The sequence below is a fragment of the Phalangium opilio genome, unplaced genomic scaffold (assembly GCF_054372755.1).
Source record: "Phalangium opilio isolate 3A_F unplaced genomic scaffold, DU_Popi_V2 ptg000042l_1, whole genome shotgun sequence".
Lineage (NCBI taxonomy): Eukaryota > Metazoa > Arthropoda > Arachnida > Opiliones > Phalangiidae > Phalangium > Phalangium opilio.
The window spans coordinates 7,960,320-8,239,808 of NW_028324166.1; the positions used below are offsets into that span (position 1 = coordinate 7,960,320).

The 279,489-nt window shown below is 37.6% G+C and overlaps 14 protein-coding genes, 6 long non-coding RNA genes and 78 other non-coding genes across 111 annotated transcripts in view; 62 read left to right on the top strand and 36 right to left on the bottom strand.

Annotated features, from left to right (window-relative positions):
* Window positions 1–8,687, bottom strand: part of LOC149678871 (uncharacterized) — an 8,869-nt gene extending 182 nt beyond the window's left edge. The window contains exons 1-6 of one of the 2 annotated variants that reach the window (XM_089837215.1): window positions 8,492–8,687; window positions 7,715–7,840; window positions 6,991–7,158; window positions 6,779–6,911; window positions 6,463–6,686; window positions 5,924–6,062 (exon numbers count right to left, since the gene is read on the bottom strand). In XM_089837215.1, coding sequence (XP_089693341.1) covers window positions 6,583–6,686; window positions 6,779–6,911; window positions 6,991–7,158; window positions 7,715–7,840; window positions 8,492–8,521 — 561 coding nt within the window. In that variant the 5' untranslated portion in view covers window positions 8,522–8,687 and the 3' untranslated portion in view covers window positions 5,924–6,062; window positions 6,463–6,582. Of the gene's footprint in view, window positions 534–5,760; window positions 6,063–6,462; window positions 6,687–6,778; window positions 6,912–6,990; window positions 7,159–7,714; window positions 7,841–8,491 lie in introns of those variants that run through there. The other variant, XM_089837216.1, reaches the window with a different exon arrangement.
* A 2,136-nt stretch (window positions 8,688–10,823) lies between these two features.
* Window positions 10,824–11,739, bottom strand: LOC149678872 (uncharacterized). The gene is made up of 3 exons (XM_089836783.1): window positions 11,579–11,739; window positions 11,122–11,514; window positions 10,824–11,055 (listed from the first exon to the last, which is right to left on the bottom strand). The coding sequence occupies exons 1-3, from the start codon at window positions 11,615–11,617 to the stop codon at window positions 10,915–10,917; spliced, it is 573 nt and encodes a 190-aa protein (XP_089692909.1). The 5' UTR covers window positions 11,618–11,739; the 3' UTR covers window positions 10,824–10,914.
* Window positions 11,740–12,686: 947 nt separating this feature from the next.
* LOC149678873 (uncharacterized) lies at window positions 12,687–18,634 on the bottom strand. Its single transcript, XM_089836784.1, has 2 exons — window positions 15,590–18,634; window positions 12,687–14,432 (listed from the first exon to the last, which is right to left on the bottom strand). The coding sequence occupies exons 1-2, from the start codon at window positions 15,871–15,873 to the stop codon at window positions 14,225–14,227; spliced, it is 492 nt and encodes a 163-aa protein (XP_089692910.1). The 5' UTR covers window positions 15,874–18,634; the 3' UTR covers window positions 12,687–14,224.
* Window positions 18,635–21,867: 3,233 nt separating this feature from the next.
* Window positions 21,868–25,022, bottom strand: LOC149678874 (uncharacterized). Its single transcript, XM_089836785.1, has 4 exons — window positions 24,768–25,022; window positions 22,532–22,673; window positions 22,247–22,473; window positions 21,868–22,173 (listed from the first exon to the last, which is right to left on the bottom strand). Exons 2-4 carry the CDS (start codon window positions 22,584–22,586, stop codon window positions 22,075–22,077), a joined length of 381 nt encoding a protein of 126 aa, XP_089692911.1. The 5' UTR covers window positions 22,587–22,673; window positions 24,768–25,022; the 3' UTR covers window positions 21,868–22,074.
* LOC149678875 (uncharacterized) lies at window positions 23,813–24,565 on the bottom strand. The gene is made up of 2 exons (XR_016366164.1): window positions 24,220–24,565; window positions 23,813–24,088 (listed from the first exon to the last, which is right to left on the bottom strand). It is a non-coding gene; the product is annotated as an uncharacterized LOC149678875 (long non-coding RNA).
* Window positions 25,023–37,006: 11,984 nt separating the features above from the next.
* On the bottom strand, window positions 37,007–42,091 carry LOC149678876 (uncharacterized). The gene is made up of 3 exons (XM_089836786.1): window positions 41,569–42,091; window positions 41,423–41,499; window positions 37,007–37,580 (listed from the first exon to the last, which is right to left on the bottom strand). Exons 1-2 carry the CDS (start codon window positions 42,040–42,042, stop codon window positions 41,485–41,487), a joined length of 489 nt encoding a protein of 162 aa, XP_089692912.1. The 5' UTR covers window positions 42,043–42,091; the 3' UTR covers window positions 37,007–37,580; window positions 41,423–41,484.
* Window positions 42,092–44,254: 2,163 nt separating this feature from the next.
* LOC149678877 (uncharacterized) lies at window positions 44,255–49,566 on the bottom strand. Its single transcript, XR_016366165.1, has 3 exons — window positions 49,325–49,566; window positions 46,947–47,049; window positions 44,255–44,812 (listed from the first exon to the last, which is right to left on the bottom strand). It is a non-coding gene; the product is annotated as an uncharacterized LOC149678877 (long non-coding RNA).
* Window positions 49,567–52,170: 2,604 nt separating this feature from the next.
* On the bottom strand, window positions 52,171–52,334 carry LOC149678878 (U1 spliceosomal RNA). Its single transcript, XR_016366319.1, has one exon. It is a non-coding gene; the product is annotated as a U1 spliceosomal RNA (small nuclear RNA).
* A 611-nt stretch (window positions 52,335–52,945) lies between these two features.
* On the bottom strand, window positions 52,946–53,109 carry LOC149678879 (U1 spliceosomal RNA). The gene has a single exon (XR_016366314.1). It is a non-coding gene; the product is annotated as a U1 spliceosomal RNA (small nuclear RNA).
* Window positions 53,110–53,597: 488 nt separating this feature from the next.
* TRNAW-CCA (transfer RNA tryptophan (anticodon CCA)) lies at window positions 53,598–53,669 on the top strand. Its single transcript has one exon. It is a non-coding gene; the product is annotated as a tRNA-Trp (tRNA).
* Window positions 53,670–53,735: 66 nt separating this feature from the next.
* Window positions 53,736–53,807, top strand: TRNAW-CCA (transfer RNA tryptophan (anticodon CCA)). Its single transcript has one exon. It is a non-coding gene; the product is annotated as a tRNA-Trp (tRNA).
* A 1,205-nt stretch (window positions 53,808–55,012) lies between these two features.
* Window positions 55,013–55,084, top strand: TRNAW-CCA (transfer RNA tryptophan (anticodon CCA)). The gene has a single exon. It is a non-coding gene; the product is annotated as a tRNA-Trp (tRNA).
* A 66-nt stretch (window positions 55,085–55,150) lies between these two features.
* Window positions 55,151–55,222, top strand: TRNAW-CCA (transfer RNA tryptophan (anticodon CCA)). The gene has a single exon. It is a non-coding gene; the product is annotated as a tRNA-Trp (tRNA).
* Window positions 55,223–55,918: 696 nt separating this feature from the next.
* Window positions 55,919–56,082, bottom strand: LOC149678884 (U1 spliceosomal RNA). The gene has a single exon (XR_016366343.1). It is a non-coding gene; the product is annotated as a U1 spliceosomal RNA (small nuclear RNA).
* Window positions 56,083–56,570: 488 nt separating this feature from the next.
* On the top strand, window positions 56,571–56,642 carry TRNAW-CCA (transfer RNA tryptophan (anticodon CCA)). Its single transcript has one exon. It is a non-coding gene; the product is annotated as a tRNA-Trp (tRNA).
* A 696-nt stretch (window positions 56,643–57,338) lies between these two features.
* On the bottom strand, window positions 57,339–57,502 carry LOC149678886 (U1 spliceosomal RNA). The gene has a single exon (XR_016366344.1). It is a non-coding gene; the product is annotated as a U1 spliceosomal RNA (small nuclear RNA).
* A 488-nt stretch (window positions 57,503–57,990) lies between these two features.
* Window positions 57,991–58,062, top strand: TRNAW-CCA (transfer RNA tryptophan (anticodon CCA)). The gene has a single exon. It is a non-coding gene; the product is annotated as a tRNA-Trp (tRNA).
* Window positions 58,063–58,758: 696 nt separating this feature from the next.
* LOC149678888 (U1 spliceosomal RNA) lies at window positions 58,759–58,922 on the bottom strand. The gene has a single exon (XR_016366348.1). It is a non-coding gene; the product is annotated as a U1 spliceosomal RNA (small nuclear RNA).
* Window positions 58,923–59,410: 488 nt separating this feature from the next.
* On the top strand, window positions 59,411–59,482 carry TRNAW-CCA (transfer RNA tryptophan (anticodon CCA)). The gene has a single exon. It is a non-coding gene; the product is annotated as a tRNA-Trp (tRNA).
* Window positions 59,483–59,548: 66 nt separating this feature from the next.
* TRNAW-CCA (transfer RNA tryptophan (anticodon CCA)) lies at window positions 59,549–59,620 on the top strand. Its single transcript has one exon. It is a non-coding gene; the product is annotated as a tRNA-Trp (tRNA).
* A 66-nt stretch (window positions 59,621–59,686) lies between these two features.
* Window positions 59,687–59,758, top strand: TRNAW-CCA (transfer RNA tryptophan (anticodon CCA)). The gene has a single exon. It is a non-coding gene; the product is annotated as a tRNA-Trp (tRNA).
* A 66-nt stretch (window positions 59,759–59,824) lies between these two features.
* On the top strand, window positions 59,825–59,896 carry TRNAW-CCA (transfer RNA tryptophan (anticodon CCA)). The gene has a single exon. It is a non-coding gene; the product is annotated as a tRNA-Trp (tRNA).
* Window positions 59,897–61,238: 1,342 nt separating this feature from the next.
* On the top strand, window positions 61,239–61,310 carry TRNAW-CCA (transfer RNA tryptophan (anticodon CCA)). Its single transcript has one exon. It is a non-coding gene; the product is annotated as a tRNA-Trp (tRNA).
* A 9,090-nt stretch (window positions 61,311–70,400) lies between these two features.
* LOC149678894 (U1 spliceosomal RNA) lies at window positions 70,401–70,564 on the bottom strand. Its single transcript, XR_016366333.1, has one exon. It is a non-coding gene; the product is annotated as a U1 spliceosomal RNA (small nuclear RNA).
* A 1,370-nt stretch (window positions 70,565–71,934) lies between these two features.
* On the bottom strand, window positions 71,935–72,098 carry LOC149678895 (U1 spliceosomal RNA). The gene has a single exon (XR_016366341.1). It is a non-coding gene; the product is annotated as a U1 spliceosomal RNA (small nuclear RNA).
* A 350-nt stretch (window positions 72,099–72,448) lies between these two features.
* Window positions 72,449–72,520, top strand: TRNAW-CCA (transfer RNA tryptophan (anticodon CCA)). The gene has a single exon. It is a non-coding gene; the product is annotated as a tRNA-Trp (tRNA).
* Window positions 72,521–72,586: 66 nt separating this feature from the next.
* Window positions 72,587–72,658, top strand: TRNAR-CCG (transfer RNA arginine (anticodon CCG)). The gene has a single exon. It is a non-coding gene; the product is annotated as a tRNA-Arg (tRNA).
* A 66-nt stretch (window positions 72,659–72,724) lies between these two features.
* On the top strand, window positions 72,725–72,796 carry TRNAW-CCA (transfer RNA tryptophan (anticodon CCA)). Its single transcript has one exon. It is a non-coding gene; the product is annotated as a tRNA-Trp (tRNA).
* Window positions 72,797–72,862: 66 nt separating this feature from the next.
* TRNAW-CCA (transfer RNA tryptophan (anticodon CCA)) lies at window positions 72,863–72,934 on the top strand. The gene has a single exon. It is a non-coding gene; the product is annotated as a tRNA-Trp (tRNA).
* A 1,109-nt stretch (window positions 72,935–74,043) lies between these two features.
* Window positions 74,044–74,207, bottom strand: LOC149678900 (U1 spliceosomal RNA). The gene has a single exon (XR_016366327.1). It is a non-coding gene; the product is annotated as a U1 spliceosomal RNA (small nuclear RNA).
* Window positions 74,208–75,577: 1,370 nt separating this feature from the next.
* Window positions 75,578–75,741, bottom strand: LOC149678901 (U1 spliceosomal RNA). The gene has a single exon (XR_016366342.1). It is a non-coding gene; the product is annotated as a U1 spliceosomal RNA (small nuclear RNA).
* A 350-nt stretch (window positions 75,742–76,091) lies between these two features.
* TRNAW-CCA (transfer RNA tryptophan (anticodon CCA)) lies at window positions 76,092–76,163 on the top strand. Its single transcript has one exon. It is a non-coding gene; the product is annotated as a tRNA-Trp (tRNA).
* Window positions 76,164–76,229: 66 nt separating this feature from the next.
* Window positions 76,230–76,301, top strand: TRNAR-CCG (transfer RNA arginine (anticodon CCG)). Its single transcript has one exon. It is a non-coding gene; the product is annotated as a tRNA-Arg (tRNA).
* Window positions 76,302–76,367: 66 nt separating this feature from the next.
* TRNAW-CCA (transfer RNA tryptophan (anticodon CCA)) lies at window positions 76,368–76,439 on the top strand. Its single transcript has one exon. It is a non-coding gene; the product is annotated as a tRNA-Trp (tRNA).
* Window positions 76,440–76,505: 66 nt separating this feature from the next.
* TRNAW-CCA (transfer RNA tryptophan (anticodon CCA)) lies at window positions 76,506–76,577 on the top strand. The gene has a single exon. It is a non-coding gene; the product is annotated as a tRNA-Trp (tRNA).
* A 1,109-nt stretch (window positions 76,578–77,686) lies between these two features.
* LOC149678906 (U1 spliceosomal RNA) lies at window positions 77,687–77,850 on the bottom strand. The gene has a single exon (XR_016366328.1). It is a non-coding gene; the product is annotated as a U1 spliceosomal RNA (small nuclear RNA).
* A 350-nt stretch (window positions 77,851–78,200) lies between these two features.
* On the top strand, window positions 78,201–78,272 carry TRNAW-CCA (transfer RNA tryptophan (anticodon CCA)). Its single transcript has one exon. It is a non-coding gene; the product is annotated as a tRNA-Trp (tRNA).
* A 215-nt stretch (window positions 78,273–78,487) lies between these two features.
* Window positions 78,488–78,559, top strand: TRNAW-CCA (transfer RNA tryptophan (anticodon CCA)). Its single transcript has one exon. It is a non-coding gene; the product is annotated as a tRNA-Trp (tRNA).
* Window positions 78,560–79,964: 1,405 nt separating this feature from the next.
* TRNAW-CCA (transfer RNA tryptophan (anticodon CCA)) lies at window positions 79,965–80,036 on the top strand. The gene has a single exon. It is a non-coding gene; the product is annotated as a tRNA-Trp (tRNA).
* A 215-nt stretch (window positions 80,037–80,251) lies between these two features.
* On the top strand, window positions 80,252–80,323 carry TRNAW-CCA (transfer RNA tryptophan (anticodon CCA)). Its single transcript has one exon. It is a non-coding gene; the product is annotated as a tRNA-Trp (tRNA).
* A 696-nt stretch (window positions 80,324–81,019) lies between these two features.
* On the bottom strand, window positions 81,020–81,183 carry LOC149678911 (U1 spliceosomal RNA). The gene has a single exon (XR_016366336.1). It is a non-coding gene; the product is annotated as a U1 spliceosomal RNA (small nuclear RNA).
* Window positions 81,184–81,533: 350 nt separating this feature from the next.
* On the top strand, window positions 81,534–81,605 carry TRNAW-CCA (transfer RNA tryptophan (anticodon CCA)). The gene has a single exon. It is a non-coding gene; the product is annotated as a tRNA-Trp (tRNA).
* Window positions 81,606–81,820: 215 nt separating this feature from the next.
* On the top strand, window positions 81,821–81,892 carry TRNAW-CCA (transfer RNA tryptophan (anticodon CCA)). The gene has a single exon. It is a non-coding gene; the product is annotated as a tRNA-Trp (tRNA).
* A 1,387-nt stretch (window positions 81,893–83,279) lies between these two features.
* TRNAW-CCA (transfer RNA tryptophan (anticodon CCA)) lies at window positions 83,280–83,351 on the top strand. The gene has a single exon. It is a non-coding gene; the product is annotated as a tRNA-Trp (tRNA).
* Window positions 83,352–83,566: 215 nt separating this feature from the next.
* On the top strand, window positions 83,567–83,638 carry TRNAW-CCA (transfer RNA tryptophan (anticodon CCA)). The gene has a single exon. It is a non-coding gene; the product is annotated as a tRNA-Trp (tRNA).
* Window positions 83,639–84,334: 696 nt separating this feature from the next.
* On the bottom strand, window positions 84,335–84,498 carry LOC149678916 (U1 spliceosomal RNA). Its single transcript, XR_016366337.1, has one exon. It is a non-coding gene; the product is annotated as a U1 spliceosomal RNA (small nuclear RNA).
* Window positions 84,499–84,848: 350 nt separating this feature from the next.
* Window positions 84,849–84,920, top strand: TRNAW-CCA (transfer RNA tryptophan (anticodon CCA)). The gene has a single exon. It is a non-coding gene; the product is annotated as a tRNA-Trp (tRNA).
* A 215-nt stretch (window positions 84,921–85,135) lies between these two features.
* Window positions 85,136–85,207, top strand: TRNAW-CCA (transfer RNA tryptophan (anticodon CCA)). Its single transcript has one exon. It is a non-coding gene; the product is annotated as a tRNA-Trp (tRNA).
* A 696-nt stretch (window positions 85,208–85,903) lies between these two features.
* LOC149678919 (U1 spliceosomal RNA) lies at window positions 85,904–86,067 on the bottom strand. Its single transcript, XR_016366338.1, has one exon. It is a non-coding gene; the product is annotated as a U1 spliceosomal RNA (small nuclear RNA).
* Window positions 86,068–86,417: 350 nt separating this feature from the next.
* On the top strand, window positions 86,418–86,489 carry TRNAW-CCA (transfer RNA tryptophan (anticodon CCA)). The gene has a single exon. It is a non-coding gene; the product is annotated as a tRNA-Trp (tRNA).
* Window positions 86,490–86,704: 215 nt separating this feature from the next.
* On the top strand, window positions 86,705–86,776 carry TRNAW-CCA (transfer RNA tryptophan (anticodon CCA)). Its single transcript has one exon. It is a non-coding gene; the product is annotated as a tRNA-Trp (tRNA).
* Window positions 86,777–88,163: 1,387 nt separating this feature from the next.
* Window positions 88,164–88,235, top strand: TRNAW-CCA (transfer RNA tryptophan (anticodon CCA)). The gene has a single exon. It is a non-coding gene; the product is annotated as a tRNA-Trp (tRNA).
* A 215-nt stretch (window positions 88,236–88,450) lies between these two features.
* Window positions 88,451–88,522, top strand: TRNAW-CCA (transfer RNA tryptophan (anticodon CCA)). Its single transcript has one exon. It is a non-coding gene; the product is annotated as a tRNA-Trp (tRNA).
* Window positions 88,523–89,218: 696 nt separating this feature from the next.
* Window positions 89,219–89,382, bottom strand: LOC149678924 (U1 spliceosomal RNA). Its single transcript, XR_016366339.1, has one exon. It is a non-coding gene; the product is annotated as a U1 spliceosomal RNA (small nuclear RNA).
* Window positions 89,383–89,732: 350 nt separating this feature from the next.
* TRNAW-CCA (transfer RNA tryptophan (anticodon CCA)) lies at window positions 89,733–89,804 on the top strand. The gene has a single exon. It is a non-coding gene; the product is annotated as a tRNA-Trp (tRNA).
* Window positions 89,805–90,008: 204 nt separating this feature from the next.
* Window positions 90,009–90,080, top strand: TRNAW-CCA (transfer RNA tryptophan (anticodon CCA)). The gene has a single exon. It is a non-coding gene; the product is annotated as a tRNA-Trp (tRNA).
* Window positions 90,081–91,051: 971 nt separating this feature from the next.
* On the bottom strand, window positions 91,052–91,215 carry LOC149678927 (U1 spliceosomal RNA). The gene has a single exon (XR_016366322.1). It is a non-coding gene; the product is annotated as a U1 spliceosomal RNA (small nuclear RNA).
* A 350-nt stretch (window positions 91,216–91,565) lies between these two features.
* TRNAW-CCA (transfer RNA tryptophan (anticodon CCA)) lies at window positions 91,566–91,637 on the top strand. Its single transcript has one exon. It is a non-coding gene; the product is annotated as a tRNA-Trp (tRNA).
* Window positions 91,638–91,840: 203 nt separating this feature from the next.
* On the top strand, window positions 91,841–91,912 carry TRNAW-CCA (transfer RNA tryptophan (anticodon CCA)). Its single transcript has one exon. It is a non-coding gene; the product is annotated as a tRNA-Trp (tRNA).
* Window positions 91,913–91,978: 66 nt separating this feature from the next.
* TRNAW-CCA (transfer RNA tryptophan (anticodon CCA)) lies at window positions 91,979–92,050 on the top strand. The gene has a single exon. It is a non-coding gene; the product is annotated as a tRNA-Trp (tRNA).
* A 65-nt stretch (window positions 92,051–92,115) lies between these two features.
* TRNAW-CCA (transfer RNA tryptophan (anticodon CCA)) lies at window positions 92,116–92,187 on the top strand. Its single transcript has one exon. It is a non-coding gene; the product is annotated as a tRNA-Trp (tRNA).
* A 686-nt stretch (window positions 92,188–92,873) lies between these two features.
* Window positions 92,874–93,037, bottom strand: LOC149678932 (U1 spliceosomal RNA). The gene has a single exon (XR_016366329.1). It is a non-coding gene; the product is annotated as a U1 spliceosomal RNA (small nuclear RNA).
* Window positions 93,038–93,387: 350 nt separating this feature from the next.
* TRNAW-CCA (transfer RNA tryptophan (anticodon CCA)) lies at window positions 93,388–93,459 on the top strand. Its single transcript has one exon. It is a non-coding gene; the product is annotated as a tRNA-Trp (tRNA).
* A 66-nt stretch (window positions 93,460–93,525) lies between these two features.
* On the top strand, window positions 93,526–93,597 carry TRNAW-CCA (transfer RNA tryptophan (anticodon CCA)). Its single transcript has one exon. It is a non-coding gene; the product is annotated as a tRNA-Trp (tRNA).
* A 203-nt stretch (window positions 93,598–93,800) lies between these two features.
* On the top strand, window positions 93,801–93,872 carry TRNAW-CCA (transfer RNA tryptophan (anticodon CCA)). The gene has a single exon. It is a non-coding gene; the product is annotated as a tRNA-Trp (tRNA).
* A 5,257-nt stretch (window positions 93,873–99,129) lies between these two features.
* On the bottom strand, window positions 99,130–99,293 carry LOC149678936 (U1 spliceosomal RNA). Its single transcript, XR_016366315.1, has one exon. It is a non-coding gene; the product is annotated as a U1 spliceosomal RNA (small nuclear RNA).
* Window positions 99,294–99,643: 350 nt separating this feature from the next.
* TRNAW-CCA (transfer RNA tryptophan (anticodon CCA)) lies at window positions 99,644–99,715 on the top strand. The gene has a single exon. It is a non-coding gene; the product is annotated as a tRNA-Trp (tRNA).
* A 204-nt stretch (window positions 99,716–99,919) lies between these two features.
* Window positions 99,920–99,991, top strand: TRNAW-CCA (transfer RNA tryptophan (anticodon CCA)). The gene has a single exon. It is a non-coding gene; the product is annotated as a tRNA-Trp (tRNA).
* A 479-nt stretch (window positions 99,992–100,470) lies between these two features.
* TRNAW-CCA (transfer RNA tryptophan (anticodon CCA)) lies at window positions 100,471–100,542 on the top strand. The gene has a single exon. It is a non-coding gene; the product is annotated as a tRNA-Trp (tRNA).
* Window positions 100,543–100,608: 66 nt separating this feature from the next.
* Window positions 100,609–100,680, top strand: TRNAW-CCA (transfer RNA tryptophan (anticodon CCA)). Its single transcript has one exon. It is a non-coding gene; the product is annotated as a tRNA-Trp (tRNA).
* A 203-nt stretch (window positions 100,681–100,883) lies between these two features.
* TRNAW-CCA (transfer RNA tryptophan (anticodon CCA)) lies at window positions 100,884–100,955 on the top strand. The gene has a single exon. It is a non-coding gene; the product is annotated as a tRNA-Trp (tRNA).
* A 696-nt stretch (window positions 100,956–101,651) lies between these two features.
* LOC149678942 (U1 spliceosomal RNA) lies at window positions 101,652–101,815 on the bottom strand. The gene has a single exon (XR_016366316.1). It is a non-coding gene; the product is annotated as a U1 spliceosomal RNA (small nuclear RNA).
* A 350-nt stretch (window positions 101,816–102,165) lies between these two features.
* Window positions 102,166–102,237, top strand: TRNAW-CCA (transfer RNA tryptophan (anticodon CCA)). Its single transcript has one exon. It is a non-coding gene; the product is annotated as a tRNA-Trp (tRNA).
* Window positions 102,238–102,896: 659 nt separating this feature from the next.
* Window positions 102,897–103,060, bottom strand: LOC149678944 (U1 spliceosomal RNA). The gene has a single exon (XR_016366309.1). It is a non-coding gene; the product is annotated as a U1 spliceosomal RNA (small nuclear RNA).
* Window positions 103,061–103,410: 350 nt separating this feature from the next.
* Window positions 103,411–103,482, top strand: TRNAW-CCA (transfer RNA tryptophan (anticodon CCA)). The gene has a single exon. It is a non-coding gene; the product is annotated as a tRNA-Trp (tRNA).
* A 658-nt stretch (window positions 103,483–104,140) lies between these two features.
* LOC149678946 (U1 spliceosomal RNA) lies at window positions 104,141–104,304 on the bottom strand. Its single transcript, XR_016366317.1, has one exon. It is a non-coding gene; the product is annotated as a U1 spliceosomal RNA (small nuclear RNA).
* Window positions 104,305–105,243: 939 nt separating this feature from the next.
* TRNAW-CCA (transfer RNA tryptophan (anticodon CCA)) lies at window positions 105,244–105,315 on the top strand. Its single transcript has one exon. It is a non-coding gene; the product is annotated as a tRNA-Trp (tRNA).
* Window positions 105,316–105,378: 63 nt separating this feature from the next.
* On the top strand, window positions 105,379–105,450 carry TRNAW-CCA (transfer RNA tryptophan (anticodon CCA)). The gene has a single exon. It is a non-coding gene; the product is annotated as a tRNA-Trp (tRNA).
* A 5,852-nt stretch (window positions 105,451–111,302) lies between these two features.
* On the bottom strand, window positions 111,303–111,466 carry LOC149678949 (U1 spliceosomal RNA). Its single transcript, XR_016366318.1, has one exon. It is a non-coding gene; the product is annotated as a U1 spliceosomal RNA (small nuclear RNA).
* A 7,800-nt stretch (window positions 111,467–119,266) lies between these two features.
* TRNAW-CCA (transfer RNA tryptophan (anticodon CCA)) lies at window positions 119,267–119,338 on the top strand. Its single transcript has one exon. It is a non-coding gene; the product is annotated as a tRNA-Trp (tRNA).
* A 66-nt stretch (window positions 119,339–119,404) lies between these two features.
* Window positions 119,405–119,476, top strand: TRNAW-CCA (transfer RNA tryptophan (anticodon CCA)). The gene has a single exon. It is a non-coding gene; the product is annotated as a tRNA-Trp (tRNA).
* Window positions 119,477–119,542: 66 nt separating this feature from the next.
* On the top strand, window positions 119,543–119,614 carry TRNAW-CCA (transfer RNA tryptophan (anticodon CCA)). The gene has a single exon. It is a non-coding gene; the product is annotated as a tRNA-Trp (tRNA).
* Window positions 119,615–119,680: 66 nt separating this feature from the next.
* On the top strand, window positions 119,681–119,752 carry TRNAW-CCA (transfer RNA tryptophan (anticodon CCA)). The gene has a single exon. It is a non-coding gene; the product is annotated as a tRNA-Trp (tRNA).
* A 66-nt stretch (window positions 119,753–119,818) lies between these two features.
* Window positions 119,819–119,890, top strand: TRNAW-CCA (transfer RNA tryptophan (anticodon CCA)). The gene has a single exon. It is a non-coding gene; the product is annotated as a tRNA-Trp (tRNA).
* Window positions 119,891–119,956: 66 nt separating this feature from the next.
* TRNAW-CCA (transfer RNA tryptophan (anticodon CCA)) lies at window positions 119,957–120,028 on the top strand. Its single transcript has one exon. It is a non-coding gene; the product is annotated as a tRNA-Trp (tRNA).
* A 2,784-nt stretch (window positions 120,029–122,812) lies between these two features.
* On the top strand, window positions 122,813–123,447 carry LOC149678956 (uncharacterized). Its single transcript, XR_016366166.1, has 3 exons — window positions 122,813–122,863; window positions 122,941–123,069; window positions 123,160–123,447. It is a non-coding gene; the product is annotated as an uncharacterized LOC149678956 (long non-coding RNA).
* A 1,053-nt stretch (window positions 123,448–124,500) lies between these two features.
* LOC149678957 (solute carrier family 22 member 3-like) lies at window positions 124,501–130,794 on the bottom strand. 3 transcript variants are annotated; one of them, XM_089836787.1, is made up of 11 exons: window positions 129,964–130,794; window positions 129,643–129,717; window positions 128,074–128,363; window positions 127,903–128,006; window positions 127,509–127,663; window positions 126,841–127,012; window positions 126,623–126,773; window positions 126,217–126,314; window positions 125,218–125,432; window positions 124,971–125,152; window positions 124,501–124,652 (listed from the first exon to the last, which is right to left on the bottom strand). In XM_089836787.1, exons 1-11 carry the CDS (start codon window positions 130,097–130,099, stop codon window positions 124,521–124,523), a joined length of 1,710 nt encoding a protein of 569 aa, XP_089692913.1. In that variant the 5' UTR covers window positions 130,100–130,794; the 3' UTR covers window positions 124,501–124,520. The 3 variants fall into 3 exon arrangements, with proteins under 3 accessions (XP_089692913.1, XP_089692914.1, XP_089692915.1); XM_089836788.1 differs by having other exon boundaries at window positions 130,136–130,793; XM_089836789.1 differs by having other exon boundaries at window positions 129,239–130,792.
* Window positions 130,795–133,840: 3,046 nt separating this feature from the next.
* Window positions 133,841–136,438, bottom strand: LOC149678958 (kinesin-like protein KIF18B). Its single transcript, XM_089836790.1, has 6 exons — window positions 135,336–136,438; window positions 135,053–135,264; window positions 134,677–134,831; window positions 134,207–134,611; window positions 134,053–134,135; window positions 133,841–133,993 (listed from the first exon to the last, which is right to left on the bottom strand). The coding sequence occupies exons 2-5, from the start codon at window positions 135,072–135,074 to the stop codon at window positions 134,133–134,135; spliced, it is 585 nt and encodes a 194-aa protein (XP_089692916.1). The 5' UTR covers window positions 135,075–135,264; window positions 135,336–136,438; the 3' UTR covers window positions 133,841–133,993; window positions 134,053–134,132.
* Window positions 136,439–139,633: 3,195 nt separating this feature from the next.
* LOC149678959 (uncharacterized) lies at window positions 139,634–140,463 on the bottom strand. The gene is made up of 2 exons (XM_089835953.1): window positions 140,244–140,463; window positions 139,634–139,965 (listed from the first exon to the last, which is right to left on the bottom strand). Exons 1-2 carry the CDS (start codon window positions 140,248–140,250, stop codon window positions 139,634–139,636), a joined length of 339 nt encoding a protein of 112 aa, XP_089692079.1. The 5' UTR covers window positions 140,251–140,463.
* Window positions 140,363–142,183, bottom strand: LOC149678960 (uncharacterized). The gene is made up of 4 exons (XM_089835955.1): window positions 141,134–142,183; window positions 141,043–141,073; window positions 140,667–140,831; window positions 140,363–140,383 (listed from the first exon to the last, which is right to left on the bottom strand). The coding sequence occupies exons 1-4, from the start codon at window positions 141,259–141,261 to the stop codon at window positions 140,363–140,365; spliced, it is 345 nt and encodes a 114-aa protein (XP_089692081.1). The 5' UTR covers window positions 141,262–142,183.
* Window positions 142,184–145,297: 3,114 nt separating this feature from the next.
* LOC149678961 (uncharacterized) lies at window positions 145,298–148,842 on the bottom strand. The gene is made up of 4 exons (XR_016366167.1): window positions 148,202–148,842; window positions 148,093–148,128; window positions 147,839–148,027; window positions 145,298–145,961 (listed from the first exon to the last, which is right to left on the bottom strand). It is a non-coding gene; the product is annotated as an uncharacterized LOC149678961 (long non-coding RNA).
* A 15,885-nt stretch (window positions 148,843–164,727) lies between these two features.
* Window positions 164,728–165,682, bottom strand: LOC149678962 (sodium-coupled monocarboxylate transporter 1-like). Its single transcript, XM_089835956.1, has 4 exons — window positions 165,475–165,682; window positions 165,255–165,355; window positions 164,833–165,192; window positions 164,728–164,770 (listed from the first exon to the last, which is right to left on the bottom strand). Exons 1-3 carry the CDS (start codon window positions 165,680–165,682, stop codon window positions 164,995–164,997), a joined length of 507 nt encoding a protein of 168 aa, XP_089692082.1. The 3' UTR covers window positions 164,728–164,770; window positions 164,833–164,994.
* A 12,020-nt stretch (window positions 165,683–177,702) lies between these two features.
* Window positions 177,703–180,729, top strand: LOC149678963 (cytochrome P450 4C1-like). Its single transcript, XM_089835957.1, has 8 exons — window positions 177,703–177,786; window positions 177,871–177,958; window positions 178,937–179,006; window positions 179,935–180,058; window positions 180,122–180,277; window positions 180,342–180,515; window positions 180,600–180,666; window positions 180,713–180,729. The coding sequence occupies exons 1-8, from the start codon at window positions 177,703–177,705 to the stop codon at window positions 180,727–180,729; spliced, it is 780 nt and encodes a 259-aa protein (XP_089692083.1).
* Window positions 180,730–225,681: 44,952 nt separating this feature from the next.
* Window positions 225,682–230,258, top strand: LOC149678964 (structure-specific endonuclease subunit slx1-like). Its single transcript, XM_089836792.1, has 4 exons — window positions 225,682–226,012; window positions 226,138–226,189; window positions 227,422–227,604; window positions 229,787–230,258. The coding sequence occupies exons 1-4, from the start codon at window positions 225,846–225,848 to the stop codon at window positions 230,135–230,137; spliced, it is 753 nt and encodes a 250-aa protein (XP_089692918.1). The 5' UTR covers window positions 225,682–225,845; the 3' UTR covers window positions 230,138–230,258.
* A 3,480-nt stretch (window positions 230,259–233,738) lies between these two features.
* Window positions 233,739–250,539, top strand: LOC149678965 (innexin inx2-like). The gene is made up of 4 exons (XM_089836793.1): window positions 233,739–234,152; window positions 236,453–236,864; window positions 242,305–242,595; window positions 246,688–250,539. The coding sequence occupies exons 2-4, from the start codon at window positions 236,485–236,487 to the stop codon at window positions 247,100–247,102; spliced, it is 1,086 nt and encodes a 361-aa protein (XP_089692919.1). The 5' UTR covers window positions 233,739–234,152; window positions 236,453–236,484; the 3' UTR covers window positions 247,103–250,539.
* Window positions 250,540–252,552: 2,013 nt separating this feature from the next.
* Window positions 252,553–257,814, bottom strand: LOC149678966 (sulfotransferase ssu-1-like). 6 transcript variants are annotated; one of them, XM_089836795.1, is made up of 3 exons: window positions 257,340–257,814; window positions 255,274–257,271; window positions 252,553–253,550 (listed from the first exon to the last, which is right to left on the bottom strand). In XM_089836795.1, the coding sequence occupies exons 2-3, from the start codon at window positions 255,737–255,739 to the stop codon at window positions 253,066–253,068; spliced, it is 951 nt and encodes a 316-aa protein (XP_089692921.1). In that variant the 5' UTR covers window positions 255,740–257,271; window positions 257,340–257,814; the 3' UTR covers window positions 252,553–253,065. The 6 variants fall into 6 exon arrangements, with proteins under 6 accessions (XP_089692921.1, XP_089692923.1, XP_089692922.1 ...); XM_089836797.1 differs by having other exon boundaries at window positions 255,274–256,930; window positions 257,037–257,814; XM_089836796.1 differs by having other exon boundaries at window positions 255,274–256,965; window positions 257,037–257,814.
* A 2,610-nt stretch (window positions 257,815–260,424) lies between these two features.
* LOC149678967 (uncharacterized) lies at window positions 260,425–263,099 on the top strand. 2 transcript variants are annotated; one of them, XR_016366174.1, is made up of 3 exons: window positions 260,425–260,550; window positions 260,638–262,874; window positions 263,005–263,099. It is a non-coding gene; the product is annotated as an uncharacterized LOC149678967 (long non-coding RNA). The 2 variants fall into 2 exon arrangements; XR_016366173.1 differs by having other exon boundaries at window positions 262,943–263,069.
* A 1,141-nt stretch (window positions 263,100–264,240) lies between these two features.
* Window positions 264,241–269,708, bottom strand: LOC149678968 (uncharacterized). Of its 5 annotated transcripts, XR_016366172.1 has the most exons (5): window positions 269,568–269,708; window positions 269,204–269,461; window positions 268,956–269,135; window positions 265,406–268,895; window positions 264,241–265,329 (listed from the first exon to the last, which is right to left on the bottom strand). It is a non-coding gene; the product is annotated as an uncharacterized LOC149678968 (long non-coding RNA). The 5 variants fall into 5 exon arrangements; XR_016366170.1 differs by having other exon boundaries at window positions 264,241–268,895; window positions 269,090–269,135; XR_016366168.1 differs by having other exon boundaries at window positions 264,241–268,895.
* Between the last annotated feature and the right edge of the window lie 9,781 nt (window positions 269,709–279,489).

Consider the following 279,489-nt stretch of genomic DNA (forward strand, 5'->3'; position numbering starts at 1 on the left):
TTTGTCGAAGCTAATATTTACATTAACTGCTGCATAGTCGCAGTATCAAAAACGTAACGAGGTTTTTAATTTTTAAAATTTTGTTTGTATTTAAATAGATCAATTTACAGTTCTACATTTAAATCTAAATATTCCTTCATACGTTACGACGAAAAGATGTTAAGCGCAATAAACATTTAAGGGAAGTATAAGGTACATACTTATATTTAAATTAAGAGTTTTTGTCAGTTTATATTACAGCAGGTTTTTGAATAGAGCTTGGTGATAATTTCAAAGCATCTACACGAAACTAACTCGCAATAAATCACTTCGCAGAAAGTTGTCAAAGGAAAGTAGACAAAACTTCCATCAACGCAAGAAGTAGTGCCAAACCGTTTCCAAATATCCAAAGCAGAAATACAGCTCCAACATCATCTAATTTCAACGGATCTTGGGACGACTCCATATCCGGCTGCCAAGTTTTCTTTTGCAATAGGAAATTATTACTCATGATACATTTATACTCAGCGCGGGACTCCACTTGTTTCAAAAGCCTGTCAATCAATAGTAATATTTTACTAGATCTTAAAAGAGATGATGCGCTAATGTGTCACGTTTATAAATTTCGACAAGAATTAAATTTCCTATAGGTTTTCTTAAATTACGTTCATGATGCTTATTGCTTACTTAAATTTATTTTAAGGAAACTTTTAAGGAATACTATGGGGCGCCGAACAGGACATAATTCAACCTTTTAATATATATTTCCATTTCAAGGCAATATATTTCCATTTTAAGCAATATATTTCCATTTTAAGAAATATATTTCCATTTTAAGCAATATATTTCCATTTTAAAAAATATATTTCCATTTTAAAAAATATATTTCCATTTTAAGGCAATATATTTCCATTTCAAGGCATTATATTTCCATTTTAAGGCATTATATTTCCATTTTATGGCAATATATTTCCATTTTAAGGCAATATATTTCCATTTTAAGGCAATATATTTCCATTTTAAGGCAATATATTTCCATTTTAAGGCAATATATTTCCATTTTAAGGCAATATATTTCCATTTTAAGGCAATATATTTCCATTTTAAGGCAAAATATTTCCATTTTAAGGCAAAATATTTTCATTTTAAGGCAATATATTTCCATTTTAAAAAATATATTTTCATTTTAAGGCAATATATTTCCATTTTAAGAAAAAATATATTTCCATTTTAAGAAAATTAATATTTTTCCATTTTAAGAAAATTAATATTTTTCCATTTTAAGAAAATTAATATTTTTCCATTTTAAGAAAATTAATATTTTTCCATTTTAAGAAAATTAATATTTTTCCATTTTAAGAAAATTAATATTTTTCCATTTTAAGAAAATTAATATTTTTCCATTTTAAGAAAATTAATATTTTTCCATTTTAAGAAAATTAATATTTTTCCATTTTAAGAAAATTAATATTTTTCCATTTTAAGAAAATTAATATTTTTCCATTTTAAGAAAATTAATATTTTTCCATTTTAAGAAAATTAATATTTTTCCATTTTAAGAAAATTAATATTTTTCCATTTTAAGAAAATTAATATTTTTCCATTTTAAGAAAATAACTCATGACAAGTTGGGAAAGCAAAATAAAAGTCTCCGAGTCGAGAGTTCGAGACGAATAATCTTTCCAATCGTAGGTCCACGAGCCAATGAGAAAAACCGGAAATACATAGTTCAAATAGACGAGGTCATTTGTAAAGGTTAAAGCGTTTAATAATTCCCTGCGTATCCTCAATAATTCTAATGAGGACCTAATATATATATCACTTTAATGTGTATTTATCTTTCGGCTCCCTCTGAGCCGTTAAGACCTCCTATAAGAGGACACGAAACAAGGTCAATTCTGGTTACAAACTAGGATATCTTATTTCATAGACCCAATCGTTTCAACACTTATGGAAAGATGAAGTGTTAACACCTATATTATCTAACGAAGCTGAAAGTTACGTTTACACTATATATAAATGTAGTAAAACTGGATTAAAAAGTAAACACCAAATTTGAAATGTTAATATCAAAAGATGTTCCTGGAATATTGAGATGAAACAGAGCTTTATAGCTACACAACTACTAAAAGAATCGTAATGCTGAAAAATATTTAAAGTATTTCCATTTAATATTCTGCAAAAATAAAATGTTATCGTTTTGTAAGAGATCTTTTCATCCTACTCGCTTTATATTTACTTTGATATACGTGTAGTGTTTCGATTCAGATGCAATCTTCATTACTCGTTCTATATAAACTCTCACTTGTGTCATTACATAGAAAGAAGTTTATCTTAAATAATTAAATAAACATAACTGATATTAATTATTTTAATCGTCAGTATTATAGTTAAGTCGGCTTAAGAAACTTAATTTCTAAAGTAATTTTAAACATAGCTATCTTTAACTTTATACTTCTAGGGAACACCTATATCAGAACTTTTGTAAATTTAGGGTATATAAGGCGATTGATTCCCAATAAGGGATAAGAAAATACGCATTGCGTGAACTTTTGGTGGAAGCCCTGCCATTGGGAGGCTAGACGTTTCTCGTAACTCTAGCCGCTCGCCGCGTACTTCTTAAGCCTAACGACGATGATGGAGTAGAAGCCAATGTTACAGATTGGTGTCTATGTGGTATAGACGAAAGACCAGTAGATGGTGGTGTTAGAAGCCAATGTTGCAGATTGGTGTCTATGTGGTATTAATCAAAAATGTCTTGATTAGAATCAAGACCTAAAAAGTATCGATAAGACTGAGGCTATCACCTGTCTGAAGGATCAGATATTAATTTTTCTTTTTAATTGAAACTTAAATGTATGCTTAAGAAAAAACAACGTTCCATTACCGTTTTCCGTTGAAATAAATTATTTTACTGGTAATCAATTTCAAAAATTTACTTATCTCGGCTTTTCGACCACAATTCCATTCCCCGAAAACATTTTATCATTACATTAATTACTTTTGGGAGAGTACGTGTATGGTTTTGCGTTTTAAAAGGTTCCTAAAGACATTACATCCCCATTCATGACCCGCACGCTTCGCAGTGGAACATTTTAATTATTCTAAAACCAATGGCGCCAAATTCAATAGGGACAGTAAGATTTTTACTCGCGGTTTTGCAAAATGATGTAATATCAAGTGTACTTTAGTGAACCGTCGTATTGTTCTTTCTCATAGTTCAGGGCATGATCAGTGTTACTGCCTAATTTCTAGTTTCTAACAATGGTTAGAGTCTATTTGATATGTCACGGCACAACGTTATATACATTTGTAAATTCTAAGTAGCACAAAAGGAAAAAGAATCCATTTTTTTTTATTTTGGTTTGAAATAAATAAACTCATGATTGTAGTTATAACGAACAGAAAGTCAAGGGAATGTCACCGGTAATGAGCAGCAAAAAGAGAGGAAAGTTTGCTTCAAGTTAGCAGAGGGACATGGTAGTAAAAATAGTAATCTAGAATTTTGTTCGTTCAAACCTTAATATATCATGAAAATTTCAAGTGAGGAGGCGGCACTACCAAGAAAGATTGATTTTGGCAGATAACAGCGAAAAAATTATGTTCTACACACACTGGTACTATGGGAGAGTTTCAGGGCCGCAGGTCGCACATGATGAAATTTCAAAGCAGCAAACACAATATGAAAAACATTACGGCCAATCAAAGAACCCTCCTTTAGCATTATAGGTGGTATCAAGTCTTATCTAAGAGAGCGATCGCTCTCCTAGAATAGACGAAAGACCAGTAGATGGTGGTGTTAGAAGCCAATGTTGCAGATTGGTGTCTATGTGGTATAGACGAAAGACCAGTAGATGGTGGTGTTAGAAGCCAATGTTGCAGATTGGTGTCTATGTGGTATAGACGAAAGACCCGTAGATGGTGGTGTTAGAAGCCAATAAGAACAGATTGGTGTGTATGTGGTGTACACGAAAGACTAGTGCATTGTGTTGTTGTTAGAAAGCAATAAAAACTGAGGGTGTTGAGTGAAAGAATTGGCGGTTAGTCAGCAAATGAAGGTGTAACGACTAGTTAATGATTGGCGTTAAATAAGATAGATAAAGTAATGAAGTAAAGTTCTCGGAATTTCTGTGTACTGCGAACGCGGTCCGGAAATTGCGAACACGTTTGGTCCGATTTGCCAACTGCGAACGCGGCGACAGACACACAGACAGACAGACGGACACACACACACACCCAGACACGTCCAGTGTAATACCTCTCCGTGACGTCATCGTCACTCGGAGAGGTAAAAATAGTCTTCAATATCGTTACAGGAACATCCGATTAAGACAACCGACAAACTATAAAAAATAGGGGCTTCATCTCGAAGTTTATTTTAAAACCGATTTGTTGTTCTTACCACGGAATTTGTATTACTAAAGAAGATGAGAAAGTCTATGTGTGTGGGAGAGGGGGAATAAATTTCATTAACTTCACTCCCCTTGGCCCAAGGAGGACCTCGATGTTTAGGCCTAATCTTAAACTTATATTTTTTCTTAAAATGGAAATATATTTTTTCTTAAAATGGAAATATATTTTTTCCTTAAAATGGAAATTTATTTTTTCCTAAAATGGAAATATATTTTTCCTAAAATGGAAATATATTTTTTCCTTAAAATGGAAATATATTTTTTCTTAAAATGGAAATATATTGCCTTAAAATGGAAATATATCTCTTTCTTAAAATAGAAATATATTGCCTTAAAATGGAAATATATTTTTTAAAATGGAAATATATTGCCTTAAAATGGAAATATATTGCCTTAAAATGGAAATATATTGCCTTAAAATGGAAATATATTGCTTTAAAATGGAAATATATTGCCTTAAAATGGAAATATATTGCCTTAAAATGGAAATATATTGCCTTAAAATGGAAATATATTGCCTTAAAATGGAAATATATTGCCTTAAAATGGAAATATATTTTTTAAAATGGAAATATATTTCTTAAAATGGAAATATATTTCTTAAAATGGAAATATATTTCTTAAAATGGAAATATATTGCCATGAAACGGAAATATATATTAAAAGGTTGTATTATGTCCTGTTCGGCGCCCCATAGAATACTCATTGACGCATGTTTAAAATGTCAATTTTGTTTTGTGAAACATTTCAACTAAGGTCTCTTATTCAATTGTTTCACATTACACGCATGTTCAAAAATCTTCGCTATTTGACCACGATTGATTCCATAATTTAATAGTCTTCCGAAATAGAATGTGAAATCAACAACCACGAAGCTTTAGATTTAAATTCAATTTCCTCATTTCAGTTGCATCAAAAACGGATTTATGTACTAAGAACGTCGGATCATAGCTTTAGCCTCTGGTACCATCCTCGCATACTTTATTGAGAAACTTCGTCTGCTTATATTTTGACTCCACCCACGAATTCTGTAAATAGCGACTTCTAGAAATCGAAAATGACAATCTTATCTCTATTTTCGTGGTTAAATTGCTATTTACAGAATTTGTGGGTGGAGTCAAAATATAAGAAGACGCAGTTTCTCAATAAAGTATGCGAGGATGGGTAGTGAATTTGCTACGTTCAACGTTCTTCTCACATAAATCCGTTTTTGGTTGCATGGGAAACTGAGTATAAACACTAGATTATAAGAATGTGCTGTCATAGCATCAATATCTTCGTTGTTCATCACGTGATTGACTTTTAATGGATAGTTTTACTTCAACACAAACATCTAAGATGTTATGGCTTATAAACTAAACAAACTCACGCTCGGTTTATCAGCTCTTTGTCGATCGGTGGTAGAGTTCGATTAAGTGGCAGTGCAACAACAGATGAGCTGAGAGATTCTTGCCCAAAATAGAAGCTTTTTTCAATTAAATCATCTTTCAGGGTGCTAAACGCAAAAGGAGCTGAACCGATCATCAACAGCTCACTAATGATTAGGGCTTCCGTTCCTTCCAGGATTTCATTGTATATGGTACCTTCGGTCAACATATTGACAATTTCCAGAAAACCATTTGTCTCAGTCAACCTTTCCAACAATCGTTTCATAACGTCATCCTTATCTGCCTGTAAAATATTTTTTCATGAATCCACATATTCTAAGTTTTCAAAGCGACCAAAATCATCTTTGAAAACAAGGGTTTTACATTAAACCATAAGTTTATAAGATATGTTCTTTAAGCGTGTCACTGATTACTGAGAGCTTGTCACGAAGTGACGTAGGTGAAACGTCGCAGGTTCTCGTAAAGCGATGCCATGGTGAGGCGCTTATTATACAGGCTAAATAGGAAGATGGAACGCAAAACCGCGTGTAGCCAATTCACCCGTCGTTCTCGAAATAACTCCCAGTAAGTCTCTAGCATTACGAAGTAGATGAAGTGTCATACTTATGGAACATATCTTATAAACTTACGATAGAACCATAGATTCATGATAGAACTCTGTAAGATAAATAAATATCACACACCTTTTTCATCATTAGTACGTGTTCGTTGCTTGAAAGAAGTATACGAGGTTCCACAGTAATATCTTGCAGTAACTGAGCAAAAGTGTCAATCTTTATGTAGCCAGAATCTGTGAACTTGGATCAGTTACTCGTTATGTAAATTGATACAACGAATGCGAATACGAGATAAAAAGACAGCATTATTTTTGCAGATTCTCTTAATGGAAACCACTTTAAAGACATTCCTGCGTACACGAATAGTTGTTTCAGAAACTTTACTAAGATTGAATTGTGCAGCATGACAATAAAAGTATTGAAACCTTGACACTTAATTTACCTTGATTGACGAAAGGTCTTAAATGTGCAGAAAATATTTCGAAAAAGGATGAAGTCTTCTTGAAGAGAACACGAAGAATTGTACATTGAACTAAGACAACAACAACAATTGAGAAGAAGAGAAGTACAGAGACCTGATAACGAGAGTTATGTTTGCTTTAATATCAATCTCGGTTTTCAACCAAAACTGCCAATAATAAATTGGTTACTAACATGATTTTCAATCTTTAGCGCATTTGAAACGTTAGTAGAAGTGTACTTTACGGGAGGCTTTGAAACAATTGTGGATTTGCCAGTTTCAAACCAAGATGATAACTCGTAGAACGGAAAGTTTTGAAGACCAACAGTCACATCGTAGGGAACGAACAATAAATCAATTCCCTTAAAAGAATAAAATTAAATTAGTCGACCAATAGTGGCTTTGAAACTACTAAACACGCGGGGGCGAGGCCACCATTAGGGTTTCCTCCTACTTGCCAAAAAGTACCGCTTGAGGCAGTGCGAATTGTCAGCATACCTTTACCTTCACCAGGAATTAATGGAGGGGAGTTGGAATGGCTAAGGCCAAATCAAAATAGGCGTGAAATGATCTTGGAAACATCTGGCGTGGCTTATTTTATGATAGCGACGTCATAGATTGACGAAATAAGATTATTTTCATTGGCTGCCAAAAAAGTGAAAATTCTTCTGCGAACTCCACCCTCTATCCGCTCGGTCCCTAGTTTGAAACGACTAGACATTTACCGCCTTCAGGAGATGGCTAAGCAGACGATGGGAGAGGAGCTACATTTTTAAATTAAAAATAAATATATAAATAAGGCCTGCCATATGTTTCCACCATTAAGGGAACACCGGGAGCCCCTTAGCCTTTCCAACCCCCTTCCATTCATTCCTGCCTTTACATATTAAGGGGAAAATATAAAACCCTTCATTTTACCAGGTAATCGCTTGTGCCTTCTTCCACTTCGATTTCCTTCAAGACGCATGATCTATTCAAAACTCTGGAATATAAATTCGAGCATGCTTCGTAGATACATCTCCCCGATTCCACAAGATTGGTTCCCTAAATCAGCCAAGTTACAACATACTATGAATTCTACTATATTTGCAAGTTTGATTAATAATAGTATTTATGTTAATGAACAGGATTACAATGGTGATAGTTCAGTAACAACTTCAAGTTATGTTAAGATGAATCTCTGCAACAATGAATATTTATCTGCAATACCCCGTGCGACCTCTGGGCAAGATTTGGGTGGGGCGTATAGATAAAGACGACATTAGTCCAGTGGTGGAAGTTTTTTTCCAAGTTTGAACCAACGCTGTTTGAACAAGAGGCTCAGAGCCGAGGCTGTTGACAACCGTCAACCCCAGGTCTACTGGTTAAGCGCACCCGTGAGCACACGCAAAGAGAATTTTTTGACATTAGGGTTCGGCACTTATAGGTTGAGCGAGTGGCGGTGCAGGTCGCCAGCTATGTCAATGTAACGTGGTTTCTAAGTTCAAATACATTATGCGTGACGTCAGGGGTGACAGTTTGTACATCTCCTTCCCTTTAATTCAAGCAGAAAGGTTCAAAAAATGGCTCGTTAAAGATTTCAAGTTGAAGAAACCTATATATTCCTGCATGGATACGAATATATATTCAGGGTTGTATTGATTTTAATGAACAGAATTACAATGGTGATAGTTTAGAAATATTTTTTTTTCATACCTCGATATAGCCCAATGTTAGCACCTTCATTCTTCAAATTTTGATAGAGTTACTCATGGGCTTTAGTTCTGGGAGTGAGCAGCAAGGCTTTAGTAACGTATTTCGTAGAGCTTGTTTATAACGAGTGACAAAACTGTGTTAAAGCGACTGTAGAGCTGAGAGGTTGGGTACTCATATTAACAAATGTCAAGCTGTGTGTGCAAAAGGGTAACTTTCACTTCTAGCAATTTGTGAATAACATTTTCATTGGCAAAGTTTAGTAGCAACATAAAAATTGACAAAATGGAAAACAAATATTATGCTCAATTTTGTAAAGTAAATTCGAAAAAATATCAGATTATATTAGATAGATTAATAATATTTTTTTTAAATAGAATTAGGTATAGTCCAGAAGTTATACGGATATAAGGTGTATTTATTGCTAGACGATACTAATTTATTTCAATTATTCTTACTTAATAAGGGTTAGGTTGAGTTTTGAAGAGCTTTATTTTTGTATTGGTGTTGTAAGCATTTTTAACGAAAGTAACACTTGATTTAGAAATAAAAAATCTCTATCTTGAATTGATATTATGAGAACCTTGCAAATCATAATAATCAATTAAGAATAGCTGGAGTTAAAGGAATCTTTTGAGAATCCGAATCAGGTGGAGAAATGTACGGAAGAGTCCAACCCCTTTGGCACAAAATTACATTTATTCCCTGAACCGTAGCGTTTTATTAAACTTCGTCACAGTTGGACTATGGCGGAACAATAATAATGAATCAGAAAAAGTTTTGATAACTTCTATTAAACTTTAAAGCCGGTCGTTCAACAAGTTTTTCATTTAGTTCAGCAATTAATGCTGGTTTTTGTAATTGACAAAACCTGTTTCAGTTTACTGATAAATAACAACTTTTGCGTTAATAAGAAACATGATTTTAAATGAGAATTTATATTTGGCAAGGAATTTTGAACAAGATTTTGACAGATATTTTCGAAATCTGAAAATCTGCTCCACGTATCGCACCTGAATCGAGTGCGAATCCATTGAGAAAATCCTACAATCCCAATATATAAGGGAAAAGATCAGGTAACGTAACATTATACCTTAAATATTTTTTAATAAGAGATCTCTTATAACAAAATATTTTGTATTTAATTAGTCTTAAAAACGAGGACTACTACGTCGCCATTGGTTAAGTGGCGTCTGCTAAATCGAACCACTTACCCCTTAAGCGATTGGTGGAATTCTCACATGCTGAGAGAGATAAGAGTAAAGTAGGACATAGCCTACTCGATCACGCGCGTAACAGGGAGTAACGGGAATGGTTGAATTCTCAAAGGCTGAGAAAGGTGAGGGGTTCGATTTAGCAGACGCCACTAAAGCAATGGCTTCACAGTAGTCCTAGTTTTAAGACTAATTAGGTTGTAATAAGAGATCATTTTTTGTTCAATATTCTTCCTTTTATATTTATAAATATATAAGGCATAATATTATGTTACCTGAACCTTTCCTTTAAACTCTGTTAGATGAGAGTTCTAGCGACACTAGCGGTTTGAAGAGAAACGTCACCACTTTTTTCTTACCTTATTTAAGTTTGCGTATTCGCTTAAGTGACTTTAACAATTCTATATTTCCACATCTTTGAATCGACATGCAAAAGTTCAATTAAAACTTGAGCGGAAGTAGAGGAAATGCAATGGTTCAATATTCCACAAATGCTTTAATTATCAGTTTTATTCAACGATGCATAAGGTCATTAAATCTTTCAAGTATCTAGCATTAAACGTAGCGTTAAATTGTTTACTGTATGCCTACGAACTGTGACGTTTCACCTCTAAAGTCATTCCCAGTTCTTTTCAAATCCTGTCGCACATCGAATCTTTATACCTAGAAGGTGCAGTGAATTCTTTCAAGCAGCGCCAGGGCCGGTTTAAAGGGGGGGGGCACTGGCCCCCGGGCGCAAGGCTTGTTGGGGGCGCTTTGAGTTTAACTGTTTCCCCTCAGCATCATTTGCTGTTCCTTTTTTCTCGGCTTAAGGGGGCGCTTACTATCTCGGCCCCCGGGTGAAAAATTGCTTAATCCGGCCCTGAGCAGCGCCAAAGGTTTTGGTCGTCATTTTCGGTCAAGTAGGAACCTAGCTTTAATGAAGCTCGAAACTAAGTGGTCAACTTTCGTTTAGGATTTCCAAAATGGCAATATTTTTAGCTAAAACAGAACGTAACTTGAAATGTGACTTCTATCTCCTGAATTAACGAAGTGAACTTGTGGCACTCAGTAGAAAGAAACCAGTAGAATGTGAACCTGCTAGTGCTTACACTATTTTTATCAATGAAATGCGATTAAAATTGAGGATGTGACAAGAAATACTTTTATTTCAATCATAATTCATTTATACATTAACTTCGTAGGGTTAGTTTAGTGATTTTAGAAGTAAAGTTAAATTCCTCTTGGAATGGTTTGAGTATACGAGCTCTTTCCGGTGATTTGGGCACTTGGGACCTTGAAAAGATATTCACGGAGGTTAACTTGGGGTGTCACGGTGCGGAGAGTGTGGGGAACTCTGTAAACGATGGGTTTCTGAAAAGTATTTAATTGAGTTCAACTTTCTTAAATCACGATAGTTAATTGAGTTGAAATATTTACGTGTTGGACGACAGGTTTGGGGATGTAAAAAACTGGTTGGGGAAGACGGAACAGAACTTCCTTTTCTTGAAAGATGGGCTTGGGTGCTTCCACAACTGGGGTTGGCAAGTTCAAGTGCAAGTCCTTGTTTTGGATGGAGTTTCCTGGAAGACGAATATCGGCGTGGGGAACGTCAACGACTTCTTGGGCTCCCTTGGGCAAGTGGACGAGTGGGGCGCTAGGCAACAAGGCGGGGGAAGGATATTCCATGGTTTCTGATCCGAGGTTGGCGGTCAATACAGCTCCTCTTTCTTGGGCAACTTCCATCGGGAGAGGAGAACGGATTTCCACAGAACCAGCAGACTCAACCCATTGCGTTGCCCCGACTAAGTCAGACGACTTTTGGGCAGTGCACTAAGGTGGAATGTATCTTACAAGTCATTTCTCTAAAAATATTTTCTCTAAATAAAAGTCTTACCACTGCGACAACAACCAAGGCAATTACAATTTTCAACATTTTGTCGATCGACTTGAGTTTTTAGTTTGAAGAACTGGAGAAAGAAGACGATTGTAGTGAATTGGAACACCTTGCCCGACTATTTATACCGATTTTTGAATGCCTTCCTTCAAGATATTGTTTAAAAAAATCAGTTAAGTGTAGATAAATCTTTAAATTAAATTTTGGTCCCATTAACAGAGCTTTGACTGCGAGTTCAAGATCATTTTCACAACGGCGATAATGTGGAATATCTTTATATTTAACTCTTGAGATTAAGATTTGAATACGTACCAGCTACAATCGCGATTGGGTTTCATTAGAAATTCATTCTCGATTCAACGCTTCACTATCGCTTTTTAGTAATAAAATAAGCTTGAAAGATATGTCCCATGTATGACTTTACCAGAAGTATATAATACTTCTCTTCGAGAGAAGTGTACCACAAGGCGGGGTAAGTGTAACGTCACTCTTCCCAACATCGGAACATTTACAGCAAGGTTACTAAAACGAATCATATACGCGATGAATAATTCCCTCATCATTACTCTATTAGGGTTAAAATATTTGGCAAGACGAGCTTGTGCATTTTTGTCCCACGTCAAGACGAGGTTTGTGGGATGATTGCTGGGGATTTAGTGCCAAACAATTATAGAATTCACCTTACGGTGCGATGCCCATTTGTAGTTTGATGAGCGGGAAAGCAAACTAAAAGGGTGAGCCTGGGAAGAATGACGTTACATAACTAAAACATTTAGAGGATACAGAGTGTCATCCTTCTTCAATTATCCCCTTCTGCTTTACCTATATTTCGTTATGCTAGAGACTTACTGAGAGCTAGTTCTAGAACGACGCGAGAATTGACTACACTCGGTTTTGCGGTTCATCTTCCTATTTAGTCTGCACTAAGCCTTTGACTACGTCTCACCAGGCGTCGCTTTACAAGAGCCTATGACGTTTCATCTACGTCACTTCATGACAAGCTCTTAGTAACTAGTCACAAACTTATGGTAACAATAACGAAATGCGTTATTTTCTTAGCTTAGGCCGCTATGGTACTAACATCCAAAAGGCAACCAAAAAACCATCGTATGTTTCTCTTAGTGCATTTAAATTTATTGAATTTTTACACATTACAGTTTATTTAGAAAGGACAGATCCCAAGTTACAGATTTTATAGTGAATGCATCAAAAGTCAGGCAACTATACCTACCTAAAAATTGTAGAAAATCATATTTCGGAGGTAAAGTACAGGCACTCCTCTAGATTACACAATTAATTTTGTTGGACTTATTCAAAATCTGTGAACCAAACCACTTTCTGTGCCCTTTTACAATATAGAAAAAGAAAAAGGGAAATCAGGGTAGTGAAGAAAACTATACCCAATTCCAAAGTTCTTAAAAACAGAGCAGTTAACATGACTCATTTGAACATGTATTCAAATTAATTTCAAAACAAAGTATTTTTATTTCTGCTAGATAGAAGATCAACTTTTTTCATGAATTCAAAAGTTAGAGGAATCACTTTGCCTCCATATCTTCCATATTAATTTCTATGCAGGGCTTGAGTGTTCTCCGTCACACGTCCTAATTCTGACGTCTTTCTAACTAAGATTTCATTAGTTGTTCGTCTGTTTATATTCCTAGCGCTTGGGTAATAAGGTCGCGAGCCCATATAACTGGGACGTAGCAACGCGATTATTTATTAGTCACGATAAATTTATCACACATAACGATTAATCAAGCCAATCTAAGCCATCAAAGCCCGGTTATTGAAACTTCTTTAATGATTTAACTGTGCTAGAAGCAATTAGGGAAAGTACTATCAAAGGGGTTATGCAAGGCGTGAAGTTATGGTCTTTTCGCACCTTCCCAGAATCGGGTTTTTTCTAAGTGTGGTTACGTAATCACACCTAGCATTGCGATGGTGTTTTGTCTGTATGGGTGTGTGTGTGTTTGTAGCTCGGCCACACGAAAAACAAGCGTGGATGGGAACAAATTAAGGCAAGATCCGCTACAACGTTGGAGCTCGTAATGAAAAAGAATTGCGAAAGGAAATGCATTAGTTCTATGGTATGAGTTAACAGCAATTTTCCGACTTCGGGTGGACGTAAAACAAATTGGTTTGGACTCTTGTTAAGAAACGATCCGCTTCCGGCTCTTGGAAGTATTGGGAAAGAAACAACATTGATATAATAATAAAAAAACTAGGCTTTGTCTAAGAAGGGATTTCCACACTAAGCCTGTGGCTTATTTACAGGTGGGTCCCTTTACAATGCATAGAGGGGTGGTGGCTAGCCCCTATGCCACAGCTAACCTACAGCGCCCTATACTAACTATTACCGTTAACCTCAGCAAGTTTTGATGGAAAGGAGAAACCGGGTTAGACCGCGGAGGAAAACTCCTTTAACAAGCGGGGAGAGAACTTGCAAACTCTACGCAGAAGGATTTGTTCCGAGATTCTCACCCGGTGCCACAGTCCGGGATCGAACCCGGGATCCTCTTGCTGCGAGGCGAAAGCGCTAACCGCTACGCCACCCCATATCGATAAAGAATTCACCCGGTTAAATTGCAGCAATCCTTAATAAAAATCCTTATTTCCCACCCTGTTTCTGGTCCTACAATGCTGCTAAGCGACAATTGAAAAAAATTCAATTGATGAAGTAGCCAGTGCCAGAGCGTTTCCAATGATCCAAATAAGGAAGACCGCTCTAACATCATCAAACTTGACTGCGTCTTGTGATTCGATGTCAGGCTGCCAGCTATATTTTTCAATCTTGTAGATGTTTTCCGAGATACATTTATAAGCAACACGAGACTCTACTTGTCTTAGAAGTCTGAAAAAAAAATGTATTTAGAAGTTTTATATACGCAAGAAAAATTCCTATAAAAATTAAGAGACTTTAGTGTGTTTCCGCAAGAAGTGGCTTCTAGTCCCATTTTGTTATCTTTAATGTACAAAACATTTTTTCGATTTTCACGTGAAAAAATCACGTGCTTATTTGTAGTTTAAAGGGGTGTACGGAACAATGCGTTATGTTTCGGTGTGTCAAGAATAAAGATATGAGTCGGTAATTTACCGTCCGTAAATAACCGGTAATTTACCAAATACCGCGTAAATTACCGTTTTATATCTTACCGTAATTTTACAATGGTAATTCACCGGTAAATTACGGCGGTGAGTTACCGTGGTAAATTACCAAACATTTTTATTACGCCTTAAAACTTCATAATTTACACTTAAACGATCAATTATTTCTGTGTTTACTTCCAAAATGACTCACCAGGCGCTACTCGCTAGCCAGTACTTACAAAGTTACGCTAGAAATTAGTCTTTTCATAAATTTTTAGTTAGAGTAGAGATCAGATTAAAAGGCCACGGCTGCCGTCTTGGTAGCAAAAGCCGCAAATACGGGTAAAGCAGTCAAGATAGTGCTCACAATTAAACGTTATTTAAAGTAATGGATTGTAAGTACGGGGAAATATAAATTACCAAAAATTACTGGCTGAACGGTACTTTTTGTTTTCCCTAAATTTCAATCGGTAAATTACCGGTAATTTATCGGTAAATTACCGTTTTTAAAAATTACGGTATTTTCACATCTCTAGTCAAGAACTATATTAGGAGGTAGTTGTGTTACTCTTTCCTGGAGTAAAGATTGGAAAATATCACGTGACTGAAAGTGTGGAACGATTTGGCGGACAAATTCAACGGATGCCCAATCCCCAACGCACAGACAATGCAACGAAATTCACGCATGTCCAAGAGGTCTATTTAATAGAATATAAGCTTTATATAAACCCCGTCCCTACATAACACGTGGAAAAGCTTGAATTTACAGCAATACGGGAATTCCTATCTATAAATTCCTATTGAAATTGATTTAAAGAGTTTTGGTACACTTATTTGATTCTCTTTGTAGCTATGACGTAGATTTTTTACGAAAATTAAACACCCACCTGCCGTTTGAGCACAAACAAATTTCATACATACGCGCGGTTTATAAGTTCTTTTTCACGTTCCGAAAGTGTTCGATTAATTGGCAGGGTCACTACAGATGTGCTAAGAGATTCTTGTCCATAATAGTAAATTTGCGGGCCTAAATCTTCATCGGCGCTCGAAAATGCAAGGTCCGCAATTCCTTTCATTACTAGCTTATTTATTATCAACGCCTTTTTTCCTTCCAATATTTTAGTGAATATTTCATTTTCTATGATTAAATTGCTAACGTCCATTGAACCATTTGTATCCAAAAGCCGTTGCATCAGGCTTTTCATGATGTCGTTGCTTTCTGCCTAAATCATAAGTGAAAACAACAGATATAGAGAAACCAGCCGACAACTAGAGCAAATAAGGACTCGGAGCATGGAAATTCCAGGGCTTGCTATAGACATTTTCGATGTAAAAAAATGATAGGCAATCTTTAGTTATCGGGGCATAAGGAGGGTTGGTGTCTATGCAAACTCTCATGATACAAAAAGACTACAGCGAGGTGGAAGGCAAAGTTTTACCTACGTGTCTTTCCCCTTTAATTTACATCGGAATGATCTATTGTAATTACTAAATTCTGTTGCTACATTCTATTTAAAAAGTAGCTGAGATTTATCTTTAAATTAGACTAGCTTAGTTTGGTTTTATTACTTTCAAAACTAAACAGTTTTAAGAAATGTGACGTGCTTTATTTTTTTAAAGGACAATCATTTTCTGACTATAAAATAGGCATTAAATATTTAATTATCTTCTAAATTAGAAACTGACATATAAATGGAAATGTAAAGAATTAAAGTGTCGCCAGATGTTCCAAGAGCGTGTCATTGTTTACGTCATCTCTGCAATAAGCCATGTAAAATGAGACGCGATCTGCACTATGCATAGAACCACAAGTTGGGAAAACCAAAATAAACCTCTCCGAGTCGAGACGAATTTACTTTCCAAACACAGGTCCACCAGCCAATGAGAAAAACCGGAAATACATAGTTCAAATTGGCGAGATATTGCCAAGGTCATTTGTAAGGGTTAAAGCGTTTAACAATTTCCTGCGTATCCTCAATAATTCTAATGAGGACCTAATATCTATCACTTAAATGTGTATTTAACTTTCGGCTCACTCTGAGCCGTTAAGACCTTCCATAAGAGGACACAAACAAGGTCAATTCTGGTTAACATCTAGGGTATCTTATCTCATAGACCCAATCGTTTCAACACTTATGGAAAGATGAAATATTAACATCCATATTATGTAACGAAACTAAAAGTTACGTTTACACTATATATAAGTGTAGTAAAACTGAATTAAAAAGTAAAGACCAAATTTGAAATGTTAATATCAAAAGATGTTCTTGGAATATTGAGATGAAACAGAGCTTTATAGCTACACAACTAATAAATGAATCGTAATGCCGAAAAATATTTAAAGTATTTCCATTTAATATTCTGCAAAAAGAAAATGTTATCGTTTTGTAAGAGATCTTTTCATCCTTCTCGCTTTATATTAACTTTGATATGCGTGTAGTGTTTCGATTCAGATGTAATCTTCATTACTCGTTCTATATAAACTCTCAATTGTGTCCTTTCATAGAAAGACGTTTATCTTAAATAATTAAATAAATATAACTGATATTAATTATTTTAAACGTCAGTATTTTACGTTAATTATAGTTAAGTCGGTTTAAGAAACTTAATTCCTAAAATAATTTTAAACATAGCTATCTTTAACGTTATACCTCTAGGGAACACCTATATCAGAACTTTTGTAAATTTAGGGTATATAAGGCGATTGATTCACACCAAGGGATAAGAAAATACGCAATTGCGTGAACCTTTGGTGGAAGCCCTGCCATTGGGAGGCTAGACGTTTCTCGTAACCCTAGCCGCTCGCCGCGTACATCTTAAGCCTAACGACGATGATGGAGTAGAAGCCAATGTTACAGATTGGTGTCTATATGGTATAGACGAAAGACCAGTAGATGGTGGTGTTGGAAGCCAATGTTGCAGATTGGTGTCTATGTGGCATAGACGAAAGACCAGTAGATGGTGGTGTTAGTAGCCAATGTTGCAGATTGGTGTCTATGTGGTATAGACGAAAGACCAGTAGATGGTGGTGTTAGAAGCCAGTAAGAACAGATTGGTGTGTATGTGGTGTACACGAAAGACTAGTGCATGGTGTTGTTGTTAGAAAGCAATAAAAACTGAGGGTGTTGAGTGAAAGAATTGGCGGTTAGTCAGCAAATGAAGGTGTAACGACTAGTTAATGATTGGCGTTAAATAAGATAGATAAAGTAATGAAGTAAAGTTTTCGGAATTTCTGTGTACTGCGAACGCGGTCCGGAAATTGCGAACACGTTTGCTCCGATTTGCCAACTGCGAACGCAGTGACAGACACACACACAGACACGTCCAGTGTAAAACCTCTCCGTGACGTCATCGTCACTCGGAGAGGTAAACAAGTTGGGAAAGCCAAAATATTACCTCTCCGAGTGGAGATGACTATCACTACCCCTTAAACAACCTAAATAAATGCATCTATCGCTTTTTTTAATTCTTTGCAAGTGCAGGAATTGAATTTTAAAATAGTCTATTGTTCAAGCCTTTTCAATATCTCTCAATTGCTGTGGAAACTCTACTCTCTCGCTATACCTCAACCGCATTCTTAGTCTACCAGTATGATTTGTAACATTTGTCCATATCAAAGCTGAATCATACCTCGCCACACAAAAAGCAAATGTGCCCAAATCATGGAAGCCACAACCCAATCACACATAAGCTAGGCTCCCACTTAACCAAAATAATTATTAAACAGTTAAATACTCACAAAGGTTGGCAAAATCAATCTCCTTCAGTAATACGTAAGGCTTAATTATATTATTTGCCGAACAAAATTAATCGAGCAAATCTAACACTTAACTTCTTCCTTCGAAATTCTATCAAAGAATGATTCAACTGTTTAAAAAAAGGTTTTTTTCGCAAATTGGGCGCTATCATATCAACCGCAATTCCGTCATATTTAAAAAATATACATTGCCAACACTTTTTTAGACACAATAGTGGAAGTTTTGGTCTCATTTAAAACATGTAAAACAATTATCTCATCTACAAATAGCTTACACATGTCTTTTTTTACCAATATCTAGCCGTTTGGATTTTTCTAAAGCAATCTTACCACCAAAATATTTTTTGATATAGAATAAATGTTCTATGTTCTTCATTTTTGAAAATATATTTTTTAGCGTTTGTAATGATTACTCTCTACACCTACACTAATCTAACAAGGAGTATAAATCCACTAGTGGAAGCGGTGTTTTTATTGAAAATATATTTTTAAGCATTAAATCTAACTGGGAGTAATACGAAAGGAGTAGAAGCTTATCTGTCTTAGGAAATATGAAATTTTATCTTAACAGTTCGTTAAATCATAAGTTTATAACGAAAAAACGCGGAAGGGGAAAACGAGCAGACAACAACGATTTTTGGGGGTAGAAGTTTAGGAGCGCCATCTGTCGTCCGTGCCAAAGTTGAACTTCCACTCGAAGGCAATGGGAAAGTGGATAAAATAATGCCATCAGCTATTTAACTGCGTCGATATATTTAACGACTTGACCCATGACATGCCCTTAACACTGGCTTCTATGAATCCTATTTATTCTTGGATGCTAGGAAACTTGGTAGACGTAACAGTCTGTACCAAGTACCCAAGCATCCTTCAATAAACGCCTGGCAACATTGTGGTACGCATGGTACAACTAAAAAATAGGATGTGTATCTATCTTTCGACTCACTCCAAGCCTTTAAGCCCTCAATACAGAGGATTTGAAACACTATCGTAATTCCTAGTGTCTCGAATCTCTACGTTCCTGTCCATTATGAACAGTGCTGAGAGAATGATACATCAGAAAGAGCCATTCAAATCGAATTGCCGAAAATATTATCCATATTTTCATTTCATATAACTAAGAAAATAAATTATTATGGATACAGAAGGCAATGTAGGAAATATAACGCAATTCACGGGCCTAAATAGATATAGGAGGATATGTAGGAAATATAACGCAATGCACGGGCCTTGATAGATATAGGAGGCAATGATTTATCGACTTCAGTACTTGAGAGGTTTATCTTTAATATTTAAATAAATAAAATTATTTTTAATTATTTTAATCGCCAGTAAATAATTTTAAAAATAGTTACATCGTTTAAAATAAAGTTGTTCCTATTATCTTTCGAAACTTTGCTAATATTGACGTTTAAAGTGAAGGGTACCCCTCTTGCCTGCTTTTTTCAAATTTTGGGGTATATATACCAATTGTTTCCATTATAATAATAGATAAAAACGCATTCGCGTGAACCGATGGTGGAAGCCCTGCCATTGGGAGGCTAGACGTTTCTCGTAACCCTAGCCGCTCGCCGCGTATATCTTAAAACCAAATAAAAACGCATTCGCGTGAACCGATGGTGGAAGCCCTGCCATTGGGAGGCTAGACGTTTCTCGTAACCCTAGCCGATCGCCGCGTATATCTTGAAACCAAACGATGACGGAGGAAAAGAAGCCAGAATGTACTGACTGGCGTCCATGTGGAATGGACAAAAGACCTGAAGATGGTGGTGCATTGAAGCTGGTGTCAATGTGGAATTGACGGAGAACAGAAGATGGTGGTGCATTGAAGCTGGTGTCAATGTGGAATTGACGAAGAACAGAAGATGGTGGTGCATAGAAGCTGGTGTCAAGGTGAAATTGACGAAGAACAGAAGATGGTTGTGCTTGGAAGCTAGAAGTACAGACTAGTGTCCATGTGGAGTGGACGAAAACCAAAGCTGGTGGTGTTGGAACTCAAGTAGAATAGCCAGAGGAGACAAACCCAAATTTCCGTGAACTGTCAATGCAGTCCGGAAATTGGGAACACGTTTGCTCCGATACGCAAACTGCGAACGCGGTCACGTGGGGCGTGACAGACACACACAGACACACACACACGCACGTCCGGTGTAATACCTCTCCGTGACATACGTCACTCGGAGAGGTAAAAATAAATAGGGGAAAGTGTCGGACTACCATATTTTCCTGCCTTTGCCTTAGCTTGACATGCATTTCGAGACGCTCAAGCGCGCGAGAGGTGTTTGAAATGATATCAGCCAATCAGATTTGTAGTTGATGATGTCACTCTTCCCGAAAATAACGGTCGTACGCCACCAAACGGGAGAATTTGGCATAGGCGTATCTCAAGGAAGAGTCACAACCTCCGCGCTCTGTTCTATTTTCTTTAGTGTTATTTTCGTGTTTGAACGAGGTTAAAATTTGTTTAAAACGTTAGCACGCCGAAAATAAATTAAAAATGCCGCAAATCATCATTTATTTCAAAAAACTCATGGGTAAAATCCTTCAGAATTTCGTTCAAACTTAGGCCCTGGGTTGTCATTATAAGCTAAAACGTTTTAATATTAGTAAATCACATCAATATTAGCAAACAAAATTAATACAATCATGTACATCATCAAATTAAATTGTGGCGATAAACTGCAGTGGCCACGGTTAGCCTCAGTCAAGCAGCTAGTGTAAAATAGAACCGCACTATTTCTTCACGCGCAATATCACAAATTATCTTAGGCACGCGGTGAATAGGCGAGGGGGACGAAACAGATTTGGCGAGTATGCATTCACCCCTCCAAATGCGCGTCACAGACGAAGGAGAGAGTTCGACACTTTCCCCTATTTATTTTTGATAGAACCAGACGACGCCAAAATTGTTTTTTCCAAAATTTAGCGGCCATTACGAAAAATGGTGACCAGAAATGTAAGAAAAGTTTCCGGTGGAATAATATCCATACATTTCAACTAATTTCATTAGTGGTTCGCGAATTCCTATAGGGCTTCTGCTTTTGGAGATGAACATGCCTACCCATTCAAAATGTAACATTAAGTAAATATCCAGACGGGTTTCGCCTTGTCATTTTTGCGCTAATTGCGGATACAATATAGCTTCCACCAGGAACACATAGATTTCTTCTTCTTGGAATCTTTATAATAATAATAATAATAATAATAATCTAAGCTTGGTCTAGGAAGGGATGTCCACACTAAGTCAACTCGCGACTTATTTACAGGTGGGTCCCTTTACAATGCATAGAGGGGTGGTGGCTAGCCCCTATGCCACAGCTAACCTACAGCGCCCTATACTAACTATTACCGTTAACCTCAGCAAGTTTTGATGGAAAGGAGAAACCGGGTTGGACCGCGGAGGAAAACTCCTTTTAACAAGTGGGGAGAGAACTTGCATAGACCCCGTCATCTGATTGAATGTAAGGGGAAAGGGTTTAAAGCTTTGTTAAACCGTCCGCTCCTCCTTCCTCGAGTTTCATTGGCTGTTTACGTGTATAGGACAACCGAAAACATTAGGCCTACTCGTTCAGCAAACCCGCGAGAACACGCAGAGACAATTTTTTTTACATTAGGGCTTGGTGCTCATAGGTCGCTAGCTGTGTCATTGTCACGTGGTTTCTAAGTTAAAATACATTATGCATGACGTCAGGGGTGCACGGTTTCTACACCTCATCTTTAATTCAAGCAGAAAGGCTCGGAAAATGAACTGTTAAGGATTCCAAGTTGAAGAAATCTGTATTCCTGCTTCCGTTGATAAAATTTTGATATAATCTACTTACATATTTCTTAATTAAAGTATGTTCGCTGCTCGAATTAAGTACTACGGGTTCTAACTTTGGATGTCGTAGTAATTGATCAAAAGTGTCGATAGTATCGTAACCAGATTCTGTAAACTTGGATTTGCAGTTACACGTTATGTAAATGCCTACAACGAAGGCAAACACAAGCCAGAAACATAATAGAATCCTTGCAGACTCTCGGGGTGGTAACCATGACACGGACATTCCTTCAACAATTAAAAATTAACAATAGCACAGAAGACAATCTGGGGTATTTATACGCACCTATATTAAGAAATGGCGTAAGATGTGCGGGAAATATGTTCATGAAAGTTGACATGGCCGAAGTGTTTTTGAACAGCAAACGAATAATTACACATTGAACTATTACAACTACAACAACGGTGAAGGTGAAGAGAAGCAAAACCTATACGAGTAGAAATAAGCATTAGATGACCATAGTTGTGAACTACTAGAAACACTATACAGGATGTTTTTGATAAGTCTGACCAGAAGTGGTATGAGACTAGAAGTGAAGGGCTCTAGCATTGGTAAGAGATCCTGGCACTAGTGAACAAATTTGAGGATTTTATGCCGCTTCCCACGCGCTAAAACTAGAGAGAGAAAAATTGGTCGAGTTCCAAAAACATTTCCCACCCCCTTCCCCTCAACCTAAAGCCGCAGAACACGGACCCGGCTCCTTGAATCTAGTTCGGCCGTCTACCACCGCGAGCGTCTCACGTTTTGGATGGAAAATTCTGAAACCGCCACTAGAGGGCCAACCGTTTGTGTTTTATCAAGTCTTTTCACTAATGCCGAGTGAAGAATTTGGTTAGCTCAATACTTCTAGTATCATACCACTTCTGGTCTGACTTAGAGAGAAAAATATACTAGAGAAATAAATTATTCTAGAGAAAGAAAAATATTCTAGAGAAAGAAAAATATTCTAGAGAAAGAAAAATATTCTAGAGAAAGAAAAATATTCTAGAGAAAGAAAAATATTCTAGAGAAAGAAAAATATTCTAGAGAAAGAAAAATATTCTAGAGAAAGAAAAATATTCTAGACAAAGAAAAATATTTTAGAGAAAGCAAAATAATCTGGAGAAAGAAAAATATTCGAGGGAAATAAAATTACTCGAGATAAATGAAATTATTCTAGAGAAAGAAAAATATACTTGAGAAATAAATATATACTTGAGAAATAAATATATACTTGAGAAATAAATAAATACTAGAGAAAGAAAAAAAATACTAGAGAAAGAAAAAAAATACTAGAGAATTAAAAATATTCTAGAGAAAGAAAGAAACACTAGAGAAAGAACAAGAGGTTCCAAGGAAACCCTTACAATTTTGTCGCGCTTTCTAATGTATTTTAGCAATGTATAATGAACTCCATATTGATATAATAGCAAAGGATAATTATTACAAAAAGTATATTTAGGCACTGTATAATTAATGCCTTACTTGTATACAGTAACATTGCTAATTAATATTGAAATCGTATAAAGAATATCTCCTCAACAAAAGCCGAGATACAACAAACCCCAAAAAATCCTTATTTCTCAGCCTGTTCTCATGCGGCTCTGTCGACACAGGCCAGATGTCCAGTTTAAAAAAAATCCTTATTTCTCAGCCTGTTACGGCTACAATGACAGGGAGCCGAACATAAAGAGGTCACACAAAAGACACGTGTCCTTGGAATGACCCATATTAGTTTAAAACACGTTTCCGCACAATTTAAATGAGATCATAGTGTTTAGCAGACGGCATAATGAATTTTAAACTTTTTAGGACGGTCTGAGACAAGGACTAGGCAATATCCCCGTCGGCGTTACAGCGTCACTTTCGGCGAAAATGAGCCAAATAACGATGAAGCCGAATTAAAAATAACGATGAAACCGAATTAAAAAATTAAACACCGTTAGCGGAATGCAGTGAGCAACAAAAAATGTCGAGTTCGCACGTTTAATTACCGAAATTCAAAGAATAACAGCGAAAACATGAGAGTGGAGGTATTTTTAGTAAGGTCTCAAACACAGTTATAGAAAAAGCCCCGTCATGAGTCCCGAGGAACAAACAAAACGAGCTTTTCCAAGACCTAGGGCAAAACGCTGCCAGTAGGTAAAACCAAAAGACGGCGATAACACGAAAAATAGTTTAAATCACTGAAAATTAAGTTTGATTACCGTTAACGGAAGGCTTTAGAAGTCGTTATGTGCAAAAATCCGGAAACATAACGAACAAGGAACCGAAATTTGAATGAAATAACCGGAGCGCGAGTGAGTCGCTTGTGATAAGGGAGTAGTTTAAAGAGACGACGACGAAGGCTGAGCTAATCTTCCGTTTTATGTCTCCGTAATATTTTTTCTCCATCATAGATGGCGACAAAATAATTCTCTCATACTTTACATTTTCTAGTCTTTGGCTACCAAGACATTTATATTAAAATACTATGAAGTCTTACATATGATTTGAAATCTGTCACTTTCATATGAATAAGTTTAAATAAGGAACAACAAACCTGATTTTGTATCTTTAGTGCATTGGCAATATTCGTCGAAGTATATTTTTCAGGGGATCTTGTAACAATGACGTTTTCACCAGTTTCAAACCAAGATGAACTCTCAAAATAATGAAAGAATTCAACCCCAATATTCAAATCGATGGGCAAGAAAAACAAATCTACTCCCTGGCAAAAAAAATAGTAATCAAATATTAATACAAAGCAGGAATATGTTATAATTTCTTTTCTATATATGGCAACGTCATAACCCTCTATCTCTTACCTTAATGACATCCCCTTTCTGGTTGCGGATAGTATTCTTTATTACAAAGTAGCTGTTCACTCCACTCTCTACCGCAATTACTCAATACTAGCAGGGATCCATGTAATTTTAAAAGTGGGCATAGAGAACAGGGTAATTTGGGCGCGCGTTAAAGTCTACGACACCCTTCCCTGTGACGAGGGGGGGGGGGGTAGTTGAAAGAAGAGATGGGTCATAGCAACAGAGGTGAAAAGATACTACGTATATTTCGCCGTCCTCGTCAGCAGCGTCATCAAAACGTAGTTTAACTTTGAGCCAATAAGATAATCTAAAATTTTTAATAAGTGTTGAAGAGAGTAACCTTGATCGTTCTCTATTCCTGATTTTAAAATTACATGAATCTCTGATACTGGTGAAAGGTATACCCGGCTTTGCCCGGTGTTTAAGGGAGAGATTTCATTCTGTGTTGAAACTAATCGCTTTCCTCGTGTTTTAGGGTAGTGGATAGAAGAAGTAGTAGGGACTATCCAAATACGCATGGATCCAAGATGGCCGCCACCCCAAGATGGCCGCCCTCTCCTCATCCACCAAACTTGCAAACAAAGATTAAGCTAAACTCCTACCTGACCAACCCTACCTTCCAGCATGCTATGACTCTTTAGAGGGGTTTTACCCATTTTTCCCCCAAAACAAGCTGTAGTTCTTTTAATAAACCAGTCTAGTTATTTTGTAAGATTCTTGTTTGAATTTCCCGCCATAAAACCTTTAAAGTATGTCTGAGAAACAAAGATAAACATATAAATAAAGATTTTTTAATAACAAATACCAAATAATATATACAATAAAATAGAGAATAACAAGAATATAAATAGAGAATAACAAGAATATAAATATAAACAAAAATTAAATTAAAACCAGAAATATTTACCGCTACTTTTACCGCTAATGTCTTTAAATCGAAATTTTGAAGGTAATTGTTCTTGTCTCTAGCGTAAAAAGCATCTTGCTCAAAGTGACATTTTGATTTTCAAAACTTGATATTTTAGTCGAAATCTTAACTGAAAGCCGGTCTTTAAATCGTAATTAGCGCAGCGTTTTTATTAACAATTTCACGACATCAACGTGGCATTCACTCTAGCGGGGGGGTCGGCTACTAGCTTTGTTCAGGCACTCTGGTGGTACATGCCTCCATTGATTCAGGAAGATCTTGGGCATTTCGGCTCCGAATCCTATCCACGTTGATCGAGCGAACAGCTGTTAAGTTTGAGAAGGACATCAAAGTCAAGGCCTCACTGAAAAGAACGTGCTCCAGTTGGTGCAGGGTACGCAGAACCTTATGCGCTGGCAGGGCTTGTCGGGTTGTACGGGCCATGTCCTATAAAATTCTTCGTTGACCCTTTACCTCCCGAAGGAAGTTACATCCGAGCCACTGTGGGGTCTGGTCGTCTTGTTCTGGTCTGGTTGTTTGAGCCAGAACTTCTCCTTCATTGCAGCGTCAGCCCGACCTTGCGAAAGAAATCGAACCACAACCAAAAGGCTTTGCTCGTGCATTCTAATGGCTGAGCCGACTTCACACAAATTTTACGCAACTTTCAAGAGACCAATGGAAAACACGTCAAATTAAGTCTTGCGGCGGAAGAAGTAGCAGGACTTAACTCGATTTTCCTTCATTGCAATAGTCCGTTGTATGGACGCATATCACACTGCAATGAAGGGCGATTCATGAACCTCCTCAACATCATCCGTGACCAAATTTTCCGGATTTCTGACGTAAATCTCTTGCATTTGGTCACGAACTATGGCCGACGTTGAGTGGTGGGACGCGAAAAAAAAATGCGACTTCACACAAATTTACGCAGCTTTTCGGTGCAATCAAATGAGTAGAGATTGTCCTGAAAAGCTACGTAAATCTAGCCCATGAATCGAAATTGGTCCCTTTTCAGGCAATGCCCGAGAAGAGACAGTTGGCATAATCGAAATTGGTCCCTTTTCCGTTGGAAAATTGAGTTTGGTCTTTACTCACCCAACAAAAGCGGCACGAGTTAAAGCAAGACATCTTTAGTTGGACTTTTAAGAGCATAGCTGGGCAACTGATAACTTTCTTCACGAAACACGGAGCTTATATACTAAATGACCGAGAGCAGATTTAATATTAAACAATTTCTCTAGATAAAAAAATTTATTTTTTAAGGACCACACCCTGTCGACCACACCCTGAAACGTACTATTAAAGCCCAACGTCTTATATAATAACTGCATCAAACAAGTTGAAACCGGCTCGAACTAGTCAGGGCGTTGTCTTTTTTATCGGAATCGGGTAAGGTCAATTACCTAGCTACGTAGATTTTTCAAGGGTAACGACTTTAAAAGTGTAAGAATTTTTTAAAGTTTTTTTTGATGAAGATAAACGGCGTGTATTTTAAGATCGTCCATAGCTCAGTGGTTAAAGGCAGGGTCTACTAATGTAATACCTAAAAAGGTGGCGAGTTCAAATCCCGGCCAGTCTACCGAGCTATGGCCGATCTTTTTATGTATAAAATAAGGTTTGTTTAAGAAGTTGGGGTTAGTTGATAAACAGGCGTTAGTCATGAATGACGACTTTTTTTTAACTTTAGCGTCTAATACGTGTTTAGATATATACCCAAACAATACCCAATCAAGTTTTAAAAATTATTTGCATCAACCTCTTAACTTGAGTAGCGATTATGAAGTTGGGCTGGCAGAAATCATATTTCCAAATCATTGGGTGAATATAAGCGAAGAGTTTAACAAGTTTGAAATTCAGGTTGTAAGTGACCCAAACCATGGCAACTATGCAGCTGTTCGAGAGCCTGTTGAATATCAAAAAATAGAGATACCTGTCAATCGTTATACCAAGACCAAAGAGTACGAACTGCCCCAAAATTTTGTCGAGCTGTTAAATGATGATGTAAACAGTCATCCGTATTTAAAAGGCAAATTATCTTTTAAATTAGTGAATAAATATAAAGACGGGGCCCTGGGAAAACAGTTAGATACAAACTTTCCCGTTTACCTGCAAGTTTTAGGAGAGGAAAACATACGGTTCAAAATACCAGCTGATTCCCCCTTGACCACGCTATTTGAATTTAAAGAGAATAATTACGAGGATGTTCCATATATATCAAAATATCCTGTATCAAAGCATGCTAAAAATATAAGTTTAAATTACACTAATAATTACGTGGAAATCGAAATTGATAATGTTGGAGATAGTTTTAAAAAAAAATTTGATTACAAGTACATTCCCAAAGCCGCCATTAAACGTAAAACAAGCCACGAAGTTCCGTCGATAAGAAAAAAACCTCAACCGGAATATAAGCCTGTAGCCCCATCTATGCCTATTTTACCGCGAACTACTCCCTTTCTTCCAATTCCTATTACTGCAGCTAAGCCCGTAGTACCTGTACAACCACAGCCACCCAAAATAACCCCTCTTCCAAAACGAAAACCTTCACCACCACCCAAAATAACCCCTCCTCCAAAACGAAAACCTTCACCACCACCCAAAATAACCCCTCCTCCACCACCCCCGAGACGCTCCTCTCCTCCACCACCCCCAAAACCTCCCTCTCCTCCACCGGCACCAGCACCACCAGCCCCGAAACAAACCCTACCACCGCCCCCGAGACGCTCCTCTCCTCCACCACCCCCAAAACCTCCCTCTCCTCCACCGGCACCAGCACCACCAGCCCCGAAACAAACCCTACCACCGCCCCCGAGACGCTCCTCTCCTCCACCACCCCCAAAACCTCCCTCTCCTCCACCGGCACCAGCACCACCAGCCCCGAAACAAACCCTACCACCGCCCCCGAAAACCTCTTCTCCGCCACCACCCCCGAAACCTCCCTCTCCTCCACCGGCACCAGCACCACCAGCCCCGAAACAAACCCTACCACCGCCCCCGAAAACCTCTTCTCCGCCACCACCCCCAAAACCTCCCTCTCCTCCACCGGCACCAGCACCACCAGCTCCGAAACAAACCCTACCACCGCCCCCGAAAGCCTCTTCTCCGCCACCACCCCCAAAACCTCCCTCTCCTCCACCGGCACCAGCACCACCGCCCCCGAAAGCCTCTTCTCCGCCACCACCCCCAAAACCCTCCACTCCACCACCGCCCCCACGCTCAAGACCCCTCGCCCCCTTTGAACCATTAACACCCACACCTTCGCCCACACCCCCCTCATCTCCAGAGCTACCCGTATTACCGACTCCCTCCCCACCACCGGTTGATGAAAAACCCTTGTTTCCGCAGCCGGTTGATCCGCCGAAAAAAAAGCCTGAACCAATTATTCCCGAAGAGCCTAAGCCTATTAACCCTGAAGATTATGACAATTACACAGTATTGTTCTTACCTCAAACTTTTAAAGCCAGTAAAACGCCAGAGAAAAACGCCGAAGGGCTTTATCGAGCCGTAGCCAACACTTTAGAAAAATTAGTATTTAAAAAAATTCAAGTAACATACCACACAGTAGATAATTGGGGGTATGCTATCGTGTATAATTTCAAAACACCAGAATGGGTGGAAATTAAATTTTCTCCCCAAGTAGCTAAATTGCTTGGCGCTGACCCCGATAGATATTACTCCGGAAAACACCAACTAGGACCCTTGAGCATGACGTTAGAAGAATATACTATAGACAAAGACAATGCATACATAGAATATCGAGTCAATAGAACCATAAAGCGCTATACCCCCTGGGAAGAACCCTGGCTTTATTTCTTTTTTAAAGTGTCAGGCGAGTTTAGATCGACAGATGATTATAAGATTTATGAAGAAATTGCCGAAAACCTCCAAATAACTGCGCGCAATTTTGACCCTTTAAGATTACATCAGGCCGAATTTAGCGTTATTAAGCAAGGAGCGGAGCATTATTTTAGAATCCATTGTCCGGCAAAAATTGAAATGCTCTTCCCAAAGGAATTGCGTGATATATTAAATTTAGAAGCTGAATACGTTGGTGGGACGTTTCTATCCACTAAACCTTTAGAGCGTAATTTTACGCATTTCAAAACAGCTAATGACACATTTGTAAATTATCGCGTTCATGACTCACTAATGTATCTATTTACTAAGACTAGTGTCGCAAAAATCAAAATACCCGCGGGCGATTATATTTGCGATTTTACGGCAAGCGGGGCCGTAATTCCCTTCTCTTTACATTTAAAAATCATAAACCAGTTATTGGGGGTTCAAGAATATATGCCTCGCCAGTATTTTAAAATGTACATTCTCAAAAATGCTCTGGAAGATAGATTTTATGTTCGTATCGAAATAGAGCCAGGTGTTCGCGTCTCGGTAGCTGGACCAATGGCCAAGTTATTTAACATTCCCGAAGAGGGAGAATTTTTTCAACACAGTCATTCGGGAGTGGCTCTGGTAAATCCTCGATTAAGAATAATGACCCTGACAGCGGATAATAATTTTTGGACTAGCGAATACGATGTGGATAGATTTCCAGAAGATCCAAATATGGCTGACCAGCCGTCCCTACCCGGGTCTCAAGGCAAACGAGTTGACAATTTTGCATGTGAAATTCCTCCCGGGGTTTATTATCATATTAGCGATGTTTTAAGTGCTATGAGCGAAGCCATGTCCCCGGCGCATAGGAAAAGTCTGAAATTTACGCAGAATGTCGACGGAACCGTGACGGTTTCAAAACTGAACGATACGGTCTCAATTTTGTTTCCCAAAACAACACCCGGCCGAGGCCTGGGACGATTGCTAGGTTTTAGTAGTAATCAGTTGGATCGGTATCTCAATAACGAGACTTCGGAGTATCCCGCTGATATCATGAGAGGCGTCGATGCCATGTTTGTTTATACCAATATTATCCGTCAACAAGTGGTGGGTGGTGGTCAAGCTCCTCTGCTACGTTTCATAAAAATGCCAGCTTTTTCGCTACTAGACGAAGAGAACCAGGAAATATTTAATAATATCGACTTTTATCCAATTTCAACCAGCGATATACAAGAAATTGAAATTGAATTGAAATCCGATTACGGGGAAAATATTCCGTTTAATTTGGGCAAAGTATATATTAAACTGTTTTTTAGGCGTCGACGTCAATAGCCCAGAAGCAATGGTACCTAATAGATACACTCTGTATTTCCAAAGAGGATCCTCCCTTCCGGCTTTACACGCAAACGTTTTCCAATCCGGAGGTCGTTTTAGTGTTGGCGGTATCTTTAATTCTTTATTGCGCAAAATTACACCCTTTATTAGGCCGGCCATTAGTACTTTAGCGTCCGAAGCTGTTGGGTTAACGAGTAGAGTAATTAGCGATGCCCAAAACCCCGGAATATCACCTCGAGAATCGATTAAAAGAAATGTCAAACAATCTATAAATTCCCTACTACATAAAGGCGTGGACCGGTTCGTCAACACTCAAAGCGGGACGGGCCGAAAACGAAAGAGGACTGCTAAAACAAGCCGGAGCAAACGTGTTAAGCGACGCACTAAACGCGATTTTCTAGACTAAACATGTCGACCTACGAAAGTGTTCTTTCCGACTTTGAAGTATTTGAAAAGCCAGTGGTGAATAATAATATTGTGGGGACTAAAACGACTGCTCATTATCCCATTGCCCCACTAACTAATGCTAAATATGTAGAATTTATCATTCCCCCCTCTAACAATTATCATGATTTGACTAAAACTCTTTTGAGAGTAAAATTTCGCGTTTTGCACGAGGACGGCACGGCCGTTCCAGATGCGGAAAAGAAAGTCTCGGTGACAAATTTAATAATTGCCTCGCTATTTTGTCAAGTAGAATTATTTCTTAATGGCGTCGCTGTCCAGCAACCTAATAATATGTACCCATATATGGCCTATTTTAAAATACTTTTAAATTACGGACAAACGGCGGCCAATTCCTGGTTAACTTCTATGTTATATTATTTGGATACCATTATCGAACCGGCGACGGCTTTAGATAACGCCAATATTAACAAAGAAGATAATGGTATTGGTCGTCGCGCTAAACGCGTGGCCCAATCAAAGACGTGCGATGTAATTGGCGAATTATTTTTGGATATGTTCAAAACGCCCAAATTCTTACTAGATAATATCGAGGTGCGAATTAGACTTCATCGAAGCTCCACGGATTTCGCTATTATTCACAATGAGCAGGGCAAAAAGTATAAGATTGATTTAACGGAATGCACTTTGTTTACGCGCGAAATTGAGGTTAATCCCGAACTGCAACTAGCTCACGCCCAGATGTTAAACTCGGGAATAAACGCTCGCTACGAAGTAAACTCTATTGTTATGAAAAATTTCTTAATAACCACCGGAACGCAAGATTTTATTAGGGACAGCTTGTTTACGGGGCAATTACCCTCGCGAACTGTCGTGGCTTTCGTTACTAATAAAAAATTTGTAGGGGAAGCAACTTCCAACCCCCTGGATCTCCAACACTTCAAACTCGATTTCATGCAATTCTCTTTAAATTCGCAAAATTATCCCGATATCCCCTTTACGCCCAATTTTGACGACGACCAGTACGTTAGATGTTACAATTCTTTATTCGAGGGTCTCGAGATATTAGGTCTTGACCGAGGAAATATTATTTCTTACGATTTATATAAGAAGGGCTTTTTTGTCGTTGTTTTTGATTTGAGTAGAGAGCATCTCGCTTCGTTAGGTCTAAATTCCATGCCCCAGACTGGTAACTTGCGATTATCGTTAAGATTTAGCTCTCCGCTAACCGAAAACGTCACGTGCATTGTCATGGCCGAATTTCCAAACAACCAATTAATAATATCTAAAAACAGAGAAATTATTTATAATCACCCCAACGTATAAAAGACTAAAACTTTATAAATACAATATCAGTCGCGAGCCAAGATGCACCAAGTACACACCGTCACGCCAAAGCTCGATATTTGCGTCATTGAATCTATTGAACCTAAAATATTAATTCAAAGATCGGATACGCGTACAAAAACTATATTAAAACCTAACGCCTGGTACGCTTTGTTTCGGTTTCAAAATGAACTCACGTCCTTTTTTGACGGAAAAATACCTCGCTATCATATTTGGTTGCCCGTCAAAGAGCGCATCAAGCTGGAATGCTTCGTCAACTCGAAAGATGAACGTCTAATCGATCTTCGATACTATGAACGAGGTAGCGGCAGTCGTTATTTCCTCAACTTTAGCACCAGCGAAGGATTTAGCCTGAACAAAACAGGATGGCAGACGTTGATCGACTTAAAGCCGTTGATTGACGAGGATCTCAAGGCTAAAGGGATAGCTGTCTGTCGCATGCGCGAATTAATTTTAAACGAGCTCACTACCACTTTGTTTGACGTCACTTCCACTTGCGCCAACGTCGAGTGTCGAAAACAAATATGCCACTCTCAAAGCTGCTCGGAATTTGACACAAATTTCAGCGATCGAGTCGAGCGTAATTTGCACGAAGCGCTGCCTCAACTGGATCGTGAGAAAATTTTGCATCAATTTGAGACCGACCATGGATGGATCGAGGATCAAGAGGATATTTACGCTTATTTTGTCAACAGTTTTGCCGATTTAAAGAATGCCTTGATTTATGGCTATTAAAATAAATGTACTAATATAGCGTATTTGTTTAACTGATATTGTTTTTATAAAATACCTTTGCGTGTATTAAATAAAGTTGTTTATTGGGAAACCATTTAGTCGTTATTTATACTTGTCAAGACATGGATGCTAAAATTAGAAAAATTTATTACGACGTGGCAAATCCGGCCGCTTATGGGTCGCTAGCCAGATTACAAAAGGCCTTACCGGACGTGCCAAAAGCAAAATTAATCGCCTTTCTCGAGAAACAGCCCGCCTATACGAAACATCGATTTCGACGTTTCCGATTCAAAACTAACCAAGTGTACGCCTCAACTATCGATGACGTTTTTCAAGCTGATTTGTTGGATCTACCGAAATTAAAACGTTTTAATAAAAATGTTCGCTATGTTTTGTGCGTCATTGACGTCTTAAGCCGCTACGGATGGACAGTACCTCTTAGAAACAAAACATCTGGCGAGGTTATCGAAGCTTTTAAAAAAATATTTCGAGAGAGGATCCCTTTAAAAATATACACGGACTACGGTGGGGAATTTAGTTCGCGCAACTTTGCCTCCTTCTTGAAACGAAACAATGTGCAAATACATTTTGCCAGGAGTCAGCATAAGGCTAGTTTAGCGGAACGCTTTATTAGAACAATTAAGGAACAAATTGCCCGGGTTATTACGGCCACGGGGAATAAAAATTACGTTAAATATTTACCTTTAATTACTCAAGCCTATAATGAACGGGTTCATTCAACTACTGGAATTGCACCGGTTCATGTTAATATAGATAACGAATCAATCATTTGGAATAAACTGTACGGGAAATCAAACGGCATTAATCGATACGCACCGAGGCTTAAAGTTGGCGATCACGTGCGTCTTTCTATAGCTAGTAGAGTATTTAGAAAAACCAGCTCGGGAGGCACCTTTACTGACGAAATATTTCGAGTTGTTGACGTCATACCCAGGTCACCGCCCGTCTATCGCGTAGCGGATTTAAAGGGGGAGCAAATTTTGGGTGTTTTTTACGGCGCCGAACTACAAAAAGTCTCGTTACCCGAGACTAAATTATGAACACTTCGCAAATAAACGCTCTCTTAACTTGCGACAAAAGAACGCGACCCTACTATTTAGGATGCTTCCCAGTAAACAGACTCCCAGAACGGCCAAAAAGGTCCAAATTTTGCTTTATATTCAATAATGAAGCAGCTGGAGAGGCTGGAGAACATTGGATAGCGTGCTTTTCTAACAATGACACGGTGGAAATGTTTTGCACTTACGGAAATTCGCCGCGATACTATAAAGTTAATTTAAAACGATACGGGAAACGAGTTGTTTACAATAAACAACAAATTCAACATCCATTTTTTCAACTGTGCGGTCTGCATTGTAGTCTGTACCTAGCACTCCGCTGTAAGGGCGTAGCTAGAAAGACGATATTAGACGCCATCTATGACCAGAATCTTAAACTTAACGACTATGTCGCTTTATTATATTTATCTTTACATTTAAAAAAACATGTACACAGATATTGTTCGCAATAAAACAATTTTTTATTTGTCTAAATATTACATTTTTTTTTATTAATCAATATCGCGCCATTTATTATGCCTCTTTCTCCTCTCGTTAGATGGAACCAGCGGTCCTAAGTTTTGGAGTTCGTCTTTCTTTTTCCGAGGTTTTTTCTTTTTTTTCTTGTTCTTCTGTTTAGCGGAGGCCGTCTCAAACAGGTTTTCCAAGTCCGTTAAATTGTCCCCGTTTTCCTCCGCTAAATTCTCTTGTTCATCGACAATTTCCTCTTGTAAATCGTCGTCACGATTTGCATAACCGACAGCTCCTTCTTCTAGCTCTCTTTTTGGCGTGAAAAATGTGTTTTGCAAATGATTTGCAAGAACTTCGGCTTGCCGTTTCACCATATCTCCAACATAGGTCGGCCCAAATTGTTGGTAAAAATCTTCTGGTGTTGGTGTCCCCGCAGCCGTTTCGCTTTTGAAAACCTTTTGCCGAGGCTCGGCTCGTTTAGGCGTAGTAAAAGAACTGCCCGAAGCGCTTTTTGTCGGTGATGACGTGGCATAGCTCGGCCATGACAATTGTTTTTTTCGCGGGGGCATTTTAGGGGTGACCGGTAATGGCGGCGTGGGGACATTAGACATTGCCTGTGTTACGACCTCAAATTTAGGTAAAGGAATTTGTTTCTCGATACTTAAATATTTCTTAAAAGCGTCTAAATATTTATATAATTTATCGTAGGCATTCAATGACGATTTTAAAATATCCTCAATCTCTCGGTCCAAAGCAGAGTGCTCTTGGGCAGCTGTTGAAGTTACTGCGCTAGCGGGCACGAGAACCATTTGTTTCATAGTTTAGCAGCTATGGCTTGGACAATCGAAGGCAAGATTGCGGCAAGCAACGTCGTAAGAAAACCACCTGATTGCTGCAACAACAGCTTTTTTTTGCTTTTCTGCGACAAGGTACTTGATCCGAGTTGTCTAATAATTTTCTTGTACTTTGCTAGTTTTTTCTTACGGTCTTTACTCAAATAAATACCCCCGCCCTTTAAATTCTTACAAATTGTCTGAATGCTCTTTAATTGAGGCGCGCTACTATTGTTTAAGAGGGTTCGCCGTTGTTTACAGCTAGTTTGACGCAAACTCTGTAAATAAGGGACAAATTTGGCAAACTTGGTCGAGGGACGCGCTACGACGAGCCGGGAGCGTTTTGCTGATCGACGTTTAACGCGTGGGGCCATTATTCAAATGACAATTAAATTTAATCGACATAGACATACATAGGTGATTCGTGAGGTAGAACTCGCGACCTTAATCGTAAATTTTCCGGAGTTTCTTGTTTTAAATCAATTAACAAATAGCTATAGGGTTCTCTAGTGGCTAGTCTGTACGCCTCCGTAATACGCTTCGGGTTATCTGGACTTATTTGTTGCGCCAAATATCTAATAGAGGCGACATCTCGAGGATTTTTCATTATTATAAAATAGGAAGAGTTTTGAGAAATTATCCGCGATTGGCTACCCTTGGGAAACAGTTGTTGAGTAATAATAATAACCGTATACCCTAAATGATGCGACGTCACGCACACTAAATCGGCAATATGAGCTTGTTTAAATAATTGGCTAGCTAAGTCGTCTAGTATCAAGTAGGAGTCGCGATTCATTTCCCAAAAGTCCGGATCCGCCGTTGGCAAGCCTTGAATAAATTGAATTCCCGGAATCAATTGTTTCAATTTTTCATAGTTTGGCTGCCAGGCGGCGTAGCAATAAATAACCTTTTTATGCGGTGGGTCAAACATAAGCTGATGATTTTGCAATAAGTTACTTAAAAGAAAACTCTTCCCCGCTTGCGTTGGCCCCACGATTAGAAACTGGGCGGGTGTTTGGAACTTTAAAGAATGCGAGACTGACTCGGTTGGATTCATCTTGATTAATAAACATTTTTATTTTAATTGACAGTTTATATATATATAATCAAAAATACAATTAACCCAAAACCCAAAGACCCTTAATAAACACAAATTAAAAAATATTTAAACAATATAAACGAAACCCTTTTACCCAAAAAAAAAAAAAAATCCCCTATGAAGTAATTGTTTTTTTAAAAAGTTTCTCTTCTAATTCCAGACAACGCTGGCGGAAGCGTTGAACGTTGAGGAGGTTAAAGTTGACGCGAGACTCGGAGGGTAGTTGGTACACACGCACTACAGAAGAAAACACGACGGATTTATGCGCACGCGCACTTTTTCGGTTCCCGACCGCTCGTTGTTGATGGCTGGGCATGTTTGGATTAGAGGCTCGCAAACATCCTCGCCCTCGCTGGTCGGGAAGTCGGGAAACCCCTGACGCAGTGGTTTGTTGTTGCACGGTTTTTTGGAAACCATCGGACACGATGGGCTGTGTTTCCGATGTTCCCTCGATGGATGGTCCGTGCAACGCCACTGGTACAAGGCGATGCCGCAAAAGGCGCAGCGCGTCGTCTGTGTTTCTACATCTGCAAGATAGAAACCGTCTTTGGCCAGGGCTTCGATAGGAACGCAAGATTCCCACAAGCCCTCAAAAGTATGTCTTCGCCTAGCCTCGTAATTCATGCGAGAGAGATGTTGAAGCGGGTGTTGCCTCTTTGAAACCGTAGGGTCGACTGGTTGTCAAATCGGCGTTCAACAATCTCTTATTCGAGGTTTGGCGAAATCTTTTGGTAATTTTAACGGCCTCTAGCTGCAGCTTGTATTTATCCCGTTTAAAATTAAAAGGGACATTGACTGTAACTTCCTTTTCCGGATTCATCGCTACACTTTCAAAGGTTTCAAAGTCAAGTTTTTCAAGATTTTCTCGATTTAACGTCAACCCTTTAATTTTCTTGACTTCTTTTCCTTTGCTAGTGCGAAACGAGTAACTTTTGGCACCGGTACTACAAAAGGAAGTTATATAATCACCGCCGAGTTCGTCCGCCCAGCAACCAATATGATTGCCAGTTGGAATGTCAAACTTTCCCAGTAGATGGCGGTAGATTATCGAGTCGGTGTCACAATACAAGGCTGCGCGGTCTAATTGAAGCAACATCTTGTTCAATTCGAGTCGCCCGTAGCACGAGACGAAGCTCCCCACAATGGCCGACCCCAGTTTGTAGTCCGAAACGTAATCGCTTTTGGCTTTGTACGATAAGAGAGCGATCGACTCCGTAACTGGCCGTAAGTCGACTAATTCCAGAGTGTAATCGCTCGCGTATAGTATCAATTCGTAATAATTGTTGATAAAGATGCTGCGAATCTTTCCCGTATTTAACGCCATGCGACCCCAAAGAGAATTTAAATTAATTTTAGCGATATTACGCAGGGAAGGATTTGATTGAATATCCGCCACGGTCAGAGAAAGCTTTTCATTCTTGTTTATATCAGCGATATACGCCTCTTTTTGCAGAGGCGTTTGAGCGTGAGCGGGAAATCCGGAATTCTTCACTTTTAGGGCGATAAAATCAGTCATGTACTGGGCAAAGAAATATTCCGTTTTTGGATAATGGTACACTTCGAATATATCGAGGAGTTTATAACCATGTTCCATAGCGGCATAGACTTCAACCGTTGGCCAGACTGATTCGAAAGCCCTTTCGTTGACAGTGTGATCGCAGATTTCCGCTCGCAATTCTAGACACGTGCGACAGAGGGCGTAGGCTAATTTACCACCGCTGCGGAAGGGAATTAAGGGGATGTGGAGATCTTGAGGGGGAAGCAGACGACAACTCATAACACCAAAATACCACCCTGGCGATTTGTCAAAATCTCTGCTATAGATTATGGGGTGGCCGCTAGGGTACGGACAATCGCGACAAACTTTCGGGTACAAAGAAATAATATCCTTGTAGAAAATTTTCTCCTCACCTTGCACGTGGCAGTTAAGAACAAAATTTTCCGTTCGTCCCCCATAGAGAGCGCTACGGGCTGATATTTGAGGTCGAAAAGTTAAACTTTTGCAGAAAGCCTTTGCTTCGGCGTTTTCTTTTAAAAGCTTAGCAAATTGACACTCAAAGATCGAGGTATATTCATACCCGACCATCTTCTCTTTAATAAACAGCTCTCTATCTAGGGTCCGCTCGTACAGAAATCTGTTGCTGGCTTTGAGTTGGGTATTGTAGGCATTAAGTTTTTGGCATGGACAACCGTGAAAGTAGCAACCGTGGAAATCGTAGATTTTGGGAGGAGTTTCGCTATAGCCATCGACTAAATAGCGACCCACGCTGTACTCGCCCCCGTAGCTTAAAGCAGTGCGCAATTTTATATTTTCAGTTTTCTCCACCCAAGCGAGATATTTTAAGCTAATTTGACTGTGATTAAATTTTGCGTTATAGCCGTTAGAAGGAACAATACCCATGCTGTAAGGTTTATAGTAATTGTTAAGATAAATAGTGGTTAGAGCACCCGCCAAAGTAATATTTTTTAAGCAGAAAGGGTCTAATTTGGTTAGATCTACGTAAATTTTTCTAAAAGCTTCGACGCCTTGTCTTAGGACTTTGACGTCTTGAATGCAATATTTAATAAGCTCCTCTTTGATGTTGTAAATAGATCCTTCCATTGACGCGTACCAAGTTTGAAAATCTCGATAATCATTGGCTTTCATTTGAGCTACGTTAAAGTACGAAGCTTCAGGGATGACGCCAATGTAATTAAGATTTTCTTAGGTATGAAAATCAAATGGAAAGAATCCTTTCGCCACATCGCCGAGGCTAAACATGCTGGTGAAATTACGCAGAGGTTGACTAATGTAATTAAAGCTATCGAGGAATCTAATTTGCGGTCCCTCGAGATGAATCATGAGAATTTTACTACCGTCAAAAATAACGGCAGGGGTGACGTGTCTATGGACTAAAGCGTTAAGAATTAAGAAGTTATCAAAAGCTTTCGCGTAATGAGCTACGACTTGAGTGTTAGTAAAGCGCGGTTGGTACGTTTTACGCTTCTGTCCAGTCAAAACTACCTGCTCGACGCTAAATAAATAATTTAAAAATTGCTCGACGCAATTGGCGCCGTAAAAAATTTTAGTTTCAAAGCCAGCTTCAGTCTCTACGTCGCAAACTAGTAAAATGGGGACGTGGATATTATTTCTAAGAATAGTCTCAATGTCGTAATAAATAAACCGCGAGGCTTTCATTTTGGTTTCCAAAGGCATAACAAAATGTTCACCTGGCGGATGAACTATTTTACACTGAGAGCATTCGGGATTGCAGTCGTGATCGTCACGCATAAGTCGCCCACATTCTAAACATCGTTTTTGGCTCGCGCAGGTGCCATTAAGTAAATGAGTTTCGTAGCAGGGGCCCGGGAAAAAGTAGCGGTGGCATTCGTCGCAACGTTTTAAAACATCCTCGTTGGTTAAATGAAAAGTTTCTCCTTGACACCGAAAACATATATAGGGTTTTGTATCCTCGGGGCATTTATGCTCTTTTAACAATTCACGTTTGTAAAACGATTTCAAGCATAAATCGCAAGAGGTACAACCGCCCATCATACCGTGCCAAGTTTTTGCGGGGTGGATATGGTCGCCAATTTTTAATAAATAAATAAATTTAGGAGCTTGGGGGCCTTTAAAAAATATGGTAAAATTATTCGCAGCATCAACGATTACGATTCGATAATGGGGAGCTAAATAATTTTGAAATTTTTGAATATCTTCTAGAGTAACAAAACCCTCGGGGACTCCGGCTTTCCTGTGCAAGATTTTCGCAATATTACCTTGAAGGTCGCTATTGCGTCTCAGTTTGTCAAAATTGTTCCGGTTAAATGGCTGACCTTGCTTTTTTTGACGATAAAAATTGCGATCGGCCAGCTCTTTACCCAAAACTAAACTTCGAGCAAAACAAAGGTTATCATTATTCTCCATAAAAATAAATTGGTTATTTTGTTTAACGAAATAATCCAAATTAACCAAAGTTCTATTTTTTATGGACTTATAATAAACTCCTATATTTGCATCGAGGTTTAGAAAAATTATATCAAACTGAAAATCTTCCCCATTAAAGACAAAGTCCCGACTAGATTGCGTTACTCTATAGATGGTGCGCATAATTCGCTTACTGGTGAATTTGTCAATTTTTATAAATTTAATATTAACGGGGGTCGTCAATCCGGGGGAGCTTAAAACAAATCGAACCCGATTATACCCGGGATTCTCGGTTACTAATTTACGTATAACTTCGTCGAGAATTTTTCGAAAAATTCGAAAAAAATCTCGCGTTGGAATGTCATTCAAATTTTTAAAAGCTATACGCAAATCGATTTGTTTACAATGCCACTTGCGACTCGTTTTGTCAATCTGCCGCTCAATTGTGTAGTACCGGTTTACCTGTGCGTGTTCCTCTCCGCCACTACCCTCCGAGTCACTCCCGCTGCTGCCGCTGCTCGAACTCATTTTTTGAATCTCTATCAGAAATAAAAAAAAATTGGAACAAAATTTTTGGTTTGTAAATTTATTGTTAATAAGATACTTACTTTGCTTGGCGGCTGCTGCGTGGCCTGCGCGTCACCCTTTATGTCTTCCACCAACCGGTGGAAGGCGTTGAGGAGCTTGACCGCCTCTTTATCTTTCCCGTCAACGACTCGTTTCAGCCGCTTGTGGCTGCACTCCCAAAGCTTGTCGGCTTGGGAGTCTTTTATATCCTTAAATTTGTAGACACTTATGTCTACAAAATAGTCCCCTTTTCGCGGGGGGACTCGCGTCTCGAAGTATTGACCGTCGCTCCTCAGACGGTAAGACCCTTCAATGCCGTGAATGCCCACGACGTGTTTTTGTAGTACGTCTTGGACGAACGTCTCGTCGTCCGAGTCGATTAACACCTCGACAGGGTCGGGCTTCAAAAATTGAGTTATGGTCCGCTTACCACTGCTGGTTCCGGCTCGATCCCCAGGAGAAGACGGTGGAGAGTCAAACATAGACTGTGATTCTTGAGGATATTTGCTACTCATGGCTGGATTGATTGTGAAAACCCTATGCCCATGCTCGAGCTTTTATACCCAAAATCTCAGGGGCATTTTTTTAAAAAATACAGGCCCAGACATGGTTTTTTTTTATTAAGAGTTTAAAAAATATATAATTATGTCTGATATGCTATTTTTTAATTTAACCTTAAATGCATTTTTTATTTACGAGTTGATACTAGAGATTATGAAGTATGTTACCATAAATACCCATATAAAAAAGACCTCTCTAGTTTAATATTAATATACATTTATTTAGATTTAAATCATGTTACAAAAACAATTCCCGTCCCTCCCAAAGTAATTAGTTTTAACCTTCACTAATAAATTGTTTTTCTTATATAAAGCGATCTCGTGAGAATTATTCAAATTATTCGAAACACGCCTAAACAAGCTTTTGCATACGAATAATATTTTATCCCCTTAGGCATTTATCAAAGTAACTTCTTTTTAACCTTCGCTAAAGGGTTTTTTATATAACACGATCTCGTTTGAATTATTTAAAACACACCTAGAGAACTTTTTTTGCATACAAAAAAAATTAGACCTCGAAGAGATTTTGTAATTTTATGCTTATATATCTAATTAACTTTTGGCTATTTATTGAATTTTAAGAATCTTGAAAGTATTGCCTAGACACTATTAGATTTGACCTCGCTAATTTTGTATATAAGCCCCAAGTTTCAAAATGAAAGTTATCAGTTGTTTAACTTCTGTTTCTGAAACACCAGTCCCAAAAACTTTAAGATGTCTTTCTCTACCGCTCCTCGTTTGCCCTGCCTGCCCGTGATCAAAATCCATCCGGCAGCGCTTACTCCCCGTCGTGCCACCCCCCAGTCGGCCGGACTGGACTTATATTGTCCAGTGGATACCGTAATCGACCCTCACGGTATCAAAATCGTGTCGACTGGGTTAGGCGTGATGCTGCCCGAGAACAGCTACGGCCGCATTGTTGGCCGTAGCAGCTTAACAGCCCAAGGGCTGTTTGTCGCCGAGGGGACGATAGGTATGTTTATTAGTTATTTTATAGTGCGTAAAAGTATAATAATTCTTAACACTAATAGACGCCGACTATCGGGGACCCATAAAAGTCGTCGTCGCAAATGTCGGGGAAACCCCCTACGTTGTCAAGCGGGGTGATCGTTTCGCCCAATTGATCGTGACGCCGGTTATATTGCTAAGACCGGTGGAAACGGCGGTAAATATTTTCAATTTTTTAATTTAAGTTTTAACATGTGACACATTTTTTAATTTAGAATTCAACTTGTAACATGTTTTTATGTTGTTTCTAGACTTTAACCCCGACGTCACGCGGCAGTGGGGGGTTTGGGTCGACCGGTGTTTAATCTTTTTAAATGGTGGTGGGTTTTTTTTTATATAAATATTTGTTATTGTATATATTATATTGTTTGTTATTAAAAATTTTTATTTCTATATTTGTTATTCTTGTCAGACTTATAATTATAGGCTTATTTTCTAACTCCACCTTAATTAACCTATCCAATGATATTATCTCTTTACTTACGCTCCGCCTAATGTGACAAATAGGATCCAATTAAAACTGCCGCTTAACTCTCTAGTATGTTACATATAGCACGTACTAGCAATTTAAATATCATTTGCTATCATAGCCCTCGCAATATGCTGTGCCTCATTTTCTTTTTTGTTTACGGGTTAATAGTCAACGTTTTGTTAACTCTTTACGAAATTGAACGGCGAAGCAGAAAACAATTAGAAAATAAACCCAAACGTCCCTCCGCCGATTGCACTTCCGAGTCAAATAACGATACAGGGTCAACGTGAAAAATGAACTCTTTAAAACATGTTTGTTTATCCTTGTTGGTTGTTGATTATTTTGTAATATATATTCTGTATTTATTTATCACCCATATCTGTACATCTTATAAAAAGTAAATATTTGATGTCTTAAAATCTGTGCTTTTATTAACTTTAGGCTTACAGAGAAAAAAGGGTAACACCCAATGTTAGCAAGCCAGGGATGACGTCAAGGTTGACTATAGTTTTAGTTTTAGTTTAAGTTAAGAAGATGATGTCATGGGGGATAAAACTAGCAGCTCGGGCTAGTCCAGACTTGTCTGAAAAGTTTGGTTTGAGTTTGGTGGATGGGGAGAGGGCGGCCATCTTGGGGTGGCGGCCATCTTGGATCCATGCGTATTTGGATAGTCCCTACTACTAGAAGAAAGAGTTTCCCGTCCATGATGACGCTACAAAAAGTCTTCGGACCCTGCCCTATCAAATATCTGCCTGATGTTAATATTTGAAACGAATTTTTTACAACTTTCAAAGTCGATGGGAAGATAATATTAAACGATCTACCATCAAGCTAAAATGTAACTGGTCTGGAATAGGTCGATATTTATAGGCTTATTGGCAAGGGGTTAGCGGAGCCCACTTTGAGTAACTCAACTAAATCACTTCGGTTTCAGAAAATTCTTTTTGTTGTATTAGTAATGTGTACACTGGTAACGTACCTAATGGCTTTTGGGACTCAATTTGCCGTCATCTTTTAAAATGGCGGCTAGAAATGCAAAATCCCTTCTTCTAAATTTTAGTACACTGGTTATAATACCCTGCTTAAATCTAGTTAGAAGTAAATAATAAAACTTACCAAATTATCTAATCTCGAGTCTCCTCCATAGGCAATTTCCTTCACTTTGTAGGTTCTGTTTACGGCACTAGAGTAAATACTGCAACATTGTTCGTGTACGCATTTGAAAGATTCTAAAGAGTTAGATGCCTATTGGTTTAAAAATTAGAATTTCATATTAAATTGTGCAAGGCATTTTAGTAGGGGCAGGGATCCTTGTAATTTTAGAAGCAGGAATGGAGAACAGAGAAATTTGGCCCCGGGAAGGGGCGGGGTTATGAAAAAAGAGGTGGGTCATAGCGACAGAGGAAAAAGAAACTACGCATTTTTCATCGTTCCGTCAGCAACGTCATCATTAAGTAGTTTAAGTGAGGCAATAAGATCATTTAAAATTTTCGTTACGTGTTGAAGGGAGGGGCTCTATACTGGGCTATGAGCCGGACTGAAGTAAAAGCTAAGCGTTCTCTATTCCTGCTTCTAAAATTACATGGATCCCTGGTACGAACGTGTTCATCAACTTCGCTTTCTAAACTTGTTTTTAACTTGTTTTTACAAGTTATTTTAATTTAGCTTTACTTGAAAGCGTAACACTTTAATACGCTCCATAAATTTTGTCTGATATTGGATTTGTCCTTGCTAGAGCCCAGACAAAATTAAAGAGACCGATACATCGTCCGTAAAAGGTTTCTGCTCCAATTAGAAACATAGTAAGGGCGTGGCCTACTCTGACTTTCCTTCGTTGGGTTTTGTTTATGTCTAAAGCTACGGTCGATATAAAAGTATCGGAAAACCTCTGCGAGTCGAGACATTTTTCTTAAAAATTGAATAAATATAATCAAAAACGGATTTATGTAAGAAGAACGTTGAAGGTAGCAAATTCACTACCTATCCTCGCATACTTTATTGAGAAACTTCGTCTGCTTATATTTTGACTCCAGCCACAAATTCTGTATATAGCGATTTCGAAAAAAAATTTAGCCACGAAAATAGAGATAAGAATGACATTTTCGATCTCTAGAAGTCGCTATATACAGAATTTGTGGGTGGAGTCAAAATATAAGCAGACGAAGTTTCTCAATAAAGTATGCGAGGATGGTACTAGAGGCTAAAGCTACGATCCGACGTTCTTAGTGCATAAATCCGTTTTTGATATAATTGATATGAATTACTTCATCGTCAGTAATTTACCTTAAAATTAGTTAAGTCGTTTTCGGAAACGTGTTTCCAAAAATCATTTTAAACATTGTTATTGTTGACTTTTGAATTCTAGCGTGTGCCTCTTTAATAACTTTTCCAAATTTAGAGTATATAAGGCGATTGATTCACAACAATTTATGGGAAAACTCGCTATAGCGTGAACCTGAGTTTGGCGGAAGCCCTGCCATTGGGAGGCTAGACGTTTCTCGTAACCCTAGCCGATCGCCGCCTACATCTTAACCCTGAAGACGATAACGGAACTGCGAACACACTCCAATTTGCCAACTGCGAAGACAGACACGTCCAGTGTAATATCTTTCCGTGACGTCATCGTCACTCGGAGAGGTTAATTAAGTTACGCCCGGCCGAACGGAACTTCCGTCAGACTCGTCGTCAAACAATTCGGTTAAACCCCTTTGTTGCCGCATTAACGTCGTATTCTCGGTAAATCTAGCTTTATTCGCCATAAGAAGACGAGAAACAAGAAGCCATGAGACCACTATGTCTATACTTTATAGAAGGTTTTTCCACTCAAACTTCTTGAGAGCATTAAAGACTTAAGCTTTCAGTAAGTTACAGAATGAATTTATTCACTAACATGGTTACCTTACGTCGCCTCTTACTCGGTGCTAATAGCAGCCTATTTAGTGGTAGCATAGTCCACTCGAATACTGCTCTCAAAGACGCAAGCAGCTCAACCAACGTATAGCGCGAGTAGCTTGCATACGTGAGCGTAATATTCAAGTGGGATGTATACCATCTTCTACGAGAAACCGAAAGACAACAGCAAATACTGAGGTTTGCTTCATACTGGTTATAAAATTTACGTCAATCGAGTGGCGCCAGAATATGGCTCCCCTATCGCTTTTGACCGGGGATTACAGGGTAATGCTTGACAAAGTAAGGTTATGAAAGTGAGGTTATGAATAAATTCATGGTAACCCAAATCAATGTGACCACCAAATGCAAAAAAGGTTTTTCTACTTATAGAGAATATTAAAGATTAAAGCTTTCAGTAAGTTACAGTGAAATATTGTTGCGAGTGACGAAAATGGTTAATTGGAAAAAAATGTATAACTGTTCATACCTGAATAATGCCGAAAGTAAAGTCCGTCATTATTACAGACTAAGATTCAAGCGTTCAATGCGAAATATGGAAAAATCTGACACGATATGCGAACAGTAGAATTCTATAAATATATATGCATATAGAATTAACATAAAGCGTGGCCCTGGGAAGGTTCATAAAAACCTTCCCTAGGACCCAGCATGATATTTGCAACGCCAAGTATTGATCTTTTTCTATAGTTTCTTTGATCGATTACTTTAAATTAACCAATTGTTGATATCGATATCGACGTTTTTTACTGACCAATTTTTACTGACTCTTTAAACTCTGAGAGATAACCGATTATTTTACCCAATGGAATAATATCGACCGATTAACAACCGATATCGACCGATTTTTACTGACTCTTTAAACTCTGAGAGATAACCGATTATTTTAAACAATGGAACGATATCGACCGATTAACAACCGATATCGACCGATTTTTACCGATTATTAACCGATATATCGGTAAAATAGCCTCGAACCTATGTATGGATAAAAATCAGTAAAATAACTTCGAACCGATATATCGGTAAAATAACCTCGAACCGATGTATGGGTAAAAATCTGTGAAATAACCTCGAACCGTTATATCGGTAAAATAACCTCGAACTGATATATCGGTAAAAGTCGGCAAAATAACTTCGAATTAATATATATGTTAATTTAGGCAAATTATGCTCGAACCGATATATCGATAAAAATCGGTAAATTAATCTCGAACCAATATATCGTTAAAATCGGTAAATTAAGCTCGAACCGATATATCGTTAAAAAAAAGGTAAATTAGGCTCGAGCCGATATATCGTTTAAACTTTGTAAATGAAGCTCGAAAAGATGCATCGGTAAATTAAGCTTGAAGAGATATATTTGTAAATTAAGCTTGAACCGATATATCGGTTAAAGTACCATGTCGGTCATCGATATGGTATCGATTTGTGCCCATCACTACTTAATACGTTACCGTTTTTCTCTTAAAGGTGAAAATAGTTTGGATTTTGATGTATTCGGGGCGTTACGATATTTCTTTATTGGGTATAAAAAAGCAATTCCGCTTGTAAATTCAATTCGATTTTTCTGTTTGCAACTGTGACTGTATTCATACGCGATATTTTTTCTAGTTTACAGCGAAAGGGAATAACTTGACTAAGAAATATTTGAATTATTCGTCGCCTCTCTTCGCGTCCACACTTTCCTGCTATCTCTTAGTAATTTATTTTAAAATTCACTAGTACATTTAATTCAGAATGATAAGTGTAATACGGCAAGGCCAATTGAAAAGCGCGTTAAAATTTAGCTTGGTTTTCCATTTTTAACTACCGAGATACTATTTTATTTTACGCCTTATTTTAATAGTTTTCCACGCAACGAAGTTCGTCGTTTTAATCAAAATTTAGACCGCTTTTGAAACGAATAGCAGTTTGATTTTCCGACTCACCGAGGAATCTTAAATGTCAAACTACTTCACCGTGACTAATAATAGCGGAAAACGATTTAGAAGTAAGGAAAGCCAACCGAGGGCAACGTTGAACATTTTTAGAACTAAGCCTCATTATACTTAAACATACGAAAGTTTAAATTTAACTGGTGAAAGAAAATAAAAAGCCTTGGCGAGTTCGACTTTAGAAAATATCAGTGTAATCAGAAGAAGGATAAAGGACTAGAAGTATTGAGGTAACCAAATTCTTCACTTGGCAAAAGTGAATATTCTTCATATGACACCAACGGTTGGCCCTCTGACACCGGTTTCTGAATTTTCCCTCCAAAACGAGAGACGCTCGAGGCGGTAGACGACCAAACTAGATTCAAGCACCCGCGTCCGTGTTCCGCGGCTTTAGGTTGAATGGAAGGGGGTAGGAAATTATATTGGAACTCGACCAATTTTTTTCTCTCTAGTGTAGGCGCGATGTAAGCGGCATAAAATCCTCAAATTTGTTCATTAGTGCCGGGATATATATATATATATATATATATATATATATATATATATATATATATATATATATATATATATATATATATGTGTGTGTGTTTCTGTTAAGTATGTCGTAAATTAAAGGGTGTGTTCTTTGGGTCTAACTGAGTGAAATTTGTCAAAGAACATGGGGAGTAAAACATTCAGTTTCGGAGGTACGGGCCCGCAAACATTGTCCCTTAAAAACGAGGAAATTGGCACAAATGCGGAGTAAGACACATCAGCCTGCCCATCTTGTTTAGACAATTTCAATATCCTCCAATCTAAGAACGTTAATGGGCAAAAAACAAAAATGTACGTTTAGAGGCCAAAGCTCTGCCTTGAAAGTTTTGTCAAATTAGGTTTGTTGATGAAGATCATGTTTTTCTCTTAAACCTACCTTCATTTAAGAATTTAGCTTAGTGTCAACACTTATGTTGTTATGTTACTTGTGGTTCAACTTTTAAACCTTATTTTATCCGAGGGAGGGATCCAAAGTCTCGCCTACTTGCCTGAATTTCGAAACCAAAGTTTAAACTAACTTCGCGAAATAAATTAATAGAACCATTGCGTGATGTGAGTTTAGCCAGATTTACTACTTGGAATCCTTAAGAGGCCATTTTATGGCCTGGGTGTCTGACTGAAAGGGGAGGCGGTGTAGAAACCGTCACCGTTGACGTCATGCATAATTTATTTGACGTACTTTGCGACCTGCGCCGCGGCTCCCGCGACCTATGCGCGGTGAACCCGAATGTAAACATGATGCGTCGTCTGAACAAGTAGACCAAGGATTACGTTTCTAAAAAAAAGGCGAGACTTGCTTTCCGTTGAAAACTCGATATTACTATTCTCACAGGGTGGAGTAAAAATTTAATTCCTTCCACTCTTCACCAAAGTTATACAAAAACAAAACATCAGTATCCCTATGCAAAGGCTTAGGGTTTAAGGGGAGGTAACGTCATCTTTTCTCGAAATTATTATAGCATTCGTTTTCAATACTGAATTTCGAGCTACACTAACTTCTAAATCGTCGACTTTAGTTACAGTTAGAGAAATTTCCGCCTCACAAACGTCGTTAACGTCAAACTATTCCAAGTTCTCGCACTTTCCGACCATTTCGGAGCCGAATCTAATGCAGACGACAGCTTAAAAGGTCATGATCTCGATCTGTCCCACACATTCGCATAACCAATGAGACGCGAGGAAGGAGGAGCAAGTGGTTTAAAAGTTTTTGGCGCTTCCCCTCACGGTCAATCAGATATTTGTAAGGGGTCTATGACCTCTTATAGATTCCAAGTACTAAATCTATGTATTCCTGGTTCAGCCTATCTTAGTTTAAGTATACGCTTTTAACTATAGACTTGGGCAATCATAATGAATGTCGCGACCTAGGCCTGACAGTTAATCACAACCTTTCGTTCCACAATCACATTTTGCGTTCCTGTGGAAGAGCCAATGGGCTGCTGTCAGTGATCAAAGCTAACTTCCCTAAAATCTCTGAGACTCTCTTAACCAGGTTGTTTCAATGTTATGTACGCCCAGTTCTTGAGTTCGGAAGACAGGTCTGGAACCCTAGCTCTAATCGGGATATTCAATTACTCGAGGACGTGCTTGGACGGGCTAGCCGTATTCCGCTCTCCCTGCGAGATAAACCTCGCCCTACCCGTTTAAATGCCCTTGGGTTGAAACCCCTTGAAACTCGCCGCAAATACCTCGACCTTATTAGCCTTTTCAAGGTTCTCAGTCAGCCTTCCCAGACTTTTTTCACTGTCCGTGCCAACACTATGGGTACCCGGGGACATAGTCGCAGGTTATTTATAAATCACTCGCGTACTAATCTCATGCATGACTCCTTCCGTCGAACAGTTCCGCTCTGGAATGCCCTTCCTGAGGACTTGGTGTCAACTAGCTCGATAAATCATTTTAAGTTGAAACTTCGAGCCTTTCTTAACATTTAATTTAGACCTTTATGTTTCCACTAAATTGTTATAATTGTAAAACGTTATAATCCTACTAATATGTTACCCAGTGATATCTCAGTGAAACTATTAATCCTAGTACTAAAGTTCCTATTGAAAGTGCCTATTGATTATATATAAAAAAAAATTATTATTAATGTATATTTGTTATTCCACCACTACTTATTGTACCTTGATTAATGTTATTATTTGTATTTTGAATTTCTACCACTATTTTTGTACCTTCCCTTTTGGAGCTGTATGGCTGGCCCCAGCCCTAGCTCGACAATAAACGGAGCAAAAAAAAAAAAAAAAAAGTCAGATAACAGAACGTTATACCTTAAAAGAACCTCATACCCCTACCTTACCCTTACCCCTCTCTGCCTGTGAGAATTCAATCAATAGCCTTGGGTTAAGAGGTGCAATTTAACAGACGCCACTAAACCAATGGCGATGCAGTAGTCCTCATTTTTAAGAATAGTTAAATGCTTACTACTTTGCAATAAGAGATAATTTGTTTTTTCAATAATTTTCCTTTTAATGTATAATGTTAAGTTATGTTAGCAGACCTTTTTCTTTCAATATCCTAATAGATTTAATTCGTTGCTAATGCAACAAAATTTTTGATAGTTGATCCCAGGGCGGCTCTGTAACTTAGATCAAGAAAGTTATATGAAAATCTCTATTGGCTTTCAGCAACTGGAGTATAACGTCCGGCTCAAAGATATAATAAAATTTAGTTTTTCGCTTGTTTATAGAATTCTACCTATTAAACCTTCGTACAAGGGGCTCGGTGGCGCAATGGTAGCGCGTCTGACTTCAGATCAGAAGGCTGCGTGTTCGAATCACGTCCGTGGTTTGATTTTGTTTTAAGATTCATTGTAGGATTATGACGAGGAGATGCCCAGTTATGAAAAGTACGGCCAAATCATGTCTTGGAAAATAACTGAATTAACGTTTGAAACTAGTGATTTCTCCACTAAATTTATACTGTTGATTTTTCAACTTTTAAAAGAGAAAATTTACCATTTGCCCCGGAAGGGGGATATCACTAAGGTAAGAGCTAACTCTATGACGTTGCCATATATGGGAAAGAAATTACTCTAAACAAGAGTTTAAATAATTTGGGTCTACGTTGAATCACTGTACATGTATTACACACTGCTTATTAACAGTATGTCACTGACTACTTCAAAACCTTCAAGTGCAGTTTGAATAATCGACAAAGAATGCACTGAAAGTTACTTAATGTGTGTGATATGTGATTAACCTTTTATTTCAATCCTTGTGGGGGTGAGCGCGAACGCAAGACCCCCGCTACCAAAAATAGCACGCCCCACTGATCACGATTAGTGATAGTGGTGAGGGTCAACTCGATCGGAGTGCAATGATCGGGTCTCGCCCCAGCCCGCCTCCTCAAAGATCAAGGCCGCAGTGACGCCAAGTAAGTATGCTTAAATCGAAACTGACATTAGTTTTTATACAAAAGATGGAAAGCTAACATTAGAAGTAAATGCAATATTTATTAAGAATTTGATTGTGCTTTATTGACAAAGTTTAGGTTTTATGCTTTCAATAAAGGGTTAAGGTGAAAAGACGATAAATGATCGAAAATATGATCCAAGTATTTCGAGGAGAAGAGTTGAATTAAGAATTAATGATTTCTTCTTGTAATACGAATAGTAAATACAGTTGAATTTTCTTTCAGCAATAAACCATTTCGATGTAACTAAGAGGGAAAGGCACGGGATAAAACTTTGCCTTCCATCTCGCTTTTTGGCGCCTGCGCTGTAGGCTTAGGGGATCTTGAGATTGCGCAGAGACAGCAACGTATCAACCCCCTAGAATGTCCCGATATTGAGGGTTGCCTACCCCCTTTTTACGTCGAAAAAGTCTATACGAAAGCTCTGTTTTGTTCTACGTTGTTTCACTACACATGCATGACGCAATGCATGTTTTTAAAATCTCACACACTTCTTTAGATGCAGATTCTATTTCAATTCAGAATACAATGAACGCGTTAAGTTATGTGATGTATGTTGAACTTTGAATTTGTTTACTTGTGGGGGTGAGCGCGAACGCACGACCCCCTCTACCAAAAATAGTACGCCCCACTGATCACGATTAGTGATAGTGGTGAGGGTCAACCCGATCGGAGTGCAGTGACCGAGTCTCGCCCCAGCTCGCCTCCTCAAAGATCAAGGCCGCAGCGACGCCAGGTAAGTATGATTAAAGCGGAACTGACATTAGCTTATACATTAACGATGGAAAGCCAATATAAGAAGTAAATTCAATATTTATTACTAATTTTGGTTTTAAGTATCTTAAAGGGTTAATGTGAGAAGAGTTTTACCCTTAAAAAACCTATTTGATTTACGCTTGCACACTAATGCTATCCGTGGTATTGATAATACAACAATCAATATAACGCACTTTATTTGAAATTTTACATTAATGTTAATTTCAATTCCGAGTTATTGCGAGTTTATCAGCGAATTCTGCTTATTATACCTTCGTATAAGGGGCTTAGTTTTTCGCTTGTTTATAGAATTCTACCCGTCAAACCTTATTATAAGGGGCTAGGTGGCGCAATGGTAGCGCGTCTGACTCCAGATCAGAAGGCTGCGTGTTCGAATCACGTCAAGGGCAAAGAAATATTAAAATTTAGTTTTTCGCTTGTTTATAGAATTCTACCCGTTAAACCTTAGTACAAGGGGCTCGGTGGCGCAATGGTAGCGCGTCTGACTCCAGATCAGAAGGCTGCGTGTTCGAATCACGTCCGGGTCAAAGAAATATTAAAATTTAGTTTTTCGCTTGATTATAGACTTCTACCCGTTAAACGTTAGTACAAGGGGCTCGGTGGCGCAATGGTAGCGCGTCTGACTCCAGATCAGAAGGCTGCGTGTTCGAATCACGTCCGGGTCAAAGAAATATTAAAATTTAGTTTTTCGCTTGATTATAGAATTCTACCCGTTAAACCTTAGTACGAGGGGCACGGTGGCGCAATAGAAGCGCGTCTGACTGCAGATCAGAAGGCTGCGTGTTCGAATCACGTCCGGGCAAGGATGATAGGGGGTGGATACGAATTCTGAGAGAAATACGCGCCGTAACTTCGGACGCGATTGGGTCTGGTGGGACGCTAAAAATAGGGGAGGAATACTCGGGACGAAAGGCAGGTGAGCTACCTCAGAACTAGACCCTATTTAGCGCCATCGTGTTGGCCTAATTTTGCATGCATATTGCCAAAGTTATTTTAAACCTTTTCCTCGTAAATAAAATTTGCAATTGATACACTAAATTTTATATAAACTTAATATTTAATAATTATTGCTTCGAAATTGTTCCAAAAATAATAGTGTACGTAGATGACGCTGCAATAGGGAAACGCCGGTAGGGATTTATTTGAACGCGCTGGGCGTCACCTAGAGTTGTTAATTCCTATTTCAAGGACGATTGAAAAGATTAGCCATTTGATGAAAAAAATGGAATTTAACTACTAACGCATTGTGATGAAACAAAACATGATTTTACTATGTTTGAAAAAACTTACATTGATTATTAAACCTTTTCTTCTTTCGCGCATAAAAATGATCATTTTACACCGTAGTTAGAAGTTAAAAACATTATTTAATGAAATATTTGATCTTATAATCCTTTCAATCCCCTTGAAAGCGGAACAAAGAACTCTATCAGACGCGTTTAGCGCCGTCAAAGAAATTCCTACCGGCGTTTCCCTATTGCAGCGTCATCTATGAGCACTATTATTTTAGCAACAATTTCGAAACAATAATTATTAAATATTAACTCTATATAAAATTTAATGTTTCAATAGAAAATTTTATTTATGAGAAAAACGTTTAAAATAACTTTGGCAATATACATGCAAAATTAGGCCTACACGATGGCGCTAAATAGGGTCTAGTTCTGAGGTAGCTCACTTGCCTTTCGTCCCGAGTATTCCTCCCCCATTTTAAGCGTCCCACCAGACCCAATCGCGTCCGAAGTTACGGCGCGTATTTCTCTCAGAATTCGTATCCACCCCCTATCATCCTTGGTCCGGGTCAAAGGAATATTAAAATTTAGTTTTTCGCTTGATTATAGGATTCAACCCGTTAAACCTTAGCACCAGGGGCTCGGTGGCGCAATGGTAGCGCGTCTGACTCCAGATCAGAATGTTGCGTGTTCGAATCACGTCCGGGTCAAAGGAATATTAAGATTTAGTTTTTCGCTTGATTATAGGATTCAACCCGTTAAACCTTAGTACCAGGGGCTCGGTGGCGCAATGGTAGCGCGTCTGACTCCAGATCAGAAGGTTGCGTGTTCGAATCACGTCCGGGTCAAAGAAATATTAAAATTTAGTTTTAAATGATTCGATGTCCAGGAGCACCAAAAACCCCATGTTATTCCTATGGGAAACTCGCCGAAAATCTGTGAATTTTCATTTAACATTACGGGAGGGTGTAAGATCTTATCTAGAAGGGCCTACCGGCCCTCTAGAGTTAAGAATTTGATTGTGCTTTATAGACAAAGTTTAGGTTTTATACTTTCAATAAGGGTTAAGGTGAAGAGACGATAAATTATCGAAAATATGATCCAAGTATTTCGAGGACAATAGTTGAATTAAGAATTAGTGATTTCTTCTTGTAATACGGATAGTAAATACAGTTGAATTTTCTTACAGCAATAAACCATTTCGATGTAACTAAGAGGGAAAGGCACGGGGTAAAACTTTGCCTTCCATCTCGCTTTTTGGCGCCTGCGCTGTAGGCTTAGGGGATCTTGAGATTGCGCAGAGACAGCAACGTATCAATCCCCTAGAATGTCCCGATATTGAGGGTTGCCTACCCCCTATTTACGTCGAAAAAGTCTATACGAAAGCTCTGTTTTGTTCTACGTTGTTTCACTACACATGCATGACGCACTGCATGTTTTTAAAATCTCACACACATCTTTATATGCAGATTCTATTTCAATTCAGAATGCAATGAACGCGGTATGTTATGTGATGTATGTTGAACTTTGAATTTCTTTACTTGTGGGGGTGAGCGCGAACGCACGACCCCCTCTACCAAAAATAGTACGCCCCATTGATCACGATTAGTGATAGTGGTGAGGGTCAACCCGATCGGAGTGCAGTGACCGAGTCTCGCCCCAGCTCGCCTACTCAAAGATCAAGGCCGCAGCGACGCCAGGTAAGTATGATTGAAGCGGAACTGACATTAGCTTATACATTAACGATGGAAAGCCAATATAAGAAGTAAATTCAATATTTATTACTAATTTTGGTTTTAAGTATCTTAAAGGGTTAATGTGAGAAGAGTTTTACCCTTAGAAAACCTATTTGATTTACGCTTGCACACTAATGCTATCCGTGGTATTGATAATACAACAATCAATATAACGCACTTTATTTGAAATTTTACATTAATGTTAATTTCAATTCCGAGTTATTGCGAGTTTATCAGCGAATTCTGCTTATTATACCTTCGTATAAGGGGCTTAGTTTTTCGCTTGTTTATAGAATTCTACCCGTCAAACCTTATTATAAGGGGCTAGGTGGCGCAATGGTAGCGCGTCTGACTCCAGATCAGAAGGCTGCGTGTTCGAATCACGTCAAGGGCAAAGAAATATTAAAATTTAGTTTTTGGCTTGTTTATAGAATTCTACCCGTTAAACCTTAGTACAAGGGGCTCGGTGGCGCAATGGTAGCGCGTCTGACTCCAGATGAGAAGGCTGCGTGTTCGAATCACGTCCGGGTCAAAGAAATATTAAAATTTAGTTTTAAATGATTCGATGTCCAGGAGCACCAAAAACCCCATGTTATTCCTATGGGAAACTCGCCGAAAATCTGTGAATTTTCATTCAACATTACGGGAGGGTGTAAGATCTTATCTAGAAGGGCCTACCGGCCCTCTAGAGTTAAGAATTTGATTGTGCTTTATAGACAAAGTTTAGGTTTTATACTTTCAATAAGGGTTAAGGTGAAGAGACGATAAATTATCGAAAATATGATCCAAGTATTTCGAGGACAATAGTTGAATTAAGAATTAGTGATTTCTTCTTGTAATACGGATAGTAAATACAGTTGAATTTTCTTACAGCAATAAACCATTTCGATGTAACTAAGAGGGAAAGGCACGGGGTAAAACTTTGCCTTCCATCTCGCTTTTTGGCGCCTGCGCTGTAGGCTTAGGGGATCTTGAGATTGCGCAGAGACAGCAACGTATCAATCCCCTAGAATGTCCCGATATTGAGGGTTGCCTACCCCCTATTTACGTCGAAAAAGTCTATACGAAAGCTCTGTTTTGTTCTACGTTGTTTCACTACACATGCATGACGCACTGCATGTTTTTAAAATCTCACACACATCTTTATATGCAGATTCTATTTCAATTCAGAATGCAATGAACGCGGTATGTTATGTGATGTATGTTGAACTTTGAATTTCTTTACTTGTGGGGGTGAGCGCGAACGCACGACCCCCTCTACCAAAAATAGTACGCCCCATTGATCACGATTAGTGATAGTGGTGAGGGTCAACCCGATCGGAGTGCAGTGACCGAGTCTCGCCCCAGCTCGCCTACTCAAAGATCAAGGCCGCAGCGACGCCAGGTAAGTATGATTGAAGCGGAACTGACATTAGCTTATACATTAACGATGGAAAGCCAATATAAGAAGTAAATTCAATATTTATTACTAATTTTGGTTTTAAGTATCTTAAAGGGTTAATGTGAGAAGAGTTTTACCCTTAGAAAACCTATTTGATTTACGCTTGCACACTAATGCTATCCGTGGTATTGATAATACAACAATCAATATAACGCACTTTATTTGAAATTTTACATTAATGTTAATTTCAATTCCGAGTTATTGCGAGTTTATCAGCGAATTCTGCTTATTATACCTTCGTATAAGGGGCTTAGTTTTTCGCTTGTTTATAGAATTCTACCCGTCAAACCTTATTATAAGGGGCTAGGTGGCGCAATGGTAGCGCGTCTGACTCCAGATCAGAAGGCTGCGTGTTCGAATCACGTCAAGGGCAAAGAAATATTAAAATTTAGTTTTTGGCTTGTTTATAGAATTCTACCCGTTAAACCTTAGTACAAGGGGCTCGGTGGCGCAATGGTAGCGCGTCTGACTCCAGATGAGAAGGCTGCGTGTTCGAATCACGTCCGGGTCAAAGAAATATTAAAATTTAGTTTTAAATGATTCGATGTCCAGGAGCACCAAAAACCCCATGTTATTCCTATGGGAAACTCGCCGAAAATCTGTGAATTTTCATTCAACATTACGGGAGGGTGTAAGATCTTATCTAGAAGGGCCTACCGGCCCTCTAGAGTTAAGAATTTGATTGTGCTTTATAGACAAAGTTTAGGTTTTATACTTTCAATAAGGGTTAAGGTGAAGAGACGATAAATTATCGAAAATATGATCCAAGTATTTCGAGGACAATAGTTGAATTAAGAATTAGTGATTTCTTCTTGTAATACGGATAGTAAATACAGTTGAATTTTCTTACAGCAATAAACCATTTCGATGTAACTAAGAGGGAAAGGCACGGGGTAAAACTTTGCCTTCCATCTCGCTTTTTGGCGCCTGCGCTGTAGGCTTAGGGGATCTTGAGATTGCGCAGAGACAGCAACGTATCAATCCCCTAGAATGTCCCGATATTGAGGGTTGCCTACCCCCTATTTACGTCGAAAAAGTCTATACGAAAGCTCTGTTTTGTTCTACGTTGTTTCACTACACATGCATGACGCACTGCATGTTTTTAAAATCTCACACACATCTTTATATGCAGATTCTATTTCAATTCAGAATGCAATGAACGCGGTATGTTATGTGATGTATGTTGAACTTTGAATTTCTTTACTTGTGGGGGTGAGCGCGAACGCACGACCCCCTCTACCAAAAATAGTACGCCCCATTGATCACGATTAGTGATAGTGGTGTGGGTCAACCCGATCGGAGTGCAGTGACCGAGTCTCGCCCCAGCTCGCCTACTCAAAGATCAAGGCCGCAGCGACGCCAGGTAAGTATGATTAAAGCGGAACTGACATTAGCTTATACATTAACGATGGAAAGCCAATATAAGAAGTAAATTCAATATTTATTACTAATTTTGGTTTTAAGTATCTTAAAGGGTTAATGTGAGAAGGGTTTTACCCTTAAAAAACCTATTTGATTTACGCTTGCACACTAATGCTATCCGTGGTATTCATAATACAACAATCAATATAACGCACTTTATTTGAAATTTTACATTAATGTTAATTTCAATTCCGAGTTATTGCGAGTTTATCAGCGAATTCTGCTTATTATACCTTCGTATAAGGGGCTTAGTTTTTCGCTTGTTTATAGAATTCTACCCGTCAAACCTTATTATAAGGGGCTAGGTGGCGCAATGGTAGCGCGTCTGACTCCAGATCAGAAGGCTGCGTGTTCGAATCACGTCAAGGGCAAAGAAATATTAAAATTTAGTTTTTGGCTTGTTTATAGAATTCTACCCGTTAAACCTTAGTACAAGGGGCTCGGTGGCGCAATGGTAGCGCGTCTGACTCCAGATGAGAAGGCTGCGTGTTCGAATCACGTCCGGGTCAAAGAAATATTAAAATTTAGTTTTTCGCTTGATTATAGAATTCTACCCGTTAAACGTTAGTACAAGGGGTTCGGTGGCGCAATGGTAGCGCGTCTGACTCCAGATCAGAAGGCTGCGTGTTCGAATCACGTCCGGGTCAAAGAAATATTAAAATTTAGTTTTTCGCTTGATTATAGACTTCTACCCGTTAAACGTTAGTACAATGGGCTCGGTGGCGCAATGGTAGCGCGTCTGACTCCAGATCAGAAGGCTGCGTGTTCGAATCACGTCCGGGTCAAAGAAATATTAAAATTTAGTTTTTCGCTTGATTATAGAATTCTACCCGTTAAACGTTAGTACAAGGGGCTCGGTGGCGCAATGGTAGCACTTCTGACTCCAGATCAGAAGGCTGCGTGTTCGAATCACGCCCGGGTCAAAAAATATTAAAACTTAGTTATTCGCTTGATTATAGAATTCTATCCGTTAAACCTTAGTACGAGGGGCACGGTGGCGCAATAGTAGCGCGTCTGACTGCAGATCAGAAGGCTGCGTGTTCGAATCACGTCCGGGCAAGGATGATAGGGGGTGGATACGAATTCTGAGAGAAATACGCGCCGTAACTTCGGACGCGATTGGGTCTGGTGGGACGCTAAAAATGGGGGAGGAATACTCGGGACGAAAGGCAGGTGAGCTACCTCAGAACTAGACCCTATTTAGCGCCATCGTGTTGGCCTAATTTTGCATGCATATTGCCAAAGTTATTTTAAACCTTTTCCTCGTAAATAAAATTTGCAATTGATACACTAAATTTTATATAAACTTAATATTTAATAATTATTGCTTCGAAATTGTTCCAAAAATAATAGTGTACGTAGATGACGCTGCAATAGGGAAACGCCGGTAGGGATTTATTTGAACGCGCTGGGCGTCACCTAGAGTTGTTAATTCCTATTTCAAGGACGATTGAAAAGATCAGCCATTTGATGAAAAAAGTGGAATTTAACCACTAATGCATTGTGATGAAACAAAACATGATTTTACTATGTTTGAAAAAACTTACATTGATTATTAAACCTTTTCTTCTTTCGCGCATAAAAATGATCATTTTACACCGTAGTTAGAAGTTAAAAACATTATTTAATGAAATATTTGATCTTATAATCCTTTCAATCCCCTTGAAAGCGGAACAAAGAACTCTATCAGACGCGTTTAGCGCCGTCAAAGAAATTCCTACCGGCGTTTCCCTATTGCAGCGTCATCTATGAGCACTATTATTTTAGCAACAATTTCGAAACAATAATTATTAAATATTAACTCTATATAAAATTTAATGTTTCAATTGCAAATTTTATTTATGAGAAAAAGGTTTAAAATAACTTTGGCAATATACATGCAAAATTAGGCCTACACGATGGCGCTAAATAGGGTCTAGTTCTGAGGTAGCTCACCTGCCTTTCGTCCCGAGTATTCCTCCCCCATTTTAAGCGTCCCACCAGACCCAATCGCGTCCGAAGTTACGGCGCGTATTTCTCTCAGAATTCGTATCCACCCCCTATCATCCTTGGTCCGGGTCAAAGGAATATTAAAATTTAGTTTTTCGCTTGATTATAGGAATCAACCCGTTAAACCTTAGCACCAGGGGCTCGGTGGCGCAATGGAAGCGCGTCTGACTCCAGATCAGAAGGTTGCGTGTTCGAATCACGTCATGGTCAAAGAAATATTAAAATTTTGTTTTTCGCTTGTTTATAGAATTCTACCCGTTAAACCTTAGTACGAGGGGCTAGGTGGCGCAATGGTAGCGCGTCTGACTCCAGATCAGATGGTTGCGTGTTCGAATCACGTCCGGGTCAAAGAAATATTAAAATTTAGTTTTAAATCTTTCGATGTCCAGGAGCACCAAAAACCCCATGTTATTCCTATGGGAAAATCGGCGAAAATCTGTGAATTTTCATTTAACATTACGGGAGGGTGTGGGATCTTATCTAGAAGGGCCTACCGGCCCTCTAGAGCTAAGAATTTGATTGTGCTTTATAGACAAAGTTTAGGTTTTATACTTTCAATAAGAGTTAAGGTGAAGAGACGATAAATTATCGAAAATATGATCCAAGTATTTCGAGGACAATAGTTGAATTAAGAATTAGTGATTTCTTCTTGTAATACGGATAGTAAATACAGTTGAATTTTCTTACAGCAATAAACCATTTCGATGTAACTAAGAGGGAAAGGCACGGGGTAAAACTTTGCCTTCCATCTCGCTTTTTGGCGCCTGCGCTGTAGGCTTAGGGGATCTTGAGATTGCGCAGAGACAGCAACGTATCAATCCCCTAGAATGTCCCGATATTGAGGGTTGCCTACCCCCTTTTTACGTCGAAAAAGTCTATACGAAAGCTCTGTTTTGTTCTACGTTGTTTCACTACACATGCATGACGCACTGCATAGGGCTCGGACTCTGTTATACATTATCTGAAATTATAGATATTGATATGTATATTTTATTTATAAATATAGTGGAACGAATAATGCTAATGAATACGTTATTTACAAACAATAACATTTGTATATATAAGACCTTAGTGGATATTCAATTGACATTGTTAGTATACAACATTAGCGCTAGATATTTCTATTCGCGTATAATATTGGCAACTGATAAAGATAACATATTTGTTCATATTGGCTCTTTTCCATAACCATTCATGCAAGCTTTATTTCTGAAAGTAGTCTCTCACAGACAATGTATAGCAACGTTACCAATAGTCTAACGTATATCTATGAGAGGTTTAAATTTAATTCCGTGCCTATATAGGATCTGGCTTTCTTTAATATTTAAAAATATGCTTCAAGATGACATCAGTCGTTACAGCTGTTAGCGACGAAACTCGTGTTACACTACGAAATGGTTGTCATTTTACGACTTTCATTACTCTTATATTCCCTAGTGCGGAGCAGGACAATTTGGTCTCGCCGAATTGGTCTCGCCGATTTGGTCGCGGGACTAATTGGTCTCACCGATTTGGTCGCGGGACTAATTGGTCTCACCGATTTGGTCTCGGTACTATTTGGTCTCGGGACTATTTGGTCTCGGAACTATTTGGTCTCACCGATTTGGTCTCGGTACTATTTGGTCTCGGGACTATTTGGTCTCGGGACTATTTGGTCTCGGAACTATTTGGTCTCGGAACTATTTGGTCTCGTGATTATTTGGTCTCGTGATTATTTGGTCTCGGGACTATTTGGTATCGGGACTATTTGGTATCGTGACTATTTGGTCTTGGGACTATTTGGTATCGTGACTATTTGGTATCGTGATTATTTGGTCTCGGGATTATTTGGTATCGTGATTATTTGGTTACCTATAATTAGTTTTCTCCTTTTCAAAAGCAATGGTCCCAAAAATTCGTTGCCACCTTTTCCAAAATTTTCTCCTATTAATTAGTTTCCTCCTTTTCTAAATCTATGGTCCCAAAAATTCGTTGCCACCTTTTCCAAAATTTTCTCCTATTAATTAGTTGCCACCTTTTCCTAAATATTCTCCTATTAATTAGCTGTCACCGTTTTGCAAAATATTCTCCTAATAGTTAGCTGCCACCTTTTCCAAAATATTCTCCTATTAATTAGCTGCCACCTTTTCCAAAACATACTCCTATTAATTAGCTGCCACCTTTTCCAAAACATTCTCCTATTAATTAGCTGTCACCTTTTTGCAAAATATTCTCCTAATAGTTAGCTGCCACCTTTTCCAAAATATTCTCCTATTAATTAGCTGCCACCTTTTCCAAAACATTCTCCTACTAATTAGCTGCCACCTTTTCCAAAACATTCTCCTATTAATTAGCTGTCACCTTTTTGCAAAATATTCTCCTAATAGTTAGCTGCCACCTTTTCCAAAATATTCTCCTATTAATTAGCTGCCACCTTTTCCAAAATATTCTCCTATTAATTAGCTGCCACCTTTTCCAAAATATTCTCCTAATAGTTAGCTGCCACCTTTTCCTAAATATTCTCCTATTAATTAGCTGTCACCTTTTTGCAAAATATTCTCCTAATAGTTAGCTGCCACCTTTTCCAAAATATTCTCCAACTAATTAGCTGCCACCTTTTCCTAAATATTCTCCTATTAATTAGCTGTCACCTTTTTGCAAAATATTCTCCTAATAGTTAGCTGCCACCTTTTCCAAAATATTCTCCTATTAATTAGCTGCCACCTTTTCCAAAACATTCTCCTACTAATTAGCTGCCACCTTTTCCAAAACATTCTCCTACTAATTAGCTGTCACCTTTTTGCAAAATATTCTCCAAATAGTTAGCTGCCACCTTTTTCAAAATATTCTCCAATTAATTAGCTGACACCTTTTCCAAAATTTTCTCCTATTAATTAGTTTCCTCCTTTTCTAAATCTATGGTCCCAAAAATTCGTTGCCACCTTTTCCAAAATTTTCTCCTATTAATTAGTTGCCACCTTTTCCTAAATATTCTCCTATTAATTAGCTGTCACCGTTTTGCAAAATATTCTCCTAATAGTTAGCTGCCACCTTTTCCAAAATATTCTCCTATTAATTAGCTGCCACCTTTTCCAAAACATACTCCTATTAATTAGCTGCCACCTTTTCCAAAACATTCTCCTATTAATTAGCTGTCACCTTTTTGCAAAATATTCTCCTAATAGTTAGCTGCCACCTTTTCCAAAATATTCTCCTATTAATTAGCTGCCACCTTTTCCAAAATATTCTCCTATTAATTAGCTGCCACCTTTTCCAAAATATTCTCCTAATAGTTAGCTGCCACCTTTTCCTAAATATTCTCCTATTAATTAGCTGTCACCTTTTTGCAAAATATTCTCCTAATAGTTAGCTGCCACCTTTTCCAAAATATTCTCCAACTAATTAGCTGCCACCTTTTCCTAAATATTCTCCTATTAATTAGCTGTCACCTTTTTGCAAAATATTCTCCTAATAGTTAGCTGCCACCTTTTCCAAAATATTCTCCTATTAATTAGCTGCCACCTTTTCCAAAACATTCTCCTACTAATTAGCTGTCACCTTTTTGCAAAATATTCTCCTAATAGTTAGCTGCCACCTTTTTCAAAATATTCTCCAATTAATTAGCTGACACCTTTTCCAAAATATTTCTATTATTGCTAATAAATTGTTCGTGGTAAGAGGCGGACTTTTAATACTCATATAAATAATCTTCTTACCTCCAAACAAGGTTGGGTTGGGTTAGGTCCCGAGACCCATTTGTCCCGAGAAACAATTGTCACGAGACCCATTTGTCCCGAGGCCCATTTGTCCCGAGAAACAATTGTCACGAGACCCATTTGTCCCGAGGCCCATTTGTCCCGAGGCCCATTTGTCCCGAGACCCAATTGTGCCGAGACCCATTTGTCCCGAGACCCAATTGTCCCGAGACCTATTTGTCCCTAGACCCATTTGTCCCGAGACCCATTTGTCCCGAGACCCATTTGTCCCGAGACCCATTTGTCCCGAGACCCATTTGTCCCGAGACCCAATTGTCCCGAGACCAAAACGGCGAGACCATAACGGCGAGACCAAATTGTCGCGTACCGCACAAGAGATCCAAAGAGTGTCAACGGATGTCTATGCGTAGGACGAACGTTACAAACGCGGTGGGTAACTCTACTTTCAGAAACTGACAAGTATTTAAACACACTTAGGTTTACTTGTAAATATCGGTGCCACAATAATAATAATAATAAAGCTTTATATACGTGGATATTCTTATCGGCTATGCATAAGAGTCCTTTTAGTTAAATTCACTAGTGTTAAGTAATTCCCAGGTCGATTTGGTTAAAGTTAAATAGCTTCATGCAGTACGCGATGCACAAGTCAGCTGAGTTATGTTACTAAAATGTATGCTCCTTTTTGTAAATATGTTTTTAAATAATTTTAAATATTTTAAATGAGTCTTGACTTATTTATAATGGGTGTAATGCATTCCATAAGCGTAAACTAAGTCCTCAGAAATCACCTCAGAAACCTCGTCTTGACGCGGGACAAAAATCCACAAGCGCGGCTTTTCAAATAGTTAAGCCCTAATAGAGTAATGACAAGTGAACTATATATCGCGTATGTGATTAGGTTTGGTAACCTTGCTCCAAATATTCTGATGTTGAGAACAATCATGTTACAATTACCCCGCTTTGTGGTACACTTCTCTCGAAGAGAAGTATTATGTACATCTGTTACAATACATGAAGAACCAACCCCAATTTCATTAACGAGGTATTTATTTTCCGGTATAGAACTAAGTATTGACTGACAACGTGAATGAAAACGTAACTTAAGGTCTTTCAAGTTTGGTGCTATTCCATTTTCATTTCAAAATAGTCACATTAGGCGTAACTACTTCAAGTTATTGGGAACTGTAAACTTAACGAATTTAAAGTGCGAAAAGGCTCCGAGCGCTACACTAAACGGAGTACATTTGTATCTGACTGTATTCTGATAAACTTGAAACACTTCTCAACCAAATCCACTAAACCAAGTACGGTTTGTCAAAAACACCTACTCACGCTTATATTTGGCTGTATTTTTAAACCTGGAAAACATTTCAACCCAAGAACATAGAGAGCTGCATGGAAATGGTAAATTTCCATTTACCGCGGTAACCATTGAAAACCGTGGGAATGGATGGCTTTTCTAGTAAAATCACATATTCTGATCGGGAATGAACGGTAAAAACCAATATGGAATGGAAGTGGTTAAATTGATACACATTTTAATTGGAAATGGTTAATAAATGGATAGAATCTATTTTCTATGGAAGATCCTAAAATTCTAAAATAAATAAAAACGGTTTTGCCACTGAGTAATGGCAGATATTTGCCTTCGACAGTATTAGACGATATAAGGCAATATAACATAGGTGCCACTACTACTCATGATCTCATCTCACCTAGTTTGTTGTAGGCTAGTTACTAGCTAGCTAAGCTCACAGTACCGTCTTCTAGCTCGTATTCCTATTACTTTAGCACACGAGATTCACTGCTATTATAGCTGCCAATCAGTCCATTGTAAGTTTTCGCGCCAAATTCTCGGAATAGATATTTTGGGAAGTGACTCATGCTACTTGGCGACTGGCGAGCAAGAGTCCCTCAGTCAAGTCAAATTTTTTTAGAGTTTTTCAGTCTCCTTATTTTTACTAAAATTCCCGATGAAGAACCCGTATTGCAGTGGTAATTTTGGGCCAAACCAAGACGCTCAAGGGTTATATTCATTCTAACACTCTGGTAGGGAAATGGTTTTCAGCTATTGTTCATTTCGGTAATGGTTGGAACTGCAATAACGTTTCTTAATTGGGAATGGGAATGGTTGGTATTTGGAAACCACGGATGGGGAGGTGGATGAAAAATATGGGTGGAATTGGTAAACAAAAATATGAACAAAATTGGTATGGGAATGGTAACGTTTGAAACAAAAAAAACTAAACAATTACGCTTGGGCATATTTGTATTTGATTGAATTCTGGGAAACTTTGAAGCATTTCGACCAAAGCCACTAAACTGAGTAGGCTTGGACAGGGACACCTAATCCCCCTTGTATTTAATTCAAGTCTATAGCTGTCTCACTTAGAGTAAAGGGATTTTGGCCGAGGGGTTGCCCAAGAGTGGGAGAGCTAAGATTACTCTAAAATCCCCGACTGAAAAGGAACCTAAAAGTCAATTTTATTCCTCTGAATAAAATTAAAGGGTTGGTCGAACTAACGTCGATCAGAAGCAATTCGGTGGAATAATGAAGTGATTTTAACAAACAAACTTAAAACTTTAAACCATAAGCGTGACTAACGGGAAAGTGAAATGGGGACTCTGGGCAAGAGAAACCCAAAAATACTATTGATAAAACTTTGTATTTGAAGCAGGGTTGTTGATTTTTTGGTTTCTTCAAAAAAATCGATTTTTATGATTTAAATCGGATTTTTTTGATTTTTATTGAACTAATAGATAGTAAATTACCAACATGAAAACTTTTGAGTCAAAATTAACCAAAAGCAAAATAATCATGACATTTAAGCAGCTATTGGATATTATTACTATTCAAATGCTTGTATAAAAAGACTAGCTTGGCCGCTATTTCATTTCCTAGCCTTTCCAGCAAGACAAACTGGAGTTCTGGGAAAAACTTACATTGAAATATACCAAAACCATGATTATTTTTAATTTTAGGTCTTTTCTAGTTAAGTTTCTTCTCGAGTTTCTTAAACTACTTCTTGGAATCTTAGAAAACCTTTATTAAAAATAAAAATATATTCTTGATTTTAATCAAATGATTTTTTTTAAAAAAATCGCTTGATTTAAATCAAACTGATTTAAATCAAACAACCCTGATTTGAAGGGTTAGTGAGTTATTTTTAAAGGGTTAGTATTTCAATATGAAACAAAACCTTTCTAGTTAAATTTTTGTACAGAGTTATGACACATATCTACAGTTTACAAAACAAAATAGGGTTAATAATCAAAATCAATTTAGTTATTTAGTAATTTCTATAATTAAAATTAAGGTCAACAAAAGTCATTTAACACTTACTAATCGAAAACTTACATCGTACAATATTTGCATTTCGCGACACGTTTCATTTATTACGGACTGTTTCACATAATATTTGAAAGTGATGCCAAACACTGACGCGGGTACGCGGAAGCCACGATGCGTTAACCTATACCGGAATCTCCGACATGATGGCAATTGTTAATGAAACGAAAATGGATCGCAACTAAGTTATGAAACCATAAACGAGTAGCCAAAACGTAGGATATAAAAACATGAAGAAATTAAACGGTCAATGAGGTCTGCTGATATTACTTCAAAATATAACGTATTGTTGATATATAATTTCTTTCATTTGAAAAAATTCTTATGAGTATTAAAAAGATGTGTAATAAGTTGCAATGTTTTTTAATGGATAATAACAAGAATAAATGTACTATAAGAATGCCTAAGTCACTAGATTTTACGCTTCTACTCTTACGCCGGTGTCAGCGGACAAATAAGCCCCACCCCTTTCATGCCCGTCATTGCTCTGCGCTTTCCTATTGGATTCCGTGGGGATAGGTCATACAGACGCGATTGACGTATTCCGAATAGAGAAAAAAAACCTCGAGCAAAGTAAACAGAAAATGAAGGATGCCAGGGCCCAGCGGTGTAGAAACGGTACGAGAATGGTTTTTAATTGCCATTAACAAGTTAGTTAAAGGTTTTGAACCTTACTTAATAGATTTTGAATACGTGTCTCTACGTGAAAATCGTTCGTTCTATAATTGTTTCTAAATCGAATCAAGTGTACTATGCTTATGATTTCGTGAGTTCCAAAAACCAAACCAAGGCTTAACGAGAAGGTAAAAGAGATAGCTGGTGGAAAATATAGAGTAAGATAAAATATTTAGTCCCGCCCTGGTTTCCAGCCTCCCCCCACCCATGAGGGGGGATTGTCGACTATCACGCGCACACCGGACGTCTTTTTGAATGAATTGAGTGTTTATTGTGCACGAAAAAAGTTGTTTACAACTCACGAGAACGGGCACATTTGAGTAGAATGCAAAATAGATACAAATCACAATAATATATATACAAGAGTGGTTATACAATCTCAAATTTTAGATTTATGTACATGCAGGGGTAGGGATGGTTATTTGATAAAAAGGTGGTTATTACAGTTGAGCTACGTCACGTAGGACTTGTTTCACTTGGAATAGAGTATCACAAAAGAGATCAATATCTGTTGCAAACAAATTGCACTTATGCTGCATCCTTACAATTGGATTTATACTTTTACGGGGGTTATAGAAAGTCGAATTATGACGTGTATTTTTAGGAACTAAAAAATTGAGGGACTCTAATAGGGTAGGAAGATGTAATCGGTTGTGTATCAATTTATGAATAAAACAAATATCATTGGACGTAAGAACTGTGGAAATTTGGGGAATGTCCAGAATTTTAAGTATCGAAACATAGTCATAGTTAGCTAGGGGCATAAAAAATGTGTGACAAAATTCAACAAATTTGCGCTGTACACGTTCGATCTTTAAGAGAAGATATGGGCTACAACCACCCCAGGCAACCCATCCAAATAGTAGACGTGACCTAACAAGATATAGTGTTCGAAAATGAGTTAGGGAATGCAAAGCCCGGCATAATCGTAACGAAACCGCCAAAGTGCGACGGCAGATATTAATGGATTTGGTGACATGAGTTTTGAAAAGTAAGTGGGCATCAAAAACGGTGCCCAAATCTTTGGTTTCAGAGTCCTGTCGAACAGGCACGTGGTCAATTTCGTAAGAAGTCAAAACCGTGCGACAGACACGCCTTGTGAAGGTAACATGTACTGACTTAGATGGGTTGATGGGAATGTTATTTAGCAAACACCAGGCCGAGATAGCGTTAATGTCCTCCTGCAAGAGGTATCGGTCACGATCGGAATTAATAATTTTGTAAAGTTTATAGGCCTTCTTATAGTAAATTCCTTCTTGATAATAAAGTATATGACGAAATTATTTTCTTTCATCTATAAAAACGCTATATACGAATGAACGCCGACATTTTTTGTTTGATATGCCTTGTTAATATTTCGTTGGTTGTAATCAAGTCTAAAGTTACGATAATTAAACTGATAACGTATTTCGATTATCACTGTTTATAACAGTAAATCGAATAAATATATACTTCTTTGGGATGTTTATAGATATTTGTATATAAACAACTTAATCGTCTATTTAAGTTACAATCCATTAATGCATATCGTATTATGTATAATGACATGATAGTCATCATTAATCAAATGGCTTATATTATAGAAACTCCGAGCCCTAGCACTGCATGTTTTTAAAATCTCACACACATCTTTATATGCAGATTCTATTTCAATTCAGAATACAATGAACGCGGTATGTTATGTGATGTATGTTGAACTTTGAATTTCTTTACTTGTGGGGGTGAGCGCGAACGCACGACCCCCTCTACCAAAAATAGTACGCCCCACTGATCACGATTAGTAATAGTGGTGAGGGTCAACCCGATCAGAGTGCAGTGACCGAGTCTCACCCCTGCTCGCCTCCTCAAAGATCAAGGCCGCAGCGACGCCAGGTAAGTATGATTAAAGTGGAACTGACATTAGCTTATACATTAACGATGGAAAATATAAGAAGTAAATTCAATATTTATTACTAATTTTGGTTTTAAGTATCTTAAAGGGTTAATGTGAGAAGAGTTTAACCCTTAGAAAACCTATTTGATTAACGCTTGCACACTAATGCTATCCGTGGTATTGATAATACAACAATCAATATAACGCACTTTATTTGAAATTTTACATTAATGTTAATTTCAATTCCGAGTTATTGCGAGTTTATCAGCGAATTCTGCTTATTATACCTTCGTATAAGGGGCTTAGTTTTTCGCTTGTTTATAGAATTCTACCCGCCAAACTTTATTATAAGGGGCTAGGTGGCGCAATGGTAGCGCGTCTGACTCCAGATCAGGAGGCTGAGTGTTCGAATCACGTCCGGGTCAAAGAAATATTAAAGTTTAGTTTTTCGCTTGTTTATAGAATTCTACCCGTTAAACCTTAGTACGAGGGGCTCGGTGGCGAAATGGTAGCGCGTCTGACTCCAGATCAGATGGTTGCGTGTTCGAATCACGTCATGGTCAAAGAAATATTAAAATTTTGTTTTTCGCTTGTTTATAGAATTCTACCCGTTAAACCTTAGTACGAGGGGCTAGGTGGCGCAATGGTAGCGCGTCTGATTCCAGATCAGATGGTTGCGTGTTCGAATCACGTCCGGGTAAAAGAAATATTAAAATTTAGTTTTAAATCTTTCGATGTCCAGGAGCACCAAAAACCCCATGTTATTCCTATGGGAAAATCGGCGAAAATCTGTGAATTTTCATTTAACATTACGGGAGGGTGTGGGATCTTATCTAGAAGGGCCTACCGGCCCTCTAGAGTTAAGAATTTGATTAGGTTTTATACTTTCAATAAGAGTTAAGGTGAAGAGACGATAAATTATCGAAAATATGATCCAAGTATTTCGAGGACAATAGTTGAATTAAGAATTAGTGATTTCTTCTTGTAATACGGATAGTAAATACAGTTGAATTTTCTTACAGCAATAAACCATTTCGATGTAACTAAGAGGGAAAGGCACGGGGTAAAACTTTGCCTTCCATCTCGCTTTTTGGCGCCTGCGCTGTAGGCTTAGGGGATCTTGAGATTGCGCAGAGACAGCAACGTATCAATCCCCTAGAATGTCCCGATATTGAGGGTTGCCTACCCCCTTTTTACGTCGAAAAAGTCTATACGAAAGCTCTGTTTTGTTCTACGTTGTTTCACTACACATGCATGACGCACTGCATGTTTTTAAAATCTCACACACATCTTTATATGCAGATTCTATTTCAATTCAGAATACAATGAACGCGGTATGTTATGTGATGTATGTTGAACTTTGAATTTCTTTACTTGTGGGGGTGAGCGCGAACGCACGACCCCCTTTACCAAAAATAGTACGCCCCACTGATCACGATTAGTGATAGTGGTGAGGGTCAACCCGATCAGAGTGCAGTGACCGAGTCTCACCCCTGCTCGCCTCCTCAAAGATCAAGGCCGCAGCGACGCCAGGTAAGTATGATTAAAGTGGAACTGACATTAGCTTATACATTAACGATGGAAAGCCAATATAAGAAGTAAATTCAATATTTATTACTAATTTTGGTTTTAAGTATCTTAAAGGGTTAATGTGAGAAGAGTTTTACCCTTAGAAAACCTATTTGATTAACGCTTGCACACTAATGCTATCCGTGGTATTGACAATACAACAATCAATATAACGCACTTTATTTGAAATTTTACATTAATGTTAATTTCAATTCCGAGTTATTGCGAGTTTATCAGCGAATTCTGCTTATTATACCTTCGTATAAGGGGCTTAGTTTTTCGCTTGTTTATAGAATTCTACCCGCCAAACTTAATTATAAGGGGCTAGGTGGCGCAATGGTAGCGCGTCTGACTCCAGATCAGGAGGCTGCGTGTTCGAATCACGTCCGGGTCAAAGAAATATTAAAATTTAGTTTTTCGCTTGTTTATAGAATTCTACCCGTTAAACCTTAGTACGAGGGGCTCGGTGGCGCAATGGTAGCGCGTCTGACTCCGGATCAGATGGTTGCGTGTTCGAATCACGTCATGGTCAAAGAAATATTAAAATTTAGTTTTTCGCTTGTTTATAGAATTCTACCCGTTAAACTTTAGTACGAGGGGCTCGGTGGCGCAATGGTAGCGCGTCTGACTCCAGATCAGATGGTTGCGTGTTCGAATCACGTCCGGGTCAAAGAAATATTAAAATTTAGTTTTTCGCTTGTTTATAGAATTCTACCCGTTAAACCATAGTACAAGGGGCTCGGTGGCGCAATGGTAGCGCGTCTGACTCCAGATGAGAAGGCTGCGTGTTCGAATCACGTCCGGGTCAAAGAAATATTAAAATTTAGTTTTTCGCTTGACTATAGAGTTCTACCCGTTAAACGTTAGTACAAAGGGCTCGGTGGCGCAATGGTAGCGCTTTTGACTCCATATCAGAAGGCTGCGTGTTCGAAGCACGCCCGGGTCAAAAAATATTAAAATTTAGTTTTTCGCTTGATTATAGAATTGTACCCGTTAAACCTTACTACGAGGGGCACGGTGGCGCAATAATAGCGCGTCTGAATCCAGATCAGAAGGCTGCGTGTTCGAATCACGTCCGTGTCAAAGGAATATTAAAATTTTGTTTTTCGCTTGATTATGGAATTCCACGCGTTAAACCTTAGTACGAGGAGCTCGGTGGCGCAATAGTAGCGCGTCTGACTCCAGGTCAGAAGGTTGCGTGTTCGAATCACGTCCGGGTCAAAGAAATATTAAATTTTAGTTTTAAATGATTCGATGTCCAGGAGCACCAAAAACCTCATGTTATTCCTATGGGAAAATCGGCGAAAATCTGTGAATTTTCATTTAACATTACGGGAGGGTGTGGGATCTTATCTAGAAGGGCCTACCGGCCCTCTAGAGTTAAGAATTTGATTGTGCTTTATAAACAAAGTTTAGGTTTTATACTTTCAATAAGGGTTAAGGTGAAGAGACGATAAATTATCGAAAATATGATCCAAGTATTTCGAGGACAATAGTTGAATTAAGAATTAGTGATTTCTTCTTGTAATACGGATAGTAAATACAGTTGAATTTTCTTACAGCAATAAACCATTTCGATGTAACTAAGAGGGAAAGGCACGGGGTAAAACTTTGCCTTCCATCTCGCTTTTTGGCGCCTGCGCTGTAGGCTTAGGGGATCTTGATATTGCGCAGAGACAGCAACGTATCAATCCCCTAGAATGTCCCGATATTGAGGGTTGCCTACCCCCTTTTTACGTCGAAAAAGTCTATACGAAAGCTCTGTTTTGTTCTACTTTGTTTCACTACACATGCATGACGCACTGCATGTTTTTAAAATCTCACACACATCTTTATATGCAGATTCTATTTCAATTCAGAATACAATGAACGCGGTATGTTATGTGATGTATGTTGAACTTTGAATTTCTTTACTTGTGGGGGTGAGCGCGAACGCACGACCCCCTCTACCAAAAATAGTACGCCCCACTGATCACGATTAGTGATAGTGGTGAGGGTCAACCCGATCGGAGTGCAGTGACCGAGCCTCGCCCCAGCTCGCCTCCTCAAAGATCAAGGCCGCAGCGACGCCAGGTAAGTATGATTAAAGTGGAACTGACATTAGCTTATACATTAACGATGGAAAATATAAGAAGTAAATTCAATATTTATTACTAATTTTGGTTTTAAGTATCTTAAAGGGTTAATGTGAGAAGAGTTTAACCCTTAGAAAACCTATTTGATTAACGCTTGCACACTAATGCTATCCGTGGTATTGATAATACAACAATCAATATAACGCACTTTATTTGAAATTTTACATTAATGTTAATTTCAATTCCGAGTTATTGCGAGTTTATCAGCGAATTCTGCTTATTATACCTTCGTATAAGGGGCTTAGTTTTTCGCTTGTTTATAGAATTCTACCCGCCAAACTTTATTATAAGGGGCTAGGTGGCGCAATGGTAGCGCGTCTGACTCCAGATCAGGAGGCTGAGTGTTCGAATCACGTCCGGGTCAAAGAAATATTAAAGTTTAGTTTTTCGCTTGTTTATAGAATTCTACCCGTTAAACCTTAGTACGAGGGGCTCGGTGGCGAAATGGTAGCGCGTCTGACTCCAGATCAGATGGTTGCGTGTTCGAATCACGTCATGGTCAAAGAAATATTAAAATTTTGTTTTTCGCTTGTTTATAGAATTCTACCCGTTAAACCTTAGTACGAGGGGCTAGGTGGCGCAATGGTAGCGCGTCTGATTCCAGATCAGATGGTTGCGTGTTCGAATCACGTCCGGGTAAAAGAAATATTAAAATTTAGTTTTAAATCTTTCGATGTCCAGGAGCACCAAAAACCCCATGTTATTCCTATGGGAAAATCGGCGAAAATCTGTGAATTTTCATTTAACATTACGGGAGGGTGTGGGATCTTATCTAGAAGGGCCTACCGGCCCTCTAGAGTTAAGAATTTGATTAGGTTTTATACTTTCAATAAGAGTTAAGGTGAAGAGACGATAAATTATCGAAAATATGATCCAAGTATTTCGAGGACAATAGTTGAATTAAGAATTAGTGATTTCTTCTTGTAATACGGATAGTAAATACAGTTGAATTTTCTTACAGCAATAAACCATTTCGATGTAACTAAGAGGGAAAGGCACGGGGTAAAACTTTGCCTTCCATCTCGCTTTTTGGCGCCTGCGCTGTAGGCTTAGGGGATCTTGAGATTGCGCAGAGACAGCAACGTATCAATCCCCTAGAATGTCCCGATATTGAGGGTTGCCTACCCCCTTTTTACGTCGAAAAAGTCTATACGAAAGCTCTGTTTTGTTCTACGTTGTTTCACTACACATGCATGACGCACTGCATGTTTTTAAAATCTCACACACATCTTTATATGCAGATTCTATTTCAATTCAGAATACAATGAACGCGGTATGTTATGTGATGTATGTTGAACTTTGAATTTCTTTACTTGTGGGGGTGAGCGCGAACGCACGACCCCCTTTACCAAAAATAGTACGCCCCACTGATCACGATTAGTGATAGTGGTGAGGGTCAACCCGATCAGAGTGCAGTGACCGAGTCTCACCCCTGCTCGCCTCCTCAAAGATCAAGGCCGCAGCGACGCCAGGTAAGTATGATTAAAGTGGAACTGACATTAGCTTATACATTAACGATGGAAAGCCAATATAAGAAGTAAATTCAATATTTATTACTAATTTTGGTTTTAAGTATCTTAAAGGGTTAATGTGAGAAGAGTTTTACCCTTAGAAAACCTATTTGATTAACGCTTGCACACTAATGCTATCCGTGGTATTGACAATACAACAATCAATATAACGCACTTTATTTGAAATTTTACATTAATGTTAATTTCAATTCCGAGTTATTGCGAGTTTATCAGCGAATTCTGCTTATTATACCTTCGTATAAGGGGCTTAGTTTTTCGCTTGTTTATAGAATTCTACCCGCCAAACTTAATTATAAGGGGCTAGGTGGCGCAATGGTAGCGCGTCTGACTCCAGATCAGGAGGCTGCGTGTTCGAATCACGTCCGGGTCAAAGAAATATTAAAATTTAGTTTTTCGCTTGTTTATAGAATTCTACCCGTTAAACCTTAGTACGAGGGGCTCGGTGGCGCAATGGTAGCGCGTCTGACTCCGGATCAGATGGTTGCGTGTTCGAATCACGTCATGGTCAAAGAAATATTAAAATTTAGTTTTTCGCTTGTTTATAGAATTCTACCCGTTAAACTTTAGTACGAGGGGCTCGGTGGCGCAATGGTAGCGCGTCTGACTCCAGATCAGATGGTTGCGTGTTCGAATCACGTCCGGGTCAAAGAAATATTAAAATTTAGTTTTTCGCTTGTTTATAGAATTCTACCCGTTAAACCATAGTACAAGGGGCTCGGTGGCGCAATGGTAGCGCGTCTGACTCCAGATGAGAAGGCTGCGTGTTCGAATCACGTCCGGGTCAAAGAAATATTAAAATTTAGTTTTTCGCTTGACTATAGAGTTCTACCCGTTAAACGTTAGTACAAAGGGCTCGGTGGCGCAATGGTAGCGCTTTTGACTCCATATCAGAAGGCTGCGTGTTCGAAGCACGCCCGGGTCAAAAAATATTAAAATTTAGTTTTTCGCTTGATTATAGAATTGTACCCGTTAAACCTTACTACGAGGGGCACGGTGGCGCAATAATAGCGCGTCTGAATCCAGATCAGAAGGCTGCGTGTTCGAATCACGTCCGTGTCAAAGGAATATTAAAATTTTGTTTTTCGCTTGATTATGGAATTCCACGCGTTAAACCTTAGTACGAGGGGCTCGGTGGCGCAATAGTAGAGCGTCTGACTCCAGGTCAGAAGGTTGCGTGTTCGAATCACGTCCGGGTCAAAGAAATATTAAATTTTAGTTTTAAATGATTCGATGTCCAGGAGCACCAAAAACCTCATGTTATTCCTATGGGAAAATCGGCGAAAATCTGTGAATTTTCATTTAACATTACGGGAGGGTGTGGGATCTTATCTAGAAGGGCCTACCGGCCCTCTAGAGTTAAGAATTTGATTGTGCTTTATAAACAAAGTTTAGGTTTTATACTTTCAATAAGGGTTAAGGTGAAGAGACGATAAATTATCGAAAATATGATCCAAGTATTTCGAGGACAATAGTTGAATTAAGAATTAGTGATTTCTTCTTGTAATACGGATAGTAAATACAGTTGAATTTTCTTACAGCAATAAACCATTTCGATGTAACTAAGAGGGAAAGGCACGGGGTAAAACTTTGCCTTCCATCTCGCTTTTTGGCGCCTGCGCTGTAGGCTTAGGGGATCTTGATATTGCGCAGAGACAGCAACGTATCAATCCCCTAGAATGTCCCGATATTGAGGGTTGCCTACCCCCTTTTTACGTCGAAAAAGTCTATACGAAAGCTCTGTTTTGTTCTACTTTGTTTCACTACACATGCATGACGCACTGCATGTTTTTAAAATCTCACACACATCTTTATATGCAGATTCTATTTCAATTCAGAATACAATGAACGCGGTATGTTATGTGATGTATGTTGAACTTTGAATTTCTTTACTTGTGGGGGTGAGCGCGAACGCACGACCCCCTCTACCAAAAATAGTACGCCCCACTGATCACGATTAGTGATAGTGGTGAGGGTCAACCCGATCGGAGTGCAGTGACCGAGCCTCGCCCCAGCTCGCCTCCTCAAAGATCAAGGCCGCAGCGACGCCAGGTAAGTATGATTATAGTGGAACTGACATTAGCTTATACATTAACGATGGAAAGCCAATATAAGAAGTAAATTCAATATTTATTACTAATTTTGGTTTTAAGTATCTTAAAGGGTTAATGTGAGAAGAGTTTTACCCTTAGAAAACCTATTTGATTTACGCTTGCACACTAATGCTATCCGTGGTATTGATAATACAACAATCAATATAACGCACTTTATTTGAAATTTTACATTAATGTTAATTTCAATTCCGAGTTATTGCGAGTTTATCAGCGAATTCTGCTTATTATACCTTCGTATAAGGGGCTTAGTTTTTCGCTTGTTTATAGAATTCTACCCGTCAAACTTTATTATAAGGGGCTAGGTGGCGCAATGGTAGCGCGTCTGACTCCAGATCAGGAGGCTGCGTGTTCGAATCACGTCCGGGTCAAAGAAATATTAAAATTTAGTTTTTCGCTTGTTTATAGAATTCTACCCGTTAAACCTTAGTACGAGGGGCTCGGTGGCGAAATGGTGGCGAAATGGTAGCGCGTCTGACTCCAGATCAGATGGTTGCGTGTTCGATTCACGTCATGGTCAAAGAAATATTAAAATTTTGTTTTTCGCTTGTTTATAGAATTCTACCCGTTAAACCTTAGTACGAGGGGCTAGGTGGCGCAATGGTAGCGCGTCTGACTCCAGATCAGATGGTTGCGTGTTCGAATCACGTCCGGGTCAAAGAAATATTAAAATTTAGTTTTTACCTCTCCGTGTGACGTAGTCCAGGAGAGGTTCTGTAACGGCCGTGTCTGTCTGTGTGTCTGTCTGTCTGTGTGTGTGTCTGTCTGTCCGTTGTTACACCCACGTGACCGCGTTCGCAGTTTGCGTATCGGAGCAAACGTGTTGGCCATTTCCGAACTGCTTTCACAGTCACGGAAATGGCTCCTCTACTTGAGTTCTCACACCACCATCTTCTGGTCTTTGTCCATCCCACACGGACACCAGTCTGTTCTTACTGGCTTCTAATCACCACCATCTTCTGGTCTTTGTCCATCCCACACGGACACCAGTCTGTTCTTACTGGCTTCTAATCACCACCATCTTCTGTTCTTTGTCAATCCCACATTTACACCAGTCTGCACTTACACTGGCTTCTAACACCACCATCCACTGGTCTTCCGTCTATTCCACATAGACACCAATCTGTATCATTGGCTTCTACTCCATTATCATCGTTTGGTTTTAGGATATACGCGGCGATCAGCTAGGGTTACGAGAAACGTCTAGCCTCCCTAAGGTGGGATCGCCACCAAAGGTTTTCGCAATTGCGCTTTTTCCTTACTATTATAATGGAAACGAATCGTATATATACCCCAAATTTGAAAAAAGTGGGCAAGAGGGGTACCCTTCACTTTAAACGTCAATATTAGCAAAGTTTGAGAAGATAATAGGTATAACTTTATTTTAAACGATTTAACTATTATTAATGTTAATTATTGAAGATTAAAATAATTAAAAATAATTATATTTATTTAAATATTAAAGATAAACCTCTCGTGCAAAGAGAGAGATTATCATTGCCTCCTATATCTACCAAGGCCCGTGCATGCGATATATTTCCTTCATTGCCTCCTATATCTATCAAGGCCCGTGCATTGTGATATATTTCATTCATTGCCTCCTATATCTATCAAGGCCCGTGCATTGTGATATATTTCATTCATTGCCTCCTATATCTATCGCCCCAGCTCGCCTCCTCAAAGATCAAGGTCGCAGCGACGCCAGGTAAGTATGATTAAAGTGGAACTGACATTAGCTTATACATTAACGATGGAAAGCCAATATAAGAAGTAAATTCAATATTTATTACTAATTTTGGTTTTAAGTATCTTAAAGGGTTAATGTGAGAAGAGTTTTACCCTTAGAAAACCTATTTGATTTACGCTTGCACACTAATGCTATCCGTGGTATTGATAATACAACAATCAATATAACGCACTTTATTTGAAATTTTACATTAATGTTAATTTCAATTCCGAGTTATTGCGAGTTTATCAGCGAATTCTGCTTATTATACCTTCGTATAAGGGGCTTAGTTTTTCGCTTGTTTATAGAATTCTACCCGTCAAACTTTATTATAAGGGGCTAGGTGGCGCAATGGTAGCGCGTCTGACTCCAGATCAGGAGGCTGCGTGTTCGAATCACGTCCGGGTCAAAGAAATATTAAAATTTAGTTTTTCGCTTGTTTATAGAATTCTACCCGTTAAACCTTAGTACGAGGGGCTCGGTGGCGAAATGGTGGCGAAATGGTAGCGCGTCTGACTCCAGATCAGATGGTTGCGTGTTCGAATCACGTCATGGTCAAAGAAATATTAAAATTTTGTTTTTCGCTTGTTTATAGAATTCTACCCGTTAAACCTTAGTACGAGGGGCTAGGTGGCGCAATGGTAGCGCGTCTGACTCCAGATCAGATGGTTGCGTGTTCGAATCACGTCCGGGTCAAAGAAATATTAAAATTTAGTTTTAAATCTTTCGATGTCCAGGAGCACCAAAAACCCCATGTTATTCCTATGGGAAAATCGGCGAAAATCTGTGAATTTTCATTTAACATTACGGGAGGGTGTGGGATCTTATCTAGAAGGGCCTACCGGCCCTCTAGAGTTAAGAATTTGATTGTGCTTTATAGACAAAGTTTAGGTTTTATACTTTCAATAAGAGTTAAGGTGAAGAGAGGATAAATTATCGAAAATATGATCCAAGTATTTCGAGGACAATAGTTGAATTAAGAATTAGTGATTTCTTCTTGTAATACGGATAGTAAATACAGTTGAATTTTCTTACAGCAATAAACCATTTCGATGTAACTAAGAGGGAAAGGCACGGGGTAAAACTTTGCCTTCCATCTCGCTTTTTGGCGCCTGCGCTGTAGGCTTAGGGGATCTTGAGATTGCGCAGAGACAGCAACGTATCAATCCCCTAGAATGTCCCGATATTGAGGGTTGCCTACCCCCTTTTTACGTCGAAAAAGTCTATACGAAAGCTCTGTTTTGTTCTACTTTGTTTCACTACACATGCATGACGCACTGCATGTTTTTAAAATCTCACACACATCTTTACATGCAGATTCTATTTCAATTCAGAATACAATGAACGCGGTATGTTATGTGATGTATGTTGAACTTTGAATTTCTTTACTTGTGGGGGTGAGCGCGAACGCACGACCCCCTCTACCAAAAATAGTACGCCCCACTGATCACGATTAGTGATAGTGGTGAGGGTCAACCCGATCAGAGTACAGTGACCGAGTCTCACCCCTGCTCGCCTCCTCAAAGATCAAGGCCGTAGCGACGCCAGGTAAGTATGATTAAAGTGGAACTGACATTAGCTTATACATTAACGATGGAAAGCCAATATAAGAAGTAAATTCAATATTTATTACTAATTTTGGTTTTAAGTATCTTAAAGGGTTAATGTGAGAAGAGTTTTACCCTTAGAAAACCTATTTGATTAACGCTTGCACACTAATGCTATCCGTGGTATTGATAATACAACAATCAATATAACGCACTTTATTTGAAATTTTACATTAATGTTAATTTCAATTCCGAGTTATTGCGAGTTGATCAGCGAATTCTGCTTATTATACCTTCGTATAAGGGGCTTAGTTTTTCGCTTGTTTATAGAATTCTACCCGTCAAACTTTATTATAAGGGGCTAGGTGGCGCAATGGTAGCGCGTCTGACTCCAGATCAGGAGGCTGCGTGTTCGAATCACGTCCGGGTCAAAGAAATATTAAAATTTAGTTTTTCGCTTGTTTATAGAATTCTACCCGTTAAACCTTAGTACGAGGGGCTCGGTGGCGAAATGGTGGCGAAATGGTAGCGCGTCTGACTCCAGATCAGATGGTTGCGTGTTCGATTCACGTCATGGTCAAAGAAATATTAAAATTTTGTTTTTCGCTTGTTTATAGAATTCTACCCGTTAAACCTTAGTACGAGGGGCTAGGTGGCGCAATGGTAGCGCGTCTGACTCCAGATCAGATGGTTGCGTGTTCGAATCACGTCCGGGTCAAAGAAATATTAAAATTTAGTTTTAGTCCAGGAGAGGTTCTGTAACGGCCGTGTCTGTCTGTGTGTCTGTCTGTCTGTGTGTGTGTCTGTCTGTCCGTTGTTACACCCACGTGACCGCGTTCGCAGTTTGCGTATCGGAGCAAACGTGTTGGCCATTTCCGAACTGCTTTCACAGTCACGGAAATGGCTCCTCTACTTGAGTTCTCACACCACCATCTTCTGGTCTTTGTCCATCCCACACGGACACCAGTCTGTTCTTACTGGCTTCTAATCACCACCATCTTCTGGTCTTTGTCCATCCCACACGGACACCAGTCTGTTCTTACTGGCTTCTAATCACCACCATCTTCTGTTCTTTGTCAATCCCACATTTACACCAGTCTGCACTTACACTGGCTTCTAACACCACCATCCACTGGTCTTCCGTCTATTCCACATAGACACCAATCTGTATCATTGGCTTCTACTCCATTATCATCGTTTGGTTTTAGGATATACGCGGCGATCAGCTAGGGTTACGAGAAACGTCTAGCCTCCCTAAGGTGGGATCGCCACCAAAGGTTTTCGCAATTGCGCTTTTTCCTTACTATTATAATGGAAACGAATCGTATATATACCCCAAATTTGAAAAAAGTGGGCAAGAGGGGTACCCTTCACTTTAAACGTCAATATTAGCAAAGTTTGAGAAGATAATAGGTATAACTTTATTTTAAACGATTTAACTATTATTAATGTTAATTATTGAAGATTAAAATAATTAAAAATAATTATATTTATTTAAATATTAAAGATAAACCTCTCGTGCAAAGAGAGAGATTATCATTGCCTCCTATATCTACCAAGGCCCGTGCATGCGATATATTTCCTTCATTGCCTCCTATATCTATCAAGGCCCGTGCATTGTGATATATTTCATTCATTGCCTCCTATATCTATCAAGGCCCGTGCATTGTGATATATTTCATTCATTGCCTCCTATATCTATCGCCCCAGCTCGCCTCCTCAAAGATCAAGGTCGCAGCGACGCCAGGTAAGTATGATTAAAGTGGAACTGACATTAGCTTATACATTAACGATGGAAAGCCAATATAAGAAGTAAATTCAATATTTATTACTAATTTTGGTTTTAAGTATCTTAAAGGGTTAATGTGAGAAGAGTTTTACCCTTAGAAAACCTATTTGATTTACGCTTGCACACTAATGCTATCCGTGGTATTGATAATACAACAATCAATATAACGCACTTTATTTGAAATTTTACATTAATGTTAATTTCAATTCCGAGTTATTGCGAGTTTATCAGCGAATTCTGCTTATTATACCTTCGTATAAGGGGCTTAGTTTTTCGCTTGTTTATAGAATTCTACCCGTCAAACTTTATTATAAGGGGCTAGGTGGCGCAATGGTAGCGCGTCTGACTCCAGATCAGGAGGCTGCGTGTTCGAATCACGTCCGGGTCAAAGAAATATTAAAATTTAGTTTTTCGCTTGTTTATAGAATTCTACCCGTTAAACCTTAGTACGAGGGGCTCGGTGGCGAAATGGTGGCGAAATGGTAGCGCGTCTGACTCCAGATCAGATGGTTGCGTGTTCGAATCACGTCATGGTCAAAGAAATATTAAAATTTTGTTTTTCGCTTGTTTATAGAATTCTACCCGTTAAACCTTAGTACGAGGGGCTAGGTGGCGCAATGGTAGCGCGTCTGACTCCAGATCAGATGGTTGCGTGTTCGAATCACGTCCGGGTCAAAGAAATATTAAAATTTAGTTTTAAATCTTTCGATGTCCAGGAGCACCAAAAACCCCATGTTATTCCTATGGGAAAATCGGCGAAAATCTGTGAATTTTCATTTAACATTACGGGAGGGTGTGGGATCTTATCTAGAAGGGCCTACCGGCCCTCTAGAGTTAAGAATTTGATTGTGCTTTATAGACAAAGTTTAGGTTTTATACTTTCAATAAGAGTTAAGGTGAAGAGAGGATAAATTATCGAAAATATGATCCAAGTATTTCGAGGACAATAGTTGAATTAAGAATTAGTGATTTCTTCTTGTAATACGGATAGTAAATACAGTTGAATTTTCTTACAGCAATAAACCATTTCGATGTAACTAAGAGGGAAAGGCACGGGGTAAAACTTTGCCTTCCATCTCGCTTTTTGGCGCCTGCGCTGTAGGCTTAGGGGATCTTGAGATTGCGCAGAGACAGCAACGTATCAATCCCCTAGAATGTCCCGATATTGAGGGTTGCCTACCCCCTTTTTACGTCGAAAAAGTCTATACGAAAGCTCTGTTTTGTTCTACTTTGTTTCACTACACATGCATGACGCACTGCATGTTTTTAAAATCTCACACACATCTTTACATGCAGATTCTATTTCAATTCAGAATACAATGAACGCGGTATGTTATGTGATGTATGTTGAACTTTGAATTTCTTTACTTGTGGGGGTGAGCGCGAACGCACGACCCCCTCTACCAAAAATAGTACGCCCCACTGATCACGATTAGTGATAGTGGTGAGGGTCAACCCGATCAGAGTACAGTGACCGAGTCTCACCCCTGCTCGCCTCCTCAAAGATCAAGGCCGTAGCGACGCCAGGTAAGTATGATTAAAGTGGAACTGACATTAGCTTATACATTAACGATGGAAAGCCAATATAAGAAGTAAATTCAATATTTATTACTAATTTTGGTTTTAAGTATCTTAAAGGGTTAATGTGAGAAGAGTTTTACCCTTAGAAAACCTATTTGATTAACGCTTGCACACTAATGCTATCCGTGGTATTGATAATACAACAATCAATATAACGCACTTTATTTGAAATTTTACATTAATGTTAATTTCAATTCCGAGTTATTGCGAGTTGATCAGCGAATTCTGCTTATTATACCTTCGTATAAGGGGCTTAGTTTTTCGCTTGTTTATAGAATTCTACCCGTCAAACTTTATTATAAGGGGCTAGGTGGCGCAATGGTAGCGCGTCTGACTCCAGATCAGGAGGCTGCGTGTTCGAATCACGTCCGGGTCAAAGAAATATTAAAATTTAGTTTTTCGCTTGTTTATAGAATTCTACCCGTTAAACCTTAGTACGAGGGGCTCGGTGGCGAAATGGTGGCGAAATGGTAGCGCGTCTGACTCCAGATCAGATGGTTGCGTGTTCGAATCACGTCATGGTCAAAGAAATATTAAAATTTTGTTTTTCGCTTGTTTATAGAATTCTACCCGTTAAACCTTAGTACGAGGGGCTAGGTGGCGCAATGGTAGCGCGTCTGACTCCAGATCAGATGGTTGCGTGTTCGAATCACGTCCGGGTCAAAGAAATATTAAAATTTAGTTTTAAATCTTTCGATGTCCAGGAGCACCAAAAACCCCATGTTATTCCTATGGGAAAATCGGCGAAAATCTGTGAATTTTCATTTAACATTACGGGAGGGTGTGGGATCTTATCTAGAAGGGCCTACCGGCCCTCTAGAGTTAAGAATTTGATTGTGCTTTATAGACAAAGTTTAGGTTTTATACTTTCAATAAGAGTTAAGGTGAAGAGAGGATAAATTATCGAAAATATGATCCAAGTATTTCGAGGACAATAGTTGAATTAAGAATTAGTGATTTCTTCTTGTAATACGGATAGTAAATACAGTTGAATTTTCTTACAGCAATAAACCATTTCGATGTAACTAAGAGGGAAAGGCACGGGGTAAAACTTTGCCTTCCATCTCGCTTTTTGGCGCCTGCGCTGTAGGCTTAGGGGATCTTGAGATTGCGCAGAGACAGCAACGTATCAATCCCCTAGAATGTCCCGATATTGAGGGTTGCCTACCCCCTTTTTACGTCGAAAAAGTCTATACGAAAGCTCTGTTTTGTTCTACTTTGTTTCACTACACATGCATGACGCACTGCATGTTTTTAAAATCTCACACACATCTTTACATGCAGATTCTATTTCAATTCAGAATACAATGAACGCGGTATGTTATGTGATGTATGTTGAACTTTGAATTTCTTTACTTGTGGGGGTGAGCGCGAACGCACGACCCCCTCTACCAAAAATAGTACGCCCCACTGATCACGATTAGTGATAGTGGTGAGGGTCAACCCGATCAGAGTACAGTGACCGAGTCTCACCCCTGCTCGCCTCCTCAAAGATCAAGGCCGTAGCGACGCCAGGTAAGTATGATTAAAGTGGAACTGACATTAGCTTATACATTAACGATGGAAAGCCAATATAAGAAGTAAATTCAATATTTATTACTAATTTTGGTTTTAAGTATCTTAAAGGGTTAATGTGAGAAGAGTTTTACCCTTAGAAAACCTATTTGATTAACGCTTGCACACTAATGCTATCCGTGGTATTGATAATACAACAATCAATATAACGCACTTTATTTGAAATTTTACATTAATGTTAATTTCAATTCCGAGTTATTGCGAGTTGATCAGCGAATTCTGCTTATTATACCTTCGTATAAGGGGCTTAGTTTTTCGCTTGTTTATAGAATTCTACCCGTCAAACTTTATTATAAGGGGCTAGGTGGCGCAATGGTAGCGCGTCTGACTCCAGATCAGGAGGCTGCGTGTTCGAATCACGTCCGGGTCAAAGAAATATTAAAATTTAGTTTTTCGCTTGTTTATAGAATTCTACCCGTTAAACCTTAGTACGAGGGGCTCGGTGGCGAAATGATGGCGAAATGGTAGCGCGTCTGACTCCAGATCAGATGGTTGCGTGTTCGATTCACGTCATGGTCAAAGAAATATTAAAATTTTGTTTTTCGCTTGTTTATAGAATTCTACCCGTTAAACCTTAGTACGAGGGGCTAGGTGGCGCAATGGTAGCGCGTCTGACTCCAGATCAGATGGTTGCGTGTTCGAATCACGTCCGGGTCAAAGAAATATTAAAATTTAGTTTTAGTCCAGGAGAGGTTCTGTAACGGCCGTGTCTGTCTGTGTGTCTGTCTGTCTGTGTGTGTGTCTGTCTGTCCGTTGTTACACCCACGTGACCGCGTTCGCAGTTTGCGTATCGGAGCAAACGTGTTGGCCATTTCCGAACTGCTTTCACAGTCACGGAAATGGCTCCTCTACTTGAGTTCTCACACCACCATCTTCTGGTCTTTGTCCATCCCACACGGACACCAGTCTGTTCTTACTGGCTTCTAATCACCACCATCTTCTGGTCTTTGTCCATCCCACACGGACACCAGTCTGTTCTTACTGGCTTCTAATCACCACCATCTTCTGTTCTTTGTCAATCCCACATTTACACCAGTCTGCACTTACACTGGCTTCTAACACCACCATCCACTGGTCTTCCGTCTATTCCACATAGACACCAATCTGTATCATTGGCTTCTACTCCATTATCATCGTTTGGTTTTAGGATATACGCGGCGATCAGCTAGGGTTACGAGAAACGTCTAGCCTCCCTAAGGTGGGATCGCCACCAAAGGTTTTCGCAATTGCGCTTTTTCCTTACTATTATAATGGAAACGAATCGTATATATACCCCAAATTTGAAAAAAGTGGGCAAGAGGGGTACCCTTCACTTTAAACGTCAATATTAGCAAAGTTTGAGAAGATAATAGGTATAACTTTATTTTAAACGATTTAACTATTATTAATGTTAATTATTGAAGATTAAAATAATTAAAAATAATTATATTTATTTAAATATTAAAGATAAACCTCTCGTGCAAAGAGAGAGATTATCATTGCCTCCTATATCTACCAAGGCCCGTGCATGCGATATATTTCCTTCATTGCCTCCTATATCTATCAAGGCCCGTGCATTGTGATATATTTCATTCATTGCCTCCTATATCTATCAAGGCCCGTGCATTGTGATATATTTCATTCATTGCCTCCTATATCTATCGCCCCAGCTCGCCTCCTCAAAGATCAAGGTCGCAGCGACGCCAGGTAAGTATGATTAAAGTGGAACTGACATTAGCTTATACATTAACGATGGAAAGCCAATATAAGAAGTAAATTCAATATTTATTACTAATTTTGGTTTTAAGTATCTTAAAGGGTTAATGTGAGAAGAGTTTTACCCTTAGAAAACCTATTTGATTTACGCTTGCACACTAATGCTATCCGTGGTATTGATAATACAACAATCAATATAACGCACTTTATTTGAAATTTTACATTAATGTTAATTTCAATTCCGAGTTATTGCGAGTTTATCAGCGAATTCTGCTTATTATACCTTCGTATAAGGGGCTTAGTTTTTCGCTTGTTTATAGAATTCTACCCGTCAAACTTTATTATAAGGGGCTAGGTGGCGCAATGGTAGCGCGTCTGACTCCAGATCAGGAGGCTGCGTGTTCGAATCACGTCCGGGTCAAAGAAATATTAAAATTTAGTTTTTCGCTTGTTTATAGAATTCTACCCGTTAAACCTTAGTACGAGGGGCTCGGTGGCGAAATGGTGGCGAAATGGTAGCGCGTCTGACTCCAGATCAGATGGTTGCGTGTTCGAATCACGTCATGGTCAAAGAAATATTAAAATTTTGTTTTTCGCTTGTTTATAGAATTCTACCCGTTAAACCTTAGTACGAGGGGCTAGGTGGCGCAATGGTAGCGCGTCTGACTCCAGATCAGATGGTTGCGTGTTCGAATCACGTCCGGGTCAAAGAAATATTAAAATTTAGTTTTAAATCTTTCGATGTCCAGGAGCACCAAAAACCCCATGTTATTCCTATGGGAAAATCGGCGAAAATCTGTGAATTTTCATTTAACATTACGGGAGGGTGTGGGATCTTATCTAGAAGGGCCTACCGGCCCTCTAGAGTTAAGAATTTGATTGTGCTTTATAGACAAAGTTTAGGTTTTATACTTTCAATAAGAGTTAAGGTGAAGAGACGATAAATTATCGAAAATATGATCCAAGTATTTCGAGGACAATAGTTGAATTAAGAATTAGTGATTTCTTCTTGTAATACGGATAGTAAATACAGTTGAATTTTCTTACAGCAATAAACCATTTCGATGTAACTAAGAGGGAAAGGCACGGGGTAAAACTTTGCCTTCCATCTCGCTTTTTGGCGCCTGCGCTGTAGGCTTAGGGGATCTTGAGATTGCGCAGAGACAGCAACGTATCAATCCCCTAGAATGTCCCGATATTGAGGGTTGCCTACCCCCTTTTTACGTCGAAAAAGTCTATACGAAAGCTCTGTTTTGTTCTACTTTGTTTCACTACACATGCATGACGCACTGCATGTTTTTAAAATCTCACACACATATTTACATGCAGATTCTATTTCAATTCAGAATACAATGAACGCGGTATGTTATGTGATGTATGTTGAACTTTGAATTTCTTTACTTGTGGGGGTGAGCGCGAACGCACGACCCCCTCTACCAAAAATAGTACGCCCCACTGATCACGATTAGTGATAGTGGTGAGGGTCAACCCGATCAGAGTACAGTGACCGAGTCTCACCCCTGCTCGCCTCCTCAAAGATCAAGGCCGTAGCGACGCCAGGTAAGTATGATTAAAGTGGAACTGACATTAGCTTATACATTAACGATGGAAAGCCAATATAAGAAGTAAATTCAATATTTATTACTAATTTTGGTTTTAAGTATCTTAAAGGGTTAATGTGAGAAGAGTTTTACCCTTAGAAAACCTATTTGATTAACGCTTGCACACTAATGCTATCCGTGGTATTGATAATACAACAATCAATATAACGCACTTTATTTGAAATTTTACATTAATGTTAATTTCAATTCCGAGTTATTGCGAGTTGATCAGCGAATTCTGCTTATTATACCTTCGTATAAGGGGCTTAGTTTTTCGCTTGTTTATAGAATTCTACCCGCCAAACTTTATTATAAGGGGCTAGGTGGCGCAATGGTAGCGCGTCTGACTCCAGATCAGGAGGCTGCGTGTTCGAATCACGTCCGGGTCAAAGAATTATTAAAATTTAGTTTTTCGCTTGTTTATAGAATTCTACCCGTTAAACCTTAGTACAAGGGGCTCGGTGGCGCAATGGGAGCGCGTCTGACTCCAGATGAGAAGGCTGCGTGTTCGAATCACGTCCGGGTCAAAGAAATATTAAAATTTAGTTTTTCGCTTGTTTATAGAATTCTACCCGTTAAACCTTAATACGAGGGGCTCGGTGGCGCAATGGTAGCGCGTCTGACTCCAGATCAGAAGGCTGCGTGTTCGAATCACGCCCGGGTCAAATAATATTAAAATTTGGTTTTTCGCTTGATTATAGAATTCTACCCGTTAAACCTTACTACGAGGGGCACGGTGGCGCAATAGTAGCGCGCCTGACTCCAGATCAGAAGGCTGCGTGTTCGAATCACGTCCGGGTCAAAGGAATATTAAAATTTTGTTTTTCGCTTGATTATGGAATTCCACGCGTTAAACCTTAGTACGAGGGGCTCGGTGGCGCAATAAAAGCGCGTCTGACTCCAGATCAGAAGGTTGCGTGTTCGAATCACGTCCAGGTCAAAGAAATATTAAAATTTAGTTTTAAATGATTCGATGTCCATGAGCACCAAAAACCCCATGTTATTCCTATGGGAAAATCGGGGGAAATCTGTGAATTTTCATTTAACATTACGGGAGGGTGTGGGATCTTATCTAGAAGGGCCTACCGGCCCTCTAGAGTTAACAATTTGATTGTGCTTTATAGACAAAGTTTAGGTTTTATACTTTCAATAAGGGTTAAGGTGAAGAGACGATAAATTATCGAAAATATGATCCAAGTATTTAGAGGACAATAGTTGAATTAAGAATTAGTGATTTCTTCTTGTAATACGGATAGTAAATACAGTTGAATTTTCTTTCAGCAATAAACCATTTCGATTTAACTAAGAGGGAAAGGCACGGGGTAAAACTTTGCCTTCCATCTCGCTTTTTGGCGCCTGCGCTGTAGGCTTAGGGGATCTTGAGATTGCGCAGAGACAGCAACGTATCACCCCCCTAGAATGTCCCGATATTGAGGGTTGCCTACCCCCTTTTTACGTCGAAAAAGTCTATACGAAAGCTCTGTTTTGTTCTACGTTGTTTCACTACACATGCATGACGCACTGCATGTTTTTAAAATCTCACACACATCTTTATATGCAGATTCTATTTCAATTCAGAATACAATGAACGCGGTATGTTATGTGATGTATGTTGAACTTTGAATTTCTTTACTTGTGGGGGTGAGCGCGAACGCACGACCCCCTCTACCATAAATAGTACGCCCCACTGATCACGATTAGTGATAGTGGTGAGGGTCAACCCGATCGGAGTGCAGTGACCGAGTCTCGCCCCAGCTCGCCTCCTCAAAGATCAAGGCCGCAGCGACGCCAGGTAAGTATGATTAAAGTGGAACTGACATTAGCTTATACATTAACGATGGAAAGCCAATATAAGAAGCAAATTCAATATTTATTACTAATTTTGGTTTTAAGTATCTTAAAGGGTTAATGTGAGAAGAGTTTTACCCTTAGAAAACCTAAATGATTTACGCTTGCACACTAATGCTATCCGTGGTATTGATAATACAACAATCAATATAACGCACTTTATTTGAAATTTTACATTAATGTTAATTTCAATTCCGAGTTATTGCGAGTTTATCAGCGAATTCTGCTTATTATACCTTCGTATAAGGGGCTTAGTTTTTCGCTTGTTTATAGAATTCTACCCGTCAAACTTTATTATAAGGGGCTAGGTGGCGCAATGGTAGCGCGTCTGACTCCAGATCAGGAGGCTGCGTGTTCGAATCACGTCCGGGTCAAAGGAATATTAAAATTTAGTTTTTCGCTTGTTTATAAAATTCTACCCGTTAAACCTTAGTACAAGGGGCTCGGTGGCGCAATTTCAGCGCGCTGACTCCAGATCAGAAGGCTGCGTGTTCGTATCACGTCATGGTCAAAGAAATATTAAAATTTAGTTTTTCGCTTGTTTATAGAATTCTACCCGTTAAACCTTAATACGAGGGGCTCGGTGGCGCAATGGTAGCGCGTCTGACTCCAGATCAGATGGTTGCGTGTTCGAATCACGTCCGAGTCAAAGAAATATTAAAATTTAGTTTTTCGCTTGACTATAGAGTTCTACCCGTTAAACGTTAGTACAAGGGGCTCGGTGGCGCAATGGTAGCGCTTCTGACTCCAGATCAGAAGGCTGCGTGTTCGAATCACGCACGGGTCAAAAAATATTAAAATTTAGTTTTTCGCTTGATTATGGAATTCCACGCGTTAAACCTTAGTACGAGGGGCTCGGTGGCGCAATAGTAGCGCGTCTGACTCCAGATCAGAAGGTTGCGTGTTCGAATCACGTCCGGGTCAAAGAAATATTAAAATTTAGTTTTAAATGATTCGATGTGCAGGAGCACCAAAAACCCCATGTTATTCCTATGGGAAAATCTGTGAATTTTCATTTAACATTACGGGAGGGTGTGGGATCTTATCTAGAAGGGCCTACCGGCCCTCTAGAGTTAAGAATTTGATTGTGCTTTATAGACAAAGTTTAGGTTTTATACTTTCAATAAGAGTTAAGGTGAAGAGACGATAAATTATCGAAAATATGATCCAAGTATTTCGAGGACAATAGTTGAATTAAGAATTAGTGATTTCTTCTTGTAATACGGATAGTAAATACAGTTGAATTTTCTTACAGCAATAAACCATTTCGATGTAACTAAGAGGGAAAGGCACGGGGTAAAACTTTGCCTTCCATCTCGCTTTTTGGCGCCTGCGCTGTAGGCTTAGGGGATCTTGAGATTGCGCCATGACAGCAACGTATCAATCCCCTAGAATGTCCCGATATTAAGGGTTGCCTACCCCCTTTTTACGTCGAAAAAGTCTATACGAAAGCTCTGTTTTGTTCTACGTTGTTTCACTACACATGCATGACGCACTGCATGTTTTTAAAATCTCACACACATCTTTATATGCAGATTCTATTTCAATTCAGAATACAATGAACGCGGTATGTTATGTGATGTATGTTGAACTTTGAATTTCTTTACTTGTGGGGGTGAGCGCGAACGCACGACCCCCTCTACCAAAAATAGTACGCCCCACTGATCACGATTAGTGATAGTGGTGAGGGTCAACCCGATCGGAGTGCAGTGACCGAGCCTCGCCCCAGCTCGCCTCCTCAAAGATCAAGGCCGCAGCGACGCCAGGTAAGTATGATTAAAGTGGAACTGACATTAGCTTATACATTAACGATGGAAAGCCAATATAAGAAGTAAATTCAATATTTATTACTAATTTTGGTTTTAAGTATCTTAAAGGGTTAATGTGAGAAGAGTTTTACCCTTAGAAAACCTATTTGATTTACGCTTGCACACTAATGCTATCCGTGGTATTGATAATACAACAATCAATATAACGCACTTTATTTGAAATTTTACAATTATGTTAATTTCAATTCCGAGTTATTGCGAGTTTATCAGCGAATTCTGCTTATTATACCTTCGTATAAGGGGCTTAGTTTTTCGCTTGTTTATAGAATTCTACCCGTCAAACTTTATTATAAGGGGCTAGGTGGCGCAATGGTAGCGCGTCTGACTCCAGATCAGATGGTTGCGTGTTCGAATCACGTCCGAGTCAAAGAAGTATTAAAATTTAGTTTTTCGCTTGACTATAGAGTTCTACCCGTTAAACGTTAGTACAAGGGGCTCGGTGGCGCAATGGTAGCGCTTCTGACTCCAGATCAGAAGGCTGCGTGTTCGAATCACGCACGGGTCATAAAATATTAAAATTTAGTTTTTCGCTTGATTATAGAATTCTACCCGTTAAACCTTACTACGAGGGGCACGGTGGCGCAATAGTAGCGCGTCTGACTCCAGATCAGAAGGCTGCGTGTTCGAATCACGTCCGGGTCAAAGGAATATTAAAATTTTGTTTTTCGCTTGATTATGGAATTCCACGCGTTAAACCTTAGTACGAGGGGCTCGGTGGCGCAATAGTAGCGCGTCTGACTCCAGATCAGAAGGTTGCGTGTTCGAATCACGTCCGGGTCAAAGAAATATTAAAATTTAGTTTTAAATGATTCGATGTCCAGGAGCACCAAAAACCCCATGTTATTCCTATGGGAAAATCGGCGAAAATCTGTGAATTTTCATTTAACATTACGGGAGGGTGTGGGATCTTATCTAGAAGGGCCTACCGGCCCTCTAGAGTTAAGAATTTGATTGTGCTTTATAGACAAAGTTTAGGTTTTATACTTTCAATAAGGGTTAAGGTGAAGAGACGATAAATTATCGAAAATATGATCCAAGTATTTAGAGGACAATAGTTGAATTAAGAATTAGTGATTTCTTCTTGTAATACGGATAGTAAATACAGTTGAATTTTCTTTCAGCAATAAACCATTTCGATTTAACTAAGAGGGAAAGGCACGGGGTAAAACTTTGCCTTCCATCTCGCTTTTTGGCGCCTGCGCTGTAGGCTTAGGGGATCTTGAGATTGCGCAGAGACAGCAACGTATCAACCCCCTAGAATGTCCCGATATTGAGGGTTGCCTACCCCCTTTTTACGTCGAAAAAGTCTATACGAAAGCTCTGTTTTGTTCTACGTTGTTTCACTACACATGCATGACGCACTGCATGTTTTTAAAATCTCACACACATCTTTAAATGCAGATTCTATTTCAATTCAGAATACAATGAACGCGGTATGTTATGTGTTGTATCTTTCATTAACGACGCAAGATTAATAACAACAGAAAGACTTTATTAAACCCGTCTGGCTATAAGTTACTCTATACAAAATTAGTACACTAGCGCCATCTAATATCAAGTCCACAACACTGCCTTTCCCCAGAAGAAAAGATAATTATAAGTCCAACAAAACGCGTGGCTTGGGTACTCTTTTTGATCTTCGCAAATTCGATGTGTTAGAAGGTTCTGGCGTGGACGGTGTACATGGCTGTGCCTGTTCAGTGTCAGGCGTTAGATCTGGAGCGTTTGGCGTTGAATGTTCCTGAGCTCCCAACTCTTGTATTTCTGGTTCTTGTGCCGTCGCTGAATGATTATGTGGACTGGTGTCATTCCTTAAAGGTATTCGTGGTCGTAATTGATGGTTGTGCCTTCTGACGTTGCCATGAGGTGTCGCGACGTCGAACATAACTTGGCCCTGGTTCCTGATTATTTCGCCGGTGAACCATTTGTCTCCTTGCCCAAAATTTCTAGCATAGACCGTATCGCCAGTTTGAAATTTGAAGGTTTCCTTCTCCGTATGTGGGTGGGGAACTCCGACTGTTGGGTTGATTAAATCCAGCCTGGTCCGGATGGAATATTTTAACATGAGGTCGGCAGGTGACAAACCCGTGGTCGTTATTGGTGTGCGGCGATAGTTCAACAGAACTCGACTTATCTGGGTTCGTAGGTCATGGTCGGATGACTTCGCTAGACCAGTCTTGACTGTTCGTACGGCCCGCTCCGCCAGTCCATTGGACGCCGGGTGATATGGTGGTGTAAAAAGTTGCTTGATTCCGTTCGCCTTCAGAAATTGAACTGTTTCTAGAGCGGTGAACGGTGTTCCATTGTCGGATACGACTAGTGATGGCAGGCCAAATCGAGCAAAGAGGTCCCGAAGCTCGATGATGGTGGCGGATGCAGTAGCAGAGTTTACCACTAGGGCCTCAATCCAATTAGTGTAAGCGTCAACCACGATTAATATCATTTTCCCATTGATCGGACCGGCATAGTCAATGTGGATTCTCTGCCATGGGGCAGTAGACGCTGGCCATGATTCGTACGATGTAGCCCGTGGCATTGGAGCATCCTGTTGACAGCGTTCACAAGCGCTAACGACGAACTCTATGGTCTTGTCTATTAACGGCCACCAAAATTTGTTTCGAGCGAGGCCTTTCAAGCGGGTCATACCCTGGTGAGTGCTGTGCAACTCGTCTAACATTGCACGCTGTAATGGTGGTGGTACAATAACCCGTGAGCCCCAGAGCAGCACTCCATCCACGCTCGTTATTTCCGCCCGCTTCATCCAATAAAAACGGAAACCGTCGTCAGCGAGACCCTTCGGTTGCTTTGTAGGCCACCCATGGTGAGTGTAATCGAGTACTCTGGCGAGTGTAGGGTCCTTGGCGGTTGCCACTCTGATGTCGTCAACAGATACTGGGGAAGTAGGGTCGGATAAGGAGCGTACAAGCAAAACTATATCTTGCGGTACAGGTGGGTCAACCTGCGCGGAGTCCACTGGAAGACGACTGAGGGCGTCGGCGTTATTATTTTGGGTACCTTTCCTGTATTTAATTACATAATGGTAGGCGGCCAACGTTAACGCCCACCGTTGGATCCGAGACGCCGCCGTGCGAGGAATTTGTTTCTTCTCAGATAGAAGTGAGACCAGAGGCTGGTGGTCAGTTAATAAGGTGAATCGGCGACCAAAAAGGTAATCACGATTCTTGGTGACGCCAAACACCAATGCTAGAGCTTCTCGCTCGATATGCGAATAGTTTCGCTCAGCGGGTGTGAGAGTTCTCGAGGCAAACGCGATAGGGCGATCGGTGTTCGCGGGCCCAGGATGTGAGAGAACGGCGCCTAGGCCGTATGGCGAGGCGTCGCAAGCCAAAATCAGTTCCTTTGTTTGGTCGTAATGAACCAGCACTGAAGAGTCCCGTAGGGTTTCCTTTGCTTTCAAGAATGCAGTTTCTTCGTCGTTCGACCAGTTCCAACTCGTATCTTTACGTAAAAGAGCGTACAAGGGTGCTAACAATGTTGCTTGGTTGGGGACAAACTTCCCATAGTATGAGAACAATCCAATGAACGACCGTAGTTGTTCCACGTTTGCAGGTCTTGGGGCCTGCATGATGGCATCCATTTTGGACTCAAGCGGATGTATTCCCATTTTGTCGATACGATGACCAAGTAATTCGATGGAGTCTTGGAAGAAACTACATTTGTCTGGCCTAAGTCGCAGGCCTGCATCTTGCATTCGCTTAAGTACTTCGTGAACAGATTGCAAATGTGTTGCGTCTGAAGTGCCTGTGATAGTGATGTCATCTTCGAAATTGGTTGCCCCCGGAATTCCTTGAATCAATTCCTCTAGCGCTCTTTGGAAAATAGCAGGCGAAGAGGCAGTGCCAAATGGTAGTCTGTTGACCCGAAATAACCCCTTGTGGGTGTTAATTACCGCCAACAGCTTGGATGCGTCATCCAACTCAATCTGGTTAAATGCTTCTCTAAGGTCCAACTTCGTAAACCTTTGGCCTCCAGACAATTTGGCAAAAATATCCTCCACCTTGGGAAGAGGGTACCGTTCAGTATCCAACTGTGGATTCAAGGTAACTTTATAGTCGCCGCAAATTCGTGGTTTGGAGTCTTTCTTTAGGACGGTTACAATGGGCGTGGCCCAATCTGAATGTCGCACCGGCTCAATAATTCCCAACTCCTGTAATCGGATCAGTTCCTCGCCCACAGCATCTCGTAAGGCATAGGGTACTGGTCGAGCGGCCATGAAGCGGGGCGTAGCGTCCGCTTTCAAGTCCAAGCGAGCCTTATAGTTCTTCAATAACCCCAGTCCGGGTTTGAAAACGTCAGAATATTCCGTAAATAGATTGGTCAGCTCTTTGTCGAGCGTCTGCTTGGGCAGGGTTCCGCCAACGAGTTGGTTGATACTGTTCCGATCCAGAATTCGTAACTCTGAGAAAATCCAACTGCGTCCGCAAACGTTTGGACAGTGTTCCTTGGCGACTAGTAGCTCCAAGGTTTCAGAACGGTTTTGGTAAGTAACTAGTACCTGTGCCGCGTCCAGATCTCCAATTGAGTGTCCGGTAAATGATTCCAATACCGGGTCTACAGGACGTAGAGCGCTGAGACTACCGCCAGATAAGGCGTTCCAAGTCTTACGTGAGATGATCGTGTATGCAGCGCCGGTATCCAATTCTAGTTCGACTGGTTTGCCATTAACCCGAAATGGAAGTATTACAGGCGTCGGTGCCGGTGGCAGCGATCGCAGATGAAACATGGTATATTCCGGATTAGAGTTGCATGCGGCTGTTGCTCCTACCGTGTTAACTTTTCCCCTCGCCCTGAATGTTTGGTTACTCTTGGCTGGCTTTTGATCGGCAAGACATTTCTTTGCGAGGTGCCCAACTTTCTGGCATTTTCCGCAAACGGCGGATATAAAAGGACAGTTGGGTGGTGGGTGATCAACTCTTCCACATCGGGAGCATTCGCTGTGATTCTTGGGTGTAGAATGAGAGTTGTTCTGTGGCTTTGCCTTGTGGTTGAATTTGCGGTAGTATCTTTTTCCAGCGGTAGGTTGTTGTGCTATGGTAGTTTTGTTTACCTGTGGGATAGCGTTACTTGCAGGAGCTCCAGTCACTTTTACCTCTTGAGTATAACGTGAGGCTGACTCCATAGCTTGAGCTATCGCTACAACCTTATCGAATGTCGGGGATTCTTCTTCAAATAGCCGTTGTTGTATCATCTCATCACGAACTCCTAAGACGAACTGGTCGCGAAGTTCCCGATCCAAAGCGGTCTGGAAGTTACATGTTCCAGCCAGTCGCCGTAATGTAGCGACGTACGTAGGAATAGGTTCGGCGGGTGATCGCATACAGCTACGAAACTTGAAACTCTCCAAAATTTCCGATGGTTTTGGGCAGAAATGTGCCTTCAATGCGTCGACTAATATTGTAAAGGTGTTACTTGCATCATCCGGAGAATTCGGGGCCAGCAAGTCGTGCAACAGATTGAATATTTTCGGACCCACCGTCGTTAAAAAGATAGATTTCTTTTTACCTTCGTCGGTAATATCGTTAGCGGCAAAATAGTGTTTCAGCCTAGAGGAGTACCTCTCAAATGTTTCTATCGATTCGTCAAAAGGAGCAATAGTCCCGTGGGACGGCATTTTGCACCGTAATTCCGATCGCGGGCGTACCCGTCGACAACGAAACAAAGAAAAACAACAAGGCCGAGGCCTAACCGAAACGAGCACGAACCGAAAAGTCCGAAAGAAACACGGGGAACCGAAACAACATAAGACAACCCGCGGGAGCACGAGAAGATCCGTCGCCAATTTCTGTTGTATCTTTCATTAACGACGCAAGATTAATAACAACAGAAAGACTTTATTAAACCCGTATAACTTTAACCCGTACATACGTAGTTAGCTTACATATTTTTCTGCCTACTCATCATAGTCTCATAGCTTCTGGCTATAAGTTACTCTATACAAAATTAGTACACTAGCGCCATCTAATATCAAGTCCACAACATTATGTGATGTATGTTGAACTTTGAATTTCTTTACTTGTGGGGGTGAGCGCGAACGCACGACCCCCTCTACCAAAAATAGTACGCCCCACTGATCACGATTAGTGATAGTGGTGAGGGTCAACCCGATCGGAGTGCAGTGACCGAGTCTCGCCCCAGCTCGCCTCCTCAAAGATCAAGGCCGCAGCGACGCCAGGTAAGTATGATTAAATGGGAACTGACATTAGCTTATACATTAACGATGGAAAGCCAATATAAGAAGTAAATTCAATATTTATTACTAATTTTGGTTTTAAGTATCTTAAAGGGTTAATGTGAGAAGAGTTTTACCCTTAGAAAACCTAAATGATTTACGCTTGCACACTAATGCTATCCGTGGTATTGATAATACAACAATCAATATAACGCACTTTATTTGAAATTTTACATTAATGTTAATTTCAATTCCGAGTTATTGCGAGTTTATCAGCGAATTCTGCTTATTATACCTTCGTATAAGGGGCTTAGTTTTTCGCTTGTTTATAGAATTCTACCCGTCAAACTTTATTATAAGGGGCTAGGTGGCGCAATGGTAGCGCGTCTGACTCCAGATCAGGAGGCTGCGTGTTCGAATCACGTCCGGGTCAAAGGAATATTAAAATTTAGTTTTTCGCTTGTTTATAAAATTCTACCCGTTAAACCTTAGTACAAGGGGCTCGGTGGCGCAATTTCAGCGCGTCTGACTCCAGATCAGAAGGCTGCGTGTTCGTATCACGTCATGGTCAAAGAAATATTAAAATTTAGTTTTTCGCTTGTTTATAGAATTCTACCCGTTAAACCTTAATACGAGGGGCTCGGTGGCGCAATGGTAGCGCGTCTGACTCCAGATCAGATGGTTGCGTGTTCGAATCACGTCCGAGTCAAAGAAGTATTAAAACTTAGTTTTTCGCTTGACTATAGAGTTCTACCCGTTAAACGTTAGTACAAGGGGCTCGGTGGCGCAATGGTAGCGCTTCTGCCTCCAGATCAGAAGGCTGCGTGTTCGAATCACGCACGGGTCAAAAAATATTAAAATTTAGTTTTTCGCTTGATTATAGAATTCTACCCGTTAAACCTTACTACGAGGGGCACGGTGGCGCAATAGTAGCGCGTCTGACTCCAGATCAGAAGGCTGCGTGTTCGAATCACGTCCGGGTCAAAGGAATATTAAAATTTTGTTTTTCGCTTGATTATGGAATTCCACGCGTTAAACCTTAGTACAAGGGGCTCGGTGGCGCAATTTCAGCGCGTCTGACTCCAGATCAGAAGGCTGCGTGTTCGTATCACGTCATGGTCAAAGAAATATTAAAATTTAGTTTTTCGCTTGTTTATAGAATTCTACCCGTTAAACCTTAATACGAGGGGCTCGGTGGCGCAATGGTAGCGCGTCTGACTCCAGATCAGATGGTTGCGTGTTCGAATCACGTCCGAGTCAAAGAAGTATTAAAATTTAGTTTTTCGCTTGACTATAGAGTTCTACCCGTTAAACGTTAGTACAAGGGGCTCGGTGGCGCAATGGTAGCGCTTCTGACTCCAGATCAGAAGGCTGCGTGTTCGAATCACGCACGGGTCAAAAAATATTAAAATTTAGTTTTTCGCTTGATTGTAGAATTCTACCCGTTAAACCTTACTACGAGGGGCACGGTGGCGCAATAGTAGCGCGTCTGACTCCAGATCAGAAGGCTGCGTGTTCGAATCACGTCCGGGTCAAAGGAATATTAAAATTTTGTTTTTCGCTTGATTATGGAATTCCACGCGTTAAACCTTAGTACGAGGGGCTCGGTGGCGCAATAGTAGCGCGTCTGACTCCAGATCAGAAGGTTGCGTGTTCGAATCACGTCCGGGTCAAAGAAATATTAAAATTTAGTTTTAAATGATTCGATGTCCAGGAGCACCAAAAACCCCATGTTATTCCTATGGGAAAATCGGCGAAAATCTGTGAATTTTCATTTAACATTACGGGAGGGTGTGGGATCTTATCTAGAAGGGCCTACCGGCCCTCTAGAGTTAAGAATTTGATTGTGCTTTATAGACAAAGTTTAGGTTTTATACTTTCAATAAGGGTTAAGGTGAAGAGACGATAAATCATCGAAAATATGATCCAAGTATTTCGAGGACAATAGTTGAATTAAGAATTAGTGATTTCTTCTTGTAATACGGATAGTAAATACAGTTGAATTTTCTTACAGCAATAAACCATTTCGATGTAACTAAGAGGGAAAGGCACGGGGTAAAACTTTGCCTTCCATCTCGCTTTTTGGCGCCTGCGCTGTAGGCTTAGGGGATCTTGAGATTGCGCAGAGACAGCAACGTATCAACCCCCTAGAATGTCCCGATATTGAGGGTTGCCTACCCCCTTTTTACGTCGAAAAAGTCTATACGAAAGCTCTGTTTTGTTCTACGTTGTTTCACTACACATGCATGACGCACTGCATGTTTTTAAAATCTCACACACATCTTTATATGCAGATTCTATTTCAATTCAGAATACAATGAACGCGGTATGTTATGTGATGTATGTTGAACTTTGAATTTCTTTACTTGTGGGGGTGAGCGCGAACGCACGACCCCCTCTACCAAAAATAGTACGCCCCACTGATCACGATTAGTGATAGTGGTGAGGGTCAACCCGATCGGAGTGCAGTGACCGAGTCTCGCCCCAGCTCGCCTCCTCAAAGATCAAGGCCGCAGCGACGCCAGGTAAGTATGATTAAAATGGAACTGACATTAGCTTCTACATTAACGATGGAAAGCCAATATAAGAAGTAAATTCAATATTTATTACTAATTTTGGTTTTAAGTATCTTAAAGGGTTAATGTGAGAAGAGTTTTACCCTTAGAAAACCTATTTGATTTACGCTTGCACACTAATGCTATCCGTGGTATCGATAATACAACAATCAATATAACGCACTTTATTTGAAATTTTACATTAATGTTAATTTCAATTCCGAGTTATTGCGAGTTTATCAGCGAATTCTGCTTTTTAAACCTTCGTATAAGGGGCTTAGTTTTTCGCTTGTTTATAGAATTCTACCCGTTAAACCTTAGTACCAGGGGCTCGGTGGCGCAATGGTAGCGCGTCTGACTCCAGATCAGAAGGTTGCGTGTTCGAATCACGTCCGGGTCAAAGAAATATTAAAATTTAGTTTTAAATGATTCGATGTCCAGGAGCACCAAAAGCCCCTTGTTATTCCTATGGGAAAATCGGCGAAAATCTGTGAATTTTCATTTAACATTACGGGAGGGTGTTAAGAATTTGATTGTGCATTATAGACAAAGTTTAGGTTTTATACTTTCAATAAGGGTTAAGGTGAAGAGACGATAAATCATCGAAAATATGATCCAAGTATTTCGAGGACAATAGTTGAATTAAGAATTAGTGATTTCTTCTTGTAATACGGATAGTAAATACAGTTGAATTTTCTTACAGCAATAAACCATTTCGATGTAACTAAGAGGGAAAGGAACGGGGTAAAACTTTGCCTTCCATCTCGCTTTTTTGGCGCCTGCGCTGTAGGCTTAGGGGATCTTGAGATTGCGCAGAGACAGCAACGTATCAACCCCCTAGAATGTCCCGATATTGAGGGTTGCCTACCCCCTTTTTACGTCGAAAAAGTCTATACGAAAGCTCTGTTTTGTTCTACGTTGTTTCACTACACATGCATGACGCACTGCATGTTTTTAAAATCTCACACACATCTTTATATGCAGATTCTATTTCAATTCAGAATACAATGAACGCGGTATGTCATGTGATGTATGTTGAACTTTGAATTTCTTTACTTGTGGGGGTAAGCGCGAACGCACGACCCCCTCTACCAAAAATAGTACGCCCCACTGATCACGATTAGTGATAGTGGTGAGGGTCAACCCGATCGGAGTGCAGTGACCGAGTCTCGCCCCAGCTCGCCTCCTCAAAGATCAAGGCCGCAGCGACGCCAGGTAAGTATGATTAAAATGGAACTGACATTAGCTTCTACATTAACGATGGAAAGCCAATATAAGAAGTAAATTCAATATTTATTACTAATTTTGGTTTTAAGTATCTTAAAGGGTTAATGTGAGAAGAGTTTTACCCTTAGAAAACCTATTTGATTTACGCTTGCACACTATTGCTATCCGTGGTATCGATAATACAACAATCAATATAACGCACTTTATTTGAAATTTTACATTAATGTTAATTTCAATTCCGAGTTATTGCGAGTTTATCAGCGAATTCTGCTTTTTAAACCTTCGTATAAGGGGCTTAGTTTTTCGCTTGTTTATAGAATTCTACCCGTTAAACCTTAGTACCAGGGGCTCGGTGGCGCAATGGTAGCGCGTCTGACTCCAGATCAGAAGGTTGCGTGTTCGAATCACGTCCGGGTCAAAGAAATATTGAAATTTAGTTTTAAATGATTCGATGTCCAGGAGCACCAAAAACCCCTTGTTATTCCTATGGGAAAATCGGCGAAAATCTGTGAATTTTCATTTAACATTACGGGAGGGTGTTAAGAATTTGATTGTGCATTATAGACAAAGTTTAGGTTTTATACTTTCAATAAGGGTTAAGGTGAAGAGACGATAAATCATCGAAAATATGATCCAAGTATTTCGAGGACAATAGTTGAATTAAGAATTAGTGATTTCTTCTTGTAATACGGATAGTAAATACAGTTGAATTTTCTTACAGCAATAAACCATTTCGATGTAACTAAGAGGGAAAGGCACGGGGTAAAACTTTGCCTTCCATCTCGCTTTTTGGCGCCTGCGCTGTAGGCTTAGGGGATCTTGAGATTGCGCAGAGACAGCAACGTATCAACCCCCTAGAATGTCCCGATATTGAGGGTTGCCTACCCCCTTTTTACGTCGAAAAAGTCTATACGAAAGCTCTGTTTTGTTCTACGTTGTTTCACTACACATGCATGACGCACTGCATGTTTTTAAAATCTCACACACATCTTTATATGCAGATTCTATTTCAATTCAGAATACAATGAACGCGGTATGTTATGTGATGTATGTTGAACTTTGAATTTCTTTACTTGTGGGGGTGAGCGCGAACGCACGACCCCCTCTACCAAAAATAGTACGCCCCACTGATCACGATTAGTGATAGTGGTGAGGGTCAACCCGATCGGAGTGCAGTGACCGAGTCTCGCCCCAGCTCGCCTCCTCAAAGATCAAGGCCGCAGCGACGCCAGGTAAGTATGATTAAAATGGAACTGACATTAGCTTCTACATTAACGATGGAAAGCCAATATAAGAAGTAAATTCAATATTTATTACTAATTTTGGTTTTAAGTATCTTAAGTAAGGTTCTCACTTGACCGAAAATCTCGACGGAAACGAACCGCCAGCGGTTGCAAATTTTTCTTACCGCTGTCCGCCAGCGGTAGAGCGTTCTCACTTGCAGCGGAACTTAAAATAATGCTGACAATTTATTGGGTCGACGGATCGAAACCGACAGGGCGGTAAAGGGTTGTAAGCAAAGGTAAACAAAGAAAATGGAGGATTTGAGTGACTCTGAGTTTTCCAATAATATTATAAATACATTATGTATTTATAATTATATTAATCTCTTGTACGTAATGTACAAACATTATCACAAGAGTGGTAGAAAGCGTTTTTGGGTTCGAGATCTGTTTCTGAAGCGGCAACAGCAAGGATACCAAGTTGAAATCTCCAGGGACATATGACAGTGACGTATCTACAACGTGCATTTTCATTGGCTGACTTTTTCTATTTACGCCGGGTACGGCCGAAAAACTAGAACACGTTTTAAGCCCGACCGAAATGAGCGGAACGGCAGTTCCGTCGTGCTCGGCGTTAAAGTTTTCGGTCAACCCAAGTTACGCCGGCTTTCCGTCGTGTTTTCGGTCAAGTGAGAACCCTACTTTAAAGGGTTAATGTGAGAAGAGTTTTACCCTTAGAAAACCTATTTGATTTACGCTTGCACACTAATGCTATCCGTGGCATCGATAATACAACAATCAATATAACGCACTTTATTTGAAATTTTACATTAATGTTAATTTCAATTCCGAGTTATTGCGAGTTTATCAGCGAATTCTGCTTTTTAAACCTTCGTATAAGGGGCTTAGTTTTTCGCTTGTTTATTGAATTCTACCCGTTAAACCTTATTATCAGGGGCTAGGTGGCGCAATGGTAGCGCTTCTGACTCCAGATCAGGAGGCTGCGTGTTCGAATCACGCCCGGGTCAAAAAATATAAAATTTAGTTTTCGCTTGATTATAGAATTCTACCCGTTAAACGTTAGTACAAGGGGCTCGGTGGCGCAATAGTAGCGCGTCTGACTCCAGATCAGAAGGCTGCGTGTTCGAATCACGTCCGGGTCAAAGGAATATTAAAATTTAGTTTTTCGTTTTGCCGCTCTTTAGAGCAGGGAAAACGGTGTTTCTGCCCTCTGTTGGCTGGTCGGCTGGCTGGATATGTTGTGACTGGATATGTTGTGACCTGATAAATTTTGTCATAAATGAGCATTTCAAATTTTAAATTTCCCGCGAATTTTCAACTTGAAATTCACCCGTAGTCCACGTTACACCTCATAGGTGGCGTAACGTATTTTATTTCAATGGAAATTATTTTTCTGTCGGTGCGGGGCCTCGAACCTGCGATGTGCCGATCCATACCAGACGCCAGTGAAGACGCCGAAGACTCTACCAATCGACCCACGCTCGCTTAGTACAAAACCCGAGTTAAGTTAGACTGTAGAGTAGAGAGAGGTAGAATTATGTGGATCCCCACCCACCCTCTCCTTCCCGACGCGCGCCAACCAGCTGCAGCTGGATTTTGTAAGTGGGAGAGGAGAGAGAGTAGAGAGAATGACTGCCTAGCGCGTGCCAATAATTTTTCGCAATGTGATTTAAATCAATGAAACATACTCATTTAAAGTTAAATAATTATAATTAGCTAATATGATTATTATATTTAAAAAAATTATATTATTAAAGTAATAAATTTAACGATAGTTGTTGAGAGATTCAATAGAGGGCAACATGAGATATCATAAATACTAGTTTGTTTTGGTTTTTTGTTGTCTCTCTGCCTCCTATATTGCAAGGTCCAAGGCTTAACGGATGATCGATGATTAGATAGTTTAATCAGGTGTTTAAATGTAACTTAATCCCGGCGATACCATTAATGACAAACGCAATCAACATACTCATGGTTAAATTAAAGTTAATTAAATTGAATTGCTCAAAGATAATTATAAAATTAAATCAACAACTCAACTATCTGCTCAACGATATGCGATCATTAAAAATATTAACAGTAAGTTCATACCCCGTTTTCATGGACAAATTAGGTAGAGAGGGCCAAGAATGGGGGAAACTACGAGTCTCGAGATAGGGTATTTTTGACACTCATGAAACTAAAACTTGGCATTTGATTTCATTCACCGCTCTATCACCTTTGTTTGGAATAAGTAAAGTTCAGACCTCAAATCATTTTAAATTAACTCTTACGCAGTTCCCAAGCTTGTTAAAACCCGTGAAAAAAATGCAAATAAATAATGAACTCCTGAAATTTTGTAAAACAATTTTATTCAATAAATTTGTAAGATTCTATCACATTTTAAGGAACTTAAAAATATCACTTCAGCCTTATTTGCGCCATTACATTCCGTCCTTTTTATTCCATTTCAAATAATTTGGAATTTATAATCTTGGTAAAAGATTGTTAATAAATTTTTGGTCTTTAGGCACATCAATAACAAAACAGTCATCTTCCAGCTTAGAATAAATTCCAAAATGACAACTTTGAAGTCCTAAAAGGCCCAAACTAAGTTGCACTTGCCCATAATACATTTGTTAGGGTTTCAAAGAAAATGTTCCGTCCTTCTTGAGGACTGTTTCTAAGTTTCCTTTTTCACCAATGACTGGACTATTCCGTCAGGGGAACACCCCAAGAATGGATAAGAAGGGTGACTTCAAAACCAATCTTCGGTACTTATAAATTAGACTTTTTTTAAAGCAACAAGTGTTTTTAGCCATATCGTAGTATACGATAGGCTCTTAGTTTGACCCGAGCCGTCGTAGTAGTAGTAGTAGTGGCCGGGGTTGTCGCTTCGTTATCGTCTGATTTTAGCTTAAAAGGAACTTTATATTACCACAACCCACCCATAGGGGTTACTGGGCTCGGTTAGAGATTAAATTATAATTAAAATTTTTTCAGGTCAGACCCGGGAATCGAACCCGGGTCGCTGGCGTAGTAGACAAACGTTCTAACCACTAAACCATAGAGACTTCATAGAAACTCCGAGTTTTTTATTATTTATTTTTATCTCTAAAATGTCGGGGTGATATGGGGTGGGGTACCTCTTAATCTGTGGGGTCGGAAACTTTTGAATTTTTATCTGTGGGGTCGGATACTTATGAATTTGTATGTTTGGGGTTTTTATATTTATTTTCTTTTTATGTATGTGCTAATTAAATAGATAACGATTTTTCTACCGCGCTCCTCATGTGTTTCGTTCTCGTTCGGTAGCTATCGTCATCTATGTTATATTTGACTGGAACGTTTTGGCGGTTAATTCAAATGTGGGTTTAGATAGAGCTAACATAGTGTTAAATGAGCGTTATGCGTTTGATCATTTTAGCATTGCTAAAGGTAATTCGAGGGGATAATCACTAAAATGCGTAATCACTATAACTAAACTTTCTCTTTCAAAAGTTTCTGGGCATAAGTCCTTGTTAGAAATTTATAAGATGCGATAAGTGTGCATCGGCATAAGTCTATGTTGTAAACTCATCGAGGGGATTATCACTAAAAACTATCTGTTCTTCGATTCGCCGGAAAATTAGAATTACAGCATAAGTAAATTTATACGGTTATAATTTAATCACTGTTTAGAGTGGGGGATTTTATGCACGGTAAATCATTTAAGCATTTTAAAAGATAGCGCTATTCACTCATTAGGGTAAGGTATAGAGGGGTTATCCACTCATTAGGGTAGGGTATAGAGGGGCTATTCACTCGTACGATATGGCTACTATTACGAGCCCTTGGGCCGTCTTGTTTTCGTTTGTAATTCCATACTGTGTGAATTCATTTCCCTTAAAGTTTGACTGAAGAGCTTTTTGAATTTTTTCAGTAGGATCTTTTGGAAAATATGTGTAATACTTGTAGCAATTTTGACAAGAGAGAGAGCAACAGGTACTAAACAAAACGAAAACAGTATTACCAATTTTTATACTCATGTTATGACCAAGGCTTAAGAGTTTACATAACTAATCTGGTTAATATTAGGGTGATTAGGTTTTCAACACTTACCATTTTTGAAAATATTCTCTTCTGAAAATTGTGGTTCATTCATTGCAAGAAATTTCGAGTACTAATTTTCATTTGGCACTGAAATATCAGTTTGAACGTCACATACACTGCCGCTGAAGCAGGTCTCAGGCCTGCCATTTTGTTTCCCCTAGATCAAGCTCAGCGTTTTCTCCGCACGGTGGAACTCGGGTTCAATGGAAGCGCCCCTTCGCGTGTGTGATTGTGATAGGGTGAGTTGCTTGTAGCGCCATCTACATGGGGCGAGGTAAACTAAAATATTACTAACTCAATGTTAACACTCGAAATTAAGCAGCTTTGAGCGCGGTCTGTACTTGGGAGGGAGACAACGCGGGTTCAAATCCCGCCGGGGACGTTTTATATTTTATTAATTTTTATTAATTTCCGTATTAATTAATGGCAGGAAAAGTGTTTGTAAAATAAAGAGATGTTTATTAACAGAGAATTAAAATATTTGCAAGATGAAACATTACGGTATTTATTTTTTGTTCAGATTGAATAGCTCCTTCGCTCGCCGATAGGGGCGCCACGTATCAAAAACCCTATCACACACGCGAAGGGGTGGGATGGAAATTTTGTACGGTATTTATTTTTTGTTCAGATTGAATAGCTCCTTCGCTCGCCGATAGGGGCGCCACGTATCAAAAACCCTATCACACACGCGAAGGGGTGGGATGGAAATTTTGAACAGGTAGTTTTGTCATATATTATTAACCAATATTGTTTTTCAGGATATCTAACAAGTCATGAACTAAGTTAGGACATTTTCAACGGTCTGAAATCAAAATTGACTTTGTGCCGTTTAACTCGGCTGTTATACAAATACGAGAGAGTTCAGAAATGCCATCTAATGTGAAAGAAACATCAGCCGAAAAGATGAGAAGGCTACGTTTGAATCCAGAATACAGAGAAAGAGAAAAAGCACAAAGACTAGAGAGATATGCGGCAAGAAAGAAGCTAGAGAGGCAGTTGGTGTTCGAATCTCAGGGCCCATCTACCAGTCAAAGTTCTTTCACTCCGATTTAAAACGTCGAGATTTTAAATCCTAAATATCAGTATTTTTTCGACTTTTGTCTCGAAATATTTCTTTCGTGTGTTGTCAGCACGCTTAAAACTAGGTTATAGATTTCCGCAAAATCACTCCAGTATAGGAACCAGGGTCATGCTGAGAACCAAAGCTAGAACAAATTTTATATTGAATAAGCTGCCGTCGAACATAGCGAGTTGCCAATCCTGTAAGCCTGAGAAAAATTTCCTCACTAAGTTTTTACTTTCGCGAGTTTTAGAGGTTCGGAAAAGTATTGGTCCGACCCTGCCTGGCAGGCTGGGCGTCCCTTCAACCACATTTTTATTTATTAATTATTTCCTTACTGTTTTTACTTTCGCGCGTTTTAGAGGTTCGGAAAAGTATTGGTCCGACCCTAGCTGGCAGGCTGGGCCTCCTTTCAACCCCATTTTTAGTTCTAAAATTGTTTTATACTAAATTAAAATATATAAAATTGTTTTTAAATTAACTTTTTTTGGCAAAAATATTATGAGATTTTTGTAAGTTTTTTCGGTTCCAGCTTCTCTGATTAATTAACGCTTAGTACGTCATAATCAAAAAGGAATGAGGTTGTTTTTGGCGGTAATATATATCGGGCCTGCCTTCTATTCAGTACGATTTTCTCTGTTCTTTATCTCCACCATCCGTTTCCGTGTCCCGTCTAGCGTTGTTCTTTAGGGCTTATGCAAATTACTTCATTTCTATTGCGTCAAGTTTCAAGAGAACATAACTTGTTGCATATTGCTATTAGCGTGCAATCAATGAATAATTTTAGTACCCAAACGCATCAATTATCCCACAAATATTAGGTTTGCAACAAAAATATCAAGAAAATTGTTCCAGTTCATAGGACAGAAGTTGATTATTTACTTGTTTCATAATCTATAACCCAAAATCAAGCTAGATTATTTTTATTCATAATTGCAATGATATTTGATATTTAAAAGAAAAAAAATAACCGTAAAGTATATATGCCGGGGTCACCTTACAATAAATTTAGCTAGCCAAGGCAAAACGTTAATATGGCCGGGGCCATCTTGTTCGCTTGATTATAGAATTCTACCCGTTAAACCTTAGTACGAGGGGCACGGTGGTGCAATAGTAGCGCGTCTGACTCCAGATCAGAAGGCTGCGTGTTCGAATCACGTCCGGGTCAAAGAAATATTAAAATTTAGTTTTAAATGATTCGATGTCCAGGAGCACCAAAAACCCCATGCTATTCCTATGGGAAAATCGCCGAAAATCTGTGAATTTTGATTTAACATTACGGGAGGGTGTGGGATCTTATCTAGAAGGGCCTACCGGCCCTCTAGAGTTAAGAATTTGATTGTGCTTTATAGAGAAAGTTTAGGTTTTATACTTTCAATAAGGGTTAAGGTGAAGAGACGATAAATTATCGAAAATATGATCCAAGTATTTCGAGGACAATAGTTGAATTAAGAATTAGTGATTTCTTCTTGTAATACGGATAGTAAATACAGTTGAATTTTCTTACAGCAATAAACCATTTCGATGTAACTAAGAGGGAAAGGCATGGGGTAAAACTTTGCCTTCCATCTCGCTTTTTGGCGCCTGCGCTGTAGCCTTAGGGGATCTTGAGATTGCGCAGAGACAGCAACGTATCAACCCCTAGAATGTCCCGATATTGAGGGTTGCCTACCCCCTTTTTACGTCGAAAAAGTCTATACGAAAGCTCTGTTTTGTTCTACGTTGTTTCACTACACATGCATGACGCAATGCATGTTTTTAAAATCTCACACACTTCATTAGATGCAGATTCTATTTCAATTCAGAATACAATGAACGCGGTAAGTTATGTGATGTATGTTGAACTTTGAATTTGTTTACTTGTGGGGGTGAGCGCGAACGCACGACCCCCTCTACCAAAAATAGTACGCCCCACTGATCACGATTAGTGATAGTGGTGAGGGTCAACCCGATCGGAGTGCAGTGACCGAGTCTCGCCCCAGCTCGCCTCCTCAAAGATCAAGGCCGCAGCGACGCCAGGTAAGTATGTTTAAAGTGGAACTGACATTAGCTTATACATTAACGATGGAAAGCCAATATAAGAAGTAAATTCAATATTTATTACTAATTTTGGTTTTAAGTATCTTAAAGGGTTAATGTGAGAAGAGTTTTACCCTTAGAAAACCTATTTGATTTACGCTTGCACACTAATGCTATCCGTGGTATTGATAATACAACAATCAATATAACGCACTTTATTTGAAATTTTACATTAATGTTAATTTCAATTCCGAGTTATTGCGAGTTTATCAGCGAATTCTGCTTATTAAACCTTCGTATGAGGGGCTTAATTTTTCGCTTGTTTATAGAATTCTACCCGTTAAACCTTATTATAAGGGGCTAGGTGGCGCAATGGTAGCGCGTCTGACTCCAGATCAGAAGGCTTTGTGTTCAGGGCCGTCGAGAGAGGGGGGCAATTCGGTTCATTTTCCCGGGGCCCATACCTCTCGAAAGCCCGGCCGGGTCTCGACCTTTGTTAATTCTAGTGGATAGTGGTTGTGAAAATATAAATATGGAACATAAAATATGTTTTCTTCAACTGAGTTTAAAGGGAATGTGAAGTTTCCGGTGGACCGTTGAATTTTTTTGAAAAAGGCACCCGACCCCCTCCCCCACAATCATTGACACTTTAAACAGTAAAAGGCCAAAAAGAGAATGAAGAGTGGTAGTTTTATCACTTGAGAATTCTCTTAAATTCCTCTCAGTCCCTTATTCTCCCCTTTTCTCAATAAGCATGAATCACTCAAAGTAAAATATAATTTCTGCTGCGCTATAGCCAAGTGGCAATATGTTTTATATAAAGTGCATAAAACTCAAACATATTTATATGAAACTTGTTCGTACATGGGATCTCAGAACCTTTACGGCATATTTTTTCACGTTAGTGTTTTTGTTACGATCTCACTTCTTTACAAAGGTATAGTTTTTAAAGTGAGAACTAGAAAAATATTTAAAGAAATTTCAGTATTTTTAAATTTTTCCTTACTTTTTATATAGAATACTTAATAAATTCGAAATTTTAGGATTCTACCTCTTCTAGAAGTACCTTAGAATTTTCATGATCAGTCAGTGAGTGAAACAAGGAAAATTTGACTAAGTAATATCGTAAACTATATTAGGTACAAACTTATAATTTGGCGATAGAGACAGGCTCAATAAGTTTTATTTGTTAGTGAAACTTCCGAATTTTACCTTTAACCATAACGAAGATACAGGGCTCAAAATTGCCTAAGTTTGCTACGAGAAAAGAGTGTTTGGAGTGCTTTTGGCGAGTGCACGGAGTCCTTAATTTGTTGGACCCACTGCTGTGCACCCAGATATTTTCCCTCCCGATGAGTTGGTGCATTTTTCTAGGGGCCCGACTCATAACCATTCCCGGGGCCCACAAAGTCTCTCGACGGCCCTGTGCGTGTTCGAATCATGGGGTGGCAGCGGAACGAGCATACGCTTGTAAAACTAGCAGGTGGGTCTAAGAAAGTTCTATTGCACCGCGCAACAGTCCTCGTCGGAGTCCCGACAGAGACTTAACCTCTTGACCAAAAGTCAAGGGGGAAGGAACCCTTAGACCCGACTCGAGACCCTGTGTCTATAAAAGGAGGGGCCGGGGACGAGGAGGATATCTTATATCTTTTTGGCTCCAGCGACGAAGGAGGAAGGCCCGAGCACCTTTTTGTTTATTTGACTTTAAAAGTTTTTACATTGTAATATTTTGGAGAGATGGCTGGGTGAGTCGAAAATAAAGTTTGATTGGAAAAGTACTTGTATTCACTCTAGGTAAGCCTACCAGTTTGTGGGGCTTACAAACTGGCGCCCAACGTGGGGCTTGGAGAACATAGAGTAATACATGTACTTAGTTTAATTTTTATCTCGAAAATTTAAATCGAAAGAGTGAGGGTCGTTAGTCGAGTTGTTGATTGAAAGTTAGTTTAGTTTTTAAATTAGTGATTTTAGTATAGTGATAGGCGTATTCAAATTGAGTTGGATAACCGAACTCAAGGAGAAAATGAACCATTGACTCAGTACATCCATTGTTTATTGGAGTATTCTCACCGATTAGAAACACCGGAGTCTGAGTCGGTATCAGCGCGTCCTACGGCAGTGTCATCCGACATACCGTAGAATGCTAAGGGGAAAAGCTTTCGCTACCCTTGCTGAATTGGCTGAGGAGGCTAAGATTATTCAATCTGATCTCCTGGCCGAGATAATGTACAGACCCCCACTGTCAATGGCGGAATCCTTAGAACCTGGTTTGGCATATGGGGCAGTCAGTTTCCTCAAATGTAAACGCATTTTCGGAAAATCAGGTGGGAGTAGGTTTAGCAGCCTTAGATCCGTACTCTTATTTTAGAGTACAGAGACAGTCGTTGAGCGGAGTGAACACTCGCTCGGGTAAAAGAGCAGATGCTACTTTTAATGCGCATTCCAATGGCGGAAATCCAGACCAAAGGAAAGGTAACCGTAGTATGGGGCGCTGTTTTAAGTGCAACCAGCTCGGGCATTTCCAAAGGGATTGCAATAATCCGGGAAATGGGAAGCCGAGGCAATTAACCAAGATAATCGGAAATCCGAATTATTCTTGGGAGGGGCCTCGGTATGGTTTTAGAAATAAAATAACGAGGGCCAAAAGACAGGCAAGAAATTCGAAAAGTCGAATTTTCGCGCCATCGGTTAATCGCTGTTCCGATTTTGGCGGGAAAACTCCCCCATTATTGAGATTTCAAGCTATGGGGCAATCGTTCCTTGGCTACGTTCAGTAACTGCTAGCGTACGCAGCGCTGCGCGCATCGGAGACCGATTTTTTTACTGTACGGTTTTTCGCACTTCCGGTTTCTACGTCACGCTACGCATCGATGGGACACCGATCGTAGCGGCTCGAAGAGCAGGTTTTTTCGATGCGAATCGGATTTATGACGCCATTAATTGAAGTTCGCCATGGCGAACAATCCAGTCCAAAGCCACTAGCGAAACAATAACACATTTTTCTTTTTAGATCTTTTCAAATCAACTGGAATTAAAGTTAATTCCGTTTCATCGTCGTTAGATAGTTCATTTAATAACAAAAATAACAGTTAAGTTTTCGTTTTCGACTCAATCCAAGATCTGTAGCAGACGCCATCATGGAAACTATCATCAAACGCAACAGAGAGAGAAAAAACGTTCAGTGACGTCTGACGTCACTCTGACGTAGCGCTCGGATAAAATCACATCGGTAGCGGTAACGGCTTTTTCCGATTTCCAGTTACTGAACGTAGCCCTTGGCTTGTTAGACAGCGGATCGTCAGTTTCTTTGTTGGGCGATGAATTCATACCCATGTTTGAAGAACGCGAAATGGCGATAAAAGCTAATAGGACAATGGTTAGTTTCGGTCGCGGCACATGCCGCGTAGCCGGAGATATCCGTCTCCAGGTATATTGGCCCGGAGGGAAAAGAAGGCAGCGCTTTCTTATTGTCCGAGGTCTTACACCCTCAGTTATTTTCGGGAGAGATTTTCTTCGAGGAACGGGGATAGACATTAGGTTAAGTGAAGGTGGGTGGTCAATCGGCCCCTTCCCTCAAAAAGTCATCCCGTTCGATACCGAAGAAATGGAAAAAGGGGCGTCTAATTGCTTTGGCGAAATCTTCAAAAGCGAAAAAGACCCCTTAAATGTGTTAAAAGCTTTAGCGTCGAAATCGACCTGTAGCAAAGATGAAAGAGCTAGGTTGGTGGATATGCTTTCGGAATTCCAAAGTATATTCACAAAGAAACCCGGCGAAACCTCGCTAATTGAGCACTCTATAGAGACGGGCGACGCTAGGCCTATAGCGTGTCATCCCCGTCCGGTTAGCAATAAGAAGAGGGAGGAAATAGACAGGGCTTTTGATGAGTTGTTGGAATTGGGAGTTATACGACCATCGAATAGTCCCTGGGCGTCCCCGATAGTTCTTGTTGAGAAAGCTAACCCAAAGCCGGGTGAGATCAAACGGCTTTGTGTAGACGTGCGGAGGTTAAATGACGTGACTACCGCCGATAGGTATCCAATGCCTTCGATACCAGATATCTTAGCGTATTTAGGGAAGGCGCGGTACTTTACGACTATAGATTTGACAAAGGGCTTCCTTCAAGTTAAGATGAAAAATAGCGATATACAAAAGACAGCTTTCGTGTGCCATAGGGGACTTTACGAATTCGTAAAGATGCCCTTTGGACTTAAAAACGCACCGGCAACTTTCATGCGATTAGTTCACCGTGTTTTAGGACCCTGTAAATGGAATTTCGCTCTCGGTTTTTATGATGATATCACCATATATTCCGAGACGTTTGAGGATCATTTGATTCACATTCGAGAAATTCTAGGCCGCCTTAAAGATGCCGGATTAACTATTAATCCGAGCAAGGTGCAACTTTGCACGAATACCGTTAATCTTCTCGGTTATAAGGTTGGTCCAGGGCGCTGTATGCCAAACCCGGATAAGTTTCGAGCGATTGAGGAATTCCCGATCCCTCGAGACGTGAAATCATTACAAAGATTTCTTGGCATGATAGGTTATTACCGCCAGTTTATACCGAACTTTGCGGGAATAGCTCGTCCTTTGTATAACCTATTTAAGAAGGATTCCACGTGGCGTTGGGAGGAAACCCATACCAACGCTATGAGGGAGTTAGTGGAAAAGATAAAGAGTACCTCGGAATTAGCTCTCCCGGATTTGAATAAGAAATTTCTTATTCAAACCGATGCTAGTAGCCACGGCTTGGGTGCAGTATTGGCACAAGAGACAGATAGAGGATTAATGCCTATCTGGTTTATAAGTCGTGGGCTGACTCCAGCAGAGCGTAATTATTCCACTACAGAGTTAGAATGTCTTGCAGTAGTATTCGCTCTCAAGAAATTTAAAATGTATGTTGAAGGTACTGATGTGATAATCGAAACCGACCATCAGGCCCTTCAATGGCTTAAAAAGATGAAAGAGCCAGTTGGAAGATTAGCCCGCTGGTCTCTAGGCCTCCAACCATTTAATTACGAGGTGCGATACCGCCCTGGTAAATTAAATTTGGTAGCCGATGCTCTAAGTCGGGCTCCAATCGAAACCGATTTGGCCGACGAAGAAGCCGTCATATTGGTTGCAAATGAAGTAGTAGGGGTAACACACCCAAGTTGGGTTTACCTTTTAATAGAGAGGTGATAATAAAATCCCAAGCTACTGATCCAGAGTTATCTCGTTTAATCGAGGAGTTAGAGCGTGTTAGAAGCTCTGTAGACCCGGAAACGGCAATAAAGGCCGGGGCAGTATTGGATCAGTATGTAATGGATCAAGACGGTCTTCTATTAAGATACTTCGCACCATGGGACGAGGAAGATGAGGATGCCCTAGAGAAAGCTTGGAAGGTAGTACTACCTCGAAGCTTGAGGCTAGAGGCAATTAAATATTTTCACGACGAGCCCCTTGCCGGCCACCTGGGTGTTTGTAAAACGTATAAACGTTTACAATCCCGAGTCACGTGGTCGGGTATGAAGCGCGACGTTTTGAAGTATGTTCGGGGTTGTGAGATGTGTCAAAAATCGAAGCCATCTGCACAATTAAAGCCCGGACTGCTATCAAGCGTTCGTAGCGAAAGACCGTGGGAATTAGTGACCTGTGATCTCATGGGTCCCTATACCCGCAGCTCCAAGGGTAATCAATACCTGCTCGTCATCGTAGATCATTTCACTAAGTGGGTAGAAACCTACCCCTTACGAAAAATGACTACGGCGAAAATATGGGAGAAGTTATTTGAAGTTTTCTGTCGATTTGGATTCCCAAAGGAACTGATTACTGATAATGCTTCTGTGTTTTCCAGTCCGAAATTCAAGGAGACATGTAAAAGATTGGGTATACGCCCGAAAAATACATCTCCGTATCATGCTCAGGCAAACATTACTGAGCGCATGAATAGGAATATCAAGCCTATGATTATTTCTTATATTGAGAAACATAGGGATTGGGATGCCCGTATTCCTGAGTTAGGCTTCGCCTTAAGGTCGGCTGAAAACAGCTCGACTGGGTTCACGCCCGCGGCGATGAATTTCGGTAGGGAGCTCTGCGCTCCACTAGATTGGGAATTGGAACCGGTAAATATTTACCAGAACCGAAACCCAGATCTATACGCTGAGAGACTGAAGGTTAGGCTGCATGATGTCATCGATCATACAAGGCTTAACATGCAGGACTCGAAGCTAAAGCAGAAACTGCACTACGACAAGCGTCGGAGGCACGTGTATTTTCGACGTGGCGACCTTGTTTTGCGCCGTACGCACCCACTTTCCGATGCGAGTCGTGGTTTCACGGCTTCGCTCGCGAAAAAGTACGACGGCCCATTCGTAGTGCAGGAAAGAACTACCCCGTTGACGTACAGGTTGGAGGAGGAAACTACGCGAAAATTCGCTGGTATCTCTCACGTTTCAAACCTGAAACGGTACACTCCACCTTGGACGGGAGACTCTCCGCAGGATGGCGAAATCACAGGTGAAAACTCACCTATCGATATAGCTAAGCCTAAACGTAATAGGAGAGAGCGGAGAGAGAGCGAAAAGAGCCCCCCTAGGCATTCGTACAATTTACGTTCTAACAGAGGAAACCCTTTGTAAAGTTTTTGGGTGGGGGAACACTCTTTTGATTTTCGATTCCGAGATTTTATAGGAACCCCTATAAATATTCGATGACTAATTTATTTGGCGCATACGCGCAATTTAAATAGTTGTACATGCACATGCAATTGCGGCAAGGACGTGGCTAGGAGCAGGTCCCGGCGTGGCGGAGCGCCACAGCAACGGCTGCAGCAGCAGCACCAACAACAGCAGCAAAGGCGCACACCAGGCGCATCAGCGCAGAGCGCGGCGGCGAGGGTTGGCACGAACCCCGTTGCCCATAAGAAGCCAGCCAAGGGGCCCCAACAGCCAAGTAAGCGAAGTGTCGCTACTTGGTGCCATGCGGGCCAGATCTATTTTAGTGAAGGCCGGTGGCCGGCTGGCCAAATGGCCAGCCGTGTTGAGGGTCCCACCCCAAATATATTTAGGGGAAGGACACTCAACCCTGATGATTTCATTGGGGTGAGTGGGGGGAATGAGGGGGCCGCAGCCGCGGTTCCCAGGTGGTCGGAAACGTCATCGGATCCGTCGAGCTCGTCCGAATTCTCGGACGCGCTGGACCATTTCAGCAGCAGGGAAGAGGAGGATGACCTTTTCTTCCCGGCATTAGAGGAACGCAGCCCTGCCCAATAAGTAATTTTTTGGGTGGGGGAGTTGTAACGGCCATATCGCAATCGCGAAATGGCGTTACCCCTGGTAGGCCATTGCTCCTCATAACGTTAAAATTAGCGAGCTTGGGGTGGCAGCGGAACGAGCATACGCTTGTAAAACTATCAGGGGGGTCTAAGAAAGTTCTATTGCACCGCGCAACAGACCCTGTGTCTATAAAAGGAGGGGCCGGGGACCAGGAGGATATCTTATATCTTTTTGGCTCCAGCGACGAAGGAGGAAGGCCCGAGCACCTTTTTGTTTATTTGACTTTAAAAGTTTTTACATTGTAATATTTTGGAGAGATGGCTGGGTGAGTCGAAAATAAAGATTGATTGGAAAAGTACTTGTATTCACTCTAGGTAAGCCTACCAGTTTGTGGGGCTTACAGTACAAAGGGCTCGGTGGCGCAATGGTAGCGCGTCTGACTCCAGATCAGAAGGCTGCGTGTTCGAAGCACGTCCGGGTGAAAGAAATATTAAAATTTAGTTTTTCGCTTGATTATAGAATTCTACCCGTTAAACCTTAAAACAAGGGGCTCGGTGGCGCAATGGTAGCGCGTCTGACTCCAGATCAGAAGGCTGCGTGTTTGAATCACGTCCGGGTCAAAGAAATATTAAAATTTAGTTTTTCGCTTGTTTATAGAATTCTACCCGTTAAACCTTAGTACAAGGGGCTCAGTGGCGCAATGGTAGCGCGTCTGACTCCAGATCAGAAGGCTGCGTGTTCGAATCACGTCCGGGTCAAAGAAATTTTAAAATTTAGTTTTTCGCTTGTTTATATAATTCTACCCGTTAAACCATAGTACAAGGGGCTCGGTGGCGCAATGGTAGCGCGTCTGACTCCAGATCAGAAGGCTGCGTGTTCGAAGCACGTCCGGGTCAAAGAAATATTAAAATTTAGTTTTTCGCTTGTTTATATAATTCTACCCGTTAATCTTTAGTACAAGGGGCTCGGTGGCGCAATGGTAGCGCGTCTGACTCCAGATCAGAAGGCTGCGTGTTCGAATCACGTCCGGGTCAAAGAAATATTAAAATTTTGTTTTTCGCTTGTTTATAGAATTCTACCCGTTAAACCATAGTACAAGGGGCTCGGTGGCGCAATGGTAGCGCGTCTGACTCCAGATCAGAAGGCTGCGTGTTCGAATCACGTCCGGGTCAAAGAAATATTAAAATTTTGTTTTTCGCTTGTTTATAGAATTCTACCCGTTAAACCATATCACAAGGGGCTCGGTGGCGCAGTGGTAGCGCGTCTGACTCCAGATCAGAAGGCTGCGTGTTCGAATCACGTCCGGGTCAAAGAAGTATTAAAATTTAGTTTTTCGCTTGTTTATAGAATTCTACTTGTTAAACATTAATACAAGGGGCTCGGTGGCGCAATGGTAGCGCGTCTGACTCCAGATCAGAAGGCTGCGTGTTCGAATCACGTCAAGGTCAAAGAATTATTAAAATTTAGTTTTTCGCTTGTTTATAGAATTCTACCGGTTAAACCTTAGTACAAAGGGTTCGGTGGCGCAATAGTAGCGCGTGTGACTCTAGATCAGAAGGCTGCGTGTTCGAATCACGTCCGGGTCAAAGAAATATTAAAATTTAGTTTTTCGCTTGTTTCTAGAATTCTACCCGTTTAAACTTAGTACAAGGGGCTCGGTGGCGCAATTTCAGCGCGTCTGACTCCAGATCAGAAGGCTGCGTGTTCGAATCACGTCAAGGTCAAAGAAATATTAAAATTTAGTTTTTCGCTTGTTTATAGAATTCTACCCGTTAAACCGTAGTACAAGGGGCTCGGTGGCGCAAAGGTAACGCGTCTGACTCCAGATCAGAAGGCTGCGTGTTCGAATCACCTAAAAACTATCTTGCAACATCGTAAAACGCTAAAGGGCAAACATCTCAACTCTGTAGGATCCCATTTGAAAGGTAACATCATGACATCCTTGCAGGGGTCACTGTCTTATTCACGATTCTCATTTACAACGGATATGTGGACCGATAAATACAAACAACGGCACTTTTTTCCCTGAGTATGCATTTCATTGATCATACATTTACCCTAAAGAACAGCCTTCTAGCCGTAGAAGAGTTCCCAGATGAAAAGAAATCCACTATAAATAAGCTCAGCGCCGATAAATGCCCAAAAATTAACATTGTGTTAAGTCCCACGAGATTAATTATCTCCTAAGACCGACGATTCAAGAATGTTTGCCAACTTCAAAACATCGGTCCAAGGATGGTTCGACAAGTACTGCCAATCGGATCCCATATACTACGCTGCTTGCATGTTACACCCAAAGTAAAATTCTGAATTCGTTTAATTAACGGAATCGACAATTGAATACCCGGGGGTGATCTATTGAAGCTTGTCTTCCATCAAATAGATTTCTACTGGGCATGTGCGAGTTTTCGGAGGGTTAGCAGTGCACCCTACGAAAACTCGTGCATGGCCAGTAGAGCTCTATTTGATGGAAGGTAAGCTTCAATAGACCCTTTCCACGGACATACAATTGTCGATCCCTTTAAGTGACCTACAATTACATTTAAGCGTTGTTCGTTATGTAATGGGTTCTTCGCCAAGTTAAGTTAAATTGTAGGTTTTAGGGTTTTACATTAGTGCTGATTCCACAGTTTCGAGTTTAGATATAAAGAGTTGCAGTTTACTAGTGAAGAAATACGCGAGGCAGCTAAAATGTTACTGAGAACCTGGATGGATATAGTAACGCCTACTAGTGACGTCAAGGAGCGCTTCACCTCCATGGCAAAGCAGGATGAAGGTCCACCCTCAAAAATGCCCTGAACTTTCATTGAGAAATTTGAAGATCACGAAGACGAAAACGAGCTTACCATTTATATTGGACATTCGCTACCACGTTCAGGTTTTCCACCCTAAGTTCAATGTGTCACATAACGAAACAATGTTATTACTTTGTTCCTATTAAATAGATGTGGCGGAATTCGATCTCCTGGAATTCTGGAAGAAATCGTTACAATTTCCGACACTACGCCAAGTTGCGTCTTGGGTTTTAGCTATTCCGGCCTCAGAGGCCACAGAAGAAAGAACCTTTTACAACACAGGAACAATTTTAAGCCCTAGAAGAACCGAGCTTCATAGCGCGACATTGTCCGATATGACTTTTGTACATAACAATTACCATAATTACTACATTGATCAAAATAAATAAGTACAGGTACTGAATAGTCTAAGCATATAATTTTAACATTTCAAATGCCCTACTAGAACGATGTATATACTTTTGTGTACGGGTAGGGTTTTTAATCAATCGGGTTTGGGTGGGTAATTTCACAATTGGCTAAATTATGCGGTCGTGGTGAGCGGGTGCCCAACTATAGTCCGGGCCATAGAAATAGTAAAATTTGGTTTTTCGCTTGTTTATAGCATTATACCTATTGAAATAAAGAAATTAACTCAGCGAATTCGTCATTTGTGCAAGAATTCTTAATTATTTTTTAAGATCTTATTAGTGTTTCATTAACACCAAGCGTTCTAATAAACGCGCAGTGACTATTGTTTCTATAATGTATTCCTTATTAACAATTAAAGACCTCAATTACCTCAAGTTTTTAGAACTACTCATGATTTATTCCTAAATTCTTTATGAAGAACCATACCAAAGAATCTGGGTTACCATTTATTTGTAAATAATGCACTGTAAAAACAGAGGGTATTTTGGGGGTGTGAATCTGTACCTAAAAAGGCATCTTTGGTCAAAAAACTCCTTTAGGTGTGTTTTAGCACCTCCTGAGGTGTTAATAAAAACCCTTTTAAAATTTGATGGTGTATTATCATACCCTTTGTAAATGTTTAACCCACGAAGGGTGTTTCAATGGGAAAAGGGTGTATTTTTATACCCCAAACAACAGCGCACGCGCTGTTGCACTCTTTTATTTAACTCGCGAACGCAGAGTCACGAGGCGCGATACATTTTCAAATTCAAAATAGGCTTAACGTTCGGTGTACTTGCGTCTGTGTTTCACTGTTATCAAACCACTTAAGAAGGTAATTATTTTAACTAAACTTTTTATAAGTTTAACTTTGATTTATGAAAATGTTTCATCCATTTTAACAGCTTGGACCGGGAAAAGATAACAACTATCCATAGTAATCATGGTTTGTTAAATTAGGTTAGAGTTAGGTTCGATTGGTTAGGGTTAGGTTTGGCTAGGTTTTTTAAGTTTGGGTTCTTTTTGCTGGGGTTTAGGTTGCCTACTTCTAGAGGCGTTGACATTTGAAGAAACGCTTCCGTTGCCCTGATGCCAATACGAATGTGAACCATTTTGATTCTTGACTTCAGTTTTGTTCGAGTGCTTTCAACGTCTCAATAAAAGCCGTGAGCCCATGAACAATAAATCAAACTAATTTATGATTAAAAATAAAATAAAATAACGAACAACTAATTTTTAATTCTTTTTGCGTGTAGATTTCGGCATGGTTATTCATTAATTCCTTATAAACATAGTGGTGGATATATGAGAATTATACAACTTCTGTGGATAATATTTCAGAATGGCAATTCCACAAATGGCGTGGATAATAGATAGAAAGTACCAAGCAAGGTTTTTAAGACTTGTCACCATTTTTCACAGAACAGCTATAGAACGGGTGATTAATAATGTCACCATTTTGTCACAGAACAGCTATAGAACGGGTGATTAATAAAGTCGATGGTGAACGTAACTTGCCTCTGAGAAGTACTCCATTGCAGAAAACGAAGAAACCGAAAAAATTGCGAAGTGCGAAGTGACGTTCTGATTGTATACTATATAGTTTTAGATGCATTTTTAAATGATTTAAAGTTTTTGGTTTTGAATTTCGCGGTCTAAGTCATTTCACTATTTATAATGAATTTTAACACTGGTCTCTGAACCTCGAATTAAAGACTTAATGTAAAAGTTAATTTATTACTTCTTGTGTGATATAAGCGATTTAGGCACATAAAAGTGCCAAAGTTTTTCACACCAGTGAACATCACTTTTCTACTATAAGAAAGAGAACCATGTATGATAATAATTAAACCTTTCACAGCAAATTTTATATTTGTTAGTACCCGTAAATGGCCGAAATACCATTCCTTGCACCCCACGGAGAATTTTTCAGGTACAGGTCAATGCATTTGGTTCAATTTCCATCCCATAATGGTGGAAAAGTATTTTTCGCATCTCCAAACAGAATTTATCAGGTACATGTAAATACCGTAAATGGTTTCAATTTGCACCCCCAACAATTGAAAGGGTATTTTTTTGAACCCCCTACCGAATTTATCAGGTACAGGTAAATACCATATTTGGTTTCGATTCGCACCCTTAAAAGATGAAAGGGTATTTTTTCACACCATAAGCAGAATTTCTGAGGTCCAGTTAAATTCCTTTAAGGGTTCTATTAAGCACCTTAGGGTATTTAAAACCACCCCATGTACTAGGGTATTTATAAACACCCTATATATGGGGTGCGAATTTGTATCTAAAAGGGTGCGTCTCCTGTGGGGGAAGGAAACACCTTTAAAGGTGCGTTTCCGACCCCTTTTTTTACAGTGTATATATCTTATTTATGAGTAATATATATTTAGTTAAATTAATATTATTTTTGAACAAAGCGAGATAGACCCGTTTATGATATATATAGTCTGTATATGTAATAGTCACGCAAATAGCAAAGGTTTTTCCTTCATATCTAAGCATTTTCTTACGTTAAATGTCATCATACTTCTTCTGAGATAATGTATATCCGATTCCGAGTTCTAATTACAATCAATCCAAATCTAGCCATGTTTGAGCAATAGTTTTATTTTATTTCTGCTAACGTATCTGGAAGCTTAGAGTATTTAGTTTCGGGTAGAAACATAATGGTTCCCGCGCTTATAATTGACAGAAGTCCGAAAACACCAAACATGACGGACACACTGGTAGCTTCGACCTAAAAATTAAATTTGAAACAAGTTTGAAAATCTTCTAACGCCATAGGAAACATAACAAGAATAAACATGACTCTTTCTAATGTCTGCATGCTAAATTACCTAAGGAAGGTTTGTCACTATAGGAGATTTTCCTGTTAATGCATGCTAGCGATAACTATAAAACCACATTACTTCCACGAGTGGGTTGACAAATGAAAAGTTTCTTGTCAGAAATCCCGTTTTACGTGCGTATCATTCTTATCATTGCTATGTCACTTTTGACAACAGGAGTCGCACGATCAGGTTTCGTGGCAAGTATTGAAAAAACCGCCACGTACCAACTGGTTAACGAAAGGTGATAATACTCCGCCTAAACTTGCAAATCCGCCGGCAATACCAACGCCAGTTGACCTGAGTGACGTCGGGAACAGTTCAGTCGAGAACGGATACACGAAATTGAAACTTGAATTGACCCAAAATTTTCCAAGGATAACCATTATAATTTGGCCAACGTGATTCCCTGCATATTTATATAGAAATTAATAGTGATGGACTGCCTATTCACGCGCATGTTTATAAACCTACCATGGGGTATGGCAATAGTGGCGAAATAGACAACGGCCGTGATTAAAAGTCCACCTATTACCAATGTCTTGTGCCCGAAGTATCGTTCTGCTATCAAACAAAATGCGATGCTTGGTAACTCAATGACAGCCAAGTAAAACACATTCCAGAATTCGTTTCCACCCAAAACATTGGCGGTTAAAGCCACCGCCATGTAGATTAAGTTACAAATAAACCTAAAATTTAATCAAATTCTATTCACTTTTTAGTTGACGATGCGCGTAAATTGAATAACGTTTTTTGACCGTATTTTGTCATTAGTACTAGCAGGAGTTCATAATAACCCCCCTTCGGGGGGGAAGTACGAAACTGGTTAAAAAGCCCGTAACAACAAAGTTTCGCCGTAAAGCTCAGCGGATTTATACACCGCTTAACTCCCAAAGAAATAGTTACCCCAATTTTTAGGGCCCACGCGCATTAATTTCCCATATTCCGGGTTAGCACTATTTTTATCTTGTGATTTTGGGAGCGAAACTGGCTCGCGAGTCGCGTCTCACGGCTGTCGGCGCGGGCAGCCGCGGTGTACATTAAGCCTTGGCTAAGAAGTTGGCTTTGCGATGGTTTCTAGTTTTCTACGATAGTCATTATTGTTTTCTTGTGATATGTGTGAGAATTCCGTGGTTAAATTAAAACGGTATGGACAAATTGATTCCCAGTATCTTTAATATAAGAATTCCATCGTGTTTCTACGTCCACATACTCGCCATTTTTCTTAACGACGGAGATCCCTGCCAAGTTTTGGAACGAAAACTAAGGAGTATAGATACTACTACAATCTACTGTAAAGTTGTATGTCCATCAACAGGCTAGTCCTTTATATGCGCAACGACAAAATCTTGTTGTTCGCGAGTTTTACCATTAGCTCTATGGCAAGTTTCGTACTTCCCCCCCGAAGGGGGGTTATTATGAACTCCTGGTACTAGCTACCGCGAATTGACTGTAATCCAGTGAAAAGCTTACCAACATAAACACAGAATTATAGAGCGTTTCCTCATTTCTCTGGTGCGAAAGAGATCTAAGAGATTCAAGCCGATATTACTCCTTCCATCTGATTGTATCTACAGAAAGAAAATGGTCAATGTATATGAGCACGAGCAGTTATTCATTGATAAAAATCCTCGAAATGAAAAAAGTAACCGATGAATTCTCAAGGTGGTGTGAAACCTGGTTACCGCACAACTTTAACTAACCATCGCTTCTCAACCTCCCAATAGCAACAGTGAATTTGTGACGTCATTTCAACAGCAATAGTGAATTTGTGACGTCACGTCAACAGCAATAGTGAATTTGTGACGTCACGTCAACAGCATCACTTCTCAAGAAGTAAATAATGCAACTGAGATTTTTTAAGCTGAAATTGGTCTACCTTAATTTGTGTACTGATTTTCTCCAGACTAATTGCCAACTCTTTATCGTTCGATTCAAAGCGGTTCATCTTCCGAATCCATTTTATTAACTTGAAACAATCTTTATTTCGACCATGGACCAAAAGCCAGCGAGGGGATTCCGGGATGGCCCTTAAAAATTAAATTATCCAAAGGCCATGATAAGCTGAGGATGTCATTATATCTCTAATTTGCTTACCAAAAGAATAAAAGAAGGCAAGCGTAAATGGCCACTAATAACAGATGAAAATTGCGCTCGTTTCTGATTAGCCAATAGAGAAGGGGTAGCGAAACGTAACCACTTGAATATCCAATTGTAACTCCCAAAATACTGATGAAACCTCGGTATTTTTCCACACTGATCTCCACCACTATTCAAAGTAGGCTTATGATAAGAAACATATTCCGTTTACCTTAAGAACGTCAAATGATGGTATTGCTGACACCATCAGTAATACAGGGAGGAACCTATTTTGGGAATTTACTGGCTTGTTCCATTTTTAGCTAGACGTGGTTATAATTTACCCCAACTGCTGCGCCATCTCGAATATTACCTTAGCAAATTAGAAAACCTGAATACTGTTACTAAATTAGCACATACGAAACTATAACACGCCCTCACCACCCCAACCACATCTAGCTAATACGTAATGTTTTTACATGACTTGTTAAAAATTTAAATAGATTAAGACATAGATTAAATAGTATTGATACAGTTAGAATCAGATCATAAGGTCTTACGAAAAGCGAGGTGCTAAACGATGTCTTATAATGTGATTATGTTCATGTGTCCTGAATCGGTTCTTGTTATGATTCATTAAAGTTCATTGTATAATATTGTTGCTAATGGAAATTTGATATACTTACTTATGATCATGATAAGGTAATTGACCGATTGTCCACTAAAACCGTAGATAAATTTAGCAACAATAAACCATTCAATATCTCGGACAAAGACGAACATCAACAAGGCAACCGCACCAGGAATAAGGCTTATTACGCAGACGGGACGGCGTCCATATCTAAAATATTACCATTACCATATCATGCGCTTTTTAATTAAATCTAAAGACAAAAATCAGAATATTTGGGTCCTTAGTAATGGAAATACATTAGTTACATTTTCATTAAATTTCGAGTTGGCCTCAGTTAAGTTTCCCCTCCACACCACTTATATAATTTTATTAAATTTAGAATGGCTTTGCATCCTTGTTAAAAATGTGTTTAAAAGTTGGACAATACCAGGTGTAAATTGAAATACCTGTCCGACAAAGAGGAAACGGTGAAAGCAGCAATCAAGTCTCCCGCTTGTTGAGCTGAGCTCGCCACGCTGATGTACCAGTCTCTACCGCAAACTAAATTGAACTGAAGAAGGTCCTTGTGGTCAAGAAGTTCCAGAGAAATCTCAACTAAAATTAATTTCTTTCTTCACCTTTTCGGTTAATGTGGATCCCTCGGGATATGTGTCCGTGGTGTAATTCCAAGATGCGCATAATTTATGCATGACCACGTGAGACGAGGTATTCGTGGTAAATTGACACTGGTCATCGGACAACTCGAAACCCGGTTCTATACAGCGGTATTTCAAATCGGGTGCCATGAAAGTGATGTCCATAGTGGACACCGCGTTCAAATATGATAGAAAACAAATCCAGAAAGTCAATAATATCTGGTACAATCCGAATGGACCAATCAGATCGCAAACATCCACGACCTTCGTGTCTAACATGATAAATAAATTTCATTTTTAATTGCCATGGTGATTCATTTTGAAATAGGGAGTTAAACTATTACTATTAGATCGCACCAGTTCCATTACTAACAAGTGAAGCTAATCTAAAAGAGCTTTTAACAAGGCGACCAAAGGGCTCGTAATAGTAGCCACATCGTTCCGTACTTAATAGGCGTACAGAAAAATTTTGAGTGAATAGCCCCTAGATGCGCTACCTTTAACTGTTGTAAAATTATTACTTAAATTTTTTTTACTTCTGTTATAATTATAATAGTGTGACACGAACGGAAAACGTGAGTGAGTACCCCCACGATGCGCATCCTTTAACAGTGGTAAAACGATATACCAGAAAACACCCATTAAAATAAGTACTGAAGATCAGAGTGATTAGCCCCTTGATGCCCTCACAAAACATTATAACCCTTAATCCTTTACATACGTTATAATTGCAATATCTGAGGCCCCAAGCTAGTACCTTCTATTAAAACTCTTCTCTATTTTTGGAGAAATAGACGTAACTTCCAACAATAAACACCACCTTAAGACCTTTCTAAATATAACGACGGTATATACTTCCTTTTACTTTTTAAATATTCCCCTCGATTTCTTTGAATTTTGAAATAGATGGAGCGGGATAAAAAGCGTGAAACCCTTATTGTCGACGGGTGACAGGAATTTTAAAGGGAGGATTAAACCTCCAATTTAAATTAAGGCAATACCATAATCCTCTCTCTCTCGCTTTAAATATATCGAGCAAACGTAAAACACAATTCTCAACTTTAGGAGAACAAATAAATCCAATGCTTAAACATACTAAATATATTCCCATCCTTTTAAAATACACGAACGAAAAATATCACCTCACCACAATTCTCTCACATTCAGTCTCCCTTCAATGACGCTCGAAAAATTTTATACTACCTAAGGCAGTTCTCTTTCACGACGCCGCCACTAAACTAAGACCCACATCGTAGATGTTCATCATACGATGTGGCTAAAATGGTACGTTCATACTGAAATTATTGCTCCATAGACCATTCCATTAAATACTTGGCGAGAAACCAACGCACAGGGGAAGGGCCGCCATATTAGGAGAGTTTTTTAGCGCCAAGAGGCAACGCCCGACAGAGCTCGCGTTTGCTACACACGGGAGGCTAGGCGACTCACACTGCCGCTTGCGGTGCTTCTTAGCGCGAGGGAACTAGCCTAATATGGCTGATCTATTTACTGTTCCTATGGCATCACAGGAATGGTCTATTGTTTCATTACCTTCGCAGTTGCGTTTTCTTTCGTCATCCGGCATTTTTGACATTTCGATGGTGGAAATACCATCATTAGAAGAATCTACAATAAAAATTAATTAGAGACCATAACTTTATGGGCAAAAACGTATTAAGACTAAAAATTAAATCATTTTCTTGGTAGTAGTTTAGAGAAAACTACTTTGCTAAATTTCGACTACTAGAACGCTAAATATGCGTGAATAAAATGTAAAATGAAATAGGAAAATTGGTGGAATAATGACGTAATAACAGTATACGGAACAGATCTGTAGCTCGTGCCTGGCAATTTTTGGAAATAGATAATTACAAAAACATTGGACGTATGAGCATTCGAAATACATCATCATTGTTTTTGTTTTGTATTCGAAAACGTATACAGGGAGGCCACGTTTCCTATATTTCATAATTTTTCCAGTCTTCCTGTTAGCTCCTATAATCTTCATAAATTTTGCTATTTTTCGAAATGTTTGATGAACTACCTAGAGTACGCTGACGTAGCAAACTTTTTCCGGTCACGACGATGAAGTTTCGGCTTTATACACAAGCGATACCCTTTCTCGCTCACTTATAAACGCGCTATTAAACATGGAGCTATATTTAAGAGGACTTCTCTATAATGTAAGTCACTTTTAAGGAAACTCAATTTTCATTCCAACATCTTAAAAATGTTATAGAGTAATGATCATATACACTTTCAACGGTTGTCTGTTACGGTTTCACCAGAAGCTTCTGGTTTCACTTATTCTGATTTTCCGATCGTGTTTTAAATTTTAGTTCAGTATTCCATGAGCTAAGGCTATGGAAGCCTGTAAATACAATTTATTTCACGAAAGTATTGTTGTGATTAATAAAGTAACACTTTATAAAGTCTAAGTTAGTTTATTGTTAACCGGTCAGTAGCACATTGTATAATGATCATTCTAGCTCTTTCCGACTCTGGCTCACTCGCCCGTACCACGTGATCATCGGCCAGCGCCATCTATTAAACTTCACGATAGGCTATTACATAACAAGTATGAGATGTTTTAAAGTTATAATTAAATTTGTAAATCATGCCTTATTGCTTCCAAAGCATTTGCAGCCTATATTTTCCCATTTTTTCAATGACAATTCTCCTATATTTTCCTATTATTTAAATAAACACATCCTATAATTTCCTATAAATCGATTGTAAATTTCCTATTTTCCAATAACTATGGTAAGACTTTGCTGTGGTCACCGGGCTTATATATTTCGAAATTTAATAGAATTATATTCGTCTATCCCATTAACATTGAATACCGCCTACGTTATTAGTAAAATATAAAATAAATAACAAAAATGTAACTTTTCAGTGAGTAGAGCCAACCTTGATTTAAGTGAAGTTCGCTAAAGGAATTAGCAATTTTTCAATTTTGAAATTCTCTTTTATAAAATGTGAAATTTTACGTACCATCTCGATCCATTTTCATTCAGAACAGTATTGAAGAATGTTTATTTTGGATCGCTGCGACTTTTATCTGGCAGAACATCCAAATTTTTCCATCTACTATGGCTTTAAGGAACAGCTGCTTATGAACTGTAACGCTTAACGTACGAGTACAGAGAACCGACTGCACATTTATATTGCACTCATCGTGTATTGGTGTTTCTATTCCAGGATCGGCAAACGATAGGTGAATAGACAATTCCAATAAATCCAGAAGAAAAGCAAACCCCACAGGAGCGCGACAGCCTTCATTGGTTATTTCCGTCACGCCAAAGGGCACCGCCAGAGGCAGCGCGAGTTAGCTAGCTCCTTTGCCTGGCGTTTCCGCTTGCAGAGAGGGAAATAACCTTAGAAGGCGACCTCCCACCTGTATGTTGGTTTCTCTGCAAGTAATTAAGGGCATGGTATAAAACTCAATTAGGGTAGTGCATCGAGGGGAACTCAGCCCCCCTTTGTCCCCCTATTCATTCATTAGGATATCGAGGGGCTACTCACTCATTAGGGTAACGCATCGAGGGGAACTCGTCCCGGAACTTCCCCCTTTGTCCCCGTATTCACTCATTAGGATATCGAGGAGCTACTCACTCATTAGGGTAGCGCATTGAGGGGGAACTCGTCCCGGATAAACCGTCAACTACATAGGCTTTAGGCCTAATGCTCTTCAAATGCGAAATATTGTTCATTTGTTTGGAGCAATAAAAACTCGCTCCAATATATATTTTCAGTTTTCCACGAAAATATAGTCCAAGATTTACAGCAAATGATTTTCCATTTCCTAAATATATTGCGGCATTATATTTGAAATTTTCACAAATGTTAGTGAAATGGATAAAGAATGCGCGTGACTCGTCACTCGTGCAAATTTGTTTTCACGCTATAGGATAGGCAGCTCTCTATCTCGAAGTTTAACTTTTGCGCGTGCTGACAAGAGACAAAAACTTGAGGATCTTCAGGATTTAAAATATCCACGACTTTTTAGCTCGAGTGCACGGACCTCTAGGCTTTAGTTTCAAATACATGTAGTAGGCTGAAGGCAATTTCACGCGTATTTTAAACTAAGGCCTTTAGGTCCGTGCACTCAGTGAGCACAAAAATAGAGGAGAGCCGGAGAGACCAAATTCTCCGTCAGCCCCCCTTTCAAAAACGTTACCAGTGCCACTGGCTCTCTAGGAGCGTGGCGCACATGCGCAATCGGCGCAAGCGAGAGAGAAAAAAATCAGAGAAGTTTGTTTACGTTATTACGGCCGAGGCTTAAGTTTTTCGGCGATGCTCCGATACTCGTGCCGCGTGCGTGCTAATTCCCCCTCTCTCTTTCTCTCTAACCGTATTTTCGGGTATACCCTTTTTGAATTTCCCTCTCAAAGGATCACGTGTGCGCGAGGTAGGTGCGCGTAAGAACCATGGTGCCCGGCCGTTATAAAGTACCTTCCCCCTTCTAACTTTGACTCTCCTTTGGATTTGTGCTCCCTGGTGCACTCGAGCTGAAAAACTCGCGGATATTTTTTAAATCCTGAAGATCCTGAAGTTTTTGGTCTCTTGACAGCACGTACAAAACTACGTTACATAGAGACCTAGGTTTGCGCGTGCTGACAACCGATGTTGTAACAGAGTATATACAGAATAAGCTGGCGTCCGAAATAGGGATTTGCCTATCCTGTAGTGTGAAAACAAATTTCCTCACGCGCATTCTTTATCCATGGTTCATGAATTGATGGTGCCAGTCGAAAAAACAGAACAAATTGGTGAAAGTCCGTTGCTTCCAAAGACCGTTACTTCGAACGCCAATTGAATTAGGCCAAAACCCTTCGGAAGTAACGAGCCGGCAGGCAGGGTCGTCCCAGTAGTGTCGACAAAAATTATACTAAAACTAAACTTAAGACTAGTGAAATTCCTTCGTCCACAATTGTCCCATTGCCAATAAATTCGGTTCCTTACTCTTTCACAAAAAAGTTTGTATTTATTTAAATTTCGAGTAAATTCACAAGACACAAATTTTCGGATAGTTATGAAATGAACAAATTATGCGCAATATTTAGTTACTAATTTCTTAATATAACTTTCAAATAGTTTGCCCAGAATAGCCCTTCCCCCCCCCCCCACATTTCAAAGACTAGCGGCGCTACTGGTTATTTCCATTTCTAGTAAATGTTCGAAGTAAAGATTATTGGTGGTGGTTGTCTCATTGTGATCGAATTAAGTTAAGAAAAAAAAAGCTAAACAAAATTAAAATTAATTATAACTACAAACACATTTCTTTTTGTTTTAAATGACACTTTATTAATTTTTAAAAACCATAAAAAAATTATAAATTGTTATAAAATCAGATAAATAAAAAAATATTTTGGGGTTAAAAACAAGTTGGTTTTTGTTTTAAAAATTCTAAAAATGTATTTTTCTTCAAGGAGATAAGCAATCCTTCGCAAAAATGGCCTCGGCGTTTATACACCTATTTTCCTTTTTTCTTAAACCCTTAGAGACGCTTAACATCTTTTCAGCGCTCTATAAAGAAAAAGACGTTAACTAAAAACAGTTCCTAGATGTTGATTAGTTTGTGTAACTTTAATTTACCCTCGTCTGTTTTAGTTTTTCCCACGTTAATGATTGAACTTGCTCGTGGCACTGCATGCTCTTAAAATGTCCGCTTAATCTAAGAAAAACACAAAAACATTAGGGAGTAACAACTTTTACTTTAAACTAAGTTGTAGTTCACCGATAAAAGCTTGGCTTCACTTTCACAGTTCATCATTTTAGTCCTTCTCTCTCGGGATGGACGCTGTAAGCATTTCGTTTTAAGTCGACTTTGATTTCCATGACTCGAGCTGCGTATTTTAGCGTGTTAAGAGTGTCCTCGTAGGTTAATGACGAAGGGCTATAAATAATTAAGTTGATTAAACCTATTACTAATTAGTGTTAAGGTTATTAAAGTACCTAACAGCAGCACAGTTTTCTCCTAAACTATCTTTCAAAATACGCGTTAGTTTACTATTACTATAGGGGACATCGTTTCCTTACTAGATCGGCAAAAAGAAAAATAAACGATTACTACATTCATAAGAAAAACCCTTAAATTAATTAACAATACCTTATTATCGGCTAGGGCATTTATACAATTTTCGAGTGCCAAAAAGGATTGATTTTTGTTGGCCCCTTCCTTCAGACGAGCTTCGCTGTGGCTTTTCAGAGCCGTAGCACGTTCAGAACCAGCCAAATCCACCAAACTCATCTTGCTCAATTTCATACGTTCATTTGGTCCAGGAATTTTGTCTTTTTGTATCAAATGAATTTGAAAAACGGCGTGAGACTCGGCATTGGAGTCCGTCTGGTGTTGGGTTCTATTTTTATTGCCAAGACCAAAGAGTTGCAAAAGTTCTTCGACATCTTTGGGTTTGTGCATGGATATTCCCTGGACTTTTACCCCAAAACTATCTTCCCGGATTTGTAAAGGAAATGATGGTACTAATAAGTCTTTGATAGTTTCACTATAGACCTGAGTAGGTAAACCAATTTGTTAACCATTCTAACAAACATTAACGGTTAGACATTCAATAGTACCTCCAAGTATGACACTGAGATCTCGCATTCCTTGTCCTCTACTAAACCCACTCTTCTGAACAGTTCCATAACCATAAGAAAGGATATCCCAGAGTTTTCTGCACTGCCTAACATATTTTGGGTTTTCCCAGCGCCAATTGCGCCACAAGTAAAGACTAAAATACGATAAATTTGAAACCCACAGTAAACTTAAGGTGGAATTCATAAACGTCGGACGCAACGCAATTTAGAACAGGCGAAGGCAGGACGTCGTGCGCAAAGGACATGACTTTTGCGCACGACGCCCTGCCTTCGCCTGCACTAAATTGCGTTGCGTCCGACGTTTATGAATTCCACCTTAAATCACAGACTAATCCGTCCTGTCACTCCATATTACCTGAACAGTTCAATCCATTCATAAGACCATCAATAATTGGTAATGTGGCTTTCTCAAAGACAATTTGGTTGGGGCAGCTCCCATCAAAAACCCGGTCAAATGTAAAGGTCTGATTGCGATTGACCTTTTTAGCAGTGTCTCTCCTTGGTTGTTTGACCCCGCGAAAGAAGAACGCGTCATTTCGTTCAACAGGACCAAAAACTAACAAAGTTCTAGAGAAAAGTATGATATAAATAGGGGTTAGATTAACGCACCAACAACACGGTATATTGAGATAGCTTGCCTTTAAGGAACTTCCAAGATTGATCTTCTTCAGCCGAATTCAAGGGCCTAACCCTAACTTTAATGTTAATGCTGTAACCCGAAAGCCAAGAACAGGGTGGCGAACTTAAACAGTTCTCGTCTTATTTTAAAAACCGTGCCGATCTCTAGCTAATCGCCTTACACAGTAACATAAATTAGCCTTTCTTCCATTGAAGAAAACTTCATAAAAAACTTAATCCGCATAAAAAAGAGACGCACATCATTTTTTACATTAGTAGATCCGCCACTAAAAAGTAACTTTTCAAATATTGAAGGTTGTAGCTTTTAATTTGTTTTTTACTTCTTTGCTCAACAATTGGCGCAAAAAACGTGGGGTCCGCTGTTTTAGTTAGAAAGTATAAAAAAGACGTTTTCCAGAATAACATTTGTGAAAGTTTCAAATATAATGCCGCAATATATTTAGGAAATGGAAACTCATTTGCGGTAAATCTTGGACTATATTTTCGTGAAAAACTGAACATATATACTAGAGCGAGTTTTTATTGCTCCAAATGTTATTCAAACAATTGAACAATATTTCAAATTCGAAGAACATTAAAGCCTATGTAGTTGACGCTTTATCCGGGACGAGTCCCCCCTCGATGCACTACCCTAATGAGTGAATAGCCCCTCGATACCGTAATGAGTGAATAGCCCTCGATATCTTAATGAGTGAATAGGGGGACAAATGGGATAGTTCCGGGATGAGTTCCCTTCGAAGCCCTACCTTAATGAGTGAATAGCCCCTCGATGCCCTACCCTAATGAGTGAATAGCCCCTTGATGCGCTACCCTAATGAGTGAATAGCTCCGCGATACCTTACCCCTATGAGTGAGTAGCCCCTCGATGCCCTACCCTAATAAGTGAATAGCTCCTCGATGCCCTACCCTAATAAGTGAATAGCTCCTCGATGCCCTACCCTAATAAGTGAATAGCTCCTCGATGCCCTACCCTAATGAGTGAATAGCAAGTGGTCCCGAGGACCAGTAACCCGCTTTTTGAATTTAAAAACTAGTCCAAGCAATTAATAAACCGGTTTCGGACCAGAGGAAGTGTGCTATTTCCCTGACTGAAGCCAAGTCAATCTAGGCTACGTTCAGTAACTGCTAGCGTACGCAGCGCTGCGCGCATCGGAGACCGATTTTTTTACTGTACGGTTTTTCGCACTTCCGGTTTCTACGTCACGCTACGCATCGATGGGACACCGATCGTAGCGGCTGGAAGAGCAGGTTTTTTCGATGCGAATCGTATTTATGACGTCATTAATTGAAGTTCGCCATGGTGAACAATCCAGTCCAAAGCCACTAGCGAAACAATAACACATTTTTCTTTTTAGATCTTTTCAAATCAACTGGAATTAAAGTTAATTCCGTTTCATCGTCGTTAGATAGTTCGTTTAATAACAAAAATAACAGTTAAGTTTTCGTTTTCGACTCAATCCAAGATCTGTAGCAGACGCCATCATGGAAACTATCATCAAACGCAACAGAGAGAGAAAAAACGTTCAGTGACGTCTGACGTCACTCTGACGTAGCGCTCGGATAAAATCACATCGGTAGCGGTAACGGCTTTTTCCGATTTCCAGTTACTGAACGTAGCCCTAGCCAAAGGGTGTTTTCTAGCAGACGACGCATAGTGGAAAAAGTACTATTGTAGAATTTTTCCTTTCGGCAATTTTCGGCAGATTCCAAGTTGGCGATAATTTTGTGAATGTCTTTCTTTGCAGTTCTAAAAAGTAGAATATAGATTTCCGAACCTAATGCAGGCGACGTAAATTAAACTCGACTGAGAAAACCTTTGGGGATTGCCTCCGATTGCCTCTTATAAATCGCGGGTGCTAATTGGCTGGTAGGTCACTTTACCAAAATTCAAATGCATGTTTTGGATACGAAACTTCAATTATTGTTTATACTATAAATAGCTCATCAAATAGTGAGAAAAAATTCAGGGCGGCATATTTCAACAATCAACAAAAGGAATCAGAATAAAAATACTTAATTTCAGTCAAGAATGTCCCGTTAGTATTCACTGACTATAATGACAAATTAAATATTCCCTGACAAATTTAAAATTGGCAGACATTTCAGGGGAAATTCACAAACACTTCCAAAATCACTTCCTTCTCCTGCATTTCCAGGTACTATGACAATCGTATATTAATTAATACTGTACGGGCATTGGCTATTATCGAAATAAGTGAGAGTTTTCATTGCAGACGTTTAAAATGACCAAAATTAGAAGCATGGTGTTGAAAGAAACGTAAATAATAATAGGGAAGAGCATTGAGTCTAATGAGAGTTGCACTTCGTGGTTGTCGTTCGTTGGTTTCTCCCAAAAGTACTTGTAAGCAAGATCATACTGCTCTTCGAAATAGAGATAACGAAATGGGTCTGATTCAAATATTTCGCCAAATCTAAAATGATACGTTCAATTATTATATTAAGATGTATTTCTAAAGAGGAGTAAGGTATTAATATTTCGATTCGTGTTTAGCTCGAGTAGCCTTGTAATACTAAAATGTTAATCTGCGCTTGCTCTCGCCCTATGAGAAAAACATGTTTGAAACCAAAATATTACATCTCCAAGGAGGACTATCTACCCAATTATTTTCTTGAATAGTTGGTTTCACGAAAGAGGAGGAGCTTATAGTAAAAATGGTCCCGTCGACGTCATGTTCTACGTCATCTCGCTAAAGCGAATGGAAGCCGACCATTTCCTGCTCGAGCCACAAGGGGATGGAGTGGATTATGCTTAAAACTGAAGACTTTCTTATTTCCGGTTCAGAACTGATGCTAGCAGATTGTCTCCTTTTCGCGATCGTGTGAAACCGTACTGCATTTACCGAAGAAACCATATATAATTACCTTAATCTTAGAATTTCTAGTTGAGGAGTTGATACGTTTTCATGTACAAAATTCCCAGTTGGGATGCTAATTATTGGATATTGCGAAAAATACAAGCTGATTTCTCCTTTTTTCACCCCCTTTAAAGGCCAGAAAAGGTACTTTTTCAGTATATTACTCATAAGAAAGGCAACTTTTCCTTCTGATATATTAAAAAAAAGTTTTCTGTCTGAAAAAACTTTAGGATCAACGTAAATTCTCTCATTCGTCCAAACCTCCTTTACAGCGCTATTAAATAAATTTTCATCCGCCTGAAAAAAATAAGATTAAAATGAGAATATATAGTTTAGATAGGGAGAAGTGAGGTGAGAGGGAGTGTTAGTCTAATGTTAAAGAAGCAGTAATATAAATGGAAGGGGAAAAAAGGGAAGGTAGGAGTTTTTATCTCTCTCTCCCTCGATTCTAGCTAACGCGCACGCGCGAGTGGCGTCGGTTACTACACTACAGCCAGCTCCTACTTCCAGTTCAAAGCCGGTTTTTAAATTTGACGCATGCGCCAGGACCCCGCGGCGAGTGGCTGAGCCAACGCCGGAAGGTGGTCGCCCATTTCCGCACAGATTTATTTTTCACACCTTAAAAACCTATAGCCCGTTTCCGCGCACTTTTTCATAACCCATTTCCGCACAGTTTGCAAAAATAGAAAAATAAATATTTCTAGTTGATTACATTTTAAAAACCTTAAACTTATGTTGCTTGCCCATTGGTCCGAAAAGAGCCAAAATGTGAGGTTTTATGACTGCTTTTTAACGACAGATTTATTTTTAATGCTCCTTTTACTTCTTTTTACACTTGGTTTAATGCTTAGTCTATCATTACACTTTTCTATGTTGATAGTGATATTGCAATGGTCAAATCACAAGTATAATAGCATGCCCCTATTGTAGCGTAAACTAACCTAACCTAACCGAACCGAGCCGAGCCCTATCTAACCTAACTGAACCGAACCAAACCAAACCTAACCTAACCTGACCTAACCCCAACGGAACCAAACCTAACCCTAAACTATATCTATAGTGAAATTGCAATGGTCAAATCTAAAGTTTAAAAGCATGCCCCTATTGTAGCATAACCAAACCTAACCTAATCAACAAGAAAATAAAAATGTTTTATTTGCAAACGGTGCGGAAATGGGCTATGGTAAAAAATGGTGAACTAAAATTTCAATGTGAAAACAGTGCGGAAATGGGCCATAAAAAGTGTGCGGAATTGGGCTATGATTCTCGAAAAATGTGCGGAAATGGGCATCCTCGCGCCGGAAAGAGACAAGCTTAGCCACCAATCCGCCTATTCACATTATTTCTCCCTCTCGCCTCTCTCCTCCTTGGTTTTGAATTTCCATTGAACACATTTAGTCCAATTTTTATCCAAAGGTGGTTTACAACAGAAAAGCCAAGAAACAGCCTTTGTTTGAAATTGTTTGCTTTGATTGCGTCGTGGCATCCTTGGCTGCTCTGTTGCTAAGGTTAGTTTTTACCAGTCCTTTAAGGTACTTGTCTTCTATGGAGTTGCTCATGACTACCAGTTTGGCATAATTTCGATGAATATAATTGGGAAGGTCATTCATATGATCGACTTTTAGATAATTAAAGGTGGATGTTTCCGAATGATAATAACTCAGAATATTCCATAAGAGCAACGCTTGCGACATCAACCAAAATGAGAACAAAATCCTCGATGCTCTACCATTCGTCAATCTTTCAGGAATCGCTTAATTCAAATACACAAACCAGAAAAAAATTACTACGTTTTAAAGCACACTTGGGATTTGCAAGGATAGTTAATAAGAGCTAGATCAGGTTTCTTGTTTTCAATAAATTAGTGTTATAATGTTATCAAGATATTCAGCCAATTTAGAATTATTTATAAACGTCAGAAATTTGAAGGCATACATGAACTGTATAAAAGACTTCAGTTCTGATTGCCCTATACAACTTTTTATATTAGTTCCATAAATGTTTTAAATAAAAACGGAAAATTATACTTACGTTTCATGATTAATGGTGAATTAATAAGAAAAATTTGGCGGAAGATGCTGAAAACGAATGTTTTCCAATAGTGGTAAGATTTATATATTGCAGTGTCTTTCTTTTTCAGTCTAATTCTTCTACGCCGCCTTCTCTTTCCTCTGGCAAGAGTCAAAATTACTTCATTCGTAATCAAAATTAGAACGCTTGCCACCGTCAAACCAAGAAATACCTAAATATTTTTAAACATATTTAAACTAGCATTTAAAAATAGATTTAGAAACATTTCACGTTAGTGTATTTAAATTTCTAAGAATTTGAAATATATGAATATTTTGTTTGAACACAAAAGAGGAAAACATTTGAACAAATTGTCGGATGGACCAACGCTGATGTTCTAAGGTTGCGGAGTGCTTCATTAGTACCTGCGCAAATGCATCTTACCATATTATCAAATGGATGTATTCGTGTTTCGCCTGAGCCTTGGACAAGAAGGGGCGCGCCGGTGACAATGTGAGTCGACTTGTAAGAATTAGTGGTGCAAAATTTGTAAGATTTTGAAACGAGTTCGGAGTTCATTTCTAGGCCGACCATAATGATGTCCGCATTCTTAAAAATGTAAACACTTGGTATGAGTGGGATCAAGGGCATGCCAACTACGGGGGCAGCGGGGGCGAAGGCCCCCGCTCAAATTTTCAACTCTATGGGACTTTATAACATTAGACAGCCATTTTGCCCCCGCTTCAGTAGAATATTTTGGCTCATGTTGGCACGCTTGAGTGGGATTAGTTGATAAGAATAACGTTTTGAAGAAACTTACTTTATCAGTTCCAAAAGTATCAAATTTAGAGCTAAAAAAATTTTCAAAACTTAGTAGCTGAAAGCCTTCAAAATTTCACTGTCAAAGTCACCTCATGTTCAACCATTTCCCAAGGAAGTCTCTTACTTCTTTAGCGTAGAATAATACCTTTGCAATCTGAAACGCTCTCTGAAATTTTACTTGATTATTAGAAAAATCAAACAAGATGGTGTATCCCATAATTAAGCCACATCGTTTCCCTACTACAATAAATATACTTGTAGTAAAATGTCCCTTACTATATCGGTCAGGGGGGTATATTTTTTCAATGGCTGCTTGGCAACGTGAACAACACGTTGCCAACGCCCGTTATTTATTTCATTACTTCAACAACTACTACTACTACTACCACAACTACTCTGGTAAAACTGTTAGTCACATCGATACCTTCTAGCTAAAAAGAAACCAATAGATCTATGGACAAAATCGCCAAAGCGCGCGTACATAAAAGCCTCGCCCGCTCGGATTTGTAGACATGATCTGACGATTTTCCGTAATGTTAAACGAAAAATTCACAGACTTTCTCTAAACTTTTCCTTAGAAAAAGCATGGTGTTTTTGGTGATCCAATCAATCGAATAATGTTAAAACTACAGCTAAGTTACGTATCGGAATACTTTTAAATTGACTAGTAAAAATTAAAGGTGTGTCTTATCCAAATTTCATTAACAACAATTAAGTCTAAATATGCTATTTTAATTAGTTTGTAAATTATGGCAAAAACTTTATTTGCTGAACACAGTCAGTTTAAGTTGTTGGCACGTTCAAAGCTATTTTGTAAAATTTTCGTGGGTGCTAACATGTTAAGTTCTTGAACAAGTTGGGAAACCAAAATAAACCTCTCCGAGTCGAGACGAGAGCTATCAACCCAATTAAGTGGTTTTTCTTCAATAATTAAATTATGTCTAGTTGTGAAGAAAATTCAATACATGTGTGAGGAATGACTGACAACTGATTGAAATGCAGATGCAAATAAACTATATATTGATATTTGTACCTTTAAGGCTTTAATAGTAGGTTTTCTAATATCGAAAAACAGTTTTCGTTATAAGATGGTATTATGTGTTAAAGGGAGGGTGAATTTTGTTAATAAAAAGGCAGGGCGTTACGCGATTGGTCGGAGGTCCTTCTACAAAATTATCCTTAAAATCTGAACCTAATTTGCATTTTAAAATCATTCTGAAGTATTTCCTGAATGTTTCACTATCTTACAATTAGTAGAAGAATCGATAAAAAAAAACCTTGATTTTCTACTTCACCCTCTCTTTAAACCAGCTTTGCGAATAACGAAAGAGGCGAATATTCGTTGCTCGGAAAGTACTTCGAAGACATCCACTAAAGTTACGGTTTATCTTTTCTCGCTTATAGTCTCTCTATAAGCTCTAAAATAAGAGAAAACAGACTTACTGGTAGTAGAGCAATTCTGAGAGCCATAATTAATATCGCTTCTTTGAATTATAAATCGAAGCTAATAAACGCACAGACGAAAATTCCCAATAGAGGATCAATAGCGAAATGAAGGTTTTCGTTAGAGCCTTAACCTTAGGTTTCAAGTAAAATTAAAGAGTGCATATTTCTTAATTCTCGAGGGAATATTTTTAAGTAAGGAAACGCATACCGTAATTTTAAATGCATTTTATCATGAATTTATTTATTAACATGAATATATATCTGCATTGACTAGTTAAACTACATATTCAGGGATGGGAGGGGCTTAGTTTGAGTGACGTCAGAGAATTTCTGGCGGTTTGTTTTTAAAGCTAAAGCTCTTGTCACGCGGAAGGCTAATTATGCTTGTAAATTGATCAACTACCGCATTAATTTAACTCCAACAGCAGGGAAAAACCAGCATCATCAATTCTCACGATTTAAAATGTTAGTAGTTTACTTTCAACCGTTACATTAATTTTCATAATGGCCAAGGCTTAGCACTTTACCAACAGTTTTCAATTTCAGATTAGGAAAAACATTGCAGGCACTTAATATAATTTCCTTTAAAAGATCACTATCACTTTCGGACATCGTGTTGAGATATTTATTCACGTATCGGCGATCATTTTTAATATGCAGTTGACGCAGTTTGGTGAACCTAACCGAAAATTGTATCCCTCATACAATTTTGTTAAACTGGTCGTCTGCTGTTCGAACTTCCAGGTGTCTCGATTTTGATTGGCTACCGCGATGACGTTAAACGCGTATGTAATAGAAAGGTCCCTCCCATCCCTGAATAACATGATAGAAAGGCTAATGATACACATATATATTCATGTTAATAAATAAATTCATGATTTTATGTATCGCGAAACACTTAATTTGACGCTAGTCGCTCCACTGACTTATACAGTGCCTCATTGTGTAGCCTAGACCATTTGTAGGGTTAACAGTTCCGGTTTATTTTCGTCACGAACAGCCCTAAGTTAATAAACAACTCTTAAAGGTTACAAGTCTTTAAAACAAAAGATATATGCGACTTATATATTCAAAATCAGAACAAAATAAATTAAAATAAATCGAAAATTCTAATATTTTTTGGATTTTAGATGTACCCTGCGGTCGTTGCTACGCCTCCAACGGAAATTTAAATTTAATTGTAAGTGTACTCGAGCGGTTCCATGCATGGATGCTTCATGTTGCTCTGCTTCCATCCTTGGTTCTTGTTTCGGTTTTACCTTGAAGTGTTTCATACGGTTTCATGTGAATGTTGCCACTAAACACTAAATACCACAATGACGTGTTTGTTTTTAGAAACGAATTTCATACCAATTTCAAACTCAATGTATCAAAATTTTAAGAGAAATCAACGTCAAAGTTAGAATATACAACTACTTATAAAACCTACGTGAGAGTACGCGAAACAACTCACTAAAGTTTCATCGCAATCGGATGAAAGATACACGAACGAACATGGAACATACAAAGAAATCCCTGGCAGTTTTTAATATGACTCATATTTTGGCTCTGAACAAAAGATTAAAAAAATCAAATCAAAGTATTTCGGTTTAAAGTTACAATAATATGTTTTTCTTTAACTTACAAGGGGCAGTTATTCACTTATGACTCTTTTAACCCATTTATTAGCCATGTGCGTGTGAAGCTGTTATTATAACGAAGTTTGTTACGCTTAGTTCTTCCATCTTGGAAAAATTCCTTTTTTAAGGCGCAGGTTACGCCTGAAATGTTTCTTTAATTGATTTACAGTCCAAAGCCGAGTTAAAAACAGTTCTTTAATCATAATTTAGAACAAAAATCGATTATTCGAAGCTAAAATTTTCCCACTGAAGCATAACAATAAAGCTTCTTAAAGTAAAATCAACTGCGCTTATCTTCTTTGAAATTTAAAAGAATATTTGAAATATTTTTTTTGAACAGAACTAATCTAGTATAGGTCTTTTCTTCAAGCTTTTGCATTTGTGAGCTGGTTTGCTACACTTGCAGACCAATTCCCAGCTACACTTTTTAAATAAGGTAACGTAAATTTTTAAATTGCTATTGAAGAACTTTATTATTCTTGAAGCAACATTATTCTAAAAATTAACCTATTTAATATTCGTCTTTTCAGGCTAATTATAATTTTGGTTGCTGACGTTGAAAATTACCCGATTTAGAAAAATGGTGTTGAAAGGAATGTAAATAATATTTGGGGAAAGCATCGAAGTGCTGCCTTCAAGAATTGGAGCAGTTATAAAATTTTAATGAAAATTATATGTTCTGGCCAAAAGGGTTTACAGTATTTATCCTTCATGTTACTAGATTATCGCACTAGCACACTCGACCTCGGAACTGCTTGTTTGACCATTAACGCGTTCATATTTGGAGCTGGTATTTGATAAGCGAAAGAAGGGTTAATGCCGCGAAAATAAAAAATGAACAAAATCAATTGTTTGCGTATAATTTCTAAAGATCCGTGCCAAACCAATTTTCAACACGTCACTATACTGTATAAAAATTCAGTGAATCAATAATGGAATGAAAGTAACGCTTCAATGGTAAAACTGATATTAAGTACAAATATGGGTATAGCTTTCTATTTTATTACTTATTTTGCGTATACGTAATAATCAACAATCGACACTTACAAACTAAATCAACCCACATTTAATTAAAATTACGCGGTTACCATATCGTAGACGAGCAAAACCACAGACACACAGATAGACAAGTCCAGTGTATCTCTGAGTAAACAAAGTTCACTCAGAGAGGTAAAAATGTCATATCGATTTTAAGGTTTTTTAAAATTTTATTAAAACTTGATTACATACTGGTTAGGCTGAAGCCTATTTAAAATTACACTGCTAACAAATTGAAAACCTAGATATTACCCCACCACGTCGAGAGAACTATCTACCCACTACTTCATTATACAACTATGGCTTATTATTGACAAGTAGCTTCAGGCGTTAAAATTAGAATAATAGATTATTCAAGCTTTTTTTAAAGTTCTATTCATAAACCTAACTTCTGTGACCATTTGAAAATTCCCTCACTGTAATGACAATTTTAGTATTCCTGACTGTAATGAGAATTTTGATATTCCCTAGCTTCCTTGACAATTTTAAATTGTCTGACCTTCCCCTGGAAATTCGCACTGTTTACCCTGGATTTCCAGGTACTGTGACACTCGTTTAATATTTAATACTGAACGGTCATTGTCTTTTTCGAAATACGTGAGAATTTTCATTGCAGAAGTTTAAAATGACCAAAATTAGAAGCATGGTGTTGAAAGAAACGTAAATTATGATAGGGAATAGCATTGAGTCTAATGTGAGTTGCACTTCGTGGTTGTCGCTCGTTGGTTTCTCCCAAAAATACTTGTAAGCAAGATCATACTGTTCTTCGAAATAGAGGTAACAAAATGGGTCTGATTCAAATATTTCGCTAAATCTAAAATGATACGTTCAATTATTATTTTAAGAAATATTTCTTAAGAGGAGTAAGATATTAATATGTTCCTTTCCTCTTCGCTCAATTAGCCTTGTAATACCAAGAAGAGATTTATACATAAGAAGACCTAAGTAGCGGGATTTTACGCTCCTACTCTTACGCCGGTGTTAGTGGACAAGTAAGCCCCACCCCTTTCATGCCCGTCACTGCTCTGCGCATTCCTATTTGATCCCGTGGGGAGGTCATTCAGACGCGATTGACGTATTCCGACTAGAGAAAAAACCTCGAGCGAAGTAAACAGAAAATGGAGGCTGCCAGAGGTGCTGAAACGGTTCGCGAATGGTTTTTTATTGCCATTTTTAAGTTAGTTAAAGGTTTTGAACCTAACTTGATGGATGTTGAATATGTGTCTCTACGGGAAAATCATTCGTTCTATAACTGTTTCTAAATCGAATCAAGTGTACTAAAACGAAAAGGTAAAATAGATATTGTGGAAAACACAGAGTAAGATAAAATATTAAGTCCCGCCTCCGTTTCCACCTTCCCCCACCCTTGAAGGGGGGATTGTCGACTATCACGCTCGCACCGGACGTTATTTTATATAAATTCTTCTTATATAAAATTCCTTCTTGGTAATACTAAAACGTTAATCTTCCCTTGCTCTCGCCCTATGAGAAAAACACGTTCGAAACCAAGATATTACTTCTCCGAGGAAGACTGGTATCTACTCATTTATTTTCTTGAATTGAAAAGAAACTGCCTTTCATGTATACTGTGAATGCGGTTCAGAAATTACAAACTCAGGACCCTATTGTGTAACAACGGAACAGACACATAAGGACACAACCTATCCGTGGCATACGTCACTCGGAGAGATAATAGACAATAGCTTGTTTTGCGTTAGGTTTTTTTCAACGTCACAAAGGTGCCTTGGACCGCCTGTACCCGAAAACTAATTTTACATAGAATAATATGCCATCGATATTTCGCCATCAACTCAGCTAGCAGCTTTGCTAAAGGTCAGTTTCAAATTTTGAATCGTGAAGTCTTAATAGCTCGATCCATAAAATGCGGCGGAAGTGATTCCCCCCTCCCCTATTCCAGGCAAGTTGGGAATCCATGACAAAACTGAGCCACAGGGCTGCCATAGATTTAGCGTATTTTCCTAGAAAATATTTCCCAACTGTAATTTCCAATTTTCCCGTTTTAAAAGTGGGTGGTGCCTACTAGGGCGTGGGAGATATTCAACGGTCTAGTTCGGCCGCTTAAGTCCGAAGCTTTGTAACTAAAATTGACTGTCTCAGACTGAAAATCTATGTACAATTTAATATTAATAATTAACTACCAACGTCAACATGTATTACCCGTCTTTCTGTTAGTTATTAGATTTATTAAACATTTTCAAAAATAAGCTCTTCTAAGTTCGAAACGACGAAAACAAAGCAATCCCCGAGTCCCCCGAGCAGACGGCATAAATGAATCTTACGTTGACTGGTAGCCATGTTTACTATAATTTCCTTAAAAAGCAAGGACTACATGAATAACGACAGTTTCCCGTCCAACATTGAGACTATGACAGAATTTTATGGAACGAGCTATTAGATTTGAAAGACTAAGACTTGAGTTTTAAAAGTTGACATTTCCCCTAGTTCCAGGTTGTTTGCTGTTTTAATTCCTATAGCAGACCAACCTTAAAACCACGCCTAACCTAATATTTAATTCATTGTAAACCTCATGAAAAGGGAATTTCAGTTTTCGAAAAGGGCCAAAAAGAAGACCTTGTCGAATTTTTGAAATCAGCCTTATTGGAACTACACTCACTGTATCTGATATCGCTAGTGGCATGCTTTTACTGGAGAAACCACGTATAAAATTACCTTAACGTTAGAATTTCTAAATGAGAAGATGAAACGTTTTCATGAACAAAATGCCCAGCCGGAATGCTAGTTATTGGATATGGAGAAAAATACAAGCTGATTTCTCCTTTTTTAACTCCCTTTAAAGCCAGGAAAAGGTACTTTTTCAGTATATTACTCATGAGAAAGGCACTTTCTCCGTTTGATATACTAAAATATAATTTTCGGTCTAAATAAACTCCACGATCAACGTAAATTCTGTCATTCATCCAAACCTTCTTTAGAGCGTCATTAAGTAAATTTTCATCTGCCTGAAAAATTAGGATTAAATTGAGAATATAGCTTCGATTTTACATTGAACCTGGTAAGTTCAAATTTTATTACCAGTTCTTGAAGGTAATTGTCTTCTATGGAATTTTTCTGCAGTTTGAGTTTGGCGCCATTTCGACGAATATAATTGGGAAGGTCGTTAATATGATCGACTTTCACATAATTGAAGGTGGATGTTCCCGCATGATAATAACCGATGATATTCCATAAGAGCAACGTTTGCGACATCAACCAAAATGAGAACAAAATCCTCGATGCTCTAACATTAGTCAACCTTTCAGGTATCGCTTAATTTAAATACACAAGCAAACAGGAAAACAATTACTACGTTTTAAGGCACAATTGGGGTTCGCAAGGACGGTTAACTAAGAACAGGAATACATTAAATCTATGTATTCCTGCTAAGAGCTATAGATCAGGTTTCTTATTTACAATCCATAAAGCTAGATTTCCACTCGACCGAAAAAAAAAACTGGCCGAAATCACGCCACCTATACGGTACAAATATTTAGTTTCGTCGGCGTTCGGCGGTAGACCATTCACACTACGACTGCATTTTGAGTTTGGTAGTAAATGTTTTTGGGTCGCGTGGCTGATTTTAGTGGGTTTCCGCAATTTTGCACTCTGAATTGGTATCTTTTTTTTTATTATAATTTTGTCCCCTTGTTGCATAGATAGTAGAAAAAGGGATACTTTCTAATCTCCTAAATAAAGTTTCCTTTTTAACATCTTATCTCCTTTTACTTTCACTAGTTTCATGTTTCCGATAAGCCTTGGTCAACCACAAAAAATTGGGGGCTATCAACCGATCTCGCGTATGCGTGCGCTCTTGAAATTTTTGACGTAGTCAGTGGGATAATTTCATTGGCTAAGACAACGGCGTAACGCCGAACACGACCGAAAAAATAGAGCTTACGTTTCATGATTAACGTTGAATTGATGAGAAAGATTTGGCAGAAGATGGTATAAACGAATGTTTTCCAATAATTGTAAGAATTATACGTTGAAGGGTTTTTCTTTTTCCACCTAATTCTTCTACGCCGCCGCCTCTTTCTTCTGGCAAGTGTCAAAATCAATTCATTCATAAACAAAATTAGAACGCTGGCCACCGTCAAACCGATAAATACCTAAATAGTTTTAATCATAATTAACCTAACTTTTAAAAATAGATTTGGAAACGTTCCACGTTGTTGAATTAAAATTTCTAAGAATTTCAAATATGTGAATTGTTTGTTAGAACTCAAAGAGGAAAATATTCGACCAAACTGTAGGATGGACAAACGCCGACATTCTGAGGTTGTGGAGTACTTCATTTTCACACGCGCAAATGCTATGACAGTTAATCTTACCATATTATCAAATGGATGTATTCGCGTTTCATCTGAGCCTTGGACAAGAATAGGTGCGCCGGTGACAATATGGATGGACTTGTAAAAATCAGTTGTGCAAAATTTGTAAGATTTCGGAACGACTTTGGAGTTCATTTCTTGGGCCAACATAATGATGTCCGAATTCTAAAAATGTAACCACTTGGTATGAGCGTGATTTTAGTTGATAATAACAACGTTTTGAAGATAAGTACTTTGTCAGTTCCAAAAGTATCAAATTTAGAGCTGAAATAATAATTAAAACTAAATTAATAGCTGAAAGCTTTCACAGTTCCACGGTCGAAGTCACCTCATGTTTAACCATTTCCCAAGGAAGTCTCTTATTTCTGTAGTGAAGTGTAATACCTTTTCAATCTGAATGGCTCCCTGAAATTTTACTCTATTATTAGAAAAATATAAAATAGAAATCAAAATTCGCCATTTTCCCAGTACCGAATTTTACGCTTTTGCTTAGCGGTGTTTTTCTTCGAAAGTTAACTTTGCCAACTCTAAAATTGTTTTAGATATGACCTGACAACCTTCCGTAATGTTCGAAAAATTCACAGATTTTCGCTTAAATTTTCCCATAGGAAAAGCATAGGGTTTTTGGTGTTCCACTCCGTCAAATAAATTAAAAACTACAGGGAAGTTTCGATTTCGGAATACTTTCAAATTGACAAGTAACTTTTCAATTAAGGTGTGCCTTTTCGAAATTTCTTTAACTACAATTAATTCTAAGTTTGTTGCTTTAATTAGTCTGAAAATTATGGCAAAAAAAATTCATTCGCTGAACAAAGTCTGTTTAAGATGTTAGCATGTTCAAAGATATTTTGCCTAATTTTCGTGCTGGTTGAAAACCAAGGAGACATAGCCTGTGCGTGCTAACAAGTTAAGTTTTTAAAAAAGCGTAGATATGTAACTTTTTAAATTAATTTAGAGGGAATAAAACGAATTACAAGAAAAATGACAGTTCAGTTAATCTAGTCACCCTCGCTTATTAGTTGTAAATATGTTTTAGTTAACCTTGTTATCGTTTAATTGAAAGTAATTAAACTAAATCCTTAGTTATATTTCCACAGTGATATTTACTCTTGGGAACATTATATAATAAGAGAAATAAGACTTACTGGAGGTAGACCAATTTTGAGAGCCATAATAAATATCGATTCTTTGAAGTATAAAACGAAGCTAATAAATGTATTGAAGAAAATTCCCAATAGAGGATCATAGCGAAATGAAGGTTTTAATTAGCTCCATGACCTAAGGTTTCAAGGAATATATAAGATCGCATATTTCTTTGTTCGCGAGGGAATATTTTTGAGCCAGGAAACACAGAGAGTTTTTCATATATTTTATGCACCACGAAACACTGACTTACAGTTAGCGGCGGGATTTTGGCCTTAACCATTAGTAGGGTTTAGGCAGGGTAATTTTCAGAAAAAACAACCAGAAGTTAATAAACAACTCTTAAAGGTTGCAACTACCAAAGTGACTAATAGAATCTCTATTTAATTTTTTTTTAAAAAAGCTATGCGACTAATTTATTCAGAGCCAGAACAAAAGATTATGAAACAAATCGAAAACACTAATATTTATTGGTTTTTAGATTTACCCTGTGATATTTCAACCTCTTGAACCGAAATTTTAATTTAGAAGTGTACTCGAGCGGTCCATTGTGAGCTTTCCAATCTTGCTACTTATTGCTCGGTTTCCAGTCTCCCTTCCCATTTTGGTGTTATTGTAAAGTGTTTCATGTCAATGTTCACACTAAAGACTAAATAATCTTTGGACTCATCCCTATCAATTATCTCAATGACGAGTTTGTTTTTAGAAACTAATTTTAAATAAATATCAAATTTAATGAATCGATGTTTTAATAGAGATCAACCATAATGCTAAAATGTACAGCCACTTAATATTGTGAGCGGACGAAAACCAACTCACCAAAGTTTCATCGCAATCAGGTGAATTATGTAGGAACGCACATGGTACAAACAAATAATGAAAGAAATACCTGGCGGTTTTAATATGACTCTTGACTCTGAACATGAAAAGGTTAAAAATGTGAAAACACAATATTTCGGTTGAAGGGTTGCATCAATGAGTTTTTTTAACTTATAAGTGGTAGTTGTTCACTTATGCCTTCTGTCCCCCATCTATTAGCTGTGTTAGTTTTATACCTTTATAATAATGAAGTTTGTTACGCTTAGTGCTTCCATCTTGGCAAAATATATTTGGTAAAGCCTAGGGTACGCGTGAAATGACTTTTTAATCGATTTGCTGTCCAAGGCCAAGTTAAAAACTATAGGAATTCCAAAATATTGAACATAATTCGATATTTCGAAGATCGATTTTTCCCACTAAATGCATAAATAATGGAATGAAAGTAGCACTTTAATGGTAAAACTCTGATATTAAATCCATATGTGCGATAGCTTGCTATTTTAGTATTTATTTTGTGTATACGCAATATGAAACAATCGAGCGCTACAAACAAAATCAACTCACATTAAATTGACATTGCGCGGTTACCAATTTGTAGACGAACAAAAACACAGACATACAGATAGACAAGTCCAGTGTATCTCTGAGTAAATAAACTTCACTCAGAGAGGTAAAAATGTCATTAGGAACTTAAGAAAGATTTTATAACCATATCAAAATTTGATTGCATACTGAAAAGGCTGTAGACTATTAAATATTACACTGTTACCAAATTGAAATACCTAAATGTTCCCTCTCCGAGTCGAGAGGACTATCTACCCACTACTTTACCTCGATATACAACTATGCCTTTTTATTGACAAGCAGGCACAGAGGTATACTCCCATTGGATAGAATCCCGTTGGACTGTTGGACCGAATTCAGATTTGTACAGTTGCAGCCAAATTTAAAACAATTTATAGCCCAAAGGGCGATTTTCTGCTGAAGAGCTTTCGATTGAATGGAATGGATTTACACATATAAAATCATAGCGTTTTTCTTGAGTTGCTATGGAAAGAGTGTGTTGGGTGATCCAGGAAGTTAAACAGCATCAAGAGCCGTCAGTACTTGGGAGAGACCTCTTAAAGATAAGGCTAGGTTAGGTTAGGTTAGGTTTGACAATATTCAAGAATAAAAATTATTAAATCATAGGAATAAATAACAAACTTAAAGAACAACAATTTGAAATAAAAACAGAAATGAATGGAAAATTCATTATTGGAAAACCGCCCAAATTGCGGTATTCGTTCCAATGGGATTCGATCGAACTAGACATTCCATTAAATGGGATACGACCCAATAGTACACAATCGGTACAGACGTTAAAATTAAGATAATACATTATTCAAGCTTTTCATAAAGTTCTATACTTCTGTGACAGTTTTAAAATTCCCTGACTATAAATTCACACATATTTTTTAAAATCCATACTTTTTTCTGAATTTCAATGCAGTCGTATAATATTTAATGCTTAACGGACATTGGATATTTTTTAATTACGTGACGCTTTGCATAGCAGACGTTGAAAATGACCACAATTAGAAGCATGGTGTTGAGAGAAAAGTAAATTATAATTGAGAAAAGCATCGAGTGTAATGTGAGTTGCACTTCGTGGTGAACAGTTGGTTTCTCCCAAAGGTACTTGTAAGCAATATCATACTGTTTTTCGAAATAGAGGTAACGAAATGTGTCGGATTCAAATATTTCACCAAATCTAAAATGATACGTTTAATTGTTATTTCTAAAGAGAAGGAGTAAGGTATTAACATTTTGCTTCCCACTTAACTCGAAGAGCATTGTAAGACTAACTTAAAAATTTTCCCTTGCTCTAGTCAAAATTTTATCTCTCCGAGTCGAGAGGAGAAATATCTACCCACTTATTTATCTAATTGTGCAACTATTGCTCTTTTTTTGACAAAAAAAACCGCATCATGCTTTGTACTGCGAATGCGGTCCGGAAATTCCGAACTTTGTCCCCTACAACGAACACCGACCGACTCAGGACCCAACCTCTCCGTGACATTCGTCACTCGGTGAGGTAATAGGCAGTAGGCACCCAACCAGCTTTTTTTTGCGAAGGGTTTTGGTTGATGTCACAAAAGTGCGTTCGACCTTCCGTACCCGAAAAGACATTTACTGAGAATATTATTCCATCATTATTTCGCGCTGAACGCAGTCAACAACTTTGGTAAATGATTAAGACTTGAAGATTCAAAGTTCGCAAAGCCCCTAATTCCAGGTACCTTTTCTCTTTTAATTCGTAGAAGACCAACAGTCTAGAGCTCCGCATTATCTATCCATTATTTACGTTACTTTATCTTTATCCATACTCTAAAGTTATCCACAGAACTTACAAGTTAAATCGTATTATAATCCACAACATAGTATATAAATAATCGGTTATCCACCAATTTATGGATAATGGATAGAAAATGCCGAGCTCTACCACGCCCGACCTAATATTTACTTCCCCAGTAAACTTCATGAAACATTATTTTCAGTTTTCGATAAGGACCAAAAAGTGAAATTGACTTTGTCAAATTTTAGAAATCAGCTTATTAAAAACTGAATATACGGTATCAGTCATGTATTAACCAGAGAAACCACATAATTACCTTAATCTTAGAATTTCTAATTGATCAGATGAGACGTTTTCATGTACAAAATGCCCAGCCGGAATGCTAGTTATTGGATATTGAGAAAAATACAAGCTGATTTCTCCTTTTTTAACTCCCTTTAAAGGCATGAAAAGGAACTGTTTCAGTATATTACTCATGAGAACCGCAACTTTTCCGTTTGATATATTAAAAAATAGTTTTTGGTCTGAAAAACCTCCAAGATCAATGTAAAGCCTCTTGTTGATCCAAACCTTATTTAGAGCGCTATTAAGTAAATTTTCATTCGCCTGGAAAAATAAGATTAAAATGAGAACAAGGGTAGATTTAATTTTAGAAGTAGGAATGGAGAACAGAGTAATCTCTGCGCGCGACCCCCTTCCCCAGGACGGAGGGGTATGAAAGAAGAGGCGGGTCATAGCAACATAGGTAAAAAAGGAATTACACATTTTTCCCGTCCCCGTCAGCAACGTCATCAAAACGTAGTTTAAGTGAGCCAATAAGATAATTTGAACTTTTCATTACGTGTTGGAGGAAGGGGCTCTATACTGGGCTAGGAGTCGGACTGAAGGCTCCATTCCTACTTCTAAAATTAAATCTATCCCTGATGAAAATTTATAGTTTCGATTTTTCATTAAACTCAGTCAAATTTTTGTCAATAGGTTATTTAGAACAGAGAAGCCGAGAAACAACCATTCTTATATATATGGTTCGGTTTTGATTTTGTCGTGGCTCCGTCCAAAGGTTAAATATTTACCAATCTTCTAAGGTACTTGTCTTCTATGGAATTTCTCACAAGAATCAGTTTGGCATCATTTCGACGAATATAGCTCGGAAGGTCATTTATATGATCGACTTTTAGATAATTAAATGAGGATGTTTCCGCATGATAATAACACAGAATATTCCACAAGAGCAACGTTTGCGACATCAACCAAAATGAGAACAAAATCTTCGATGTTCGACCATTCGTCAATCTTTCAGGAATCGCTTAATTCAAACACACAAACATGAAAAAATTACTTCGTAATAAGGCAATCATATTTGATTTAAATCAGTTGGATTAAAAACGTTTTATCTAAAATTGCAAAAAATGGTTTAAGAAACTTAACTAGAATAGGCCTCTTATTAAAAAAAATCATGGTTTGGCATATGTCTGTTTAAAATTTTCCCAGACCTATACTGTCTGTTTTGTCTGTTTAACAATATACAAGGGGGTGTAGATATAAATTAAAAATGAAGTTACCCAAAGTTATTCGCTTCAAATATTATAAACTTGAAAGTTATGCAATTTTGAAATTTATCGTATTTAGTCTAAAATTTGCGGTCTTTTCCCACATTTCTTTTGATATCTTGACCGGTAATAGTTTTAAAAATATAAAAATTGGTATCCCTCGTCAAAATGAGGTCCTGAGGCAGAATTGGAAACCTGTTTGGCGCCATCGACTCAAAGTTTGATTTAGGAGCCATTTTGGGGGGTATCACTCAACATTTTACTGACAAAAAGGACCACCTTGAAATTCCATGAAAAAATAGATCTATTATCGTTGTACACATGTAAATGAACCCCTAAAATATGGTGTTTGAGAAATCATTTTTTTCTATGAAAAGAAAATTTGCTTTTGGCATTTTTTTTCAATTATTTTAAATTTTTTTTCCTAATCGCGTCATTGTTCATTAATAAAACAAAGCCTTAATAAGTAAAAGATAAGTGGTCAAAACTAACCGACTAAATTAACAGATATGGTTTTTTTTTGTTTGAAATGCATTATTATAATATAAAATATCAATAATTGGAAAATTCCTTTTTTTTTTCATCAAAATTTCACTGAACGAAAATATTTTTCAACATAATCAAAAGTACCATGCATACTATTGACATTATTTGGTTATGACTTTATTTCTGAAATGTAGTTCTTCTATTTGTGGATAACGATGAATCATAGGTTTCGATAGACTTTAAAAATTGGATTTTTAGAAAAATTGAGCTGAAAAGGTTATATTTTTCAATTGAAAATTGAAAAAAGTAAAGGATAAGTGGTCAATAATAACTGATCAAAGTAACAGATCTGAAAATTTTCAGTTTTAAAGGCATTATTATAAAATATCAACTATTTAATAAAATTACTTATCTTCTATTTTTCATTTAACGAAAAAACAATTAACAGGAAATACGAGTGTTATTTTTCCCTTAATAAAATTTAGTAAGCAGGTGGAATGAAACGGAAATCGTTTCAAATCATTTAAGGCTAATAAAAGAACCGCAAAACCATTATGAAAAGTAACCGAAACAAGTACCTTAATTAAATAAGAAGTTCCAAAAGTTGTCGTGCTAAGCTTGGCGCTCATAGTATAACGATCCGTCTACAGATATTTTCGACTGATTTAACGTTAAGGCCTATTTTGTTTTCCGTTTTCGAAATATTTTAAATTTTCAAATGACAAAACGTAACCTTTTCAGCTCAATTTTTCCAAAAATCCAATTTTTAAAGTCTATTGAAACCTATGGCTCACCGCTATCCACGAATTGAAGAACTACATTTCGAAAATAATGTCTATCCAAATAATGTCAAAAATATGCATGGTACTTTTGACCACCTATCTTATACTTTTTAAGGCTTTGTTTTCGAAGGTATTTTTTAATAATGAACAATGACGCAACAGTTTTAAAATAATTTAAAAAAAAATGCCAAAGACAAAATTACTTTTTTGATAGAAAAAATGATTCAGGGGTTCATTTGCATGTGTACAACGATGATACGCCTATTATTTCATGGAATTTCAAGGTGGTCCTTTTTGTCACTAAAATGTTGAGTGATACCCGTCAAAATGGTTCCTAAATCAAACTTTTGAGTCAATGGCGCCAAACAGGTTTCACATTCCGACTCACGACCTCATTTTGACGAGGGATACCAATTTTTATATTTTTAAAACCATTACCGGTCAAGATATCAAAAGAAATGTGGGAAAAGACCGCAAATTTTAGACGAAATACGATAAATTTCAAAATTGCACAACTTTCAAATTTATAATATTTGAAGCGAATAACTTTGGGTAACATCATTTTTTAGGTATATCTACCCACAAAAAAAGTTTCATTAAAATCCGCCACTAGTAAGCAGCGACGTTTGTCGAAAATGGAAATAATGACCCGAAAGGCAAAGTTTTACCCCCGTGTCTTTCCGTCTTAGTTACATCCAAATGGTCTCAAGGCTAGGAAATGAAAGTGCCACTAAGCTAGTCTTTTTGTACAAGCAATACAACCAACCTGTTTTAAGGCACAATAGGGTTTGAAAGGATAGTTAACAAAGAACTAGATCACATTCCTTGTTTAAATCAATCAGTCTTATAATATTATCAAGACATTCACCCAATTTAAAGTAAATTATAAACACGAAACGTTCTCCGGTATACATGTACAGTATATCAGCCTAACAACATGAATAAACGCCTATTCTGATTGTAATTAACAATGTTATTATGCCCTATACAGGGTGTTTCTGATAAGTCTGCCATAAATCAAGGGGCGTGTTCTTTGGGTCAAACTGAGTGGAAAGTGTCAAAGAACATGGGGTGTACAAGAATTTGCAACGAAGATATGGCCCCCCAAACATTGGCCCCTAAAACAAGAAAATATTCGAAAATGTAGACTAAAACAAATTCAGCCTTATCAACTTGTTTAGAAATAATGAGACAATTTCAATAGTTTCCCTCTAACATCGTTATTGAACTTTCACCTGGCAGAAGTGTATTAAATGAGTAGAAGTATGCCTACTCTAGTAAAGTAAATTCAAAGTATCATGGTACCTTTCGGTTGGTATTACTTTTATTCTTAACAAGTTAACATGGACGTTACAGGTATTGTTCAAAATGTCCACCAGCGGCGTTAAGACAAACATGAACCCGTCTTTCGAAAGATTCTTGGACATGTTGGAAGATTCCTGGCATGTTCCTGATTGTTTGACAACCTTCAATAATTCGTCTTCGCAAGTCTTCCTCATCACGGACTTCATTCTTGTACACGATGTCTTTGAGATGACCCCAAAGATAGAAATCGCACGGATTTAAATCCGGAGATCTGGCTGGCCACGCAACTGGTCCTCCACGCCCAATCCACCTCAAATTAAACGTAGCATTAAGATGTTCTCTAACTGCACGGCTGAAATGTGGGGGTGTCCCGTCGTGCATAAACCACATGTCACGAAGTAATGCTAACGGTATGTCCTCGAGTAGTTCAGGTAAAGTGTCTCTTAAGAACGTGAGATATGCTTCACCATTTAGTCTGGGTGGAAGAAAATGCGGACCTAGTAAATGATTACCGACAATGCCGCACCATACGTTTAAAGAAAATTGCTGTTGGTGACTTCTAACACTAGTTGCGTGTGGGTTTAATTGGCGCCATTCGTGGTGGTTGTGATAGTTCAGAATTCCATCCCGGGAAAAATGTGCCTCGTCGGTTACTAAAAGGACCCGTGGAAATTGATTGTCCTCTACTCTGGCCAAAAACCACTCGCAAAAGTCGATGCGTCTTGGATAATCTGCCGGGTTAAGAGCTTGCACCTTTTGAATATGATACGGGTGAAACTGATGTCCGCGGAGAATTCGCCAGACCAAAACGTGATTAACATGTAATTGTCGTCCAATTTGTCTGGTACTTGTCGAGGGGTCCTCATCGAACATGGCAAGGACGTCTTCCTCGATTTCCTCCATGTCTTCTGGAATGTCTCGCTCTCGAACGTTGTTGGGTTGTACTTGTCCGATGTCCCTCAAGCGCCTGTCAACAGCCTCGAACGTACGACGATTTGGTATGCGTCGTTGCGGAAATTGTTCCTGGTATCGCCGCTGTGCTTCCACTGAATTGCCCTGCGCCAGTCCATACATGAGATGCATGTCTGCATATTCTGCATTGGTATACGCCATACTGTACTACCACACGTTCGTTCGAAGTGATACTGTGACGTTATCAACAACATCGCGTTACTTTATAGCAAACCACCGTTTAGTTTTTACGTTTGCGTCATGACTGTCAGCATTGTTTTTTATTCACAAACGTAAACAATAAACGGTGGTTTGCTAAAAAGTCTTTGGGGTCATCTCAAAGATTTTTTTGACATCGTGTACAAGAATGAAGTCCGTGATGAGGAAGACTTGCGAAGACGAATTATTGAAGGTTGTCAAACAATCAGGAACATGCCAGGAATCTTCCAACATGTCCAAGAATCTTTCGAAAGACGGGTTCATGTTTGTCTTAACGCCGCTGGTGGACATTTTGAACAATACCTGTAACGTCCATGTTAACTTGTTAAGAATAAAAGTAATACCAACCGAAAGGTACCATGATACTTTGAATTTACTTTACTAGAGTAGGCATACTTCTACTCATTTAATACACTTCTGCCAGGTGAAAGTTCAATAACGATGTTAGAGGGAAACTATTGAAATTGTCTCGTTATTTCTAAACAAGTTGATAAGGCTGAATTTGTTTTAGTCTACATTTTCGAATATTTTCTTGTTTTAGGGGCCAATGTTTGGGGGGCCATATCTTCGTTGCAAATTCTTGTACACCCCATGTTCTTTGACACTTTCCACTCAGTTTGACCCAAAGAACACGCCCCTTGATTTATGGCAGACTTATCAGAAACACCCTGTATAAATAGTTTTATTAGCTCACTACAGTTATTAATTAAAAGCGGAAAGTTACACTGACGTTTCATAATTAATGGTGAATTGATAAGAAACATTTGGCGGAAGATGCTGAAAACGAATGTTTTCCAATAGTGGTAAGATTTATATATTGCAGTGTCTTTCTTTTTCAGTCTAATTCTTCTACGCCGCCTCCTCTTTCTTTTGGCAAGTGCCAAAATCAATTCATTCATAAACAAAATTAGAACACTGGCCACCGTCAAACCAAGAAATACCTAAATAGATTTAAAAGAATTTCAAATAAATGAATATTTTGTTTGAACCCAAAAGAGGAAAATATTCGACCAAATTGTTGGATGGATCATGGACAAATGCGGCCATACTAAGGTAAGTACTTCACTTGTACCTGCGCAAATGTTATAACACTTAATCTTACCATACTATCAAATGGATGTATTCGCGTTTGGTGTGAACCTTGGACAAGAAGAGGCGCGCCGGTGACAATGTGGATTGACTTGTAAAAATCAGTTGTGCAAAATTTGTATGATTTTGGAAGGAATTCCGAGTTCATTTCTAGGCCTAATATCAAGATGTCCGAATTCTAAAAATGTAACCACTTGGTCTGAGTGTGCTTAGTTGATAATAATAACGATTTGAAGATACTTACATTATCAGTTCCAAAAGCGTCAAATTTAGAGCTGAAATAGTATTCAAAACTTAATTAGTAGCTGGAAACCTACTAAAAATTTTCACAGTCAAAGTCACCTCATGTTTAACCATTTTCCAAGGAAGTCTCTTGTTTGTTTCATATGGAATGACACCTCTTCAAACTGTAACGTTCCCTGAAATTTTACTCGCTTAAGCCTATAGTTTCTCTATTAGCGTTATAAAATGGATAAAGAATGCGCGTGAGGAAATTTGTTTTCACTCTACAGGATATGCAACTCCCTATCTCGGACGACAGCTTATTTTGTATATACTCTGTTACAACATCGGTTGTCAGCACCCGCAAAGCTAGGACTCTATGCAACTTAGCTTTGTGCGTGCTGACAAGAGACAAAAAACTTGAGGATCTTGAGGATTTAAAATACCCGCCAGTTTTTTGGCTCGAGTGCATGGACCTCTAGGCCTTAGTTTCAAATACGTGTGAAATTTCCTACATCCTACTACATGTATTTGAAACTAAGGCCTAGATGTCCGTGCACTCGAGCTAAAAAACTCGCGGATATTTTAAATCCCCAAGATCCTGTAGTTTGTGGTCTTTTGACAGCACGTACAAAGCTACGTTACATAGAGATCTAGGTTTGCGCGTGCTGACAACCGATGTTGTAACAGAGTATATACAGAATAAGCTGTCATCAGAGATAGGGAGTTGCTTATCCTGTAGAGTGAAAACAAATTTCCTCACGCGCATTCTTTATCCATGGTTATAATAAGAAAAAAGAAAACACTTACAGGATATAGGCCAATTTTGAGAGCCATAATAAAAATCGCTTCTTTGAAGTAAAATTCGAAGTTCCCAATAGAGGATAAACAGCAAAATAAAAATTTTCGCTAGTACCTTGAACTTATGAGGTAGGGAACATTACTAGGCGAGGAAACGCATATCGTTTTAAATGGGTTTTATGCACCATGAAACACAATGTGACGCTATTCGCTCTACTGATTTACACGGCAAGCGGAATACTAAGATAAGCCTACTATACAGTAGTCAGTAGCCCGATTATCCATCTTAAGGCTTAAACAATTGTACCGTGAACAGTTCAGGTAAATTTTGGGCACAAACAACCATAAGTTACTAAACCACTCTAAAGGTTGCAAGTAACCGAAGGGACTAATAATCTTTGTATTTCCATATCTTTAAAAAAAAGGTATATGCAACTTATTCGTTTAGACCCGAAGAAAAATAGTCAAAGGGTATGCGAATTTATAATTTCATATCTTATTTTACCACGAAAGTGGTATTATGTTACAGTTTCAAGTCTCTACTTTCAAAATATCAAGTTTTGAATATAAATGAACCAAAGTTTCTATTTTTAAAATCCATTGAAAAATCACGAAAACTCAGTTTCGATATATAAACAATTTTGTCTTGTCGAGCTTGTTAGTCTGTTTTATGACATCACTATGACGTGAGGAAAAAAGTGCGGGAATCCTATACGCGCGACGTATACGCGTCTCGAGCTTCTCGCCAGTCTAAACTCTGGGTCTGATAGCCGAGAGAGTGGCACCATCTCACGTCAAAAATATATCTGTGACGTCGGAGTACTGGAAAATTTTTAGCCTTTCTTTAAAAGTGGATTTCAAATAATGTCATATGAAGCATTTTCAAATGCATATTGCCAAATAAGCAGAAATTGGAGAATTAAAAGCTTGATATTTTTGAATTCACAGAAATTAATTCTATCTTTTGCTATATAAATCAGAGGTTTTTCAAACGAAGCTTCTCATTCCCTTTAAAGTAAATCGAAATCGCTTATATTTATTTGTTATTAGCTGTAACCGAAGTGTTTTTCATAGATGCTTCCCGTTGCTCGGTTTCCAGTCTTGCTTCCTGCTACGGTTTTACTGGTTAGAGTTTCATGTGAATGTTGACACTAAACACTAAATAATCTTTGCACTCATCCTTATCAAATATTTTAATGACTTGTTTGATTTTAGAAACGAAATTTTTACCAATTTCAAGTTCAATGATACTGTTTTTTAATAGAGATCAATCATAAAACTAAAATGTACAACTATTTATAAATCCTTCGCAGGCGTACGCGAAACAACCCGCCAAAAATTTGGATCACACATGGGACAAACAAACAAACATTAATTTATATATTTATAAATTCTGGTCTGTTTCCATGGTTTAAAAATCCAGGCTTCTGAACATAGAAAGTGTAAAAATGTCAATACGCAATATTTCGGTTTGAAGGATGCAACAGTAAGTTGGTTTAACTTAAAAGGGGCAGTTATTCACCTATGACTCATTTCCATCATTGTTTAGCTATAGGCGTTTTATGCTGTAGGCCTAATTATAAGTTTGATACGCTTAGTGCGTCCATATTGGCAAAATATAATTGGTGAAGCGTAATTAAGCTACGCGTGAAGTGGATTCTTAATCGATTCGCAGTACAAATCCGACTTAAAACTGTTTGTATCATGATGTAGAACATAAATCGATTCTTCGTAGAAAATATTTCCCACTAAAGTATAACACGCAAGCTTCTCAATGTTTAATTGTGCTACTAAGATTAAGCATTGTGAACTCTTTTTACGTTCACTCGATTTATTGAAAGAGGGAGAGAGTATTATGGGATTGCTTTAATTTAAATAAAAGCTCCCCTTTAAAATTTTGCCACACAATAGGGATTTCACGCTTTCAATAAAGTTCCCCTTTTTCAACATTCAAAGAAACATAGAGGAATTTAAAATGCAAAAGCAAGTATATACTGACGATATTTTTAGAATTATCTTAAAGCTGTGTTTATTACAATTAAAGAAGTTACGTGTATTTTGCTAGAAATAGAAATAGTGGAGAATTTTAAAAGCAAAACCCAATATAGCAGAGATAGATGTAATTTTAGAAGCAGGAAGGAGAACGGTTAGTATTTACTTCAGTCCGACTACCTTGTCGCCATGGAATATTGCAATTAAATCAAAAGTAAATGAAGAAAGAATTACGGGTAGTAAATTTTTCAAGGTATGTCATCGAAGGTCTATTCACTCGGATTTTCTGTACGGGTAATATACTAGCACTCTAAAAGAACGCTCATAGAGGGGCTAATCACTTTTCTACCGCTATTAACTTGGGTTAGGTATGCGTTACGGAAAACCATATTAGCACTGTTAAAGGTACTCTCTCAAGTTTTCTGTTTGTGTCGCACTATTACAATTATAACTGAAAGTAAATTATTGAAGTAATGATAAGGGGTAATCAATTTGGCAAAGTGAAAGGTAGCGTATCGAGGGGCTATTCGCGCAAGTTTTCTGTACTCCTGTTAAGTAAGGTAAGATGTGACTACCATTATGAGCACATCCCTTCGATTAGGTGTGAGGTAAAACTTAATTTCACCATGAAATTAATAGGCTTATTTCATTAACTAGGAACATTACCTCACCTAAATCGCCATACTTATATGTATTGTCGGCTATAGTTTCCATTCCTATGAACATAGTCCAGCTGCTTCTTTTTCTAAAGATTATTCACCTATGTCATAAACAAAACTTAGCAATCATGCAGGGACTATTGATAACGTGCGTTTGGTAAATTCCAACCTAGTTGTGAATAGACCTTTAAATATCGCATGAATTATTCATAATTATAATTTTAATAGCAGGATGTTATCATTTAATAGCTATAAAATATGCATGTCTGGGGAAAAAATGGGAAGATACTATTTCAGGTAACATTTTGGTTTTCCCAACTTGAATTACCTGTATCAGGAATCCATGTAATTTGAGAAGCAGGAACAGAGAACGGTTAGCCCAGTTTAGAGCCCCTCCCTTCAACACGTAGCTAAAAGTTTAATTATCTTATTAGCTCACTTAATCCACGTTGCTGACGGGGACGGCGAAAATTTCGTAATTCCTTTTTACCCCTGTTGCTATGACCCGCCTCTTCTTTCATATTCCTCCGTCCCGTGGAAGGGGGTCCGGGACTTTGACGCGCGCCCACACTTTTAAAATTAAATCTATCCCTGCTCCTTTTTACACTTATTTATATTTTTGGAGAAATAGAAGATAATTACAGTTTATCAATTGAATTAAGGCACGCTTTATTTGGTTTTTGCAATGAAAAATAACATATGATATCATAAACTTCCGTTGTTGATCTAAAATTTTGTCGTGTTTAACGGTAAAGCTTCCAATTGATAGTTTCCATTATAGCCACACCTGTTAAAAATTGTTTGTAAAGCATAGAATTCAAATTCACCGTAACCACCCTGTTATCATTCTTACGTCATCCACTTACATATTCTGAGAAAAAGTTTCTATTCTGAAAAACTTTCGTGGCTTTTGACGAGCTGTAAATTGAAATCGTTCCTACTTAAAATGTTTCTTAATTTCATTAACTTATGAAACCAACCATTCAACAAATTCGAAGTTTCCGAAAGCACAACACCCAACACGCTACTTAATGCGAATCCAATCACATTATACCATATATAGGAAATCTTGTACAATTTTAGGAAGACACTTCGAAAATAGGATTAATTGATAAGAATTTTCTTGCATAGTAACTGCTAACTTACCTTTCTATTTCTGGTGCAAACTCTTTTGTAGAATTGAGCATATTTACTGACGAGTTGATAATCGAGTAATTGCCCTCACAGTGGTTAATGGTGTGTTCCAGCGTAGTGTATTTTCGTTTTGAGACATATAAGAAGTTACCCGTGATTATCCATGTATTGAAAAGCATAGCAGTCACCAAGCTTATAAGGCAAATCTGTAATAATAACGTCTTTTGGATTTAAGTTAAATTATAGTATTTGAGTTGTTTTCCTTTACGTTTTTAGTTAGTTTCTTGTAGAATAAGACAAGTAAGGCTACTCCAGCCAATGGTCCACGGAATATACCGTTCATAATCCCAAAAGCTTTGACTGCGTGACCTATCAAAGGCATAACAAAACTGATCATGGTGGTCAAAATACCGAAGAAGAAACCTGTACAAGGATGACCGATTGTTATTTCGTGATCACATGCCTACAGAATAGCGTACAATTCGTACTTAAACAAATGCACAACGTGACGGACCACTTTTCATTTTGGTTGAAATTGGGGAAGAGTGGTTTAATGAAATCTTCCAAAGCTAGTGCTGCGAAGGCGTTGATGAACGATGAGAATGTACTAAGAGATGCGCTGATAATTCCAGAAATAGCAACACCTTTTAGAACTGGATAGTCTCTGAACAAATCGCCAATGGCGTAAGTAAACATCTGAAAATATGACAGAAATTTTACTACTGGAAACCTGGTGTTACTCTCACAATCAATCACTCCAGATAGGACTGACAATAGCTAACACATATTCTGTAAGAACCCATGTGAAACCTGAGAATGTTTCAAGATACAAGTTTTTCTTTCACCTACATTTTCAGCCTCCTTAAGAATTCATCGACCAAAATAACTGTGAGCTGGGAGGAGAGAGGCAAGAAGGAGTAATAATGTGAATAGGCGGGATAGTTCGCTCGGTGGCTAAACTCGTCTCTCTCATGCGCTGGCTCAGTCACTCGCCGCGGTGTCCGCGCGCATGCGTCAAATTTAAAAACCAGCTTCGAGTTGGAAGTGGGAGCTGGTGGTAGTTTAGTAACCGACGCCACTCGCGCGTGCGCATTAGCTAGAATCGAGGGAGAGAGAGATAAAAATTCCGACCCTCCCTTTTTCCCCCTTCCATGTTTGCTTTAATAACATTAGACTAACATTCCCTCTCAACTCACTCCTCCCTGCTGTGTGGTCATGGAAATCTTAGATGGCTATACATACGTTCGCAGGTCTTATGTGGGTTCTATTTTGCATAATAAATAAAATTTAATTGTCTAATTTAATTCTTCATCTGATGATTTTAATATCATACCTGATCATATCATTCATCTAATATGGTCATTATCTTACTTGATCCATCCGTTCGACACCAGTGTGTTCAGGGAGAGCGAGAGGCTTGCAATGCCCATACGTGATATAAAGTACTGCAGCAACCATCGTAACCGCGATGATGAATGGAAAAATTAATAAGCCTGTCGCTATGACCGAACTAAAAATTTTGTTAATATTTTGAAAACACATCCCAAGATACAGACTTACTTCCTGGCGACTTGGTTTGATTTCGCGGCAAGCACCCTTTGCAATATGGCTTGATTAATCAAAAACGTATCCAGTGAATTCACAATACCACTAAGTAGAAATGCACAAATTGAAGCACGTGTCGCCTCACTTTCGGTTAAACTGGAAACAAATAATTAATAATGAGTCTCAAATTATGTCAAATTCGTATTCTTACTAAATTTCTGTGAGGAAACCATTATCCAATGAGTTTTGCCAGAGTGTGCTTAGACCGTTAAACCAGGCGTTACTTTGGAAGATGACCATAAGTAAAGCGGTCATGGACAGGATAAGTTGTAGGGCATCTGTCCAAACTACCGTACGAAAACCACCCTACGTTTTCAATAATCTGTTACGTTAAAAAACTATCTGGATAAATTTATACCGTGTTAAAGTGAAAGTTCTATCAAATTTCGAGTCAAAAATGCTCTATGACATTTGCCACGGTTTTCAAGTTATGTTTGAATTGTTTTAGAGATGACCCGTTAATTAAAGTAGCATTGTCTTAGAGTTTCTAAAATGAATTTAAATCGTTATCCGTGTAATACCCAAATCTTAACGGTGGCTCTGAAAGCAAAATGTCATTGAACATTTTCTGGTCGAAATTGCCCAAAGAAGGAACAGTCCCCTTAGTTCAACAGTAATAATCTAAGCTTTGTGTATGAAGGGATGTCCACACTAAGCCTGTGGCATATTTACAGGTGGGTCCCTTTACAATGCATAGAGCGGTGTTGGCTTGCCCCTATATCAGATGTCACTCTTAACCGACAGCTTCCGACACTAACAGATCATTCAGAAAAACAGTGTTACTTACGAAAGAACTATAAACGGAACAAACAAACCCAAGGATGCCTGTAGTTACTCGAGTATCGAAAGGTGTTACGGTGGTCAAGGATAGCGCAGGAAGATAAAGTACCAAACCCAAAAATGTAAGCTAGAATTCAATTGCGGTAAGTCTCAATTTATCAAGAAATTTGTCAAGAAACACGTGTCAGTATCTCAGAGAGAAGATATAAGATGCCTTTGTATTCGCGCGCCATAGTCCCAGTTCCCCTTTCAAAATACAAGGGGGGACGTAAAAGGAGGCGCCGGGCTATTTCGCTCTCGTCAGTCGGAAATTTTCCTCACTCGCGTCGTCGCGCTGACGTGAGTTTTCAAGAACCAATGAGATGCTGGTTGTAATTTAGAGACGGGGATTGACTGCGGACCTACGTTAGGACTGGAGATAAAGCTGGAAATCTGGCGAATTTATATCTTCTCTCTGAGATACTGATATAACTTCTTGCTAATACTTAGTTGCCACCTTTTACAAAATATATACCCAAATAATTGGTTGCCACCTTTTCCAAAACATACGACCAAATAGTCAGTTTTCACTTTTTTCAAAAAATTGGCCCTAATAAGTAGCTCCCTTCTTTCCAAAAATATTGACCCTTTTAATAAGTTGACGACTTTTACAAAATAATAATGATACTTGGTTAATTTGCCATTGACCGTTCAATGTGAGTTTCTTCGAACACAATGAACTTTCTTTAAAAGTCTTGGGTTGGTGGTAGCTGAGATGCTAGTTTCTATTCATTTAAAAAGTGCCACATTTGTACTTCTGTTCAATGGGTACTAATCATTTGGGAGATTTGTTTTTATTTCGGTCGAATGGGGTTCTTACCCTATGCTGGTATTTTATCCAATTAGACACGAGCAAATTTGATGAACCTTAATCAATCAATATGGAGTTCATGCAAGGTTTTTACCTTTAGGTTTTTTACAAACCGTATTAATGGGACCATGAAAATTGCTGTCTAAAAATTCTTACCTGAAATACTCCGATCCGGTTATCGTTCGTGGTGACCTTTTGCAAATTCGACTATCACGTTTTTAGGTGTTTCAAAATAATATTCAGCGAAACAGAAAAATACGTGAGGTGATCTTTGGGAGTTTTCTGTACCGTACGACCCTACAGAAACACCACTGAGGCTGCTTTGAGTACAGGCCTATTCAGATTACCCAACTTTATTCAGTTAGCAAATCATAAACTTTTCACTTGTCACCCAATTTTGTCAAGTCAGGGCACTCGTTCACAACACCCAACTAGTCTGGCTGACTACCTTTGGACCACAAGAGGGCGTACAAAGTGGTATACATAATAATAGAAGTGATTGTTTTGGATTATAAATGAACTCGTATTCTCGAATAAATTCGATAAATTTACGAGCATCAGAGCTATACCAACTAAATTTCTTTAGTTCAGGACATAGTGAAGGTCAATAATATTCAATGAAGAAACACCATAAAATCTTAAAAATTACCCCCATTTTTTATAACCCATGTTAATGAACGACCAAGGCCCGAAATCGTTCTTCACTCTTCAGGCTTTCAGCAACTATATTAAATAAGGGCCGCTACTCTCGATTCTCTATCTCGCGCTAAAAGAAAAAAGACACGTGCCCCATGGCGTAATGGTTTCGCCTATTATGATTTGTTTGCTCCCTCTCTGACTTTAATCTGCCCGACTCCAATCGCATACGCCTACCTACCCGATTAAAATCCGAGCTTCGACCTGACAATAGTACGATTCGGTGAAACCTTCAAATTGTCTGTCAATCTGGCCTGACTGGTCAGTCTGCCTTTGTCAGCTGACTAAAGTTGGGTAATCTGATTCGACATTGTCGCAGAGACAATTTATCATAGGGAGTCGAAACTGAGAAATATTATGTTGCTCAAAAATCACGTGATCAACAAAATTGGCCAGGTCTATTTCCGGTATAATTTTTGTGGCCCCTCCCTCTAGGGTGGGTCTAGAATGTTGCGGGAGGGTCTACCTTTTTAGGGAAAGGATAACGCCTGACTGAAAATAACTCGAAATGGCGCCAGTCGCACTCGAAATCGCGAACCCTTATTGGGTAATTGTACAACCAACAGTGATTGAGGGCAAACTTTAAAATTAAAGGAGAGTCATGTGACCGGAAATTTACCTGGCCAGTTTTAGCGTCGCAGCCTACTTGTTTGAGCTACATTGTATTTAGCACTGTCAAGGGCAAGAGCTTCCACTCCCTATTATAAATTCTCTCTGATTGCTTTTCAGTAGATGGGGTACAGACGACAACGTTAGAGGTATGGAGGTTTCCACACCATCCCTCTCTCACCTTCAGGGTAAAACCACTGTATATGAGTGTGGGTTTGATGTTTCCGTCTAGTCATGGAGCCTGTACCTCCGCGATGTAGCTTCGACAACATCAATGGCATTGTATAAAAGACAACATTTCGGGCGTACGGATTGCCATTCATTTTCAGGAGAACTCAACGTTAACTTCAGACTCAACGCTCTCTCTACTTTTACAACTTTGGTAAGTAAACCTTTGACTTTTTCTGATGAGTTTTGAGAATTTATTTTGCGTATGATGTTATTTTATTTTATGTTTAAACGTCGTTACAATGTCACGAACTATTTTGTGTGTGTAAGTTGGTCTCTTAAACCGAGGTCGCAACGAATTAGACCATTTCGATTATCTTTCTTATGCCAAATTAATAAATACCGTCTTTGTGGACAAAGATTAGAAAAAGTTCAAGAAATGGAATGACTGAAGTCCAGATTTTAAAAAATTTCAGTATAGAGACATGATTGTAAAATATAAATTACTTGAAAAAAATGGCTTCACCAAAATTCCATTTGCCAAATTAATTTATCATGAAATTTTACATTATTTTCGAAAAAGTACGTGAGAGGACAGAGTATTCTGTTTACATTTACTTTTTCATATTAAACGTGTTAGCAGAAAAAATATTCTTAAATCACCCTCTGTAGGGAACTTTCGTTCCTCGACTCGTTTATACTGCTATGGTTCTGAACGTCGTAGAGATGAACTTTTTAGTTTGTGTTAATGAACAAATAACAAATTTTAATGATTATTAAAGTTTTTCTTCTAACTTTCATTCTGAAGGGAAAAAATGTCTCGAGTAATCCTGATTTGCTTATTATTGGCTTGTTGCGCCGTCATTTCGATGGCCCAGCTATTAGACTGTAAGTTATTGTCTTAGAGAAATTCTAAAGATTCATAGTTTTGATATATAAACTGCTAATCAATTAGCGTCCCCAGTTTATCAATTATATAACTAAATTAAGATAATTTTTTTATTTTTATTTTATCTTTCAACACTGCGTTATGGATAGCTGGTAAGGTATCTTTGCTTACTTCAATTACCTATTAATTAATACTAAATTCTTTCTTAATTAAATAATTATACGTCTATTGTTTGATGACCCGTTTTCGTCTTTCTAAATTTTTAAACATTGTTGTAGAACCCTTCTGTAAGATTTTTTAATTTGCTTATTTCAATTATTTAATTTTAAATTAAATGAATGAACATAGTTTAAATTATTACATTATTTATAAACATTGTGCTGCACATAGCCGGTAAGATTTAATTCCGTATTTTATTTATTTATTTATTGTAGTTTGAGAATGAACATGTACAGTATTTTAATCTTATTTTTATTTTTAAACACTTTCCGATGCGTAGTAGGTAAGATTTTTTTATTTTTTTATTATTTATTTATTAATTGTATGTCTAAACTTTGAGAACTTATATTTTTAATTTTTAACATAGAGAGTAAGATTTCTATGCTTATTCATTTATTCATTTATTTATTTATTTATTTATTGTTTGTCTATTGTTTCATAAAGTATTTTTTCTTATTATTATTTTTTAAAATTGTGCCATGTATAGTCAGTAAGATTTCTTAACATATTTCATTTATTGATTGTTTGTCTAAAGTTATATAAAATATTATCCTCCTTTTTTCAAACATTTTCCAATACATAGACCGTGAGATATTATTGCTTTTTTCGATAATTTTTTCATGGCCGTTTAGAGAGATTGTGGGCCCAGGGAAAATTAACCATATCGCGGATCCCTCACGCGTCCTGGGTCCTTGGGAAACCGATCAAATTGTCTCTCTCTCTCTCCCTCTCTCACTCCCTCTCTCTCCCTCCCTCTCTCTCCCTACCTCTCTCTCTCTCCCCCTCTCTCACTCTCTCTCTCATAGCGATTTCCACTGACTGCTCCAAAGAGTGCTCTCAGGGTTAGGATGACGTAACTGCCCTCAGCGAGTTTTGGAGAAAATAGTTTCGTCAGTGAAACACGATCGAGAGGTCCGAGCGCGCTCTGAATAATCAAAATTGGCGCCGGAGACGAAATTGTAATAAAGTGTGTATATCTTGGCGCAAATGAGCTGAAACCAATTAATAGACTTAACATTTCAATTAATTTACAAAAAATCTATTTTGAGTAATGATCGACAACGTCTCTGATATAATTATTGGTTTAAGGACGAGGCGTAATATCTTTAAAGTAATGATAAAACCTCGTATTCATCATCTTCAGAACTTTCAGAATATGATTCCAGAAATTAAGCATAAGCGAGAGCCTGTCTTGTATGAGATACTGCGTGGTCCGCCATTTTAATTTCATTACGTCATACTCGAGCACCGTCGCTCCGTCGAATTTTTCAGAGCACGAAAGAGCAGTTCTCGGGCAGTTTTTGTGGTCAGTGGAAAACGCGATTCTGGGCGCGTGTTGCACTCGTGTTCCCAGTGGCGGACGAAAACGCGCCGAGAGTGCACTTAGAGTGCTCTAGTGCAGTCAGTGGAAATCGCTATCAGTCTCTCTCGACGGCTTAGCATTTTTTTTATTAATTTTGTGTCTGAACTCTGAAGATGGAGAATATATTTTACTCTTATTTTTATTTTTAAACATTGTGATATCTATAGTTGGTAATATTTATTCCTTTTTCTTGAGAAATGATTTATTAATTGTATGAGTATATATTTTTCACTTGTATTAATTTTTTAAAAGATAATGGAAAATAAGGATCCAAGATGGCTGCCACTCTAAAGGGGGAGAAGCCATTTTTCAGTCTCTTCCCCCTTTCTATTGATAACAAGGGATGATTGTCTAGGCTTGTAATAGTTTTGTATAGTGGTCGGCGTTTGGACAAGATAATCCACAGAATTTTGGTTAATCAGTTATCCATGAATAATAATCAGATAATTATTCGTGATTACATTGCATTAATCATAGACTTCCCGTGGATAATTTCAAATTATGAATAAAGATAAATCAAACAGATATTATCCTATCCAAATGCCGACCACTAGTTTTGTAAGCTTATAAATTAAAAACTTGTTTATAAAAGAACTGCTACTTCATGGTTTTCATATTTCACTTTTTTATATAGTAAAATTAAAATTAAAAATTTCGGGAGCTTTCGGACCGTGGTCCTTCCTTAGCCGTTACTATATCTAATCTGTCAGCTTATAAATTAAAATTATGAAGAAATTGTTTCACAATAATGGCACATTTTATTCTATTGTTAAGTCTTCATTAGACTTTTTAGCTGAAAATTAGTTAAAAAACGTTCGTTTCAATTATCTAATAAATTATTTCGAAGTACAGCTTATTTAACATTGCCCATGAAGTTCTATAATCATTAATAATTTTGACGCATTGTATCCCGGATTTAACTTTTTTAAATCAATTAAAAGAGGTTAATTTATCGTCAAGTGCTCACAACTCCCACACTCTTATTAAAAGGCCCAAAGTGTTGGGTATCAGTTGAATTAAAAGTTTTAAAAACCCAAATAATAACAAATTTTATTCTGCACTAAAGTTACTCGATTCTGCTGATGTAAATTTGAACTGCAAGCAAAACATTCATTAAAAATCCATTAGTATCTCAACAACTAACCGTAACATCTTAATTTACCCTGATTTCAATATAAATTTATCATTTTAAGCATCATTTTACAATAATATCAAAGAAAATGTTACGGATTAAGGCATATTTCACATTTCCGTTATATATAGATAAGCCTTCAAATCGCTTTAAAATGTAACTCTTTGCAACTCCGCTAGTATCAGAGATAAACAAGACTAAACCATAAAAACTCTGATTTTTTACCAAGTCTCTATGGCTCAGTGGTAGAGTGTCTTACTACTGTGTGAGCGACCCGGGTTCGATTCCCGGGTCTGACCTGAAAAAATTTAAATTAATATAAAATCTCTAACCGACCTCAGTTATCCCTATTGGTGGGTTGAGGTACTATAGAGTTCCTTTTAAGCTAAAATCTAACGATAACGAAAGCGACAACCCCGGCCACTACTACTACGGCTCGGGTCAAACTAAGAGCCTCATCTTATACTACGTGTGGCTAAAAAGCAATGAATGATTTTGCTAAGTTCAGTGTTTTGGGGCTATTTAAAACTTTTCGAAAATTGCCCAAAGTGCGGGAATTTGGTCGAATGGGACCTCCCAATTTTGGTTTCGATCGAATGGGAATTCGGTCCAATGGTAGGGAACCCTTCTAATTACAATAGAAAAGTCATTACTTAAAGTGGAATCTGAATGTTTGAAATGCACAGGTCGTAATTAGTACTTGTAATCGTTTGTTTTCGCTTTGACATGTTTAAGGGAATTCTCAAATATATATTTAATGGTAATAGAAAAAAATCTGTTTGCTAAAATTGTAAATCAGTAATAAATTCAGCTTTGAACGACTCGACACAACAATAGGATATGCATTACAAGTTAAAAATAAATGAATTCGACTCGAGGCTTAGTATAAATAAATACCTCTGGTCGAAGTGTTGATCGCTGCGCAAATGGTCTTTCCACCAAACAACAATCATGTCGATAAAGATAATACTTTTCACTTTTGAATTGATTCATAAATTGATGGCATTTATATCGTCTCTCCTTAAAATTATTCCATTACCGCGAATTAAGGATTCCTACCCAAATTACGGCTTCAAGTCCGTCTTCGTCTTGGGTCACGTCAGATTTCTGAAGCTCTTTCCACCCGTTAAAGACATCAATACTACAACTTGTGAGTTTGATTTATTTTTGCAGCAAGTTTTATATGAAGAGTAAAATACTCAGTGAGCTGTGCAGTACACTCTAAGAAATGGAAGTGTTAAAAATGTGTTAAAAGGGTGTAATTTAAGAAAACACTTTATTTACACCGTAAAAACACCCAAAAGAGAATTTTATTACCTTGAGTTTTTTTGGCCAATTTAAAGTGTAAATTCGGTGCAAAATAAAACTTTTAAAACACCGTTTTGAACTTAAATATGGAAAATGATAATACTGCGGTTTTCTTAAATAACGTCTTCCGTCGTTATTAATGTTTTAATTTTGAAGTCAATCCACACAAATAAATCAATGAAAAAGTATAACTGTTCAGATTAATTGAAAACTAAGAACATTTTTTAAAGATGATATCAGGAATAGATGTAATTTTTGAAGCTTGTCTCTCAAATATTTCACTGTCAATATATTTGTGGGTTTTTTTAGTAGTGACAAAAGGGATTGTGCTATTTTTAGATTTCTTGGAGACCGCCATGGGAATGGCTACGATATTTCGTCAAGAAGGACTTTTTGATTTCAACATTTTCAATGAAAAATTGGTTATTTTAGTTGATCCAGAGCTAATAAAGGTAATGGCCCTTTCTAGTGTGGCAACAAATTTGGGACTGACCTCGCTAACATCCGCCGAATTGAACACTTATTTCAAGGTTGTCCTAACCAATAGCAAAGAAATCAACAAAAGCAAGCATTACAAGTTATTTAACTTGTTTTTAGGAGAGAGCTTAATAGCGAGGTAAGAGTTTTAAAAACTATTGCATTACTTATGATCGCGATATATTCAAAAATGCAATTTAAATGCTGAATTTTTAGCAATGGAGACCATTGGAAGAAACAGAGGCAATTGTTGAATCCGATGTTTCATCTCCAGAGTGTCAAGGAGTTTGTTCCCATGATGAACAAACACGTCAAAATTATGATCTCTCAATTACAAGAAGACATTTCCAAATCTGATTCCAGGATTTTAGATATATCGGACTCAGTCGAGAAGTGCGTGTTCTACATAATTTTAGGTAAATTAATGCTCTTAATTGCGCATGATGATAAGCATTCCAAAAGTTTAAACGATATGTTCCATATAAGAATGACACTTCCTATACTTCGTATACAGGGTGTTTTTGAAAGGTCCATCACAAATTAAGGAGCGTGTTTATTGGACCAAACTGAGTGAAATGTATCAAAGAACGTGGGGTCTACAACATTTAGTTTCAGAGATATGGTCCCCCAAACATTTGCCCCGAAAACGAGAAAATATCCCAAAATCGGAGTAAGGGTATTGCCATTACCCAACTTGTTTTGAAGTCATAGTCAATTTCAATAGCCTTGAATTTGAGAAACACTACTGTAACTTTAGATAGCAGAAGGGTATTAAATGGGTAGAAGTACGCGTACGGCGGTAATGTAAAGCTAATACCAAGTGTCATAGTGTTTTAAGATTTCTCAGCACCCAGTAAAATGGTTTGTTCATTACGTTAGTGTTATGTAAATGTATTTTTTATTAGTTCTTAATCTGTAACAAATAACTACTACAACAATTGTTCAAAGTTTTCACCACCCGCGTTAAGGCAAACTTGAACACGCCTTACAAACGATTCCCTAACACGTTGCAAAATGCCTGGAGTATCGCGAATAGTTTGACAGGCATTAACGATTCGTCGACGAAGCTCGTCCACATCAGGTACTTCACTCTGATAAAGTATGTCCTTCAAGTGGCCCCAAAGGAAGAAATCGCACGGGTTAAGGTCGGGTGATCGAGCAGGCCATTCCACGGGTCCACCTCGACCTATCCACCGAAAAGGGAACGTCGCGTTAAGGTGAGCTCGGACAGCGAGACTGAAATGTTGTGGTGCACCGTCATGCATGAACCACATTCTGCGCACCAAACCTAAGGGCACGTCCTCAAGTAATTCCGGTAAAACGTCTTGTAAGAATTGTAGGTACGCCTCACCGTTTAACCTGGGCTGTAGAAAATAAGGTCCAATTAAATTGTCACCTACAATACCGCACCACACGTTTAAACTAAATTGTACTTGGCGAAATTTAACGAACGTTGCGTGACGGTTTCTTTGGGACTATTGATGCTTATTAAGCCGGTTAATAATACCATCTCGCGAAAAGTTAGCTTCGTCTGTGACTAACAGACTACGCGGGAAATCAATGGTGTTTATCTGAGGCAGAAACCACTGGCAAAACGCCGTGCGTCGTGGGTAGTCCGCGGGATTCAAACCTTGAACCTTTTGAAAATGGTAAGGATGAAACTGGTGACTTTTGAGGATTTTCCACACGAGCACGTGACCAACGCCTAATCGCTTACCCACCTGGCGGGTACTTGCTTCTGGTTCGTCCTCGAAAATAGTTAAGGACTTCGTCTTCTACGGCCTCTGGGACTTCCAGCCGGGTGGATTCGTCTGTCCACAGCCTCGAACGTCAGTCGGTTTGATAAGCGTCTTTGCGGAAATCTTTCCTCATAAAAACGTACAGCTGTCGCAGCATTCCCCTCGGCTAGTCCATACATTAGGTGCATATCCGCATGTTCGGCATTTGTAAAGACATTCATTATTATACGACGTCGCTTAGTTGAAATGTGAAGGCAATAATACCAGTACATGTATTAGAACCGTCTTTTATTCCTTTCGTAAAAACGTATCTTCATGCAACTTTGTTATTCCTTCCTTAAAAAACATGGCTTGCACTTTGTTTGAAATAAAAAAGCGCTTTATCGGGACGTTGACCTGAGGCAGACACCACTAGCAAAACGATTTTAATAAAAACCAAGTACAAGCCCTGACCTCTGATAACAATGAAAGTCTTCACAAATGCCGAATATGCGGATATGCATCTTATGTATGGACTAGCCGAGGGGAATGCTGTGGCAGCTGTACGTTTCTGTATGGACTAGCCGAGGGGAATGCTGTGGCAGCTGTACGTTTCTATCAGGAAAGATTTCCGCAAAGACGCTTACCAAACCGACTGACGTTAGAGGCTGTGGACAGACGTTTAAGACAGGAATGATGAATCCCACCGGCTGGACCTCAACCTAGAGCGCAAGAAGTCCCAGAGGCCATAGAAGGCAAAGTCCTTCCTATTTTCGAGGACGAACCAGGAGCAAGTACCATATTTTCTACAACCCAGGTTAAACGGTGAGGCGTACCTACAATTCGTACAAGACGTTTTACCGGAATTACTTGACGACGTGCCCTTAGGTTTAGTACGCAGAATGTGGTTCATGCATGACGGTGCACCACCACATTTCAGTCTCGCTGTCAGGGCTCACCTTAACGCGACGTTCCCTTTTCGGTGGGTAGGTCGAGGTGGACCCGTGGAATGGCCTGCTCGATCACCCGACCTTAACCCGTGCGATTTCTTCCTTTGGGGCCACTTATAGGACATAGTTTATCAGAGTGAAGTACCTGATGTGGAAGAGCTTCGTCGACGAATCTTTAATGCCTGTCAAACTATTCGCGATACTCCAGGCATTTTGCATCGTGTTAGGGAATCGTTTGTAAGGCGTGTTCAAGTTTGCCTTAACGCGGGTGGTGAACACTTTGAACAATTCTTGTAGTAGTTATTTGTTACAGATTAAGAATTAAGAACTAAAAAAATATACATTTACATTGGGAACTCAATCTTCAATCGCAACCATTTTACTGGGTGCTGAGAAATCTTAAAACATATGACACTTGGTATTAGCTTTACATTAACGCCGTACGCGTACTTCTACCCATTTAATACCCTTCTGCTATCTAAAGTTACAGTAGTGTTTCTCAAATTCAAGGCTATTGAAATTGTCTATGACTTCGAAACAAGTTGGGTAATGGCTAAAACCCTTACTCCACATTTTGGGATATTTTCTCGTTTTTGGGGCAAATGTTTGGGGGGGGGGGCATATCTCCGAAACTAAATGTTGTAGACCCCATGTTCTTTGATACGTTTTACTCAGTTTGGTCCAATGAACACGCTCCTTAATTTTTGATGGACCTTTCAAAAACACCCTGTATGCTTGAGTCCTACTAAGGGCTAGTTTGACAACGACGCTAGAATAGACTATACGCTCCATTTTTTCGCGGTCCATCTTCATTATATTCAGTCTATACAAAGCCTTAGACAGCGCCTTACCAGGCGTCGTTTTACGAGAATGTTTGACGTTTCACCAAAGTCACTTCATGACAAGCTCTTACTAACCATTGGAAAAATTAAGGAATATATCTTATGAACTTACGTTATTGATAACTAAAGCAAAAAGCGCAATATCCCAGCAGCGGCTTTAGTTTAGTTTAGTTTAGGTTTGTTTCTTTACTCTTGGATTGTGGCTGGTGTTCACTGCTCAAAATTACACGGAATTCGGTAAAAAATGTTCCGCAGAATTTTGCGAAAAAGTCCTCAAAATATTAGTGTTAAACGTCTGTAAAGCCTAAATTGAATTACACCTGAATTTGGTTTTCTAATTATAGACGCAGTTTTTGACTACGAATATGAAAATGAAAATATTGCCAAAGATGTCCTTTTCAAAGCTATTCGAAGGTAAAATTACGGAAAATCTTTCCAGCTTCCAAATAACAGAGCATGTCAGAAACATAACCCTCAACAGTGAGATATTTTGTACTTCAACTCTTTCATTTTTAGCCACATCGTAGTATACGATGAGGCTCTTAGTTTGACCCGATCCGTAGTAGTAGTAGTAGTAGTGGTATTAGTTGTGGCCGGAGTTTTCGCTTTCGTTATCGTTAGATTTTAGCTTAAAGCATAGCGTGGCTCCTGTGGATCCACTACAAGTTGACTTTCCTTACGAACTCCAGTTTTGGCTTGGCAAAGCTAGAGGTATTTGTGAGCGGGATTTATGCGTGCATGTATAAATCCCGCCCACTAGCCTTTGCCAAGCCAAACCCGGAGCTCAGGAGGAAAGTCCGCTTGTAGGGGATCCACAGGACCCGTGCTATGCTTTAAAAGAAACTCTATTGTATATCAACCCACCCATAGGTGGAACTAGCTGGGTTAGAAATTTTATTTTAATTAAAATTTTTCTTGGTTTTAGCAGTAAGGCACTTTACCACTGAATCATGACGGCTTTTCAGAAAAAGCGAGTTTTCTTCCTTTAATTTATCTCTAAAGGATCGGGAATGAGGGAGGGCCCAATTTACTGGTGGGATCGGATACTTCTGTATTTTTGGGGTCGGATACTTCTGTATTTGTGTCTTTTGGTCTTTAGATTTCTTTTCTTTTTATTTATGTGCTAATGAAGTAGATAACGTTGTGGCTACTATTAAGGCCTAGCCCTTGGGCCATCTTGTTTTTAAATGTTTTGTGAAGATAAACGATGGTAGAAATGTTGGGCTATCGAAAATGTTTTCTAAAAATAAATCAAATAATCTAAATAATATATTGATACTTCAAGTCTCAACCAAAATAAATGAGTGCTTAATAATTAACAAAAAATAATCATTGATATTAGATGCGAAGAAACCTTCAGTTACCGTTCAGTTCGACCATGGTTGCAATCGGACAATATGTTCAAAATTACAGCTAAGGGAAAAGAAACAGTAAATGCAGTTAAATTATTCGACGAGACGTTCCATGTAAGCAGACACTTTAGGAAACTCGGACACATTGTGAAAAAAAAAACACCAATTCATTCGCAGACGGAGTTGACGAGAAAGAAGGCGAATATGAAAGAGCCCGACTATAACGTTCGAAATGTTAACTTTATGGATATCATGCTACAAATGCTCGAGAAAAAACCAGAATTGATGAGTGATAAACAATTTCGAGACGAAGCCGTTACTATAATTGGAGGGGTAATAAACAACAAGTGCGCTTTGAACGAAATAAGGTTATGGTTATACCATAGGAATTTCGCAGGGTTTCGACAGCACCTCTGTTGCTACAACAATTACCCTGTATTTGCTCGGCCTTTACCCGGAGATTCAAGAAAAGGTCTACCAAGAGGTGACTTCCGTCTGTGGAACGGACATCGAAAGAGACATTGAATACAATGACCTTAAACACTTGACCTATCTCGAAAGAGTCATTAAGGTTCATCTTGATTAAAAGCCTAGACACAAATTAAATTCTAAACATTTTTTATATTTAAGTAAAACAAAACATGTATATGTGCAGGAATCGCTAAGGCTGTGTCCTCCAGCTCCAATTATTGGTCGCCAGCTCACTGAAGATTTACAAATAGGTTCGTTTTCTGCTTATTATTGGTAATTACTATGTTGTATCAAAAGCGTATAGAAAACCATAAAGTGAAGGTCAGTACCTTATCCTAGGCTTTGGCTTTGGTTTACATGTAAAATGAGAAGAAGAAGAATGGTTTTCTATACGCTTTTGGTTGTATGTATACAGGGTGTTTGTTAATATTCAACAGTCACTGTTAAAATCTCTAAAGTAAGAAATTGGTAGTTCTAAAATACAGGGTGTTTCTGAAAAGTCCATCACAAATTAAGGGGCGTGTTTATGGGACCAAACTGAGCGGAAAGTACCAAAGAACATGGGGTGTACAACATTTTGTTACGGAGATATGGCCTTCCAAACATTCGCCCCTAAAACAAGGAAATATCCAAAAATGAGGAGTAACACTTAAGACCGACTAACCAGCTTGTTTAAAATTACTAGACAATTTCAATAGCCTTTAATCGAACAATTGATTTCTACCTTTACTAATCAGAAGCGTATAAATGAGTAGAAGTATGCCTACGGTGGTAATGTAAAATTAAACGTGTGGTGTAGTATTGTGGGTGACAATTTAATTGGGCCATATTTCCTAAAGCCCAGGTTAAACGGTGTGGCTTACTTGTAGTTCTTACGGGACGATTTACCAGAACTACTCGAAGACGTACCCTTAGGTTTAATAAACAGAATGTGGTTCATGCACGATGGTGCACCACCACATTTCAGCATCGCGGTCCGAAAACTTGTCAATAACATTTTCTTTGTGCATTAATCATGGCGTTTTATCTATGACACATGAAATACTTACTGAACGAAACAAATTAAAGTTTGTTCTTTTGTTTGGGACCACCTTTGTGGGCCATTAACGCCGAAACGTGGCTCTGCATTGTAATTGTTCTCTGGGCGAGTTTACTCTGTTGGAAACAAACAACACGCCCCTTAATTGGAGATGGGTTTTTCAAATACATTCGAGATGTCCTTTTAGGTTTTCTCAAGGTCATACCTAACGTACAAGAGTGTTGTCCGTGATGATGAAGATTTGCGTAGCTTTTTACGGTTTGAGATAACAGGAACAAGCCAGGGATCTTCCAACATGTCCAAGTATCATTCGAAAGACTGCCTCGTTTTTGTAATGCCGCCCGTGGACATTTGGACTAATTCCTGAAAATAACGTTGTTTACGCTGTGCTAATAAAAGTCCCTTCAATCAGAACCATTTTACTTGGTGCTGGGAAGATCTTGAAACATCATGTCACTTGGGATTAATTTTACATTACCACCGTAGGCATACTTCTACTCATTTATACGCTTCTGATTAGTAAAGGTAGAAATCAATTGTTCGATTAAAGGCTATTGAAATTGTCTAGTAATTTTAAACAAGCTGGTTAGTCGGTCTTAAGTGTTACTCCTCATTTTTGGATATTTCCTTGTTTTAGGGCCGAATGTTTGGAAGGCCATATCTCCGTAACAAAATGTTGTACACCCCATGTTCTTTGGTACTTTCCGCTCAGTTTGGTCCCATAAACACGCCCCTTAATTTGTGATGGACTTTTCAGAAACACCCTGTATTTTAGAACTACCAATTTCTTACTTTAGAGATTTTAACAGTGACTGTTGAATATTAAATAAAATAATTTAAAACCTATTCCAGGGATAGATTTTTTTTAAGACGGAATGGGTAACAGGGTTATTCGGGTGCGCATCCAAGTCCAAGACCCCCTTACCCGTGACGGAGGGATATGAAAGAAGAGGCGGGTCTTATTTTCGTTATGGCGATGTATGTATATCCGGGTCAAATAAACGTCGTCTGCCAAGTTGGAATGGGCTCGGATTGTAATTTTTTAAAGAACATTGTTTAAAAGTGTAAGTTATACAAGACATAGGGCTTGCAATTGAAAAAAAAACGGGGAAGACCCAAGAAAATTAAAAGTGAGTTAGAATTGAGTAAAAGTCTTCATAGATATTACAACACGAACAGGTTTTAACCAAACACTAAGCTCACAAAACTCCTGGCCATTCACTAAGCCTTGGTTAACTTCATCAAATTAGTGGTCGGTGTTTGGACAAGATAATCCACAGAATTTTGGTTAATCAGTTATTCATGGATAATAATCAGATAATTATTCGTGATTACATTGTATTAATCATAGACTTCCCGTGGATAATTTCAAATTATGAATAAAGATAAAACAAACAGATATTATCCTATCAAAATGCCGACCACTACATCAAATTCGTTTACAAAATCATGAGGATAGTAGACATGATTGGCTTAAGAAAGAATTAGCGAACACTTTTCACCCTTACAGATGTACTCCAAATCCAAAACACAAGCACCAAATTCACTAACTACCTTCTTAATTGCTATTAAAAAGAATTCCCGAATAATTACCGGACCCTCGCTTTTAGACGGCTCCATTTTGAACCCCTGTGAAGACGCTTATCTGTACAACGCAAGAGGGGTCGTAGTCATAGCGATCGAGGTAAACAGGAATTATGTATTTTTGGCCCTCCTTGTCAGCAACGTCACCAATACGTAGTTTTAGTGAGCCAATAAGATAATTTAATTTTTTGATTACGTGTTGAAGTAAGGGGCTCTATACTCGGCTATGAGTCGGACTGAAGTAAAGGCAAAACGTTGTGCTTTCCGTCTTAAAAAAAATCTATCCCTGCCTATACTTAATGAAAATGAAACATCAGCTAGGGTGTATTCCACTTCAAAATCTCTTCCAATATTTTTTCGAAATTCTATGAGCCGTAAATCGACTAAAATCGATTATCGTTTAGTTTTTGAAAAATGTACTCCCCAACCGTGTATGCCTTTAGCGGTGTCCTAATGTCATCATAGCTGGGGTGGTCCTCGTCGCCCTGACCTGCCGGACTAGGATGTCATTAGGCACTAATTGGCTTTTCCACGAATCTCCTTAAATTTATGACTTGATGACTTAGCGGAGAGATGTTAAGAAACTCTCTCCGAATGGTTTTATGACGGGGTTGACTTGGGGATTCTGTTGCTACCAATAATAAAATCAGTTCCGTTTCTACCCTCAAAACGAAGAGTCACTTTTTATCATCTCCTTCATTCGCTACTTGAAATCGCGCTCGTAGAGAGACTTGCAAAGTTAATACTTATCCGGGCAACGTTATTAGTACATTTGAAGTAAAATTCTTTTGCAAATTTTAGGCCAGAAAATTCTTAAAAAGGGTGTGGATTGCCTTATTTTGATACAAGGCGTTCATCACGACCCCCGATATTTCCCCAATCCAGAACTATTCAACCCCGACAGATTCAATCCTGAAAACAGCAAAGGAAGACCCCCATTTTGCTATATCCCATTTGCAGCCGGCCCCCGAAATTGCATCGGTTTGGCAACACATTTCCTTCTATAATTAATGAATTATTTCTAAAAGTTAATTTCAATTATTTTTTCCAGGACAAGCGCTCGCCATGATTGAATTGAAATTATTTTTAGCGAACTTTCTTCGCCATTTCCGAATCGCTTCGCAACTACCGAGAGACAAAGTAACTCCTAATATGTTTGTTTTCATAAATATTCCTGAGATGCCTCTCCAATTCGAGCCCAGAAACCAGAATAATTGAATTGTCATTGTATTTCTTTGGTTCAATTTATTTTTTACTAACAAATTTTAAACCTTGAAGAAATAAAAAGCCATGTGTTAAAAAGCACAGGTCGTAATTTGTACTTGTAATCGTTTGTTTTTACTTTGGCATGATTAATTAATGGTAATTGAGGGAAAAATATATTCACTAAAATATTAAATCAGGAATAAATTCAAATTTAAACGGTTCGACACAACAATTGAAAATGCATTATAATTTAATAATAAATTGATTCGACTCGAGCCAGAGTATAAATATCGTGGGTAAAAATGGTGGTCGCTCAGTTGCCGAAGATATTACTTTTCGTGTTTGAAATGATTCATAAATTGATGGCATTTATATCGTCTCTGCTTAAAAGTATTCCATTACCGCGAATTGGGATTCCTCCCCAAATTACGCCTTCTAGTCCGTCTTCCCCTTTGGTCACGTCAAATTTCTAAAGCTCTTTCCACCCGTTAAAGACATCAGCACTACAACTTATGAGATTCACTTTTAAAATTCAATCCGTCAAGGTAGGTAATTGTACAGTTTTGAAAACTATGTATTCAAAAATTCTTCATTTCTCCTAAACCAATACTTAATCTTATACAATCTGGACAACATATACAATATGTAGAATTGGGTTCTACGTTTCCCCCTTTGCTATTGCAATCGTACACAGACAGTTCATCGCATTTATTCCATACAAAATTCGGTCGAGCCAGAGATTGCTTCGGTTGCTGATAATCCGATAAACGCAAGCCAGGCGGCAATTGTAATTCTTAGTCGAGTCGTAGCATCTTATTTCTGCTAATGTAAATATTAGGTTAGCAGCTTAACACATGGAAATGGAGGAAATTTTTTCTAACATGTAGCTGTTGAAGTTTTGCAGAGATTGAACAGTTTTGAACTAAAACCTTCATAGGCAATTCCCATATTTACATGATTACTAAAAGTACACCGTTGCGTCTGGGCTGTTGGTCTGGACGTATGGTTGGGAAAACCAAGGTTCGTAAAAGTGGAAAAGCCCTAAAATGATGTTTTCAAGGAGTGTCGATGAGTGAATCATAGAAAAAATAATTTCAAAAGCTTGTCGATCAACTAAATATAGTGTATGTGTTTCTAGAGGGTTAAAAAGTCTTTGATATTTCCTATTGCACATAGAAAATCTTTGATGAAGTTAATTTTTTTGGCTGAAAGAAAAAAATTAGAGTCTCGCTCGCCAGGTAACTGCCACCATTCTCTTTACTGTCTTCCACTTCAGGCACCACTTTCGCCATTCCGCTTGGAGAGGATTAAGGGACTTGCCCGAACGAAACGTTTCAACGACTTGCGTTTTCTTCATCAGCTGAGATTAGCAATAGTTTTATGTGATTATTCAGGGTTCTTCCCTTCCGCTTCGAGGCTTGGCAGTGAACATCGGATACCTGACGGTGGTGCGAATATAAACACCAGAGTAAAATGGTCTTACGTTACCCTTTAATTATCATAGCGATCCTCTAACTCAGCTCCCCAGAAGCGGGGTTACAGGAATGCGCCACCATTCCCAGCTGTGCATAAATGGTATTTTTGTGCATTCTATGATTGCAATCCCTTTTTGGGGGCCCGATACTAAAATAGTCTTAGGTCCATACTTTAACTCTACCAAGTCCGGCGAAGAATAAACAAGAATACTTAAGTATTTAAATCAAAAGTTTCAGTAACCAAAAATAATAAATTAACTGATTACGAAAATTTCCATAGTAGTTTTATAATTTCCAGAAATATGAATCAAGATTTCATAAAAGTTCGGGAACTTTCAACCAAGATTTCATAAAAGTTCCGAATTTCAACTAAAATTCTCGAAGATATCAAGTCACATTTCCAAAGATTTCAACATTTCAACTAAGATTTCCAAAGATTTAAGATTTTAACAATGATATCAGAAGACTTCAAGATTTCAAGTCAGTTTTCCAAAGATTCCAAGATTTCCAAAGATTTCAAGATATCAACTAGGAATTGCAAAAATTTTAAGATTTCAATATTTCAAGACAGATTTCCAAAGATTTCAAGATTTCAACTAAGATTTCAAGTCAGATTTCCTAAGATTTCAATTAAGATTTCCAAAGATTTCAAGATTTCAAGATTTCAACTAAGATTTCAAGTCAGATTTCCTAAGATTTCAATTAATATTTCCAAAGATTTCAAGATTTCAATATTTCATTTAAGATTTCAAGTCAGATTTCCTAAGATTTCAATTATGATTTCCAAAGATTTCAAGATTTCAATTAAGGTTACCAAAAATTTTAAGATTTCAAAATTTTTCCATTGCACATAGAAAATCTTTATTGAAGTTAATTTTTTGACTGAAAGAAAAAAATTAGAGTCTCGCTCGCCAGGTAACTGCCACCACTCTCTTTACTGCCATCCATTTCCGGCACCACTTTCGCCATTCCACTTGGGGAGGATTATGGGACTTCCCTTTACGAAGTGTTTTAAGGACTTGCGTGTTGTTGAACATCTGAGATTAGCATTAGTTTTATGTGATTAATCAGGGTTCTTCCCTTCCGCTTCGAGGCTAGGCAGTGGACATCGTATTTTTGACAGTGATGCGGAGATATACACGAGAGTGAAATGGTCTTACGTTACCCTTTAATTAGCATAGCGATCCTCTAACGCAGCTCCCCAGAAGCGGGGTTACAGGAATGCGCCACCATTCCCAGCTGTGCATACATGGTGTTTCTGTGCCTCCTATGATTGCAATCCCTTTTTGGGGGCCCGATACTAAAATAGTCTTAGGTCCATACTTTAACTCTACCAAGTCCGGCGAAAGAATAAACAAGAATACTTAAGTATTTAAATCAAAAGTTTCAGTAACCAAAAATAATAAATTAACTGATTACGAAAATTTTCATAGTAGTTTTATAATTTCCAGAAATTTGAATCAAGATTTCATAAAAGTTTGGGAACTTTCAACCAAGATTTCATAAAAGTTTGGGAACTTTCAACCAAGATTTCATAAAAGTTCCGAATTTCAACTAAAATTCTCGAAGATATCAAGTCACATTTCCAAAGATTTCAACATTTCAACTAAGATTTCCAAAGATTTAAGATTTTAACAATGATATCAGAAGACTTCAAGATTTCAAGTCAGTTTTCCAAAGATTCCAAGATTTCCAAAGATTTCAAGATATCAACTAGGAATTGCAAAAATTTTAAGATTTCAATATTTCAAGACAGATTTCCAAAGATTTCAAGATTTCAACTAAGATTTCAAGTCAGATTTCCTAAGATTTCAATTAAGATTTCCAAAGATTTCAAGATTTCAACTAAGATTTCAAGTCAGATTTCCTAAGATTTCAATTAAGATTTCCAAAGATTTCAAGTCAGATTTCCTAAGATTTCCATTAAGATTTCCAAAGATTTCAAGATTTCAATATTTCATTTAAGATTTCAAGTCAGATTTCCTAAGATTTCAATTAAGATTTCCAAAGATTTCAAGATTTCAATTAAGGTTACCAAAAATTTTAAGATTTCAAAATTTTTCCATTGCACATAGAAAATCTTTATTGAAGTTAATTTTTTGACTGAAAGAAAAAAATTAGAGTCTCGCTCGCCAGGTAACTGCCACCACTCTCTTTACTGCCATCCATTTCCGGCACCACTTTCGCCATTCCACTTGGGGAGGATTATGGGACTTCCCTTTACGAAGTGTTTTAAGGACTTGCGTTTTGTTGAACATCTGAGATTAGCATTACTTTTATGTGATTAATCAGGGTTCTTCCCTTCCGCTTCGGGGCTAGGCAGTGGACATCGGATTTTTGACAGTGGTGCGGAGATATACACCAGAGTGAAATGGTCTTACGTTACCCTTTAATTAGCATAGCGATCCTCTAACTCAGCTCCCCAGAAGCGGGGTTACCGGAATGCGCCACCATTCCCAGCTGTGCATACATGGTGCTTTTGTGCATCCTATGATTGCAATCCCTTTTTGGGGGCCCGATACTAAAATAGTCTTAGGTCCATACTTTAACTCTACCAAGTCCGGCGGAAGAATAAACAAGAATACTTAAGTATTTAAATCAAAAATTTCAGAAACCAAAAATAATAAATTAACTGATTTCGAAAATATCCATAGTATTTTTATAATTTCCAGAAATTTGAATCAAGATTTCATAAAAGTTTGGGAAATTTCAACCAAGATTTCACAAAAGTTTCGAATTTCAACTAAAATTCTGGAAGATTTCAAGTCAGATTTCCAAAGATTTCAACATTTAACTAAGATTTCCAAAGATTTTAAGATTTTAACAATGATATCCAAAGACTTCAAGATTTCAAGTCAGTTTTCCAAAGATTCCAAGATTTCAACTAGGATTTCGAAAACTTTTAAGATTTCAATACTTCAAGTCAGATTTCCAAAGATTTCAAGATATCAACTAAGATTTCAAGGCAGATTTCAAGTCAGATTTCCTAAGATTTCAATTAAGATTTCCAAAGATTTCAAGATTTCAAGATTTCAACTAAGATTTCAAGTCAGATTTCCTAAGATTTCAAAATTTTTCCATTGCACATAGAAAATCTTTATTGAAGTTAATTTTTTGACTGAAAGAAAAAAATTAGAGTCTCGCTCGCCAGGTAACTGCCACCACTCTCTTTACTGCCATCCATTTCCGGCACCACTTTCGCCATTCCACTTGGGGAGGATTATGGGACTTCCCTTTACGAAGTGTTTTAAGGACTTGCGTTTTGTTGAACATCTGAGATTAGCATTAGTTTTATGTGATTAATCAGGGTTCTTCCCTTCCGCTTCGAGGCTAGGCAGTGGACATCGGATTTTTGACAATGGTGCGGAGATATACACCAGAGTGAAATGGTCTTACGTTACCCTTTAATTAGCATAGCGATCCTCTAACTCAGCTCCCCAGAAGCGGGGTTACCGGAATGCGCCACCATTCCCAGCTGTGCATACATGGTGCTTTTGTGCATCCTATGATTGCAATCCCTTTTTGGGGGCCCGATACTAAAATAGTCTTAGTTCCATACTTTAACTCTACCAAGTCCGGCGGAAGAATAAACAAGAATACTTAAGTATTTAAATCAAAAATTTCAGTAACCAAAAATAATAATTTAACTGATTTCGAAAATATCCATAGTAGTTTTATAATTTCCAGAAATTTGAATCAAGATTTCATAAAAGTTTGGGAAATTTCAACCAAGATTTCATAAAAGTTTGGGAAATTTCAACCAAGATTTCATTAAAGTTTGGGAAATTTCAACCAAGATTTCATAAAAGTTCCGAATTTCAAGTAAAATTCTAGAAGATTTCAAGTCAGATTTCCAAAGATTTCAAGATTTCAATTAAGATTACCAAAAATTTCAAGATTTTAAAATTTTTCTATTGCACATAGAAAATCTTTATTGAAGTTAATTTTTTGACTGAAAGAAAAAAATTAGAGTCTCGCTCGCCAGGTAACTGCCACCACTCTCTTTACTGCCATCCATTTCCGGCACCACTTTCGCCATTCCACTTGGGGAGGATTATGGGACTTCCCTTTACGAAGTGTTTCAAGGACTTGCGTTTTGTTGAACATCTGAGATTAGCATTAGTTTTATGTGATTAGTCAGGGTTCTTCCCTTCCGCTTCGAGGCTAGGCAGTGGACATCGGATTTTTGACAGTGGTGCGGAGATATACACCAGAGTGAAATGGTCTTACGTTACCCTTTAATTAGCATAGCGATCCTCTAACTCAGCTCCCCAGAAGCGGGGTTACCGGAATGCGCCACCATTCCCAGCTGTGCATACATGGTGCTTTTGTGCATCCTATGATTGCAATCCCTTTTTGGGGGCCCGATACTAAAATAGTCTTAGGTCCATACTTTAACTCTACCAAGTCCGGCGGAAGAATAAACAAGAATACTTAAGTATTTAAATCAAAAATTTCAGAAACCAAAAATAATAAATTAACTGATTTCGAAAATATCCATAGTATTTTTATAATTTCCAGAAATTTGAATCAAGATTTCATAAAAGTTTGGGAAATTTCAACCAAGATTTCACAAAAGTTTCGAATTTCAACTAAAATTCTGGAAGATTTCAAGTCAGATTTCCAAAGATTTCAACATTTAACTAAGATTTCCAAAGATTTTAAGATTTTAACAATGATATCCAAAGACTTCAAGATTTCAAGTCAGTTTTCCAAAGATTCCAAGATTTCAACTAGGATTTCGAAAACTTTTAAGATTTCAATACTTCAAGTCAGATTTCCAAAGATTTCAAGATATCAACTAAGATTTCAAGGCAGATTTCCTAAGATTTCAATAGAGATTTTCAAAGATTTCAAGATTTTAATTAAGGTTTCCAAAAATTTCAAGATTTCAAGATTTTAATTAAGGTTTCCAAAAATTTCAAGATTTCAAAATTTTTCTATTGCACATAGAAAATCTTTGACGAAATTAATTTTTTGACTGAAAGAAAAAAAATTAGAGTCTCACTCGCCAGGTAACTGCCACCACTCTCTTTACTGCCATCCACTTCAGGCACCACTTTCGCCATTCAACTTGGGGAGGATTATGGGACTTGCACGTACGAAATGTTTTATGGACTTGCATTTTCTTGAACATCTGAGCTTAGCATTAGTTTTATGAGATTAATCAGGGTTCTTCCCTTCCGCTTCGAGGCTAGGCAGTGGACATCGGATTTTTGACAGTGGTGCGGAGATATACACCAGAGTGAAATGGTCTTACGTTACCCTTTAATTAGCATAGCGATCCTCTAACTCAGCTCCCCAGAAGCGGGGTTACAGGAATGCGCCACCATTCCCAGCTGTGCATACATGGTGTTTTTGTGCATCCTATGATTGCAATCCCTTTTTGGGGGCCCGATACTAAAATAGTCTTAGGTCCATACTTTAACTCTACCAAGTCCGGCGAAAGAATAAACAAGAATACTTAAGTATTTAAATCAAAAGTTTCAGTAACCAAAAATAATAAATTAACTGATTACGAAAATTTCCATAGTAGTTTTATAATTTCCAGAAATTTGAATCAAGATTTCATAAAAGTTCCGAATTTCAACTAAAATTCTCGAAGATATCAAGTCACATTTCCAAAAATTTCAACATTTAACTAAGATTTCCAAAGATTTTAAGATTTTAACAATGATATCCAAAGACTTCAAGATTTCAAGTCAGTTTTCCAAAGATTCCAAGATTTCAACTAGGATTTCGAAAACTTTTAAGATTTCAATACTTCAAGTCAGATTTCCAAAGATTTCAAGATATCAACTAAGATTTCAAGGCAGATTTCAAGTCAGATTTCCTAAGATTTCAATTAAGATTTCCAAAGATTTCAAGATTTCAAGATTTCAACTAAGATTTCAAGTCAGATTTCCTAAGATTTCAAAATTTTTCCATTGCACATAGAAAATCTTTATTGAAGTTAATTTTTTGACTGAAAGAAAAAAATTAGAGTCTCGCTCGCCAGGTAACTGCCACCACTCTCTTTACTGCCATCCATTTCCGGCACCACTTTCGCCATTCCACTTGGGGAGGATTATGGGACTTCCCTTTACGAAGTGTTTTAAGGACTTGCGTTTTGTTGAACATCTGAGATTAGCATTAGTTTTATGTGATTAATCAGGGTTCTTCCCTTCCGCTTCGAGGCTAGGCAGTGGACATCGGATTTTTGACAATGGTGCGGAGATATACACCAGAGTGAAATGGTCTTACGTTACCCTTTAATTAGCATAGCGATCCTCTAACTCAGCTCCCCAGAAGCGGGGTTACCGGAATGCGCCACCATTCCCAGCTGTGCATACATGGTGCTTTTGTGCATCCTATGATTGCAATCCCTTTTTGGGGGCCCGATACTAAAATAGTCTTAGTTCCATACTTTAACTCTACCAAGTCCGGCGGAAGAATAAACAAGAATACTTAAGTATTTAAATCAAAAATTTCAGTAACCAAAAATAATAATTTAACTGATTTCGAAAATATCCATAGTAGTTTTATAATTTCCAGAAATTTGAATCAAGATTTCATAAAAGTTTGGGAAATTTCAACCAAGATTTCATAAAAGTTTGGGAAATTTCAACCAAGATTTCATTAAAGTTTGGGAAATTTCAACCAAGATTTCATAAAAGTTCCGAATTTCAAGTAAAATTCTAGAAGATTTCAAGTCAGATTTCCAAAGATTTCAAGATTTCAATTAAGATTACCAAAAATTTCAAGATTTTAAAATTTTTCTATTGCACATAGAAAATCTTTATTGAAGTTAATTTTTTGACTGAAAGAAAAAAATTAGAGTCTCGCTCGCCAGGTAACTGCCACCACTCTCTTTACTGCCATCCATTTCCGGCACCACTTTCGCCATTCCACTTGGGGAGGATTATGGGACTTCCCTTTACGAAGTGTTTCAAGGACTTGCGTTTTGTTGAACATCTGAGATTAGCATTAGTTTTATGTGATTAGTCAGGGTTCTTCCCTTCCGCTTCGAGGCTAGGCAGTGGACATCGGATTTTTGACAGTGGTGCGGAGATATACACCAGAGTGAAATGGTCTTACGTTACCCTTTAATTAGCATAGCGATCCTCTAACTCAGCTCCCCAGAAGCGGGGTTACCGGAATGCGCCACCATTCCCAGCTGTGCATACATGGTGCTTTTGTGCATCCTATGATTGCAATCCCTTTTTGGGGGCCCGATACTAAAATAGTCTTAGGTCCATACTTTAACTCTACCAAGTCCGGCGGAAGAATAAACAAGAATACTTAAGTATTTAAATCAAAAATTTCAGAAACCAAAAATAATAAATTAACTGATTTCGAAAATATCCATAGTATTTTTATAATTTCCAGAAATTTGAATCAAGATTTCATAAAAGTTTGGGAAATTTCAACCAAGATTTCACAAAAGTTTCGAATTTCAACTAAAATTCTGGAAGATTTCAAGTCAGATTTCCAAAGATTTCAACATTTAACTAAGATTTCCAAAGATTTTAAGATTTTAACAATGATATCCAAAGACTTCAAGATTTCAAGTCAGTTTTCCAAAGATTCCAAGATTTCAACTAGGATTTCGAAAACTTTTAAGATTTCAATACTTCAAGTCAGATTTCCAAAGATTTCAAGATATCAACTAAGATTTCAAGGCAGATTTCCTAAGATTTCAATAGAGATTTTCAAAGATTTCAAGATTTTAATTAAGGTTTCCAAAAATTTCAAGATTTCAAGATTTTAATTAAGGTTTCCAAAAATTTCAAGATTTCAAAATTTTTCTATTGCACATAGAAAATCTTTGACGAAATTAATTTTTTGACTGAAAGAAAAAAAATTAGAGTCTCACTCGCCAGGTAACTGCCACCACTCTCTTTACTGCCATCCACTTCAGGCACCACTTTCGCCATTCAACTTGGGGAGGATTATGGGACTTGCACGTACGAAATGTTTTATGGACTTGCATTTTCTTGAACATCTGAGCTTAGCATTAGTTTTATGAGATTAATCAGGGTTCTTCCCTTCCGCTTCGAGGCTAGGCAGTGGACATCGGATTTTTGACAGTGGTGCGGAGATATACACCAGAGTGAAATGGTCTTACGTTACCCTTTAATTAGCATAGCGATCCTCTAACTCAGCTCCCCAGAAGCGGGGTTACAGGAATGCGCCACCATTCCCAGCTGTGCATACATGGTGTTTTTGTGCATCCTATGATTGCAATCCCTTTTTGGGGGCCCGATACTAAAATAGTCTTAGGTCCATACTTTAACTCTACCAAGTCCGGCGAAAGAATAAACAAGAATACTTAAGTATTTAAATCAAAAGTTTCAGTAACCAAAAATAATAAATTAACTGATTACGAAAATTTCCATAGTAGTTTTATAATTTCCAGAAATTTGAATCAAGATTTCATAAAAGTTCCGAATTTCAACTAAAATTCTCGAAGATATCAAGTCACATTTCCAAAAATTTCAACATTTCAACTAAGATTTCCAAAGATTTAAGATTTTAACAATGATATCCAAAGACTTCAAGATTTCAAGTCAGTTTTCCAAAGATTCCAAGATTTCTGAAGATTTCAAGATTTCAACTAGGATTTCCCAAAAATTTTAAGATTTCAATATTTCAAGACAGATTTTCAAAGATTTCAAGATTTCAAGTGAGATTTCCTAAGATTTCAATTAAGATTTCCAAGGATTTCAATATTTCAATTAAGATTTCCAAAGATTTCAAGATTTCAATTAAGGTTACCAAAAATTTTAAGATTTCAAAATTTTTCCATTGCACATAGAAAATCTTTATTGAAGTTAATTTTTTGACTGAAAGAAAAAATTAGAGTCTCGCTTGCCAGGTAACTGCCACCACTCTCTTTACTGCCATCCATTTCCGGCACCACTTTTGCCATTCCACTTGGGGAGGATTATGGGACTTCCCTTTACGAAGTGTTTTAAGGACTTGCGTTTTGTTGAACATCTGAGATTAGCATTACTTTTATGTGATTAATCAGGGTTCTTCCCTTCCGCTTCGGGGCTAGGCAGTGGACATCGGATTTTTGACAGTGGTGCGGAGATATACACCAGAGTGAAATGGTCTTACGTTACCCTTTAATTAGCATAGCGATCCTCTAACTCAGCTCCCCAGAAGCGGGGTTACCGGAATGCGCCACCATTCCCAGCTGTGCATACATGGTGCTTTTGTGCATCCTATGATTGCAATCCCTTTTTGGGGGCCCGATACTAAAATAGTCTTAGGTCCATACTTTAACTCTACCAAGTCCGGCGGAAGAATAAACAAGAATACTTAAGTATTTAAATCAAAAATTTCAGAAACCAAAAATAATAAATTAACTGATTTCGAAAATATCCATAGTATTTTTATAATTTCCAGAAATTTGAATCAAGATTTCATAAAAGTTTGGGAAATTTCAACCAAGATTTCACAAAAGTTTCGAATTTCAACTAAAATTCTGGAAGATTTCAAGTCAGATTTCCAAAGATTTCAACATTTAACTAAGATTTCCAAAGATTTTAAGATTTTAACAATGATATCCAAAGACTTCAAGATTTCAAGTCAGTTTTCCAAAGATTCCAAGATTTCAACTAGGATTTCGAAAACTTTTAAGATTTCAATACTTCAAGTCAGATTTCCAAAGATTTCAAGATATCAACTAAGATTTCAAGGCAGATTTCAAGTCAGATTTCCTAAGATTTCAATTAAGATTTCCAAAGATTTCAAGATTTCAAGATTTCAACTAAGATTTCAAGTCAGATTTCCTAAGATTTCAAAATTTTTCCATTGCACATAGAAAATCTTTATTGAAGTTAATTTTTTGACTGAAAGAAAAAAATTAGAGTCTCGCTCGCCAGGTAACTGCCACCACTCTCTTTACTGCCATCCATTTCCGGCACCACTTTCGCCATTCCACTTGGGGAGGATTATGGGACTTCCCTTTACGAAGTGTTTTAAGGACTTGCGTTTTGTTGAACATCTGAGATTAGCATTAGTTTTATGTGATTAATCAGGGTTCTTCCCTTCCGCTTCGAGGCTAGGCAGTGGACATCGGATTTTTGACAATGGTGCGGAGATATACACCAGAGTGAAATGGTCTTACGTTACCCTTTAATTAGCATAGCGATCCTCTAACTCAGCTCCCCAGAAGCGGGGTTACCGGAATGCGCCACCATTCCCAGCTGTGCATACATGGTGCTTTTGTGCATCCTATGATTGCAATCCCTTTTTGGGGGCCCGATACTAAAATAGTCTTAGTTCCATACTTTAACTCTACCAAGTCCGGCGGAAGAATAAACAAGAATACTTAAGTATTTAAATCAAAAATTTCAGTAACCAAAAATAATAATTTAACTGATTTCGAAAATATCCATAGTAGTTTTATAATTTCCAGAAATTTGAATCAAGATTTCATAAAAGTTTGGGAAATTTCAACCAAGATTTCATAAAAGTTTGGGAAATTTCAACCAAGATTTCATTAAAGTTTGGGAAATTTCAACCAAGATTTCATAAAAGTTCCGAATTTCAAGTAAAATTCTAGAAGATTTCAAGTCAGATTTCCAAAGATTTCAAGATTTCAATTAAGATTACCAAAAATTTCAAGATTTTAAAATTTTTCTATTGCACATAGAAAATCTTTATTGAAGTTAATTTTTTGACTGAAAGAAAAAAATTAGAGTCTCGCTCGCCAGGTAACTGCCACCACTCTCTTTACTGCCATCCATTTCCGGCACCACTTTCGCCATTCCACTTGGGGAGGATTATGGGACTTCCCTTTACGAAGTGTTTTAAGGACTTGCGTTTTTTTGAACATCTGAGATTAGCATTAGTTTTATGTGATTAATCAGGGTTCTTCCTTTCCGCATCGAGGCCAAGCAGTGGACATCGGATATTTGACAGTGGTGCGGATATAAACACCTGAGTGAAATGGTCTTACGTTACCCTTTAATTAGCATAGCGATCCCCTAACTCAGCTCCCCAGAAGCGGGGTTACAGGAATGCGCCACCATTCCCAGCTGTGTATACATGGTGTTTTTTGCATCCTTTTATTACAATCCCTTTTTGGGGGTCCGATACTAAAATAGTCTTAGGTCCATACTTTAACTCTACCAAGTCCGGCGGAAGAATAAACAAGAATACTTAAGTATTTAAATCAAAAATTTCAGTAACCAAAAATAATAAATTAACTGATTTCGAAAATATCCATAGTAGTTTTATAATTTCCAGAAATTTGAATCAAGATTTCATAAAAGTTTGGGAAATTTCAACCAAGATTTCATAAAAGATCCGAATTTCAAGTAAAATTCTAGAAGATTTCAAGTCAGATTTCCAAAGATTTCAAGATTTCAATTAAGATTACCAAAAATTTCAAGATTTTAAAATTTTTTTATTGCACATAGAAAATCTTTATTGAAGTTAATTTTTTGACTGAAAGAAAAAAATTAGAGTCTCGCTCGCCAGGTAACTGCCACCACTCTCTTTACTGCCATCCATTTCCGGCACCACTTTCGCCATTCCACTTGGGGAGGATTATGGGACTTCCCTTTACGAAGTGTTTTAAGGACTTGCGTGTTGTTGAACATCTGAGATTAGCATTAGTTTTATGTGATTAGTCAGGGTTCTTCCCTTCCGCTTCGAGGCTAGGCAGTGGACATCGGATTTTTGACAGTGGTGCGGAGATATACACCAGAGTGAAATGGTCTTACGTTACCCTTTAATTAGCATAGCGATCCTCTAACTCAGCTCCCCAGAAGCGGGGTTACCGGAATGCGCCACCATTCCCAGCTGTGCATACATGGTGCTTTTGTGCATCCTATGATTGCAATCCCTTTTTGGGGGCCCGATACTAAAATAGTCTTAGGTCCATACTTTAACTCTACCAAGTCCGGCGGAAGAATAAACAAGAATACTTAAGTATTTAAATCAAAAATTTCAGAAACCAAAAATAATAAATTAACTGATTTCGAAAATATCCATAGTATTTTTATAATTTCCAGAAATTTGAATCAAGATTTCATAAAAGTTTGGGAAATTTCAACCAAGATTTCACAAAAGTTTCGAATTTCAACTAAAATTCTGGAAGATTTCAAGTCAGATTTCCAAAGATTTCAACATTTAACTAAGATTTCCAAAGATTTTAAGATTTTAACAATGATATCCAAAGACTTCAAGATTTCAAGTCAGTTTTCCAAAGATTCCAAGATTTCAACTAGGATTTCGAAAACTTTTAAGATTTCAATACTTCAAGTCAGATTTCCAAAGATTTCAAGATATCAACTAAGATTTCAAGGCAGATTTCCTAAGATTTCAATAGAGATTTTCAAAGATTTCAAGATTTTAATTAAGGTTTCCAAAAATTTCAAGATTTCAAGATTTTAATTAAGGTTTCCAAAAATTTCAAGATTTCAAAATTTTTCTATTGCACATAGAAAATCTTTGACGAAATTAATTTTTTGACTGAAAGAAAAAAAATTAGAGTCTCACTCGCCAGGTAACTGCCACCACTCTCTTTACTGCCATCCACTTCAGGCACCACTTTCGCCATTCAACTTGGGGAGGATTATGGGACTTGCACGTACGAAATGTTTTATGGACTTGCATTTTCTTGAACATCTGAGCTTAGCATTAGTTTTATGAGATTAATCAGGGTTCTTCCCTTCCGCTTCGAGGCTAGGCAGTGGACATCGGATTTTTGACAGTGGTGCGGAGATATACACCAGAGTGAAATGGTCTTACGTTACCCTTTAATTAGCATAGCGATCCTCTAACTCAGCTCCCCAGAAGCGGGGTTACAGGAATGCGCCACCATTCCCAGCTGTGCATACATGGTGTTTTTGTGCATCCTATGATTGCAATCCCTTTTTGGGGGCCCGATACTAAAATAGTCTTAGGTCCATACTTTAACTCTACCAAGTCCGGCGAAAGAATAAACAAGAATACTTAAGTATTTAAATCAAAAGTTTCAGTAACCAAAAATAATAAATTAACTGATTACGAAAATTTCCATAGTAGTTTTATAATTTCCAGAAATTTGAATCAAGATTTCATAAAAGTTCCGAATTTCAACTAAAATTCTCGAAGATATCAAGTCACATTTCCAAAAATTTCAACATTTCAACTAAGATTTCCAAAGATTTAAGATTTTAACAATGATATCCAAAGACTTCAAGATTTCAAGTCAGTTTTCCAAAGATTCCAAGATTTCTGAAGATTTCAAGATTTCAACTAGGATTTCCCAAAAATTTTAAGATTTCAATATTTCAAGACAGATTTTCAAAGATTTCAAGATTTCAAGTGAGATTTCCTAAGATTTCAATTAAGATTTCCAAGGATTTCAATATTTCAATTAAGATTTCCAAAGATTTCAAGATTTCAATTAAGGTTACCAAAAATTTTAAGATTTCAAAATTTTTCCATTGCACATAGAAAATCTTTATTGAAGTTAATTTTTTGACTGAAAGAAAAAATTAGAGTCTCGCTTGCCAGGTAACTGCCACCACTCTCTTTACTGCCATCCATTTCCGGCACCACTTTTGCCATTCCACTTGGGGAGGATTATGGGACTTCCCTTTACGAAGTGTTTTAAGGACTTGCGTTTTGTTGAACATCTGAGATTAGCATTAGTTTTATGTGATTAATCAGGGTTCTTCCCTTCCGCTTCGAGGCTAGGCAGTGGACATCGGATTTTTGACAGTGGTGCGGAGATATACACCAGAGTGAAATGGTCTTACGTTACCCTTTAATTAGCATAGCGATCCTCTAACTCAGCTCCCCAGAAGCGGGGTTACAGGAATGCGCCACCATTCCCAGCTGTGCATACATGGTGTTTTTGTGCATCCTATGATTGCAATCCCTTTTTGGGGGCCCGATACTAAAATAGTCTTAGGTCCATACTTTAACTCTACCAAGTCCGGCGGAAGAATAAACAAGAATACTTAAGTATTTAAATCAAAAATTTCAGTAACCAAAAATAATAAATTAACTGATTTCGAAAATATCCATAGTAGTTTTATAATTTCCAGAAATTTGAATCAAGATTTCATAAAAGTTTGGGAAATTTCAACCAAGATTTCATAAAAGTTTGGGAAATTTCAACCAAGATTTCATAAAAGTTTGGGAAATTTCAACCAAGATTTCATAAAAGTTCCGAATTTCAAGTAAAATTCTAGAAGATTTCAAGTCAGATTTCCAAAGATTTCAAGATTTCAATTAAGATTACCAAAAATTTCAAGATTTTAAAATTTTTCTATTGCACATAGAAAATCTTTGATGAAGTTAATTTTTTGACTGAAAGAAAAAAATTAGAGTCTCGCTCGCCAGGTAACTGCCACCACTCTCTTTACTGCCATCCATTTCCGGCACCACTTTCGCCATTCCACTTGGGGAGGATTATGGGACTTCCCTTTACGAAGTGTTTTAAGGACTTGCGTTTTGTTGAACATCTGAGATTAGCATTAGTTTTATGTGATTAATCAGGGTTCTTCCCTTCCGCTTCGAGGCTAGGCAGTGGACATCGGATTTTTGACAGTGGTGCGGAGATATACACCAGAGTGAAATGGTCTTACGTTACCCTTTAATTAGCATAGCGATCCTCTAACTCAGCTCCCCAGAAGCGGGGTTACAGGAATGCGCCACCATTCCCAGCTGTGCATACATGGTGTTTTTGTGCATCCTATGATTGCAATCCCTTTTTGGGGGCCCGATACTAAAATAGTCTTAGGTCCATACTTTAACTCTACCAAGTCCGGCGGAAGAATAAACAAGAATACTTAAGTATTTAAATCAAAAATTTCAGTAACCAAAAATAATAAATTAACTGATTTCGAAAATATCCATAGTAGTTTTATAATTTCCAGAAATTTGAATCAAGATTTCATAAAAGTTTGGGAAATTTCAACCAAGATTTCATAAAAGTTTGGGAAATTTCAACCAAGATTTCATAAAAGTTTGGGAAATTTCAACCAAGATTTCATAAAAGTTCCGAATTTCAAGTAAAATTCTAGAAGATTTCAAGTCAGATTTCCAAAGATTTCAAGATTTCAATTAAGATTACCAAAAATTTCAAGATTTTAAAATTTTTCTATTGCACATAGAAAATCTTTGATGAAGTTAATTTTTTGACTGAAAGAAAAAAATTAGAGTCTCGCTCGCCAGGTAACTGCCACCACTCTCTTTACTGCCATCCATTTCCGGCACCACTTTCGCCATTCCACTTGGGGAGGATTATGGGACTTCCCTTTACGAAGTGTTTTAAGGACTTGCGTTTTGTTGAACATCTGAGATTAGCATTAGTTTTATGTGATTAATCAGGGTTCTTCCCTTCCGCTTCGAGGCTAGGCAGTGGACATCGGATTTTTGACAGTGGTGCGGAGATATACACCAGAGTGAAATGGTCTTACGTTACCCTTTAATTAGCATAGCGATCCTCTAACTCAGCTCCCCAGAAGCGGGGTTACAGGAATGCGCCACCATTCCCAGCTGTGCATACATGGTGTTTTTGTGCATCCTATGATTGCAATCCCTTTTTGGGGGCCCGATACTAAAATAGTCTTAGGTCCATACTTTAACTCTACCAAGTCCGGCGGAAGAATAAACAAGAATACTTAAGTATTTAAATCAAAAATTTCAGTAACCAAAAATAATAAATTAACTGATTTCGAAAATATCCATAGTAGTTTTATAATTTCCAGAAATTTGAATCAAGATTTCATAAAAGTTTGGGAAATTTCAACCAAGATTTCATAAAAGTTTGGGAAATTTCAACCAAGATTTCATAAAAGTTTGGGAAATTTCAACCAAGATTTCATAAAAGTTCCGAATTTCAAGTAAAATTCTAGAAGATTTCAAGTCAGATTTCCAAAGATTTCAAGATTTCAATTAAGATTACCAAAAATTTCAAGATTTTAAAATTTTTCTATTGCACATAGAAAATCTTTGATGAAGTTAATTTTTTGACTGAAAGAAAAAAATTAGAGTCTCGCTCGCCAGGTAACTGCCACCACTCTCTTTACTGCCATCCATTTCCGGCACCACTTTCGCCATTCCACTTGGGGAGGATTATGGGACTTCCCTTTACGAAGTGTTTTAAGGACTTGCGTTTTGTTGAACATCTGAGATTAGCATTAGTTTTATGTGATTAATCAGGGTTCTTCCCTTCCGCTTCGAGGCTAGGCAGTGGACATCGGATTTTTGACAGTGGTGCGGAGATATACACCAGAGTGAAATGGTCTTACGTTACCCTTTAATTAGCATAGCGATCCTCTAACTCAGCTCCCCAGAAGCGGGGTTACCGGAATGCGCCACCATTCCCAGCTGTGCATACATGGTGCTTTTGTGCATCCTATGATTGCAATCCCTTTTTGGGGGCCCGATACTAAAATAGTCTTAGTTCCATACTTTAACTCTACCAAGTCCGGCGGAAGAATAAACAAGAATACTTAAGTATTTAAATCAAAAATTTCAGAAACCAAAAATAATAAATTAACTGATTTCGAAAATATCCATAGTATTTTTATAATTTCCAGAAATTTGAATCAAGATTTCATAAAAGTTTGGGAAATTTCAACCAAGATTTCACAAAAGTTTCGAATTTCAACTAAAATTCTGGAAGATTTCAAGTCAGATTTCCAAAGATTTCAACATTTAACTAAGATTTCCAAAGATTTTAAGATTTTAACAATGATATCCAAAGACTTCAAGATTTCAAGTCAGTTTTCCAAAGATTCCAAGATTTCAACTAGGATTTCGAAAACTTTTAAGATTTCAATACTTCAAGTCAGATTTCCAAAGATTTCAAGATATCAACTAAGATTTCAAGGCAGATTTCCTAAGATTTCAATAGAGATTTTCAAAGATTTCAAGATTTTAATTAAGGTTTCCAAAAATTTCAAGATTTCAAAATTTTTCTATTGCACATAGAAAATCTTTGACGAAATTAATTTTTTGACTGAAAGAAAAAAAATTAGAGTCTCACTCGCCAGGTAACTGCCACCACTCTCTTTACTGCCATCCACTTCAGGCACCACTTTCGCCATTCAACTTGGGGAGGATTATGGGACTTGCACGTACGAAATGTTTTATGGACTTGCATTTTCTTGAACATCTGAGCTTAGCATTAGTTTTATGAGATTAATCAGGGTTCTTCCCTTCCGCTTCGAGGCTAGGCAGTGGACATCGGATTTTTGACAGTGGTGCGGAGATATACACCAGAGTGAAATGGTCTTACGTTACCCTTTAATTAGCATAGCGATCCTCTAACTCAGCTCCCCAGAAGCGGGGTTACAGGAATGCGCCACCATTCCCAGCTGTGCATACATGGTGTTTTTGTGCATCCTATGATTGCAATCCCTTTTTGGGGGCCCGATACTAAAATAGTCTTAGGTCCATACTTTAACTCTACCAAGTCCGGCGAAAGAATAAACAAGAATACTTAAGTATTTAAATCAAAAGTTTCAGTAACCAAAAATAATAAATTAACTGATTTCGAAAATATCCATAGTATTTTTATAATTTCCAGAAATTTGAATCAAGATTTCATAAAAGTTTGGGAATTTTCAACCAAGATTTCACAAAAGTTTCGAATTTCAACTAAAATTCTGGAAGATTTCAAGTCAGATTTCCAAAGATTTCAACATTTAACTAAGATTTCCAAAGATTTTAAGATTTTAACAATGATATCCAAAGACTTCAAGATTTCAAGTCAGTTTTCCAAAGATTCCAAGATTTCAACTAGGATTTCGAAAACTTTTAAGATTTCAATACTTCAAGTCAGATTTCCAAAGATTTCAAGATATCAACTAAGATTTCAAGGCAGATTTCCTAAGATTTCAATAGAGATTTTCAAAGATTTCAAGATTTTAATTAAGGTTTCCAAAAATTTCAAGATTTCAAAATTTTTCTATTGCACATAGAAAATCTTTGACGAAATTAATTTTTTGACTGAAAGAAAAAAATTAGAGTCTCGCTCGCCAGGTAACTGCCACCACTCTTTTTACTGCCATCCACTTCAGGCACCACTTTCGCCATTCAACTTGGGGAGGATTATGGGACTTGCACGTACGAAATGTTTTATGGACTTGCATTTTCTTGAACATCTGAGCTTAGCATAGTTTTATGAGATTAATCAGGGTTCTTCCCTTCCGCTTCGAGGCTAGGCAGTGGACATCGGATTTTTGACAGTGGTGCGGAGATATACACCAGAGTGAAATGGTCTTACGTTACCCTTTAATTAGCATAGCGATCCTCTAACTCAGCTCCCCAGAAGCGGGGTTACAGGAATGCGCCACCATTCCCAGCTGTGCATACATGGTGTTTTTGTGCATCCTATGATTGCAATCCCTTTTTGGGGGCCCGATACTAAAATAGTCTTAGGTCCATACTTTAACTCTACCAAGTCCGGCGAAAGAATAAACAAGAATACTTAAGTATTTAAATCAAAAGTTTCAGTAACCAAAAATAATAAATTAACTGATTACGAAAATTTCCATAGTAGTTTTATAATTTCCAGAAATTTGAATCAAGATTTCATAAAAGTTTGGGAAATTTCAACCAAGATTTCAAAAAAGTTTCGAATTTCAACTAAAATTCTGGAAGATTTCAAGTCAGATTTCCAAAGATTTCAACATTTCAACTAAGATTTCCAAAGATTTTAAGATTTTAACAATGATATCCAAAGACTTCAAGATTTCAAGTCAGTTTTCCAAAGATTCCAAGATTTCCAAAGATTTCAAGATATCAACTAGGAATTGCAAAAATTTTAAGGTTTCAATATTTCAAGACAGATTTCCAAAGATTTCAAGATTTCAACTCAGATTTCAAGTCAGATTTCCTAAGATTTCAATTAAGATTTCCAAAGATTTCAAGATATCAAGATTTCAACTAAGATTTCAAGTCAGATTTCCTAAGATTTCAAAATTTTTCCATTGCACATAGAAAATCTTTATTGAAGTTAATTTTTTGACTGAAAGAAAAAAATTAGAGTCTCGCTCGCCAGGTAACTGCCACCACTCTCTTTACTGCCATCCATTTCCGGCACCACTTTCGCCATTCCACTTGGGGAGGATTATGGGACTTTCCTTTACGAAGTGTTTTAAGGACTTGCGTTTTGTTGAACATCTGAGATTAGCATTAGTTTTATGTGATTAATCAGGGTTCTTCCCTTCCGCTTCGAGGCTAGGCAGTGGACATCGGATTTTTGACAGTGGTGCGGAGATATACACCAGAGTGAAATGGTCTTACGTTACCCTTTAATTAGCATAGCGATCCTCTAACTCAGCTCCCCAGAAGCGGGGTTACAGGAATGCGCATCCATTCCCAGCTGTGCATACATGGTGTTTTTGTGCATCCTATGATTGCAATCCCTTTTTGGGGGCCCGATACTAAAATAGTCTTAGGTCCATACTTTAACTCTACCAAGTCCGGCGGAAGAATAAACAAGAATACTTAAGTATTTAAATCAAAAATTTCAGAAACCAAAAATAATAAATTAACTGATTTCGAAAATATCCATAGTATTTTTATAATTTCCAGAAATTTGAATCAAGATTTCATAAAAGTTTGGGAAATTTCAACCAAGATTTCACAAAAGTTTCGAATTTCAACTAAAATTCTGGAAGATTTCAAGTCAGATTTCCAAAGATTTCAACATTTAACTAAGATTTCCAAAGATTTTAAGATTTTAACAATGATATCCAAAGACTTCAAGATTTCAAGTCAGTTTTCCAAAGATTCCAAGATTTCAACTAGGATTTCGAAAACTTTTAAGATTTCAATACTTCAAGTCAGATTTCCAAAGATTTCAAGATATCAACTAAGATTTCAAGGCAGATTTCCTAAGATTTCAATAGAGATTTTCAAAGATTTCAAGATTTTAATTAAGGTTTCCAAAAATTTCAAGATTTCAAAATTTTTCTATTGCACATAGAAAATCTTTGACGAAATTAATTTTTTGACTGAAAGAAAAAAAATTAGAGTCTCACTCGCCAGGTAACTGCCACCACTCTCTTTACTGCCATCCACTTCAGGCACCACTTTCGCCATTCAACTTGGGGAGGATTATGGGACTTGCACGTACGAAATGTTTTATGGACTTGCGTTTTTTTGAACATCTGAGATTAGCATTAGTTTTATGTGATTAATCAGGGTTCTTCCTTTCCGCATCGAGGCCAAGCAGTGGACATCGGATATTTGACAGTGGTGCGGATATAAACACCTGAGTGAAATGGTCTTACGTTACCCTTTAATTAGCATAGCGATCCCCTAACTCAGCTCCCCAGAAGCGGGGTTACAGGAATGCGCCACCATTCCCAGCTGTGCATACATGGTGTTTTTGTGCATCCTATGATTGCAATCCCTTTTTGGGGGCCCGATACTAAAATAGTCTTAGGTCCATACTTTAACTCTACCAAGTCCGGCGGAAGAATAAACAAGAATACTTAAGTATTTAAATCAAAAATTTCAGTAACCAAAAATAATAAATTAACTGATTTCGAAAATATCCATAGTAGTTTTATAATTTCCAGAAATTTGAATCAAGATTTCATAAAAGTTTGGGAAATTTCAACCAAGATTTCATAAAAGTTTGGGAAATTTCAACCAAGATTTCATAAAAGTTTGGGAAATTTCAACCAAGATTTCATAAAAGTTCCGAATTTCAAGTAAAATTCTAGAAGATTTCAAGTCAGATTTCCAAAGATTTCAAGATTTCAATTAAGATTACCAAAAATTTCAAGATTTTAAAATTTTTCTATTGCACATAGAAAATCTTTGATGAAGTTAATTTTTTGACTGAAAGAAAAAAATTAGAGTCTCGCTCGCCAGGTAACTGCCACCACTCTCTTTACTGCCATCCATTTCCGGCACCACTTTCGCCATTCCACTTGGGGAGGATTATGGGACTTCCCTTTACGAAGTGTTTTAAGGACTTGCGTTTTGTTGAACATCTGAGATTAGCATTAGTTTTATGTGATTAATCAGGGTTCTTCCCTTCCGCTTCGAGGCTAGGCAGTGGACATCGGATTTTTGACAGTGGTGCGGAGATATACACCAGAGTGAAATGGTCTTACGTTACCCTTTAATTAGCATAGCGATCCTCTAACTCAGCTCCCCAGAAGCGGGGTTACAGGAATGCGCCACCATTCCCAGCTGTGCATACATGGTGTTTTTGTGCATCCTATGATTGCAATCCCTTTTTGGGGGCCCGATACTAAAATAGTCTTAGGTCCATACTTTAACTCTACCAAGTCCGGCGGAAGAATAAACAAGAATACTTAAGTATTTAAATCAAAAATTTCAGTAACCAAAAATAATAAATTAACTGATTTCGAAAATATCCATAGTAGTTTTATAATTTCCAGAAATTTGAATCAAGATTTCATAAAAGTTTGGGAAATTTCAACCAAGATTTCATAAAAGTTTGGGAAATTTCAACCAAGATTTCATAAAAGTTTGGGAAATTTCAACCAAGATTTCATAAAAGTTCCGAATTTCAAGTAAAATTCTAGAAGATTTCAAGTCAGATTTCCAAAGATTTCAAGATTTCAATTAAGATTACCAAAAATTTCAAGATTTCAAAATTTTTCTATTGCACATAGAAAATCTTTGACGAAATTAATTTTTTGACTGAAAGAAAAAAAATTAGAGTCTCACTCGCCAGGTAACTGCCACCACTCTCTTTACTGCCATCCACTTCAGGCACCACTTTCGCCATTCAACTTGGGGAGGATTATGGGACTTGCACGTACGAAATGTTTTATGGACTTGCATTTTCTTGAACATCTGAGCTTAGCATTAGTTTTATGAGATTAATCAGGGTTCTTCCCTTCCGCTTCGAGGCTAGGCAGTGGACATCGGATTTTTGACAGTGGTGCGGAGATATACACCAGAGTGAAATGGTCTTACGTTACCCTTTAATTAGCATAGCGATCCTCTAACTCAGCTCCCCAGAAGCGGGGTTACAGGAATGCGCCACCATTCCCAGCTGTGCATACATGGTGTTTTTGTGCATCCTATGATTGCAATCCCTTTTTGGGGGCCCGATACTAAAATAGTCTTAGGTCCATACTTTAACTCTACCAAGTCCGGCGAAAGAATAAACAAGAATACTTAAGTATTTAAATCAAAAGTTTCAGTAACCAAAAATAATAAATTAACTGATTTCGAAAATATCCATAGTATTTTTATAATTTCCAGAAATTTGAATCAAGATTTCATAAAAGTTTGGGAATTTTCAACCAAGATTTCACAAAAGTTTCGAATTTCAACTAAAATTCTGGAAGATTTCAAGTCAGATTTCCAAAGATTTCAACATTTAACTAAGATTTCCAAAGATTTTAAGATTTTAACAATGATATCCAAAGACTTCAAGATTTCAAGTCAGTTTTCCAAAGATTCCAAGATTTCAACTAGGATTTCGAAAACTTTTAAGATTTCAATACTTCAAGTCAGATTTCCAAAGATTTCAAGATATCAACTAAGATTTCAAGGCAGATTTCCTAAGATTTCAATAGAGATTTTCAAAGATTTCAAGATTTTAATTAAGGTTTCCAAAAATTTCAAGATTTCAAAATTTTTCTATTGCACATAGAAAATCTTTGACGAAATTAATTTTTTGACTGAAAGAAAAAAATTAGAGTCTCGCTCGCCAGGTAACTGCCACCACTCTTTTTACTGCCATCCACTTCAGGCACCACTTTCGCCATTCAACTTGGGGAGGATTATGGGACTTGCACGTACGAAATGTTTTATGGACTTGCATTTTCTTGAACATCTGAGCTTAGCATAGTTTTATGAGATTAATCAGGGTTCTTCCCTTCCGCTTCGAGGCTAGGCAGTGGACATCGGATTTTTGACAGTGGTGCGGAGATATACACCAGAGTGAAATGGTCTTACGTTACCCTTTAATTAGCATAGCGATCCTCTAACTCAGCTCCCCAGAAGCGGGGTTACAGGAATGCGCCACCATTCCCAGCTGTGCATACATGGTGTTTTTGTGCATCCTATGATTGCAATCCCTTTTTGGGGGCCCGATACTAAAATAGTCTTAGGTCCATACTTTAACTCTACCAAGTCCGGCGAAAGAATAAACAAGAATACTTAAGTATTTAAATCAAAAGTTTCAGTAACCAAAAATAATAAATTAACTGATTACGAAAATTTCCATAGTAGTTTTATAATTTCCAGAAATTTGAATCAAGATTTCATAAAAGTTTGGGAAATTTCAACCAAGATTTCAAAAAAGTTTCGAATTTCAACTAAAATTCTGGAAGATTTCAAGTCAGATTTCCAAAGATTTCAACATTTCAACTAAGATTTCCAAAGATTTTAAGATTTTAAGATTTTAACAATGATATCCAAAGACTTCAAGATTTCAAGTCAGTTTTCCAAAGATTCCAAGATTTCCAAAGATTTCAAGATATCAACTAGGAATTGCAAAAATTTTAAGGTTTCAATATTTCAAGACAGATTTCCAAAGATTTCAAGATTTCAACTCAGATTTCAACTCAGATTTCAAGTCAGATTTCCTAAGATTTCAATTAAGATTTCCAAAGATTTCAAGATTTCAAGATTTCAACTAAGATTTCAAGTCAGATTTCCTAAGATTTCAAAATTTTTCCATTGCACATAGAAAATCTTTATTGAAGTTAATTTTTTGACTGAAAGAAAAAAATTAGAGTCTCGCTCGCCAGGTAACTGCCACCACTCTCTTTACTGCCATCCATTTCCGGCACCACTTTCGCCATTCCACTTGGGGAGGATTATGGGACTTCCCTTTACGAAGTGTTTTAAGGACTTGCGTTTTGTTGAACATCTGAGATTAGCATTAGTTTTATGTGATTAATCAGGGTTCTTCCCTTCCGCTTCGAGGCTAGGCAGTGGACATCGGATTTTTGACAGTGGTGCGGAGATATACACCAGAGTGAAATGGTCTTACGTTACCCTTTAATTAGCATAGCGATCCTCTAACTCAGCTCCCCAGAAGCGGGGTTACAGGAATGCGCATCCATTCCCAGCTGTGCATACATGGTGTTTTTGTGCATCCTATGATTGCAATCCCTTTTTGGGGGCCCGATACTAAAATAGTCTTAGGTCCATACTTTAACTCTACCAAGTCCGGCGGAAGAATAAACAAGAATACTTAAGTATTTAAATCAAAAATTTCAGTAACCAAAAATAATAATTTAACTGATTTCGAAAATATCCATAGTAGTTTTATAATTTCCAGAAATTTGAATCAAGATTTCATAAAAGTTTGGGAAATTTCAACCAAGATTTCATAAAAGTTTGGGAAATTTCAACCAAGATTTCATTAAAGTTTGGGAAATTTCAACCAAGATTTCATAAAAGTTCCGAATTTCAAGTAAAATTCTAGAAGATTTCAAGTCAGATTTCCAAAGATTTCAAGATTTCAATTAAGATTACCAAAAATTTCAAGATTTTAAAATTTTTCTATTGCACATAGAAAATCTTTATTGAAGTTAATTTTTTGACTGAAAGAAAAAAATTAGAGTCTCGCTCGCCAGGTAACTGCCACCACTCTCTTTACTGCCATCCATTTCCGGCACCACTTTCGCCATTCCACTTGGGGAGGATTATGGGACTTCCCTTTACGAAGTGTTTTAAGGACTTGCGTTTTGTTGAACATCTGAGATTAGCATTACTTTTATGTGATTAATCAGGGTTCTTCCCTTCCGCTTCGGGGCTAGGCAGTGGATATCGGATTTTTGACAGTGGTGCGGAGATATACACCAGAGTGAAATGGTCTTACGTTACCCTTTAATTAGCATAGCGATCCTCTAACTCAGCTCCCCAGAAGCGGGGTTACCGGAATGCGCCACCATTCCCAGCTGTGCATACATGGTGCTTTTGTGCATCCTATGATTGCAATCCCTTTTTGGGGGCCCGATACTAAAATAGTCTTAGGTCCATACTTTAACTCTACCAAGTCCGGCGGAAGAATAAACAAGAATACTTAAGTATTTAAATCAAAAATTTCAGAAACCAAAAATAATAAATTAACTGATTTCGAAAATATCCATAGTATTTTTATAATTTCCAGAAATTTGAATCAAGATTTCATAAAAGTTTGGGAAATTTCAACCAAGATTTCACAAAAGTTTCGAATTTCAACTAAAATTCTGGAAGATTTCAAGTCAGATTTCCAAAGATTTCAACATTTAACTAAGATTTCCAAAGATTTTAAGATTTTAACAATGATATCCAAAGACTTCAAGATTTCAAGTCAGTTTTCCAAAGATTCCAAGATTTCAACTAGGATTTCGAAAACTTTTAAGATTTCAATACTTCAAGTCAGATTTCCAAAGATTTCAAGATATCAACTAAGATTTCAAGGCAGATTTCCTAAGATTTCAATAGAGATTTTCAAAGATTTCAAGATTTTAATTAAGGTTTCCAAAAATTTCAAGATTTCAAAATTTTTCTATTGCACATAGAAAATCTTTGACGAAATTAATTTTTTGACTGAAAGAAAAAAAATTAGAGTCTCACTCGCCAGGTAACTGCCACCACTCTCTTTACTGCCATCCACTTCAGGCACCACTTTCGCCATTCAACTTGGGGAGGATTATGGGACTTGCACGTACGAAATGTTTTATGGACTTGCATTTTCTTGAACATCTGAGCTTAGCATTAGTTTTATGAGATTAATCAGGGTTCTTCCCTTCCGCTTCGAGGCTAGGCAGTGGACATCGGATTTTTGACAGTGGTGCGGAGATATACACCAGAGTGAAATGGTCTTACGTTACCCTTTAATTAGCATAGCGATCCTCTAACTCAGCTCCCCAGAAGCGGGGTTACAGGAATGCGCCACCATTCCCAGCTGTGCATACATGGTGTTTTTGTGCATCCTATGATTGCAATCCCTTTTTGGGGGCCCGATACTAAAATAGTCTTAGGTCCATACTTTAACTCTACCAAGTCCGGCGAAAGAATAAACAAGAATACTTAAGTATTTAAATCAAAAGTTTCAGTAACCAAAAATAATAAATTAACTGATTACGAAAATTTCCATAGTAGTTTTATAATTTCCAGAAATTTGAATCAAGATTTCATAAAAGTTCCGAATTTCAACTAAAATTCTCGAAGATATCAAGTCACATTTCCAAAAATTTCAACATTTCAACTAAGATTTCCAAAGATTTAAGATTTTAACAATGATATCCAAAGACTTCAAGATTTCAAGTCAGTTTTCCAAAGATTCCAAGATTTCTGAAGATTTCAAGATTTCAACTAGGATTTCCCAAAAATTTTAAGATTTCAATATTTCAAGACAGATTTTCAAAGATTTCAAGATTTCAAGTGAGATTTCCTAAGATTTCAATTAAGATTTCCAAGCATTTCAATATTTCAATTAAGATTTCCAAAGATTTCAAGATTTCAATTAAGGTTACCAAAAATTTTAAGATTTCAAAATTTTTCCATTGCACATAGAAAATCTTTATTGAAGTTAATTTTTTGACTGAAAGAAAAAATTAGAGTCTCGCTTGCCAGGTAACTGCCACCACTCTCTTTACTGCCATCCATTTCCGGCACCACTTTTGCCATTCCACTTGGGGAGGATTATGGGACTTCCCTTTACGAAGTGTTTTAAGGACTTGCGTTTTGTTGAACATCTGAGATTAGCATTAGTTTTATGTGATTAATCAGGGTTCTTCCCTTCCGCTTCGAGGCTAGGCAGTGGACATCGGATTTCTGACAGTGGTGCGGAGATATACACCTGAGTGAAATGGTCTTACGTTACCCTTTAATTAGCATAGCGATCCTCTAACTCAGCCCCCCAGAAGCGGGGTTACAGGAATGCGCCACCATTCCCGGCTGTTCATACATGGTGTTTTTGTGCATCCTATGATTGCAATCCCTTTTTTGGGGCCCGATACTAAAATAGTCTAAGGTCCATACTTTAACTCTACCAAGTCCGGCGAAAGAATAAACAAGAATACTTAAGTATTTAAATCAATAATTTCAGAAACCAAAAATAATAAATTAACTGATTTCGAAAATATCCATATTAGTTTTATAATTTCCAGAAATTTGAATCAAGATTTCATAAAAGTTTGGGAAATTTCAACCAAGATTTCATAAAACTTTCGAATTTCAACTATAATTCTCGAAGATTTCAAGTCAGATCTCCAAAGATTTCAACATTTCAACTAAGATTTCCAAAGATTTTAAGATTTTAACAATGATATCCAAAGACTTCAAGATTTCAAGTCAGTTTTCCAAAGATTCCAAGATTTCCGAAGATTTCAAGATTTCAACTAGGATTTCCAAAAATTTTAAGATTTCAATATTTCAAGACAGATTTCCAAAGATTTCAAGATTTCAACTAAGATTTCAAGTCAGTTTTCCAAAGATTCCAAGATTTCCGAAGATTTCAAGTTTTCAACTAGGATTTCTAAAAATTTTAAGATTTCAATATTTCAAGACAGATTTCCAAAGATTTCAAGATTTCAACTAAGATTTCAAGACAGATTTCCAAAGATTTCAAGATTTCAACTAAGATTTCAAGTCAGTTTTCCTAAGATTTCAATTAAGATTTCCAAAGATTTCAAGATTTCAATTAAGATTTCCAAAGATTTCAAGATTTCAATTAAGGTTACCAAAAATTTCAAGATTTCAAAATTTTTCTATTGCACATAGAAAATATTTGATGAAGTTTATTTTTTGACTGAAAGAAAAAAATTAGAGTCTCGCTCGCCAGGTAACTGCCACTACTCTCTTTACTGCCTTCCATTTCAGCCACCACTTTCGCCATCCCACTTGGGGAGGATCATGGGACTTGCCCGTACGAAACGTTTTGCGAACTTTGTTTGAGCAGCTGAGATTAGCATTAGTTTTATGTGTTTAATCAGGGTTCTTCCCTTCCGCTTCGTGGCTTGGCAGTGGACATCGGATAACTGACAATGGTGCGTATATAAACACCAGAGTGAAATGGTTTTACGTTACCCTTTAATTAGCATAGCGATCCTCTAACTCGATTCTCCCCCATTTCACCCAAAAACAGTTTCCCCAATTCCCCTTTCTCCCAATCCCATTTGTCCCAAAATATTTTTCCCCCAAAACAGAAACATTGGTTATTAATTTCTCTTACAATATCCTCTCGATCCGTGCCTTGCACTGCTTTAATAAACTCGGTGCGTATTTATGACTTTTTTTAAAAAGTACACTTAAATATTGTACTATTCTTCAGGCTGTATCAGTTTACAATTCTCTTACCAGGATAGGAAAATAATTCGAGAAAGGTTTTTATTTCGGAAGTAGATAATTGTAAACAGTTATTTTTGGAAAAGGCATATTATAATTTGAGAAAGGTTATTTTATTTCGGAAGAAGATAATTGTAAACAGTTATTTTTTGGAAAAGGCATATTATAATTTGAGAAAGGTTCTTTTATTCGGAAGAAGATAATTGTAAACATTAATGTTTTTGGAAAAGGCGTAACATTGTTAAACCATTTCCAAAATATTACTAACCTAACTTAGCCTAACCCAACCCAAGACTAATTTTTTCTAGGTCTTTTTATTTCTAAAGGCTAAAATTAAATCTCAACTTCTGGGCTTGGGCGAAATGGGAAAAAAATCTTTTGGGCGAAATGGGACAAAAAATCTTTTGGGCGAAATACTGCTTTTGGGTGTTATGGGATTGGGGAAAATGGGAACATACCCTCTAACTCAGCTCCCCAGAAGCGGGGTTACAGGAATGCGCCACCACTCCCAGCTGTGTATACAGAATAAGTTCCTAAATTATTATAAATATTATTTTCAATCCAAAGTCTCACCCAAGACGATCCTAGATAAATTAAAATTAGATACCATCAGAAAAACCCTTTTCAAATTGGATATCGCATTCCTGCAAAAACTAAACAGAAATTATATAGACTGCTCCTTTCTGTTAGAAAAAATTAATTTTAACGTTCCTAACAAGAAAACTCGTCAAAGAAACAACAGAATATTCCAACCTAACATAACCTCAATAGAGCCCATGAGCAGAATGATGAAAAATTATAACAAATACGGCTCTCGTGTAGATCTTTTTGACAAGGGTAAATTATCCCTAAAAGAAATTTATCTGTAAAATTTTTAGGACCTTTAATGTTTAATGTATATTTTTAATGTATATCTTCATTTTCTTTTACTTTTTATCAATCTGTAAATTATTGTTCAATTCCACTCCTCAATTTTAAATTATTACCCCCCCCCCGTGCAAATACTTGCAGATCAAACCCATGTACCGTTCATTTGCACGCAATAAACATTATTATTATTATTATTATATACGTGGTGTTCTTTGCATCCTATGATTGCAATCCCTTTTTGTTGGGCCGAGACTAAAATAGTCTTAGGTCAATTCCTTATCTCTACCAAGTCCGGCGGAAGAATAAACAACAATACTTAAGTATTTAAATCGAAAATTTCAGTTACCAAAAATAATAAATTAAGCTAAGTATTTTAGTATTTTTGAATGAAATTAAAACCAGATAAATTTAAGTGTTCTGAATTAAAGAGCTTCTAGATGTCGCTCTTTTCATCTTTTACATGGACTTTCTTATTCCAAGGACTATACGGCATGGACTATATATTGTAAGACATGGACTTAATCGCATTCTCCTTTCGTTCGTGCCTTCATTGCCTGCTGAAATTGGGGTTCCTTCCAAAAAAGTGGTACTGATTAGAGTCTCACTTCACCAATTCGTGACCATTTATTTGTAGCAGATTTGTGTAGAAATACTTGGGTAATCCCCTGACAATGATTGTTTGAAAATATTATTCGGCGTCGTCGGCGACTTGTAAACATGATATTATTATTTCTCCTGAGAAAAAAAAAATGAAAATTAGAGTTTCGCGCCAGGTTACTGCCTTCACTTTCTCTACTGTCCTCCAACATCCATCTACCACCTTCGTTCTTACACGTGGGGGCCTTGGCATGCCGTGCACGCCGCCTCTACAACACTAACTTCCCTATAGGGATTCCTTAACTGGATGCTTAATTTCCCAACTCTTAAGGGACATTCCTTTCCGGGACGCTGACTTCCTCCCAACTCTTAGGGACATTCCCTTCCGGGACGCTGACTTCCTCCCAACTCTTAGGGACATTCCCTTCCGGGACGCTGACTTCCTCCCAACTGTTAGGGACATTCCCTTTCGGGACGCTGACTTCCTCCCAACTCTTAAGGGACAATCCCTTCCGGGACTCTGACTTCCTCAAAGGATGAAGCCCCCAGCGCTTCGTAGTTTGAGTGGTGTTTTTCAGAGGTTGACAGTGGTGCGGCTATGGCACCAAAGTGAATGGTCTAACGTAACCTATATTAATGGCATTGCGAGCCTCTAATTTCGCCCCCCAGAAGCAGGGTTACAGGAGTGCGCCACCACTCCCAGCCGACAGTGAAAGTGTTTTTGACTACTTTATACCTAACGGTTTATAAATTGTCTAAGGCCATCTCTACAATTAATTGTATGGTTTATTTTACTTCTGCCAATACCGAGAATAAAACTAAGCCGTGGAGTATTTCCGAATGATTTAGTAATGACATAAAATATAAATTGATATTTTAATCATATTTCAGCAACCGTTAATTAACTGACAGTTAGCGAAAATAATTGAATTCTTTATAGTAGAGGTCGCCTATAGCTTAACGGAGTACCAATTTTGAAGTTTAAACTGTTGCTAGTTGGGAAACATGGAATAGACCTATTATTTTCTTGGGTCGTTTTTCTCGAATTTTTAAGACTATTATAGACCTATGCATTGTTTTTACTGCATTTTAGTATTGGAAAATCTAGATGAGGTAAAATGAACCTAAAAGAATTCTGAATTAATTAGAAAATGGTAAAATTCACGCAGTTTACATGGAGTTTTACACTACACGTTAACTTCCAATCGAGCGAAATGTGGTCAAGAAGAAGCTGTCACTATTCTGAGAACCTAACGGGAAAGGCATTAAATCGTGCGGGGATTCGGTAACATTTGCCGGAGCGCAATGGGCAATTGCATCCGTGTGGATCGAGTGGGCTATGCATAGAGTCGTAAACAGGCCTCGAAATAAGGCAAGTCTACAAGCCCAAAACCTTTTTACCTCTCCGAGTGACGTATGTCACGGAGAGGTTCTAATTTCGACGTATCTGTGTGTGTGTGTGTCTGTCTGTTGTTATTGACTTAAGGTACGTCCGCACTAGGCGTAAATTTTCGCTCGCCACGCTACGTACGCTACGCTCGCCACGCACGCCGAGAAAAACCACTGTCCGCACTAGGCAAATTTTCGCGCCAACCGCGCTGGGCGAAGGAGGCGAAGAGAGAAAAAATGTTCGCCAAGCTGAACTTTTTACGTCGGTCTCGCCGGCGTTGGTGGCGTACATCCAATCAGCGAGCGTCTCTGGCTCACGTGCGAATGTCGTCTGCTTGAAAAAATATATACGGTGTTTATTTGAATAGTCTATCGTCGTGAGTGACTTAAATATGGCCATGTCCTTAATTACCCTCGATATTAATGACAAATAGTCAAATTGGGTTGGTGTATATCGACAGTATTCCACAAAAAGATAATCCCTGTATCTTTGGTAATTAGGTTTTTAAAATCGCCATCTATTTCCCTATCCTTAAAAACTTCTCTAATCCGTATTCTTCGTTTATTTACGTTTTGTTTACGTTTCTGAATTAAAATCAGAGAAACTATTTAATTAACAGCGTGAGCTAATCGTTCTACTTTGCTACAAACAGGCGCTATTTTAATATGGAAGGCAGACAACATTCTCACGTGAGCCAGAGACGCTCGCCGATTGGATGTACGCCACCAACGCCGGCGAGACCGACGTAAAAAGTTCAGCTTGGCGAACATTTTTTCTCTCTTCGCCTCCTTCGCCCAGCGCGGTTGGCGCGAAAATTTGCCAAGTGTGGACAGTGGTTTTTCTCGGCGTGCGTGGCGAGCGTAGCGTACGTAGCGTGGCGAGCGAAAATTTACGCCTAGTGCGGACGTACCTTTACACCCCAGGGGACCGCGTTCGCAGTTTTCAAATCGGAGCAAACGTGTTCTCAATATCCGGAAATTTCGAAAATTGTATTACACTTATAGGCTATTACTCCATTGCCTGTCTAACACCAACAGCCTCTGGTCTATGCCCATCCCACCTGGACACCAGTCTGTACACACTGGCTTCTAATCACCACCCTCTTATGGTCTTTGTCCATCCTACATGGACACTTGTCTGTACACCTGGCTTCTAATCACCACCGTCATCTGCTCTATGTCCATCCCACATGGACACCAGTCTGTACTTACTGGCTTCTAACACCACCATCTTCTGGTCTTTGTTTTGTCCATCCCACATGGACACCAGTCTGTACACCTGGCTTCTATTCCATCATCATTCTTTTGGTTAAGACATACGCGGCGATCGCCCAGGGTTACGAGAAACGTCAGGCCTCCCAATGGTGGGGCTTCCACCAAAGGTTCACGCAATTGCGCTGTTCTCATCTATAGCTGCGATTCGAAACCCTTATATACTACCTATTTGAATAAGGCGAAGCAACCGGCTTATGCTTCATTTCAAACGCCAATATTAGTCAAGTCTCTCAAGAATGTTTAATTGTTCTTTATCAAAACGATGTAACGCTCAATAAGGCGAACAACTAACGAAGAAAATAATTAATATTAATTATATTTAAATATTTAAGATAATCTTGTTTCTCAACTCAAAATTAATACGGAAAGAGTTAAAAAGCAGTCTATGCTTTTGTCTGTGTGTGTCCGTCCATTTTTACACTAGTGCGTCGCGTTAGCAGTTAGCCTTGTGTTGATGTGTTAAGAAATCATACAGAACCATAATATTCCCTTTTTCCATAATATAAAGTGAATATGTGGAAGTATTTTTCGTAATTATGATGCATTTAGTACTTTTGTAGCTTTAAAGCTCTGTTTCATTTCGATTTTCCAAAGATTTTTTTTAATATTGTTATTTGAAATGGCTGTTTATATATTACTTAAGCTATACTACATCTGTATATAGAATAATCCTTGGTTTAGTGATTTCATGAAGAAAATTAAGACTGAGACTCCGGCGGGTATAACAAGTATTATCCGCAATAGGCTTAGTGAAACAGAGAGTATATAATTGAGGCCTGAGGTGAAGTAAACTTTGGGCTTTGATTTTCGTGTCTGAAATGAAGAGACATCAACGGTTCAGAGTGAGCCGAAAGTGAAATACACTCTTAAATAATCGGGTTAAGATTTTATAATAGAAGAAAAGATCATGGTGGCAATTAGAATAGTAAAAGGGCTAATAGTAAACGGGTAGTACCTACAGACATTATATTCTCTTTATGGTGCGCATTGACTATTAGTGCGTCTAGCTACAATATAGCTTTGGTGTTATTTAACGTTAACATTCATGTTGGCAAACTAAGAATATTGTTGAGGTGAGACGAGACGATAGTGTTTACACTGCAAACCAGTTGTGAATGTAACTATCAGAATATACGGTAAACAGCTGAAGCGTAGACTTCATTTCCTGTTCTTTCCCCATTGACTGATTTCCATATGTCCAAGATTTATCCTTATTGGATGTAAAATGTAGTCTGCTTTACTGTATATTCGCTATGCTTGGAATACTGCTTCAATATTTCGTAAATTTTTACTTCAAAAAAGAGAAATAATTCCATATCTAGGTAAATAAGTTTGTAGTAGTAAACCTCTAGACTCGGAGAGGTAATTTTTGGTTTTCCCAACTTGTTTTTTTTAATTTGATGGACCACTTTTTTATTTTATTTGCCCAGTTTTAAAAACTAGGGGGTTGATCACTTCCAAAAAAAATCTGAACACTCGATTTCAGATTTCAAACAAGTTGGAAAAACCAAATTATTACCTCTCCGAGTCAAAAGGTCTACCAGGGATAGATAGACTTTTTTAAGACGGAATGGGTAACAGGGTTATTCGGGTGCGCGTCCTAGTCCACGACCCCCTTACTCGTGACGGAGGGGTATGAAAGAAGAGGCGGGTCTTATTTTTGTTATGGCGTTGTATGTATATCCGGGTCAAATAAACGTCGTCTGCCCCTTCGTCTGCCAAGTTGGAATTGGGCTCGGATTGTAATTTTTGAAATAACATTGTTTAAAAATGGAAGTTACACAAGACATAGGGCTTGCAACTGAAAAAAAACGGGGAAGACCCAAGAAAATTAAAAAAGAGTTAGAATTGAGTAAAAGTCTTCATAGATATTACAGCACGAACAGGTTTTAACCAAACACTAAGCTCACAAAACTCCTGACCATTCACTAAGCCTTGGTTAACTTCATCAAATTCGTTTACAAAATCATGAGGATAGTAGAAATGATTAGCTTAAGAAAGAATTAGCGAACACTTTTCACCTTTACAGATGTACTCCAAATCCAAAACACCGGCACCAAATTCACTAACTACCTTCTTAATTGCTATTAAAAACAATTCCCGAATAATTACCGGACTCTCGCATTTAGACGGCTCCATTTTGAGCCCCTGTGAAGACGCTTATCTGTACAACCATAGCCCACTCGATCCGCGCTCTATAGCCATAGCGCGAGCAGCTTGCGTAGTGACGCGCGTGATCGAGGGGGCTATGGTACAACGCAAGAGGGGTCGTAGTCATGGCGACAGAGGTAAACAGGAATTACGTATTTTTGGCCCTCCCAGTCAGCAACGTCACCAATACGTAGTTTTTGTGAGCCAATAAGATAATTTAATTTTTTGGTTACGTGTTGAAGGAAGGGACTATATACTCGTCTATGAGTCGGACTGAAGTAAAGGCCAAACATTGTTTATTCCGTCTTAAAAAAGTCTATCTATCCCTGGTCTACTACTACAAAATTATTTACCTAGATATTATGGAATTATTTCTCTTTTTGGAGTAAAAATTTACGAATTATTGAAGCAGTATTCCAAGCATTGCGAGTATACAGTAAAGCAGACGACATTTTACATCAAATAAGTATAAATCTTGGACACATGGAAATCAGTCAATGGGGAAAAGAACAGGAAATGAAGTGTATAAATTTTGGGGAGAAATAACCTTTATGTGTTTGTAAATGCCCGATTGTCTACGCTTCATTTGTTCACCCGATATACTCATAGCTACATTCACAAATGGTTTGCAGTGTAAACACTATCGTATTGTCTCACCTCAACAATGTTCTTAATTTGCTAACATGCGTGTTAAGGTTAAATAACTAAAGCTGATTTGTGGCTAGCCGCACTTAGAGTCTTGCGCACCATAAAAAGAATGAAAACTCCGCAGCTAATACCCGTTTACCATTAGCCCTTTCACTGGTCTTATTGCCACCATGCTCTTTTCTTCTATTATAATATTTACACCTGATTATTTAAACGTGTATTTAACTTTCAGCTCACTCTGAACCGTTAATGTCTCTTCAATACAGACACGAAAATCAACACCCACTGTTTACCATACCTTGGGCCTCAATTATTTACTCTTTAGTTCACAAGGCCTATTACGGATAATGCTTGAATTAACCGACAGAGGCCTTAGCCCTCTTCATGTTATAACTAAAGTAAGGATTATTCCATATACAGATGTAGTATAGCTTAAGTAGTATAGAAACAGACATTTCAAATAATAATATTAAAAATTGTCCTTCGAATATCAAAATGAAACAAAGCTTTCAAGTTACAAAACTACTAAAGGCATCGTAATTACGAAAAGTACTTCCACTTATTCACTTTATATTATGGAAAAAGGGAATATTAAGGTTCTGTATGATTTCATAACACATCAACACAAGGCTTAACGGCTAATGCGACGCACTAGTGTAACTATGGACGGACACACACAGACAAAAACATAGACTGCTTTTTAACTCTTTCCGTATTAACTCCGTATTAATTTTGAGTTGAGAAACAAGATTATCTTAAATATTAAAATAAATATAATTAATATTAATTATTTTCTTCGTTAGTTGTTCGCCTTATCGAGCGTTACATCGTTTTAAAAAAGAACAATTAAACATTCTTGAGAGACTTGACTAATATTGGCGTTTGAAATGAAGCATCCGCAGGTTGCTTCGCCTTTCTCAAATAGGTAGTATATAAGGGTGTCGAACTACAGCTAAATGCAAGAACAACCGCAATTGCGAAAACCTTTGGTGGACAACCCACCCTAGGGAGGCTAGACGTTTCTCGTAACCCTAGCTGATCGCCGCGAATGTCTTAAACCCAACGATGACGATGGAGTTAGAAGCCAATGAGACAGATTGGTGTCCAAATGGAATGGACGAAGACCAGAAGATGGTGGTGATTAGAAGCCAGTATGTACAGACTGGTGTCCATGTAAGATGGACGAAGACCAAAATATCGTGGTGATTAGAAGCCAGTATGTACAGACTGGTGTCCAAATAGAATGGACGAAGACCAGAAGATGGTGGTGATTAGAAGCCAGTATGTACAGACTGGTGTCCATGTGGGATGGACGAAGACCAAAAGATGGTGGTGATTAGAAGCCAGTAAGTACAGACTGGTGTCCATGTGGGATGGACAAAGACCAGAAGATGGTGGTGTGAGAACTCAAAAAGAGGAGCCATTTCCGTGACTGTGAAAGCACTTCGGAAATGGCGAACACGTTTGCTCCGATTTGGAAACTGCGAACGCGGTCACGTGGGTGTAACAACAGACACACACACAGACACACAGACACACACGATAGTTACAGAACCTCTCCGTGACATACGTCACTCGGAGAGGTAACAAGTTGGGAAAACCAAAATATTACCTCTCCGAGTCAAGAGAAGGACTACCTACAAACTTATTTACCCAGTTATGGAAATGTTTATTTTTTTTTATGAACAAATACTGAAGTTAAAATTTATGAAATATTAAAGCAGTATACAAAGCATAGAAAATATACTGTAAATCAGACGACATTTTACATCCAATAAGTATATACTTGTACACATTAAAATCATCCGATGGGGGAAAAACGGGAAATGAAGAGATAAAACTTTGGAGGGATATTACCTTTACGTGTTTGTAAAGGCCCAATTTGCTACTCCTCAACTGTATACCCTCTATGTTCAAAGCCATATTCACAACAGGGTTGCCATGTAAACACTATCCTCTCCTTTCACCTCAACAATTTTCTTAGTTTGTCAACATGACGATTAAAGTTACATAACACCAAAGCTAATTTGTGGCTACACACACTGAAAGTAAACGTGCACCATTAAAATCATGATAACACGAAGCTATAATCCGATTACGATCAGACCTTTCACTGATCTGGGCTGCGTTCAGCAGAGCTCACCAAAAAAGACAGCGGATTTTGGAAAACGTTTACCGGTGAGATCTGTCGTCATAGCTTTTCTCCGGTCATCGGTGTTTTAAAAATGAAGCTAGCGCAATAAAGCGTGCAAGGTACAAAGGCTTAACAAAAATTGTATGATAACATATTTATGGAGATAGATAAGAACAACTTTTATAATTAAACATAGAAACTAACATATCTCTTAAAATTCTCGCGTGATCAAGTGGTTTCACGTCAAATAAATAGCTATAGTCCCATCAGAACATAGAGACTAGAAACCCCAAGGAGTGGCAGGTCCCCCGCTCTACAAGCGCAAATAATATGTTGCTCATAAATTGGTACATGAGAGCTTCCGGCCCGTTTAATTTTGCTTAGCGGAAGTCGCCGTGTACCCATTGCGTGTACCATGAAAAAGGGCAACAAGTTGAGGCATTCCTGCCACTCCTTGGGGTTTCTAGTCTCTATGATCAGAATCAGCAAGAGCTATTTGTATTAATTCCTCCATGTTTTTTTCGCCAAGCTGAGAACTACGCGTTTTACGTCACGTTATCCAAAAACCCGACTATTTTCTTTGGTGACCGCGCTGGCTCAACGCTGAGAACCGTGCAGTCAAAATTCATAACCAAAATCCCGTTCTGTAAGACACTGCTAACAGCGCTGAGCTCTACTCAACGCGGCCCAGACTTCCACCATGATTATAAAATCTTAGCCTGATTATTTAAAAGTGTAATTAACTTTCGGCTCACTCTGAACCGTTAATGTATCTGCATTACAGAAACGAAAACCTAGCGTTTACTTTATGGTTCACTAGGCCTATTGACAAATGAAAGTTCATTTGACTAATATAGTAACGTTCTTCTTGAAATCACTTTAGAAAGGATTATGCTATAAACAGATGTAGTATAGCTTAAGTAATATATAAACATCGATTTCAAATAATAATATTAAAAAAAGTTCTTGGGATATCAAAATGAAACAGAGCTTTATAGCTACAAAACCACTAAAGGCATCGAAATTACGAAAAATATTTCCATATATTAATTATACATTATGAGAAAACCAAATATTAAGGTTTTGTAGGATTTCTTTCCACAAAACAAAGCGAACTGCTAACGCGATGCACTAACGGACGGACATACACAGACTAAAACATAGACTGCTTTTTAACTCTTTCCGTTTTAATTTTGAGTTGAGAAACAAGATTATCTTAAATATTAAAATAAATATAATAATATAATTAATATTAAATATTTTCTTCGTTAGTTGTTCGCCTTATTGAGCGTTACATCGCGTTGATAAAGAACAATTAGACATTCTTGAGAGACTTGACTAATATTGGCGTTTGAAATGAAGCATACGCCGGTTGCATTACCTTACTCAAATAGGTAGTATATAAGGGTGTCGAACTACAGCTAAAAGCTAGAACAACCGCAATTGCGAAAACCTTTGGTGGACAACCCACCCTAGGGAGGCTAGACGTTTCTCGTAACCCTAGCTGATCGCCGCGAATGTCTTAAACCCAACGATGACGATGGAGTAGAAGCCAGGTGTACAGACTGGTGTCCAAGTGGAATGGACGAAGACCAGAAGATGGTGGTGATTAGAAGCCAGTATGTACAGACTGGTGTCCATGTGGGATGGACGAAGACCAAAAGATGGTGGTGATTAGAAGCCAGTATGTACAGACTGGTGTCCATGTGGGATGGACGAAGACCAAAAGATGGTGGTGATTAGAAGCCAGTATGTACAGACTGGTGTCCAAGTGGAATGGACGAAGACCAGAAGATGGTGGTGATTAGAAGCCAATGAATGCAGACTGGTGTTCATGTGGGATGGACGAAGACCAAAAGATGGTGGTGATTAGAAGCCAGTAAGTACAGACTGGTGTCCAAGTGGGATGGACAAAGACGAGAAGATGGTGGTGTGAGAACTCAAGTAAAGGAGCCATTTCCGTGACTGTGAAAGCAGTTCGGAAATGGCGAACACGTTTGCTCCGATTTGGAAACTGCGAACGCGGTCACGTGGGTGTAACAACAGACACACACACACACACAGACACACAGACACACACACACGTCGAAATTAGAACCTCTCCGTGACATACGTCACTCGGAGAGGTAAAAACTCCTAATGATTTCTAAATATTTGAAAAGTTTCAGAAATTTTTACAATTTCCAAAAGTTTCACCAATATTTCGTTAAATTTCAAACAAAATTGGAAAAACTTCATGACTTCAACAGAGATTTCAAAATTTCCAAAGAAGTTTTATGATTTCAACAGATTTCAAAAAATTTCCAGAAATTTCAACCAAGATTTCATAAATTTCCCAGAAATTTCAACGAAGATTTCATAAAATTTCCGAATTTCAACTAAAATTCTCGAAGATTTTAAGTCAGATTTCCAAAGATTTCAAGATTTCAACTAAGCTTTCTAAATATTCCTTCTAACATTTCCAAACATTTCAAGATTTCAAAAATTCATCCAAGATTTCCAAATTTCACCGAAGATTTAAAAAATTTCACACACTAATCTGTACACTCGATTTCGCAAGTGATCAGCCCCTCGTAAAAAAATTCCTTATTTCCACCCTGCTCTGGAATGATCAGTTTGGAAAAAATACTTATTTCGAAGCCTGGTCTTAAAGACCGTCAGTTATGTCGTCTGCTTTAGGTTGTGCTTAGGACTCGGAGTTAGGTTAGGACGGGCTGCTATGCAGTAATCGGTGTTATATAGAAATTAAACATGATATAAAGTTGTTCGGTGTTATCAGTTTGAGGGTAGTTTTTCAAAGGATTACAGAAAAAGAAAAAGTTATTCAATATGGAAGTTGAAGAATTTTACGGTGTTTATCTATTAGTTAGTGAAAATCCAAAATTTAAGAACCGAACATACATCGGATACACTGTGGACCCAAATAGGAGAATTAAACAGCATAACGGGGGCATACTCAAAGGTGGTGCATGGAAGACCAGTAAGCATGGTCCATGGTAAGAAATGAAAGGAAAATTAAGAAGGTTATCTTAAGTCTGGGTGTCCTTCCACTGGTTTAGTTAATTAGTTGATTAATATGTCTTACAAGACTTACCCCTAAAATATGGAATAAAAATTTTAGGACCATGGTCATGATTATTCATGGATTTCCAAATGACGTATCCGCCCTTAGGGTAAGGAACAAGCTAGTTAACCCTTTGAGCTTCATATAAAAGGACTTATTTGTATTTCCTTAATGAACTGCTTCAGGAAGTTAGCAAAATGTGGAAATAGTCAGTGCTTTGTGTTTACTTTAAAGACCGAAGTTTAGGGTGAATAACCTAATTAAATATGAGGATTAAGTGTTGCTAGTTGCATGGTCAGCTTAGTCAGTGCTGTCACTTGCAGTTTGCCAAAAATTTTAATTGAAGGAGAATGGAATGACCAGACAAAAATTAATTAAGATTGAAAATGAAATTGTTAACAAATCTTACCAAATGTGATATGTTAATTTTACACAAAGTTTTAATTAGTTGAAGTGTTAAGCCTTGTTTGCTGAAAGATTATATGGTTTCGTGGTTGCTTATTAGTTCTCTAACATGACAATATTAGAGTTATTCTTATCACATTAGCTTTGAATCTTTTAAAATTGAAAGCTTTAGATTAGTTTTGTTAATGGTTTTTCTCATTTTTTTATATTTCTAAATTGATTAAAAAATGGTTGTCAGTCCATTTCATTCTACTTCTTATCCGTGTTCGCAAATTTTATGACTGCCAGAAGTAGACCAGAGTGTGACATCACAACAGCTCTCTTTCTATGGCATTTCACACTAAAACTGTTTATTTCACATTTAGACTGTTTGATTTTCATTTTAACTGTTTGTTTCACATTGGGACTGTTTGTCTCACATTGAAGACTGTTTGTCTCACATTGAAAACCGTTTGTTTCACATTGCTACCGTTTATTTCACATTGTGACCGTTTATTTCACATTGTTACCGTTTATTTCACATTGTTACCGTTTATTTCACATTGTTACCGTTTATTTCACATTGTTACCGTTTATTTCACATTGTTACCGTTTATTTCACATTGTTACCGTTTATTTCACATTGTTACTGTTTGTTTCACATTGAAAACCATTTGTCTCAAATTGGGGCAGTTTGTTTCACATTGTTTCCATTTGTTTCACATTGTTACCGTTTGTTTCACATTGGGACCGTTTGTTTCACATTGGGACCGTTTGTTTCACATTGGGACCGTTTGTTTCACATAGAGACCGTTTGCTTCACATTGAGGCTGTATATTTCCCAATTTGCGCTGTAAAGCTCTTGAAGAAGACTATATGAAGCTCAATGGATATAGATCGGTGGTTTGCCTTGCCCTTTATTACTAAACCAATTAACAATTATTTCTTGGTACCCAGTTTGAGTGGGCGTGGCAACATCCCACGAAATCTCGAAGGCTGAAGCATATACCGAAATTGCCGAGAACCCAAACTCTGAAAAATGCCATAATTGTTCTGGAAGAGATGCTTTCGACAGCACCCTGGAGAAGGTTACCTTTAACTGTTAGGTGGTTCTCAGAAACTCACAGGATTCAATTCCGCGTAAGTTATATTTTTAGGTCTCTACTATTTCATGGAGAGTCAACTCCACCCCTCCACTGTGCGAGCATCTAGTGGCATTTGTTTAAACTAAACCACAGACTTGTTTTAAAAGAAAAGTTCACCTAACATAACATTATCCCTTGAAAGATCGGTCTTTTTCTAAATATTAAAGGAAGAATATTGAAAAAAATTATCTCTTATTACAAAATAATTAGCATTTAGTCTTAAAATCGAGGAATACTGCGCCACCCGCCATTGGTTTAGTGGCGTCTGCTAAACCGAACCTCTTACCCCTACGGAATTGGTTGAATTATCACAGGCTGAGAGAGGTAAGGGTTAGGTTATGGATAGGACTAGCAGACGCCACTAAACCAATGGCTGCACAGTTGTCCTCGTTTTTAACAGGGTTCATACCATAGATATATATACGGGTCTAGATACCCTACTGAATCGGGGGAAAATACGGAGATGACAGCTAGCAGTCGACGCGATTTTCCCGGGGGAAGATACCTAGTGCGCCATCTATCGCTGAATTTTGAAAGCTAAAAAATTGGATAAATAACTTTTGCCAGCGGGCGTGCTGATGCTTTGCAATTGTATTTGGTAGTTATAATGTTATTATTTGGTTTCGAGGTGGTAAACAAACTTTTAATCATACTTATAAAAAGATATTCCTTTCCAGAAGTTGATAAATTATGACAATGTGTGAAAGAACAACTGTTAACCATCTTTAATGCCTTATTTCACTAACATTTCATTAAAAACACTACTTCTTTTACGTAAAAACTATTTATTTCACTTAAGAACATAATTACACGTATAAAGGAGATCAAAAATACGTAAAGCTATTTGAAAAGTTAAGCCTAATTTGAATTTCCCGCTCTTTTCATATTCGAATTTTTCGTTTTTTTGTTTCTTGAAACTCTCAATAGATGGCGTTTGGATCTAATTCCCCCTCCGTAAAGCGTCGACTGCTAGTTCTCACCTCCGCATTTTTTAAAGGGCCTAACAGAGGGGAAGTGTATCTAGACCCGTATATATATCTATGGTTCATACGAACATTGAAAACAGGGAAAACCTGGAAAAGACAGGGAAATAAATAGTTGACAAAAACGGCAGGGAAAACTCAGGGAAATTTAGAATTTTTAGTAAAATTCAGGGAAATCAGGGAAATTTGCGTCAAACAGGGGCCGAGTAATTAAGCAAAATGTTCATAAACATCCGCTCCATAGGATTAACATTACACTAAACTTTGGGGGCTCATAACACTGGTTACATTAGAGATACGGGGATGTCCATTGATTATGTAATAGTCATATTTGCCCCCCCCCCCTCCTTCCTTAACATTTGCTCCATAGGATACTTTATATATGGGAAAAACCTGGAAAATTCAGGGAAGTATATGAAGAAAAACCTGGAAATCTCAGGGAAATTTGTTTTCCAAAGGTTGTATGAACCCTGTTTAAGACTAATTAAATACAAATTACTTTGTAATAAGAGATAATTTTTTTTAATTTTTCCTTTTATATTTAGAAAAAGGCCGTTTGTTTAAAGTATAATGTTATGTTAAGCTTCGACTCTACTGGTCAAACATCGCAAATGTTTCAAAGCAATGCTTACAAAGTAGTTATCAAAGGCTTAGTAAGACCTTAACAGAGACACATTTTGGTATTGGTAAAGGCGCGTTTTCAATCAAGATTTTTTTGAACAAAAATTAAGCTTTTGCTTCAAAAGTAGCAGCGGAAAGCCGAAGCAAAAAATCTTGGTGTTTTCAAACAAGCTTCAAATTCAGCTTTTCGTCTTTTCAGGCTTTAAACCTTCGAGAAGCAGATATCTAAATGAGTTTGATATTTGCTTCTCATTTTCTTAAAGATTTTGCCGCTCAAAAAGAAAATGACGTCTATACACATGAAAATGTAATTTAAGTCACGCCCACTTGTAATTTTTTATTCTTTTGAAGCTTGTTTGAAAACGATACGAGTTTCAGCTTTTCCGTTTTAATTTTTTTGAAGATTTTTTATCTTCGAAAGCCCGTCCAAAGTTCCCAAAAAACCACAGCGAAAAGCTTGGAAAAAGTTGATTGAAAACGGGCCTTAACTCCCATACAGTTAGAAAACCTTTTTTTCAAGGTATAGGAATATTGCATATTATAAAGTTGTAATTGTAATTTATTTTATAATAGGTGGATAAAACTCCGCCACTTCATATGCCAATCACGCAAGGGCCAGTCCAATGTGTCAAAGTCAAACCTACGAATGAAGAAGCGACGTCTTGTCAAAAGTCTCCGAAATGCTTCATTTGCGCGGAACAGATTCAGTGGGAACATAAACTAGAATGTTTGAATATGACGTGCGAAGCGAAATTCCATATCTTATGTTTAAGAAAACACCGTAAATCGTCTGAGCAAAATGAGAAAGACTTTATTTTGCCGTTAATTGTTGAATGTCCGAAATGCCACCTTGAATTATTATGGGGAGAAATTATAAGACTCAAAAATGGTTGTTATAAAAATTTGGAAGGTCAAGCTTCATGAACACACTGACTGTTCTTAAATTACAAAGAGACTAGATTTGAATATCATGATATGCGCAATTTATTTATTTTTTTAAAAAATACATTCTCACTCAAATAAAGAAAAAATTCAAAAGTGAAAAGATATATTGAAACATGTTAACATAAGTTTTTAAAATATCTTCCACTAGCTTTTATCCGTGGCGTCGGTTGCGTGTAATAAGAACTTCCATCAAAATGATGCAAAGAATGGGTACATTTAACTTATGACTCATATTTTTGTAGCACCCTAGGAGCGAAGGCACTCGGCACAGTCCGTCAGCCCGTCAGGATAGTTTTTATTACTTTTCACGCGGACATTATTCCATAAAGAAGGGTTTTTAAGTTTTTGGCCGCCATTTAAAAAGATGGCTACAAATCGAACCCGAAAAACCATTCAACCTGTCTATAGGTTGCCAGTATACTAAATATTTGTGAAATCGGTTTAAAACGCGCGGACTTTGTTGCATAGAGAAGAGTTTTTACATTTCTGGGCGCAGTTTATTAAGATGGCGGCGGATTGGAAAATCTTTCTTAGTACGCGCCTACTACTTATGAGTAACGTTCCTGCAAATTTTCAGCCTTCTCGGGCAAGCGGTTCAGGCTGGGCGTTGATTATCAGTCAGTCAGTCAGTCAGGACTTTTGATTTATATAGATATAGATAAGTATGACACGTCCTACACTTCGTAATGTAATGCTAGAGACTTACAGCTCGAGAACGACAAGCGACAATTGACTACACTGGATTAATTTTGCTGTCCATTTACATAACTATTTAGTCTGTAGTAAGACCATGGATGAAGAATGCGCGTGCGGAAATTTGTTTACACGCTATAGGATCGGCAACTCCCTATCTCGGACGACAGATTATTCTGTATATACTCTGTTACAACATCGGTTGTCAGCACGCGCAAAGCTAGGTCTCTATGTAATCTAGCCTTGCGCGTGCTGACAAGAGATAAAAAACTTCAGGATCTTCAGGATTTAAAATCATTTGAAATATCCTGAAGTTTTTTGTCTCTTGTCAGCACGCGCAAGGCTAGATTACATAGAGACCTAGCTTTACGCGTGCTGACAACCGATGTCGTAACAGAGTGTATACAGAATATTCTGTCGCTCGAGATAGGGAGTTGCCTATCCTGTAGAGTGAAAACAAATTTCCTCACGCGCATTCTTTATCCATGGTAAGACTTTAAAGCTAATATTTCATTGGCAAATCCTTTTATTTGTTAACCTTAAATGCAAAATGCATAGTTTTGCTGATGGAATTGTTTCATTATAAGATACTGTACTTAAATTACCGAGTAAATTACTTGGGAAACTGCCATTTAATTTTTGTCCAAATTTAAATTGCAATTTTCTGAGAATTTATTCAGTAAGTTACGGTTTTTAAAAATTTATTTTATTTTAAATGTTTAATATTTATTTTGTGTTTTTTTAATTTTTAAATCTATTTTATTTATATTATTATTTGATAATTTTGTTTTTTTTTAATTGTTTAGTGGATTTTTTTATTTTTGGTTAAATTTTTTATTAATTTCTTAAATTTTACATTTTGAAAATTTTGGGATACTTATTTTTTTACTTTTCGTCCGTTTGGCGTTCCATAACTATGTTTCAAATAAATCGAATAAAACCAAGAAATAAAAATCTTTAGAACAGCTCCCAGAGAACCTATCGCCATCTGTCGCACATTTTGGTCAATGTTATAAGCTAATCTGTGGAATTCTAGAAAAATCACTTCAACATCCCTATTAATATAATGGCGGAAATTTCTTAAAGTCAGTTTTACTAGTCGGCGTCGTGTGTATAATACAAATCCCCTTCAATAAGCTAATTTTTATAGGCGATTCATAAGCATTAATGAAAGGAGCCACCTCTAACGATTTTAGCTCTCTACATAGTACGAGTTTTAAATAATAGATGGCGCGTCAGCATCAAAAAACAATATTTTCGCGACTTTAAAAGTAGAAACGTGGACGTCACGAATTACCCGCTAACAGAAGTTTCAACGTCACTTAATATTTGAACCGAGTATTACCTTTTCAAATTTTAAACATTAAAAGCAATTATTAGAAGAGGTTCGCAGAATTTTGTGTTAAACTATTGTTTCCTGTTAAGTCTCTTTTCTGTCTCAGTTTACCCTACTAAATTTTTCTCTGTATGGTTTTCCGAATTCGTCCATTAAAGAGCGCCACAAGAGTCTTGCGGGAGCTCTATGCCTACACGCACAAACAGTGAACTTGCTTATACAGGGTGTTTGTGAAAGGTCCATCAATAATGAAAGGGCGTATTTATTGGGCCATTTTGAGTCGAAAATGTTCTATGACATTTTTCCGTCCGGGCCACTGTTTTCAAGTTATGATTGGAGTAATTTACGGATGACCCCTTAAATTTAATTTAGAAATTGAAAGACAGCGCTAATTTAATGAAGGGGTCATCCCTAAAATATTCAAATCATAACTCGAAAACCGTGCCTCGGACGGCTAAATGTCATAGAACATTTTCGACTCAAAATGGCCCAATAAATACGCCCTTTCATTATTGATGGACTTTTCACAAACACCCTGTATAATTCACCGTCCGTGCTTGCTTTTACTTCTTGCGTAGCTATCGCTCAAGCAAGCCTCCTTTGGCGCCCTAACCATGCCCTAACGCACATGAATATTTAGGTTTATCCGTGCCCTAACGCACATGAATATTTAGGTTTATCCGTGCCCTAACGCACATGAATATTTAGGTTTATCCGTGGGAGCTAGCTTAGCCTTCCGCCGCAAAGGAAATTGGCGACTTAATAACATGGCGTATTCTCTGAGCATCCAAACACCAAGCTTTGGATTTATCTAAGTTCCTAAATACCTTAGGCACTGTTATCTGGGTTGTCACTACGTATATTTGTAGTCAAATTAAACGTGACTGAGCAAAATGAGAGGGCGAAAATAAATCCGCAATAGCCTTCAAACTTCTAAAGAAATTCAAAACGGCTTCTTAGCAGGTTCAACAATCCCAAACAATGTCGTCATTTTGGGTTTTACACCGAGAAAAAAAAAAATCCTCTTTTTTTTTAAACCACAAAGATAAAAAATATTTAAATGTTCTTAAAAATTCTCTTGAGGTTTCTTGAAGCATGTTTTCGGCTCGGTAAAGAACTTAGGAAGACGCTTCGTAAAATTTGGACGAACTATCTAAGGAGCTATGATAAATTTCGAAGGAAGTACATATGACCACCGAGGTGTAAAATTTCCATTGTATACAATTTGTAGATTATTACAAGTAGTAAATTTGTTTCAGCGCATACTTTTGTATGATACATTCTTTTATACCATCTTCTTCGATTAATTACACTTAGGTTGTGAGTAGGCTTAACACAGGGGCAAAATATAAAAGAGAGTAGGCCATTCCCACTCTGTATATATTAAGGGGTGTTCTTTATACGCACCAGGGGAAGGGTGGAAAAGTGTGGCCCACCCCGAAAAAGAAGAGGGCTTTTGGAATGAGAGACGGGCGAAGCAGCAGCTGTGTTAGGTAGGGGGTCGGTGTTATCTAGCCCCTGCGTTTGGTCTACGTCCCTTTGAATCGCGGTTCAATGTGTACAACACCGTCAAAGCTCTAGCAATAACCCCCTAAGGCAGTCAAACCCTCCCTTTTTCGTCTGAAATGGAATAGGGGTTTTCTAGAATTGCTCATGGAAAATTCGTAGTTTCGTACGAGCAAGGACACGGACTAGTCAATGTTCGGCGAATTTTGTATTTAGTGGTGTCCCTCTCTTTCTATGATTTTTGATGCCAATAAGAAACCTCGTGGAGTGAATGGTTTCACCCTCCCCTTTAGGTCACACCCCCACAAATAATTCTAGTTTGCGTACAACTCTGTGCTTGTCATAACCCTTCGTTGATTCGCTTTAATTATTTTGGTGTGTTACATTAATTTTTACGGGTGTTCAATAGAATCTCGATAGATTTTATTGGCAGCACTTCATCCCAGAGTAACGTTTGCAGTAAGTTGGTTTCTTCTTGATTTGATTTGCATTGCATCACATTTTAGAATTTCGGATTATGGGTCCATATTTGCTTTTTCGAATGTATTACACAATTTGAGCATATTAGTTTCTCATGATTTTAATTGAATTAGTTTCATTAATTAACACGTATAGAAGTTAAATAGACGTTTTTTTTAGTCGACTGTGGTCGATATTGAACTTTAAACCCTAGATTGGTAAATCTATTTTTTCTTCGTAACGGTTTTTAGCGAAGTGCTAATCACTAACATTTACTGAACAGCGATTAGTAGTTATTTTAGTATTGTTAAAGCTATAGCGTGTCTTATTGCTCGTGAGCGGTCCCTCGCTTTTAGGGTGATCTTAATCAGCCTTTAAAATACATTTTTTAAACTTGTCCTTTTGACCAGTGCCTTAGGGTCCAACAATAGTAAAGTGGTCCTTAGGACTGGTCCAACTAGTTACAAAACTGATTTTTGACCTGTGGACCGGTGCTATTTCTTAGACGGGTCTGGTTTGCGCATAATCTTTTATCACTTTCAAAGGTTTGGAGATGGTGTTCATAGTGTGTTAGATAAGGGTTAGGGTTAGGTTTACGTGTGTTTAGATTTAGGCTAGATTAGGGAAGTTCCAGGGGTGGGTTAGGTTGCTGTCTGATTTTACTGTTCACAGATAATCGAAATAGTTAAGCCGAAAAATTACACGGTGTCACAACCAGGGCCGGAAGTAAGCATATGACACTGGACATTGACCAATAAAATTAGTTTACATGGCTTAACTATGAAGGTACGACACTATTTTTGCACAATTCAGTGGACAATGTCCTATAAATTTTCCAGTCAAAGGGGTGGGTCACTGGACACATGTCCTATAAGAAATTTTTCCTATTTCCGGCCCTGGTGACAAGTCACAAATTGAAACCGGAATTTTATTATCTTGATAGAAATAGGTTAACACTAACATGATTACGTATATGGTTTCTTAGTGTTAATTTTCTGCCCATTTAGAGTTTAAATAATCCAATAATATGGAATTTTAATATAGCTAGTAAGTTCCATGTGGTTCTATTACTCATTATACACTTGAGCTATATCGATTGACAACTATACTTCCCTGACTCTATGTTGACTCTTTTCATAAGGGGGTCGCGGAATCGCCTGGTTGACATAGGATTAAGATCCAAAGACGTTATATAATGTTTCAAAGTTACCAGTCCACCACAGTCCTTCTGTTTTAAGCCACATCTAACGTCTTTGTATCCACATACCGTCTTTAGTTCAAACAAATTGGTCAAATGCCAGACTCTATTTTTACCCCGTTTTGAAAAGGATCTATTAGACCATAAGTAACATAATATACAACACAGAATCAGATACGTTTATGAATGTGTGCTTTCGTGTCCGAAAACCATCTTGTTATAAATGGTCGAACAAACACCCCCTCGAAGTCAGTCGGGAACTAAAACTTTCTCGAGGGGCTAATAACTTTCTGATTTCCTGTACAGCGGTTACTAGTTACTTTTAATAATATTTGTTTTGTCAAGTTTGGCTAATTTATACCTTAACACCGATTATTCTGAGTGAATAGCCCCTCAGAACTTCCTTTCAAAATCATATTGATCAGTCGGTAAATACGGAAACAAATCTATAATGGTGGAAACAATAGCTCCCCTATAAGTTTACAGAGTGATGTCACTTGACAAACATTACATTGAATTTGTCTTTAAAGGACTTCACACGGTTTAGGTCTACAAGACTTAGACTACCTTTCGCTTCAGTTGAATTACCTTGGTAATTTATAGAAAATTGCATTGCAAATTTATGGAAATACTTAATTTCCGTTTTATCATCATTTTATAGTACTTTTAGGTTCCAATTACCAAAGATACTAAAAGTTTTGGTAATATACCTGTAAATTATCGGTAAAATTTTTCCTCATAAATTACCGGTAATTTAGGAGGTATAAAAACCATGGTAATATTATGGTTTGCTATGAGCAATTTTCTGCTGTATTTGGTATATTTACCAGTAAAGATATCATTTCTTAAGGGAGATTTTAGTTAGGACGTTTTGCAAAATGAGAAATACTAAACACCATTTCGAAACGTTCTTTCTCTCAATTTCTACGTAAATCCTTGTTTTTTACGCTTCAGTTCAAAATTAAGTGTGAAAAGCCAGGAAATTCTATATCGTGTACTTTCCAAGAATCACGTTTCAATCAAGAGCCCTAAATTTGTAGGAACATTTCTTTCGAGAGGAGGGTTGCTCAGTTTATACTCCTTTATATTTCGTGCGATATAGGTCATTGCTCTTAGAAAGACACAAGCCAAAAGATGGATAAAGTGTTTGGCTCCCTAAAGTCCCTCCTTAAGATCGAGGACATAATCATCGACAACAATGTCTTCCGTTTACATTACAAAGCTACGGCAGTGGCCCTAATCGCCTTTAGCATATTGGTGACGAGTCGGCAATACATCGGAGACCCCATCGATTGCATTTCAAGAGATGACATTCCTGGAAATTTACTGGACACATTTTGCTGGATTCATTCCACCTTCTCCGTCATTGACGCATGGGAGAAGAAGGTTGGAGAAGAAGTACCATATCCTGGAGTGGATAAATACATCAAAGGCGAAAAGAGGACGTATCACGCTTACTACCAATGGGTCTGCTTCGTTCTCTTCTTTCAAGCGATACTTTTTTACATTCCAAGGTAAAGCTTATAACATTGTTTCTAATTTGCAAGTACAATAAAATCAGGGTTACTGGGTCTATCACACTGTTTCTTACGAATGTCTTGGGTGTAGATAGTAGATATTTAGCTAAAGAAACTCATAGGAAAGATTTTACACATTCAAATTCACTGTATTTCTCCGAAACGTTGAAATTAAAATAGACTTTAAAGACAAAATTTTGAGAAATTGAAATTATGGAAAAAGTGGTTTGGTTGTCTGTTCAAAACCAAAAATGGTTAGTTAGAAAGTTATTTCACAGGCTGTTCAAAAATTAAACTGGATAATTGGCAAGATATAGCCCTTATATTTTAACTTAGGCGGAGTATTTTAATGAGAAACTTTTTAATCATGATTGTGCGTAAAAGCCAACCATTGAATATTATTGTACAGCAGTGTAAGCATATTTAGAATCACCATTATGGCTTTCGACACACTTTTCGGCATAAAAAAGGGGCTAGACAACCCTCAGATTTAGTATCGGGACGTAAAAGGGTGTTGATCCATTGACATTTCTGCGCACTCTCAGGATCCAAAACGCCTACAGCGCAGGCACCAAAAAGCGAGATGGAAGGCAGAGTTTTACCCACCTCTTTGATACATCGAAATGATACGTAATCCTCAAATTTAATTTGCATTCTAGTCATCATACCATTCAGATCTTAAATTACCATTTAAGGACAATATCTAGACATCTATGAGACAAATATATTATTCAGATTTATTCACAATATTATTAAATCTTCCTTGTGTTTCTGAACCGCACGTATTGTATATTGTCGACCACACCTCTCCCTCGTGTTAAAAAGAATCCATCAGGACTAGCCCAAATCCCGTATTTACGATACTAATACTTGGTAAAGTAAAGTATGAAAATCCCAAGCTTATTCTGGAAAGTAAAGCCTATTTAAAGGCAAAGACTTATTTAAAATGGAGTTTTTGAAATGCGATCTTTAAAATAGAAAGTTTCATTAAACTTAGTTAAAATTCCACCAAGATTCATGCCAAAAAAAATCAACACTGTTCACCCATTGTTCTATGCTGTTTAAAATTTTACCATGTATAGAACCCTTTCCCTTTAACAATACCATACTTACACTGTTGGCTATGTTCCATAGAGCCTGCCAATAAAAATGGCCACTATAAAGTCTGTACTATCCTTTTAAATGTACAGAAGTCAAATCGATTAATATGTGCAGTTTACAGGGCACTTCATTTAAATTGAAAATAAGAGTCGATATTCACGTTGTTGGTCACTAACCAATTATCAGAACGTTTTGACTTAAGACGTTCAGTTTACAGAATAAAGGTGCGGTGTCTTGGGTTTGGCTTTGTTTAGTTTAGGTTAGGTTAAGAAAGCGGTAGGTATATGACAAATATTTTACATTGAAAAATGTCTTTCTGGTTTTTCGAAATCATTTTCCGACAAAGGTTTCAGTCGTTGTAGCCATTTAATGGTGCTGAACACGAATATCAACTTTATTTTCAATATACAATACTGCGCGGTGAACAGCGCTTGTATCTTTAGGGCCGACATTTTCCAAGACGGCTGTGGATTTTAAATATCCTCCACAGTACTTCGTACTACGCTCCAGCAAATATTCTACCTTCTATTAAAAAAGCGGCTTGGGCTGGGTTTTTATGAATCAGTGCAACTAGTTTTAGTGGGATTATACATATTCTTTATAAAGAATTCAAATTTTCTGGAGAACTAGACGTGACGAAAGAAAACAAGTTCTCAAAAATGATTTAAATATGGAATTTAGGGTGAAGGAATGACTTCAAGTCTTTTTTGTCACGTAGGCAGATTTAGAGCGACAAAGTTTTAACTTATTCTTCTTTTTAAAAAAAACGCCTAAAGAGATACCTCTAGACCTTTGGAGTAATTCTATCTTTTTAAAAGACAAGGATAAAAGTCGAATGAATGTTCTCTCTCCATTAAAGTCGAATGAGACGAAGGGAACATCTAATTACCTCGTTAAAGTTGAAATGATTGCGTAAACGTTCTCGTTTCTGCTTCCAAACTGGTTATATCTTGGAGGTTAAAATTGCCTACGATATCTTATGTGGTGAAAATCACTGTAGCCATTAAGGCACAACTATATGCTGCTAGTAGCTAAGCTACCCGGTGATGTAGGAGTGTTTTCAGGGCTTGGAAATTTATTTTCCTTTCTTGTAGAGACTAAACGTTCAATTGTCTTCGGTTCCACGAAATAATTGCATGTTTTTGTTTATTTTAAAAACAAACTATTTAACACCTTTTAAATAAAATAGAAACGGTGAGCACTGATAGAAGGGCGCTTGGACAGAACAAATTCTCAGTTAGTCCCGCCCCTCCTTTCAAAACGGAGAACTCACTCCGTCCTACTCCTACAGTTACACACATGGGCATTCAGTGCAATTGAGAACAAGTTGGCAAACCAAAAATACCTCTCCAAGTCGAGACGCAATTAAGAGGTTTTTATGAAATAATACAATAAATATAATTGATATTGATTATTTTAATAGTCATTAATTTACCTTAATTCAAGTTAAATCATTTTAAGAAACTTTATTCCTAAAATCATTGTAAACATAGCTATTGTTGACGTTTGAATTCGACCGTATGCCTCATTAACAATTTTTGGCAATAATGCGAAAACTCAATTGCGTGAACATTTGGTGGAATCCCTGCCATTGGGAGGCTAGGCGTTTCTCGTAACCTAGCCAATCGCCGCGTATTTCTTAATCCTGACGATGGGATTGCTTTTTAGCAAAGGAAAATTTCCTTTATTATAAGGATGGGCTTATAGAATAAAGAATAATTCAAATTAGAATCGTATATCAATCTACAATATTAACTAAGATACGGCCAATTAAGTTATCTTGCAGGCGCCTACGCGTTATAGGCCTTTACTTGTGAAACAGGCGACTAAAAGAGCTCTCAGGACATACAGGAAACCCTAGTCTCCTTATGTAATCCGCTAAGCAGTGTGGTGTAAAGTGTATACTGTTGGTATCTTCTTTACTATTTTACATATTCCAATTCGAGAAATTCATTGTTTTCTATGCATTATTGAATCAAAACGAAAAATTTATATCAAGTGTATTTGAAGCGAAAAGAGACACAGAAAATACTAGTTTAGCGTAAAAATTCTTTTGAACAGTGGCGTGATAAATAATTGCGACTCCGATACTAAAGGCGCTTAACAGCAATATATCGCAAATATATTTTTACCTCTCCGTGTGACGTAGTCCAGGAGAGGTTCTGTAACGGCCGTGTGTGTCTGTGTGTCTGTCTGTCCGTTGTTACACCCACGTGACCGCGTTCGCAGTTTGCGTATCGGAGCAAACGTGTTCCCAATTTCCGGACCGCATTGACAGTTCACAGAAATTTGGAAAATTGTATTTCTCTCCGTTGGCTACTCTATACTTGAGTTCTCACACCAACATGTTTGGTATTCGTCCATCCCATATGAACACCAGTCTGGTACTTTTCTGGCTTCCACCACCACCATCTTCTATTCGTTGTCAATCCCACATAGACACCAATCTGTATCATTGGCTTCTAACACCACCATCCACTGGTCTTCCGTCTATTCCACATAGACACCAATCTGTCTCATTGGCTTCTACTCCATTATCATCGTTTGGTTTTAGGATATACGCGGCGATCAGCTAGGGTTACGAGAAACGTCTAGCCTCCCTAAGGTGGGATCGCCACCAAAGGTTTTCGCAATTGCGCTTTTTCCTTACTATTATAATGGAAACGAATCGTATATATACCCCAAAATTTGAAGAAAGTGGGCAAGAGGGGTACCCTTCACTTTAAACGTCAATATTAGCAAAGTTTGAGATGATAATAGGTATAACGTTATTTTAAACTATTTAACTATTATTAGTGTTAATTATTGAAGATTAAAACAATTAAAAATAATTATATTTATTTAAATATTAAAGATAAACCTCTCGTGCAAAGAGAGAGATTATCATCGCCTCCTATATCTGCCAAGGCCCGTGCATGCGATATATTTCATTCATTGCCTCCTATATCTATCAAGGCCCGTGCATTGCGATATATTTTTCAAAACAACAACCAAAATGGGAAGCTCCTCTCAGAAACATAATTTCTTTTCTCTGTATATGAAATGAAAATATGGATAATATTGCGCTCCTTCTTTAATGGTATCAATCCTTGCCTGTCTATTAATATTTTACGTAGTAGTAATACGTTTTTAGCGAAGTCCAGAGAGGATAAACATAAGCGAGATTGTTTCGGCAAAAAAATACTGCTTCCACTAATGGGTTTATACTCCTTGTTACTCTTGTTGTCTGTGTGTGTCCGTCCATTGTTACATTAGTGCGTCGCGTTAGCAGTTAGCCTTGTGTTGATGTGTTAAGAAATCATACAGAACCTTAATATTCCCTTTTTCCATAATATAAAGTGAATATGTGGAAGTATTTTTCGTAATTATGATGCATTTAGTACTTTTGTAGCTTTAAAGCTCCGTTTCATTTTGATATTCCAAAGATTTTTTTTTAATATTGTTATTTGAAATGGCTGTTTATATATTGCTTAAGCTATACTACATCTGTATATAGAATAATCCTTGGTTTAGTGAATTCATGAAGAAAAACTAAGACCTAGACTCCGGCGCGTATAACAAGTATTATCCGCAATAGGCTTAGTGAAACAAAGAGTAAATAATTGAGGCCTGAGGTGAAGTAAACTTTTGGCTTTGATTTTCGTGTCTGAAATGAACAGACATCAACGGTTCAGAGTGAGCCGAAAGTTAAATACACTCTTAAATAATAATAATAATAAGATTAGTGAAAGGGATAATGGTAAACGGGTAGTAACTACAGACTTATTATTCTCTTTATGGTGCGCATTGACTATTAGTGCGTCTAGCTACAATTTAGCTTTGGTGTTATTTAACATTAACATTCATGTTGGCAAACTAAGAATATTGTTGAGGTGAGACGAGACGATAGTGTTTACACTGCAAACCAGTTGTGAATGTAGCTTTCAGAATATAGGGTAAACAGCTGAAGCGTAGACTTCATTTCCTGTTCTTTTCCCCATTGGCTGATTTCCATGTGTCCAAGATTTATCCTTATTGGATGTAAAATGTCGTCTGCTTTACTGTACATTCGCTATGTTTGGAATACTGCTTCAATATTTCGTAAATTTTTATTTCAAAAAAGTGAAATAATTCCATATCTAGGTAAACACGTTTGTAGTAGTAGACCTCTTGACACGGAGAGGTAATATTTTGGTTTTCCCAACTTGTTATTAATATGCTTGTAATGTTCACGTTATAATATATTACAGATCAATAAGCTTTAAAAATTCTCCAAAAAAATTTAAAATTAAGAAAAAAAGTGTAATATGTATTTCATTTATTTGGCTCAAAACTGACGTATGCATTACTTTCCCAGGTATTTATGGAAAATGTGGGAAGGAAAACGTGTACAAACCCTTGTGATGGACCTGAACTGCCCTATTCTTCCTGAAGGCCGCAAATTGGAGTGTCGCCTTATGTTGACCAACTATTTATGCAACAACTTCAACAACCATGGAATGTACTCCTTTTGCTTCTTCGTCTGCGAAATACTCAACTTTATCAATGTCATCGGGCAGATGTATCTCATGGACACATTCTTGGGTGGAGAATTCAGCGCCTATGGTTCCAAAGTCTTGAGGTTTACGGAATGGGATTGGTCTGTTAGGTAAGAACAAATTTTACATATTAACAAATAAAGCGGAAGTAGCTCATTCAGATAAAGAAGGCCAATATTGGAGTCGGTCTTTTTGGCCTTTCACCCGTGAACTTGTGAAGTGCCTTTTTCGGCGTACCATTAATGTTATTTATAAATTATTCAGTAAGTCACACAAATGAAGATTTTCGTATTAACTAGGTGTGGTCGGGGTTGGGAGGGCTTGTGCTAACGTACAATACTAATTTTTTTCCAACTCACTAAGGTAACATTCAAGATGGCCAACGGTTGGGGTACATTAATTTCTTACCACTCCTAGCTAAAAAGGTTATTTTCGTGTATTCAACCTCCACACAAACCACAAACACCCATACCCCTACAGATCATAATCGTAAAAGCGAGTTATTTTTTAACACTCGTGGCTAAAAAGCTGTTGAAACTGTATCTATATATTGTACGGTCAGAAAAGGTTTTCAGCAATAAACACACACTAAACGATATAGCAAATCTAGGTCTGTTTACATAACAACCTAACAAAAAGGCTAAACCAAAACTCAAACGATATGAGAGAGGCCAATGACTAAACTGAAGTTAAGATGCGTAACTTCGTAGTCTCGATAGTTATTTTATTGCTACTGTAATTTTAATTAAATAGACTGATTTTTACTGCTCGTCATCTTGTACAACCTTCTAAGTTGCAGTTCATATTATAGTTCTTCGAAACACTGATTCGTGGAAGAAATGATGCATTATAATTATATTATAATGTTGTAATCGGAGGTGCTATTCACTATCTATTATTCTGTACTTAGATTGCGAGTTAGGTGTAAAATTTTAGTACTGTAAAGTGTCAAGGGTAGGGCCTTTAGGTACAGTGTATGTACACCAATTATCCTTAGTAGTTGGCCCCTGGAATGAAATTTCTCTTATTTAACAAAAGGTGATATAATGAAGTACTTTGCACCAGGGGCACGCGCGTAGCCCCGGGAGGAATTATGCCTTCCCTCTCTGCTTTCATAATATCGTCTATTGATACAAAAATTGATTTCATGTAGTGATATAACCGCAAGATAAGGTTATACTGCAGATTCTTTTAGTATAGAAGCGAAATAATGTAAGGTCATGTTTTCGGTTAGTTTAACTTCCTGTCTATTTAAAAAAAATTGAATAGAAGTAATGCGTAGAAAATTTGCGAGAAATCTGCGTTAAAAAGGAAAATTTCTCTGTATACCGCATCCATCTGTCTCAGCTGCCTTTTTTAAAGCTTAAACCACCACCAATTATTCGGTCTTTTCATGCTTAAAAACTTTTAAAATGAAGGACGCTTGTTTAAATTATACCAGAGAGAATTTTACGCATAAGGAGTAGAAGGAAGAGCATTTGAAAAGTGGCGTTAGATTTTTTGTGGTTTATGGATCCGGTTTTCCGTGATTATCTGAAACAGTCTCTAATTGGATGAGATATGTTGTCTAACACATCGTTAGGGTGCGTGACGTAACATCTAGTTGTTTACAGATATCTTACCTGCGTAGCCTGGCCTTTTAGTACAAAAATACAGGGTGCCGAGAAATTAGTGGTAGGACCGAAATTTCGAGCCCAAACACCCTGTATACAAATTAAGTAATTTGCTTAAAAAGACAATGGGACTATAATAAGCGTTTTAAACATTTAGTATTTAAAAATTTAAAATACTAAGCTTGGAAACCCAAGCAAATAGGCAAAAATACACTGCTTTAGCAGACTACAGTGATGACGTCTAGTCACCAGAACTAATTAAAAATTATAGGCACCCTTAAACCTTGACTTCTACCCCTTATGTGTGAAATTCTCGCTGATTATACTAAACAAAAGAAGATTCAATCCGGTTAAGAGGATGTACTTGTACGGTAAATGATAATAATGATCTTCCTCAATTTATAGTTGACAAGCGGTCTTAGAGAAACCAAATCAGTATGCATTAAGACATTGGATTCTCCCAATCCATTCTACAAATAAATGGGTCCATTATATCCTTGTTTTATATTGGAAAATGAAATAAGGAAAATATTATGTCGTTACGTATATATTTTCATTTCAAGTTCAGGGAAAGTGATGGGGGAAATATTAATCTAGGCCATGGACACACTCCGTTTATTTCCTGTACTTAACGGGATATTATGTCCCGTTACGTTTTCCCCTTGTCTATTGTTTAAGCTAATATAGAGTTGTATATTAATGTACTTCTACTGTGTTCTGTAAGGGTACCCTGTTTGTTTGTGGAATATCGTCATTGAAACGTCATACATTCAAGCAGAAGTGGTATCATACCACTTCTGATTCAAGTAATGCCAGTTGACCCACTGAAAAATATGGCATAGAAAATGAAATAGAAATAGAAATTGCCTAGGCACAAACGTATTAAGTGAAATAAATCGCAGGGTTCGTACACGACCTGGAAAACCTGGAAAAGTCAGGGAAATTGAAAATGGGCCTAAAATTTTAAGTCAGGGAAAAGTCAGGGAAATTGAAAATGGGCCTAAAAAGTCAGGGAAATTGAAAATGGGCCTAAAAAGTCAGGGAAATTGAAAATGGGCCTAAAAAGTCAGGGAAAAGTCAGGCAAATTTAAAAAGGACCTAAAAAGTCAGGGAAATGTCAGGGAAAAATATATTGGAGGGAAATTTAAAGTACAATGGTGACCAGAAAAAGTTTTGTCTGAGATTTGAGCAAAGCTCCAAATTCGCGGAGCTCGCTTCGCTCGCTCAGGTTATTTATGATTTACTTTAAATTAAATTTAAACGAATTAATTGGCTAATTTTTATAAAAATAACTCGTTCAAAAATTATTTGAGTGAATATAGATTGGTTTTCATATACGTTCGCCATGTACGTTATTGCAAATGGTCAGGGAAATTTGTGGAATTTAGTCAAGGTTAGTCCACACTATGGCTTTTTTTCGCGTCGCAAGCTACGTAACGCTCGCGCGCGCGGTACGTCGCTTCGCACGGATCGTTTACACTATAGAAATTCGCTAAGGTATACGCCATCGTTTTGACAAACTTCGCAGCATATCCGAGAGCTTCATTGGCTGAATATTATATCCGGGTTAACTTTAGACCTTAATAAATAATCAAAGGGGGTTAGTCAACAATATTGAACATATAGGGAATCATCATAAAGCTCTTTATATCACTGAAGTTTTGGAATTAAATGATGGTAATTACCAACTCTTTCTCTCTGCAAAAACTTCGCGAACCCATATCCTTCTTCTCGTGAAATTTCTATTAATTTCTATTTTTATTAATAAAAACGAAAATAGTTGTTGATTTCCACTCGTTTACGAGAAACACTAGGCCTATTAACTGGAGACATATTTGTTTTCGTGAAAATATCTCGAATACACGGCGTCTGCGCCAACCAGGAGACCTCTGATTGGCTGCGAGGCTGCAATCCTTGCGAAAATCTTTGACACGCCAAAGATTTTCGCGAGGTTTGCAAGACCTTGCGAGCATGGCTTTGGCGCGAATTTCAGTAGTGTAAACGATCCGAGCGAAGTGACGTACCGCGCGCGCGAGCGTTACGTAGCTTGCGACGCGAAAAAAAGCCATAGTGTGGACGGACCTTCAGGGAAAACCTGGAAAAGTCAGGGAATTTCATTCCAAAAATTTTGTACGAACCCTGAATCGCCATTACCATTTGGTTTCAGTTTGAATTTGTATTTTCATCCGGTTTGATATTGTGTCAAATTCTTAACATCATTTTGTGGAAACTTGATTCAATCTTGCTTGAATTTAATATCGGTATGATGAAATGGTTGTACGGCATTGCTTGATCAGTTTTTTGATCAACTGCAATTACCATAGCCATGCCATAGCCTACTGATCAGCATTGAACGAAATGTTGTCCTAAGGGAATAGATATGTTATTCGAAGATGTGATAAACTTGTAGTACCGTGTTGCTTCATTCAGGCATCTTCGCCATGTTGGTAAACATACAACAACCCAAGGGTTCAAAGTTACCTTGTGTAAACAGATTACACGTCTTATATGGGTTCTTGATCATAAACGTTTTACAAGTTTCTTTGTAAGATGAATAAATTGAACGCTCAATTCTCCTTCTCTTTTTAGATTCGATCCCATGATCAAGGTATTCCCACGGCTGACCAAGTGTACCTTCCACCGCTATGGTCCATCAGGGGACGTGCAACGTCACGACGCCATGTGCATCCTACCAATCAACATCATCAACGAAAAAATCTACGTCTTCCTTTGGTTTTGGTTCATCTTATTGGCTGTTCTCTCTGGACTGGTCCTCGTCTACCGTGGGGCTATTTTCTTCTGGCCCAAAACCCGTCTGATGATTCTCAGGTCCAGAGCCAGATTAGCTAATCCAGACTACTTGGAAGCCATTTTGAATCGCTGCAAAATGAGCGACTGGTTCCTTCTTGATCTGTTATGCAAAAACATGGATGCTTTAAACTATAGAGATATTATTGAGGATTTAGCTAAACGCTTGGACGGTAAAATGTTGGACATGGCGTAATCACTGGACTAGATTTTATACCTTGAAATTTTTTAAACTGAAGTATTTCAGTTTAACGCATTTTTAAAAAACATTCAATTGAAGCTCATATACACGCTTTTGTATACTCGGAAGTCTATTTTCTGATGTGGATCATTTCCAATTTTCTAGGATTATTATGTCGCATTTTGACATATTTTGTTGTAAATGCCGTTAAACTTGAAGTTTTTTTGATAAAACTTTAGTTCTACGCAAATTACATCAAAATCCTCCATTCTGAATAAGAAATATTGAAAGGTATGATGGTCTTTTTAAAGTTCCATTTGAAAGTTCTTCTGTTAACATTTTTATTCTTACCTGTACATATGGTGCGCCCCTACCCGGTTTTTATCTGTATATTATAAAATAATGAATCTCTACAACCCCTATTCTTGAAAATAGTAATTAATATGGTCATTTTATTGCGTGTTGAAGAACCATCCCAAGGACATTGATTGCTAATATGTACCAAGGAATTGATTTTTTTTTTTTTTTTTTCCCCAAAATCTTTTCCTTATGACGTTAGTTATTATCGTTTACCAGATGATAGGATGAAATAACCTTAAAGGGTAATTTCAGACTAGAATTTTTAGATGTGATTCAAAATATCGTGCAAAATTATGAATGATTTCAAATTGGAATTATGTTACTGTATCCATCTACAATATTAAAGTAGTTACCAGCAGTTAAGTCTCCTTGCAGTAACCGCAACATTTGGTTTCCCGACATCTGCTTTGCAGAGACTTTACGCACAGCGTTTTGTAAGAAATTCAATTGTTCGTACATTCTTTAATATTGTAAATGGGTACATGTCTCCAAATTATTTGTAGTTTTTAATTAAGAATGTAAGCGTTAAATTTTCTTAAAATAGGGAATGAAGTTAGTTAACCATGAATAGTTTCATATAAACCATTATTTGGTTGATAAATTTACAAGAGTAAACCACTGCAATTAAAAGCGAACGGATATCCAATTGTATTGCAATGCAATGAACCCATCTTTGATTGGGTTTAAATCCATGTTCTTAATAGCAATGGAAGGTTCTTGGCTTTAAAATATGTTTAAAAAGACAATGCATGGACTTGGAAATGTTTCATATCAAAAAATGGACTTCTAAAAGTGCTGAGTTACCTATAACAAAGATCTCACATTACCGAAACCTAAGATTGGAAAGTTTTTTCTATATTTTTCCACGGAGATGCAATCTCTCTAACAGCAGAATAAGAATTGAAGAATTTCTCTTCGAAATTTAATTATTTACAAAAGGGATACCAAGGTCTACCAATAAAATAAAAAACCTTGGCGTATTATTAAAAATATTGGCAAGGAAATAATATTTTGGAAAACCTTAAAAAGGTAGTTTTCTACTAGCCAAAAATTAAATTTAATAAATTATAAAGACGTGCCAACTAAACTAATTTTAAATTCTTGAATTACAATTCAATTCAGTAAAATTCCTAATCATGAATACACAAATTTCACAAAAGTTATCGAATGAATGTCAGTTTTAAATTGCGAAAGTAAAATATTCTACTTTTTATTTTTTTTAAATGCATGTTTTAACTCATTATGTGTGTGGTATGAGGTTTTAATTTGTCATAATTGTTTCATAGCAACGAGTTTAATTATTGTTCCTCAGATCTTCACTTTAACTGACGATCTGTACGAAATTTTTTTTACAATTTTTCATGATCTGAATTTTAATAATCATAACGGTACATTCCGAACTGTCCTCGACCAAAACATACAGTGCCTTCCGATTATATTTAATAATTCGATAATCAATATTTGAACAAAAAATTTTGATACGTACGATTCAGTATCGTATTTATTGGTATTGTTAGGGTCTGTATTGTATAAAGTAGATTGAACTGTAGAGGTTATGGATTATGGATATGCAATATCGTTTCCATTTTGAAATACACGAATTTTATATTTTAATTGGAATCAATGTTTTTAAATTAATATTCAAAGCAATGACGGATTATACCGCAGTTTTCTGTCACTAGGGCACCTTTGGCGTTTCTAGAATCGAGGCTGTTCGTAAATTATGATCTACCCTGATTTTTCTCATTACTCCCAAAATTACTTTAGTTTTTTCCTTTTGGAATGGCTTCTGAAACTAAGCTTAGTGCACTAATTTAATAGGAAAATGTATTGTTATAAGCTAGCAAAGACCAAGACCAAGTGATGATATCTAGTTTATTAGGGAGAAGTTGTAAGATGCCATAGTATTCGCGCGCCATAGTCCCAGTCCCCCTTTCAAAATACAAGGGGGGACGTAAAAGGAGGCCGGGCTATTTCGCCTCTCCTCAGTCGGAAAATCCGTAACTTTCGTCATTCGCGTCGCGCTGACCTGAGTTTTCAAGAACCAATGAGATGCTGGTTGAAATTAGAGGCGGGGATTATCTCCCGACCTGTGTTTGGACTGGGGATAAAGCTGGAAATGTGGCGAATTTATCACTTCTTGCAAAGACGTAATGGTCAACCAACATGATAGGTCTATTCCCATAGGGGATGACACTGGAGGCAGTTAGTTCCTCAATACAGGAAATCGACAAGTGCCAATCTTTGTACGCTTACGCCCATTTGTTACCACTAACTTGCAGCGGATTTCTTCCACTGTATCGGTGCAGACCAAGTCTTCACTGATATGCCTAACGTAGTTGCGTGCTACCATTAGTTTATTAGATGGGAGAATAAGTTCGTAAGATATATGTTCCATAAGTTTGTCACTGGTTACTGAGAGCTTGTCGTGAAGTGACGTAGGTCTTAGATTTTAGTAAAGTGACTAGACCAGAGGCAAGAATTCTCAATAATCAAAGACAGATTAAAATTTTTACTGAAAGTGTAACGATCGAGAGACAAGGTAATTAAGGCTTAATTGATTGTCGATGACCAGTTTCTCTCTAAGGGACTTAGTGTATAGTGTCCCTCCGCCGTACTGTCCTCCACGTTAAAATTCACAGTGATACTGAAGTATCAATTACTACTACTGATCTTTTAGTAATCGATATCTTGAAGCGTAGTTAAGTTGCCACTTTGTACGATTGTTTGGTTAAAATACTCAATATCAACCAAAGTGACTGTAAAGAAACACATTTTCATTTGTGGTTTTTGATAAACGTGGACTGGTAAATTAGTTCCTTCTCAAATAGGAGAAAGTGTTTAAATTTATTTCTAAAATGAAGATAATTTTTTTTAAAAATTATCTGAAGGGTGACTCGTCATTTATTATATCAGGCTCAATGTTTTTCAAACCTTGAACAAATAATATTATCATTTTGTTCACGTTTTATATTTTGTGTATTAATATTATATTCCAAGAAAAGGACATATCATTCGCCTTTCAACATATTTTTTGATAGAAATGTTTACTGATGTCTTCAAATGATAAATAATAAAGACCTTTTTTGTAATACACTGTGTGTTTATTGTAAACTGATTATCACGATATATTATGCCTAGTCTCATCTGTCTAGTCTGTTGGCTGTGTGGTCTTCCGTTGTGAAATGTTTCGTATCATGGTATCCTTGAGATTTTCGATGAATGTTTAACATAAATATTTTTAAAGACAAGTAATCGTGAAAATTTTACAGTATAATGAGCCCATATTATGACTTAACCAATGGAAATATCGGAAATTTATGTGTTTTGACAGTTAATTTATCTATTTACTTTTATATCGGGATCTTTTTCAAAAACGCGTTTGTGTTGAGGAGCCGAAATGCTTGGAAACGATGCCATTTACAATATACTACGAGAATTGCTTCACAGTCCCTAAAATTAAACATGTACACAACCCTTGTCCAGATGGACCAGAAATTACAATGTAATAGCTAAGACTAAATTCAAAAACAGCAGTTGTTGTTCGAAATGTGAACATAGATGTAATTGAAATGAGAAATTAGCCACGTTAATTGAATACCCGTTTCAATTTAATAACAAGTTGGGAAAGAAACCAAAATAAACCTCTCCTAGTCGAGACGCAATTAAAGGTTTTTCTTAAATAATTCAATAAATATAATTGATATTAATTATTTTAATCGTCATTAAATTACCTTGATTTTAGTTAAATCGTTTTAAGAAACTTTATTCCTAGAATAACTTTAAGCGTAGCTATTGTTGACGTTTGAAATCAAGCGTATGCCTTTTTAACAATATTTAGAAATTTAGAATATAGTAGTAGAATTTTCAAGGTGCTAAATTCTGTTGTAAATAACCTTTTTATATAGTAACGTATGTGAATATAGATCTATTTTATGTCTGTAGGCATTTAACTTAAATTTAGGGAATGCGTAGAAGGGTAATTCAAGCCTTCATTGGTTAATAGGATATCTAACACCTTTACTGGTAAAAATGGATATCTAACACCATAAGTTTATCATGCCTTTAAGTACACAAATATGGGTTACAACTGGACATCTTCCGTAGGCTACTGTGACGTCAGAACTCGTATAGCGCTAAGATCCGAAGAGAGAAAATTTTGAAATTTCTGTCGTGGTGCAGCCACCAAGCGGTCGAGACGATTACTAAATGGGTCACATGAAAAAAAAATCATCCAATGGGATAAAGGAGATTTTTACGTTTCGTATAGGCAGGCATTGGGGGGGAAACGAATTTTACTTAACCAACCCCAAATCCCTCTCACTCTCGTAAGATAGAGGCGGTTTCAGCCCTTAAACATTCTAAAAGGGATAAAAGAAACGCTAGGCTTGGAAGTACAATTTTGTATTGAAGTTGAGGTGATAAATGATACGGAGAGTATAGGGTTTCATTAAAGGGAGCCAGATAAACACTATTGCCATAGGAGTAGCAGCCATTTCTCTACTTAGAGGAATGATAAACTTATGCTAACACCGTTATTGATAAAAAAGGATATCTAATACCGTTATTGATAAGAATGAATATCTAACACCGTTATTGATAAAAATGGATATATAACACCGTTTTTGATAAAAATGGATATCTAACACCGTTATTGATAAAAATGGATATCTAACACCGTTATTGATAAAAATGGATATCTAACACCGTTATTGATAAAAATGGATATTTAACACCGTTATTGATAAAAATGGATATTTAACACCGTTATTGATAAAAATGGATATCTAACACCGTTATTGATAAAAATGGATATCTAACACCGTTATTGATAAAAATGGATATTTAACACCGTTATAGAGTAATTTCTTTCCCATATACGGCAACGTCATAACCCTCTATCTCTTACCTTAGTGATATCCCCCCTCCCCTTCCCTTCCGGGGGCAAATAGTATTCTCTAGTAAAAAATTGCCCCTAACGTAGGGGATACACAGTTCACTCCCCCTCTCAACCGAAATTGGCCATATGTCTAATCAGCGCCACTAGCGGATGGTCTGAAAACTACTCCCATAGAGTCTAGGTATATTTAAGCGGGTTTGCAGAATTTCCGCCAGGTGGCTCGAACGCCGCGCCATCTGACGGAAATTCTGCAAACCCGCTTAAATATACCTAGACTCTATGGGAGTAGTTTTCAGACCATCCGCTAGTGGCGCTGATTAGACATATGGCCAATTACTCTATTGATAAAAATGGATATCTAACACCGTTATTGATAAAAATGGATATCTAACACCGTTATTGATAAAAATGGATATCTAACACCGTTATTGATAAAAAAAAGGATATCTAACACCGTTACTGATAAAAAAGGTTATCTAACACCGTTATTGATAAAAAAGGATATCTAACACCGTTATTGATAAAAAAGGATATCTAACACCGTTATTGATAAAAAAGGATATCTAACACCGTTACTGATAAAAAAGGATATCTAACACCGTTATTGATAAAAAAGGATATCTAACACCGTTATTGATAAAAAAGGATATCTAACACCGTTATTGATAAAAATGGATATCTAACACCGTTACATACAAATCATTGATTCAAAGTAGAACTAAATACAACCGATTGATTTCCAATAATGATACATTTCAGTTCCTTTCATCTTTTCCTCAATCATAGCATCCATTAATTTACTTTGTTCATTGGAAAATAAATTTCGCCAATCCCCTACGATTCCCTTTCTTGTTAAATTAAATGGTGCTCTTGATCCTTTTGAAGTAGCCTCCTTTATTGCACTGAATAACGCTACAGCGCTGTTTGGTGTCTCCTTCCCGTCGCTTCGAATGATAGACAACTTAGTCTGATTCAGTCCAGACTTCATGTTCTCGAAACTGCTCTGTTCTACTACAGAATTCAATACATTTCCGTCCTTGATAATTTCGAAAAATTCAGGCCCCATGAAGGTAGCGATGTCCTGAATAGCCTTAACTTTATCTTCTTTAACTTTTTCATAATACAAGAAAAGTACGTTGGGATCTTTACGATGCTCGTACCAGGACATCGTATGTTCGAAATAATCGTTATACATCACTTCGCCTTAAAAGAAATGGGACAAGGCTTATTTATGTAGAGTACAAAGGGGTTGGTTGACATATGGAAGCAAAAACGGATTTATGTACTAAGAAAGTCGGATCATAGCTTTAGCCTCTGGTACCATCCTCGCATACTTTATTGAGAAACTTTGTCTGCTTATATTTTGGCTCCACCCACAAATTTTGTATATAGCGACTTCTAGAGGTCAAAAATGTCATTCTTATCTCTATATTCCTGGTTAAATATTTTTTCCGAAATTGCGCCAGTGGAATAAGGTTTTAAAGTTAAGAATTGATGTTTCTTTAAATAGTCGTTTCTTTAAGTATCTGGTTTTTCTTGCTTTGTACTAAGATTATTATTTTAGTACAACTATAACTTATTATTATTATTATTATTCTCTTGCCATATGTAGTATCTATATGTAAAGCCCAAAATATAAGAGAATGAGGCCGAAAGATGGCGAGCGCGAGTTTTGAAATTATAAGCCACTCCCATCAAAACATACCAAGTAGTCGAGGATGGGTAGAGAATATTGCTTCGTTCAACGTTCTTCTTACATAAATCTGTTTTTGATAGAAGGGAAAATCAGTGAGCATGTATAATTTGGAGAGTCAAAAGGGAAGATAACTAAAACGGCACAGCCCGATCTCTCTATTACGCGCACCTACTTCAGCGCACAGCCGAGAAGCCAGACGTCGCGTGACCAATATTGGCCGTATACAAACTTCTGACATTTTCCTCTCTGTTGCGTTGATTGCGCATGTGCGGAACTCTGATATCGAGCCACAGCTCGGTGCGGGTTTTGAAAGAGGGGGGGGGCTAACGAAGAATTTGGACTCTTCGAGCCTCCCTACACGTGCTCACTGAGAAAATGAAGAGCAAATACGAAGGGGACATATTAAAGAGAAAGGGAGGGGAAATGGGACTCGGCTTCATTCTTTAGGCGTTTCTTCGTATGAAACGTTTGAACCATGACGGCCATTCCGAAGTCTTACCAGGGATAGAAGTAATTTTAGAAGCAGGAATGGAGAACGGTCAGTACTTACTGCAAGAATGGAGAACGGTCAGTATTTACGGCAGAAATGGAGAACGGTCAGTATTTACTTCAATCTGACTCATAGCCCAGTATAGAGTCCCTCCCTTCAACACGATACGAAAGGTTTAAATTATCTTATTGGCTCACTTAAACTACGTTTTGATGACGTTGCTGACGGGGACGGCAAAAAAATACGTAGTTCCTTTTTACCACTGTCGCTATGACCCGCCTCTTCTTTCATACCCCCAGGGAGAGAGGGAGAAGCCGCCTAATGCTAACAGAATTCGTATCTAGCGGGTAGGGGTTGAAAACGGGGGTATGAAATACTATGTTCTCTCTCTCTACCTTGGGTCATTCGGTGGATCATTGAGCATGCGCGAAGTGACATCACGAATAGTCGCTACATGAGATAAAAACTTTGGATTTTGCGCAGTAGAGCTCGCGGTGGCCCGGGCGATACCACCCCCGTTGGCTGGGAAATTTACTTCCCCCACCCAAAAGAGAGGCACCTCGCGCTATTCACGCGGCATCTCCCTTCTCTCCCTGATACCCCTTCGTCCCGTGGAAGGGGGTCCGGGACATTGACGCGTGCCCATGTTACTCTGTTCTCCATTCCTACTTCTAAAATTACATCTATCCCTGGTCTTACTATATATATATACACATATACATTTTAATGTAAGATTTTACCTTTCATAAACAAGTCAAACAAAACTTGAAAATCACCATCTCGGAAACCAAATACGTCATTCTTGATGAAATGATACATAGAAGTTAGACAATCTTTTGGATTTCTTACGATAACTATGTACTTGGCGCCGGGACACTTGGGTACCCGGTCGTAATTGTAATGAACCCGGTAACATCTGGGCCTCGGAATTTGCTCGAGAGTTTCTAAGCCAAACACTTGAATAGCTGGACAATATCGAATATAATCTTCGCTGGTATTTCTTACTGCGCCTTTTCTCAGCAAGATTCCAATGATGTTCGCCATCCAGGTGTTGCCACATTTTGGGTACCCGGTTAGAATGATGTCGCCTGGATTTGGTATCATATTTTGAATTTTTAGTTCCAAATCGCTCGATTTGAAAGACGGTATTATATAACCGTTAACATTCTTCGTGTCGGGAACTACCTTAGCGCCGAGAGCGGACATTTTACTTTCTTCAGACAAAGCTTAAACTTTCGTAGCTCTTTATATTTAATAATAATAGTTATGAATTTCACTCTAAATTTTAATTCATATGATGAGATCCCCACTTTCCGTTTGTTTCACGAAATTGATATCGGCAAATGAGCAAAGACCAGTAAGCGATACGTTAATACTAAAACGTTTCGCTGTTTATTACTAGTTTAATCCCGCCGTTAAAGGGAGGGTGAAAAAGTAAATTATGTTATTTTTTTATCGATTCTTCTACTAATTATTAGAGCAATCGGAGCCTCCGAGATATCTAGGCCCGTGCGTGTCGATTTTTATGTGGGGAAATATCCAGTTTCATAGAGGAAATATTTTCACCCAATATGTGTACTAGATGGCGCTTTTATTACATTTGCGAAGGGGGTCTTCCATAAATTGTCGTTGATATTTTAGGGGTCAATTATAAAAAAATTATGAAAGGGAAAGGTTTCACCCTTAACGTAATGGTTTTAGGGGCTATTTATTTTTATTGAATCTTTTGGTTAGATTGTATGGAGAACAAAATTATGAGATTTTAACATTGTTGTTTTTTTAGTAAAACAAAACTTCTTTAAGTTGCTAATTCACAGTTTTATTATACCATAAGAGCAATTTTTTTACTCCTTCGTAACCTTTAATTTTTTTAAACTTAGCTTTTTATCCTTCACTTCTTTGGCATGATTGTTTAATAGAGGTCTTCGGAAATTCATTAAAACATTTTTTACTATCCGCTACCTCGGTTTCACCACTCTACGTATATGCCTTGCCCTAATAATGTAGCAGTCGACGGGGTCACGAGGCTGAACTTATTTTTATTTTACGATTCTAAAAGCGCCCCCAAGTGAGAAAACACGGCGAACTAAATTAGTTAAAGAAATATTCTCGCTTCGCGATAGGCACGGGCCTAGATATCTCGGAGGCTCTGGACTGCCAGATGTTTTTTTCCAATACCTATACAAAACCGATCTATGTGATTCCGTGTAATGAGTGCATTTTGACTTTGTAGGTCTATATCTGTTAAATTCCTAAAGCAGACTCGTTAGCAGCTCCCAATTAATATACACGCATAAATAGAACCAAACACGTCGATCCAGATGTGGTTTAATAATTAGGGAATTAAGTATTTCTCCCTTTCCAAGATATAGTCAGGTTTCATCCTTTTTTTTAAGCCTTCGTGTAAACACACAGTTTGTCAAAGGGGTGCTCTTTTCATTAGTTTGTAAGGAATGTTCCATAAGTATCACACTTCCTATACTTCGTAATGCTAGAGACTTACTGAGACATAGTTCGAGAACGACAAGCTAGAATTGACTACACTCGGTTGTGAAGTTCATCTTCCTATTTAGTCTGTACTAAGCCTTTGACGGCGCCTCACCAGGCGTCGCTTTACGAGAATCTACAACGTTTCACTTACGTCACTTCATGACAAGCTCCCAGTAACCAATGACAAATTTATGGATCATATCTTATGAACTTCAGACTTATGTAAAGTGTATTTATAAACTGAAACTCTAAAATGAACCTTGATTAAAACTTGGTGGTCAAAAACAAAATACGGTATAATGGTCCACTTTGAAACCTTTGTTTAGCTTTGAAATTTAAGAAAAACAAGTATGAAATTCCAAATTAATTCCCATAGCTAACGAATTAACATAGGATTCTCCAATTTCTCCATTCAGTAAATATTGGTAGTCCGTTCAGATTCCTTTGAATCTATGTTAAAATTTTTGTTAGTTTCTTCGTTTGGATGTTTGTTCTCTTTCCGAAATTGACCAGACTGTATGGTTGTTATCAGGAACACTAGACAAAGGTTTCAGAAGTGATTTGGTTGAGTTATTCTTAAGGTTGGGTACGTTGACCCCAAACTTTTAAACCCATTATGAACGTCATATTCAATATGAAGGTAAAATTTTACTTTTATCATTAACCTCTAATTCAGCATTTTTTTATTTATAAAGTTGGAAAAAGCTTTGTTTCTTAATTTGAAATTTGTAAATGTTATTAGTTTCATAATAGTTTATAAATTTTCGAAATTTTGAACTGAGATTAGTTTATAAATTTTCGAAATTTCAAACTGAGATTAGTTTATAAATTTTCGAAATTTTGAACTGAGATTAGTTTGTAAATTTTCGAAATTTCGAACTGAGATTTGTTTATAAATTTTCAAAATTCTAAATGAGATTAGTTTATAAATTTTCGAAATTTATAAATCAGAATAGTTTATGAATTTTCGAAATTTATAAATCAGAATAGTTTATGAATTTTCGAAATTTATAAATCAGAATAGTTTATAAATTTTCGAAATTTATAAATCAGAATAGTTCATAAATTTTCGAAATTCATAAATCAGAATAGTTTATAAATTTTTGAAATTTATAAGTTTATAAATTTTCGAAATTTATAAATCAAAATAGTTTATAAATTTTTGAAATTTATAAGTTTATAAATTTTCGAAATTTATAAATCAGAATAGTTTATAAATTTTCGATATTTATAAATCAGAATAGTTTATAAATTTTCGATATTTATAAATCAGAATAGTTTATAAATTTTCGAAATTTATAAATCAGAATAGTTTATAAATTTTTGAAACTTCTAAATAGAATCATTTGTTTATAAATTTTTAAAAATTCTAAATGAGATCATTTGTTTATAAATATTTGAACTTTCTTTGACATATTTTTTAATAAACGTAATATGCTCAATATTATTAGAGTAGAACTGGTAAGAAAAGTTAATTTTTTTCTTCGCCTTCAGCTCATATTCCTGAAAAAAGAAAGGAAGTTAACAATAATGAAATATTATCTCACGACCCAGACTGCAATAATAACTCAGCAAAATATGAAAACATGGTTGGTGGTGGCAGACATTCCTCTTTTGAAGCCCCGCTATATTTATGGATTGCAATCATAGATTGGACCCCAACTTCCTTCTAGAAACTTGTTTTTCAATGGAAAATCGCGAGCTTTATACGGTTTAAAGTAACTTCAGTTGGCCTACGAAAACAGTTCCGTATTTCATTGGTGTATCGTAATACATATCGCTTGAACCCGCCAATTATTTCAAACGGTGCAGAGCCGAAATGGTCTAAAAAACCATTAAGAACCTAATATCATTAGAGGCACCTTCTGAAGCAAATTTCCAAGAAATGAACGCAAAACGCTTCACCCCGAAGGGTCAGACAGTCTTGGATCCCCTCCCAGTTTGGGTTTGCCCCTCCATATGTCAGTAGCAGGGAAAAATTGGTGCATGGAGTTGTATTGTGGAAGGAGTACAGACTAGTCCTAGATTTTCTACACTTCAGAGTACTAGGGTTCTGCGAATCATTTTCGCGCATACAACTGCGTGAAAAAGTAATTTTTCTTACAGCACATGGTTTAATTAATATTAATTAATTTATCTTACAGCACATGGTTTAATTAATATTAATTAATTTATCTTACAGCACATGGTTTAATTAATCTTAATTAATTTATCTTACAGCACATGGTTTAATTAATCTTAATTAATTTATCTTACAGCACATGGTTTAATTAATATTAATTAATTTATCTTACAGCACATGGTTTAATTAATATTTATATTAATTTACCTTACATCACATGATATAATTAATATTTATATTAATTTACCTTACAGCACATGGTTTAATTAATTTTAATATTAATTTACCTTACAGCACATGGTTTAATTAATATTAATTCATTTATCTTACAGCACATGGTTTTATTAATATTAATATTAATTTGCCTTACATCACATGATTTAATTAATATTAATATTAATTTACCTTACAGCACATGGTTTAATTAATATTAATTAATTTATCTTACAGCACATGGTTTAATTAATCTTAATTAATTTATCTTACAGCACATGGTTTAATTAATCTTAATTAATTTATCTTACAGCACATGGTTTAATTAATATTAATTAATTTATCTTACAGCACATGGTTTAATTAATATTTATATTAATTTACCTTACATCACATGATATAATTAATATTAATATTAATTTACCTTACAGCACATGGTTTAATTAATTTTAATATTGATTTACCTTACAGCACATGGTTTAATTAATATTAATTCATTTATCTTACAGCACATGGTTTTATTAATATTAATATTAATTTGCCTTACATCACATGATTTAATTAATATTAATATTAATTTACCTTACAGCACATGGTTTAATTAATATTAATTTATCTTACAGCACATGGTTTAATTAATATTAATTTATCTTACAGCACATGGTTTAATTAATATTAATTTACCTTACAGCTCATGGTTTAATTAATATTAATCTCCAATAATCACTGAAAATCAGTGAAATCTTGAGAAAATCAGAAATAATCACATGATTTACAGTAATCTTATGTAATCACCCCGGTAATCACACTTTTCGTGAAATCATCACGCATAAACAATCGAGGAATTTTGAAGATCCAAAAGAAAAATCGTAATCAGTTGAAATAGAAATAATCACTCCATAATCACTGCATTCATCGTAATTCACGAAGAATCCAGTGGTAATCAAGGCATTCACCAAAAATCTCCGGAGTAATTTGCGGCAATAACGGGAAACCAGTGTAAAGATTATGGCAATCACCTAAAAAAATCGTAATCACGGAAATCAAAAAATTCACTCAGTAATCAACGGAAATCAAAAAATTCACTCAGTAATCAACGGAAATCAAAAAATTCACTCAGTAATCAACGGAATCCAAATAAAAATTCAGAAATCAGGTGTACAAAATTTTGGCGAATGACTTGCCCCTCGAGGTAGGTAGCCTAATATGGGGGCCTGACCCCTGTGCTGCTTGCTTTTCCGATGACTTTACAGGAATGGTTTTTTTCGTTTCTTAACAGAGAGAAAGGTACGTGTTTTCACTCCTTCTCCAATAGAACTTCATGACTGGTGGGTACAACGACAACCCTGGTTTCCATTGTGTAGAAGCGCGGATAGGCATTTATTTTTGAGTGAAAAATGTCTGGTTTATAGTTAAATCTGAACAAGGTTGTTCCTTTTACATACTTTGGAATTATGTCTGGATGAAAAATGGTGTATTACCGTGCTACATTATAAACATCTTCTGTAAACCGTCGACGGTATTCATGACTACAGCATGGTTTTCACTTGACCGAAAAAAACTATTTTGCAGCTGGACGTCAAACGTCAGATTTGCTTTTTACGTTGTCGCCCAGCGTTATAGCGTTTTCACCTAGCGTAGTTCCCGCAAATAAGGGAACCAAGGCTTAAGAGATAAACTGAACACTGCACTAATTGAGGTACATCTATTGTCTTTCTTTTTTGCAATCTTTGTTTCTAATATCATACAGATTTGTATTGTTCCTAACCTCTTCAATAAACCTTTCAGCATTGAACTTCGGTATTTTCAGGGATTTGTACAAGTAAGTGACTCGATTAGGATCGAAATAAATAAAAAGATGGCGGACCGCGGACGGCCTCTTCCGAACACGCATGGGCGAAAATGACGTCACGACTCTAGCTTATTGCTGATTGGCTCGCGCAGAGCGTTAACGTTGAACGCGGCCGAAAAATTAGAAAGCTAATATCGCCACACTCAACGTAATTTCTGTCCAGCGTAACTAGGTTTTTTTTCGGTTGTCGCTTGACGTCGGGCGAAAAGTCGTGATTTACGCCAAGTGAAAACCATGCTGTATAAGCGGCGCGAAACAGGACTAATATTTTACACAATTCAAATATCTCGGATAATCTTGGAATGACTTTTTTTAGCTACTTAAACAAACAAACAAAAAAATCAAAGAACACTTCTAAGCGTGAAAATTATAAATTTTGTGGAAATTTTTATACATGATATGTAAATGGTTTTCGTGTTTTATTGACTGATATCAATTTAACTTTTGACCCGAGGACCCCTTTGTAAACTAGTATTACCGCTAAAAGTGATATACTTACATAGTTTTCAGGCTAGGAGGGTTTACGCAAGGATTACAGGCTATTCGGAGGACAAACTAGTCTGCACTATTGTCCTCCAGGTAACCTCTACTCCTTGTGTAAATACTAAATAGGTATGAATCCCCCTTGCCTGAAAACTATCTACAAATCTGATTTATTGTTATTTAGGTCTATTTTCATATTATATCTCTCCTCGAATCTAAAGGAGAGTTGTTTCATATTTATCTATTTTACCGGAAATATTTGGTAAGAAATAAATATAACAAATATGACCAAGAACCCTAAGATTATCTTTCGACGGTAAAAAAGGGAGTAGGGAAGCATCAGTATCAGGACGTGCTCGGGGAATCAAACATCGTCGTTTCAGCGCATTCTCATGATACAAAAGCCTACAGCGCAGTCGCGTCTCTTGGAGAAACCGATTTTATTAATTTAATCATAAGTTCATAAGATATGTTCCATAAATTTGTCACTGGTTACAGAGAGCTTGTCATGAAGTGACGTAAGTGAAATGTCGTAAATTATCGTAAAGCATTGCCTGGTGAGGCGCTGTCAAAGGCTTAGTACAGACTAAATAAGAAGATGGACAGCAAACCCGAGTGTAGTCAATTCTCGTGTAGTATAGGTAGTATCATATACTTACGAAACATATTTTATAAACTTATTATTTAATTCAATATTCAGGGAAATTATAGGCTAATCTTTTCTATTTTGAATTGAGAAAATTTGCATTCAGACTCATTATAAATGTGTTTTATCGCTCTTATCATACCCCCAGTGTAGACTGTAGAGACCTCTGTTTTTGGGAAACTCTCGAGTCCCGCGCATTGACCGTTTCCATTCGTATCGCAAAGCTTTAAATCAAAATTTAAGTAAGAAATGCAAATTATAAATAAATAAATTTTTTAAAGCAAGAATAATTAAGAATAGCTTGGGAATTAGACTTCCACAGATTGTAATGTAAAAATTTATATGTATAAAAACAAAGATACATCATTTGATGGACTTATATTAAAAAGAAAAATTTAAATACTATAATTCTAAAATGTTAATTTTATTGTATGGTAAATCTATCGAAAACAATCGCCAGAGAGAATTAAAGAAGGGAGTGGAATACAGAATTTGACAGCCCAATGCAATACAGCTCAAACGAGCGGACCACTTGGTAAACCTTTTTTCCAATAACTAACAATGATGAAGACGTGTTATATCATAATAACGGAAAACGCTTAGCCCGAAACTTTAAGCCACTTGGATTTTACATCAAAATTTTGCTTCATCTCCCGTGTTTAAAGTACTGATGGTGAAACGCCAGTCTAACATGTCGTCAGAAAAACTCTCCCGAGTCTCTGACCATGGGATGAGGGCCAAATCAAAAATAACGCAAGGCAGACCAGATGAGCAGTCCGTGCGTTATAAATAGTATTTGGAAAAAACCATTAGCGAGTGACCCAAAGTGACCTATACCAGGAAGACCCTAACTGTGGGACGAAAGCCAGATGAAACTAATCGTTCTTATATTCTGAAGGGATCATTAAACCTACCTATCTTTACTCTATAATGTCTGGAATTTCAGAAGTGTATTAGCCTTGGCAGTAGAAAACAGCGATATTATTGCAATTACGAGGATTTACTCAGGATTGAGGAGCTAATAACTCTCAACTTCCTAGACACCGATTACAGGTTATCACATAGTCATTTAAGCACCTCCAATGATACTTAAAAGATTAAATCGATAAAGTGATTGAGCCCTCGACAAGTACAGTTTATAGCAGTATGGGAAATAAGAATATTTTTTAAATTAGCCCTTGGGACCAGTGACCCGCCCCCTAGTGTCCAAAATAATCAAATCGTGTTTGGAATCGTCTCACCCTTAGTTTTCAAAAAAAAATTGCAATTAATAAACTGGTAGACCACTTCTTGAATTTAAAAGCTGATCCAAACAATTAATAAACAAATAAACAGAGGAAGTGTGTTGTTTCCCATCCTGGTTTACAGACAGTTTCATACAAATCCTTTTTTTTAGTTTTAAAGCTTCTGCCCAGTATCGTGAAAAATGCCCCTAGATTGCATCAGTTTCGGGAGCATCGACTTTATTTTCAGATCAGAAAGTTTACAGACACTAGCTTCGTTTTTCACGCACAAGAATTTCAATGCAATAAATGTGAAATTTTTCTAAACCTTGCGTCATTTTGAATTTCGTTTCAAAATACGGCGTTTAAAAATTGAAAACATTCTTGGATTCAAAATTCGAAATTAATTAAATATCTTATTAATTTTAAAATTGAAATTACTATGATTGTTTGAGAAAGAAGAAAATCCGTTCCATTCATAATTTTTAATCAAAATAACGTAAAATTTTAAATTATTCAACTTTGTTTCTAATTAATCAAACACAATACTTTCAATAAGTATTTATACCTTAAATAATTAAATTCTTATTAATTACCTTATGTAACTCTTATTAATTACCTTATGCAACTCTTATTAATTACCTTATGTAACTCTTATTAATTACCTTATGTAACTCTTATTAGTTGGGAATGTAGAAAATCAGTTTCTTTAATAAAATTTAATTAAAACTATTTTATCTGCAAAATTTTAAATTGAAATTCCGATAAATGAAAATTAAAATCGATATTAAAGAAAGAAAAGTTTATTAGTTAAGATACTTATGGTTTTCAGTAAACATGTATAGCTTTAATGGTGATCTTATAAGCAGCTAAGGGTGGTTTAGTGATTTTTTGAAACTTTTTAGTTATTTCGTCGCATACCTGTCGTTGAAGTTTATATTAATATTAGCAGATGGCAATATTGTTCTCACGAACAGAAACCTTACGAAACCACATATGCATTTTCATCGATATGCCACATTTTAGCTACATCTTTTCTTTACATAATTTGTGATTTTATATTATGAAACGTTGGCGTGGTAGTAGTTGTTGGTGATGAGAATGAAGGAACTAAAAAAAACTACAAAGCTCGAGGAGGCTGGGAAAAATTAAAAAGGGAAAGTATACACAAAAGCAGAAGTTCATCAGATGAAGCACTTCCATGAAAAGAATATCCGTCACTCTATTATCTAACGAAACTAAATATCACCTTGAAATCAGTGCGTACGTATAAGAAGGAAGGTAACTATAACGGCACAGCCCGATATCTCTCACACGCGCACCTACCTCAGCGCACAGCCGAGAAGTCAGGCCTCACAACTAGCGTAAACAAATTTCTCTGATTATTTTCCCTCTATGTTTCACCGATTGCGCATGTTTGGAACTCTAATACCGAGCCATAGCTCGGTACCGGTTTTGAAAGGAGTAGGCTGACGGAGTATTGGTCTTTCGAGCCTCCTTCTTATACGTGCTCACTGCTGAAAGTAATTTCTGATACTTCTATTACATGCGTAGTGTCAGAGACGAATTCAAAGAGAGTCCTACGTATGAGGTCACGCCGGCCATTAAAGGTCATAATTCCAACAGACATCTCTAAATGCAACCTGACTCTTATCTCTCGGCATTACTGTTTTTACCTCTATCTATCGGCGTTACACAATGCGCCTGTTTCGCTGTATGTAATATATGAATTTGTCTATTCCCCTACCGACACTTCGTTTTTGGGGGCTGGACCATATTGTTATTAATAATATTTAGTTATCGCTTGTTGAGAATATTTTTTCGAAAAATGGGGTCTACATACTCGAGTTGAAAGGCGTTCTAAATGTAAGTCAACGACATTAAAGCGGTAGTAGTACGTAAAAACCAACCAGTTCCTTACTCCCTCAAACTTATTCGTTCACTGGCGATTGGTTTGGTTTAATTTAATTTATCTAAACTTTGGAATAAATTTGCTTTATGACAAATGACGTTTTGATTTCTCTGAACCGTTTTGGCGTACAAGCTTGCTTTTATATTTTCAGAGTAATGGCTGTTCTACGTATGCCAACGTCATACCATTCTATCTCATAGCTCAGGGTCAACCCACTTACCGAGCGCCTACATTATACCCTCTTACAAAGCACACTCAGAGTTACGAATACACAGTTTACTCCCCTCACTACTGCCAACAGAAGTAAGATAAGGGACTCGAAGTATCGAGGAAACCAAATTCTTCACTTGGCGAAAGTGAATATTCTTAATAACACACCAACGGTTGGCCCTCTGGTAGCGGATTCTAAATTTTCCCTCCAAAACCTGAGACGCTCGCGGCGGTAGACGCAGTGGCGCCGCCAGAGGTAATCGCGGTAAGCGACTGCTTACTTCAAAATTTGAAGGGGGCCTAATTTTGGAGGAAGGGCCTCATTTACAAAAATACGATTTTACTGAAAATATTCAAAATTTAGTCCTGGAGTCGCAGGTGGAATACCGCGGTGGCTATTACAGGTTTTTATCGCTATCATAATGGGATCGGGTTAGGTTAGTAAAGAATGCGCTTTGTGGATGGGGACCTTTAGTCCTACCGGGCCTAGAAGTGAGAGGCGAAAATACTTTCACTTGATCGAGACCTCCTTCTGGTAGGAATTTATTGGAAGCGAAAGAGGTAGCTAAACCGAGCACTTTTCACTTCGACCAGCTCTATTGTGTTACTTTTTTGTGTACTGATAAGGATCGTCAACGGGACGGCGCTGACTCGAGGATTATTATTAGAGAGTTTATGCTGCACTACTTTTAGGCTTCTACGGTGCATTTGTCCAATGCACTGTAGAACCTTACACGTATTGCAACTTAAACTCTCTACTGTTACTTCTTATTTCGAAATAGTAAATACGAAGAGGAGAGAAAGAGGGAGTTAGAAACGCGCTTTATAAAATCCGCCGAAAAATGAGAAAATAGGGGGGTAGTAATAACAATTTTCGGTACGTTTAGTTTTAGGACGCACATCCTTTGCGCAGGGGGGATTGACCTCCTCGCCCTATCTCTGTCATCCTCTACGTCAACTTTGCGCGAGAAAGCAGCGCTCAGGCACCGCGGTGCACCTTAGATTTACCCCTAGTTTTCACCACGCATGGATCACGGCTGGGTAGGGGGCCCATACACAAAATACCGCTTACCCCGCAAAAGTTTCTAGCGGCGCCACTGGGTAGACGGCCGAACTAGATTCAAGCACCCGCGTCCGAAGGTTAGTATGACCGCCTTAGGAAATATTTTTGGAACTTGAGCAATTTTTTTTCTCTCCAGTGTAGGTGCCATGGAAGCGGCATAAAATCCTTGAATTTGTTCACTAGTGCCAGGATCTATTACCAATGCTAGCGCACTTTACTTCTAGTCTCTCATCTTACTTCTGCTGCCAATAGTCTATAGTTACCATAGATGGTTTGATATCTGTAATTCAAAAGAAACGTTCCTTTCACTTCCAAAAAAAAGAGCTTTCGGGGATTTGCTATAATTCTATTTTCGTTTAATTGTAATAATTTTATAACAATGCCTAACGGTAAACTTTTCTAAGGTTTAATTGCTATTTTAAGGAACTGAAAACAAAGGGTTAGGTTTGAGGTACTACTATCCCTTTAAAGTATAAAAACACTCCGCGCTATCTAATACTTAAATTCAAAAACGCCAGTTTTGAGTGGCTGTCTACTTCAAATATCGTATTTCGTCAGGTAAATCTATACCTTCGCTGATATTTTTGATGTAATTATATTTCAAGAACTAGAGCCGAAGGACAATATATTTTCTTCTTTGAAGTATTTGAGTATCGGCAAAGATAATATACCAAAGGAACAGAAGCTTAAGTTTTTTCCAAGTCTTGTTAAAAAGATGCATTCCAGTTTTAGGGAGCTATGTGATCATGGATAAACTAACGCTAGGGATTGTTCGTTCCCCTTTAAAGATAAAGTATACATGTTCCAAACGCCCCCTAGCGGCAGCTACTATCCCTAACCCTAACTGGAAGTTATAAGAAAATTGGACCAAATGTCACGTGCCCTATGACGTCAAAATTAAAATCCCGGCTAAATTCACAAAAATTATTGATTTTGCCTAGAGATGGCGATATATCTAAATCCGTTTTGGTCCAATAGATTGGGGGAATGAAGAGGGGAATCAAGGAATAATTCGGAATATGTAGTTGGCGATAGCAATACATGGGAAACACGGTAAGTGAACAATCCCTAGCGTTAGTTAAACCATATCCGGTCCCTGTTTATTGGCTTACTCTCCTAACCTCTCATTGGTTGGAATATGTCGTCTGCTTAAAGACTAGGATCATTTTTAATCCGATTCTTGAATCTTAACGTTGCCAATACGAATATGTTTTTGAGAAAATACTGAAAATAAATAATGAAAATAGCAAGGTAACAAGAAAATGTTTGGTTTAAATTTTCTCTGATCATGGAGTATCTGTACCATAAAAAAACCAGTAGGCGAGCGGGCTGGTTTTTAGCCCAGGCGAATCGATCAGAGTCTGAGGTGTAATTCAAGGTCATTTTACGAGAGGTATATCTGTCGGTCCAGATTGAACAGTGGTAGGCTAGCGCTTACCTCTCCTTTTAAAAGAAAAGCCTCCGTGCTCTGATTCTCACATTGAGATTCTAGCAAATTATCGTAATATAAGCTTGAGAAACTATAATAGAATATTTAAAGGTGAAGAGGAAGTATAGTGGAAACTTCTATGGGCAATTTTGAGTCTAAAATGTTCTATGATAGGAACACCCTGCATGCAAGTCTGCTTAAGTACACAACCAAACTAACGACTCAAACTTTTGACTGACCCGAACTAGAATCCTGTAACTCGGGGTTGCTAAATAATGCTTAATCTTCTATTCCTCTTGGTCTATTAGTTTTGGTATCTGAGAGAGAAAACGCCCCAGCAGTTGATAAAGGACCAACATGACATGGTTTATTTAATAATGGCATTTTTGCATATTTGAGGGGATTTTTTTTTTATTTTTTTTTTGCTATCTGGTGGAAATAAATAGACGTCTAGCAAAACCGGTAGCTTTCTCGAGTAAAAATAAATATACTGACGCAAGTACCAGACAAGCGACAGACAAAATAAATGCGGATGTAGAATGAGTTCGGTGTCACTAAAGACAAGTACCATGCATCTTCAACCGGCGAAGTCAATTTGAAAGTTCTGTATGCTAACGTGGTTTTACTTCCCACCGGATTAATACGTGATTTAAGAGAAGGTTGGCGCTCTTATCAATCACGAACCAATATTTCCAATTTTCCAGTAAGAATTTCCTATTCTGAAAACGAAAATAAAAATCGCATTAAACAATGTTTATTAAATACAAAATTAATATTACTGTATTATGTTATTTTAATTGCTTCAGTGTAAAATCGATCTAAAAACCACTCATTCATAGTTGAAAACAGTTAATTTTGAGTAATTTTTTTCAAAGCGTGGCAAAGAATGCATATTGCGAGGATAAGGGTAAACCTATAATTCAGGGAGCGAAAATCCTCTGTAATATTTACAAGCCATTCTAAAATAATATAAAGTTTGCTTGGATAAATAACAATATATGGTCTATAAGCAACGATGAGCACGTACAAAAAGATGAATCGGAGATACCAAATTCTCAGTCAGCCCTCCTTTCAAAAGCGGTTTCGATCTGTGGCTCGGTATCACAGTTCCGCACATGCGCTTTCTGCACAACAGAGAGGGAAAAAATTGGCAAGTTTGTTTAAGGCCAGTATTCCTAACAGATCACGTGACGTTTGGCTCCTCGGCTGCGCGCCGAGGTATGTGCGCATGAGAGAGATATCGGGCTGTGCCGTTATAGTTGACTCTCCTTCTTATGTGTGCTCACTGATATGCAAGATACGTATGTTTTTAGAATCAGCGTAATGCTTTTATTGTGGTTGGTATTAGGTGCTGTTATTGCATTTAACTTTGTGAACATAACAGTGCATACCATTTAGACTTCATTAAACTTGTTTCGTTCATGAGGTTGTGATGAGAGTATCCTTACCCCTATCTGACGTATTGGCAACAGAAACATTTCAGCTTGGAACGTTGTAAGGATGACAAATAAACGAACTATATTCGTGATGATAAATCGTAGAGGAGTAAATAACTATCCAAATAGTAAACAGCGGGGACTCATTCATTTCCCTCTATCACCGCTTGGTGGCCGTTTGCCTTTTGACCCGAAGAAGCTCGGGAACATTTTCTCTGTTTAGGTGTCGTGGGCTCTTCATCCATCAAACAGACCCCCACTGGTCTCCCTTAAATTCATCCCTCCACACTTCCAGGGAATCACGGTGATATCCCTCTCATACCCCCGTACCCTAAAAATAAGCGAAGGTCAAATGTCAAATTGTGGTGGAAGATTTTTCTGCATGGAATTGCGATGGGAATGGATAAAGTTCTTCCCTCAATATTTAGCACTTTCGGAAGTGTGTTTAGTTCAATACATCTTTGTGTTGCAGTAGTAGCTGTTTTGCTATATGTAAGTTCGTTTCACTATACTATTACAGTCGTTACTAAAGAAGAGGTTTACTGTAAACTTTAATAGACCATTCCATTAACTATTGCAGAGAAACCAACGCACAGGGACAAGGCGTACGTTTTAGGTTAGTTCCCTCGCTCCAAGCGACAACGCCAGAGGGAGCCTGAGTACTTTGCACGCGGGAGGCTAGCCGACTTGCACTGCCTTTAGCAGCGCTACTTAGCGAACGGAGTAGAGGACTTTGGATGAGTTCTATTTCAAAGTCTCTGTTGAGATGGCACCACTATTAATAGTTTAAAATTTCATATCGTATTGGCCGACCATCTAGAGGACATTTCCACAAAATACAATGTCTGATGCTTAAGGGCAAGATATTCAGCGTAATATCATATGCTTATAAGATATGTTCCATCTATATATGCTTATAAGATATGTTCCCTCGCTCCAAGCGACAACGCCAGAGGGAGCCTGAGTACTTTGCACGCGGGAGGCTAGCCGACTTGCACTGCCTTTAGCAGCGCTACTTAGCGAACGGAGTAGAGGACTTTGGATGAGTTCTATTTCAAAGTCTCTGTTGAGATGGCACCACTATTAATAGTTTAAAATTTCATATCGTATTGGCCGACCATCTAGAGGACATTTCCACAAAATACAATGTCTGATGCTTAAGGGCAAGATATTCAGCGTAATATCATATGCTTATAAGATATGTTCCATAACACAACCTATACTTCGTATGCTATAGAGACTTAATGAGAGCTAGTTCGACAACGACAAGCGAGAATTGACTACACTCGGTTAATTTTGCAGTCCATCTTCCTATTTAGCCTGTACAGCACCGCACCAGGCGTAACTTTACGAGAATCTCTGACGTTTCACCTACGTCACTTCATGACAAGCTCTCAGTAACTAGGGACAAACTTATGGAACATATCTTATGAAATTATGGTAATATGTACTAAAATGATCACAGGTTTTTTAAAATCCTCTATTCTTGACAACGCTAAAATTATTACAGGTAACTGCAGTTGGTATGAAAGGAATATTGGAGTGGTTAACCCCTCGCCGCATGGTCACATCTACCGAATCAGTTCTGCGACGTAATTTTATAAAAGAAGCAACGTTATCATCATAATTAATTTATTTACGATTATGTCTGATATTTAATTCTTAATTATGTCTGATATTTAATTCATAATTATGTCTTGAGATTTTTATCCTGAAATTACGATAAAGTGTGGATAGGAATGAGCCAAAAAATTTTCGAATTTTCATTCTACCGGAGAAGTTCTGTTAAACATATGGTTAGTTAAATGAGATTAAATTAGGTTAACATACTCATAACTATGGGACAAAAGGGAAAATTGATTTTTGAAGTTTTAAAAAGTGGATAAATTTCCCGTATCAGACAAGAGAATATAACCAACGATGGCGTATCAAGGTAACCATTAACCCTCGTACTCGCGTTATGATATATATAAAGCAACAAGTGGTTAAATTAGCAATTCACCGGACGATGCAAAATAGTTTGTGTGAAACTAATAATTTCAGTACGTCCATCTTGTTTTCTTGTGTTAGGGGTGAATTGAAAGCTTCTATAGACCCGATCCCAAGCCATAGCATGTGCTAGTTCTTTCACGTTTGAAAACTGTTTTTGACTTAACTTTCAAGTTGAACTGTACGTACGTGAAATCGAGAGTGCTATACGGTTTGTTTAACATTTTAGCGTGGCCATATGTACTGTAGTACCATCTTGAAATAGTATTTTATTGTTCCTCTTTCTTCGAAAATATTTGAATTGATTCATGACCCATTGCAATTCTGGTGCCTCCTTTTTTCGCATCTGAAAATAGGCTCTTCCTCGAAATGGAGTTGGGGTGACATTTCTTGCGGAAAGACCAAATGTGGGGTGTAAGGGGGTTATTTTCGTCCTTGATCCTGAAAAGCATGCAGTTTTGAGGTCATCATTGCAGATGCCGAAATGAATAGATGTACAAGCCCATTTGGTGAACTACCATACAAAAATGCTTTAACTTTTGAACATTTTTTTTTAACTTTGGCTCAAGATTTTAAAATAAAAAGTAAGAATCGAAAGGTTAATTGAATAATTGTATGGATATGCATTTTATTTTTTGCTACGCGTGGTTTTATAATAACCAAACGTAGCAAGTAGGTTCGGTGTGTGGGTTTGTGTCACTTGGATACTAGAATAGCGTTTCTGGGAAAAGACCTGCTACCAGCTTCGATCTCGAGGGGTCGGATGTTTTTGTAAAAGTGAACAGGATTTCGTCGGATTTTGGTTGATTTCAAAATTCCAACGGATTTCGTCAGATTTTGAGATTTTTCCCGTGATTTCGTCGGATTTGGCGTTTTTTTCGTGATTTCGACGGATTTTGCGTTTTTTTTTCGTGATTTCGACGGATTTTGCGATTTTCCCTTTATTTCGTTGCATTATGAATTTATCCCGTGATTTTGAGATTTCTTCCCGTGATTTTGTTGGATTTTGAGATTTCTTCCCGTGATTTCATCCGATTTTACGACATTTTTGATTTTGGATTTCGCGAATTTTGTAATGGATTTCGCGATTTCTCTACCGCTTTTGTAATTTCGCTTCTGGTTTTTCGATTTCTTTTCTTTACTGATTTTGTGATTTCGTTGCTGATTTCAGATTTTTTATGGGATTTCGAAATCAGCAAAAATACGTTTGATTTCATTCCAGATTTGTGATTTTGTCGTTGATTTCGGATTTTTTAGGTTGGATTTCCAGGATTTCATGAATGACGGACCCCTCGTTTGAGCTCCATTAGGGAAATATCGAATTATGTATCATTGGAGTGTTACGTTTGCTTTTGTGTGGTGGGTCAAAATTAACCTTATACCATACCCATTTAAATTTCTCGGGGAATATATAGAGGAAATTGTATCTATCCGCGATGTTTCACACGTAGCTAATAAAATTACGTAACGGTAAATTTTAACTTGTTTCAAACAAAATATTTCAGTCTGGATCCGTGCTAGACGTCAGTAGAGAAAAACTAGTTCTCCACGTATATAAATACTGTAAATTCAGAGATAGCTCTCAAAAGCAAGGCCAACAAGGTATAAATAATGTCCTACAAGAACAAGAGTACAGAAGAATCCAACGTAACATTTGAATAAGCAATATTTTATCCGTATCCATTAATCACGTCAGGAGTCTAAATGAAATTCGTGCCTTTTTGCATATTACTACAATATCGCCTAGTTTGCAAAATATCATATTTTAAGCCGTTACAGACATAACTCTCTTTTGTCACGTTCTCGTAACGATAAAGAATGGAACTAACTTGTGACTGTCCATAAACTACGTCACACTGATGAAGGGGAGGAGTTTGAAATTTGTGGCGGTTCGTGGCAAGCATTTTCCTTTCATTTAACCGTGTTTCCAACAACTATTCATTTGCAAAGATTGTTACCTCTAAATTTAATTCCATCATCGTTGAAATGTTTAGTAAGCAAATTAAGCTAAACCTTAATTTATACTAAAATTGCCGATCTTTAAATAAATCTAATCTCTGAAGTGAATTGGGAGAGGGTTTTTTTTATGAAATATGACGTCGTTTTAAAGGGAGGGTGAAGTAGAAAATCATGTGATCTTTTTATCGATTCTTCTTCAAATTATAACAGTCTGCATAGTGAAACATTCAGGAAATACCTCTGAATGATTTTAAAATTCAAATTAGTTTGAGATTTCATAGATAATTTGAAATAAGCCCCTCCGACCAATCGCATAACGCCCTGCCTATTTGTTAACAATTCTCGTGGCACGCTCCATGTCTCGCGCCACGACTGTCACACCGGGGTAAAATTTTATCAAATCTCGCGATAAATTTCATTCGACATGGAACGTGCTTCGAGAATTTTGTTAATAAAAAGGTTGGGCGTTACGCGATTGGTCGGAGGGGCTTATTTAAAATTATCCATGAAATTTCGAACTTCTTATAATTTTAAAAACATTTGGTATTATTTCTTGGATATTTCACCATGCAGATTGGCCCTATGATTAGTAGAGTTATCGATAAAAAACAAATTTGTTTTCCACTTCACCGTCCCTTTAAGCAGACGAGCCTGAGATAATGGGACGAAACGTGATCAAGAGGGACGAGAATGTAAACAAAATAATGAACATTTTGCGTGACATAGACACACATGGAAAATCGAGGCCAAATCTGGTATTGACTGCTATTTAACTTAAACTTTAACACATTAAACCGCAAAAGGGTAGGATTACTTTTGACCGTTTCATTTATTAAAAATGTGACAACAACCTTATTTGGAACAATATCAAAGAGAACTGTGATCCCATTTTGAGATCACATCTTTTTGCAGGTCTTGGTCCTGCAAACTGGACTCCAATTATTAGTCCAATATGCGGGATTATGGAGTTTGAATCATAAAAGGAGAGGAATAATGGTTTGCAAAAGCTGCACTACTTGGACGATGAATTTTTTTTCTGAGTGGTCAAGAAGCTGCTGTTAGTGCATGCCGTTTTAACAACCTCTGACTTACCCACAAACCTGACATGTATCACTATTAAATTGTGTAAATTTTCGTCGTAGGTAGAGTCAATATTTTTATGAGTGCGCCAATATTCAACAGATGGCGTAATGATCGCTTCATTTACGGCACCTTACCCAAATCAAAGTAATATATTTGAAATGCGAGAGCTTTCCTACGGGCGCATTTCTCTACTTTGTTAAGGGTGGCATAAATATGGTGTTACATCGAATCCATTAGCGTGACATCAATATTTTCATTGTTTTCTGATAATTTTCTGGATGTAATCATTTTCGCCGACACTTTTTATACTTAGTTTAGGTCTAAAGATTAGCGTTAAGATATTCTCGAAGCGATTTTTAATGGGAATAGAAGGCAACTCAAAATTTGAAGACTAAAACCCCTTTGACGTCACGATCCCGGCTTGTTAGTTAATTAATTAGTGCCACTTTCTCCTAGCAGCTGTTAAAGACGAGGGGTCGGTCATTCATGAAATCCCGTACGCTACCCGCGAAATCCCATAAAAAATTCGAAATCCACAACGAAATCACAAGATCAGGAAATAAATCATAAAATCAGTAAATAAATCACAAAATCAGTAAATAAATCACAAAATCAGAAGCGAAATCACAAAATGAGAAACAAAATCAGGAAAGAAATCGCGAAATACATTACAAAATTCACAAAATTCAAAATCCGAGGAAATCATAAGGGAAAATCTCAAAATCCGAGGAAATCAAGGGAAATATCCCAAAATCCGTCGAAATCACGGGAAAAATGTCAAAATCTAACGAAATCTGTTGGATTTTATCGAATTTTGAAATCAAACAAAATCCGAAGAAATCAAATTGGATTTCCAAATCCCGTACACTTTTTCCAAAACGTCCGACCCCTCAATTAAAGAGGTGTGAAAATGTGGTAATTAGGTAATCAATCTTTGATTTCCATCTTGATACCCCCATCAGAGAGTCGATATAAAGAGCAAATAATGAAATAAGGAATTCAAAGTGAATTTTGATGAATTTGAGTTAATATCAATTTTATTTGAAAATTAATACAATTTGAAAGTCTGAATTAAACCGAATTGAAAATTATTTCGTAGCCTGATGCTAATAACCTTTATTGTTATTATTTTTTCACACATTTAGTATAGAAATTAAAACTTTGCAATGAGGTAACCATTCCTTGAAGGCGACGTATCAAATTATGATATAGTAATTAAATTGTATTAGCCCCTTGGCTCCATAAAAATTTAAGGGTGCGATCGATTAGAATCTATTGATTAGCATAAACTGGAAAAGATAATGAACGCCCTAAAGAATTTAAATTTTTCCTCTTGAAAATGACTTACAAACCGTGGTAAGTGGCTTTCCATTTTAAATACGCAAATTATCCTTTTTTTTGAAAGACACGGTTTAACGTATGAACTATAATTTTATCACTGAAACCCACTTATTTGTTTCCACCAATTTTTAATGGCTATCTCGTGCCTTCAGATAAGAGCTTCGTCTATAGCAAGCTCTTTTAAAACTAAGTTTAGTTTTGAAATCGAAAGTATGTTTTTTTTTTAAATTTCTGTATTTCTTTAAAATGATAAGTATATTGTACATTAAAAGTATGCTTTTTTTAAACTTGTGTATTTCTTTGAAATGATAAGTATATTGTACATTAAAAGTATGTTTTTTTTAAACTTGTGTATTTCTTTGAAATGATAAGTATATTGTACATTAAAAGTATGTTTTTTTTTAAATTTGTGTATTTCTTTGAAATGATAAGTATATTGTACATTAAAAGTATGTTTTTTTAAATTTGTGTATTTCTTTGAAATGATAAGTATATTGTACGTTAAAAGTATGTTTTTATTAAGCATATTGTAACATAAAAGTGTGTTTAAATAATAAGTGTTTTTGAAATAAGTATGTTTTTATTAAGCATATTGTAACATAAAAGTGTGTTTAAATAATAAGTGTTTTTGAAATAAGTATTTTCTTTAAAAAATAGATATTTTTAATTAAAGTATATTTTTTATTTAATTTTTGAATTTATTTTATTTTAATCAAAATTATATTTTTCAAATAAAAGTATATATTTTTAATTAAAAGTGTGTATTATTTAACTAAAAGTATGTATTTTAAATTAAAAGTTTACATTTTTAATTAAAAATATGTTTTTAGTTGAAAGTGTATTTTTAGACCAATTTTTAAATTAAAAGTATATTTTTAAATATTTTGAATTAAATGTATACTTCTTACTTTAATGAATATACATTTACTAAAAGTGTTTTAAGAAAGATATAAATAGTTTTTATTTTTAACATAGATATGAAAAGTTTATTTCCTAAGAAAGAAATTTTAATAAAAAGTATATTTTTTATTTAATTTTTGAATTAATTTTATTTTGATCAAAATTATATTTTTCAAGTAAAAGTATATATTTTTAATTAAAAGTGTGTATTTTAAATTAAAAGTTTACATTTTTAATTAAAAATATGTTTTTAATTAAAAGTATATTTTTTAAATATTTTGAATTAAATGTATATTTTTTAAATATTTTGAATTAAATGTATATTTCTTACTTTAATGAATATATATTAACTAAAAGTGTTTTAAGAAAGATATAAATAGTTTTTTATTTTTAACATAGATATGAAAAGTTTATTTTTTAAGAAAAAGAAATTTCATAAAATTTTAATACTGTTATAATAAAGAATCCACATTGAAGCGTTGCATATTTTTTAATGAAAAACGTTTTGTGTATTTCCTTCAACGCAAATAAAATAAATCAAATTCTAATTTCTATTCATTAAGAATTCCCTTTTTGTAACCCCAAGGTTAATTAAATTTTTGCGAGCAGTATTACTCCCTGGATGAGGCAGTCTACCCGTAGGGTGGTCAACTCGGAAAGTTTTCTTATAAAATAAATAAAAGACAAAATGTGATCCTCTACACATAGAGTCAAAGCATTTTCGAGTTCAATTTCCCCATATTCCAAAATTCTTAACACTTAATATTAAGTTACGTCCTTTCGGAAATAATCTTAGAAAGATTATCAATCTGGGTTTCACATTTACCTTAATTAAATCGACGGCAAAACTTGATAAGTAATCGAGTTAGATTCGAGAAATTCTAAACGCCCCTCACTCCCAATAGAAGTTCAATAACCTTTGAATTTTCTTCTTTTAAGGTCTTTTTATTGTATTTAATTGAAAAACACATGTAAATTAAGATTCATTGAATGCTGAAAATAGTCCAGTTTTACAGTTAGGTAACCTATAAGATTTTAATGGATAGTGAAAGTATTTGTTCTGCTTACGCGTGACAAGATAATTATTTGAGGGTTCAATGAATATAAAGAGAGATTAAACGGAGGTTGAAGTGGAAAATTAGGTGATTTTTTTATCGATTTTTATACATTATTATATTCTATTATATTATAAGATCAGTCTGCATAGTGAAACATTCAGGAAATACCTCCGAGTGATTTTAAAATTAAAATTAGGTTCAGATTTTATGGATAATTTGAAATAAGGACATCTGACCAATTGCGTAACGCCCTGCCATCTTGTTAACAAAATTCCCGTAGCACTCTCAATGCCAAATGAAATTTATCGCGAGATTTGATAAAATTTGTTAACAAGAAGGCAGGGCGTTACGCGATTGGTTAGGGGTCCTTATTTCAAATTACCCTTAAAATCTAAACTTAATTTGAATTTTAAAATCATTCGGAGGTATTTCCTGGATATTTCACTATGCAGACTGGTCTTATAATTATTAGAACAATCGATAAAAAATCACTTGATTTTCTACTTCACCCTCCCTTTAAAACGTACTTTGTGACTGGTTACTTTGTGATGGGAAGATAAAATCAAAGATTCACGAGACCTAGACCTTGCTTCTCAAATACAGACGTCATTCGACTTCTTAAAATTAAGTTCGAGAACTTTAAAATATATATATTTCTAAGAACGTGTTTTGAAATATGTCGTAGAAAGATATATACTCTAGTGATAAATATTTTAATTTACTTTTTCATGAAAATTCAACTTGTCTGCATCAAGATCCACTCCAAGGTTGGACAGGAATAGAGGGCTCTGTAGGGGAGTTCTTATTAAGAAAAGAGTGATGGTAAGAATTGCGAATCGCATAACGCGCATCATTCGACGTAATCTGATGGAAAAGGTAACGCGTCACGTGGTAAACACGGGGGACTCAAATATTAAAATTGGTTGGAGTGTAACACCGACTGCCCAGTGACTTGACCCAAACAACCCATTCGTCGTCTCCCAATTAAACCTGATTTCTAACATACTGAAACCTGATTAATCGCCTCCACTCAAGGCCTAATAGCCCCTGTAGTGTGTACTAATAAAAACCTAATTGAGTTCAGTAACAGACACTCTCTTTCGATGCGACTAGACCATTTCAGAAATTACATACAGAGAAACCAACACACATGGGCGAGGCCGCCATTTTGGTCTTCTTCCTCTCGCTAGAGGCAGTGAGTGTTGACTCACCGCCTACCTGTAGTGAACTCGGGCTCCGTCTGGTGTTGCCTCTTGGAGCGAGAGAAAATACCCCAATAACGGACTCGCTCATATGTAGAGATGTGAGTGGGTAATTTACCGTTCGTAAATTACCGGTAATTTTCCAAATACCGCGTAAATTACCGACTTATATCTTACCGTAATTTTAAAATGGTAATTTACCACTATAATAAGCCTATGAAAATATAAAATACCATAAATTACGGTAATTTTTGTTATTCCAAAATTTTAATCGCTAATTTACCGGGTAAATTACCAATTTTAAAAATTACGGTAATTTTACATCTCTACTCCTGTGTGTTGGCT

Bases quoted from the DNA above. Each gene is read 5' to 3' on its own strand.
- LOC149678872 (XM_089836783.1), bottom strand. From the start codon at position 11,617: ATGTTGAAAATTGTAATTGCCTTGGTTGTTGTCGCAGTG. The intron at 11,515-11,578 runs GTAAGACTTTTA...ATTCCACCTTAG, and splicing joins CCTTGGTTGTTGTCGCAGTG to TGCACTGCCCAAAAGTCGTC. The intron at 11,056-11,121 runs GTAAATATTTCA...AATACTTTTCAG, and splicing joins CCAAACCTGTCGTCCAACAC to AAACCCATCGTTTACAGAGT.
- LOC149678873 (XM_089836784.1), bottom strand. From the start codon at position 15,873: ATGAAAAGCCTGATGCAACGGCTTTTGGATACAAATGGTTCAATGGAC. The intron at 14,433-15,589 runs GTATGTATGAAA...TTTTTTTTTCAG, and splicing joins AAAGAACTTATAAACCGCGC to ACTTCTAAGACAAGTAGAGT.
- LOC149678874 (XM_089836785.1), bottom strand. From the start codon at position 22,586: ATGTCAACTTTCATGAACATATTTCCCGCACATCTTACGCCATTTCTT. The intron at 22,474-22,531 runs GTGCGTATAAAT...TAATTGTTGAAG, and splicing joins TACGCCATTTCTTAATATAG to GAATGTCCGTGTCATGGTTA. The intron at 22,174-22,246 runs GTAAGTAGATTA...AATCCTTAACAG, and splicing joins ATACTTTAATTAAGAAATAT to TTCATTTTCCGAGCCTTTCT.
- LOC149678876 (XM_089836786.1), bottom strand. From the start codon at position 42,042: ATGAGTAGCAAATATCCTCAAGAATCACAGTCTATGTTTGACTCTCCA.
- LOC149678957 (XM_089836787.1), bottom strand. From the start codon at position 130,099: ATGAAGATTATAGGAGCTAACAGGAAGACTGGAAAAATTATGAAATAT. The intron at 126,315-126,622 runs GTAGACCAATTT...TTCTTTCTGTAG, and splicing joins AAATCAGTACACAAATTAAG to ATACAATCAGATGGAAGGAG. The intron at 125,153-125,217 runs GTAGGTTTATAA...ATAAATATGCAG, and splicing joins CACTATTGCCATACCCCATG to GGAATCACGTTGGCCAAATT.
- LOC149678958 (XM_089836790.1), bottom strand. From the start codon at position 135,074: ATGAATGGATTGAACTGTTCAG. The intron at 134,832-135,052 runs GTAATATGGAGT...ATCGTATTTTAG, and splicing joins GAATGGATTGAACTGTTCAG to TCTTTACTTGTGGCGCAATT. The intron at 134,612-134,676 runs GTACTATTGAAT...TTACCTACTCAG, and splicing joins TCTCAGTGTCATACTTGGAG to GTCTATAGTGAAACTATCAA.
- LOC149678960 (XM_089835955.1), bottom strand. From the start codon at position 141,261: ATGGGATACACCATCTTGTTTGATTTTTCTAATAATCAAGTAAAATTT. The intron at 141,074-141,133 runs GTGACTTTGACA...AAATTTTTTTAG, and splicing joins GGGAAATGGTTGAACATGAG to CTCTAAATTTGATACTTTTG. The intron at 140,384-140,666 runs GTAAGATGCATT...GACTCTTGCCAG, and splicing joins TACATCCATTTGATAATATG to AGGAAAGAGAAGGCGGCGTA.
- LOC149678962 (XM_089835956.1), bottom strand. From the start codon at position 165,682: ATGTTTACTTACGCCATTGGCGATTTGTTCAGAGACTATCCAGTTCTA. The intron at 165,356-165,474 runs GTACGAATTGTA...TGCCTTTGATAG, and splicing joins CACGTTGTGCATTTGTTTAA to GTCACGCAGTCAAAGCTTTT. The intron at 165,193-165,254 runs GTAAAGGAAAAC...TTATTATTACAG, and splicing joins ACAAGAAACTAACTAAAAAC to ATTTGCCTTATAAGCTTGGT.
- LOC149678963 (XM_089835957.1), top strand. From the start codon at position 177,703: ATGTGGTTCATGCATGACGGTGCACCACCACATTTCAGTCTCGCTGTC. The intron at 177,959-178,936 runs GCATTTTGCATC...TTCTAATTATAG, and splicing joins AACTATTCGCGATACTCCAG to ACGCAGTTTTTGACTACGAA. The intron at 180,059-180,121 runs GTAAGCAGACAC...ATTCATTCGCAG, and splicing joins TATTCGACGAGACGTTCCAT to ACGGAGTTGACGAGAAAGAA.
- LOC149678964 (XM_089836792.1), top strand. From the start codon at position 225,846: ATGGAAGTTGAAGAATTTTACGGTGTTTATCTATTAGTTAGTGAAAAT. The intron at 226,190-227,421 runs GTAAGGAACAAG...CTTGGTACCCAG, and splicing joins ATGACGTATCCGCCCTTAGG to TTTGAGTGGGCGTGGCAACA. The intron at 227,605-229,786 runs GTAAGTTATATT...ATTTTATAATAG, and splicing joins CTCACAGGATTCAATTCCGC to GTGGATAAAACTCCGCCACT.
- LOC149678965 (XM_089836793.1), top strand. From the start codon at position 236,485: ATGGATAAAGTGTTTGGCTCCCTAAAGTCCCTCCTTAAGATCGAGGAC. The intron at 236,865-242,304 runs GTAAAGCTTATA...TTACTTTCCCAG, and splicing joins ATACTTTTTTACATTCCAAG to GTATTTATGGAAAATGTGGG. The intron at 242,596-246,687 runs GTAAGAACAAAT...TTCTCTTTTTAG, and splicing joins GAATGGGATTGGTCTGTTAG to ATTCGATCCCATGATCAAGG.
- LOC149678966 (XM_089836795.1), bottom strand. From the start codon at position 255,739: ATGTCCGCTCTCGGCGCTAAGGTAGTTCCCGACACGAAGAATGTTAAC. The intron at 253,551-255,273 runs GTAAAATCTTAC...ATTTCTTTTAAG, and splicing joins GTTTGACTTGTTTATGAAAG to GCGAAGTGATGTATAACGAT.